The following is a 283,735-nucleotide window of genomic DNA, read 5'->3' as shown; positions in this document are numbered from 1 at the left end:
CAAATTCAGAACAAGGGGTAGTGGATAGAGGGCGCCCTCCCCAAGGTTGTCCCGACCAGTGACCCTAAGAGCTTCCCTGGCTGATGAGTAGCTGAGAACTAAGGCAGAGGGGCCGAGAGAACGGTTTCGGGGGCAGCGGCTCCTTCCCACGGAGGTCCTCATGGGACCTGGGTGTCCTGGCCACAGTTTCTCCACCTGTAAAATGGGGCCATAGTAACACCAGCCTCATAGGTTCGGAGGATAGGGTATGTGACCTTCAGCTGATGCTCAGTGATAATGAGCGGAAGTCGTTCGTTCATTATCCTTTTATTAAGGATGAGGCGGGGAAAGCGGGTCCGTGGAGGACAAGCCGAGCACTTCAGAGTTCCTACTCAGTAAGCCCCAAGTCCAATTCCGTATCAGTGGCCCATCCGTGGTCACTGGAGGCAGGCGCCCGCTCTGTTTTGTGTGGCTCTGAGTCCCCAGGGCCAGAAAAGCAGCAGCACATGCCGGAACGGGTGACTCTGGACGCCCCGTGGAGCACCCGACAGGCCGGGTAGCCGGTCCAAGGCCACACGGCCCGCCTGACCGCATGGAGTCACAGCCGGAAGTGGAGTTCAACTGACCTGGCGTCAGTCTGGCCCTGCCCCACCCCCGGACGTTGCTGAAGCCCGCCGCCCCTGTCCCCAGTACCCTGTGTCCAGGCGTCCCCCGCTGGGGACAGAGCTGGCCAGGGAACGCCTTCAGGCTGCTCCACGGATGTTCCGGCACCTACTGCCCTCAGCGAGGACATGCCCTCCCCCTCCCTCCCCGGTGGGCCTGTGCCCAGGAGTTCACAGCCTCTGGGCCTCACCTGGCCCCAGACGTGTTCCGTGTGACCCACGCAGTGTGTGTATAGGCATGTGTCGGCGGGGGTGGTTCCCTCATAATTTTTTTGCATTTGCCAACACTTCAAAATTGGAGATGTCACATAAAAACCGGGATTTCCAGTTTCTTTTGGGAAGTCAGCAGCTCTGGCCGCCTGGGCCTACTTCTCCTCTGGCCCCGCTCAGCTGGAGTAGTGTTCTGCACCCCCTTGTCCCCTCCTGGCCCGCCTCATTCATCCCTGGGGACCTTCTCACACGAAGGCCCCAGGCTTACCTCGGAGAGACCCAGGCTGCCCCTCTCCCACCACCTCGCTAGATCTCCTCTGCCCGTTCCTGGTCCTGCTGCTCGCGGTGCCCTCAGGCAAAGCCAGAACGACTAGGTGGGAGCTGGGTTCTGGGTTCGTGGTAGATGGAATGACGGTCCCCAAACATGTCCACGTTCCAACCCCCAGAACCCGCGAACACGTGACCATACGTGGCAAAAGGGACTTGGCGGACGGGATAAAGTTAAGGGTCTTAGGACGGGGCGATTAGCCCGGGTTATCCCGTAGGGTCAGTGTCACCACAGGGTCCTTATAAGAGAGAAGCAGGAGGGTCCGAGTCAGAGAAGGCGATGTGACGAGGGTCAGAACCGAGGAACGTGGGTAGCATCTGGAGGCTGGAGAAGGCAAGGAGCAGGCTCCAGACGGAACGCGGCCCTGCTGACACTTGGGTTTTAGCCACGTGACGCCCGTTTTTGACTTCCGACCTCCAGAACTGTAAGAGGGTAAGTTTGTGTTGTTTTAAGCCACTGAGTTTGGCATAAATCGTTGTAGTTGCAAGGGGACATATAACTGCTTTGAATCCCGGCTTGGCCACTAACTGTGCCCTTGGGCAGGTGAGCCACAGCGTCCCCATCTGAAGGGGTAACAAGGGAGCCCCTCCTGGGGGCGTTTGTGGGGACTAAGTCGACGCTGGAAGCTCCCAATGCTGGACACCCCTACAAGCGTCCCCCCAGCGTCCGAGCCCTCAACGCCCCGGGGAAGCTGCCCGCTTCCGCCCACGGCCATCTCCCCGACCAGCAGTGAGCGCATTCGGGAAGCCCTGCAGGGTCGAGGTCGGGGGTGCTGGTGCCCAAATTATTCCCAAGAGTCCTCAGACAGGATGAGCTCTGCCCTCCCTTCCAGCAGCCTCCAATGGGGAAGGCCAAGTACACGGTCACTCTCTGGCCAGAGCCAGTGGGAACAGGACGTCCTGGTCCTCTTGTCCTGGCCGGGCCCAGCAAGCTATTTTTGGGCACGTTTATTGATGGGACACGGGTGCCCGGCTGGACTCCTGCTTCAAGAGGAAAGCCTCAGGCTGGCCTAGGACTCTGCTTCTCCAGGCCCTTCGCTGCCCTGGGGCAGCCATCATTCGTGTCCTGTCTACACCCCAGGACAAACGGGTAGACTGAGCTGGCTGGATCTGGGAAGGCTAGGGGTGCCCACTGATGTAGATGGATGCCAAGGGTCACACAGACTGCTATTTCCTGAAATTCTGGAGCCCGATTGGATTCACGGAGGCAGAACCCAGAATGAACATAAGAACAAGTTTTGAGGTCAGATGTAAGTTCAAATCCCAGCTGTGTGCCCCAACAGCAATCTTAACGTGGGCCAGCCTGCTCAGCTCTCCGAGGCTCTGTTTCCCTGTGTGTAAAATGGAACTGGTAATAATCCTCACAGAGAGGGAATGAGGCTTAAATGAGATAGTGCACATAGCTCAAAGCCTGACATAAGTAAGCCCTCCATAATTAATAACAATGTTGCAAATAATGATTGACGGCTGACGTATATTGGGAGTGTGGCATGAACTAGGCACTGAGCTAACTTGGTGCTCTGTGTTATCTCACTTCATCCCCAGTGATTGAGGGGGCAGGTGAGTGTCCCGGTTACAGGGACCATTACTAGCCCTTTGTACGGATAAGGAAACTGAGGCTCAGAAAGACCAGTGACTTGCCCAAGATCACACAGCAAATATGTGGCAGAAAAGCCTGCCTTGAACTCACAGCCAAACTGAGGATAGGGCAAGCCCCAAGTCCGAGGGCCAGACCTGTTGTCCCCACGCCTCTTCCCAGAGGATGGTTACAAAGGTCCTGTAAACACCTGAGCTCCCCACCATGCCATGGTCACCTACGTTATCCCTCGGTCCCGGGAAGTGACCTCCTGGTCCTTCTACATGATGGGAATCCAGAAACTAAAGATTACAGAATTTTTTTTTTTCACCCCTCCTCCCTCACTTCAGGGTTGTGTTGTTTTCCTGGTTCAATGGCGTAAGTTCTCCAAGAAACTGGCTGGGTTGGCAAAGGCCCCAGCTGACTTGGAGAGGGGTTGTGCTGTGTATGCTGGGAGCGGGGGCTTCAATCCCATGCTGCCTAAGGCCAGACATGGATGCCGTGTTTCCTTCCTAAGGCGTCCTCTGTGGCCTGCACCTGCCCACCATTCACTCCAGTGCCCTGAGGACACCTGCCGGCCTCCTTCACTGAAAGAAGCAGCCCTTCGCAAGATCTGCTCTTCTGGCTTCCTAGCCTCCTCCCCTACCCGGGGGTCCCCTCCCGCACCATTCCGTAAAAAGACTAGACGTTTCCTTGCCTCCAGGCCTTTGCCCCTGCTGTTCCCTCCCCCAGATGCTGTTCCTTCATTCTCCATCTGCCAGAGGCTTCTCCTTCAACGTCACAACTTCCTCACTGTAAGTCCTTCCCAGAACCCCCATCAACCCCCAAAAGCATTCTCCCCCCACCCCAACCCCGGCCCGGCAAGGATTTGCCATAGCAACAGAGAGACACTGCTTCCGGAACCCCCTTGTGCTCCTGCTCCGGGGTCCCTTGCCCAACTGGCAAGTTGACACCTCCACGTGGGTGTGACACAGACCTCTCAAACATCGCACAACAGAGGCTCCCATGCCCCTCCTAAGCCCTGGTCCTGCCCACTGGTCTTGTCTCAGGAGATGGTGCCTCCCCCCAAACAGGTGCTCAGGCCAAAACCTACAGAGCACGTTTGATCCCCTGTTCCCTCACCCCACACATCCCATTCATCAGAAATCCCGTTGACTCGACTGCCAAACACGTTCTGAATCCATATTCTTGTTGCTGCCTTTACAGCCACCGTCCTCACCTGCCTGGAATGTGACAGTGGCCTCCTCCCTTGTCTCCCAGCTTCCAGCTTTGTCCCACTCCGCCCACCACAGTCAGAGGAAACTTTTTAAAAGGGGAATGAAGTCCTGTCATTCCCCTGCTCAAGACCCTCTAGGACTCCCATCTCTCTTAAAGTAAAAATCACCCTCCTCACCGTGGCCTCTAAGACCTTGTATGATCTGACCTTTGCCTACCTCCCCAGCTTCATCTCCAACCCTCCCTCCCTCCCTCCCTGCCCCCTTCCCTCCCTCCCTCCCTCCCTCTGGTCCTGCCACACTTGCCTCCTCCCTGTGCTCAACTAGCAAGCTTGTACCTGTCCCCAGGCAGAAACTTGCTGTTCCTTTTGCCTGAACCTCCTTCTGCCAGATATCTGTCTGACTCATTCTCTTACTTTATTCAGGTCTCTGCTCAAATATCATCTCCTCATGGCCTCTCTGTCTAAAATACTCCCCTCCATCACCATCTAACCCTCTGTATACTTCATTTGCCTTCATTGTAGGTATTATCGTCTGACACATTACATATTATCAGTGTATCTGTCTTAATCTGGTTTGCTGCTAAATGTTTACCGCAACAGGCAAGGGGGAGCTCTGGTTTTACACTTGCCAGTTTTTGTGGTGTAAATACTCCCACCGCGACCAATTTCAACAGGAATTCACAGAACTTGGGGGTGAGAAGAGATGTGTGGGGGCATATGTGTTATGTACTCTTTCCATCGTATAATATCATAATATTGTACAGCGTGACATGATACATTAGAGGTGAATAGTCTTGAGAATGTGGAGAATAGTGAAATAATTAGAGAGTGATGAGTTTGAGGAGTTGTTACCTTCGTTTTCGATTCTGACTTATTTGACCATAAGTGCATATCACTGAATTGTTAGCGATGACTGTGCCTAACGACCAGCTTGCAGAACTCACAAGCCAGCCCAGGCTGGCTCCAGATCTAAGCTGCGAGGACAGGGATGTTTTCCGTCCTGTTCCCTGCTGTTTCTCTGGGGCCTAGAATAGTAGAAGGAACTCCTAGCCGGTGCTCAGCCTGGGTTTGTTGAGCATTTTCTAATGCATCTGTTTGCATCAGAAAACACAAACTGTTTGCCTCCATGGACTTGACTCTTGTAGGCTGAGTCCGGCCCACAAACGGGTTTCATTTGGCTCTCAGAATGTTTTTAACGTTAAAAAAAAAAAAAAAAATGTTGCCAACATTTAAAAGAAATGTTTGCAGGAAATTCCACATAAACCTGGATTTGCAGCTTCTTTTGAAAAGTCAGACGCTCTGGGCACACTGGTCCTGATTCTCTTGTGAGGACCGAGGCCAGAGCTGAGGAACAGCCGCTCCCCCCCAGAGGGGTCCACCACAGTCCCCACCCCTTCCTGTCACCTCTCCCTGGGCCCCTTCACTCATTTACATAAGCCACTGGGCCTTGTAGATTGCGCCTGTCACAGTGTCCTCGCCAGACTAGGGCCACGCTGAGAACAAGCTGTGTACATTAGGTCCCCTGGGCCTCTGTTCCCGCCATGGGGCCCAGCGCACAGTAGGACCGCAGGTCCTGGAATTTCATTAAATGTTTGTCAACGAATCCCTCCCGCCACTCCCCCCCCCCCCAGCTCCCCTAACTGGGACATGCACTGAATCCAAGCCCCGACCGGAATGTGACAAAGAGGTTGGCCGAGGCCAGCGTTTAAAAATACCCCAGGGCTGGTCAGCTGCAAAATGCTCAGAGGTGTTGAAATAAGCAGGCAATGTCTGGCCAGAGGCCAGCTGCCCCGACTTTGCTCTGTGAATGAGGGCTAATGGGAGGGGCCCCCGCCCGCTCAGAATCGGGGTGAAGGGCGGGGAGACTGGGCCGGGGCCCCCTCCCCCGGCACCCTGCTCGGGACAGGTCAGTGCTGTTTATAAACAGCACCGGGTGACATAATTTCGCAGAAGGGTTACCGGGCAGGGACACAGGGTGGCCTCCCCTGATGTTTCCACGCCACGACCTCCTGGCATCGAGGGAGCCGGGATGTTGCTCACCCTGTGGTCTTCCCGCGGCCTTCAGAGCCACTGCCCAGCTCTCTGGAGCCACGGTTAAAAATAATGCTCGCGGCACAGTCCCCTGGGGGACAGCCAGCGTGGGGGCTGGACAGGGGACAAATGAGCTCTGGTCAAGTGCCCACCGGGTGCCAGGCGCCTCAGAGGCATTAGATCACTGAGTTTCACCATAGCCTCGGGAGGGACGGACTGTCATCCCATTGACAGATGGGAAAACCGAGGCCGGGGAGTGATGCCTTGCACTGGTTCAGGGCTTCCTGGTAAGTTCACGGCAGCTCCAGCCTTCAGATTCACGAGAAGGTGCCCCATCAGGGGCTCCGCGTTTCACTCTGCTGGGTCCCGAGGCCCTGAAACGGTGGCCGGGCCTTAGTGAACCCTGAGCGGCAGCTCTCGTCTGACACGTCCCGAATCAAAACCTGCTCCTCCCACCCGTTCCCCATGTCACTTCGGTGGCAGCTCCAGCCTTCCAGGCTCTCAGACCAGCCTCCTCCGGTCCCGGCTGCCCCCTGGCGCCCCCCCCACCCCCACCGCGGGCAGCGGCGAAGGTAACACGCTCGCTTGTGTTTATTGATCACCTGTCCGTGCCAGGGTGCGACAGTGAACAAAGGGCACATTGTGGAGGTGGAGGTGGGGAGGGGATAAACGTTAATGGGTAAGGGGGCACCTGGGTGGCTCAGTCGGTTGAGCCAACGACTCCTAATTTCGGCTCAGGTCACGATCTCACAGTTCGTTGAGTTCGAGCCCTTGTCAGGGCTCTGGGCTGAGAGGCAGAGCCTGCTTGGGATTCTTTGTCTCCCTCTCTCTGCCCCTCCCCTGCTCACACAGTCTCTCTCTCTCTCTCTCTCTCTCTCTCTCTTTCTCAAAAATAAAATAAACATTAAAACAAAACGTTAATGGGTAAATTAACTATATTGTGTCTCAGGTGGTGATATGCGCTAAAGAGAAAAAGTAAAGCAGGGCAGGGTGGTGGAGAGCCTCAGACGGGTACCGATCCCGAAGCAGGAGCAGGACCAGCAGAGGCCTCACTGAGCAGGTATTTGAAGATAGACTTGAAATGAAGCGGGGTTAAGCGGGGAGGATATCTGTAAGAAGAGTGTTCCCGGCAGAAGAAACAGCAGGTGTAAAGGCCCTGAGGCCGGATCGTGCCTGGCATATGCGAGGGTGCGGGGAAGGCCAGCGTGGCTGGGGTGGCGTGGGAGGCGGTGAGGGCAGAGAGACGAGGGGCCGGGTTGTGCAGAGCCCTGCATATCATTGGAGGGACTCGGGCTTTTCTCTGGGGTACGTGGGAACTATGGAGGGTCCTGAACGGAGGAGGGCACGATCTAGGTTCCAGATTCTAAAAGAACCCCTCTGGCTTCATGTGGAGAATGGACCGTCAGGGACGAGGAGGGAAGGGGGACAATCATGAAGGAGGCGGCTGCAATGGTCCGGGCTTTAGGAGATGGCAACTGGCCCAGGGTGTGGCTGTGGAGGTGGGCGGGCGTGGGGGGAGTTCCTGGCCTCAGATTCTGGATTTGTTCAGAAAGTAGCCCTGACGGGACATGCTGTTCCAGCAGAAGTGACAGAAATGAAGAAATCGGAGACAAGTCTAGGGTTCCAGGCCGAGCAACTGGGAGGGTGATCCTGCCGCCTTACGGAGATGCCCAAACACGGGCACCCACGGGAGGGTGGGTGTGGGGCAGCCCTTCCCCGGGCCACAGGGACCCGCACAGAGCCCTTCCCCGATACGATGGGCCTTGCTTCGTAAAATCTGAACCTCCTGGTTCGGGTCAGGATTCTCCTCCAGCTCCCTACTCCATCCCTGGCCCCGAGTGCTTTGTGAATTGTGCAGAACCCACCAGATCGATTCTCCCTTCAATGTCTGAAGAGCAGCAAACCCTCCCACGGCTCTCGTTGTGTGCCTGGCAGGGTCCCAGCCTTGACCTCCGCGAACCCATTCGATCATCACAACATCGCAGAAAGATGGGAACTGTTATCACCTCTATTCATGGATGGGGAAACTGAGGCCCATCGAGGTGAAATCACTTGCCTGGGATCACACAGGAGGCAAGCTGCAAAGGCAGGATTTGACCCCAGGCGGTCAAGTCCAAGGCTCGTGCTTTGAACCACTCTACTGTCTCACGAGGAGCTCACCACTGACGGTAAGAAGCCAAACTGGGCTTGAGGGACTGGGGTTGGGGGAAAGAGTTTCAGCCACCCCTTCCACGTAGTAAGGACGGTTGTCATTTTCTGGGCACCTGCCCCGTGCCTCATGCTGTGCCCATGCTCTCTCTGTTCTGCATATCGGCCGAAGGGGTGGATTCTATGATTGTGCCCATTCTGTAGACAAGGAGACTGAGGTTCAGAGAGAGGAAGCGCCATGTCCAAAGTCACACGGCCAGCCATGAGCACCTGGGGCTCTGGACCCCGAGACCCCCTTCCGTCCCTTTCTGCACCTGTCACCTGCCTCTCGCCTTGGTGGTGAAGGGAGTGCTCAGGGACTTGATGGCCGCATCGATTGCCTCCAGCTGGCTGGCATAGGATAAGGAAGCCAGGGCTGGGGAAGGTTAATTTGGGGACAGCACAACCCTTCGGGTTTGCAGTTTCTGTCTGGTACACCCAACATTTCTGAGGTGAGCTCTGGGCCAGCTGGAGATTCCAAGGCAGGGGACACAGCCAAGTGTGTGAGAGAGGTTCAGGTCCTAGTTGCCTGTGATGACAGAGGACGTGGTGGGTGGGGTTGTCACAGGACCTTGGGTCAGAAGCAGCTCCGAGGAGCCGGTATTCACAAACCTCTGGCCTTGGCAGCTGACTTACCCCTCCAGACCTCAGTTTCCACCTCTGTGAAATGGGTTGATATTGCCTGCACCGGAAGGCTGTTGTTAGGTCTAAAGTTGTGCACCAGGAGGGCTCGCTCCCTCTCCAGCTGCCCACTGCTGCCTTCCAGGACAGAAAGAGCACAGGACCCAGCACATCGTAGGTGCTCGGGGGCCCTGGAGCCTGCTGGACACATGGAGGAAAAGAATGAACTTCTTTGGGACTTACCTTCGCCTGTGGAGTGAGTGCTTCCCGTCTATTTTGCAGGTACACAGACCCTCTCAACCACCTGCTGAGGTGCGAACTAAGATCACCCTCCCTTGACAGGTAAGCAAAGAGAGGGCCAGAGAGGTAATGAGCCGTAACCGAGGTCACAGAGCTAAGAAGTGGTGAAGCAGGGGTTTGAACGTGACTCCCTCTGCCCCCTGAGCATGAGCTCTGCAATCACAAGGCTGAAATGCTAACAGCTTGCATTTTGTTGAGCACTTACTTTGTTACACGTATGAACTAATATTAAACCTGACCTCGAACGTATGAGACAGGTGCTATTTTCTCCCCGGTTCACACGTGAAGAAAGAGGCTCAGTAACTTACGCAGGGTCACAGGGCTGGGAGTTTGCAAAACCAGCGTTCAGACTCAGGTGGTCTGGCTCCAGAGTCCATGGTCTTGAACCAGAATGCTCTGCTGGAGACAGTGAGCGGGGACTGAATGCCTGGCACACAGTAAGGGCCTCGGGATGCGTTGACCCTTTTCGAAGAGCGTGTGGAGACAAGCCGCACTGAGGTCTCGCTTGAGAATTCGCTCTTCCCTCATTTCCATCCCTTCGTGTTGGGCCCACTTGCCGAGGACAAGCTGCCCGTGGGCCATTTTCCCCCTTCTTCCCCTCCCTCCGGGAAAATTCTGCACGGCACCCACTGGTCACGGGGCTTGTGGCCAGAGGGCTGGCTGCAGCCGTGTTTGGCCAGGTTATCGGGTTTCGTGGTCAGCCACCTTCGCCCCTGACCAGAGCCGTCTTTCCAAAACAGAACATTCAGTCACCGCCTGTCCCTGTGCTCAGCTGTCCTTGTGCCCCTGACCTCGCTTCCTGCCCACCCGCTCGGGGTTTTTCCCAGTATCCTTGTCTCTTACTGACATCTCACGAAGATGACCCGAGCGTAGAAAAAAAAGAGAAACGGGCCAAGAGACACTGAGAGATTCCCAAGACCAGTTAGTATCTGACCGTGAAAGACAGACAGATAATGAGAGAAACAGAACGAGGAGACAGGGACGGAGATGGAGAGACAGGTTGCCCCAGAGAATACCCTGCGTCTCCCTGTGTCCCCGGCCTTGGCCCTCGAGCCACTGAGTCACGACCTCCCCCCAAAGCCGTGGCATCTTCTCCCACCTCCCCCTGCCCCCTGAGGCCAGCAGGTCACTGGAGAGACACCTACCCGCCCCTCCCTCACCCCCATTCACAGTCCCTCACCTAACTAACTCCTGCTCATCCCCTTTCCTCCAGGAAGTCCTCCCTGGTTCTGCAGGCCCCCAGTTGCTGTTGTTTGTCTATGGGTGTGTCTGTCTCACCGGAACGTCAGCTCCTTGAGGGCAGGGACTCCGTCTTCCTTGCTCACCCAGCACAGCACCTGACACACTGGCTGAATCAAGTATTAAGCCAGCTTCTCGTGTGTCACCCGCAAGAAGCCTTCCCTGATAGCACTCCTCACTGTCTGCCCTTCATTGTGTGGCTACTTGATTTAGGGTCTGTGTCCCCTCTGGTCCCAAGAAGGCAAGGCCTGTGGCTGCTCTGTTCACCCTTGATTCCCCAGTGCCTGGAACGGTGCTTGGAACTGAGTAGGTATCGGTTGGGTGAATGAATGAGCACATGAGTTAATCTGGAGGTTTCGATGCTTATGTTTTAACCCACTGGAATCCGGCTCAAATTCTCCCCGCGACCATCCACATCAAACCCTGAGCCCTTCCTAAGGCCTGTGAGGTCCCGCGTGATCTGGCCCCTGCCTCCCAAGTCCAGCCTCACCTCTGCCCCTCCCCTCCCCCTGGCACCAGTGTCTCTGTTCCCCAGGGCACCGTGCGCGGCTGGACACTCTCAGCCACCCCTTCACCACACCATCAGTCATGTCAGCAGAGTTGGTTTTTTCTGTAAACAAGAGTCCCTAGGAGAATGGGGCACATTCGTACAAACAACCTCAATGTCACCAGTGGACCTTGGTCACTGCGGGACAGTCTCCAAGGTTCGTCCGGCTAGCTGTCCAGGGCCTTGCCCTGAGACAGGGTCTGAGTCCTAGCCTCAGAAGGGCTGCCCGAGGGGCGCCTGGCTGACTCAGTCGGTTGAGCGACCGACTTCGGCTCAGGTCACGATCTCACAGTTTGTGGGTTCAAGCCCCGCGTCGGGCTCGGTGCTGACAGCTCGGAGCCCGGAGCCTGCTTGGGATTCTGTGTCTCCCTTTCTCTCTGCCCCTCCCTCCCTCACGCACACTCTGTCTCTCTCTGTCTCTCTCTCAAAAAGTAAATAAACATTAAAAAAATTTTTAAATGAAAAACGGGGGGGCTGCCCGGGTCTGCGGGGGCCCCTGAGTCTGACCTTCACCTTCTGCAGAAGGGGAGAAAGAAGCCTGCGGGGATCCCAGGGAGCGGGGCTAACTGGCAGACCCCAGCTGATCCTTGAGGCTCAGACCTGGACCCACTTCCCCCCCAGGAAGCTCCCTAGGCCACGTCCTTGCTTCTTGGGGTCCTCCTCACACCCTGAAAGCAGCTTACGTCACAGCCTGTGGAAACTCTCTACTGGACCGTGCCCCTAGTGGACAAGAGAAATAAAGCTTCTGTATCTCGAGATCCCCAAAGCCAAGGTCTGCCATGTGGGAGGCATCAGGAAACGTGTGCAGACGAACAAAACTGTTATTGAACAAGCACTTCCTGTCTAGGCACATATTTACTGTCTCTTCACTAGGATGGGAGCCCAAGGCCCGTCTCCTTTATCTTTGTTCCCCAGGGTCTAACACCGCTTGACACGTAAGAGGCAGCAGGGAACGGGTGTGGAACAAATGAATGAACAAGCCCTTCCTCCCATCCATCAGAGCTGCCTCTTGCACTGGGAGCTCCATGAGGTCAAGGAGCAAATCTGATTTCTAGTGCCTCTGAGCCCAGCCTAGGGCTTAGCCCAAGGGAGATGCTCGGTGGGTGTTTGTAGATGGATGGAGGGAGGGAGGGATGGGCTGGTGGGGATTGGATTTACTGACCGATGGAAGAATGGAAGGCTGCACGGGGTGATGAATGGGATAGGTGCATGGAAGTGTGGGTGGGTAGATGGGCGGCAGATAGATAAATGGAGAAAGGGAAGATGTGTGGATAGACTAGCGTCCAGGTTGAGAGTGCGGGAAATGGTGCTTTCTACGCCCTGCCCCCTCCACGCACGCACCAAGCCGCCATTTTAGAAGAGCTAAAATGGATCCAAAGAATGACTCAGCTAGAGTTTCCAAGTGAAAGGTATTGAGGAGAAAAACGGGAGAAGAAGGAACCTCTGAGCCTCTGAAACGTGCAAGCGAATCCCTGTAAGTTGGCCATGCTTTCTTGCACGTTTCCGTTACTTCTCGAAAGCCTGCCGTAGGTAGCGCCCCCGGGTTTGGTCTGGAAGTGGAAAGAAGTTTCCGATGTGGACTCTGATCCTGGGCTGCTCCCAGTGTGGTCAGAGAGTCAGACATACGCCCTTCAGTGGGTCCTCTTGTAAATGGGGTCTACTGACTCCTTTGCTGTGTGACTTCAGGTGACTTACCTGACTTTTCTGAATCCCGGTTTGCTCACCCTGCTTTGTAGGGTTGTGGTGAGCCCGTGATTATGAGTCAGGCCTGGACTACAGTAGGTGACTGGTAAACAGTAAGCCGGGCCTCCGCACGTGATGCTGGCTGAACTTCTCAACTTTCCCATCTCTTCCCGTCAACTCAATGCAGTCGCCCACAGTGAGGGCCACGAACCAGTGAGGGGATCGGACTGAGACGTCCAGTATACTTGGGTTCAAATCCAGCCTCCCCCGCTGCCCAGCTACCTGGTTTCACACGACCCCCTTGCCCTGTCCGAACCTCAGTTCCCACCCCTACCTCTCTGGCCTCCTGGCTGTCGCGCCTGCATCCAGCAAGAGAGGCTGAGAAAATGAGTTTTCTGGCATCTACCTCGGGGAAGCGTGGGCTCCTAAGGTGGGCGCTGTCCCCCCAGATCTGCTCTGAGACACAGAGCAGGGTGGAGGGAGGTCTGGAACTGCAGGCGGGAGATACCTGCCTCTCACCCCATCTGGAGGAGAAGCATCATCCCATCGTCCCCCGCTATGGCACCGTCCTACCTACTAATGTGTCCAACGGTTTATACTCTGTGACTTCACTCCCTTATTGTCACTTATTTTCTTGTCTATTCTCCCAGCACTGATAATTGTCAACTCCGTGAGTGGCAGGCCTTTCTCTTGATCACTTCCGTGTCCTCAGGGCCCAGTCGGGCACATAGTTTGTGTCAAATAAATGGTTGAGTAACTAAAGATAGATGATTGGATGGATGGATAGGCGGATGACGGATGGATGGATGGATGTGTGGAGGGATGGACGGATGCATGTGTGGGTGGACGGGTGGATGGACGGATGGATGGATGGATGGATGGATGATTGGATAGGTAGTTTGATGGATGGGTAGATAACGGATGGTGGATGGATGGATGGATGGATGGATAGAACGTAGATGGATGGATGATGGATGGTTGGATGGATGGATAGGCAGATGATGGATGGATGATGGATGGATGGATGGATGTGTGGAGGGATGGACGGATGCATGTGTGGGTGGACGGGTGGATGGACGGATGGATGGATGGATGGATGGATGATTGGATAGATAGTTTGATGGATGGGTAGATAATGGATGGTGGATGGATGGATGGATGGATGGAACGTAGATGGATGGATGATGGATGGATGGATGGATGGATAGGCGGATGATGGATGGATGATGGATGGATGATGGATGAATGGATGGATGTGTAGAGGGATGGATGGATGCATGTGTGGGTGGACGGGTGGATGGACGGATGGATGGATGGATGGATGGATGGATGATTGGATAGTTTGATGGATGGGTAGATAATGGATGGTGGATGGATGGATGGATGGATGGATGGAACGTAGATGGATGGATGATGGATGGTTGGATGGATGGATAGATGACTAGCTGGATGCATTAGAATCAATTGAAGAGCTTAAATGGCTCCCCCCCACACACACACACATGCCCCAGCCCTGCTCCAAAAATAAAAATAAAAGCCAACACTTAATGAGTGCTTACTGTATACCTGGCCCCATGTGCAGCCTATGATGTAGGGCATTTCACTGAACCTCCCGGCCACCCTCTGAGCTAGTCACTAATACTAATCTTTCTTTTTTAGCGGACCAACCTGAGGCTCAGAGAGGCAGCCACTGACCCCAGGTCCCACAGCCAGGAGGAGGAAGAGCCAAGGTTCAAGTCGAGATGTGTTTGGTTCCAGAACCAAGCTTGGCCTCGCCGGGCCAGCGCTCCCCAGGTGATTCTGATAAGCGGCCAGGTGGAGAACCCCTGAGCAGGGCAGTGAGTTCTGGGAAGAGTGTGCTGGCTTTGGGGCCAGCCGACGCCTGCACCGCCTTGCGGCCTGCCTCCTCCTCATCTCGGACACGGAGCGGGTAGCACTCCCTGCCCCGCCCCCCGGGTTTCAGGAGGGGGGAATGAGCTGAGCAGCGTGCCCACCAGAGAGCAAGCTCTGGGGACACGTCCTGCAAACCCCACAGGTACCAGCAGCGGCCACGCTGTTAGTCCCCGGACTGAGGGCCGGGGGCCACCCTGCTCCTTCTCCCAGATCCCGGGGGGAGAGACAAGTCCCCGGCTTCCTAGCACAGAGCTTGAGATGCGCTGCGGAAGACCCCTCGGGGACAGTCGGAGGCCACAGCGTGCGGGTGCAGAGCAGGGGTGCTGTGGCAAAGTCCTGCCCAGACACCCGTCCCGCACAAACACGCGTGTCCACAGGTATGCGACACAGCTGACCCCTGCCGTGCAGCTCACGACAGCGACAGCCAGGAAACAAGCCTGATAACGGTAACAGCTGATGTGTGTTTACAGCAGGATTTCTCAACTCAGAACTATTGACACTGGGACCGGATCACTCTTTGCAGCGGGAGTCTGACCCGCGCATTGTAGACTGTTAGCATCCCTGGGATCGGTAGCACAGCCCCCCGTCCCCCGGTTGCCACGTGTCCCCTGGGGGGCGAAACCCCTCCCCTGGCTGAGAAGCTGGGCTCCACAGCTTGCTCTGTGCAGGGCCCTGGTGCACACACTTCAGGGAAGCCGCCTCCTCCTGCAGCCCCTCCCAGCTGGAGACGGTTCCACTGTGCAGAGGTGAGATTCGCGGTCTGGCCAAGGTCGGGGCGCGGACACTCCAAGAGCGCTGTGATCTGAACCTGTGACATGTCCCAGGCCCCTCTCTTCCGAGCCAATTTTTGCGGGTTCCTTGGGCGTTTCCCCGGTCCCAAGCATGTTGTCTGGGACTGGATGTCGTCTCATTTCTGCTTTTCCCATCTGGCTGCCTTGGCACGTTCGAGAACAGACTTGCGGGGCACGAATACTGGCTCGAGCAGATTCTGTGACGTGCGCAGCATTGTTTCTTTTAGGAAGTTAAATGTGCTCAATTATCGACGACCTGGAAAATGCAGAATACAAAGAAAAAAATAAAATGTCCCACCGGACTTCCCACAGAGGCCCACCTTTCAGCAGCTTCTTCCCCTGAGGAGCTCCCTCTGTTTTGAAGTTTTGTCACAAAGTTGCAGTCTCACGATCTATACAACTGCAAATCCTGCATTCCCCAAGCTACGAAGCTGGTTTTTTTTTCGTGTTGTTACAAAATCCTCTTGGACGTTGTTTGTAATTGTTGCCGATGGTGGCAGAGACCCCAGTTTCTCCTCCATTCCCCTGACCTCTCCCTCTTCTTTCATAATAGAAATCTCAAGTTTTAGCTGGGCACGTGGCCACCCAGAAGAAAAAAAAAAAACTACGTTTCCCAGCTGTGTCCATGTGACTCAGTTCTGGCCAATGAGACATAAGTAACTTCTAAGTAGTGTCCTCAGGGCGAGGGTGCCTGCTCTTCTTCCTATCCTCCTTGCTGCCTGGAATGCAGATGTGATGGCCAGCATCTGAGTGGCCATCTTGGGCCATGGTGGCGCAACAAGAGAAAAGACACGCGAATCCCTGACGAATTTATGACGACACCCTACCAGCCCTGGACTGCCGCCTCCACACTTCTCTTACATAAGGGAGAAACAAACTTCTGTTTCATCTAAGCCCCTGGCATCTTGGGCTTTTAGCCGCTCAAAGAGGAACCTAATCCTGAGTATTGCACTAATATTTTGCTGGAGGAATTGTCTCTAATTCTTTTAGGAATTACCACCTAATTAGCTCAACCGTTCCCTGGTCATTGAGCACTTAGATAGTTTCTGACTTCCTGCTACTCATAGCCATTATCCCAGGTGGGCCCCCGAGTCAGGACGGCAGGCTACGCAGCTAGGTACGAGCTGCCCAGGGAGCCTGCTTTGTTGCTGAGGACCCTCCCACTGCATCTGCTAGATGCACGGTGCGTTCTCCTCCACACCTCCCCTCCTGTCCTTCTCTTCTGTTTTTAATGTTCATTTATTTATTTATGAGAGAAAGAGAGGGAGAGTATGAGTGGGGGGAGGGGCAGAGGAAGAGAGGGGGACAGAGGATCCAAAGCAGGCTCTGCACCGACAGCAGAGAGCCTGACACGGGGCTCGAACTCGGGAACCGTGACATCATGACCTGAGCTGAAGTCAGACGCTTAACTATACCTGAGCCACCGAGGTGCCCCCCCGCCCATCTCTTCTAACGGCACATCTCAAGGAGGCCTGTCTCACTGGTGAAGCCCAAACCCCACGCCTGCCCCAAGTTGCAAGGGAGGCTGGGAAAGTGAGTTTTCTGGCATCTCCCTCCGGGAGTGTGGCCACTAGGGAAGGAGTTTCCCTGAAGCGGGTACGCAAGGTGAGGCGTGGCCAGAAAGCAGGGCGAAGCTGAGCTCACTAGGCAAAGACCCGCCAGGCTGGGGAGGAGTACGGAAAGCCTTCTGCCATCACTTTTCATTTCTCCTCCTCTTATCCCGAAAGGACAGTAGGCAGAACTAAAGAGGACCACTGGTGTCACCCTGGCAGTTTACCCAGCTCTGCAAGGGATGCGGCAGAGCCGGGGGCCCACGTCTATCAGAACGCAAGCCTGGTTCTCGCCCCTCGGCCCGCTACCCACAAGTCCACCTGGATGTCATTACCTGATGTGAGTACATCGCCCAGACCAGTGAGCACATCCCTCAAGAGCAGGGCCCGTCTGCCTTACCCAGTGTAGTACTCCCAGCACCCAGACAGGCCCTGGCACACACTAGGTGCTCAAGAGATAAATCTTGAATGAACGAATGAATGATGGCCATCAATCTTCAGCCTCGGAAGGAAGCTTGGAATCCTGAAATTAACATTTACTGATGCAGCCAGTATTTCCTGAGCACCTACAAGGCTCGCGCCCTGTTTGAGGTCCTGGGGATACTTCGTAGGAGAGAAGGAAAACTAAGTTCCTTCCCTCAAAGTGGGGGAGATGAACAGTGAATAAGAAAACCCCAAAATACTGATATAACTTAATAGGATAGGATAGGATACCAGATACTGATAAATGTTTTATGAAGAAGCGTAAAACTGGATAAGAGATGCTAATTTAGAAAAAAATGGTTACACAAGTACTCTCTGAGAGGGTGACACTTGATCAGAGGCCTGAAGTAGGGAAGCTCAGTAAATATCTGTGGGAAGCAAGGGAACACCCAGTGCAAAGGCCCTGAGGTACGAACGAGCGAGGTGTGTGCTCTTTGCAACGAGACAGCCAGGGAGGCAAGGGTTACACCATTTCCCAACTTCAACAAATCCACAGAGCCCTTAACGGTCGGAAACAGTGGGGTGGGGGTGGGATGAGTTCTTGACTCCTAAGCCTCTCTGGAAAAACATGATGTCGGGGGCAGACAGTAAATCTTGACTTGTCCCAGAAAACAATGGGCCCACAAAACCAGTGAAGTGTCAGGCTGAAAGTAAATGGCCAAAGGGCTGGGGCACAGGAGGATCATATGGGATTTGTTAACAAATCTGCTTTTGAAAAAGAATTTCCCAGTTAGGGGCAGAAGCTTCTGGCCAGCATCAAAAAGACGTTTATTGTGGTGTCTCCGTGTAGACATGAAAAATGGAGATTTGCTGTCTAGCTGGAGATGTGGGAAGATGTACCCGGTAGGTTAAGTAAGATAAATAAGTAAGTAAGTAAGTAAGTAAGTGAGTAAGTGAGTAAATAGGTCACGGGGTAGTGTCATATATTGTACAATCCCTTTTGTAAACTCATTCATTCACTCATTTGGAAATTGTCCACTGCAGGCCTACTGTGTGCCAGCACTCTGCTGGGTGTGGGGGACCCAGGCATGGCCGTCCCTGTCTCCTGGAACTCACGACACAGGGGGGAAGGCAGAGGGTCATCAGATCAGTACACAAATACATCATCAGCAACGTGGGTCAGCGCTAAGAAGAAAAGATGCCTGGTGCCCAGACGTCGAGGGACAGAAGAAGCCTGCGAGGGTAGACTCCAGAATGTCGAAGGGGTCGTAAGATTTCAGGTAATTCTCTTTCCTCATGTTCCCTTTCCTTTTGATGGTCTGTATGTTCTCGGTTTTTGGTACCGTCATGCTTTGCAACTGAGTAAATTAAAGCACACAAACAAAACCCAGATGAAGAGAGGGGTTAGGAATCACGGGTCTAAAGGTGACTCGACACCAGGAGAGGAAGGAAGGACACACAAGAAACTGCCCACTGTGTTTGCTCCCGCAAAGGGGACCCGGGGGCTGAGGTGGGAAAGAGCCTCTCCCCTCGCTGGACACCCTTTGAACCTTTTGAATGTGCGTGTGTGTTTTTTGCAAATGATAATAAAATAAGCCAAGATCTTTTGAAATGAGACTGCAAGTTGGGTTCTATTTTCATGAAAAGTGAAAAAGCAGGCCAGAGCAGGATCTCAATATAAAAACATTAACTGAGCTGAATTTCCACGAAAATCTTAGAGCGGTTCTCTTTGGGTGACCTTGGTTTTTTTGTTTTGTTTGCCTTGTTTTGTTTTTTCTCGGTACTTTTCTGTATTTCCTAGATTTAAAATTAGAAGAATAAAGGAGACAAGAGAAAAGGTGACTGTTCTCTGTAAACATGGTTTTGCTTCATCCCCGCCAGTGCTGTCTAAGGCGTGTATGTTTATCATGCCCATTTGATAGATGAGAACACTGAGGTTCAACAGGTAAAGCCAGTGGCCCAAGGTCACACAGCTGGATCTGGGCGAGGCTGGTCTAACCCCGAAGTCTGTTTTTAAACCAGGGTGCTCAGATGCCCTTCAAAATGTCCTTCAAGGAAATGGCATTGCTTTGAAAATCCGAGGGGGAAAACCAAACAAACCAGACAAGAAATATTACATTTTTTAAGCCACTTATTCAAGCTCTGATGGGGCCTGAGACCAACTCGGCAGGGGCACTGTTTACATTTCAGGCGGGGCACTCCTTCATCGTGCCTGGCTGTACCCCCATGACAAGTCCCTGCCCCTAAAACCCCAGCTGTGTCACCCACATCTGTCACCCGAAACGCCCCTCACACCTCTCCGAACCTCCCCGGGTTGACGAATGCTCGCTGGGACTGAGCAGGTGGGGTCTGGGTGAAGGAGGGGGATGTGAGAGGCTGCAGCCCCCCAGGCCCTCAGGCCAGGTGGCCACCAAGCGCCATCCGCTCTTGGGCCAGCTGAGGCCAGGCCGGGAGGACTGCAGCCCGGAGCTGGGAGCCGGGCGGGCGGCCACCGCAGTGGGGACCGGGAAGGCGTGCACTCCCTCCGCCTGCCCGGCAGCGGCCCGTGGCCGCCCGCCAGGCCCTGCCTGACGTCAGGCTCTGACCAGGGACATAATGTGCTGGCTGCAGGGAGACAGGGCCGCGAGGCGGGGCGGTCGGAGAGAGGCAGGCCAGGCGGGGAGAGAAGAGGAGAGAGAGAAACACAGTGAGAGAGCGAGGGGAGAAGCAGAGATGAGAAATACAGAAACAGAGAGAAGGAAACACACACGCAGAGACAGAGACAGAGAGACAGAGAGGGAACGACGGGGAAGGGGGCGGCGGGGCAGTGGGCAGGGCCGTGAGGTTAGCGTGGGAGACTCCAGACCCGGTGACTCAAGCCCTTGGAGCCTCTGGCTCCTTACCTGGGCAATGGGAGCCTTACTGGCTTGTGGAGGGGGCAGAGCGCCCTCCCCGATGGGGGTGGGGGGAGCCAATCCGCATAAAGTGTTTGGGCAGAGCCCTGAGCGTAGTAAGTGCACAAGAAAGTGGGGGTGACGGGAGAGGGGGTGGGGCAGGGAAGGAGAGATGCTGGAGGGAGGGAAGCGACCCCGTGAGAAACAGCCCTCCTTCCACAGGGACCCCTTTCCTGCGGCCGCCGAGCACCTCTCTTCCCACCCCCTTCATGACTCGGGCAGCCGGCCACCAGCACAGACCTTGGCCTGGCCTTGCCTGTCTCGGGGCCCAGCCCCCTGTTTATGGGCTCAAGAAGGCCATGATCCCAGGGCCATCACGTCACCAAAGCCAAACAAGGCCAGGCCTGGTCACTGCGGGCCTTCCAGCCTCATCACCCCCTTTCCCAGCTTAATTATTAAATGGCCCAGCAGGGCTGAGGGGCTGAACCAGCTGGCCTCCTGGGTGTGGGCAGCTGTGCCTCTGTGTGCCCGTCAGTCAGGGGCACACACTCTGGAGACCCCAGGAGGAACTTGCAAAGTGCCTTTTCTCTACTCCCACTTTTTCCAAGAGCCTTCATTTTCCTCACCCCTCACCCTATTTGTCAGAGTTCCCGTTTATTGAGCACTTACTGTCTGCCGGGCATGGTCTTTAACCCTCCTGAGAGCCCCAAGAAAGGGAGTGCTATTATTATCCCATTTTTCAGATGAAGAAACTGGGCTCAGGGGTTGCAGTCCCTTGCCCGAGGCCACCTGCTAAGGAGTGGCGGAGCCAGGATTCCAGCTTGGCCACCCTCTTAACCAGACAGCAGCAGCTCCCGTGCCCCGAGCAGCTGCTGAGCGCCAGGCCCTGTGCCAGGCTCTGTGCCCACGTCACCTCTCAACCCCCAGGAGGGCCCTAGGAGGCAGCCGAGGACGATCTTGGCCCCCAGGAGACGTTAGGCTCTATCTGGGGACATTTGGGGCTGTCACGACTGGGGGGATGCTGCTGGCCTTGGGTGGGATGGAACCCACGGATGCTGCTTAACTCCAACAGCACAGAATTATCTGGTCCCAAGTGTCCCTAGCACCGAGGTCCCCACCACAAGGTAAGCCCTGTTGTGCTCTCCATTTTACAGATGGAGAAACTGAGGCACAGAGAGAAAGCGCCTCTTGCCCAGGTGGCCCCCTCCGTGCTCCCGCTCTCCATCAGAAGAAGCCACTGCTGCTCCTGGTGGCTCCTGTCCTCAGGAGAGCCCTGGCTCTCTTCTGGGCCCACATGAGTCCTTGCTTGCCTAGTATAGATGATGCCTCACCAACTTTTGACATCTGAAGGCAGTGTCTTAATCATCGACTAGGAAGATAAATCAAACCAAAAAGTCACTGGGAAGGTCAGAATGCCTTTAAGTGAACGTGTATTTTATTCACAGCAGCGTTGAGGGACATTTGAAATTGGCAACCCACGGATTCACGGAGCAAGTCTTTTCTGAGCACCTACCGTGTACCAGACCCCGTACTTGGTGCCGAGGTCCAGCAGAGGAGCACGAGCCCCTCCTGGGTCGTCAGGAGCTAACACTCTAGTGGGGGAAAGTGGACCATAAACAAGAAAGAAGACCAGGGTCATTTCAGACGGTGGCAAATGTGGCTGTGAGGAGGCGGAAGGGCTGTTACAGAGAGGTGTCCGAGAGGGGCTTTCTGAGGAGGTGAAGCCTGAAGGGTGACAAGGAACCAGCCTTGGGAAGAGGCAGAGTGAAAAAGGTTCTAGGTAGAGGGAACAGTGTGTGCAAAGGCCCTGAGGCAGGCGTTTGCATGGACCGTTGAGGCACAGCAGGGAGGCCTGTGGCTGGAGCCAGGTGAGGGCACAGGAGAGGAAAAGGAAACGAGGTAGAGGATGTGTCAGGGCTTTGCATGTACTTGGGGGGCGGGGGGGGTGTGTCAAGGGGGTCAAGGGACACAGGTTAGGTTCTAACAGGATCCCTTTAGAGGCAGTGGTCAGCTGAATGATGTCCCCCAAAGCTGCCCACATCTTAATCCCCCAAACCTATGAATGTTAACTTTCTTAGGCAAAAAGGAATTTCACAGCTGTGACTTAGTTACGGAGCTTGAGGTGGGAGATTGCCCTGGATTATCTGAGCGTGCTCAGTAGAATCACGGAGTCCTTGTAAGATGGAAGCTGGGGGGGGGGGGGGGGGGGGGGTGAGGGGGCGGCGCCCGAGTGGCTCAGTTGGTTAAATGTCCGACTTCCAGCTTCAGCACAGGTCCTGATCTCCCAGTTCATGAGTTCGAGCCCCGCGTCAGGCTCTGTGCCGACAGCTAGAGCCTGGAGCCTGCTTGGGATTCTGTGTCTCCCCCTCTCTCTGCCCCTCCGCCGCTTGTGCGTTCACTCTCTCTCTCTCAAAAATAAATAAATACACATTTTTTTTTAAATGGAGGCTGAGGGAGGGAGGTTTGACTACAGAAGAAGAGGAGGCCGGGAGAAGAGAGAGAGAGTGACAGAAACAGACTGGAGGGACACACTTAGCAGACCTAAGGAAGGGGCCACAAGCCACGGAATGCAGGTGATCACGGGAAGCTGTGAGAGGCAAGGAAACATCATCTCCTGGAAGCTTCCAGCAGGAACCGGCCCTGCCAGCACCTTGACTTTAACCCATCAAGACGGATTTCAGACTTCTGACCTCCAGAACTGTGAGAGAATACATGTGTGTGGTTTTAAGCCTCGAAGCTTGTCATAATTTGTTACGGTGGCCAGAGGAAATGAATGCGGGTGCTGTGTCGGGGACAGCCCCGGGAGGGTGAAGCCAGAGCAGGGGGCCCAACCTGGAGGCTACTGCAATAGTCCAGGCAGGAAATGAGCAGGGACCCAAGGAAGGGGCGGGATCCGAGGGAGACTTCAGGAGCCAGAACGGGCAGCTTTGCTGACGGACTAGACACTTAGCGGGCAGGAAGGAGAGAGCCAGGGTCTCTGGCTCCCTCAGTCATCCCCTGGCCGGGGCCCAGGACGGAGAGCTGGCCCCGCGTGGCTCCTGCTCTAAGGGAAGATTCAGCTGCACGAGGCCCAGGAATAGTTACAAGGTGATGGGAGGGACCGGGCTCGGCTGCCCCAGGACCTTTCGTCTTACACCCTTCAGGCCTCTGCCCCGGTGTCCCGGCTTCAGAGAGGCCTCCCTGACCACCCTGTCTCAGAGAGCCCCTCCTGCTCTCTCTCCCTCCCCCTGCTTTAGTTTGCTCTGTGTATCTTCCTGTCACTCTGGGTGCTACCTGTCTGTTTCTTTGCTGGCTGGCTTCCGTGCTCCGTGGTCGACCCATGAGAAGGACTCCATCCAACTTCTCCAGCACCGACACGAGTGTGTGCAGTGAATGAACGAATCCCCATTTTCCAAGGGGGACACTAAGGAAAGCTATAGCAAAGGAAGCGACACTCTCAGGGTCACGCGGTTGCTAAGTGTGGAGTCAGGATCTGAACCAGGACGCAAATTCCAAAGTTTGCGTAAGTAGCCTGCCTCCCAACCCCAGTGAGGCCGCCTGCAGTCCGGGAATTTCCACTCTGTGGGTATAGTGCTGGTTCCCTCCTGAGGTTTCAGACGTCTTTAGTACAGCACCTCGGGGCACCCGACCTGGCCCGGGGTGTTAGTAGGTAGGGAAACTGAGGCTCAGAGAGGCTGAGGTCTTCCCCGAGGTACACAGCTTGCGAGTGGCAGAGCTGGGATTCAGCGCCCACCAGTCCCTCAGTTGGGATCCTCTCTCACATTTCCAGGGTGCTCTGGCCCCTGAGAAATAAGGCAGAGCAGGTACAGCCCCTGCCACCCATTGTCCAGGCCAAGCCTGGAAGAAGCCTGGCAAAATACCTCAAGTTGGGAGCTTCTAGAAATGAGGGTTGGGGGATAGGACCTGGGGCCCTGCAGGCAAACCCCAGCTCTGCCTCTCCTCTGCTGTGTGGCCTCAGGGAAGGGGCCTCCCCTCTCTGGCCCAGGGTTCCTCCTGTAACTCCAGCTGAAACCCTGGACAGGGGCCTGGGTGGCTCAGTCGGTTCAGCGTCCAACTCTTGGTTTCGGCTCAGGTCGCGATCTCACGGTTCGTGAGTTCGAGCCCCACGTCCGGCTCTGTGCTGATGGTGTGGAGCCTGCTTCGAACCCTCTGTCTCCCTCTCTCTCTGCCCCTCCCCCACTCGCACTGCCTGTGTCCCTCTCAAAATAAATAAATACACTTAAAAAAAACAACCCTCTGGGCAAAGTAGACAAAGACATATCGAGCACATTTTAAGATAAAAAGACGCAGCATGTACTCTAGCTGACGTTTTGCAGTAGAGCATGCTGTTAGGACATACAAATATAGTCAAAATAACATATAATAAATTGAATTTTAAAAATCAACAATAAACAAAAGAGTTTATTTTTCTCTCGTGTGAATGAAGTCCAGATGTAGGCAGTTCAGGGCTGGTTTGAAGACTCCACAAAGCTGTCCCAGGCTCCTTCCTGGTCACAACTCTGCCGTCCTTAGGGTGTGACCCTCCTCATGATCCAAGGTGGAGGCCACAGCGCCAGCCTTCTCGTCTGCCTTCCAGGGGGCAGGATGGAGAAGGAAAGATGATGAGCAAAGGGTGGGCCACAGCTAAATCCCTAGGAAGGATTCCAGAAACTGCCAAGCACACTCCTATTACGACCCATTGACTGGAACTCAAGTGTATGGCTGCCCCTAGCTTCTAGGGAAGCTGGGGAAAGCTGTCTGTATTCTGCATGGCCATGAACTCAGCTCAAGGTTGATCAAACATTTGTAAATAAACGAGATAATTTTAGACAGCGATACATGCCGTGAAGGAACACAGCAGGGCAAGCTGAGGGAGAACGGGTATGGGAAGGGTCTGTCCCGGGCCACAGGGCTGGGACCCGAAGGACAGGAAGGCCTGGGGGAGAGCATTCCAGGCACCCGGAACAGAAAGTGTGTGCCCTGAGGCAGGAACAAGCCCGGTGTGTTGAAGAAACGGGAGGCCAGCGGAGCTAGGGCGGGGGTGCGGGTACGGCCTGGAGCAGCGGAGCTCAGCTGGGCTGGACCCCGGGGGAAGCTGTGAGGCCCAGCGTGGCATCTGGGACTTTTTTTCCAACTACAGTGGGGAGACACTGGAGGGCTGAGGCTGAGAAAGGAGACCTGATACGATACCCTTTGAGAGGAAGCTGAGCTCCCGAGGCCTGTGATATTCACCTGGAACGCTTCTGAGAGCTTATCACTCATTCAGTCATTCAGTGAACGGGCTGTGGTGGCCGAAATGGCCCTCCCAGTCTCCGCTCTCAGGAGAAGGGCAGACAGATCCAGAAACAGAGCACGTCAGACCCAGCCCACAGATGGCACTGAGCGCTCTGAGGGAAAGATGAACAGGACCACAGGAGGGCCTACCTTTGCTGGAAGAACAGAGAAGGAGGTGATCCTTGAGCCGAAATTTGAACCAGCCGGAAGCGTTATCTTGGTGAAGCCTGGAGAAAGGGAGAGAACATTCCAGGTGGAGGGAACAGCCTGTGCACAGTCCTGGAGAGGCAGGAAGAGAATTGCGTGTTCGAGAAATTCACCGGTCTCTGGCCTGGCAAGAGGGAGGTGGGTGGGAGAGGTCAGCAGAGGTCAGATCTCAGAAAGCCAGGAGGAGGGCTCCAGGCTTGCATGTGCTGGGCAGGATGATTTATTAAGCGCTCTGACCCCAAATCCCTGGGATGGGCCTGTGGTCGGATCCAAGACAAGCAGGGGCCTTGCTGTCCTTGGAGGGTGTTTACAGGCTCGCTGATGACACAGGCTGCTCCCCTCCTGTGGCTTGCAAGTCACTGGGCACTAGAGGCAGGTCTGTTCCCTTGCTCTCAGCCCTGACAGTGCCTCTGACTCAGCCTCCTGCCACAGCCACCCCTCCCATCACCGCCGAGGCCACGATCTCACCCTTCATCCCTCCCTGCTAAGGCTCCACAGGACTGCATGACCCTGGCACTTGGAAGAGATTCTCCAGCTCCAATCAAACCTGCCCATTTCACGGAGGGAGAAACTGAGACCCCCACAAGGAAGAGGCCCTTCCCCCAATGTCTCACTCCAAGGTTGGAAGAGAACCAGGGCCTCGCCCCAGGCCTCCTGACACCTGACCCTAAACCTCTTTTAAAAAGAAGAAGAAGAAGGGGGGGGGGGGGGGGGGAGGCAGTAGAAAAGAAGGAGGAAGGGAGAAAGAACTTGAAAAAGTAACGTTTATTTATTTTTTGAATCCTAATCGCCATTTATTAAACATGTAATGGATATCAGACACGGTGTAAGCTCCAAACATGAATGATCTTAATTAATTTCCATAAAGCTTTAAGGGACAACTATTTTCCCTCATTTGATAGAGGAAGCTCGGCTTAGAGAGATCAGATAACTTGCCCAAAGTCACCCAGTTAGTGTCAGAGCCAGGATTTGAACCCAAGGACTGTGACTGCAATGCCTTATGATTTCCATCATTACAGTTTTTTTTTACATTTTTAAAAATTGTATTTAAATCCAAGTTAGTTAACATATAGTGTAATAATGGTTTCAGGAGTAGAATTTAGTGATTCATCACTTACACAGAACACCCAGTGCTCATCCCAAGTGTCCTCCCGAATGCCCCTCCCCCATCTAGTCCGCCCCTCCCCCACCTCCCCTCCAGCAACCCTCAGTTTGTTCTCTGTATTGAAGAGTCTCTGATGGTTTGCCCCCCTCTCTGTTTTTATCTTATTTTTCCTTCCCTTCCCCTAGGTTCATCTGTTTTGTTTCATCTGTTTGTGAAATCATATGATAAAAAGTAACGGTTAAATGGGACTTAGTGTGAGCCCTTCCCAGGGAAAGGAAAGGGACTGGCCTACAGTCCCTTGGTCCCAGGCAGTGACTTTACCTCTGCAGCTTGTTCTGTGGAAACCTCACAGCTACACAGTGAGATGGATGGGTATGATTACATCTTCTAAATGGTTTAGAAAACAGAGGGGCACCTGGGTGGCTCAGTCGGTTGAGGGTCCAACTTCAGCTCAGGTCATGATCTCACGGTCTGTGAGTTCGGGCCTCACATCAGGCTCGCTATTGTCAGCATGGAACCTGCTTTGGATCCTCTGTTTCCCTCTCTCTCTGCCTCTCTCTCTCTCTCAAAAATAAAGTCAACATTTAAAAATGGTTTAGAAAACGGAGAGCCTCTGCAATCCGCTTGTCATCACACAGCAGTCATCTGGAAGGGGAGAGATTCGAACCTAGGTCTGGCTGCAGTTCCTGGCCCCCAGCACTCCCCACTTGCCAAAGTTGCCTCTCCTCTGCTCCCCTCCTCACAGGGTTGCAGGCTCCTCTTTCAAAGCTACACAGCAGAGACTTTTCCTGGCTGTCCACAAGCCTACAGATATGTTTCCTTTGGCCCGTGTGGCATTTTAATAAAATCAGAGCCAATGTTCACAAATCAAGGGATTTTTACATGAAAACCCAGATTTCAACCTCCCTTAAAACACTGGGAGATCTGACTGGGCTGGGCCCGTGTTCTGCCTGGCAAAAATCAACAGGGTGTGGGAATGTTCGAAAGGGATGCCCCAGTTCTCCACACTCCCCACCTCTCCCTACTGCCTTCCTGGCCCTTAGGCTAAATGCCAGTTGCCTTTATCACAGTGCAAACACAGTTGTTTTCCTGAGAGCTGGGAAGTCTTCTCAGTACCCATATTTCTCTCAAAAAGAGGAAAACAATAATCCAAGAAGGGTCAGGGTCTTGAAAAATGGGGGAACACATATTTCTTTGTGGAACTGAGGAATATTCCTTGGTGTTTATTATACAAGCGAAACGTGGCTGAGCCCCCACACCACTGTTTAGATTTCTTTCTTGGTTACTCTAGTAGGATTGTCAAATTTAGCAAATAAAAATACAGGATGCTCGAGGCACCTGGGTGGCTCAGTTTATTAAGCATCTGACTCTCTCTCTTTTTTTTCTTAATTTATTTATTTATTTTGATGGGGGGGGGGGGAGGGCAGAGAGATGATTCCAAGCAGGCTCTGTACTGTCAGCACAGAGCTGATGTGGGGCTTGAACTCACGAACTGTGAGATCACGACCTGAGCCAAGATGGAGAGTCAGACGTTTAACCAACTGAGCCACGCGGGTACCCCAAGCATCTGACTCTCGATTTTGACTCCGGTCATGATCTTTCGGTTCATGGGGTAGATCCCTGGGGGGGGGGGGGGGGGGGGTGCTCTGTGCTGACAGTGCAGAGACTGGGATTCTTTCTCTCCCGGACTCCCTCTGCCCCTCCCCCCACCTCTCAGAAAATATATGTAGGATGCTCAGTTAAATTTGAACTTCAGATCAGCAATAAACTTTTTTTTAGTGCCCCATGCAACCTTTGGAACATACCTATACTAAAATATTTTCTTCCTTTATCTGAAATTCTACTTTAACTGAGCACCCTGTATTTTATCTGGTAACCCTACCCACATGCTTTGACAGTGGCTGTCTAAGGGGCTTGCATTTGAGTTCAGGTTCCTCCTCTCCTGCTTAGGTGATTCGGGGTAAGGTAAGCCCTTGACGTTCTTTGGGCTTCTAATTGTGCATCATAAATAACAGCGTGAAGACTCAATGAGACAATATATGCAAAGAGCTTAAGACCAAGCCCGGCTCCCTGGACGTGCTCCGGAAACGTCGGCTTCCGTCTCGTCATCGTTGGTGCCTACCTAACAGCCACCCCTTTCTTCTTTGCTGGCCGAACCCCGGTTTGTGCCAACCACGCTGTGCCCCGCCCCAGATCATGGATGTGATTGGTCTAGCCACCACGACACGTCCATTCTGGCCTGCCAGTGATTGGTCCGAGATGAGCACGTGACCTGGTTCTGACCAGTAGGACGCACCGGGGGCGGAGGCAGGAGGCGTGCTCCCGGGAGATTTTCTCAGCCGGGGAGGCGTGGCCGTGCTGCCCCCGCCCCACTCTTCCCGCCTTGGCCGCAGATGTGGGAGAAGGGGACGCTTGACCCTGGCTGCCATCTTATGCCAGTGACGTGGCACCGGGCCAGCGTGCTGAGGATGGCAGAGGGCAAGGTCGGAGGGCTCCGTGGCTGACCACACCGAACTTCTTTTAAAAGAAATGATAGATTGGGGCGCCTCAATGGCTCAGTCGTAGGAGCGTCCGACTTCGGCTCAGGTCATGATCTCAGAGTTCGTGAGTTTGAGCCCCGCCTCAGGCTGTGTGCTGACCCCTCGGAGCCTGGAGCCTGCTGCGGATTCTGGGTCTCCCTCTCTCTCTGCCCCTTGAACTTTGGAGTCAGGTACCAGGCGTCACGTTCCAGTTATGTCACCCCAGGTGCCCTATCTGAAGAATGGAGGGAAGATAAGTATCTCCTTAATGGGGCTGTTGTAAAGATGCAATGAGTTAGTGTAAGCGAAGTGCCTGCGAAAGTACGTGGCAAGCTGTACTAAGCACGTCGCTGTTAGTCATCGTGATTCTTCTGGCGTCAGAACCCAAGTCAAACATCCTCCAAACGCTGTGCCACTCCGAGTTGATAATTCCTCGAAGAATCGAAGCTCCAACGTAGAAGCAAATGTTGCACCCCTTGAAGTTGAGTAACTGTCGAACGTCCTCCCAAGGAATGCTTTGTAGGTTTCTTTATATGTCATTCATCCTGCGAGGATCCGAGCAGACTCATTGGGCTGCTCTCCATTAGCTTCCAAGGGAAGGGTAGGGTGTTGGCCACTCACGGAAAGAAGGGACAGTCCTGCCATCTGGGATTTAGGCAGAAACTCCAGGGCCAAAATATGATGGGCAAAACGTAAGTGTACCAGTTAGGAATGCCTTCGTCCGAAAACTTCAGAATATTCCACTAACACTGGTTTAAACAGTAAAGGCATTTCATTATTTCAGAGGATGAAAAGCCTGAAAGTAGATGGTGTCAGGGTCAAGGCAGCATCTGTCTCGGTCATCTGTCTGTGTCATCCAGTATCCAGCCATTTGCAGCCCATCTGCTTGGCCATCCTGGGTTTTAGCTTTTGTCTTTGGTCTTGTTGCCTCATGGTCACAAGATAGTTGCTCCAGTTCCAAGTGTCACATCATTTAAAAAGTTCGAGACACGAAGGAAGGGTTGGGGAACAGTGGAATCTCCCTTCTCCTCCAGCTCTTTCAATCTGGAGAGGAAAGTTTTCTCCGCAATTTTTTTGGAGGGATTTCCCCTTACGTGTAATTGACCAGAACTGGTCATGTGTCTGCTCCACACTGCAAAGGAGGCTGGGAAAGTGAGTTTTAGCAAACGGGAGGTGTGACAGCAATGGTAACGTGACTGTTTCAGCCCAATCTTAATCCCTCCTCTGGGGCCGAAACTATCCGCTCGTATCCCTAAATAAAATCAGAGTGTCTGCATGTAAACCTCAGCTTCTGCCAAAAATCCCACTAACACCACAGTAAAGAGATTAAAACAGAAGAGGATGTAAACACACAAGGGTAGAGAATAGGCAATGAGAAGGTGAACTAGCAATGATGTGGCCCAGGTTTTAGAAGCTGGATGACAGTGTTTCTCCGGGGCTCCTCATCCGGGGGTCTTAATCCTGTGTCTGCCAAGAACAAGCTGTGCAGCCTGGGGAAAGATGCTTCCCCTCTCTGAGCTTCAGTTTTCTTGAGGTTCAGGGGAATCTTTCTGGCTGGGAATTTGCCTCAGCCCATCTCCTACTAGGGAATGGAGAAGAAAGCAGGGCCATGAGTCCCTTGCTCTGCTTGAGAAATGATCCTGAAAACGAGGTCACACCTGGATGACCTGAAAGGTGTGGGTTTCAGACGCTGAAAGAAACTCATCAGTCCGGGAGGTGCAGGGAGACTTCCAGCATCGTCCCCCAAAGGAGACCCTTGAAACTGATAAATTGCAGTAGACGATACTAAAAGGATGTGTGTGAACGGGGTTGAAGGATAAGGCTCGCTTTAGGCACCTACGCTTTATATACATGTTTTTACTTTATTTAGTTATTCTCTGTGGGACCTTGAAGAAGCCACTCAACTGCTCTCTGCCTTACTTTCTCCATCTATGAAATGGGATGTGGCCGAGACTGCCAGTTGTCGCTTAGTATCCATCCTCCCTGGTCGCCTAGCAATAGATTTGTAGCAGATCCTGGCGCAGCCTCGATAAAGACTACATTTCCCAGCTTCCCTTGCAGTTAGATGTGACCAATGGGATGTGATCCTAAGATCTGGGGCCAACTTCCAGGTTGTAGTCTACAGGGGAGGGAAGTGCCTTTCCCCCTTTCCTTTTCCCACTGGCTGGAGTGTGGATGTGAGGCCCAGGCATCTTGCACCAAGAGACCAGGGCAACACCCCAAGGGACTGTGACCGCATCACGCTTCTGCGGCTACCCCCCGCCGTCCCCAACCTCTCCCAAGGCGGTGAGGGACACGTTCAAAACCCTGCCTTCCTCCCCACCTGCCCGTCGCCACCCGGGCCAGTTTCCGGGTGGTGGTCAGGGGGCACGGTACCACCCAAGTGCGCTCCAGCATTCCCAGGCAGGGGAAAGAGAGCAGGGCTTTGCTCCTGGAATGCAGGGCGCACACCATCAGGCCGGCCCAGCCGAATAAGAGAGGGCCGGACGCTGAGAAAGCCTTGTGGACTGTTGGAGAAACTGTGTCCTAGAGAAAAATGCAGAATTTCCTCTTCCCAGTTTCCCGGGGTGTGGTGAGCCCAGCCTCCTGAGTTGGGAGGGGCAGGCTTCCAGAAGCTTCCATCCTGGCCACACAAAAATCAAGAGACTGGAGCAGGAAGTAGTCCTCCAAGGAACTCTGAGGATTCACCGAACACTCGAGAGGAAGTGGTGCCCACGCTAATGTGCTCGGAGGCACTTTTCTCTCTGTTGGTCCATCAGTAAGTAGTCATTTATTTACTTAAATACAGACTGCGCCCCTCTGCTCACCGACCCAATGGCTCCCAGTCACCAGCGCCTGCGTCTGTTTGCTAAGGACTCGCTTGGGCCACCAGAAAACCCTTGGAGCTCATGCGGGATGAGCAGATAATGCCCAAGGGTTCATGCGTCTGGCAGCCACCAATGACGGGTGGGAGATAGTGGACAGAAACCCCCGTTTCCTCACCTCTTGGTGGGAATACCATGGAGGCATGTTCACACAGGTTCCAGGGCTCCCCAGTGGGATAGAGCCCCAGTTTCCCAGCAGTAACTTGTTCAGAATGTACCCTGGATCGGCTGCCTTCCCTTCTCTGTCTCCTGTCCCCACTCCCTTACTTCCTGGGATCACCTCCCAAACAGACAACTTGAATCCTTGCCTCAGTGTCTGTTTCCGGGGGCACCCAGCCTGAGACCTACATGTACTATGAGTCAGACACACAGCTAACTTGGGGATCAGAAGGGACGTGTGTGTCCCATCTGGGAACTCAGAAGGAGACCCAGACAGCACCCCAACAGTTATGCAGAAGTAGAATTACAAATCATGATGAAGGTTGCAATTGTGAAGAAGCACAAGACCTCGTTGTTAAAACCCTTTGATGGCAGCCCTCTGCTCTAGGTCAAAACCCAGAGTTCTCACTGAGGGCCCAAGGCCCTGCACAACCTGCCACCACCTTACCTTTCTGGGCCCACTTCTCCCCGCAGTGGTCCAGCCACAATGACCTCCTAGCTGTTTCTCAATGTTCCTGCCTCAGGGCCTTTGCACTTGCTGTTCTCTCTCACTGCTATGCTTTCCCCAGACCTTTCCCATGACCAGCTGCTGCTTCTTGATTCAAATCTTGATTCAACCATCACCTCCTTAGAGAGGTCTCCACCCCCTCCCACTGGTCATTCTCACAGCATCGCCCTTTCAGTTTCCTTCTCAGCACATGTCTGTGTACTTGTTTATTGGGTAATCCCTAAATGTGAGCCCCGTGAGGGCAAAGGTGGTGTCCCCGGTGCCTGGAACGAATCTTAGGGCTGAGTAGGTGCTGTTCATTGGGTAAGTGGTTGGATGTTGAAGTGATGGAAAGAAACAATGAATGAATGAATGACATAAGAACATTTGACAAGGGGACCAAATCTTGTTCGGAAAACCAGGGAAGGTTTCCCTGAGGAGGTGACATTGGAGCTAAGATATGAACAGGGATGGGGTATTAACTGGGCCAAAGAGGCTGCAAAGACTACCCAGGCAGAGAATGTAGTGTGTGCAAATGCCCAGAGGCAGATCTCAGAGGTGACATCAAAGCTGTGCAAGGTAACAAACCAAATATAACCCAGGACTTTTTAATATTTTTTTTGAGGTACAATTGACATGCAATATATTAGTGTCAGGTGTATGACATAATGATTCAATATACAAATATACTGCAAAATGATCACCACATAAATGTAGTTAGCATCCATCACTAGGAATAGTTACAAAAATTTTTTCTCGCCTTGAGAACTTTGAAGATCTCTTAACAACTTTACGACATGCAAAACAGAATTATTAGCTATAGTCACCATGCGGTATATGACATCCTCATGACTTAGCTTATTTCATAACTGGAAGTTTGTACCTTTTGACCCCTTCGCCTCTCTCCCCCACTGCTGGCAACCACCAATCTGTTCTCTGTATCTATGAGCCTTTTTTTTTTTTTTAAGATTCTACATGTAAGTGAGATCATATGGTATTTGCCTTCCTCTGTCTGACTTCTTTCACGTATAGCATTATGTCCTCAAGGTCCGTCCACATTGTCACAAATGGCAAGATTTCCTTCTTTTTATGGTTGAGAAATATTCTATTATATATGCAGATGTATATATATACATATAGATGTATATCTGTGGAAACATCTTTATATCCATAGATCTATGGAACCATATCTGTATCTATCGCATGTTCTTCATCCATTTATCTGTTGGTAGACAGGTTGTTTCCATGTCTTGGCTATTGTAAATAATGCTGCATTGAACATGCGAGTGCGGACATATTTTTAAATTAGTGTTTGCATGTCATTTGGATAAATACCCAGAAGTGGATCTGCTGGATCATGGGTCAGTTCTGCTCTAATTTGTGGAGGAAGCTCCATACATTTGCCCCAGTGGCTGCACCAGTTTACATTCCCCCCAACAGTGCACGAGGGTTCCCTTTGCTCCGCGCCCTCGCCAACACTTACTATTTCTTGTCTTTTGGACGATGGCCATTCTGACAGGTGTGAGGCAGTACCTTACTGTGGTTTTGATTCGCTAACGGTCGGTGATGTCGAGCGTGTTTTTGTGTACCTACCTGTCGGCCGTCTGGATGTCTCCTTTGGGAAAATATCTGTTTAGATCTTCTGCTTGTTTGTGAATCGGATTGTTTTTTTGCTATTGAGTTGTGTACGTTCTTGATATAGCTTGGATATTAGCTCCTTATCAGATGCGGGAGTTGCAAGTATTTTCTCCCATTCGGTAGGTTGCCTTTTCGTTTTGGGGATGGTTTCCTTTGCTGTGCAGAAGCTTCTTTAGTTGGATGGAATCCCACGTGTTCGTTTTTACTTTTGATGCCTTGGCTTCCGGTGTCAGGTCTAAAACGTCACCCCCTAGGCTGATGTCAAGAAGTTACTGCCTGCGTTTCTTCCTAGGAGCTTTATGGTTTCGGGTCTTACATTCAAGCCTTCGATCCACTGGCATTATTTTTTGTGTGTGGTGTACCTTCACACCTACACACGGGAGTACCCGGGGAGCAAAGCAAGCCTGTTGCTCTGCCCCTGGAGGTACGAGCAGGGAGGGCAGACCGCAACCAAAGAGCTGGAAAGATGTTTGTTCCCAAAGATGGAGTTGCCCTGAGAGTGAAATCACACTGTAGACTCTCATTTTCTAAAACACCCAGCTAGATGCTGTATAGAAACACACGTAGCACACACACACACAACAAATGAAGAACTCCCTGAATTTTCCCCATCAAAAGGAAGTACTGCGCATAGTTCCTTTTCGTTTTAGTAAGTCATTTAATCATCCTGCACCAGTGCGATCACCGTGAACACGGGGTTGTACTTTCCTAAGTTCAAGGAGAAACGAAACAGGTCTACACCGTTTAGATGTGCGGCATAGGCCCACAGACGTTCTCCCCAGTTCCGCCCTCCAGTTTGGCACGGCCAGGCCCAGTCACCTAATGGGTTCTACATGGAGAGCTGGGAAGGTGCCAGGTTCCATCTCCTGGCCTCCCAGTTTGGAGCCCACATCTTGCCCCTGCCAGCAGCCAGAAAAAGGCTCCAGCTGGACAATCAGGCCTCCCCTCCCCTGTGCAGCCACAGCAGAGTTGGCCTCACTCCATGGCCCCATTTCCTCCCAGTGTCCATTACCAGCATCTCCAGAAGGGACTTTTCCCCCTGCCTCACTGGGGCCTCCAGGAGAGTCTGCCGGCCGCGGGCTTGGAGATCAAAGATGCTGTCTCTTCCCCAGGGAGCTCAGCAACTGGCAGGGACCAGAGGACTCTGAGACCATCAAGCCTGACTTTCTTCTGTCTCCCGGAGAGGAGGAGTCACTTGCCTCCACACATTCAGGTCCTTCAACAGAGGGAATTTAACATGGGAACTGGTTACATGTAGAGACTGTAGAGACAGGAGACAAGACAGAACCTCAGAACCCAGCGGGCCGCTGAAGGCTAGGACAGTTTGCAGGCACCAAGTAGCATGTCTGATGCCTGAGGCATGGGTGGGGGAGAAATGCCCTGGCTTCTCTCCTCCCCTCCCCTCCCACCCTCCCATGCCACCTCCCCCAGGCCAGACCCCGGAGGGCAGGGCTTGCCATAGACATGCTCCTCAGATCTCCACCCTGGACCTTCTTACCAGCATATCCTGGGGATCGAAAGCCCAAAAGCCTTTAGGAGCCTGGTAAGAGTGAAGGGGGCCAGGTGTAAGGAAACCACGTGGTACCGAACAGCAGCTGACTCTCATCTCAAGGTGGAGCAGACAGCAGGGAGGGGTAGAGACTGGGGCAAACTGGTGAGCGTGTGTCCCATCTGAAGGGGCAGCTCCTCCCCAGCTGCACGTGACTCCTGCCAGTGAGGAATGCAGGCTCATGGCTGCCAGATCATTCCCTTTTGTTCCAGAGAAGACGGGAATTCAGATATTTGTAGGAAGTCTCCCAATTTCTAAAGGTTGTCAGTCAATCTAATCCCTGTGTGTGTGGCTTTTCAACACTGAAGAATAACCCAAATACGCATCCGTGGCTGGAACTGGCAGTTTGTGACATCTATCTCACAGCCTTGGGAAGGATGGTGTCCCACCACAGCCTACCAGACAAGACTATGCACTGGATGAATGTTTGTTGATTGACTGACTGACTGACTGATGACTGGCAGTGGGCTCCCTGAAAATCTCTGAAATGGGACCATCAATCCAACAATCCCCATCTCCATTCCAACGCAACTTTACTTTTCCACGTCACCCTGTCAACCGTGTGCCTTTGCATTTCCATAACTACTTAGGTCAACGAGTTGTTGAACTTGTTAAATACCTACTCCGTGCCAGGCTCTGGGAAACAATTCTGATGTTAAGTTGAATTAGCTGAGTCCCTGCCTCCAAACTGCTCAGAGTGCGGGACCGTCCCATGAATAGGTGACCAGAGCCAGGGGCTGCGTGTACCACGTGTCCTCTGTGCCTAGAGCAGGGCCCAGCACGTGGTGGGAGCACGACGCATTCCGTACAACCGGGTGAACGCAGGACAATAAGTTACACTAGCGTGTATTCTCAATAGGGGCAAAAAAAATTGGGTATTACAATGGCCTGTGGCCCTCCAAAGGACCAGAGCACATAAGCAGGTACATAGTTTTTCTGTGTATTAAAATTTCACTGCGGGAGAGGAGACGGCAGTTAGGAAAAAAGTATATTAAAAGGCTCCTGGAGTGGGGGTAGGTTGAGAAACACTATTTTAGAAGGAAGCGTGGGGCTATGGGAGCACATAGTAGGGGCTCTTAATCCAGCCTGAAAAAATCACAGAATGCTTCCTGAAGGAGGAGGCATTTCAACCCATTCTGAAAGGATGTGACGGTCACCTGGGTGGCTCGGTTGAGAGTGCGACTCTTGATTTCAGCTCAGGTCACAATCTCATGGTTCGTGGGATCAAGCCCTGTGTTGGGCTCTGTGCTGATAGCACGGAGCCAGCTTGGGATTCTCTCCCTCTCTGCCCGTCCTCTGCTCACGCGTGCACGTTCTCTCTCTCTCTCTCAAAATAAATAAACATTTTTTGAAAGGATATGGAAAAGTCAGCTAAATCAGCAGTTAACAAACCTTGTCTGTAAAGAGCCAGAGAGTAAATATTCAGACTCATCAGGTCCGTTGCAACCACTCCATTCTTCTGTTATAGATCAAATGCAGCCATAGATAAATACGTCGACAAATAGATGTGGCTGTGTTCCAGTAAAGCTTTACTTACAAAAGCAGGTGACGGGCCAGACTTGGTCCCGGCCTGTAGTTCACTAAACCCTGATCTGAATGAGGAGAAAGGGAAAGACACCAGAGGGAACATCTTGAGCAAAGGCACAGAAATGTGAAGGAGTGTGGAGAATTAGGGAAGAATCGATGTGGTTTTTCTTGTCCCTCAGGCACAGAGACACCTAAATTTACACAAAGACTGTGCTCTCACACAGGCTAAACACAGCATCCTGAATTAGTTCAGTCCCCAAGTCTTTATCAAGTGCCTGCTACATGCCAGGCACTGTTCTGGGCACGGGGGACGCAGCAGTGAACAAGATCACCCAGTGTCCTCAGGGCCTAAAGCCCAGCCAGGTACACAATTTTTGTTAAGTCAATGTATTGAGTAAATGGGTAGATGATTGGATGGATGGATAGATGGATGGATGGGACAATAAACATTCAGACAAATGAACTAACAAATCAGCACAGTGCTTCCTCACTAGCTGTGTGACCTCGAAGAGGTTATTTAACCTCTCTGTGCCCCCAGGAGTTGATATGAGCGAAATGCAAGACCAGCACACCCATGGCTGCTTTATAAATATAGCTGCTGGTATCATTGAAGGTTGACATGCTGCTAAGTAAATACGTGATTTAAAAAACTGCTAAGTGCCACACAGAAACAGAGCAGGTGCGCGCACGAGAGGTGAGGAGGGTGAGAGGAAGAGGAGGGGACTGCTTTGGATCAGGTAGTCCGGGAGGGCCTCCGAGTGGGTGGCGGTCAAGGCCGTCCTGGCCACATCCTGTGAGCATATCCCAGAATTGGAGGCGTTTGTAGCCCCATGCCCTGCGGCCTTGCAGAGGCAGTTAATTACAAATACCTGCCTCTTGGGAGTGCAGGAAGGTGTCTTCTCTAATTAGAGTGTGTGTGGAAAGTGCTTTGAAATCTGAGGATAAAAGGGAGGAAGGGGTGAAGCTCTGGTCACAGGGCCAGGGTGCCCGCTGGGAACCCAGCCAGGACTGAAGTCTGAGGACCGGACTCATGCTCTCTCAGGCCTGTCCGGAGCTGACCCTCTCTCAGGTCCTAAGCGGGAAACACACCCTCTTAGGGCAGGGGCTGGGGGGGGGGGGGGGGCAGCAGCGCAAGGGTGTTGGAGCCAAAGTGGGGATCACGCACTTAAAGCGGCGGGCCCAGCGTGTGCCCACTCGGGTGCTACGTCGGTATTAGATGTTCCCAACCTTTTCACGTTATCGCTTTCATTGTTAGTGTTACTGTTGTTGCCACTTACTAGCTGGGCAACACCGGGCGAGTCACTACCCTCTCTGAGCCTCAGTTTTCTCTTCTTTAAAATGGGCTGATCATGGTACAGCTAGATGCAGGCAAAGCACGTGGCACCGAACAGAGATGGGAACGCTCCTCTTGGTGGGCACTCAGGAAACCACTGCCCTGCACCAGGCACCGCCTCAAGCGCGTTGTGCGTGTTAACGCATTTCATCCTTGCAGAGACTGTCCTCGTTTTCCAGACAAGGACCTCAGGGCCACCAGGGCCGGCCGTGCCCCGCCCAGCTCAGGGGGCACCGATCACACAGACCACGACAAGAACACCACCCTTGAAGCTCCGACGCACAGAGAGGTTGAGTGACTTGTTCAAGGTCCCACAGCTAATGTACAGCTCAACCGGGATTCCGGAGCTTGGCTCCTGACCCTGAATCGCCATTGGCCATCAAGACGGTTGTCGTCATGGCGGGTTTCTGAGATGCAGGGAAAATGGTGTTCCCTTTGCCCGGCCGGGCAGGCGCCAAGTCTCAGTCGGTCTTTTGTTTCTCTCTACCCCAAAAGTCTGCATATTTCTGGGGACTTTTGATATTTTTCTTGTTTTTGAATTTTACAAGAGCAATACATCTGTGCTTTGGTTTGTTGTACGTACTGTAATCTAAGGAAACGTGTGAAAATGCCAGGACCTCAGACCTCAGACCCCGGCACTGGCCGGGTCCCCCTCCATAATCACTTGCATAAGGCCTCCACCTGACAGACGGGTTTAGAGAGGCAAGGAGACTAGCCCAAGGTCACCCAGGTAGGAAGCGGCAAAGCTGGAACGGACCTACCTGACGCCAGCCTCTCCTTAATCCCCGTGTCTGCCCTCCCACACTGGAAGCCCGTGAACCAAATGCAGCCTGCGAACTATCTGATTTGCCCGCATGGTGTTTTCATAAATTTAGAACTTCTCATCAGCACTTAAAGAAAGGGATATTTCTAGGAAGAATGTTCAAAATATTTAACCAGACTGGCGTGGGCATCGGCTGTTCAGCGTGGACACTGGCAGTCCAGTCACAGCTGTGGGTATTGCAAGAAAAAGAAAAAAAAAAAAAATCAAAAGGTCTAGAAAAGGTGAAATTATGGGCACAATAAAAAGATGAGTGGTTGTTGCTCAGGGTGAAATGGGAGAGGACGATGGATGGGCAGAGCAGAGATTTGTAGGGCAGGGAAACTACTCTCTATATACAATGACAGTTACACGTCATTGTACCTTTGTCCAAACCCACAGAATGTGCGACACCAAGAGTGAACCCCGACATGAACCAGGGACTCTGGGTGATAATGATGTGTCCGTGTGGGTTCACCGATTGTAACAAAGGTCCCAGCCTGATGGGGGATGTTCACTGTGGGGGGGCCTGTGCCTGGGGGGGTGGGGGGCAGGGAGTATATGGGAACTCCCTGCACTTTCCACTCCATTTTTCTGTGAACCTAAAACGCTCTAAAAAATGAAGTCTACTTAAAACAATCAGGTCGGACTACCCTGCTCCCACATTGTCATGGGGCCACAGTGGGCTAGGGCCGAGCCCCAGCTGCCCCCTTAGATGGAGTGTGTATGCTGGGGCCCGCCTCCCTCCAGACGTCACCTGCCTGGTCCCTGCCCGTGACTCAGGCACAAACAGGATCCTTCAGAAGTTCTTGGTGTAGAAGAGAACGGGACGCGAGTGTGAGGAGGAAAACGAGGAGGAAAGAGACCCGGTGACGGCTGCTCTCTCAGACCCTGCTCATCACCTCCCTGGGCTAGAGGCTCCCGTGTGCTTCCCATGGGGCAGAGTGAGCCACTCCTGATTCACCGACATCTGTCCGGGCCTGCGGCGGGCGGGGACCCGCTGTGGGACCGACCGTGAGACAGCGGCGCTCTGCACCAGGGTGGGCAGAGTCCAGGCTTGGCAGTTTGGAATGATGCCAACCTGTGCATTTAGAATAACAACAAACAGGGGCGCCCGGGTGGCTCAGTCGGTTGAGCGTCTGACTTCGGCCCAGGTCATGATCTCGAGGTTCGTGAGTTCGAGCCCTGCGTCAGGCTGTGTGCTGACCCCTCGGAGCCTGGAGCTTGCTTCAGATTCTGTGTCCCCTTCTCTCTCCACCCGACCCCTGCTTGTGCTCTGTCTCTCTCTGTCTTTCAAAAATGAATAAACTTTAAAAAAAAAAAAAAAGTAAAAACAAATGGGATGTGGGCAATCAGAAGGTGCCTTACTCCTCCGAGGAACTTATCCCCAAAAGCACGCCCTTCCTGATAAATCAGATGGACTTTTAGTAGTTTACTTATACACTCACTCGTTCATTTAAGAAGCACTGAGCTCAAAGCATGTCCGAAAGAGGCCTGGGAGTAGAGATAATAGACAGTTGAGGGGGGGTGTTCAACTGTTGTTTGTGCCTGACCACCGTCCATCCCCTCACCTTCTGGAGCAGCACCCTGTTTTCCTTTGGAGAACCACTCCTCCCCAACTACCACTCCACGTGGCTCAAGAGGGAGCAGGCATTCTTTACGACAGGAGCAGTAGGACGGATCAGGCGTGGGTAACGAGCATATTCCATCCCCAGAGCCTGGAGATTGGTTCTGACAGGACATGGGACCCACGTCAGGCCAACCAGAGTCAACCCCCAGACATGTGCTGGGGCAACACAGAAAAGTCTGTTTCTATCTCCTTGGCTGGCTGACCTGGCAGAGTGGGAGCCCAGGGAATGCTGAGGACTATCTTTGCCACCCTGTGGGGTGACCCTGACACGAAAGAAAAAGGGGTGAGAGTTGGAGAGAGCATGAAAACAATAGGGATGCGTCTGGATCCAGCCATTCCTGAAGCTGAAGCCCTCTCTAAACTTCATTTGTGTAAAACCAATGCGTTCATACACACGTTTTTGTTTTTGTTTTCCTTATGTCACTTTGAGTTGGGGTGGTTTCTGTTGCTTTTCAACCAAAAGATCCAGACTGTACAAGTGGGTAAAAAGCTATTTCCAGGCTGGAAAACAAATAGCTACAGCAAAAACAGACCATGAGAAATCCATGTCAAGTGCTCTGGGAGTTAAGAGGAGAGAAAACTAGACACGCTTCAGGCAAGGGACAGCCCTTTGTTTTCATCCCACAAAAAACGTATAATTCATTCAGAGTTTTGATATTCTCCTACCGACTCTTTGCTGAATGGCTCACCAGGCATCAGGCCCTGTGCTGAGGCTTCTCCCAGTCTCTTCATCCTCACAAGCACCGTGAAGTAAACACCTCTGTCCTTGTTTTACATAAGACAAAAACTGAGGCTCAGAGAGGTGAAGTGACTTGCTCAAAGCCACACAGCAAGATGAGGAAGCACGGACTCCAAAACCCAAGCTTTTCGCCGCTCTGCCGCCCCGCCCCATTTTCACGTTGCCAACCGTCTAAAGTTCTGCCCCCAAACGTGTTACCAAGCGGTGGGAAACAGACACCTGGAAGCAAAAATAAAGTAGGCATGGAGATGTGTCACCCACAGCCCCTTCCAGGAAAGGGCTTGCGGGCTCAGCCATGGCGACGGTGGTCCGCACGCAGCTGCCAGCTCCTGCAGGGAGTGCCTTGGCTGCGGAGTGCCACCTCACCCCGGATCATGCCCTTCGGAGGTGACCGCTCGGAACATTTAGAAGAAGGGTGTCCAGCGGGAACGGAGCGAGCGGGAAGTAGGGGAGGTCAGGAGAGGAGGCCAGGGAGGAGCAAGGAGGCGGCTCACGCAAGGCCTGGAGAACCGTGCGGGCCCCCCCCCACCCCCGGCGCAGGAGGAGCACACAGGGCCCCCGGCTCCGCAAGGAAGAATTTCTAGATGGCGCTCGCAGAGCATTAGCCCAAGCGCAGGGCCCCGGGAGCGTGGGGTGCCGTGACGGCCGGGCCGCTCCCCCCGGAAATCAGCCCCGGAGTCACGGTTTAGGAGTCGGATTTTATTTTCCGTCCAAGTGAGACACGACGCGTCGGAGGCGGGATTCAAACTCCGGTCTTAACTCTCACAACTTAACGCCGTACCCGGGAGGCCCACAGGTGGAGCGGCGGCTCCAGACGCCCAGACCTTGGGGGACCAGAATGTGGGGTTCGCTGCCCTGGGACCCTGCGGTCGGCAAAGCCCACAGCCACCGCCTCCTCCCGCCTCTCGCCTTTCACAGCGGCGCCCACGTCCTCCCTTTCCCAGCATCCCCTGCAGCGGAGGCGGGCATGTGACGGGTCATGTGACGAGCTCTGCCCAATGAGACGCGAGGAGAGCTCTTCCCAGGGTTCGGGGAGAGATTTCCCTTCGGCGTCAAGGGGGCCGGGGTGGGTGGCGCTGCCGTCCTTCCTCCTCCTGGTGCGACAGGGCCTGAAGCGGCTGTCCTGGAGCCAGGAGGAGAAGGCGTGAGAATTGCGGAGACGCTAGCAAGAGCCCTCATTTTCTGGAGCGGCTAACTCGAGACCAACAGCCGCCTCCCTCTGAACGTCTTAGTACGTGGGGGAAGTGAACTCTGGCTTGTTTGAGCCGCAGTCAGTTGGATTTACAGTTCCTTGCAGCCAGATGCACTTCTCTGGGTCTCAGCCACCTCCTCAGAACTGTGGGTCGCCCTGGGTCCCCGCAATCGATATGGGGATACTGAGGTCTGGCACGGAGAGAAAACTTGCTCGGATCACATGGTGGAGTCACAAGTTTACTGACTCACCGTCTAGTGCTCGCTCCTTCTGTTCACGCCACACCTCCTGTTCTGTTTCCTTCCATTCAGGCTGCCCGTAGACATGACCAACAGCTGCTTGGTAAAGTAAACATAAGGCAGAGATGACCTTGCTCTTGAATCCTTCCAGTCTCTTACATAAATAGCCCCCAGGCCACTGTCACCATGCCTTTGGACCCAGGACAGCTTCCCACTTCCTTTAAAAAGATGAGATGACCAAATGTAGGGCCTATGCTCCTGGAAAGGTGTGAGTCATGAATCACGGAGCGGAGAGTTCACAGCCAGGATTCTGCCGATCACACTGGTGGTCCAGTCCCCCGGGCTTGCTCTGAGCCTGTTCTCTGAAGCACTGACTCATCTGCAGCTTGCGGTCAGCTCTGACGCTCAGATCATTTTCTGCTCTTCTTGTGCCCAGCTGGTGGCCTTTAGTGAGGGGCTGTCAACCTTCTGTCTTTGCCCATGTTGCCTTTCCCCTGTTTGTAGAGGATTATATGAATACTAGAGAAATCAATATCATAATAATAACAATGACTATATTGAAGCACTTTATTTTTTTTAATTTTTTTTAATGTTTATTTATTTTTGAGACAGAGACAGAATATGAATGGGGGAGGGACAGAGAGAGAGGGAGACACAGAATGGGAAGCAGGCTCCAGGCTCTGAGCCGTCAGCCCAGAGCCCGACACGGGGCTCGAACTCAAGGACTGCGAGATCATGACCTGAGCTGAAGTTGGACGCTTAACCGACTGAGCCACCCAGGCGCCCCTGAAGCACTTTAAATGCATTAAAATTTTTTCATTAGAAATCACTAAGATAAGTATCGTTACTGTTTTTTTGGTTTTTTTTTTTTTTAACGGACAAGAAAACAAAGGCTGTGAAAAGTTAAGTCACTTGCCCAGGGTAACAGAGCTAGGAGTATTTGGTGGAACTGGAAGGTGACCATGAGTGTATTTGACCCTAGGGTTTAGCTCTAAAGGACAAATCCAATTGGATCCATTAGGGCAGTTAGGTGAGACTATAAAAACTTTGTTTATCTAAAAGACATCTGGACACTCTAGGGTGTATTTGCCATGTTAAGGTTGTCATAAAGGACCAAGGCTCTTTGTACCCTCCTTCTCCCCCCCCCCCCACCCCCCATTGAACATCAAGTCAGCAACTTATCCCCAGGCTGGTCACCTAATGGCACAAGATGACTGCCATAGCTCACTCATCACCTCTTCACACACCAGTGTTCAAAGCAGGAAGGAAAGGAGAGGAAGGTCTCTCTTCATGTACCTCTTTCTTATCAGAGAGGAAATTCTTTCCCAGAAGTCCCCAGCAGAGTTTCCCTTGGGCCAGAACTGGGTCATATGACTACCCCTAGACCAATGTCAGGTCTGGGAGAATAGGTTGGCCATACTTGGCTTGAACCAAATGTGGCTTAATTCCCCGGTGCTGGGCAGTACCTTCCTCAGGGTTCTGTCAGCAGGAAGGAAGGGGGACATGGCAGTTGGCAAGGCAACCCCTAGTGTCTGATACCCCAGCACTTAAAAATATTTAGGACAGTCGCCACTGTTGGTTTGCAAGATTATTGTAGGTGGTACACGGATGAAGTTGTGTGTGTGCGTATGTCTGTGTTTTAATTTTAGTATTTATTAAGTATTTACGAGCATTTGAAAAATTACATATATAACTAATTCATCAGAATCGTGAATTCATGGATATCACTTCTCCAGATGAAACTATCTAAGGGTCTTAAATATACATATATGCGCTAAAGAAAAATGTTCAGTAAATAATAGTTCATTTACCTCAAGATATGGCAATTGGAAGGGTAGGAAACACTGTTCTATGTTAGCCTGCTTGGCATTTTTTCCAGCTTCTCAGAGGCCTTCTGCCTTCAACCTCCCTCTTGAGGAAAATAAACACCCACAAAGATTTTTGCATCATCTGCAAATATGATTCAAATGAAGCCTCCAGCTCAAATCTAATCCAGGCTTCCTCGGCCGGGAAGGGCAGGCTTCTTGACTCCCAGCCTTTGCTGGTATTTCACCTCTGCCTTAGTGGTTTTATGGTTTTACTGGGTCTGCCCCTCCTGTTGTAAGCTGCAGCAGATCCTATTTCTGAAAGAACGAGATACAAATAATAAACAAGTTGACCACCTGAGATTTCTTGTTCTTGTCAGGAATTGTCAAGCTTTCTTACGACACGAACTCCTTTCCACTTAAGAATTTGGGGCTTCGTTGTAAGAACCGGACAAATAAAGCATGGCCCAGCACTACAGTCAGAGATGCAGGAGCTTTTGTTAAAAGGAATGAGGTAGATCAGTGCGCTGATTCCAAAGATCTCCAGGCCCCCAGGGTTATGTGAAAAAAAGGAGAGCAAGACGTATAGCCTACACCAGGAGCCAGAAACTTTTTCTGGAAAGGGCCACATTGTAAATACTTTGGACTTTGCAGGCCATGTGGTCCCCGCTGCCACTGCTCAACAGAAACAGTGTTACTACGGCTCCCAGCCCAGGAGCAGCTGCAGACGACGCGCAAACACACACGGACAGGACGGTGTGCCAATAAAACTTTATTTATGGACGCTGAGATTTTAATTTCATATAATTGTCATGCGTCATTATGGCACTTTCCTTTTGATTTTTTGCGACCGTTTAAAAATGTAAGAAAATGTAAAAACCATTCTCAGCTTGTAGACTCCACAGAAGCGCACAGCGGGACAGATTTGGCCTGAGGACTGTGGTTTGCTGGTCCCTAGTATAAACCTTTATGGTGCAAAAAGACATGATAAAGAAACATAGGAAACGTAGGGTGCCCTACTGCGGCACGTACACGTGTGTGTGTGATGTGTGTATTTGGAGGAAGAGAGAGGAGAGAGTTGTTTAGATATCTAAGGACACACAAGAAACTGGCAACGGTTCAGTGCTTCTCGAGAGAGGATCTTGGAGAGGTCAGATCAACGCAGGAAGGACACATTTTTCGCCTCAGCCCTTTTATACTGTATGGATTTTTCTCCATGTGCTTGGTTCCTTGTGCAAAGCAGAAAGACTTTGCCGAAGCAAAACAGGATTCCACTGGCGCCATCAATGAAAATGGAATGATCTAAATAGACACATACAGGGGCGCCTGGGTGGCTCAGTCGGTTGAGTGTCTGGCCTCAGCTCAGGTCACGATCTCACGGTTCATGAGTTCGAGCCCTGCATCGGGCTCTTTGCTGTCAGTGCAGGCCCGTTTCGGATCCTCTGTCCTCCCCCTCTTTCTGCCTCTCTCTTTCTCTCTCTCTCAAAGGTAAATAAACATTAGCAAAAATTTAAATAGACACCTATATAGGCCACAGCACAACTCCAGGGGGCGCCACTTAGCAGGTCGTTCCTAGAATGGAGCCACCAGAGTTGTGCAAAGCCCACCCTGCATAGCAGCACTGTTGGCGACAACATTAACACCAAGAATTGGTACCAAGTAAAATTAGTGAGCAAATATTGTGGGAGTCGATTTGGAGTGGAAGCGGGAGGAGGATCAATAAAATCTCTCCGTTTCCGTTTCGTGCTGTTCCTCATCCGGGCCACAGGAAAACTAATGTTCTGGCAATGTTCTCTTCTGATCTTTGCTCCAGGGTGGAGGAGAGATGCCCGGGGCCCCGTACAAATATGAGGGTGGGATCATGACTTTTGAGAAGAAAAAGGAACCCGCCCCAAATAAGATCATCTCAAGAACCTAAATATGAAAGTGTCATTTGTTTCCCAAAAAACACTTCGAGGTCAAGTCTACTCGTTCAGCGCCGTATCTTGGAACTCCGGCCAGCTTCCCCAGAAATTCGAGGTTCTCGAAAGTTCACGTGGAAACATTTTGACCCAGGCGAGACCACGAAAGGCAGCCCCCCACCTAGGTGAGCAACAGGTGTGGATTTTTGATCAGCAATGGTTTATCGAGACATGTCACATAAATATAGAGGTTCTGGCTTCCGCTGAAATGGAGCTCAGCCACCTGGGCCCACATTCCCACCACATGGAAACTTTAGGCTGTGGGCAGGCGGGAGTGGCTCCTTTCAGATAGGATCAAGGCCACCAGCTTGCCAACGTCCCCACCATTCCCCATCGCCCTCCATCAGAACTGCTTCAGTCACTCCTTTTTTATTCTATTTTTTTGAGAGAGAGAGAGAGAGAGCACACGTGAGAGTGGGGGAGAGGGGCGGAGAGAGAATAGCAAGCAGGCTCTATGCTCAGCGCAGAGCCCGACGTGGGGCTTGGTCCCACAACCCCGGGATCATGACCTGAGCGGGACTCAAGAGTTGGATGACTGAGCCACCCAGGTTCCCCTTGCTCGTTTTTTATTTATACTTCATTCACTGAGTACTGTGTGTCAGGTACTGGGTTTACGGATATGAACAAAACGCACAAAAATTCCCTACTTCATGGAACGTACATTCCAGTTGAAGAGCAGACAGAAAGGGAACACGGACAATGAGTTAAAAAAGAGAAGAAATTGTGGCGCCTGGCTGGCTCAGTCAGTGGACCGTGTGACTCTCAATCTCGGGGTTGTAAGTTTGAGCCCCATGTTGGGTGTAGAGATTACTTAAAAATAAAATCTTTTTTTTTTTTTTTAAAGAAGAAACAATACATGTATATTTAATGCTAGATAGTGATAAATTCTATGGAGAAAAATAATACAGCAAAGGTGGAGAGGAAGTGTCAGGCCAAGCAAGGCCTGACTGGGAAGGCGACATTTGAGCAAAGACCTGAAAGAGATAAGGAGGCGAGTCTTGAGGAGACCTGTGGGAAGAATGCTCCTGCCACAGAGAATAGCATGTGCAAAGGCCCTGAGGCAGGACTGTTCCTTGTATGGTCTGAAGAGTAAGGAGGCCAGTGCATCTAGAGAGGAGTGAGAGAGGAGGCGAATGAGAGAGAGAAGTCAGGGAGGTGACAGGGGTGTGATTCTTGAAGGGCTTCATAAGATCTTTGACTTTTACTCTGAGTGAGGTGGGAGCCATGGAGGTTTCTGAGCAGAGGACATGGTTGGACTTAGGTTTTGACAGACTCCCTCTGGCTGCATGAGGTGCATGGACTGTGTGTGTGTGTGTGTGTGTGTGTGTGTGTGTGGAGAGGGCAGGGTGGGGGACAAGACCAGAAGCAGGGAGACCAGTGAGGACCTACTGTAATCATCCAGGCACAAGATGGCGGAGGTGGGGAGAAGAGGTTGGATTCTGGACATACTATTTCCCACCTGCCCCCTTTTGGCTTTTGTCAGAAACTTCCCTCACTGACTCTGCTCCAGCCACAAATGTCCTTCCATAATGAGGCCTTTAATCCCCTGAAGACACAATAAGTTCATTTGATTATTAAATAGTCCCATTTTACAGATGAGGATACTGAGGCATAGGAAAGTTGCTCCTGTACGCATCACGTATGTTCTAAAGAGACTCACGGAAGCATCTCCTCTCCCTCATGATATTTTTCTTCTTCATTTTTCTTCAATAGCTTCATTGCGATAAAATTCACATACTGCAGGACTCATCCTTTTAAAGTATACGATCCAGTGGGTTTGGCATATTGTCAGAACTGTGCAGCCATCACCACGAGCTAATTTTAGAACTGTCATCACCCCGAAAAGAAACCCTGTGCCTTTAGCAGTCACTTCCCATTTCCCCCTCTCCAGACTCTGGCAACAGCTAACTGGCTTTCTGTCTCTGCGGATTTGCCTCTTGTAGACGTTGCATATAGTACTCTGTGTGTGTGTGTGTGTGTGTGTGTGTGTGTGTGACCAGCTTCTTCCACTTAACGTGTCTTTGTGGTTTGTCCGTGTTGTGGCATGTACCTCATTAGGTATTCCTTATTAGGGCTAAATAATACTCCATTGTATGGGCATGCCACATTTTGTTTTTCCATTCATTTGTTTTTGTGTGACATCCATTTCATTCCTCTTGGGGGTGTGTGTGTGTGTGTGTGTGTGTGTGTGTGTGTGTGTGTGTGTGTCTGTGTGTGTGTGTGTGTTCCTAGGAGTGGAATTGACTGACTGGGCACAGGGTACCTCCGTGTCTAACCTTTTGAGGAACTGTCAGACTGTTTTCCACAGTGGCTGCACCATTTTAAAATCCCACTGGTCGTGTGTGGGGTTCCAGGTCCACCACATCCTCCTCCTGCTGTTCGTACAGAGTGTCTTTGAGTGGTGAGGTCTCTCCCTCCCTACTTGCCTCCTCCCCTTGAACCTTGGGTGACCTTTACGACTACATCAACTGACAGAGCACAGTGGAAATGATCCTAGGTGACTTCCAAGATCAGACCGTAAAAACACCCTGCACTCCCAACTTGCTCTTTGGAAAGCTTGCCCTGGGGACCCAGCCGCCATGTTGCAAGGAAGCCCAAACTAGCCCGAGTGAAAGGGACACGCGGAGAAGTCACATATAGGGTGTCTGTCTTGGCCCAGGCAAGGAACCAGTTGCCAGTCAAACAAGGAAAGTCTCCAGAGGATGCCAGCCCCCGGTCACCACGTCATCCCCAGCCTTCAAGTCTTTCCGCTGAGACTCCAGACCTCGTGGAGGAGAGACCAACCCTCTTGCTGGGCTTTGTCTGAATTTCTAACCCGCAGAATCTGAGAGATACCAATCCGTGAGACTAGGACGACTCTTTTACGCCACTAAGTTTTGGGGAGTTTGTTAGGCAGCAGTGGTAACCAAAACACACAGCGGGCAAGGGGCAAGGTCAGATTCCATCCCCAGTCTCTCTGCCCTCAGGGCCTCCCCTTGAACCACCATAATGGCTGGTGACCCGATGGGTACCACCCCACAGCACAGGCCGGGAGGAGGAGGTCAATGCTCCCTTTCCTGACCTCAGTGTGCCTGGTGACAGACATCCCCTGTCTCAAGCTGACCAGAAACGTCTTCCTTTCGCGTGTCAGTCTGTTGCTGCTGCCGTGGTTGTTGTTCAGTACACAAGAATGGTTATTCTTTGTAGAAAATCCAGAATAAACAAATAAGGAAAAATAAAGTCCACCGGTCATCCTCACCAGGCAGGAAGAGTCTCCACGAAACCGTCGACTCTGTGGTAGAATCATAACATACAGGCATTTAATTCACACAATGTCACCTTGCATATGGGGCTGAAAAGGGAGGGGGGAGGGGCAAACGAGAGGGAGGGAGGGGGAGAGAGAGCGGATCTAAATAGTGCGGGTGAGCAGACAAAGCCTGTCTTTTCTCAGCCTAGTTCCAAACACAGAATACCCAGTGGCTATTTCGACTTGCTCAGAGATCATAGCACACCATGGCTGAGAGAAAATTTGTTTCCCAGGACCACTTTGACTTGACATGAAGAGACCTCCCCCGCCCCGCACCCCGCCAAGAAATGGGATTGCTTTACACGTATAATTTTGTACCTGCCTTTTTGCTGTAATGACATGCTCTGAGCTGCTTCCTGTGTTAGCTACTTTCTCCCGGCCTTCTTTGCAAAGAGGGAAGTTTTCCTGGGTTCACGCACTAACTTGGTCCGTCCCGGAACACAGTAAAAGTAAAATTCTACTGAAATACCGTGAATTTCCCCATCATAACGTTCAGTGAAGGACACCAGACAGGAAAAGAGCACATGTTGTATGATTCCCTCTATATAAAGTTCAAAAGCTGTAAAATTAATATATGGGGTTAGAATTCAGTACAGTGGTTAGCTGTGGGGGGAAGGGGGATTTAAGGGGAAGGGACATGAAGGGGGCTTCTGGAATGTTCTGTGTTTTCATCTGGGTGCTGAGTTTGTCCACCTGGTAAGGAATCGCTGTTTGATGTGTGCACTTTTCTGTGCACTTAGAAAACACACACACACACACACACACACACACACACACACACACACGGTGTTCTCAGAATATGGGCTGTGCTATCTGGAAATGCATGTTTCGTGTTTTTGCCACATGAATACATATGTGGATGTTTAGAGGACTGGATATGGAGTCGGGAAAGCCCGGTCTGAATTCTGATTCGGCCACTCTTACATGTGTCACTGTGGGCCAATTACTTAACCTCTCTGAGCCTCAGTTTCTTCATCTGGACCCCTTCCCATGTCCACAAGGCCCAAAGGATCGGCCTCTGCCCAACCCCCCAGCTGGATTCCCCACCGTCTGTCTGGCTCCAGCTCGAAGCTCCAGCCACACCTGCCGTCATCCTGTTCCTCCCACAAGCAAAGCCTACTTTCAAGGCCTTTGCACTGGAACTACTCTCGCCCCGATTGTCCTGTGGATGGTTCTTGTTTTTCATTCATGTCTCCGTTCAAGGGTCCCGTCAGCCATCCTCGACTACATTCCCTGGTCTCGTTTTCTTCTCAGGGGCTCTAACCGTCTGAAACCGTCATATTTGCTTTTTGTGTGGCTGTTTCTATCTACTTGTTACTGTTCAGTACTCCCTGTAAACCCATCCACTCCATGAGATCAGGCATCTTGATGAACTTGTTCTTGGCTGTGTCCTCATCACCTAAAACAACGTATTTGTTGAATTAATTAAGCAGTCTACACAGTGATCTGACTCCACTTTATAGAATCCTCAAGAGGTTCAATGAGATGATGTTTGGAAAGTGCAGCTTAAGCAGCTAGGTTTATAAAACGCAAGAAAGCACGAGAGAGCTTTGAAAGCCTTGTTTGAATGTGGTTCCTGCCACTGAGGGAATCTAATGAGGCTTAGGTTTCCCCTTGAGCTAGACCTTCAATAAACTGATCTGTGCAGGGGCGCCTGGGTGGCTCAGTCGGTTGAGCATTCTACTTCAACTCGGGCCGTGATCTCACGGTTTGTGAGTTCAAGCCCCGCATCGGGCTCTGTGCTGACGGCTCAGAGCCTGGAGCCTGCTTCGGATTCTGTGTCTCCCTCTCTCTCTGCCCCTCCCCTGCTCACGCTCTGTCTCTCAAAAATAAATAAATGTAAAAAAAAATTTTTTAACTTGATCTATGCAAAGTCTCTAAACCTTCTGCAGTCATTCCCCGCCCCCTCATCTTTGATGTTATTGGCCATTTACCTAGAATAAAAATCACTAATACTCTTATTTAGTTTATTTATTTAGATAACAGTACGTTGCCATGGTATTCAGTAATTCAAAAGGTACAAAGAGTGTATAATGAGAAGTCTGTCTCCCTTTGACTTCTGCCCTGGAGGCAGCTAATACCTCCAGACACCCCGTAAATGCTTCCAGAAATTTTTTCTGCATAAACAGGCATGCAGAGATATATGTGCCCACCTTTTCTGTTTATACAAAAAGGATCTGATAATACACAAGGCTTTATGGCTTTGCTTTTTTCTTCCCCCCGCTTTACAACCTAGTTCCATATCACCGCCTATGAAGTGGTTTGTTCTTTTTAAGGGCTGTATGCACTTTATTATTTATTGATCCGTCGTAGTGACAGACGCTGGGGGCGGCCGGTCTTCTGCCAACGTGAGCAGCGCTCCGGTGAACGTCTGGCACAGGCATCTGGGCAGGAGAGTCCTGGCGTCCTCCTGAGCCCGGTAAAGGAGGAAGGAGCCCTTCCTTACCCTCATCTCCACCCTTGCCCCCTGCATCCACCCTCCCCGGTGTTTGTGTTTGGTCTTTTAAAGACTTTTTCAAAATTGACTTTGGCTTCTTGGCCTGAACTCTGAAGTGTTTGAGCTGATAAGATAGCGTGCTTGGCTGAGGGGGACTGGAGTAAATAGTTACCTTAGAGGCCCTGGGCCCGAGCGGAGGAAGGGGCCGCGGCCCTCAAAGCCCCTCCCCACCTCTAGCAGTGGGTGGTGTGGACGGGAGGAGGCCGAGCCCCAGCCAGGTCCCAGGTCCCCAGGGAAGGGGAAGGAGTGGGAAGGTGGCTGCACGCAGGCCCACTCCTCACCCCTTCCTTGCCACCTTCGAGAGCAGCACGGAGAGGGCCCAGCAAAGGTTGGCTTATTCTCCCGGGCTTCTCCTAAACCCAATAAGACCCGTGGGCAAGTTAGAGCAAAGTCTTGGCACACCTCGAGACCCGGGTACATCCTGAAGAGGCCTGGCACCCCAAGGGGCCCGAGGGGGCCACAGAAGGGGCCCTGTCTCCACGGCTGTGGCAGAGAACATTGGCACTATCTTGAGACCCCTCGTGTTGTCCGCCATTGTCTCATTCCGAGGATTTTATGTGCGCAGCGTTGATCTCGGTCCTGGGCCACGGTCGCGAAGAAAGCAGTCCAGATTCCCACTTTCCAGAACTTTCTTCACTCTGGAACAGCAGACAGGCGACAAACAGGCAAGAAGTGCCCAGGGGGCTCTGTGCTGCAGTGGGGGACAGACTGGCCGTGGGGGCCAGAGCGAGTCGGGGAAAGCCTCCCCAGTCCCGCCACACCCCAGCTTCACACCCCTCTGCGGCTCCCTGGGGTTCCCAGGGCCCACAGCTCCTGCAAGATCTGACCCTGCCCACCTCTCCAGCCGGATTCAGTGCCATCAGCTTGTCAACCCCCCATGCGCGCCCCTCCCTCAGGTTCTCGTGTCACAGCCGCCCTCTGCCTGCAGCGCCCTCCCCTCCTACGTCCTCCACCGGAGTATCGTCTCCTCCAGGAAGACTTCCGTGATGTTCCTGCACGGACCGGGAGCCTCCTCGGGGCTGACACGTGTTCCTGTACATTCCCTGTTCCAGCTCTGATCACTCTGGGTAGGGGTCACCTGTTTGTGGGTGACAGAGTGGCCCAGCATGACCAAAATCTGGATTCTGTGATCGGCCCACCTGGATTCAAATGCTGGCTGCTGGTCTTAGCTGTGCTGTGTCGGGACACAGCTTTCTCATCTGGAGCTGTGGGCATTATGGTGAGACGCACCTCACAGGATGGATGTGACGAAGAAGGGAGATCATGCAAGTGACGAGAACAGTACCTGGCACAGAGTTTGCACTGGGTAAAGGTTGGCTCGATCGTGACACTGTCCCCCTCCACAGCCTGTAGCTGGTGCTCGCTTCACGTTTGCTGGAAAAATAAACGCAGCCCTTCAAATACGTTTATGAAGATGAGCCATGGAGGGAGAATACTTGGGATAGAATGGAGAAGTTTCTAAAAACACAACACCAAATAGTTGGGCAGTATGTTTTCTAACTATGCGCACGCACACACACACACACACACACACACACACACACCCATACCCCGGTGTAGGAGAAAGGAAAAAACAGAACGTTCAGCGTGGTTGAATTAGAAGGATAGGACAAAGAATAATTTTTCTTCTTTCTTGTTTGATGTGTTTTTTTTCTAATCTTTAATAAGCATGTTTTCAATTTAAAGGGGAAAACATAACAACAAATCTGGAGAAGAGAGAGCCCGCGAGCCCTTTCTGTTCCATACAGTTTTCCCACAAACCCAGGGCGGGGTGGGCGGGGCGGGGCGGTCCGAGAAAGGGCTGCCCTTTAGAAGTGAAGCAAGAGTGGGAAAACCAGCGCCTTCGGGGTGGCGAGGGTGTCGGCCGACCAGGAGGAAGTTGTGCGGAAGGAGGACACAGCAACCCGTCTCCCAACATGGGGCGCCGTGGGACAGTCTGGGCGCCACTGCCCCCAGGAAGCCTCCCCAGACCGGGCAGCCACCCTGCCTGCCGCCACAGCCCGTTTCCCTGCAGCTTAACGCGTCGCATACCGCTGTGTCTGTCAAGGCCTGCCTTGTGCCCCACTCCACATGCATTGCCGGACCTCCCCTAGTCCTGACAGCCTGCCGGGGAGCGAGTGGGAGGTGACAGCTGCTAGCCCCATTCCACAGAGGGAGAAACTGAGGCTCAAAAGATTTAATACTTGGCCCAAGTTTGCCCTGCTGGTAAATGTCTGAACTTAACACCGTTTGGTTCCATCCTCGTCTGTGCTCGCTTCTCCTAAACTAGATGATGAGTTTCCAGAGGAAAGGAACTGAGTCACAGTTTTCACTACGTCCCCAAGGCCTGGCCTAGGGTCGAGCACACAATGCGGGCCTAATAATAATGGTTGAGTAAATGAACCAACAAATGGATAGGTGACTGATGGATGGATGATGGATGGAATGAATGGATGGCTGAATATGAAAAAGAATTAATTACATAAAAGACGATGAAAGGCAGAGGACTCTAAAAGGATGAAAATGTTTGTTCCTGTACATCGAATATGCCCTTCCAAAAGGTTGCAGCTGTCAACTCTGAGGCCAAGTCAGGCTCCAGACGTGTTCTGTCTGGTTGTTGCAGGGTTTTAAATATTTTAAATTAATTGCCATTATATAAAAATCAGAAAAGTTCACATTAGAAATCTAGATGTCTGGCTTCCCTTGAACAATCAGGCCAAAGAGACTCTTAAAAACTGAGAACAAACTGAGGGTTGATGAGGGGTGGGAGGGAGGGGAGGGTGGGTGATGGGTATTGAGGAGGCCACCTTTTGGGATGAGCACTGGGTGTTGTGTGGAAACCAATTTGACAATAAACTTCATAAAAAAAAAAAAAAAAAGAAAGAAAGAAAAATCAGGCCAGTGCATATACTAGGGACCCCAGGGCCAGGGCTGGTGGGGCCGCGCCCTTTAGGACACCTCAGGCTCCCCCGGTCCCCCCTGCATCGCTGATCTTGAGGTTCAGTATCAGCTGCCGTGTATCATTACACTTTGCGCTCGTGTTTTCTCATAGCACAAGGATAAGGAGACTGAAAAATCTGTTGTACATGACTCTCCATCAAAAGTGGGAAAATGAGGGGCACCTGGGTGGCTCAGTCAGTTGAGCATCCGACTTTTGGCTCAGGTCACGATCCCACGGTTCGTGGGTTCGAGCCCCGTGTCGGGCTCTGTGCTGACAGCTCGGAGCCTGGAGCCTGCTTCGGATTCTGTGTCTCCCTCTCTCTCTCTGCCCCTCCCCCATTCATGCTCTCTCTCTGTCTCTCCCTCTGTCTCTCTCTCTGTCAAAAATACATAAACATTTAAAAAAAAAAAGTGGGAAAATGAGGGGCGCCTGGGTGGCTCAGTCAGTTAAGCATCTGACTCTTGGTTTTGGCTCAGGTCATGATCTCACGGTTTGTGGGTTCGAGCCCCATGTCGGGCTCTGCGCTGACAGCATGAGCCTGCCTGCGATTCTCTCTCCCCTCTTTCTCTACCCCTCCTCTGCTCTCTCACTTTCTCTCAAAATAAATAATCTTTTTTTTTTTTTTTTTTGAAAAGTGGGGAAACGGAAACAGGTAAAGAGGAAACCTGAAAGAAGTCTTTCTTTGGAGACGTAGAGGATATTCCTGCAAATCTGACCCGTGAGCCGTGCCTATTTTCCCGAGGGCCAGGAGAGGCCAGTGGTTAAGGGCACAGATGCCAGAAACCGACAACATGGGTTCAAGCCCCGGTTCCAGCACACACTGCTGCTTGCGTGGCCTCGGGCAACTCACCGAATCTCTCTGGGCCTCAGTTTCCCCCTCTGTAAAGCAAAGATGGTGTCGGTCCCCGCCTCCCAGGATGTTAATGAGTAAGTTCCTATATGTGAGGCTCTCTGTGTGCTTACTTATGCACCACTGGCTTTGGTGGTTGATGGGAACTGCCTGGGCCCCATGGGTCCACAGCAGGGGTTCTCAACCAAGGGCCATTTGGCAATGTCTAGATTTGGCAATACCTAGAGACATTTCGGTCTGTCACAACTTGAGGGGAGGTGCTACTGGCATCTAGTAGGTAGAGGCCAGGGATGCTGTCAAACATCCTACATCACACAGGACAGACTCCCACAGCAACAAAGGATTATGCAGGATTCCTGGTCCCAAAGGGGCCACATTGGGGTCAGACATGTGGAAGGCCCTAGGGCTGCCAGCGGTGGTTCCCTCAAGGGAGATCAAGGCTGAGGCCACTGCCTTGGGGGGTAGCAGGAGATACTCCCTCTGGCCCTGAGCCACCCCAGCCTCCAGGATCTCAGACCCCAAGGGTGGTCGGTCCCCTTCCAGGATGCCTGGACCCAGCCTGTTCCCAGAGCCACGGACTGGGCGAGCGATGTGTCCCTGGCGCCACCTGGTGGCTCCGTCCCTGAACTGCATGATACTCCCCAGCCTGAGGTAGTGGGAGGGAGGAGAGGAACTTGTCCCAGGGCCACCTTCATCCAGGTTCGTTGGAAATATGGAGATTTAAAGTAATGGAAGGTGGCAGCCAAGGCCTGGGAGACAAACTGACATGGGTTTGAGCCCCAGCTCTTCCACAGACCAATAGGGAGACCTTGGACACATCCCACCGCCCCCCTGGACCTCTTACTTCACCACGGAAGATTAGATTAAGTGACAGACAGAATAGATGGCACATATTACATGCTCCCTAAGCCTCCTCTCTGACACTTGTGTTCACATAAATCCATAATCTTGTACCTTTGATAAACTCCCAAGGTACCCAGGGGACTTCTAAGTAAATAGCAAGTACATAATTTTGGTGCCACTGACACATCCACTGACATGGAAAGGGATCCACAATATATTGTCAAATACCCACAGGCCTCAAAAGCATTGTGCACAGTGGGACCCCCATTTTTGTTTGATAAATCCATATTTTTTTTTTATTTTTATTTTTTTAGAGAGAGACAGAGAAACGAGCAGAGGGGAGGGGCAGAGGGAAAGACAGAATCTTAAGCAGGCTCCATGCTGAGCGTGGAGCTCGATGTCATGACCCTGAGATTATGACCTGAGCTGAAATCAAGAGTCGGACGTTTAACCGACTGAGCCACCCAGGCGCCCCGATGAATCCATATTTTAAAATACGTACATTTGTAACATATACGAGAAACAAAGACCTCATTGTCTTAGTGTAGAAAGAGCCCTTGCAGATGAATAAAAAAGATGATCACGCGACAGAAAACCAGGCAAAGGACGTGAGTGCTTGGCTACCAAAGAAACGCAAATGGCCTTTACATATATTTTTAAATTCTGAATGTAGCACAAAAGGAAAGACTATGTGCATTGGAAGTATGATACATGCCTTTATCCCCATCTGCAGGGCAGAGATGGAGAAGTCTGATAACAGTTGGCCTTGGCTGGAGTGTGGGGAAACCAGTGCTCACGTAGGTTATTGGTCTGAATGTCAATTGGTAGGTATGACCTTAGAAAGCATTTAGGCAATAAGTGTCAAAATTTTAAAATGCACTTGCCCTATGACTGGGTAGCTCAGTTACTAAGAATTTATCTTACAGAAATAGATCCACATACATAGAAAGACTCCTGTGAAAGGAACACTAATGGCAGCATTGTTTGCACAGCGAAAGACTCGAATCGCCGACCTGACTATCACCAGGGACTGTTTAGATAAATGATTATATTCAGACAATGGACTATGTGAAGAATGCTCTCCTACTGCTGATCTGGAAAGATCTCCAAGGTATATTGTTAAGTTTAAAAAAAAAAGAAAGAAAGAAAGAAAACCAGCGCAGAACAGGGTGTGTAGTGTGCTTCTATTTAAAGAAACAACCACAGGAATTCATGCACATGTTTGCTTATCTACATTCTGGATATCTCTGTGATGATCCCCAAGAAGCAAAACCAGGATGGCTTCTGGGGAGGGAGCTTGGAGTTTTGGAGCTGCTGGTGGGGGCAGAGGAGGGGGGTGAGGATTATGAGATTATCCACTACAAATCTTTGGTACCCTCTCAATTATTTTTCATATGAATATGTTTCCTTATTTATGTTTTAAAATGTTTAGGGCACCAATCGATGAGAGAAAGAGAGAAAGGCCTGGAAGGATGTGCTCCAAAGTATCTCTGGGAGGCTGATGTTAAGAGTGACCTTTATTTTCTTCTTTTTACTTCGATAGTTTTCTAATTTTTAAAAATAATTATCAAAGGGGCGACTGGATGGCTCGGTCGGCCAAGCGTCCAACTCTTGACTTCCGCCCAGGTCACAATCCCAGGGTCGTGGGTCTTCGCTGACAGCATGGAGGCTGCTTGGGATTCTCTCTCTCCCTCTCTCCCCCTCCCTTTCCCTCCCCTCCTTCTCTCTCAAAGTAAGCAAGCTTTTTCTTAAAAAGTGAGAAATAATGCAGCCCTCCTACCATGCACTCGCTAGGTATTAAAACCCAAGCTTCTAACTCAAATCTGGGTTCAAACCGAATTCAAATGGGCATTTTCTCAGCTGAGCACGTGTTCTAGGCTCTTGACCTGCGTTTCCTCCGCTCTGATATGCGAAGACCATAGGGGTGCAGGGAGGCTTGTGGGAGACAAAGCCGGTCAAGCACTTAGATCCTGGTGTACGCAGCGCGACACGCACAATGGGCACACAGGGAACAGGAAGGAATTCTGCGCACGCAGGGGCGACAGGACGGATGACAGGATGGAGGCCCTTTGCTTCCCTGGGGATCAGTTTGCATCTACTGGCTCTGTCCGGAGTCCCCAGTACACGGCCCAATTCCGCGGGGCAGTCTCCCGACAGTTTGGAGAGAGTGACACCAAGTGGCCAAACTTGGAACTACACCCTCAGGCGGCAGGTTTCCCCGGAGCAGCTCCCAGTCCCCTCCAGCCGTGGTCTTGGCGCTGGGCCTGAACCTCCCTGGATCTCAGTGTTCTCAGCTGGAAAATGGAGATAATGCTGCCTACCTGGCAGAGCAGAGGCGAGGATTAAATAAGGTAACCCGCAGACCTCGTCTGCGGGACCATTACGTCACGCAACTTAGGGTGGGCCCCTGGGGGAGGGGTGGGCATTCAGGAAATTGCGCAACAGAGCAAGCATCTCCGATGGTGGGGCCTTCGAGATCATCGTCCCTCAAACTGTTCGTTTCCTTCCACCCTCCCCCCAGAGTGATTCTAAAGCGGAGTCGCCCGAAGTGTGGACAAGTACCAACGGTGCTTTGCGGGAAGTTTTTAGTGGGTACAGAGCTGCCCCCATCAAATAACATCCCATTTTCCTTCGATCTTTCTGATTACATCTCGGCAACAGTGTCAGATTGATACTGGTGTGCCTTCATGCCTTTCCAAGGCTCACCCATCTCCCGTTTGAACGGAAGGAGAGCAGGCCTTAGAGCCTTCGGAAGGCACGGCTGTTTGGCCACAACTTAATAAAGTAAATGTTTTCATAAATATTTATTTTTTGTGGTCACCTTCTACTGAGGGCAAGTGGTGTTGGTTTTCCATTTATAATAGATGTGGTAGATTGTGTGATGGTCAATGTTTATCAGTCCTTCCTACTGGCAGTTCCCTGGTGACTCTCTACTGACGTCAGGCTTGGCTGCGTGACATGCTCTGACCAACAGAATGCGCGTTCAGCTTCCAGGCAGAAGTCCTGAGAGCCAGCATGTGCTTCTGTCATTTGCCCTTTTGTGTCTGTCAGAGAGATGGGCAGGGGGGAGGGCAGGGATGGGCTGCTTCTTCAACCTGATTCCCAGAGTGTAAAATAGACACATGGACCACAGCTGCAGCCAACCTGCAACCGAAATGAAATATGCACGAGAAACACACCTTCGTGGTTAACAGCCCGCTGGGCTGTTTGTTATTGCAGCCGAACCTAACCTGAGTTGCCTGCTACAGTAGAGATAAAATGTCTCCACTGAATATAAATACACTTAAGTAAAATTACCATGTTCATTTAAAGAAAAACATTAAGTAGATAAGGTGACATGCATGAGGAAGGTCGTGGGTGGATGACTAAAGTTTAGAAAACACCGGTGCTGGAGTTTTAAACGTGAAAAGTTGTTACCCTAGGTTGCAGGTGGCTCATTCCAGAGCCCCCCAAATGCCTCCCAACTCACATTTTAAACTCCGGTCCGCCTCCTACCACATAGCCAGAATGAGTTTTCTAAAGCGCCGATCTCATCAGTTTCCTCTCCTGCTCTAACTTCTTTGATGACTCCCTCGTGCCCTCAGATAAGTCCTCAATCATCCTCATGGTGTACCCGGCCTATCATAGTCTGTCCATTCATCTACTTCTCTCCCTCCTGTGCTCTCTGCTCTAGCCACACTGATTTCTTTGTTATTCTTCAAACACAGCAAGCACGCTCTTGCCTCAGGGCCTTTGCATCTGCCATTCTCTCCACTTGTGATGCCCTTCCTGGAGATAGGAACATGACAATTCCCACACTCCGTAAGGTGTCTGCTTAAATATTATTTACTTGAAGAGTTCTTTCCAGACCATGCAATAAAAAATAGCAATCCCTTATTCTCCTGCCTCCGTATTCTGGATTCTTTCTCCATATCACCAATTACCTTCTGACCATTTTACATATTTCTCTCGTGTCTGTATCCCCCATTAGAATATTGGCTCCCTGAAGGCAAGCATTTTGTCTGGTTTTTGTTGTCATTTGCTCGTTTGTTTGTCTTTTTGCTGTTGTAGTCCCAGTGCCTAGAACACCACCTGGCACATAGCAGGTGCTCAGTAAGTACTCGCTGAACGAAGGGATGAATACGAGTTGGCAAAGATGGGCACCAGCAGTGCTAGGCACATGGCGCCAGCTCCAAATCCCTCTGATTAAGAACTCCTGTTGCTAATGGTTCAGAATTGAGTCTCATTGGCTACCTCAGATCACATGTCTCTCCCTGAACCAATCGCCACGGCCCAAGAGAATGGAATACACTGATTGGCCAGGCCCAGGTCCAATGCCCATCGTTCAGTCCAGAAGTAGGCTGGGACCGAGGAGAAGCAGGAGTGTTACCTATGAAAACTGTGACGCTGTTGTCGGAGAAAGAGGAAAGGGATGCTGGGTAGGCAAAACCAAAAAGGTAAATGATTCACCTGGCTGAGCCCCCTCGGACTTAGCGAGGGTTCTGTGAACGAGTAGCCTTATTTGGGATAAAGTTGTAGTCAGGTGGGGGGTGGATAGGTGTGGAGAAACTCTGTTAATACCAGAGCCAGAGCTAGAGTAAGGAGCAGGTGAGCGCGGCAGCCCCTAGATGCCAATGTATCCATGGCATTAAAACCTTGTTGAAAGAGATTAGAAGTTTGGATCTAGAAGTGATCTTGGGTTTCCACATGCGCTTCTTACATAATCAACAAATATTAATCTCTCTTCTGACACTGAGGATGACACCCTTGAGAAGAAATTTAAAAATAGACATTGTTGGCTCTAATCTGTTACTGTTGATTAGTTTGAGAACCCACATGTGCTTATTGCATGATATGACCATAAGGCAGACCACAAACCCCACAACCAGCCAAGTGGGGCCTCCTGAAATTGGCAGTCATGGTCAGCTGAAATTCTGAAACCATATGGCATCGTGCTGTTATTGGGAATGAGTAATCTATTTGGTTCCAGCACCGAAATTCTGAGCTCTTTAATAATGTCTCCAGTGGTAGAGTCTGGGAGTTGTCCCCTGATATCAGTTTTCCCCTTTTATAATTATAAAGCAGCACATGGCTGCTCAGAATGAACTACACTTCCCAGCCTCCTTTGCAGCAAGGAGTGGCCATGTGACGAGGCGTGGCCAATGGGATGTGAGCAAAACCTGGAAATGCAAACATGGCGGTCAACCATTTGGCTTTCGGGATGGGGACAGTATGCCGCGGCTGCTGGACAGCAAGTTAGGGGCCCAAGCCCCTGACAACCTCATGGTGTAGAGCCACCACCTTAACGCAGGCTTTTGGGGGAAAATGCACCTTGTATTGTAGTTTCTGTCTCATGTCTCTGGACCCCACAGATGAAATTGTATCCAAAATAATACACCTCTGAAGAAGTTGGTCTGGCTTGGAAAAGCCCAGAAAATACACACATGACAGAAAAAAAGGAACAGAAAGAAGCACGCAGCTTTGATTCCCGTGTACCAATGTATTCCTTTTCAATACACACATACATAATACATACTTTCAGTACGTGCTTAACACCATCTCAAGGGACATACCCTGCCCGGGGCCCCCCTATAACTTAGCTTCTGTAACAAAACTGTGCTCTGGGACCTTTAACTTAAGTCCTCCCGCCTCCTCATTCCCAAAGTTGGCCGGCTACGGTTGCATATGGGCTGTCTTTTAGAAATACAGATTCCTGGGCCTTGGCCAATTCATTTGAAGACGTGGAATATTAGGAATTTGTAATCTTAACAACACTCCCCATCTCACTAGCTGTGTGGCCTTGGGCGAGTTATTTAACTTCCCTGTGCGGCTGTTCCCTTGGCAGTTGGAGGGAGACAGTCATCGTGCCTGCCACCGCGGAGCTGTTGTGAGGGCACGTGTATGTCCCGGGTACCAAACACCTAGCTTAGTAGCTGGAACGGAGTGGGAGCTACATGTGTTACCTACCGTTACGCCCGTTGGTGGCAGTATAAATCGATGCAAACTTTCTGGAAAAGCCCATTTGCACTGTCTACCTGTTGAAAGCTTAGCCTGCGATCACTCTCACCGTCCGCGTGCACAAGTACACAGCACACACTTACTCGACGAGGGTGGATTGAGCACCCACAATTTAGTCAGGATGAAAGAGGCAAGGCTGCAGTAACAAACCCCCAAATCGCAGCGACTTAATACAGCCAAGGTCTATTTCTTGCTTTCGCGTCATGATGCAGGCTGAGTACCCTTCACCTTGTTTCCGTCTAGAACAGGTGGTCTTGGAGGTGGACACGGTGGGCAGAGCGAGCTAGAAGGTTTAATGGCAGGTTTTATGTTTTTTTAATTTTTTTTAACGTTTTATTTTTTGAGAGACAGAGCATGAGCAGGGGAGGGGCAGAGAGAGAGGGAGACACAGAACCCGAAGCAAACTCCAGGCTCTGAGCTGTCAGCACAGAGCCCGACGCGGGGCTCGAACCCACGGACCGTGAGGTCATGACCCGAGCCGAAGTCAGAGGCTCGGCCAGCTGAGCCCCCCGGGGCACCCTTCTAATGGCAGTTTTTAAAGACTGGGCCAGGAGCTTACATCACTTTTGCCCATCCCGTTAGACAGAAATGAAACGCACGGTTGTAACCTAGTTACAAGGGAGGCTGGAGAAAACAGAGAGAGTATGGATGTTGAGTGACTGTTGTCTCTGGGGTATCTATTTACAGGGGACTGTTGTGGGAGCTGGGGACCCAGAGGTGAGCAAGACCAGGAGGCTCCCAGCCTACACAGAGCTTCCCTTATAAAAACCTCTCTTCTGAACATGACTCCAGGTATATATCATTTTGTGCTTGAGCAAGATTATCTGAAGGAAACATTTGCAGAAGACATATACATTTGTCACTTTGATAGATACAGTCCAACTGCCCCCCCCCGTAGGATTGTGCCAGTTTTCACTTCCACCGACAGGGACAAGAGTGATTCTCGTCCCGCAGCTTTGCCAACACAGGGTGTTATCAGACTTCTGGATTTCTGCCAATCTGATAGGTGAGAAATGATCTCTCTGTGTACTTTTAATTTGCATTTTTCTCATTGTAAAGGAGGTTGAACACCCTTTCGTATGTTTATGCGCAATTTGTATTTCCTTCTCCGTGAACTGTGTGTTTGGGTCCCTCGTCCATTTTCCTACCGACATTATTAAAAGACAAAATGAAGGGGTAGAACAGAACGCATGTTGGAATCACTGTGGTAAATTAAGAGCAAAGCAATATTTTGGCATACACATGTACGTATTCTTGCATAAAAGGTTGCCACAAGCAACCACAGGAAAGTGTTAAGAAGGGAATAAGCTTGATGCCATTTTTTTAAGGCGTGAGCTTTAAAAGGGTTAATTATTTCCCGGCCCCGCGGGCGGCTCAGTGGGTTGAGCCTCCGCCTTCAGCTCAGGTCACGATCTCACGGTTTGCGAGTTCGAGCCCCGCGTTGGGCTCTGTGCTGCCAGCTCGGAGCCTGGAGCCTGCTTCCGATTCTGTCTCTCTCTTTCTTACTGCCCCTCTCCTGCTTGCACTCTGTCTCTCTGTTTCTCAAAAATAAATACACGTTAAAAAAATTTTTTTAAGGTTATTTCAGTTCCCTGAATTTGAGGGTGATTTGTTTACGCCTGAGTGCTATTTTTTGAGCCTTTCTGAATGACATCACTTTTCTAACCATGTACAAGCATTACTTATATTTTTTGTTAAATGTCAATAAGGGTTATCTGAACTTTGTTTTGCCTTTATATTTTTTTCTATTTTAAAAGTTCTAATATATGTTATTTTAATTCAAGAGATTTTTAGAAGCACGCTGTATCTGCAAAGAATCACCATCAGGAATTGAGGCCAGCCCCAGAATTCAGCTCAAGTCCTACACTTTATATATATAAGTGCTCAAGAAAATTTGTTGGATCGAAAGAAATGGAAGCTTCTCTTTAACTGAAAGATCCCAGATGTGGAATTGCACTATTCTTTTATTTTTAAGATCAACAGGAGAGAGAAACTGGAGTTGCCTCGCCTGGGATTTTTCTTTTTTTTTTTTTTTTTTTTCCCAGGTGAGGAGCCTGGTGCCTTTGTCCCGTAAAGTCAAAAGCTTTAGGAAACACTGGAAGGGAATCTGAGAAGGATGCCTCCCTCTCAGTGCTGCCTGGGGTCCCGAGGTTTTATATCATTGGTTCCGTTGGGGTCATGTGCCCGCCCCAGCCAATCACCAGGGAGCGGACCACTGATTGGTCACACCCCGTTCCTGAAGCCAGAGGTGGACTTTACACTGCCCAAACCAGGTGGACCAGGGAACCCTGGCTGTGTGGGTTTTGCCCAAAGGAAAATGGGAATGCTGATGCCGGAAGGAACAACAGATGCTGGAAAGCAAGGGCAACGTCACCTCCGCCGCCACAGACACCTACCATGCCAGCTGCTGGGGACGTGGTGGTGAACAAGGCAGACATTGTCCCAGCCCTCAAGGAGCAAACATCTTAGAGAGACGGCCGGGGTGGGGGGGGCACCCAGATGTTTTTCAACTTACAGACTGCAGTCAATTCTGCAAAAGCCACAGACAACGGGCTGAGTTAGAAGATGCCTTGACTAGGTTGGTCAGAGCGGAAGTGAGACAGGACGGATCAGAAGAAACAACCAAATAGTCACAGATGAAAAAAAAAAAAAATCAAGGTGGATTCCTGACTTCACACCTCAGCCAGGACGAACTCCCAGTAGATCATAGACTTGAACGTATAAAGTGAAACCACAGATGTAGTAAAATAACCCAGGTATTGAGTATTTTGGAACTTCAGACTGTAAAAGACGTTTTCAATAAGGAAGCAAAGCCCAAATGTCCTAAAATGAAAGATGGACAAATTTAACAGCCTAAAACTGTTAAAAACAATATTTATGGCTAAAAATAACCTTACTAGATGAAATGCCAAAAGACAAATTGGGCTTATTTGGGCTAATCACAAAGGGCTAATTTACTTAACATACAAAGTGCTCCAAAAAATTAATAAGAAAGAAACCACAGACAACTCAGTAGGTAAATGGGCAAAAAAGACTGTTCACAGAGAAGGAAAAACAAATGGCTTGTCAGGTATGAAAAGATGTTCAATTTCATGCATAATAAGAGAAATGAGATATCATGTTCCTCCCCATTAGATTAGCAAAAATCCCAGCTTGACAATCCACTGTATTGGGATCAGAAAATGAGTGGGGCGCCTGGGTGGCTCAGTCAGTTAAGTGACCAACTCTTGCTTTTGGCTCAGGTCATGATCTCCTGGTTTGTGGGATGGGGCCCTACACTGGGGTCTACTCTGACAGCTCAGAGTTTGCTCGGGATTCTCTCTCTCCTCCTCCTTTGCCCCTCCCCGGGCTCATGCTCTTTCTCTCTCTCAAAAATAAACAAGGAAACATTAAAAAAGAAACTGAGCCACTCCACATTAAAAAAAAAAAAAAAAAAAAAAACTTTAGCAATATTCGTTGAATGTAAAATGCCCATATCTGTTACCCTGACAATTCTAGTTTTAATCATTTATTTTACGGGTTCGTCGATACATACACTAAATGACGTATGTATATAGTCATTCACTGTCATGTTGCTTTTAATTGCAAAAAAAAAAAATAGGAAACTGCCTACTGATAGCAGAATAAATGAGAGTCTGTCTGCACGAGACCGTGTTCCCTGGTATAAAAGAAAGAGGTGGCTGTGAGCGGGTAAGTGAAGCTCATGCCAGGGTTTCCTAAGAAAACAAAACAACTTGCACAACCATGTGCTTGGCATGTCTCATTTGTAACATTTTAAGGGAGTGGAGGGGAAAAGAATATATATACGTATTTGCTCATACATGCAAAAAACATATTAAAAGGACAAGGAAGGGTCTAATAACTGGGTGCTAGAGGAAATAGCATATACAAAAGGCCCCAAGGTAAAAAAAAAAAAAAAAAAAAAGTGGGGGCGTGTAAATTCCAAGGATTAAGAGTGTGCCTGGGAAAGATGACATATGTTACAGGTGGTGGCCAGATGCTCCAGAGCCTTGTAGACCACCATTTAGGAGACTAGTCTTGGGTCCACATGCAGCGGGAAGACATTCCAAAGAACACGACCCAACTCAGATTTTAAGAACATCTCGCTATCGTTTGGGAGAAATTGTTGGAGAAAAGCAAATTGGAAGCAGGGGGACCAAGAAGGAGACCGGACAGTTTTCTACCGGAGAGAGAAGGTGGACTGGACCTGGCCGTGGCCATGGAGATGGCGAGGAGTGGACAGGCTTAAAAGAGAGCTCCAAGTTGGAATCCGGGGTTGGATGTGGCACCAGAAGGGGCAGTAAAGCCAAGGGAAGGCTGGAGCCTGACTCTGGCTCACGTGTAGGTGGTGACAGTGTTGACTGGGCTGGGAAGGGGCCTAGGGTTGGCTTGGGATGGAGGTGCCCTCCAGGATGGGGCATGTTAAGGTTGAGATGTCAAGGTCGGTAACACGTCTAACTGGAGACATCGAGTGGGCAGTTGGGTGCTTGAGCCCGCAACGGGGGAAGCCGGGAAGAACTGACGCGACCTTCACAAAATAACAAGGGCAGACCCTGCGTGGATTCCAAGTTGGGGCCCCACGCCTACCCTAGACGAGGGTGGACGCACACCTACCCAAAGTCAGGTTCCAGAGTGTTCATAGCAGCTTTAGCCACGACAGCCCTACGCTGGAAATGGCCCAGGTGTTTTTCAACAGCAGATGGATAAATAAATTAGAATAGAGAAAGAACAGATAGATAGAGATGATAGATAGGAGATACAGGCTAAAATAATGAAAAAGAAAGCTACTGACACACCCAACGCCATGAACGAATCTCACAGACTGTGCAGAAGAAACCAGGCCCAAGGAATACATACAGTATAATGCCAGTTATACAGGATTCGAGAATCAGCAAAACTAATCTCTAATGATAAAAGTCACAACACGGGTTATGTCAGGTGGGAGAGAGACAGGGAATAGACTAGAAAGGCAAGGGGAATTGGGGTGTGGGAGTTGAATGTTCTAGAAATGAGTGGTGATTACCCAGGTGCGAATTTATGGAAGAAGCGTTTTAGTTATGTTATACCTCAATTTTAACTAAAAGAAAAAAATCTTAAAAGTGGGGGGGGGGGCGGCACCTGGGTGACTCAGTCAGTTAAGCGTCCAACTTCAGCTCAGGTCATAACCTCGCATGAGTTTGAGCCCCGCATCAGGCTCTGTGCTGACAGCTCAGAGCCTGGAGCTGCTTCAGATTCTGTGTCTCCCTCTGTCTCTGCCCCTCCCCTACTCATGCTCATGCTCATGCTCATGCTCTGTCTCTCTCTCTCTCAAAAATATTAAAAAATATTTAAATATTGTTGAAGAATAAGTGGACCAGCATTATCATCTTAGTAAAAATCAACATAATTCACTTCAAAAGAGAAATAATTTCAAAAGTGCTGCAATTATCTTATTATTTTTATACCACTTTTCCTCAACTTTAGAAAAAAAACTAAATACTTCTAGGGATAAAAGATTTTTTTTAATGTTTATTATTTTGAGAGAGAGAGAGAGGAGAGAGAAGGCATGAGCAGGAGAGGAGCAGAGAGGGAGAGGGAGAGAATTCCAAGCAGCCTCCATGCTGTCAACACAGAGCCCGACGCGGGGCTCAATCTCACGAACCATGAGATCATGACCTGGGCCCAACTCAAAAGTCGGATGCTCGGCAGACTGAACCATGCAGACGCCCTGGGATAAAAGTTTGTTTGACTTGAATTTTGAAAATTCCTTCATCGTCATTTCTTTTTCTCCTGTTAAATGAACAAAATTAAATTTAAACATTTTTTCAGTAAGTCATGTCTTCCATTTAAAAAATACTATCTTGGTGGCCCAGATGCTTCTGAAGGTGGGGGGAAAGGGCCAGACTGAGCATAGGGGCCTCGGCTAGAAGTTGGTATAAGGCACCCAATCCCCCAGCCGGTCTGTAGAGCCAGGCGACTGCCCCTCCCTCTTGGCAGAGGTCTGGGGGCCACGTTCTGCAGACATTGGGATAGAGAAGAGGTGGGCGTTGGGACATCAGCCATTGCTGAAGCTAGGGACGAGGCAAGGAGCTAAAAAACAGAAGGGTCAGACCCAGCTCCCTTTCCTAATTCAGCTTCTAGAACACAGGCAGCCTGGCTCCAGCAGGAACCCTGGAGAGCCCTCTGTGGAGAAGTAGAAGTGGGCCCACTCAGCAAAAAGTCTGATCGATAATGACATTCGGGTCCCAGAGTGAAAAAGCTGGCTCACTGCCCAGCCACATTACAGGGAAACGCATGCAGCTTCCAGACAGTTCTTAGAGCCTCTCCTCAAATACGAAAAGAGCTCCAAAGAGTCCCTGACATCTGAGAAACACTTCTAGCATGAAAGACAGAACAGCATCAACGAACAGTAAAAGGGGTCTGGGAACAAACGGAGACGTCGCAGGGAGCAGACGAAAGGGCACCCAGGGAGGAACCCAGAGTCCGAGATCTGCATCCCAGCTCCGTACCCTTGGGGTTGCACAGTGCATCACTGTACATGGGACCCTGTCCCTGGACAGTGTTGACAATAGAACCCCACGCTGAGGGGCTCCTGGAGGGCAGAAAACCATCCTGGCTGTTTCATAACACCCAGGTCTAACATAAGTCTATTGAGTTGGCTCCTTGTAAATGTTTGTTAATCAAATACATGAATTCATAAGTGAATCGGTAGGTGAGGAGAGAGTGAATATGTGTCCAGTGAGTACGGTGTCCTTAGCACTCCCACAGCCATCACAAGAGCATCGTAAAACAGGCAGCGTAATATGGTAGCTACGCACACAGGCTCTGGAGGCAGAACGCCTATTTCAAATTGCTTTGAGCCGCTGTTCCCTCATCTATAAAATAAAAGCGATAAGAATGATGGAAAGTGTCATTGTGAGGATTAACTGAACGCATAATAAGCACTTAACAGGGGTCGGACCAAATCTTGTCAGTTAGAATTAGATCTGGCTATATAAAACAGGAAACCCAAATCAGTGACTTAAACAAGGTGGAGCGCCCTCTCTCCCTCCGTGTCCCTGTACACACGGACGTAAGAAATCAAAAGGTGTGGTGTCCAGGGTTGGGATGATGAACAGTCATCGGAGTCCTAGACTTCTACTTTTTTGCTCCACCAGCTTCAAGATTGCCTCATGAACCAGAACAGCTGCCAGAGTACCAGCCATCAGGTCCACAGTCCAGGCAGGATGAAGAAGGAAGCAAGGGTGTGTACCTGCCAACTATCAGCTCCACCCACCAACTTCTGCTTGCTTCTCCCTTAGCTGCATGGGAGACACATTACTGCCCAGAAGGAAATCAGGGTCTGTTAATGGGGAACGCACTGAGAGAGCAGCCAGCCAGCTGGCACAGGAAGGCTCAATATTCACTGTTATTAGTGTGGTTAGCCCAATTTTAGAGAGGAGAAAAGTCAAGCTCAGAGAAATTAGGGAATCTGCCCAAGGTCTCATTCAATTCATTCAAGAAGTGTTAACTATATGCCTACTATGTGCTGGTCTCTTAGGATACAAACGCGGAATAAGACACGGGCTCTACTCTCAAGGACATGAAACCCGGTCATTTTCAAAGAGCATGGCAAGAGCCCTCGGCCAGTGGCCCAAAGGACGGAGCACGCAGCGTGGAGTGAGGGCATGGTGCTGGCGTCAGGGAGGGCTTCCTGGAAGAGGCGGCGATCCTCGCCACGGGGATAACAACTACACGTATTTCACAGGGCTGTGGAGATTAAATGAGATCTGTGAGTGCAAGCTCAGCACAGTGCTGGGCACACAGTGTTCAAATCAAGGCAGCGCTTACGCTCCTACATCGTCCTCATTATCTTGCTCTCTTTGCAGAAGTAAAAATGGCCACGTCTTAACTTCAGAATATCTTACAGCTGAAATTGTCGTCAAAGGGCATTGACCTCTAATATGTATTTAAACAGCAGAACAACAGGAAATGAAAATTCCTCCTTTTCTGTTGACTCTAGGCCAGAAACCGACCTTTAGGAATGATAAATTCATACCCTCTCGGGAAAAGTTAGATTTTCGAAAGCCGGTATCTGAAGTTTTTATCTTAAGCACTTAACCACCGTCCTCTCTACTCAGTCATAGGAAAGAAACAATAAAGGATTAACAAAAAAAATTTTTTTTAACATCAAAATAAGGTTTGGTCCTCCAGAAAAGGCCAGAAGGACTGAACCTCATTCACATTTTACTCAAGCAAGCCCAAGAGAAACCAAGTTGCCTAGAAGAACAAAAGGCAAAGTCAGGAGCTGTTTAAAAGCAAGCTCAAAGTGAAACCAGATTACGTGGGGGCCACGGGCGGCCTTTAAGCTGAACCTCAAAAATAGCGTCTGTCCCTGGATATTTTGGGAGTGTCCTCGGCAGAGCGTGGCAGGAGCCCGGGGCCTCTTTGGACATCTCCAAGGACGCACCCAAAGAATGTATCACCCGGCCTCCCCTTGACCCCAAGCCCCACCCGGGGCCTAGCGCTGTGTCAGCAGCAGCATAAACAGTACAGAGATAAAGGGAGATATTTAAACACCCAGAAATCATCTTCTAATTTAGGAACTGAGCTACAAAATATCTGTCTCCCTTAATGGCTTGAGTTCAGAATTTGGATTTTGAACCTCTTCCCCTGCCAGGCTGCCAACGCATTTTCATGTATTAATAGACAGCAAGCGTGAGGCTTCAGGGACAGGAGGGCTGTTGGTCTTGGATGGTCTGGAATCAGAAGACGAGGCCCATCAGAGCCCTTTCTGGGCCTCTTTGTTTACGCTGCACCTTCCGGTGCGGCTTCGAATCGCCTCATAGTGGCTGCTATTGTCACTGTGATAGATTAAGTACTTTAAAACTTGGAGTGTGGAATCCTTTAATTACGTCCCTCCCTGCATCCTTGTCGGAGGCAAGTTAGAATTGCTCTCCCTGTTTTGCACAAAAGAAGATGAAGGCCTGGGTGAGTGAACAAGTTCAGGGTCAAAAATTAGCACGAGGGACATGGCAGGATGTGGGTGGGAATCGGGCAGGCACTGATTCCAGCCCAGTTTAAAATCCTGGCAGGTCTAAATTCGAGACGTGTGCTTTATTCCCCACAAGAGGCGGTTGAGGAGTGTGTGCGTGTGTGTGTTTTCTGCGGGTGTCTGTGTTTCTATGTGTGTCTGTGTGCTGGGATGCCTGTGCGATGTTATGTGAGTTGGTTCGTGTGTATTTTGGTGTTTGTGTGTCTGTTTGTGTAAAAGGAGGAGGAGAGGGAGGATGATCCAGAGACAAGGAAGAGAATCAGTTAGTAAAGCTCGGAATGGCAAAGCCAGAAGGCCCTTAAGAATCATCTGGTCGAAACTAAGATCTCCCTGTTAATTTCGGCAGGTGTGAGAATAGCAAGGCGATTTCATTAAAAATGTGATTATCACATATTTACTGGTGAAATGACAAGGTCCCTGCTTTAAATTTGCTTTAAAATACTCGCGCAAACTGAGGAGAAGGAATAAAAATGAGATGGGCGAAACGTGGGTAATTATTGAAGATGGATACTGAGATGTTAATTACATGATTCTATTTTTGTGTATGTTCGAGATTTTTCACAATACACTGTGTTTTAAGTTTATTTATTTGTTTTGAGAGAGAGAGAGAATCCCAAGCAGGTTCCACACTATCAGCACAAAGCCCCACACGGGGTTCCATCTCATGAGCCATGAGATCATGACCTGAGTCACTGCAAACTATCATCCTGCAAATGTCACTTGTCAAAACCTTTGTAAAAATTGAACTAGTTGCCGGTGCATACGAGGGGGGGGGGGGTGCACCTGGATTTCCAGCTTTTCTGGAAAAAAACAGAAGCTCTAGTGACTCTGATCCCATACTCCCTTTCAGTAACAAAGCTGGAAAGCACCCCTTTTAGTTGGGAGCTTTTGTTCTCACTTTGCCACAGTCCCCACCATCCTCTATTACCCCTGACATTAACACTGCCTGTCATCATTCTTCTGTCACTGTTTCTCTTTTAGTAGAAATAAGAGGAAAGCGAACACATTCTCTTGGGACAAAGACTGTTACTTGCCACCCAAATGTCCAGTCTCCGCTTCCTTCTTACTAACAGAAACTCCTACGCTATGACGGGTGATGGACGGTATATTCAAAAATCACATTGCCCAGCTTCTCTGGACTCCATGAGTGCCCTGATTTCTCTCTCTCTCTCTTTTTTTTAGAGTTAGCTAGGTTTATTTTGTTTAATATGAAATTTATTGTCAAATTGGTTTCCATACAACACCCAGGGCTCATCCCAACAGGTGCCCTCCTCGATGCCCATCGCCCACCCTCCCCTCCCTCCCACCCCCCATCAACCATGCCCTAATGTTTCTCAATCAGGGATGATTTTTAGTTGTCACAACTGGGGAGGGGGAGACTACTGACATCTAGTGGGTAGAGGCAGGGATGCTGCTGAACATCCTACAAGGCACAGGACAGCCTCCCATAATGGAGAATTATTCAGTCCGACACGACACGTCCCTAGTGCTGCAGTGGAGTGGCCAGTGTGTTGTAAATTAAGCTGATGGTGGGGCTTCCAAGAAAGGCCTCTGGCGTCTTGCCATTCTCCTCCATTTTCCCTACGACGCAAACGTGGCTGGAACTCAAGTAGCCGTTTTGTGACCTCAAGGAGGGGCGTTCCATGCTAAGGACGGAAGAATGATAGCCCTGACGACATCACGGGGCTACCACAACTGCCAGAATGCTCGCCTCCAGCCTGGTTTTATGTGAGAGAAATGCATCTCTAATTTGTTTAAGGCAGTGGAGTCAAGTCTCTGTTACTGTCAGCCAAGGGCGGAATCTACATGATGTATCTCTGTGCCTGATTCTCTATGCTAGCGAGGCGAGGAAAGATAGACAAGAGGGCCGAATGTTTACAATAAAAAAAGGGGAGGGGCGCCTGGGTGGCTGTCGGTTGAGTGTCTGACTTCGGCTCAGGTCATGATCCCACGGCTGGCGGGTTCGAGCCCCGTGCTGGGCTCTGTGCTGATAGTGTGGAACCTGCTTCGGACTCTGTGTCTCCCGCTCTCTCTGCCCCTCCCCCACGCATGCTCGCTCTCTCTCTCTCTCTCTCAATACATAAGTAAACTTGAAAAAGCAAAAGGAAAAAGAATGTGGTTGCCAGAGCCACGCTGCCTTGGTTCAGACGCTGGTGCCACCATTGACCGGCTCTGTGACTTAGCTCACTTCAACTCTCTGTCCCTCAGTGTCTTATCTGGAACATCGGGATGATGATAAAGGCATCTACCGCTTGGGATTGTTAAGAGAACTCACATCAGCCAGGGTCCCGGCAGGAGGAGAATTGTAAGAATAAACTGTAAATGAAGGTGTGGACGGGGTGTAGGAACCTGCAGGGACACAGCAACACCCCAAGGCTAATAACAGAGGGCATGTTACCACCAGGTAGCAACTGGGGGGGAGGGGGGCTCCAACCCCTAGATAGAAACGGTGGAGTTGTTATCACTTGGGCCTGAAGGGCCAGATCTGGAGAGAAGGAGCCCTATGGAGAGGGAGTCTGAAGGACTTGTGACCTTCAGTTGAGGGACACAGGAGCCCCTGGTGACCCAACAGGACAGCTGGGCAATAAATACCCAGACCTTCTCTGCTTCCTTCTTCCTATCTCTTGCCAATGTCTCTCATTGGTCAAACCCAATCAGAAGCCGGCAGGCATGAGAGCCCGTTGATGTTGTCCACACAGGCCACTGAATGGAGTGCACCGAGGAGGAGGCTGGAGACCAGGGCTTTGCATCCCCTACTGTGTGACCGCAAGCTTCTGGGTTGTGCAATTGTAGGGAACAGAAATGCCCTCTCCCTCTCCTTTTCTCACTCATAGGAAGGGATACGGATATGATGGCGGGAGCTCAAGCAGCCCTTTTAGACCACAGAGTGGAAGTCACGTGTCGAGGGTGCTGAACAAGATAGTAAGAATCTGAAACCCTCACCAGGTAGAACCACTGAGGCCTACCGGACACTAATCCCCGGACTGTTTCACGAGAGAAGATTAAACTTTTATTTTGTTCAAGCCAGTTATTTTGGCTTTTATTACAGCAGCTGAACTGATATCCTTAGTAGTACAGGATTTAAATCAGGGATTTGCTCAGCTTTTGGAACTATTTTAGGCTGAGCTTTTTAAAACAAGAAGTGACTGGAAAGTTACCGATTCTGCTCAAAAGTACCATTAAGGAATCTGTTCTCCAGGGAAATGCAAAATAATACAGTAGGGGGCAGTGTTTGGTGAAGAAAAAAAAAAAAGGACATCAAAAACTCCTTTGGAACTGAGATAGTCAGTAAGTCAAGATCACTTGCCAGGGTCGCAACCACTCCAAGCTCCCAGGAGATAGCTCCCTCCCGCCAGCTACCAACCAAACCCTGAGATGAAATCAGCTTGCACCAGTGTATTGCGGGCATCCCTGAACCCATCGTGACGGCCATTGGACTTCAACTGCTCTGATTGGCTGGTGCTAGGTCACGTGCTCTGTGGGCGTGGGGTGTAGCAAGAGCCTCCTGGACAGGGAGCCCTCCAGGCCTGGGTAGTTGGGCTCCGGGATGGCAGGGAGCTTGGCCCAGGAGGGACCGCGGTGGATGCAGGAGAGTCCCAAGTAGCCAACATCGTTTATACTCACCTGTAGAAAAGAAGGAAAATCTAGAAAATAACCTAAAGTGTCATGGTGGCGGGAATAGTTGCTGTGGGATTTCCCATCAGCCGCTCTGCAAGATTTGTTTTTGGCAAATGAGAGTATTGAGCCAGACTGGCTAGAGACCCAAGGGGCATTTCCAAAGCTGCAAACAGAGTATCCCCTGTGTTTCCGTAATTTCGTCAAACTCAACAAAGGAGTTCAAGGGAAATACAGGAGGCGATCATGTACCCAAGGGGAGGGTGTGAGGCTTGTCATGAGGGCTGTCCACCCAGTGAATGAGAGCCACTAGCTTCGGCTCCAAATGCAGTTCCTCCAGGAGTGCGGTTTCCTTGAAAAACGGCATGTTCCGCCCTGTTCTTTGGGGAGATTTAAAGCAAGACTGCGATCGGATCCAATCGGTATCTTAGTCCGGAAACCCCCAGAAGCCGAGCTTGTGTCTTCCTTGTGGTTTCCCCAGAGGAACCCTCCGGGACAAAGATTCAAGGACAAGTAATTTACTTGGAAGGCGAAAGATACACCAACAGGGAAGAGGAAAGTGAGCCGGGGAAGGGAGGGCAAAGGAAGTCAAGCAAGTTATCAAGACAGTTACTCCTGTGGGCAGCTGAAGTCTAATCCTGCCAGTGTAGAACGTGTGCCTAGGAGTCACCGTGCCTGAGGGAGCAGGGCACCGGGATATCCATACGGCACCTCCTTCCAGGCGCTGGTTGATGGCTGGCTGCTGGGGGCTGGGGGAGGGAGCCCGAATTCTCCAGCACTTGTAGCCCGCTCGACTCCAACAATGGGGGGAGGGCGGGTGTGCAAACTCACGCAAAAGAATGCAGATGCTAGCAACTGGAAGCTGGCACATGGAGCTGGGCAAATGGTAAGACCCAGGGCGTACAGATGGTCACTGCTGGTCCCGAGAGGCAGAAGTTTCAGGAGACGATCTCAGGGAGTGGGAAAGGGAGATGGGGAAGGGAGGACCGCCAGGAAAGGGCATGTCAATGAGCTGGTTCCCTTCCTGGGCACCGGGGGCCCAAATCCCAGGGGGGACCTTTGGGGGACGATGTGGAGCGTCCTTCAGAATTGTCTAGCGCAGCAGCAAGGAAGCCGGGACACTTAGGAACAGCACCCGTCTCTCCGGTGGAAGGCTGTGGCTAGCGTCATCACCTCTCAGGCGCTTCTCCTGTGACCTGCCGTGTGCGCGCCAAGCACACAGGCCCTAGGCAGGGAAGCCGATGCTGGAGGTTGGAAACCATACGCAGCAAGCTGCAGGCAGTCTCCCACGGTGGAGGGGTCAACGGGCGCCCGTGCTTGGCCAGGAAACACAAGACGAGGGGGGAAAAGGCACAAAACCAACGTGGACAAAGTGCAGAACACTTGACATCCCTTAGCGCACTTAGGCGTGTTTTTATAATTCCCATTTTACGGATGAGAAAACGGGGTCAGACGGGTGATGGGACTTGCTCTCGGTGGCCTGGCAGTTAAGGGGCAGCCCGGGGAACTCCAGCTTCAGGTGTACCTGTGGCCCACCCAAACCCCAAGCGAAGTTCATCTTTCCAAAATTTTCTTTAGCGTTTGTTTATTTTTGAGACAGGCAGAGCACGAGCGGGGGAGGGACAGAGAGAGAGAGGGAGACACAGAATCCAATGTGGGGCACGAATCCACAAACCGCGAGATCATGACCTGAGCCGAAGTCGGCCGCCCAACCGACTGAGCCACCCAGGGGCCCCGAAGTTCATCTTTTCAAATGAGATACTTCGGTGCCGATAACAATAAAGACGAATGAGTCAATGACCCTTGCAATTTCAAAACTGCAGTTTTCGTATTATGGCTCATGGGGACTTTCTCAGTGTTGGCACTGGAACAACTAAAAGAAATATAAATCGTATACTCGTGGTATTTGTGAGCATAACCATAAATGGCAAGGTCAGCATATGTCCCTGGCTCTGCCATTTAATAGCTGTGTGGCCTGAGGAAGTCCCTTCATCCCGCTGAGTACCAGCTTCCTCAATTCTAAAATGGTAGTAAGACCTGCCTCATAGGGTTGTTGGGAGAATTCCGAAAGATTCTGTGTGTAAGATGCTCAGGGCGCGATGTGGTAGTTTCCTGTGGCTGCTCTCACAGATTAGCACAGATTTGGTGGCTTAAAACAACAGAGTTATGATCTTATACTTCTGGATGCCGGAAGTCCAAAAAATGGGTCTTAAGGAGCTCAAGTCCAGGTGTTGGCAGATCTGCATTCCTTCTAGAGGCTCTCGGGGTGAATCCGTCCCCTTGCCTTTTCCAGCCTCTACAGACCAGCTTGGCTCACGGCACACCCTCCATCCTCAAAGCCAACGGCATGGTGTCTTCTGATCGAATATTTGTGAACATTAAAATAGAACAATCTTAATTATATATGTATTTATTTGATATTTATGTCGATTATGTATTGTTTTGGCGGTCAACTGATGCAGGGCAGACCGCCCCAAAACTCCGTGGCTTAAAAACAATTAGTGATCACTCACAGTTCTGTGGGTTGACGAGGCTCAGCTGAGTGGTTCTCACTTGGGGTCTCTCATCCGGTTGCAGACTGATGGAAACCAGGGCCCGTGCCACCTTGACTTGGATGGGACGTCCAAGGTGGCGTCTCAGTGCTCTCTCACTGGAGTAGCCTGGACTTCATCCACCGTGGCTCAGGGCTACATGAGACAGGAAGCCCAGAAATGGCCCAACATCAACTCTACTGTGTTTGATTGGTCCAAACAGACACAAGGTTGTGGCCAGTCCAGATTCAAGGGGGTGGAAAACTAGACCCCACATCTCGAGGGGAGAATTGATGGCAGCCATCTTTGAAGGCAAGTTAATGTCTGTTTTACTCTTCCTCAACCCACCCCTCCCCCATACCATCCCAGGAGGTTACATGCTATCCCCCTTCCCCCTATCATTCTGGGGTGTCTCCCTCTTCGCCTTTGAGGGGAATACCACTGAGGAAGTGCATCGCAGTTTTGTGGGTTTCCGGACAAGACATGAAACTTGCCCCCTCCAGCAGCATCAAGAGTCAAGTATTCTTTGAGACATTGAGGTGGGCTTTTTCGCTTTGTTTTGCTTGTTTAGTATCCCTTCCCACTTCCTGTCCCAGGATCCCAATCTTCCTGTGGGGGAACTCGTGGGGGGGGGGGGGGGTTGCACTCTATTAGCCTCTGAATGGGCAAGTGACCTGGACCACCAAAAAAACCCCAAAAAAAAACCAAAAAAAAAAAAAAACTCTCTGAAATTTTCATCTCAAATGGAGTGACAAAAAAATTCTGAAAAAAGTTTGCAATGGACACTGTAGGTGACTCCCCACCAGTTATATTGTACCCCAGGTGCAGAGAGGGCCCGATTAGTCTATCTAGAGGTTCCCCAACCTCTGTACTGTTGACATTTGGGACAGATCATTTTCTGCAGTGTGTGAAGAAGGGGAGGGGCTGTTCCGGGCCTTGTGGGATATGCATCTGCGTCCCTGACTTCCACCCGTGAGAGGCCACTGACACGACCCAAAAATGTCTCTCCACGTTGCCAAATGTCCTCTGGGGGGCCAAGAGTCACCAGCTGTGTCTCTTGCTGATGACTGATTCAGGGGTGAACAGGCCCAAACCAGCTGGGCCACTGAGACACCTGGATAGATTTCCTGGGCCTCTCTTTCTTCCCTTATTGGATGTTAATAACGTTACAGCCTGATTACTACTGGCAGCCATTTTGCAGGCATGAGGGAACGAGCTTTCAAAGGAAGTTAATATGTGGATGGTAGAGGGAAGAAAGAAAGAGAACCTGGGTTCTCAAGTACATGCTTAAACCTCTGAGTCAACCAGCCCCAGAATTGCCCTACCTACCAACTTCCTTTCTGCTTGAGCCAGTTTGAGTTGAGTTTTCTGTTACTTGCAGCCAAAACATCCTAAGTGACACATCCTCAGAGAAGAGAATACTAGCCAGTTTATGCAACCAACCCCCCACCCCCACACCCCTCTCCCCGCCCAGGGCATCCTCTTTCCAATCCTTTCCAAACTTGCTTCGGGAGCTTTCCCTCCAGAAAGTTCTTTCTCTCCTTCCATTTCTACAAAGTGCCTTGCGTCCTTCTAGCAAGTTCCTCTTCTGTTCCTGTTGGTCAGAACCAATTTCGTGAGTTGTAGTGGGAGAATTCTATTACCTCAGCTGACTAATTTCAGCCCCAACCCGCGCCCCTCCCACCATTCCCGGCCACCATAACACCACCACAGAGCTACCTTGGAACCCGTTTGCTGAGTGTGACCGACTCACCTCGTAATTCACACATTTCTTGAGACCTCAGAAAGACTGAGCCTCGTGTGATCAGGTCGATGGGCAAATCAACACAGAAAACAGTCTGGTAAGTTCTAAAGACAACACCACACAGCAGGGTTCGTGCCAAAGGCAGCCCGGTGAAGTCACCCCAGAGCATCCGGAAGACTGCTAGATCCAGCAGGGGCTGAGAACTGGGTCAAAGGGCAAAGAGAAGGGCAGGATTCCATGGTCAGAGAGACTCCCTGGCTCCACCATCAACCCGTCTGTGGAAGGAGCTGCTTCGCCCTCAGACCTTCAGCTGCCTCGTCTGTCAAATGAGCATTATTGTATTAGCTTGTCAGGGTCGATGTGCACGTTCACTGAGATGACACGTCAGACCGGTTTAGTGATGTGTCCCGACTCGTTGAGGTGCAACTATGAAATCGTTTTCTTTTTATGATAACTATTACCCAGTATTCTAGCATTGGCAGTAGAGACCAGAGTAGAGGTAGCAGCAGGCTCTCACAGAGCGCCCCCTAGGCACCAGGCACTTCCTTTCTGCATGAGCCAGTTTGAGTTGAGTTTTCGGTTACCTGCAGCCCAAACACCCTAAGTGACACATCCCCAGAGACGAGAACACTCAAAATGACCTTAGGAGGCAGGGACCCACGTTATTCCCATTTTATAGAAACAGAGACACAAGAAGGTAGGTAATTTGCCCCAAATCGTGCAGCTCTCTTGGGTTGGGTTTCCTTAACCTACTTTCTGCAATTCCATGACTCGTCAGGCTCTGGTGGTTCAATTCAGCTTTTAAAGCTCAAAACGCTTCAGGGCACCTGGGTGTCTCCGTTGGTTCCGCGTCTGACTCTCGATTTCGACTCAGGTCACGATCTCACGGTTCGTGAGTTCAAGCCCTGCATTGGGCTCTGTGCTGATGGCATGGAGCCTGCTTGGGAGTCTCTCTCTCTGTCTCTCTATCTCTCTCTCTCTCTCTCTGCCCCTCCCTGCTTGTGGTCGTTCCCCCCTCCCTCTCTCAAAAGGAATGAACTTAAAAAAAAATCAAAATGCCTCAAATTAAACTAGTAGTCTCCACCACTGAGCCACAACTACCCCCAACACAAATGAATCTCATGGCCGTGATGTTGTGTGAAAGAAGGCAGAAATGAAAGTGTGCACGCTGCATGATTCCATTTATGTAAAGTTCGAAACCAGACAAAATGACTCCACGGTGTTAGATGTCAGGATCATAGTCGTCCTTGAGCAGGGGAAGGGATGGGAAGGGGTGCAAGGTGGCTTTCTAGGGGGTCTGGTAGAGTTCTGTATCTTAGTCTGGACGCTGGGTATAGGAGCATATTCAGTTCGGGGAAATTCTTTCAGCTGCGTACTTAGAACGTATTTCTTCTTCTGCGTATGCGTTCTGTTTCAACAAGGAGCACTTGAAATAATTTCAATCTCAGATTCAATTCAGAGTTCTTTCACACCCTCCTTCCCTTCCATCGCTCAGTTCGAGCTAGACTCACAGCTCTAGGGACTTGGAACCGGGGGCCAGGTAGGAATGGGATGGGATATGCCATTTCACTGAAATGGCTGTACAGCGAGCCCTGAAGAAAGGCGGCTGTCCCCAACTGCTGGATGACCTCTGGACTTAGCCGAGTGATTCAGAGGGCCAGAAGGCTCCTAACATCACTTTGTTGTATATGAAAAGAGCCTGGCACAAAGCAGATATAATTGGGGACCCTAGATGGAAACCCAATATTTGTAATATCTTGAGGACTAGAGGCTGGGATGCAGTGCTATTTTAAAGAGGCTAGAGGTTCGTGGAGTCAGAGTTGGTCAAAGAGGTCGCTTCTATTTGAAACCTGTCTGTTAGACAAAAGGAAAAGTCAAAGTGTTCTCTCTTAGGCTGAGTTCCTCTAAAAGCCAACTCCGAGGCAAGGATTTGAATGCAAGTAACTTATTTAAGAGGTGATCTCCGAGGGCACCAGTTCAGGAGCGGGGAAATGAGATGGGGAAGGGAAGGGACATTCATGAGCAGATCTGCCACTGTGGGCAAGCGGGGTTCCCTCCCCTGGGGGGACCACTGGGAGACATTGCAGAACCCGCCTCTGAGTTGCCCCACCTGAGGAACGAGAAGCTGGGGCACTTCTTCACCAGCTTCCACGTGTCACTGGTTGAGAGCTGTCTCTGGAGACACGAGCTCCCCAGCACTCCCGGCCAGACCCTGAGGGGAGCCGAGCCCGCTCCTGTGGCCAGAGAAAGCTTCCAGCCGGGGAGCTGCAGGCACGCACACGGTGTGCCGTGGATGTGCGGGCAGGTTGTCAGCACCACCGCTGACCACCTACCCCCAGACCTCTTCTGCGGAGAAAACAAACGCTGACCGGCTTAAGCATGAGTCAGACCGGGTGTTCCTTGCGGCCAAAAGCATCCCACACCGGTACCTGAAGGGCAGGGGGGAGCTGGAGAGGAGACTGAAGCAATGATTTAGAGCCAAGAAGAGGCAGCGGCAGCCAGAGTTCGAGGACATTGTATTTGGATTTCTAGAAAGCACCATGGAGCAAGGTGACTTGATTTGCAGCTGCCTCATAAGATGGGAAGTAGGCCACACTGATTGGTTCTTTTTTTAAAATTTTTTTATGTTTATTTTTTGAGAGAGAAAGAAAGAGAGCAGGGGAGAGGCAGAGAGAGAGATACACACAGAATCCGAAGCAGGTTCCGGGCTCTGAGCTGTCAGCACAGAGCCTGACGCAGGGCTTGAACCCATGAACCGTGAGATCATGACCTGAGCTGAAGTCGGACGCTTAACCAACGGAGCCACCACACTTGATTGGTTCTTAAATGGAGGAATGACCCCCTCTCAAGGGCGAAGAACTTGGAAGCAGTTAAGTTTGATAGAGAAGAAGAGAAAGTGTCAGAGACCTGGAGAGAGACAGAGAGAGACAGTGGAAGAGAGGAGAGGGGCTGAGGTGGGGGAGACGGAGGGTAGAGAGGAAGAGGCGGAGAACTCAAGCCACATGAAGACACACACACTAAAACGTTCACAGTGAGCCTCATAAGCGGTGTCTCCTTCACATGCGCTTTCCAAGACTTGTTCATTAAATGTGTATTACTTTTGTGATTAGAGAAAGAACTGACAAAAAAAACGAAAAGAAAAGAAAAGAAAAAGAATTGAGAAAAAGAAAAAACGCCCCGCCTCCAATGCTAGAATTACAACCCTGAGCGGAGGGATAATGCCCGCTCTAGATTGCTTCTGTCCTTACTTCCATGTTTCTGGAAGTGCCTTAACTTCTCTCCCCCCTCTCTTTTTTCCCTTTTTTGAGAAGACCTGGGTCAGAGCCAGCTCAGTGCTGAATCAGAGCTGAGGCTGACCGTGGGTGGGTTAAAGGGATTTTAAGGAGAGGATTAGAAGCTGCTTTGCAAGGAGAGTTGGATTAACTTTTTCTTCCTGGCTCTATTTCTGCAAGAACTGGCTTGTCCCAGAGTAGCGTAGGAGGACAGTGGGGAGGGAGATCAGCTCTGCTCAGGGAGGTGATAACATTGGGTTTAGATGATTCATTCTTTCATGTATTCATTCAACAAGCATTCGGGGAGCACCTCCTCTCGCCCAGGTCCTGAGCTACCCTGGAGATGTGCCAGGGTGAATACCAGACAGTCCATACCTGTGAGGGGCTCCTGGTCAGCTGAGAGGGACACCTGGGGGCCTGATAGGACCAATACGAGAGGATCGATCCATTCCAAAATAGAAGTTTGCACGAAGGCTGAGGTTCTGCTTTTACTCCACCCCGATACAGATCTCACTCCTGAAATGAAGAAGTAAGGAACGGCGGGAGGTTCTTATGTAGGACAGTGGTGACAAGTTGGCACAGCTGGTTTCCAAGAGATCTTGACTTCCAAAAGAAACTGGTGCTCTGGAGAAGGAATGCGGTTAAACTTGAGACCCATAGGGCTGGAGGAAGGTGGAGACAGAAGACAAAGGCAGTGGATCAGTTAGCGTGTTTTAGGCTGCGAGTAACAAAAAAGCCAACCCCGAGTGGCTTTAACAACAAAAACACGTATGGCCTTTACAAAGGGCCGTACGTCGGGCTCAAGAACCCAACGGGGTTGCCAAGGATTCGGGTGCTGACTATCTCTGTGCCCCTCCAGCCTTAGCCTGGCAGAGGCACACTTCGTCTCATGTGTCTCTCTTACAAGAGGGAGAAATCGTTCCATGGGACCGATGGGTAGGTAGGCAACCAAAAGTTTCTGCCACAGCCCGGGTGAGGCCAGCTTCAGAGCATTCACATTGGTTGGGTGCTGTTTATGACTCCAGCTATCCCCCAGAGTTCCAGCGTCCCCTTTAGTATCTAACGAACAATAGGACCCCATGACTGTAAGAAGACCACACTTTTATGAGGTTCTTCGTCAGCGCCTCTGGTGGGATGTTCACAGGTCTCACCGACCATCCCTGGCACTGCTTGGCAATCACAGTGAGCCTCCTCTCTCAGGACTTCTACAGCCCCCATCTGCCATGTTTTAGCCGCCACCATCCCGACCCAGCGGCAGTACCCAGCTCTCTTCCCTAACAGACCCCAAGGTCATGCCTGGGTTAATTAGAATATAGGTTCAGCTACTATAGCTGAGACCACCACTAACAGTGGCTTAACCAAAGCCGTTCATTTCTAACAATCAGAACGATGAGGGGGCGCCTGGGTGGTTCCGTTGGGGAAGCGTCCGACTTCTGCTCAGGTCATGATCTCGTGGTTCATGAGTTCGAGCCCCGCGTTGGGCTCTGTGCCGGCAGCTCAGAGCCTAGAGCCTGCTTTGGATTCTGTCTCCCTCTCTTTCTGCCCCTCTCCCACTCACCTCTCTCGCTCTCTCTCTCTCTCAACAATAAATATAAAAATCTGTTTTAAAAAAAGAACGATGCTCGTAAGCAACCAGGATAACCAGACCCATGCGTATCGATCGAATATCAGCTCTTTTTTTTCTGTCTCTCTCATGTAACAATCTGTGTGTGATCAGTCGGGTCCAGGCTTCTCCTACCTTGTTCTCTTCTTTCCCTTGCACTGTTGCCCTGGAAGGCCCACTATGTCCACATTCCAGGCAGCAAGATGGAGGACAAATGTGAAAGAAAGAACTTCCCCTGCCACCCACCCCCAGGACCTCCTGAGTGTGATTTAGAAGTGAATCACAACAGGGGGGCCTGGGTGGCTCAGTTGGTTAAGCATCTGACTTTAGCTCAGATCACGATCTCGCGGTTTGTGAGTTCGAGCCCCGTGTCAGGCTCTGTGCCGACAGCTCAGATCCTGGAGTCTGCTTTGGATTCTGTGTCTCCCTCTCTCACTCTACCCCTCACCCACTCACATTCTGTGTTTCTCTCTAAACTAAATAGACATTTAAAAAAATGATTTAGAAAAAGTGGATCACATCACTTCCGCCCATGTCCCATTGGCCAGCATGTAGTCGCATGGCATATCTAGCTGCAAGGGAAGCTGGGAGATGTAGTCTTTTGCTGGGGAGCCATTTGCCTGGCTACAATCCTATTTCTAGAAAAGAAGGGGAGATATGATATTGGTGACAATATCTGACCCAATTGGTGATAATATCTGACCCAAAAGCTAAGACGAGCTCATAGCAGGGAACGAAATTTTATTGAAGCCTTGGAGATAACAGGTGGGAGCCGCAATGCAGAAAAGGAACACAGAAAAGGAAATTGTAAACAAATAGCTCCCGCAGCCCATGCACCTAGATCATGCTTTCCCCTCCCACCAGTCTTTACCCTCCCTTCTCTCCAGCCTGCCATCACGATGCGGGAGCCAGCCTGTCTCTCACGGAGAGAGGTTTCCTGATCCTTTCTTTCTAGAATTTTAGAACCCTCCTCTTCCTCACCTGCCCCAGATATGGGCAGTGGGGAGAGCTCTATCCACTGTGTGGTCTCCCACAGCTAGGTGAGGCCAGCTTCAGAGTTTGTAAGCACATTGCCCCTAGTCTGGGTCCCTCTGCATTCGGTCACTCCAAGGGTGGGTCCACTGGACCCTCCCTCTGGAGGGGTCCATATGTCCCCCTCCAGCAAAGGGGAAAGAAAAGTTGGGGCCAGCTCTTCCCTCTCTGCACAGTCGGGTCTCAAATGGAAGGCTACTCCATCTTCAGTTACAGAAACTACTAGAACAAAAGCCTGATCAGAAGACACACATCTCTCCCAAGGATTCCCAGAACATTCCTATCTGAATGTAAGCTTAGAACTTCATTCCTTTTCTCTAAAAGGCTGCTGTCTTTAGACCCACTCATTATGCCAATCCTGCTGCGTGACAGTGGACAGGTTACATAAGCATCCTGTTTCCTCATCTTGAAATGAGGTTCATGACAGCCCCTCCCATAGGGTTGCTGGGTCCAGAGAGATGGTGGAGGTAAAGTACTAGCTTAGCACAGAGCAGGACCCACAGCTAACACCCAATACACGTAGCTAGTCTAATTTCTGTTACTAAACAGTAGTATACAATCCAACATGGGGAATCTGTATCTGAATAATGTCACGGTTTTAGGACTTCCCCCAAGTGCAGTGGTTCCTCCCAGAATATAGGGGAAAGACCATTCCCATTTTCAAAGACAGAAACTGTTTCTAACCCACTTCAAGAATTTGAAAATCTAGGGGCGCCTAGGTGGCTCAGTCGGTTAAGCGTCCGACTTCGGCTCAGGTCATGATCTCGCGGTCCGTGAGTTCGAGCCCCACGTCGGGCTCTGTGCTGACAGCTCAGAGCCTGGAGCCTGCTTCAGATTCTGTATCTCCCTCTTTCTCTGCCCCTGCCCTGCTTGCGCTCTGTCTCTGTCTCTGTCTCTGTCTCTGTCAAAAATAAATAAACATTAAAAAAAAGACTTTGAAAATCTAGACCTCGCCTCCAGGACTAGCTACATAATTTGGGGGCCCAGTGCAAAATGAATACACAGGGTCCCTTGTTCAAAAATTATTAGGAAGTTCAAAATCTTCATCAGGATGCACACAGATTGCACACCCACGAAGCAGGACAAAAATTAGAGATGGAAGAAAGCAGAAATCATGGTGTGAAGACATCTCGAAGCCCGTGGCAGCCTGCTTTTTCCACTCAGAACACAGTCATAATAGCAACAGCCACGTTCATTAAGTCCTTGCTGTGAACTGGAGGCTGGGCTGGCACCATTTCGTCTGACCGTTACATCCCTGCCCGAATGGCAAAGGTGGAAATCCGAGGATCACGGAGGATAAGGAACCCGTCCAAGGGCACACAAGCCCAAGTCAGCCGGATTCCGGGACCTGCGCCCAGAACCACTACCTGTGCCGTAAAAATGCCTCCCCCCCCCAACCTCCACCCCTCTAAACTGGAGGGTAGGGGAAGTTACAGTGGCCTCTGGAAACCCTCTCCGACTCCTCCTTTGCTGAAAGCATGGGGCCTGGTCTATTTCCATCCTTGGGTCTAACTTCCCTCCTGGAACCTCCCCCCCTGCCTCTGACCCTCCTTTCCCAGAACACACGTGATTCCCCTAGCTGTCCCTGAGCGCCTTCCCCTCCCCCCGCTGGGCAGGGGCCCTGTGCCGGACAGGGAGCTCCAGATCAGATTTATGTATTTATTTTTGTTTTTATTTTTAATGGCTTGGGGTAAAGTCTAAAATATTTTCCGGGGGGAGTCTTCACAAGGGTGGGGAAGAGCCCGGTAAGGATGTGAGTGAGGAGCTTCTGGAGTGCGAACCTCGCTCCGAATTCTGAAACCATGTACAACTTCTGTCTGTTGACAGAATTTCAGACGTGGGAGCAGCATCTAGAGGATGAACCTGGGTTCAAATCCTGGCTCCACCCTTTGTCAGCCACGTAACCACACCACCATGTTGTCTTGTCGTAAGTGACAATTATTATCATTATAATTACCTCTTCGTTGTCATGATTATTTGTTTAGAGCTCAGGGGAGTTCTTGAGAGACGGGACAGCATCCATGGCTGACAGCACAGGTGCTGAAACCGGTCTGCCTGTATTTAAATCCCACCTCACTATTGATAGCGGTGTGACCTTGGTTAGGAAGTTGGCTTCTCTGGACCTCAGTTTCGTCATTTGCCAATATTTCCCTCGGACAGAGAGACTGATGTAGAGATAGCATGTGAGACTCAGTTGACCAAGGAGATTCAAGACCAGACTTGTGCTGAGACCACCAGGGAAAAGAAGTACTCTTTCCATTGGAGCTGCTGGGTCACCTTGATGACCTCAGGGGAAGAGTCTGAACGTGAAGGTAACACAGCAGGAAGCAGATGAGAGAGCTGGAGAGACAGCCATGACAATACGGCTTGAGCTCCTGGATACAGCTATACCTGAAGCGAGCCACCTTTGGACTTCTCAGTTTCATGAGCCGATAACTCCCCATTTTGTGAAAGCCACTTTCAGCTGGGTTTTTCTCACTGGAAAGCATCCAGACTGACACCAGGGGGTTAAGCAACTTGCCCAAGGCCTGAGAGCAAGTAAAGAGGAGAGGCAGCATTTAAAGGCTTCTAATCTGCCGTGCCCAGGCCAGTGTTCTGTATTTGGGTATTCACTGATTTTGCCTCTTTACGCTCCCTGAGCAGCCATTTTCTCATCTGTAACATGGGATAATGCCAGGTTTGCAGGGCTGCTGGGAAATATAAAATGCAAGATCACACTATTATGTAGTGCTGTCTGTGGCTGGAGACTGAAACGCTGCTCATCCAGTCTCCAGTGCGTGGACCTTGACTTTGTTCCCAGTTAGCTCTTCAGTCTCAGGGATGTGTTTAGCCATACGTCCAGTCAAGGTGCCCAACTGTGTTAGGTGCCCAACTGTCTGTGTGATTTTCAGGCAGAAGGACCACTTCGTCTCCTGGCCCTGTGTCCTCATTGGTGTACAAAGGGACCTGGGTGACCCTGAGGACTCTTGAGCTCTGAGTCTGTAAAGTAGAGATAAGCCCTAACATCTTGTTCCGGAACCTTCCAAGGATTTGTGTGTTCATGTGGGAATGACCTGTTGCTCAAGAAAGACAGCATTGAACCAAATCAACGTAGTCTCTTTACCTTATGATGTTTACATTTAACACATAAAACACATAAAACAAATATAGGACATAAAACCACACGTTAGCAGAGGGAGAAAATATGTCCTCAAATGCCTAGTAAGTGCTAAGAGGGAAAAGTGATAGAGTGATGAGACATCATTTATTAGAAGGCATCAGAAAGGGCCTCTCTGAGGAAGTGACATTTCATCAGAGTACAATTTGGTCTCGCTCTGGATTCCAAGCTCTTAACCCTGGGCTATCTCCCAGAAAAATGACCAGGACAGATTTTATCAGGAAACTCACTGCCAAGTTAGGAGCAAATGATCCTTTGGAGGCTTGGTAAACAACCATCCTTCTCCACTGACAACTCTTTAGGACTTTTTAAAAAAAGCTGATTGGGTCATTGATTTCCTTCATTAGCTAAATCCACAAAGGAAAGGCCCAAGAAATTGTGTGAGCCCATTCCTCAGGCATGTTTGCCGGGAAAAGGTTTTAGCTGTCATGACACATGGTCATTTGTTTATTTTCTAAACAGTCATCACTAAAAGATTCCCAATCATCACCATCAAATCTCTGAGGGATACCAGGACTTGGCTGGTTCTAGGCCAGGCCTTGGCAGGAACTGGCAGAGCTTTATAGACGAGAGGCAAGCCTCAGAGAGCCACAGAAGACCTTGGGTCCCTCCGCCCGACCAAATATCAAGTGCTTAGGACACAGACAAGAAATCAAGGTCCCGGCCCCCATGGAACATTATAGTGGCGGGCAGGAGAGGGAAGCAAGCCAACAAATAAATAAACAGGAGAACTTTAGACAGAGATGAATGCCGTGGTGCATGGGTCAGAGAGTGGTCAGAAAAGTCCTGTCTACAGAGGTGACATTTGACCTGAGACCTGAAGGGTGAGAAGATCTGTAAGAAGAGTGGTCCAAGCAGAAGTTATAGCTGGTGCCAAGGTCCTGAGGTGGAAACTAGTTTGATGTATCGAGGACTGGACCGGAGTAGAAGAGGGGAGAATGTGGGGAGGTGGGAAGCAGCCAGGTCACATGGGTCTTATGGGTCAGTGTTAGGATTTATTTGGGTTTCCTTCTAAGAAGGATGGGAAACTATTGGAGGGTTTTTTACCAAGAAGAGCTTTATGATCCAAACATTAAAAGCTCTATCGGGCTACTTCTTTGTGAATGAATGGATATAATGGGATTAGCAGATACCTGAAATTAGGGATTTCATTCAGGATCAATATTTGTAACAAAGTTGCACCCTCTGCCACTGCAATAGGTTCAGGGGGGCCTCCAAAAAAATATGTCCAAGTCCTAACCCCCAGAATCTGGAATATGATCTTTTTCAGAAGAGGGGGTTTTGCAGATGTAATTAATTTAAGGATCTTACGATGAGATTGTTTTGGATTAGCTGGGATTGCTAGATCATCCTGGAGTAGGGTAGGTCCTAAATCCAATGATGGGTATCCTTGTAAGAGTGAGGCAAAGCAAGATTAGACAGACAGAAGAGGAGAAGATATAGAGAAGAAAACCATGTACAGATGAAGCCAGAGAGACGCCACAAGCCATGGAACATTTGAAGCTGCAAGAGGCTTCAGAAGGAGCACCCCCGGCAGCACCTTGATTTCAGACTTTGGGCCTCCACAACTGTTTGAACATAAATTTCTGTTGTCTGAAGCCGCCACATTTGTGATCATTTGTTACAGCCGCTCTAGGAAATTAATACAGCCACTAAACAGCCCAAACTTGGACCCTGCTAATGTTAGCTTCTTGCAGCACCCCCCCCCCCCGCTGCCCCCCACACACAAAGAACCTGTACATAGTTTTGGATCCATCCACGTTGAGACAGTTCCAGTAACTGGCTGGCACTCCCTGCAGGCACTTGGGCCACCTAGACTCCAGAGTGATATTTGACTTATTTACTTAGCTCAGCTCGGGAGGACAGGAATGAACCAGCTCTGTTCTCTGTGCGTCCAAGGAGCTCTCAGTTCTTTGAGTTCCAGACAAACTAGCACTCAAATAAATAAGGGCAGGGAGAGTGCAGGAGCCTGGAGAGTTACCTAAACGGCCAAGATTTAAATCAGGCAGTTTCCAAATGTACGGGTTCCCAAACTTTTCACCAGAATGGGCATCTTCTATTAATTTTCCCCCATGGAATACTCAGTTTCTAAAGACATTGGCTATGAAATCAATTGCATTTATTCAATAACCACTTGTTTACCTCTGCCATTTGTTATTCTTCGTAAGTATATAATAACGTGGGCTATTTGTTGATCCACTCACTATACTAAAAGCGGTATATGTAGCAATGTATATACTGTGTGTTTAAAAATTTTTTTTTAACGTTTTATTTATTTATTTATTATTATTTTTTTTTTTAGTGTTTATTTATTTTTGAGACAGAGAGAGACAAAGCATGAACGGGGGAGGGTCGGAGAGAGGGAGACACAGAATCTGAAACAGGCTCCAGGCTCTGAGCTGTCAGCACAGAGCCAGACGCGGGGCTCGAACTCACGGACCGCGAGATCATGACCTGGGCGAAGCTGGCAGCTTAACCGACTGAGCCACCCAGGCGCCCCACGTTTTATTTATTTTTGAGACAGGCAGAGACAGAGCATGAACAGGGGAGGGTCAGAGAGAGGGAGACACAGAATCTGAAACAGGCTCCAGGCTCTGAGCTGTCAGCACAGAGCCCGACACGGGGCTCGAACTCACGGACCGCGAGATCATGACCTGAGCCGAAGTCGGCCGCTTAACCAACTGAGCCACCCAGGCGCCCCTATACTGTGCGTTTTATATACAGTCATTCTGTCTTCACACCACCCCTATTATCTTCATTTTACAAAGGAGGTAACAGAAGCAGAGAGGTTAGATAATTTGCTCCAAATTGCACAGCGAGGATTTAGTAGAGCTGGAATTTGGACCTGGGCAGCCTGGCTCCAAAGCAAACGCTCCCCTGGAGACCTGGTGAGAACCTTGGCTTCCGCGCCAATGTGCAACGCTGCTAAGGACAAGTGATTTTGCCTCAGTGCACCTCAATTTCCTCGTCTCTAAAATGGGAATAATAATAGTGCCTACATTGTGGGATTACTGTAGAGATTAAATGAGAATGTGTACTTGGGATGCCACACACAGTGCCTGCCACAAAGCAGTCAGGGAAGGAGCTAGAATTCAACCAGTGATATCAAGCAGCTTCTCTGGGCAGGCTGGAGATGGGAACGACGAACAAAAGATGATTTGGTTCCTTAGGTTCTCTGACCCCATGGAGTTCACCATCTTCAAATAATGTGCCAAGCTCAGAAATGGAGGACTTAAAGTAGAACCCACGGGAAGGCAACCTGAGAAGTCTTTCTCATACGTGCTTCAAGGATCCCAGGTACAGTAGCTGGAGTTGCTGGTGAATAATACAGATTCCTGGTATCTGAATCCTTTTAAGGTGATTCCAGAAATCTACATTATTCAACGCGTGGATGTCCTATGGGATTTGTGCTCCACCGAGTCCAGTTCGAGCAGGAGTTCCTTGCTACTTTGAGAAATACTGACAATCATTCCAAGACCCCAATCCATTCATTTCTGTAGCGCCCAGGCTAGGAGACTTCAAATAGAAATCTTGCGTTTCAGACAAGGCGCGTACCCTCAGAAAAAGGGGCAGACATCTGGCCTAGAGATGGAAGGCATGCAGCCCTCGGCCCATACTCCAGCTTGCAGCACTAAGGCCAGGGCCTTGGCGCTGCAGGAAAGATGCATGACTACTTCAAGGTCATTCTGACTCAACCGGCCGCGTCGAGACTTGAACCCAAGTTCCACTGGGGCCTCGCAAACGCACGCTAGGTGGGCGGGACTCCCGGGGTCGCCTAGGCAACGGGCGCACGCCACGCCCAAGCCCCGAGCCCCAGGTCTGGAGGCGGGGGGGGGGGGGGGGGGGAAGGAGGGAGCGCACGCTGCTGGATATCTCGCGGGGCTGAGGCCACTTCCCCAGCCCCTCCCCCCGACTCCGCCCCGCGGAAGTGCTTGCCGAGATTTTCGAGTGCTGATTGGCTCTCTCACGCGAGGGGCGGAGCCTGCGGCAGAGCGGTGCGTACTTCCGGCTGCCGGGTTGACATGAAGAAGCAGCGGCGACCAGGACGGCAGTAGCGGCGGGAGTCGAGGCTTGCCGCGGGTCTCGGAGCTGAGAGCGCGGCGCGGCCTAGAGCGGCAGACCGTGCAGTGGGCCCAAGAGGAGGCGCAGCAGCCGCCCTGGCCCGTCATGGAGATGGAAAAGGAGTTCGAACAGATCGACAAGGCCGGGAGCTGGGCGGCCATTTACCAGGTGGGGTAGCGCCCCGGGGCGCGGCAGGCCCCTCGCTTAGGCCGCGTGAACCTTCCCCTCAGACCCCCGGGCCCCGTCCTCCCTCTGGGTCTCGCCCTCCGCCTCGGCCCTGCCGCTTGAGGATTCGGTCCGACGGCGACGGAGGCCGGCCGCCTCTCTCTTTGTCCCTCGGGTGGGCCTGCGTCTCTCCCGGGCCTCACAAACCCCTTTGATCCCCCCCACCCACCTCATATCCTCCTGCCCGGCTGACCTCTCAAGCCTGGAGGCCGCCGGTCTGGGTTCTCAGCGCGAATCCCTCGCACCCTGACCCCGCCCCCCTGCTTAGCCACTCTTTGTCCCCTGGGGTTGGTAGAACACCCCCACGACTTCCTTTTCCAGACCGGACCACCCCAGGCTCTCTTCCTTTGTCTCCCTGGGGGAAAGGGTTACTCCCCCCGCCCTCCTTCGCATTTCCTTTCCCCTGGTCTCGGTGTGTGTCAGGTCCCACGGATGACAGTCCCCTTCCCCCTTCCCGTTCATTCATTTAGTGGACATGCATTGACGTGCCTGTTCCATGCCGGGCATGGCCCTGGAAGTAGTATTTGCAGAACAAGACAGACGAGACCCTGTTTCTCGCGGAGCTTAGAGTCGAACAGGGCCGTCAGACACACGAGCAAATAATTTCGGGTTGCGGCCAGTGCTGTGAAGGAAACAACACCGCATACCCGGGTAGAGCCGCTGCGCGGAAGGTGGGTGGGCTACCTCGGAGGGGATCAGGGGCGATCTGTCCGAGGAGCAGACCAGCTTTGAGCCGAGTGAGAAGCAGCGGCAAACCCTGAGATGGTCTGGCTAAAGCGCTTTGCAGCCAGAAGGCCTGCAGTACCCACTCCTCTTGGGCCAAAATGAAATACCTTTCCAGGCAGGGAAGGGCAGCGTTGTTGCCCTCTCTAAAACCGCTTCTTTCCCCAACGGACGTCTTCTCCTCTTTGGCATGGCTGAGTCTTCCCGGTCCTCCTTTCCTTGTGGGTTGGGCGGTCCATAAATGAAAGTTAGGAAGGTAGGATCTCACCTGCCTCTGCAGCACCCCATTGACAACACGAAAGGGCCTGCTTCCGCAAGCAGCTAGATCCTGTAAGGAAAATACGCGCTCCCGATTAAATGTCATTGCGGGGGTTGCGAGGATTCACCAAAACCACACTTGGCATTTTAAGTGAGCGATGGACAGAATGGAGAGATTTTGTTACTTGTGCAAAGGGAGAATGCACTTTATTCTGCTTTCAGCTTATAGGCTCAAAGGGCAAATTGTAAGATCCATCAGCTGGTAGCATTAAAATCTATTTTGAGCTCCACTTAAAAAGGAAAAAAGCTTTAAGCAGTGCTTTGGTATGCTTGACTAACAAAAGCCTTTTTTTGGCAGGCTGGGCTTCATGTGGATTTGCATCAAGCTTATTTGACAGGATTCTTCTTACTAGGACTGTAATGGATACTAACTTCTGATAGACTAATATTTACAACCACTGTAATCTATATAAGTATGGGGAATCAATATATAAAATTTGTATTCTGTCTGGTCTCTGAGTTAATTGAATGAATTCCACTAGTGACTTTGAGAATGTGTAGACAGATTTTCTGCATCAGATTTAATACAGTAGAATCCCAAGTGGCTTTAAATGAAAAAATTGTTAGTTTAAGTGTTGATTGTGACACAGCCCATCACGAGTGAAGGTGGCCTCCGGGAAGCGCTGGGGAAAATCTTTTGTAGTGGAACTGGGTTGGCAACGACAGATTTATGTTACAAAAAGTTCTTGGTTGATTTTTATTTCTTACTGTTTTAGGGCAGAGTGGGAAACCCATCACCCAAGCATTGTCAGTACTGTGTTATCCGTGCCACCAGCTTGAAGCATGTTGGTCTTCGGTTAATTTCCCTCCCTGTTTGTATGTTAGCCTACCACTTTTGAACACCAGGAGTTAGTCAAATGTCATCGTGTGGAGATTCTCCCAGCATCTTCGTGGATTGCACATTCCTGGAGGTGGTTTCTTTAAAAAAAAAAAAAAAAATTTTTTTTTTAATGTTTTTATTTATTTTTGAGACAGAGACAGAGCATGAGTGGGGGGAGGGGCAGAGAGAGGGAGACACAGAATCTGAAACAGGCTCCAGGCTCTGAGCTGTCAGCACAGAGCCCGACGCAGGGCTCGAACTCATGAACTGTGAGATCATGACCTGAGCCTAAGTCGGACGCTCAACCGAGTGAGCCACCCAGGCGCCCCAGAGGTGGTTTCTTTTTATTTTAGAGAATTGTCTGCTATAGGATTTCTCACTTATACCAGCCAGATATTTTTCTTTTCTAAAATTGAAATCAGAATCTTCGCTCCTTTTCGAGTTTGGAGGCGGCTCTTTATTGGCAACTGTAGCATTTTTAAAAACATAGAATACAAATGACCTTGAGTCTCCAGTGGCAAAGTTCCCAAAGTATGTGTCAGTTTACCAAAAGCCATTATTTTCAAGCATTCAGAAAAATGTATTTACTGTTTGGTAGAAAATAGAAGTAAAAAAATTAATATTTTACAGCATGGCACAATGAGGGTAGCCTTACACGAAGTCATTTTGAGCTTGCTTGTTGGTCTATTGTGATGAGAAAAGTAATATGCAATTTTGGCTTAAAACTTTGTAAGTGAGGCAGTGCGGTTGTTTCTCACTATACTTTCCTAACTAAAACAAAAGATGCAAAAACTTGGAAGCAATTGGGAAAAGAACAAAGGGCGAAGTAGACTTTTGAATGTGGAGGAATGTGGCTGCTCAGAGAACAAATGCTCAGGCAAGGATTCTGTGCTGCTCAACCTGATAAACTGAGCAGAAATGAGTGTTTAATTGTCAATCCTGACAGCACAGGTACCAATAAGCATTTAGTATCTATAAAAAATGAGCTTTGATCGCTTATGTAGATGGCTTTAAAACGTGTTGTCTGTCATTTAAGCGATTGTCTGTTTTGAACAGTGGACATAAGACTTAGGGAGCCCGGAGTTTGAGGTGGGCTGGCTGGCCGGAAGAGCAGAGAGACTGCAGACGGGGAAAAGGGATTGGTATTGGGAGCTCGAATGAGAGGGGAGAGGGCTGCAATGAATGAAAATGGCTAAGAAGCTGTCCTCCGTGTGTAGTTTAAGGTTTGGGTCAGGTGTTTTGCCGTGTGTCTTTTCTCCCGTTCTTCGATTCTCTGACACCATCTCTGTTCACCATTTTCCGGCGTGAATGATTTGATTGTTTCAGATAAAGAAGATTGCAACAGTAGCTCGTGACTTGAAGTCAAGATTTATCCCATGTTAGAGGCAGGCTTTGTAAAATGGGCCACTCTTCCAGTTGACATTTGTTTTTATAGCTGCTTTCATTATGAAATGCGATCTAATGCCTGACTAGGTTAAAACCATGTTGTAACAGTAGTTCACTAAAATTCCTACTGCTGTATGCAGCTTATGTTGTTACAATTCCAAAATGATGAATGTTAAAATTTGCCAATAATTTTTATGTAAATACCATTCTCTTCAGGGAAAAACTGTATTTTGTGTAGAGGAGAAAGATCTATACGCTATGACTCACTTAAAAAAAAAAAAGACAAACGGAAGTGACACGGAGAGATTGGGAAGTTCTAGTCATCTTGAGTGACCCATCAGATCTAAATGTTCTCGTGTAGCCCTGGTTTGAGGGAACTAAATTTAGGTGTCTGATCACCACTTTGGAAATGGTGTGAAAACCTTTGTCATTGTCTGGACTCTAACGGGGAGCACAAGTAGAAAGAGTGGAGGAGAGGACGCTTTGTGATCATTATTTCTTTGGCATCCCTGGCATGTCTATAGGTATACTTTGGTACTTTGGGAAGTATGTAAACTGTATCAGGAGGCTCTGAAAAGGCAGCTGGGCCATCGCGGTAATACGGCCGTTTCATTTGCCGTGATCTCTCATGGGTGGGGAGAGGGAGGGCACCGCATTTGCATTTCAACATGAGCAGCTTCCCCAAACCTGTAAAAATGCCTAGGATTCAATAATGTAATTGAGTGTATACTGCATTTCATCATAAAGGCACATTTAAAAATGTCTTCGAAGAAATTTTCAGACTATCCAGTGTTGAAATAATTGTGCCTTTTCTCCCCCCTCTCATGCCCCCCTTCCCCCCACTTTTTGAATGGCCTATTTTCTGACCTTTAAATTGCAATTTAAATCCTTTTGGCGATTTATGTCCTATGCGGTGGTTTGAATTGCAGGTACTTTTTTGTCAGCCTGCCTGAGCCCATGCATATCTTTGCACGAGCTGGCAGTCCTCCCCGGTGTTCATGTTTATTTGTTCATTTTTGTTACTTTGTCAATTTGTTAGTTTGTAACCAACAATACTGACTAGTAGGCTGGGTGTGCTTCCTCCGGCTGCCCACGTTCTGGAAGATGGGAAGACTCGCTGGGTCCTTCTTCCGGAAAATGGGAAGTCTAGCTGGGTTGTTGTTTCCAAGACAATGTAGTTTGGTACCAGTCATTTGATGTGCGTGTTTTGAATATCCATGAATGCTGGGGACAGTTCTCGATTCCCTCTACCGCATCGCGTGGATTGGTCACCGTGGCGTCCTTCCTACTATCCCAGTGGTCTGAGTTCTCAAATTTTGCCTATAATAATTCCTGTCGTTTCTAGTTTCACACTGCAGAAATGAGGGAAACCAGTCATGAATTGGTACGGTGCCCACATGGTCTCCTTGCACCTCCTCCCCGCCCCTGTCCCGACCGTGTATGTTCTTCACAGTTATCACTAGAGTAATTGTGTCTAAAACAGACCCCAGCCTGTCAGTCTGCATAACTGCTTCTTGGGCTTTCTTGACCCCTGTAAGGTCTAGACTGCGTAGCATGGCAGCGGGGTTCCGGCCATCCTCTCCCTGGCCCCTCTATTGTAGCCACGCCAGGAGTGCAGCGTCCTTCAGACTCCTCTTCCGCTCGTGCGTCTTGACTTCCCCCTTTGTCCAGGCTGCCTTTCCCACAGTCCGGCTTGCGCTGCCCGGCTCAAACGTGTGCCTCCTTGCTTTGGATTTTGCTCTCTCACCTGTGTGTGTGTGTTTCCAGACAGCTTCGTACGTGCCTCATCTAAAGCCACTGTTCCTTTCTATCCGGGCCTGTGTCCTCTGGAGTCCACGCTGTTGAGGTCAGCTTTTCCCCTCTCTCACTCCTCTTGGCATCGTCTGTACCTGGCACCAAGTGCCTAAGAAATGTGGGGATTAAATTGGTTGGCAGCACTTTGCCAGGCCCTGGCAAAATATAAAGCTGAACAACACATGTTTCCCAGCTCCCATTCTAGGTGGGGAAGGAATGATAGAAACAATTAGATTATCCGCACTAGTACTAGGAGCAGAGGTCAGTCTTGGAGAAAACCACCAGTTTTAAGGTACGGCCTCCTGAGGCAATTTAGTACTGCCTGTGGTGGTGGCTTGGAAGAAGGGCTTCAATTCTTACCTAGGAGGAGCGGACACCGCCAGCTTCTTTCGCAGGAACTTTACATTTAATAACGAATTTGCGCTTGCCCTCAGGCAAACTTAATGGGAAAATTGGAGGTGCTAATATCTAACATTTATTGAATTACTCTGTCCTCCTCCCTGTTGACTTGTTCTCATGTGCCTTCTAGAAGGGCTGTGCATGTAGTTGGTTTGTAAAGTATTTTTGATTATGGCATATAAAATACGGTTCTCCATAAAGTAACATCCCTTATGAAGTCTTTGATTTTTTTTTTTTTTCAAAGTGTAAATGGTAAAGGCAAACATTCTTGGTCTTTGATCAGACCACCCTTCTGCCCGGGAGAGTAGCTTAATCTTTTGCTTTCTGTTTGGTCCCAGCTCTGTCACTAAGTATGCTAAATGGGCTCCTTCCTTTCTTCTTTAGTCCGTTCCTTTGTCAAAAATGATCCTGGCCTAACTGATCTGAGTTCATGTCAAGTAATAAAAGTCTTCAGTGTACTCACAAAGAGAATTTAGTGTTCCCGAAGTAATCCTTGTAAACGCTGCAGTGGTTACTCGGTTTTGTAAGGTGTGTGGGTGTTGGTGAGCACAGTTAGGCTCAAAAATTTATAGGAGTTTTGTTAGCATAGCTGGAGCTTCAGAAGAATTTAGTCTTTGTTTTTTTCCCAAGAGGTATTAAGCACTTTTAATAAGAAAGGTTCATTTGACCTGACACAAGAGATATGCTTGCAGTTTTTCTCTAAGTAGCAATTGGGTGGTTTTTCCTGTAAGAGATAGAGGAACTGATTCTTGAGAATTTACGAAAGATTCAACCCCAGCTAGGTACGCGAAGAGTAGCTGCCCTTTATGATGTAATTTTAGAAAGAAACCTACATGTGGTCTAAACTTCATTTGAATAGTATGATAGTTTACACAGCTGCCATGTTGGAGAAGAAAGTACCTAAGTCTCCAGCGTTTTAGAAATAATTCTTTGTAGAAGTGGGCTTCATGGTTTCCTAGCTGCTGCCCTTTTAACTAGGCAGCTTGACATAATCACGAGTGTCTTACTGACAGTTTGTAAATTGTGAATGTCTGAAAACTGGACCTTTCCAGTTTCACATGGTAGATTTTTTTTTTTTCTTCGAAATAAGCAGCCAAGGAAAAAAGTCCAGTTCCCCAAATCCATTGATTGAGGCGGACGAGTCACACTGCAGACAAAATAGTAACTGTTGATAAATGATTTCTGGTATTAAAAAAAAAAACTGTGACATGATTCAGCTTGTAGTTCTTGAAGGCTTATGATTCTACCCAAGGCAGTAGGTTTCGCAGACAGTCCTTGGTAATTAGGTAGAATTGGTGCTTCAAGCTGCCATGTGCACTGACAAAGTACACATGGCTTGTTAGCAAAGTGACACTTAAGGGCTGTATTTTCTCCGGAAACGTACATGTATTCCTTACTACTCTTAATCTGGTACTGTGCCAGGAAATTCAGGATCCTAATTGAGGGTTAACCACTTGCTGAAGTAAACCTTCGGGCCCGTGTTGGCTTGTGTCCTGGGCTCCTTCTCTTACTTGCAGAAGCTTCTTCCCGAAGACTGGGTGAGACATGTTTTCTTTTACAGATGAAGAAGGAAAAGCCTCGACTGTGTTTGTGGCTTTTGTGGGCAAGCGACACCACTTGCAAAGATAAGATGAGCATAGCAAAACTAGGTTTCCAAAATTGTGTTTTTAAAACGTATTAGTTAGTGATTGGAGAAGGAAAAAGTCTTCCTGATCGCTGTTATTCTCATGAAATGGCCCCCACCCCCGACTTTTCTTACCTAATGGATCTCTTACTGGTGTATCTCTTCCTTTTGAGGAATCTCATTTTAAAATTGCCACAGTAAGTTTCACTAAACAGCTTAGCTAGTTTTTATTCTGATGAGGACTGATTACTCAGAAAATGATACACTGTCGTAGATGGCTTACAGGAAAGCAGACATCAAGTCATTATTCCAAAAAGTTGGAGTTCTCTTAAGCACAGGAGGTTACTTAAAAATGTCCGTGGGTGAAATCATTTCTGAATATAACTTCACTCAAGAGAGCAAATAGGCAAGCTGCATTTAACATAATGTGGTAAATCAGCTTTAAATTCCCTTGATGGTTAAACATTTGTCACGGTTATATTTATCTTCTAGATTTTGTACCGCTTCAGTGTTCAAAGAGGGCTTCGTTTGCTTCCGCAAGGGTGAAGGAAAGAAATGCCTTCACTCGGTCATAAATATCCATAAATATCGTAGATATTTGTGTGGCTTGGAGAGAAGGTGCCTCTAAGGAGACACTTTGTGGTCTTCTTGAGGGGAGGAGATTTTGTTTGTTGCTTCTTGGTTGTTGATTCCCGTTGGTTTTCCTCTGATTTGAACTGCCTTTTAATGGCGTCTTAAAGTTAGGAGCCTTGCCATTATTCTTCTCCATGACATGGACACCCACGTCCCTGTTGTCAGGGTCGTTCTGATCATCCTCGGAGGTGGGGTGAAGGGGTGAAGCACAGGGGTGCGAGGTCAGGTTTCAAGCCCCAAGCCACATTTCTGGAGCAATCTCTTCCTAGTACGCCAGGTGATGTAGCCACACTGAGGGATAAGCTGGTCATGTCTGTTACGCCTTCCTTGAGAACCCACGTCCCTGTGATGCTGGGTTTTAATGAGCCCTTTGTGTGCCCGTCATGGTACTGTTTCCAAGTGTATTAAATATTCCTTCACATCCTACTGACAGTTTTTCTCAATATACCCTGGGAATATCAGCATCACCAGTGGTATTTTATTTCATCTGTCCCTGCTGCGGGTCTGCCCAGGTCTTTCCCTTGTCATCCTGCCTGCTAATGAGAATGCTCCTGGGGCTTTGGGTGACAGTGTATTCAGTGCGCCTCAGACAGAGGTGGTTGGCAGATCCTGTACTCACCTTTATTTGACCACTTGTTTCCATCCTTTGTGAGCTTGTATTTTCCCCAGAAAACTTACCAGAGCATAGTCATCGTGCAGAGAGGATGACCGTAAAAGAAGCTGAAATGTAACCGAGTCCTTTTTTTTTTTTTTTGCGAATGTGTATTTGTCAACTACGCTTCCTTTTGCAACTTGTTCCACTACTTGATGACAAGAAACTTTTGTGTTTCCCAACCGACTTTGTTTGTTGGAAGCTGTTGTTTTTGAAAGTAGGAAATAAGTGGTTTTGGGAGATGGAGGCAAGCTTTGGTTTGAAGTAGGAGCTGGTGTGTCCCTAGTTCTCGGTGTGAAAGGCAGCTGGAGATGGGTGTGGTCCGTCATCTAAAATTTCCTATCTTCAGTTTGAGGAGGTGGTTACCATTCTAACCACTTAAGAACAGCTCGGTACTTGCTGGTTTATTTACAGGGCAAAACTTAGCTCGAATGGTTTCCCTCGTACTTGCCTTCAAATTAATAAAATGTCATTTTTTAGTCATGTTTACAAGTCAGGGCTGTTTTAGAAGGAGGAAAGGATACAGCTGGAGTTAAAGGGGTAAATTAGCATCACACCCCTAGTTTTGTAAATGCTTCTAGTGTTTGATTTTTGTAGGTTGATCATAAGGAAGTGATAAGTATGTTAGGTTATTTGTGGTTTGAGCTAATTTTAGTCTCTGTTCACAGCTTGCTTTATATCCTTTGACATTAAAACACGCTTTCTAGAAAGACACATTTTGAATGTAGGACACAGTCTATATTCTCCACTGGCCTGCATTTCACAAAACATTTTCTCAGGACTTTGGAAGTTGGACAGTTTGAAGCCTAGTAACATTATTTAAAATCATTGATTCCTTTGCTTAGGGACATACATCTCTGCTTCTCCAGTGAGTGAATTAGATTCTTTCGTAGAGGCTTGGGGCTCTTGCTTCAAGCCGGTGGCCAGAAGGGCACAGTTAACGTTAGAAGATTTTCAAAAGACCACGACGGACTGTGAGATGTGCTAGGCAAGCACGGCTCCGAGTGGCTGTTTGTCGGAAGCCTTCCCCACCCTGCCCCCGCGGTCGATAGGATGTTTTGCTCCTAAGGGCTGGGCCTTAGATCTGCCTCCCGTGCTGGTCGGTTTCACACAGAACAGTTGTGTTTCCCAGCTCTAGTCCCAAGCTGCCCTGCTGCCCACCCTTAACCAACCGCCCTGAACATACATCTCCCCCGGGATTTGTGAGGTAATGGAAAAAGACGCCTGGGTCTGGGTTCTCGGTAGGCCTTTGACTGTTGTGGGGCCTTGACAGAGGTACACGCAGAATCTGTAAAATGTGGTGATTAGACCGGATGGCCCTACAGCATGACCGGGAGCTGGCATTCTACAACCGCACAGTCACATGAGGAGCCAGGAGAATGGGGCAACTTTTCCGGAAAACTTGGGGCTTCGTGTCCTACTCTTGCCGGATTTGGCAGCTCTTTATGTTATGTGCTCCCCTTTACCTAATGGTGAGATGGATCTTTAAATTTTCATATTTGCTCAAATTAAAACTTTAAAAATCCACTATTACGTCTTTAAAAGTAATGGAAACGCCCTGTGAGAGCGTAAATCAGATTATTTTATAAAATTGCTGCTTACCACGTTGATGAATGTCGTTTCTTTAGAAACTGCTTCCTTAGAAACTCTTTCTGTGTCTAAAAAGGATTATCGGGTTTTGTAATTGGACTTAACATCGCCCATCCAAGGGAGAATCGCACCGTCTGATCCACGTTCTCTCCTCATTCACAATAAAACCCCGTGAATAGCCAGCGTTTACTGGGTTCTGTTATGTGCCCCAGGCAGCGTGCAAAGTGCTTTACGTGCAGTCCCGTACGTGGCACGCCACCAGTTGGTCTTTAATAGCAGGAAACGTTTGCCGAGGACAATGAGGTGTCGGAGCCTTGATGTTCTTCTCTGCCGGATCTCCCGTGTCCCGTATCCAGCTTGGCAGCAGCTTCGTGGCCACGTTCATGCTGGCGCACGGCTGCCACGAGAGACGAGGAATTGTGCGAAGCTTCCTGATCTGTTAGGACATGGAAGAGATAGTCTGTAGATTTAGACTGTTACTCCGTTTTCTGTCCTCTTGCCTACCTGTCACAAACTAGCCACCCACAGCCCTGTTTTGCTTGGTCCACACAGTGGTTTTTTCCTTAAAAAAGTTAAAATTTTTGTCATTATTTCTAACTCAGGAGAAGTCACATACAAATCTGAATTTCTGGTCTTCTCCTGAAAAATCTGAAGACTACACTGTCTGAGCCTACCTTGGCCGTGGCCTGCTGGGCTGAGGGGTACCACTCCCGCCGGCCAGACGTGTGTGTCCTTCGGATGACCGCAGCTCCACGGCAGGTCACGCTGTCCTCCCTTATATGAACCACCCAGTCCTTGGAGGTGCTTGGGTTTGCGGCCTCTAGTCCAAGTTGGTTAGCTCTTTTTTTCTCTTGGCATTTGATATTGGTATTAGAATTAAGATGATTTAAAAAGTTTAGCCTTGCCGAGTAGCTGGTACATTATCATTAGGTGCAGATCAAAGCACAGGAAGGCTAGCCAGAGATAAAGTTTGATGACTCGTGGGAAAATGCCCAGGAGGGTGCCCTTGACGTTAAAATCTTAAAGCAGGTGCTTCATCCTGCCCTTCCTCTTTCCCTTTTCATCTTTAGCCCCCTTCTGCTATTTTGAGGAAGTTGGGAGCCGCCACTTTTTTCCACCTCGGGTGACTGAATGTAAGTGTATTTTCGTCCCATGTTCAGCTCTTTCCACGAACTATTTTTGATGAGCAACTTGGAAATTGGGTGGTTCCTATGGGACTTGATAAAAAGAATGAGTTGCCCAAATATGCTTGCATTGAGAAATCGAAGAAGTGTTTTTAATGACTCGTTTTGTGACTTGGATAGGGATGATACCGTTTATCATGTGTCTGAACTCATGATTAGATGGCTTCTCTACCAAGGGATGAAATAAATGGCAGCCATCATAAAAGTAAAAGAAATATAACGGTTACAAAGAAGGTGTGTTGCTAAGGGCTCTAGCCCTGTTCAGCAGCAGCAGGACAGGTTGTATTGTACGTCATGCTTTTTCTGTGACCCATCTCGAGCATCTTTTTTACTCCGTAGAGGTATGTTGTAGAGGCCGAATTAGACCGAGCAATGGATTGTTTACCATTCGGATTCTTTACCATTCGGAAACAGTCAAGGCCTTCGTTCCGAGTTTTGTACCTTTCCCCCCAAAGCTGAATCCCAAAAGGAGATCCCAAGACCAGGTCAGTGTTTCAGCACTCCTAAATCATGTGACGTGATGGCATTAGCCATTTTATACTTTTCTGTATTCGTGAAATGAAAATCAGTAACCCGAAGGCCAATTTCTCCATAAAGCTTTTCATCCACCCCCATTTCCTCTTCTGTTCTTAGATTGTAAGCTCCTTGCAGGCAGAGTCCATTCATTCAGTCATTAAACAAATACATGAACAGCTCCTAGGTGCCAGGGCCTGCACTAGACAGTGAGGATGAGCACTGACCAAGATACAGTTGGTTCTTGCCCTTAAGCTTAATAGTCCAGCCAGCAAAGGGGCTGAATGGGGACAATCCCAGTTCGGAGCGATGAGAGCTCTCGCTGACCCAGGCCCAGGCCACGCTCAGGAAGAGGTAGCCAATCCAGACTGAGAGCAGGAAAACACAGATGGAGGAGCTGTCAGGCAAGGATAAAAGATAAAAGTAATGTCTAAGTGGAGATCCCAAGAGCAGGCAGGAGTGAGCCCCGTGTGTCCTCCCGACCCCTAATCTGGGCATACTCCTTCTTGCCCTTCCTTCCCGTTCAGTATTACATTACCTACATTTGAAAGCATGGGAACATGTTTAACTTTCTTCCTCTTCGGTTTTAACCCTCCTCCTTCCATCTCCAACACACAATTCATGTGCGTTTGTGTGCCACACCCCCCCCCCCCCCCCATATATTTCCTCTCTCCCTTCTGTTCTGTTTCCTGTGCCATTACTTCTTACCTTGACTGTGCTAATCGCCTCTGAACCCTTCTAATAGGGTGGAATAGTGGAGGTTACATCATGCCGTTGACCACATGCCACCATGTAGTGAAGTCCCCTTCCTCGGGGTGGGGGTGGGGTGGGGTTTGCCTGCCATCAGCTTACAGCCCGAGAGCACTGGCCTCAGTGTGCTGCGCTTAGTGGGCAGGTAAATGCAGTGCGTTCACTGCAGTGATGGGTAACTTTGGTGTAAAGAGTGTATGCAGAGCCTCGTCATTCTGTATAAAGAGCAGAATTATTATGTATTTTAACAGGCATAATAAAGCTTCCTCAGAAGAATTAAGTCTGGGCCTGACTCACTAAGAATAAACGGACAATACGTGGTTAGACCCCTGATTTGCAGCTGATACTATGAGAATAAAGGTCTCAGTTCTTCACTGTGAATTTTAAAGGATATTTTTAATGATGTTGGCTGGCTCATCCCATTATGTGGTCTATTATTTATTAGCAGTTTTTGGTACACAGATGGCTTTGGGTGATTTCTTTCAAGTCAGGTACCGTATAAAATAACATAAATTTGCTGGTAATTATTCTCCTTTTAAATGGCTAAGTGGTAGGCTTTAATTTTTAGGCATTTAAACATTTTGGACGTGATTACAAATTGTGAGACTACGATTGCTTAAATTTAAACATGAAAACGATCATGTTGAGAAATTCTGGGGATTTACTGGTTGCTGCCTGTTTGTCATTCACACACTTACTACACCCTTCTCGCTCTATAGAAGCGGTCAGAATTAGTATCTGCAAACCATCATGGTTGTGAAACCTTTTCCCTCTTTTCCTTCTTGTAATTCTAGCTGTGAAGATTACGTGCAGAAGTAGTCCTGGATTTGATAAAAAATAATTATTGATTACTTAAAGAAGAAGACCGTTTCCTTTATCAATAGATGGCAGAGTAGAATAAAAAGACATTTTGGCTATTTTTTCTTTAACCGTGAGCAGGATGATTGTGTGTGTGTGTGTGTGTGTGTGTGTGTGTGTGTGTGTGTTCGTTCTTGTTTTATTTTGGAATCATGTACATGTATGTAGAATGTACAGAGCAGAAGTAGATGTATGGAATGTAAAAAGAATAGTTCACAAGCCTGTCAACAGAATCACTAAGATCTAGCCATTATATGACCAAAATACTGAAAGGCAGGGGGAGGGAAGCAACCATTTTTAAGATAGATGTGAATGAGAAAGAATTCTAAAAAGGCATTCTTTATATAGAAGTCTGGACACTGGATGTGACCCCTGGTTCGTTGATTTTGCTTTGTCTTCAGATTTGCCGAGGAACGTGAAAACACTTGGGTTGGAGGGGAAGTTTTGGGGGCGGGGGGGTTGTGTGTGTGTATTTTGGGGGGGGGGGGATTTTTTTTTCACATTTATTTATTTTTGAGAGACAGAGACAGAGCGTAAGTTGGGGAGGGGCAGAGAGAGAGGGAGACACACAATCCGAAGCGGGCTCCATCCAGGCTCTGAGCTGTGGGCACAGAGCCCGACGCAGGGCTCAAACTCACGAACCGTGAGATCATGACCTAAGCCGAAGTCAGAGGCTTAACCGACTGAGCCCCCCAGGCGCCCCATGTGTGTGTCTTAATCGTAGGAGTCCTTCAAGCTTTTTTCCTCCTAGTCAATAAATGGCCATATTGGGGAATTGTTTAATTACTTGCCTTTATTATGCTAGTTGTATTTTAAATGGGTCCCTCTGCATCCCTCCCTCCTCCCCAAAATTTACCTGGGTCACAACATGTCTTCCGTTCCAAGGCTGCTGTCTCCCCTGGGCCATGTCAGTGTTCATTTGGGCGGTCCCCCCGACATCCCTACCTCATCCGTGGGGACTGCATGTCCCTCTCCTGTCACTGCCTTCCTCTGGTAGGCAGGTCCTGGGCCTCGGGATCTGCTCTCCCTTAGACGTATCATCCAACCCAGACCCTCCTGTGGGGGTCACAGCCTCCACTCTGACCCTCCATTCTGCAGTCACAGCCTCCTGTGCTCCACACCCTCTGCCTCTGGGTTTTCTCCTTCATCTGGTTTCCAGGTGCTCCTCCCCAGCCCCAAGCTCTCTCTTCCCTTCTTACATAGTTGTCATTATTGGAGTTGTCCCTCCAATTTGGCCTGTCTGCTCTCCATTGGCATCCGTGACCAGCTGTAGCCCTGGACCAGCTTTTGTCTCCCTGTGCCCGGGCTCCTAAGTGCTAACTGAAGAAAATCTGTGTGGGGAAACGGACCTGGTCTCAGAGGTTGAGCCACTAGGAATCCCGTCGTCAGCCTCAGGCCTGTCTCTCTCAGCTCCGGGCCATCAGGTCTGAGACTTGCCGCCATCCTCTCTACTTCATTTGTCTCACGAGGTCAAGGAGCCTTTGTTCCTATCTGGGGCCACCCTCATGTCTGTGCTCTGCACACCTTCTGACACCTTCCCCTGTCACCTGGTCAAGGCATCTTGCCCTAATGGTCTAGTGTCACACTTTAGCCCTCCCTCTCTATTGCTCTTCTTACTTCTAAGCATTCTGAGGCTTTCTTCAGCTGGGACTGTCCCTCCAGCCACTGCTCTTTAGTTTCCTTCTCCAGTGGAAATGTTTGAAATAAATAGGTCACTGTGTCCATTGTTCACCTTCCAGGCACTACTACTCCGGGAAGTTAGGGCCCCACCCTGCCAGGCCACGAAAATAATTCTTTTTTTTCTTTTTTTTTTTAATTTTTTTTTTAACGTTTATTTATTTTTGAGACAGAGAGAGACAGAGCATGAACAGGGGAGGGGCAGAGAGAGAGGGAGACACAGAAACTGAAATGGGCTCCAGGCTCTGAGCTGTCAGCACAGAGCCCGACGCGGGGCTTGAACTCACGGACCGTGAGATCATGACCTGAGCTGAAGTCGGACGCTTAACCGACCAAGCCACCCAGGCGCCCCGAAAATAATTCTTGAGAAGGTCACTCTTAGCCTCTTTGTTGCTAATCCAGTGGAGTCTTTGCATCCTTATCATAGTACTGTTTAACATGGCTGACCTGTTTGCTTCTGGAATGTTCTCTAATCCCTGTTTCCATAACTCTGTCTTATTTCCTTTTTCTCTCCTTTTAATAGCTTCTCTGTCTCTAGCTAGTCCTGGCGCTCCCTCTGGGGCTGCTCCTCTTATCCTCTACTGGGGAAGTTCCTCAGGGGGTCGTCCCGTGTCTCCCTCTCCCCCACCCCCCCTTCATCTGACTCTTGTTCTTCCGGGGGCAGTCTCAGTTAGTCAGGAAGTAGTAATGGCCCTTGATCCGGGGCATGCACACACACATTCTTGCACTCTGGTGTGCCTTTCAGAACCCCCTTAGTTCCTGAAATGGTAATGCTCTCTGTCTCTCACAGAGCCTTTGCATACACTGTTTCTTCTGCCTAGAACCTTCTCCCTTGCTAATCCTACTTCTTCCCTTCAGTCACATCTTGGGCATCCTCTTTTTGGATGCTTTCCCTGACTTCCCCTTTCCCCGGATCCGAGTTAGGAACCTCTCATAGGTCTTCCCGTGGCCCCTGTATTTCCCTTTCATAGCATCTTGGGTGATTGTACTGTGACTGTATCCATGGTTCTGTAGCTGCTTGCTTATTGCTTTGCCTATTTTCATGTAATCTGTCAAGTCTTCAAAGGGGCAGGACTGCTTTTGTCTCAGTCATTTGTATCTTTTCATACCCATTTTAGCACCTGATGTATAGAAAGTACTCAAAAGTAGTTCCCGACCCAATAGATGAGCTATGCTGTTTAGAAGGTTCATGAATTTGAAACTGCTTGGTAGGGAGACATCGAGCTTACAGTATCGCACGAACCACGCGTTACTTTGTTTTCTCTACTACACTTTATGTTAGTTTTCTGCGTCTGACATACCCCCCCTTCCCCAGTGAGATTAGAAGCCCCTTGTGAGTGACAACCGTGTGTAATTCCTGGTGTCCCCCTCACAGTGCCTTGTATGTCCTTGGACTTCATTTCACTGGGCCTGATCCCGTGTACATACGTACGTACTAATACGTGTGTACGTATATGCAGTACACTTAATGGAACGAAGTCTCTTCTGTAATCCGTCCTTGTCTTCCTCGGGTGGCCCGCCTCTGTGCCGTGCACAGACCCTGCCACTCCGGAGGGGCACTTTCCCTGTGGCTTAGCAGCTTGCTGTGTTCCAGCATGCTGGCCAAGTATGAGCGACAGCTGTGGTATGAAAGTCTCCCTCATTCAAATTTCATAGGTTTGGTAGCTGAGACTGACCAATGCTGACAGGAAATAGAGGCATTTATTAAAAGCCAGAGAGTTGTCAACTTGCAGGAAGCAAAGCTCTTGTTAGCATATGATTTTGTGGTTGGTTTGGTGCAACTCTGTAAAAGTAAAGAAGGAGGCAAGAATGGGGGCTGTGTGCTTGGGTCTCTAAAGTTAGATCCTTTTTCCTAAGTAAGTTGCCTTTAGAGTTTCATTTGTTTGGAATTTCCTGAGATGTTGATCTTGCCAGAAAGTTCATAGCGCAAAAAAAAAAAAAAAAAAAAAAAAATTCTGGGCAGGTGAAGCATTTGCATTTGAAATGACATCTCTGTTTTTGTTTTCAAAACTTTTTCTTAACATATTATCCTTGGTTCAGCCCTGAAGATTATTCTATTATTTATGGATCTCAACTTTTCCCTCATCTTCTGGATCTTACGAAACGAGTGGTATTATTTGAATGGAGAAGAGGAGGAAGGGAATAAAAATAAATGTGAAAGTCTTGTTCTTGCCTAGGCAAGCTTGGCTTCATAGCTTGGAGCGCAATGACACATCCTCGTCTGGTGAAGCAGGGGTATTTAGGGTTGGTTTGGCTTCTTATTGTATTTGATTTTTCTTTAGGTTTGTCTTTTAAACTGGAATTTTTATGTGAGTGTAGTCAAATTTAGAATAAAAGCACTTAGTTTTGTAATTTCCAGAGCACTTTTTGCAGAGCAGCTACTTTAAATTTTTTTTAAATGTTTATTTATTTTTGAGAGAGAGCGCGCGAGCGAGCAGGGGAGGGGCAGAACAAGAGGGAGAGACAGAATCTGAAGCAGGCTCCAGGCTCGGAGCTGTCAGCACAGAGGCCCACACAGGACTCAAAACTTGTGAACCACAAGATCGTGACCTGAGTCACCCAGGTGTCCCGCAGAGCACCTATTTTAAAACACGGTCATTATGGTAAACGGGTTGGGGCAAGGATTGTTCTTCCAGTGAACTGAGACCCAGTGTGATTCAGTGGTCACAGAGCAGATCTCTGACCCTGACCAGAAGGGAATCCTGTTCTTCCTGGTCCACTGTGTTACTCTCCTGGAGCCCCGGGATTGCCTTTTGTCAGAGTAACTGAGTCTAAACAGAATGGAGATTTCCTGTTAGATTATAGCACTTGCCTGCCTTCATTCTGCTTATCTCAGTTAGAGCAGCAGATCTGAACCGTCAGTGTTATTTACTGAGATTTTTTTTTTTTTTTAAAGTAATCTCTACAGCCAACGTGGGGCTTGAACTCACGACCCCAAGAACAAGAGTGGCTCTACGGACTGAGCCAGCCCTATTTACTGAGATTTTTGTTACATATGAAAATGCCTATAGGTAAGGTTGAAGGCCAGAGGTAGAACAGTTGAGAGCAGAGTAGAAATAGCTTTAAAGACGGGGTCGTGGGCAGGAGTCTCACAAAACGTGTCGAAGATTGTGTGGGAAGCAGTAAGCGTTTGTGTTCCACTGTGTTGGGTTCGAGCATACTTACTCAGTCCCCACGTTGCAGGCTGTGTGTTGCTGAGTCCCCACCCACGGTCGTCCTCTTTGTCTCGTTTTCCCCCTTCCTTGCTTCCCCTCCTCGCCACCCTCTCCCCCCGTGGCTGCCGCAGCCACCACTAGCAATTAGCAACATGTTGGATCTTGAGGCCGCTTCCCTATAAGGATACAGGGCCTGTGGTGTTGGCTACAGACATGGTAACCAAGCTCTGTGGGTTCCCTCCCGTGTACCTCGTGAGTCTGACTGCCTGCAAGCTAGCAGTGAACTGCCTCTCCCGCCGTCTGATCCATCTGTCGTTGCTTGCTGCCTCTGTATTTAGGGTGCATCTAGAATCTGCCAGTGCCAGTTGAAGAAGATGATAGGAGCAAGCACATGCTTCAGCAGGTTGGGAGGGGTGTTCATCAAAAGCCGGAAAATCAGCTGCAGTGTCTGTCAAGAAGAACAGGGTCGGTTTGTGGCAGAATTTTGTGAGTTTGGTTTTTCGGTTTTTTAATATCCCCGTAGAGTCCTTTTTAAGTCGACGGGCCTAGGGAAAAGCCATTGCCAGTCACATGTGTTCGAGAGTGCCTCGAAAGGTGTTCCTCTCCGAAGCGTCCCCTTCAGTCTTATTTGGGTCAGTACGCAGGAACCACGTTCAGATGGCTGTTTCTGGCTGGCAGAGACTCAAAATGGTAACCAAGCATGAAAGTACAGACGGGCCCTGATACACAAATGTGTCTGCTTCGGAAGTTTGCAAGTTGGTTGTCTGGGACTTTGAACGTATTTTTCTATAGAGGCAGTGTTATAAATAGTGGGTAAGCTCCAAGCTCACCCATGGAACCTTTTTAATCTGGAGTACATCTGAAATATTCCTATTAATATAACAGATAATTTCCCCATGGAATTAGTGTACATGATAATGATTACATACTACTTAATATTAAAATCACATGATAGTGATTTCACAAGTAAAAACCCATTCTGGATTCCATCTAGGGGGTAGTGTGTGTGTGTGTGTGTGTGTGTGTGTGTGTGTGCACGTGTGTGTGCGCATGCACGCGTGGAGGGTGGGGATGGGTATGTATTGATACATCCTTTCCCTTGCAACGCTGGCACTCAGAGTGATTTTTCTCCTCACCTCCATGTAAGTATGGACTCCTGTGGCCTTTGGAGGCAGACTGGATTCAAGGTTGCCGGGGGTAGATGAAAGCTGAGAGGAACACACTTAGGCTGGAGTTGAGGCCTAATCTCTTCCTTACCCCTTTTTTTCCTCTGGGGTCCCCAGGCATTGGCCTGTTTTTGCTTTGGTTGCCATTTTTTTTTTTGCTTCTGAGCAGGGTTTCTGCCTCTGGTCTATAACTGAATCCCCTGTCCGTCTCCTGCTTTTGAAAGAAATCTATAGTCTTTTTGAGGTTTTCTAAATTAAGTGTTGCGGCAGAGTTATCACATGTTATTTCTGCTGTGAGAAATTATAGAATCCCAGATGACTAAACTTCATAAACTACATGTATTTCATTCTCGTTCTCCTCTATTGTGTATCCCATTGCAGAAAATAACGGCTTTTATAATTAACATTGCCGGGCGCCTGGGTGGCTCAGTCGGTGAAGCGGCCGACTTCAGCTCAGGTCACGATCTCGCGGTCCGTGAGTTCGAGCCCCGCGTCGGGCTCTGTGCTGACAGCTCGGAGCCTGGAGCCTGCTTCAGATTCTATGTCTCCCTCTCTCTCTGCCCCTCCCCTGCTTGCTCTCTCTCTCTCTCTCTCTCTCTCTCTCAAAAATAATAAAGATTATAATTAACATTGCCTCCCTCGGTTGTATTTCTGATTTCTGATTCGTTTTCACAGGAGACCTTGCCAGGACAGGACAGGACACTGCAGTGCACTTCCTACTTGCGGCCTTTAAAACTGTCGCCGCAGTATTTCAGAGTCCAAGCTGTCTGCTGCCAGGATGGGATAAACCTTGGGTGGGGCTTGTCTATGGTCTCTCTCTCTCTCTCTCTCTCTCTCTCTCCTTTTTTTTTTTTTTAAAGTTTATTTATTTTGAGAGAGAGCAGGGAAGACGGAGAGAGAGAATCCCAAGCAGGCTCCACGCTGACGGCACAGAGCCCGATGTGGGGCTTAACCCACAAACTGCAAGATCGTGACCCGGTCAGATGCTTAACTGATGGGGCCACCCAGGCGCCCCTTGTCCGGGGTCTCTTAGGGCTTGATTTGTGTTTCCTAAGGTGTAAAGACAGTTGACGTTTTGGGGCAGGGACTGGCAGCGTAAGGCGGTGTGCAGGCCGGGCCTAGGGAAGGACTGAATGGCATGGCAGGGCCTGGCCCTGGCAGTGTTGTGGAAAAGCACTTGCTCCAGAGCTCTCCTCTCCTGCAGATATCCTCCCCCGCCCCCCATCCCGTAGTCACTCAACCTGTACCTCGCTTTTGTCCTCAACCAAACACTGCCAGGATGCCGGTGGGTTGGCTGTTAGCTGGAGGAGAGGGTGAGCCTGAGTGTCCCCCTTTAACAGCTCACACTTTTTTTTTTTTTTAATGTTTATTTATTTCTGAGACAGACACAGCGTGAGTGGGGGAGAGCAGAGAGAGAGGGAGACACAGAATCCGAAGCAGCCTCCAGGCTCCGAGCTGTCAGCACAGAGCCCGACTCGGGGCTCAAACTCACAAACTGCGAGATCGTGACCCGAGCCGAAGTCAGTCGCTCAACTGACTGAGCCACCCAGGCACCCCAACGGCTCACACTTTTAAATGGGCTTGTGGAGACCAGAGCTGGAGATTCCCTGCTTATTCACACACAGATTTTGTCCCTGATTTGATGGCTGCCATTTCCCTTCTCAGCAGACAGGGACACCGCGCACACCAGAAAGGAAGGCCTGATGTACCATTTCTGAAGGGTGCAGTCTGGCATCATTGTGATCAAGACGATGGGTCAGGTGGAGCCACAGGAGGAACGTGGCTGTTCCCCAGAACTACAGATGGGGTCACAAGTGCGTTCTGGTGTCGTGTGGTGGAAGTTTCTGGCATTATTTTTCCCCCTTAATAATCATGGGCAAAGGGGTGCCTGGGTGGCTCAGTGCTGACAGCTCAGAACCTGGAGCCTGCTTCAGATTCTGTCTGTCTGTCTCTGTCTCTCTCTCTCTGCCCCTCCCCCACTCGTGCTCTCTGTCTCTCTCTCTCTCTCTCTCTCTCTCTGTCTCAAAAATAAATAAACATTAAAAAAATTTTTCTTTTAAATCACGGGCAGAGAAGAGGGGGAGGAGGTTGTCTGGTCATAGAGGCTGTCCTCTTAAATAGCACATCTTGCTTTTAGCAAGTTTTATCCAAATGAGACTTTACATTTTTCTCTGATTTACTGGCAGTTCTGAAAATGTGTAATTATTTTTGCCAGAAAATCACTCAAGCACTTAAGTCTTTTTTCTACCTGTGCAAATATGCTGCGTTCTTTTAAAATATATCAGCCATGGGTTACCCCTAAGATTTTATACATTTTCGAATTCTTTTTGTGTTAAATAGGTTTCTGTAGACTTTTGCCTGCCTTTTGAGGATATGTTTTGCGATATAGAATGACTGCTTTATCTTGTCTTGTAACCTTGGTTATTTTTCTAACCACTAAGCATTCTTGTTTCTGCATTGAGAAATCCATTGGGTAATTATAAAATCAGTAGATACTTACAAGTATCTGTCCTTAGTCACACTAACTCAAAACCTGATCTCCAGCTCTCTGACTTGCCCTTACATCCAGCTGGTTGCCCAGTACTCCACCTTCATTCTTTTTTTTTCTAATGTTTATTTATTTTTGAGAGAAAGACAGAGCATGAGTGCGGGTGGGGGCGGAGAGAGAGGGAGACACAGAGTCCGAAGCAGGCTCCAGGCTCCGAGTGGTCAGCACAGAGCCCGATGTGGGGCCCGAACCCACGAACCGCGAGATCATGACCTGAGTCAAAGTCGGACGCTCAGCCGACTGAGCCCCCCAGGCGCCCCTCCGCCTTCATTCTTAGGCGTATGTCTGAACTGCCCTCATTTCCTCGTCTCTTCCCTTGACGGCATCCAGGCCTTCCTGGTCTCTGGCCTCTCACAGTGGCCTTCAGCTGGTTTCTTGTTCTCTTTGTCCCGGTCCACCTGAGGAATCCTCTGCCTAGGGGAAATTCAGGATTTGGTTATAGAAAGAAAGCCACTAGAAAGAACCTCATCAGCTTCTGATGTGCCAAGTAGTGGTTTTTTTGCAGCACGCTATTCCTTTTTATACTTAGCAACATTTTATATGAAGTAATGTTCTTGTTCCTCATGTATATTTATTTTCTTCTTAGCTAGCATGTGAGCCCTCTAAGAGCATTGGGCTCGAGTCTTCACATCTTTGTGTCCTCAGTACCTCAAGTACTCTGGTGTGTGGCCCACATCGCCTCGTGGACTTGTATCGCCCCCACATTTAACCTTCCGTAGTTAAACCGTACGCAGCGTTACCCTCCACACCCCCCGTGGAAGAAGAGAGAGAGGGAGAAATTCCTTTAAATGCCACATTGTCCTGTCAGACTACACCGTGATATCCTGTGTAGGGAAAGAGAGGCCACGGTTGAAAGAGAAACAAAAGAGGTTAAGATCTGAGCTTTACAATATCTGTGGCTTCTATGCTGGCAATTTACGGTATTTTTTCCCAGGTCAACCTTAATTGCATGCAGTTTCGCTTCTTGCTAACTATAGAACTTAGTTGCTGTTCAGAAATGGTTGTGGAATTAAATAAACCATATGAAGGACTCCGCGCTTGAGAGTACTCTACCTAACAGTTATTCTTGCCCAGAAGGGTCCTCTAATTTCCCTAGAAACCATTACGACGGTCTTCTGCAAATTTATCGAAGTCATGCTGGCGCGAAATTCATCACAGCCTAATTGGGCAGCTCTGGTTGCCAGGCAGTATGCTAGGCACTGACGAGGACGGGAGTAATCAGGAGCGTAGACCTGTGGTCTTTTTCATGGTCACAGGGGGTAGACGGCATGTAACAGTCACACCGATGATTAATCTTGTGGAGGAAGTGCCGTGGGAGAAAAGTAAGAGGTGCCAGGAGAGTGTTGAAGCTTGGGGCTTTCAGCTGGCTTGAAGGGGTCACTGGATGCTTAAGCGAGGCCTGAAGGAAGGGGTGGTGAGCCCTTTGGTTAGAAGTGGCTTAGCAGTTTGCAAGGACACAGGGGAGGCATGTGTGGCCAGGGTACTGGTCTTTAGAGTATGTCATTTCTTGACGTAATGATTCCTGGAGGTTTATTTATTGCTAGAAAGTCCCTTGGATTATACAGATTTTAGAAATTAAGGATTTGTTTCGTACTAGAAGCCTGTGATTTGTGAAGTCATATCACTTCTACTCCTTGAGATTTTGTAAGGTATTTGAAAAAAAATTTTTTTTAATGTTTATTTTTTGAGAGAGAGACAGCGTGCGAACAGGAAAGGGGCAGAGAGAGAGGGAGACACAGAATCCGAAGCAGGCTCCAGGCTCCAGGCTCCGAGCCGTCAGCACAGAGCCCGATGCAAGGCTTGAACCCACGAACCGCGAGATCATGACCAGAGCCAAAGTCGGATGCTCAACCAGCTGAGCCACCAGGCGCCCCTGAAATTTTTTTTTAGTGTTCATTTTTGAGAGAGAGCGTGTGCAAACAGGGGAGGGGCAGAGAGAGGGGAGACACAGAATCTGAAGCAGGCTTCAGGCTGCCAGCACAGAGCCTGATGCGGGGCTCGAACTCACTAACTGTGAGATCGTGGCCTAAGCCGAAGTCAGATGGTGAGATCATGACCTGAGCCGAAATCAGATGCTTAACTGACTGAGCCACCCAGGCACCCCTATAAAGTATCTGTTAAAAGTCTGAAGTCTTGAATATCTCCTTTTAACCTTGTTAAGAATGATTATATTTCTAATTTATACTGGATTCCATTATAAAGTAATATGTTCACTATGGAAAACAAAGAAAAGAGTAAAAATTATCTTTATCCCTATCACTGTACAATATAAGTACTATAAACATTTTGTCTCTAATTCTGTCAACCGTTTTTTTTTTTTTTTCCTAAAGATTTTATTTCTGAGTGATTTCTACACCCAATGTGGGCTCGAACTTACAACCCCGAGATCAAGAGTCACATGCTCTACTGACTGAGCCAGCCAGGCACCCTGTCAGTCATATTTTTAATTATCATTTTTATGGAGATAATTGTAGATTTGTGTGCCGTTGTGAGAGATAATACAGAACACCTTGCACACTTTGTCCAGCACCCCCTGCAAAAGGTAGCATTGTTCAAAACTATGTCACAGTCAGCAGGATAGTGACATTGATACAGTTTGCCCATCTTATTCAGATTTCCTCAGTTTTACTTGTACTCAGTTGTATTGTTTTCCATAGACTCTTGTATCAGCAAAAAGCTATTTTTGATGGTTTACTTCTACTTTTTTATTCTGCTCCTTAAGAGCGTCCCTCCCCCTAATCTTATATCCCTGTCATGCTCATGTGTTTTCTCTAAACCTGTTTAAGAAAGCAGTTACCTGTGAGAGGAATAAATAGGTCGGAAACAGAATTGTCCATCTGGTTGTACTTTACTAGCCTGCTGATTGTTTATGGACTGTTAAGCTAGCTTATAGTTTCTGACCTGGCTGCTGAAAGATACTCTGGATTGTTTCTAACCGAGAGAGAACCATTTAGTGCCATTCGGAATGGACTAAAGTCAACATGTCTGAAAAAGGCCCAACGGTGATAGAAATGTCAAGTTGCCTGTAATTAAAAAAAAAAAAAAAAAGTAGAAGAGAAAACATATAGGGAAAGTACCAGTAATACAGGAGGCTTTGAGAATCTTTGCTGTCACTCTTGAGTGAATGTTCTCAGGTGGTAACAGATCATCTGACGATCCATGACTGCTGCTCTGTGGGACAAATAACCCAAAAGGTATGCGCCACCCACGTTGTTACAGATACGGGCAGTTGACTTTCAGTGGTCATATGATTTTCACGTGTCATCTGGTTTTCAATGTTGTTCAGATTTTCTAAATGAGGATTTTTCAATGGGGGGGGGTGTAAAAAGGAAAGAAACAGTAGATGGGTGAAAAGGAAGTTGTTTTAGAGTGACTGAGTTCAGAAAGCATGACGAGAGCAGGAGAGAAGCCATCGGGATGGTTGATACTGCTTGCCCAGTTGTATGGGCTAGCTCGAAAGCACATCGGGCAGATAGTTGACTCGAGAAAATGTAAAAGCAGCAGAGATAACAGCCATTAGTGTCTTTATCCAAGCAAATGGGAAAAGCCTGAGGAGAAAAACTAGTTAGGTATGATTGTGAGGTTAGAGTCTGGGCAGTGAGAGAAGGCAGAGAGCTTTTTCTGTCCAGAAGGACAGAGGTTAGGCTCTCCCTGGTGAAAAATAACTATTGAGTTCTAGCTGGCCTTGTTCAGCAGCTCTTAATAATTAAAATGTAATAACATAAGAATAGAAGAAAGCTACGAGAACCTAAATCTCAAACCTGTTAAAGTGCTCAAGTTTTGCTTTAATCAATCCAGCTCTTATTGAACCTTGTTATGGAGGTTCTAGGTAAAGTAATACGACAAGAAAATTAAATTATTGCAAAAATATTGGGGGAAGCAGATTTAGTCTATTTGCTAACGTGATCGATATGCCCGGAGAACGCAGTTTTTTAAACAAACAAACTACGAGTAGACGAAGGCAGGTGAGGTGGCTGGATTACGAGATTCTCTTTATTCTAAGATAACGTGTGTAGTGTGAGCCTGTGTGTAAAAACCAGCAGAAAGAATCCATGATTTATGTCTGCATGTGTTTGAAGAGAAGTTTGGAAGAGCAGACACTACTAGATTGTTAACCTTGGTTAAGTTTTTTAATTATAGCTTTGTATTCTCTACTCTGGACGTGTTATTTTTATAATTTTTGAGGAGGGACTTTATAAATGGTTAAGTCCTTTGGTATTTAAGAATTTTTGTGTTTTGTAATGATTCCTTCTATACCAGTATCTTTATTATGTACCCTGAGTGTTTGGCTGTCACTGGGTTTCCCTTCTGTGAGCAGCATTGACATTATGTAGTGGTCATTCCTGTTCTCTTCTTTCTTCCCCGGCATCTGATTTGAGGTACTCTCAGGTGATATTTGAAGATTCTCAGTTGATACCCATAAAACTGATCAGCAAGATAAAAACTCTTCCTGGGATGCCTGGGTGGCTCAATAGGTTGAGCGCCCAACTTCGGCTCAGGTCATGATCTCACGGTTCGTGAGTTCCAGCCCCGCGTTGGGCTCTGTGCCGACAGCTCGGAGCCTGGATGGAGCCTGCTTCGGATTCTGTGTCTCCTTCTCTCTCTGCCCCTCCCCCGCTCACACTCTGTCTCTGTCTCAAAAATAAATAAATGTAAAAAAATAATTGAAAAAAGATAAAAATTCTTCCTGTTCTGCTTCCCCCATTCCCTTTTGATACTTGTTCTCTACATTATGACACAGTACATTGTCCTCCTTACCGCTGACCTTGTGTCTGAAATCTAGTAAATACTAATGCTCACTATCCGTTCTTCCCTAAGCTTCCCTCCTCGGTTTGGTTGCCTGATGCTCATTCTCTACCAGACTTCTCAGGAAAGGTTTATGGAATTAATGGTGCATGTTCTTAACAGTGTGTCTGCAGCCTTGATATTTGAAGGCCACTTTGAATATAAAAATCTTTGGATCACATTTTATTTCCTTACATAACTTAAACGTGTTACTCCATTATCTTCTGGAGCAAAAGCATTGCTGTGGATGGCTGACAGCCACGTTAGCCTTCCTTTAAAAGTAACTGGGTCTTTTTGCTAGATTCTCAAAGGATTTTTTAACCTTTTATTTCAGAGTCTGATTCATTTATTAAGTCATGCCATGGTGGTAGCTATTTCAGTCATTCTTCCCCCAAATCTATGTGTTTTTTCAATGTATAATTTCAAACCTTTCCTTTATTTAAATAAACCTTGGGAATGCCTTGAATTAGAGTTTTCAGTATTTTGTTACATTGCTTTGGTTTCTTTTTTCAGGGACTTAGCCTGTTATGTCTCTGTTTGATCTTCTTTGCCCATCATCTGTTTCTTTCACTCTCTCTCAAAAACTTTTTAAATATTTCATCATTTATTTAAAAAATAAAAAACTATTGGGGCTCCTGGCTGGCTCAGACAGTTGAGCATGTGACTCTTGATCTCAGGGTCATGAGTTTGAGCCCCACATTAGGGGTGTAGATTACTTAAAAAAAATTACTAAATACAATTTTTTAATTTTTAAAATTTTATTTCAAAAAGTTTTACAGAAAAAATTGTAGTAATAGTGCAACAAACCTATTTGTCTTTATTTCTTTAAAAAAAAAAATTGTATTCAAGTCCCCCTGATGTTTCTTTTAAGGCGTTAAACATGTTTGTTTGCTCTCGCGGTCCTCCTTGTTGTGTCTTCATTTCTGAAACTATATCTCTGTTTTGTTTTTAATTCTTTCCTGATTTCTTTTCCTTCTCTTTTCAAATCATTCTTTTTTCCGGCCACCTTGATTCTTGATTCCTCACTCTCGTCTGTATTGTTCTTCTATAGCTTCTACTGCTCTCTTAATCTCTGTTGGCTTATTGGCTTGGTTTTCGTCTGTCTTGGGCGTCTTTCCAGCTGGCTTTTATTTTCTTCGGAGATACTGCTGTGTCCCTTATTCTCTTTCGTCCAGTGATGCTGTGTGAGAAGCTCAACTACTCCTTGTCTTCAGATCATTTTTAAGCGAACGGTTTCCTTGTAGTTTGAGGAAGGAAGGGGTGGGTCCCATACATGCTCTAGCTCAGGGCTCTCCGGCTCCCTCTTGAGATGCCTTTGTGAAGTTATTTTAAACCGACCTTGGACTTTCTCTAAGATCTGCTTCCCCTGTTCCTCCCATCTGACTTATCTTATCTCAGCCTTCTCTTTCCTTAGCCCCTTTTCCCCATATCTTGCTCACTTTGTTCTAGTCCTAGACGTTTCTCCTCCGTGCAGGGCTTTGTCCTAGAAGGGCCTTTCTGTGCTCAGTTTTGAGAGTCTGTGGGACCTGGATGCCCCAGCGCCTTGGGTGGAGGAAGAGCCTGTCACAGCCCGGGAGTTGGAACCCGCAGAATTTGTTTCCAGTTTGGCCGCTAACACAGACTGGCTGACAAGCTTTGCGGTGAGCACCTGCTGGTGACCTGGGGGTTCTGCTGATCCCAGAGCTGTCAGAACCCTCTGGGGTCTTGAGTCTCCTTCCTCCCACACAGGTGCTATGCCACTGTGGCTCTCAGTGTCTGGTCCCTGCGTCCTGTACTTTCAGGACTGCAAGGGTGCCTTGCCACTGGTTTTGTCTTAGTTGTCCGAGTTAGTCATCTGCCCTTGTCGCTTCGTGTCTCTGTGTGGAGGGCTCAGGAGGAAGGGAAAACCGTGTCACTGGGGCTACCACCTCCCAGATCGTAAAACCAGAGTAAGCACTCAGAAACCTGCATCTCAGCCTGTCATCCCCCTACTTGGAAAAACTGAGTCTTAAGAATCTTCTTCGTGAAAAGTTTCAAACGTACAGAATAAGAGAGATGAGTATAATGAGCCCTGACCTATCCGTCACCTGGTTTGAAAAATTACAAACTCAGGGCCTGTCTTCTTTCATCTAAACTCCCCACCCCCCACCCCATTAACCCCTCCTAGCCCTGATAGGTTTTGAAGTAAGTCCTAGCATCATAACAAATACTTCTTTTAAAAAAGAAGACCAAAAATTGAGTACTCAGGGATAGGAGAAGCCAGAAGCACCTCTCCTTTGGCCTCGGAGAGGAAGATGAACTGTCAGTGAAAGGAGACGATGATACCATCCGGAGTCTGGGCCAGATGCCCGTCGGCCTGGAAATGTGTTCAGAATACAGCCTCTGGGGGGCTGGTCACGGTGGAAGCTCTGCTGGGCACAAGGAGCTGGGCACAAGACAGTGCTTCCCATTCCTGCCTGAATAGTGTTGCTAGCGGAGGGTCCCCGTATGTCGTGATTTGGGAGTGCTTTGCACTGAGTCCCTCCCCGGCCTGGCTTGGCAGCTCCCTGTGAAATCCTTCCTGTCGTCCCAGCCGTTGACCCTGCTGCATCCCAGATTTGAGGGAAGGGTGTACATTCTGATGGAGCGTATCCTTCTCCGGGAATGTATCCCATCAGAAAATGGTTCTGCCTGCAGGAGACATGGAGGTGGGGGTGGGGGAGAGGCACATCCTTCCAAGAAATGTTTCTCTCACACCCAGCCATTCCCTGGGTATCCTAGCAGGAAATTACTCATTGCTGGAAAACCACCCTTGTGCCCTGTGCTGAGGAGGTCAAAGAGAGAGCAGAATTCTCGAAGTTAGTTGGGTCATCACTACTTTCTTACTGCAGTCATGATTTTGTATTCCACGGTTGTCCTCATGCTGTTGCTCTTTTCTCAATTCCGGATTCATAGCTCTCCCTTGGTGGTTCTGACCTGCTTATCATTAGCACACTCACCTAGTAACTCCTTATTGAGGGCCCCGCTGCAGGAATCGTGCTGTGCTGGGGAACAAGCTCGACCTGGTGTCTGCTCCTTTGAGTGGCGGAGACCTCTGTATCATCTTTCCCGGAAAGCCTCTCCAGCCCCGTTGAATGCAGGCAGGAAGTTTAGGAAGTGTTGTGTGTGCCCTGGGCACACCGATGTGGGGCACAGGCCGCTGTAGTGTGGTACGGGCCTCCTCTTCTTTCTGACCTTGCTGTGATTACAGGAGCTGAGTCAGTGGCCCAGGCGGCGAACTTCTGAGGTTGCTCTGAGGAAGAATGGTCATCCCTTTTACACCCCAGGCCTCAGTTGCCAAGGTTTCCTGTCAAGCAACGTCGCTGGGACATACTGGGCAAAACAGCTTGGATATAACCGTCTGATTTATTTCCTCCAGTTGACGCCAGTCCAAGCCTGCAAGGAGAGGCGACTGGTCCGCAGAGCCAGGGCGAGCTCTTTCCTCTGCACCAGGTCTGGCCGCTCCGCCGTTAGCTACTCCTGAATTTACTGTTCCCATTTTTGCTAGCCAGCCTTGGTGTCTTTCCCCTTTTCCTTTGGAATAGATTTCCCGTCTGATCAGTACTTCCTGCAGTATTTGATTGTGACTACAGGTGCTCTAACCCCACTCAGTGGGAAATTCATTGAGGAAGGGACCGCGACCTAACCACCTGCCTCATCAACATTTGGCACAACTTGAAACGGAAGGGCAAAACTGGGCTTGCAAGTACAATGATATATTGTGGTCTTGATCCTGAAAGTCGTTGTCAAAACTTGACTTTGGTGTCTTGTGTAAGAGTTTGCTTTAAGGAGTAGATTTGTTTGGCAAAGCCAATTACCTTTAAAAGAACTTTACGGTTCTGTCCTTTTAGCTATCCTGCCATCTAGTGAATGTATCTTAGGAAAATTTTATACTGTTCACTCTGAGTAGTCTTGCCAAGATTGCTTTTCGGCACAGTAGGGAAACAAATGTTCTGCTAGTGATTGGCTTGAGTTTATATAGTGCTATTACATGAAAATGTCACTAGATTTAGTGTCTCTAAAGTTCTTTATTTGAAAAAAAATTGTTTTTAATGTTTGTTTATTTTTGAGAGAGAGAGAGAGAGAGAGAAAGAGAGGGAGACAGAGACAGAGCACGAGCAAGGGAGGGGCAGAGAGAGGAGAGAGAGAGGGAGACACAGATCCAAAGCAGGCTTTGAGCTGCCAGCACAGAGCCCGATGCGGGGCTCAAACCCATGAACCGTGAGATCATGACCTGACCCGAAGTCGGACGCTTAACCAACTGAGCCACCCAGGCACCCCTAAAGTTCTTTATTTATCCTGATTGTTTGATCCATTTGGTCCTTTGGATTTGTTTTCCTGCTAGTCATTTTGTGAGAAAGAATATCTAGCTAATTGTAATATCTTTAAAGGATATTACCTCTCCAGTAGCTTTCAGTTATATATGTAATCATAGTGACTCCAGTTTGTATCTAGCAATATGTGTATGGATTTTGGTTTCTGTATAGTTTTAGTTGTGGCATTAAGATATTGAGCAAACCCTCTTGAGGAATGGTTGGGCATCCATCAGCCTTCAAAAGCTTCTAAAAATTGATCATATGTTATTAGCAAAGGTTTACTGCCTCTTTCCATTGTGTAGAGAATGTACTTTTTATATATTCAGCTCTAAGAAGGGAGAACCCAAAAGCCCAAGGCTTTTGACTGGAGAGGAGGAAGGGATAGAACCTTTAAAAAAACAAACAAACAAACAAACAAACAAACACCTCATCTCACTAAATATGTTGAAAAGGTGGGAAGATGTACTAATTTAATTTGCTAAGATACTGCTACTTGGATATTATCTGAAAGTTGCTTTTTTAATGAAATACACTTAATAAAGTAAAATAAACTAAAATTTGCTTTGACCAGAGTTAGAAGTCAAGCAGCTGACATGATGAGCTATGTTTTGCCATTTTGTTTGTAATCGAACTGCTTATGAACATGGTGAATAGAAATAACTTTTTAAATTGTTATATTTGGTACAAGTTTATATGCGTGGTAATGCATACTAGGTAAATATGGGAGGGGGGGATTTTTGTATCAGAGCCGTCTTGCCCATTCTTTCCTTACGGAAGAAGAACGAAGTAACAGTATTCATTCTAACTACAGAACTACTATTGTAGGTTTTAAAAACTCCCTATTATTTTAATCTCTTATGTTCCTTTTGATTTTTAGTTTGCTAAATAGTTGCAAAAAATGAGTCTAGGCTGCATCACCATCTTTAAAGAACAACTCTACCTAATTGTCATGGTTCGTCTATCTCTGAAAAATAGTGATTTGTTCATTCTGAAGTCAGAATTACCAAATGCAGCTGTGTTTTGTTACTGTTTGAATTTAGGAAGAGGAAGGAGGAGCTTTCTGTAATATACAATTTGAGCTGCTGTAATACACAAGCACAGATTGCACTAAGTGCGGTGCAGCTGGTAAGCTGACTGAACCAGACTCAGTGTGAAGTTTAAGGGCTAATAATGGGTGTAGTTGATAATTGTAGCAGGAAAATAAACTTCAGATAGATTAAGATTAAATGTTTTTTTTGAAAAGTGACATTACCATATTGAGGAAGAAAGATTTTCTACTGCTACGAGCAGTAGAGGAAATTGCACAGGAAAAGGTCAATAGATTGGAATGCATACAAATGTAAAACTACTTTTAAACTTCTAATTGCACAGGCAATGCATATTCCCTGTAGGAAATACGGGAAAGCAATAGGAAAAAAAAAAAAAAATTCATCATCTTGCCAACTAGCAGTAGCTGCTGTATTGCTAATATATTGACAGTTTTCTGATCATCCTCCCACATTTAAATTTCATTTCCCATACATAAAGGGTTTTAAATGTACAAGTAAATTGGAAAAGTGGTTTCCAGCACTGACAGAATTGATGGCTTTAAAATATGTAAAGAGGTTGGGGCGCCTGGATGGCTCAGTGCGTCAAGTGTCCAACTCTTGATTTCAGCTCAGGTGGTGGGTGATCTCACGTGATCGAGTCTCACGTCGGGCTCTTTGCTGACAGCTCTGAGCCTGCTCGGGATTCTGTCTCCCTCTCTCTCTGCCTCTCCTCTGCTTATGTGCGTGTGTGCACGTACTCTCTCAAAATAAACAAACATTAAAAAAATGAAATATGCATCGAGGTTGTATGAATAAGAAAAATGCTAATATTCTCAAAGATTGGTAGGCAAAAGACAGAGATCACTGTGTGTACATCATCCAGCGGACACTTAGCACCTGCTGTGAGAGCTGTGCTTCCTGGGCACGCATACAGCTGCTGCAAGGGATAGACCTGTGACATTGTTGTCTGTGTGTTTTATGCCAACGTTCTGAGGCATAATCAAGATACAAATTAAAATGAGTGGACAACGTATTTCTTCTTCATTTGATTTTCAAAAACCAAGGTAGGTGAATGTATCTATGAGCTTGAGATGGGCAAATATTTCTTAAGACAGCCCAAAAAGCGAACCATAAAAAGGAAAAGATTGATAAATTGAACTTCAGTGACATTAAGAACTTCTGTGCATCCAAAGCGACCATGAGGTTGCAGAAGTAGCCCCAAATTCCTCCCACCCCTGTCTGCCTGCCCCTCCCAGTGTGATTCCCAAAAAGAGGCAGAGAACCACTTTCGAATTTGTGTTTGGCTGTGTGACTTGCTTTGGCCGATGGAATACTGGTGGTCACAACACAAGCAGAGGCCTGAAGAAGTACTTGAACATTGAGCCTTGCCCTCTCTTGCTGCTTTCGACAATTCTACAATCACTACTCTGTTAACAAGCTCAGGCTAGCCTGTTGGATGATGAAGGACATGTGGCTTACTTCTTGCTTATCACCCTTGTCAGCAGCTAGCCAAGCATCAGGTTTGTATGTGAGTGAGGCCATTGGGCCACCAGCTGACCACAAGTGCATATTTGAGTCCAGTCAGTAACACATGGAACAGAGACAAGCCAGCCCAGCTCAAATGGCTGACTTCTAGAATCATGAGCAAATAAGCAGTTGTTGTAAGCCCTGTGTTTTGGGGTAGTTTGATCCACAGCAAAAGCCAGATGATCCAGAGGAAGATACTTGTGACATTATATGACCACCAAGGGACTTGTGCCCAGAGTCCATCAGGAACACTGCATATTGTTAAGAAACAGACAGCCTAATAAAGCGAGGTGGACAAAGGCTACACAGGATGTCACTCCAACTATATGACATTTCTGCAGTAGGCAAAACTACGGGACGGTAACAAGATCAGTGGTTACCGGGGGTTTGTGGGGAGAGAGGGCCAGCTGACTAGGTAGAGCATGGGGATTTTAGGGCAGTGAAAATACTCTGTTTGATATCGTAATGGTGGGTGCATGCCATCATACATTTGTCAAAACTCCTAGAATTGACAAAGCAAAGAGTGCGCCTTTCTCCAAAAACGCTTCAAGGGCTCCTCTGGCCTATAGCAATGTGCCAGTGCTGCTCCTCGTCCAGATGTGTTGGGAGTAGGTGCGTGTGACATGTGCCACTAGTTAACGACTTTTCAGTGCTGATGTAATGAATAAGGGACTTTAAAATAACTGCGTTAAAGTGGCTGTAAAGTCATTCCCATGGTGTTACTTGCTTTCTTGGGTAGTGATTTCAAGTAACTCTGCGTGTTGCATGACTTCATGGTACAAAAACAAAACTGCGGGCTGTGGGCTCACATGGGTTTTTGTCTCTTGGAACCCCATATTAAGACTAGCTTGTCTTGATATGGTAAATAGTAAACAGACGCCAAACCGATGACTTCAGTTTTTGTCAGCGGGTCCTCTCTCAACAAATTGGCCTGAGGAGATTTTCTCCTAAAGCCCTGAAGTTTTGGGGACCTTTGCTGTTTGTGTAGCAACATCCTTAAATTAGCTTTATGTCTGTGGGGTTGCATCTCACTTATGAATTAAGGTCTAAAGAAAAAAGATGAGAAATCTGTGCTTAGATCAGGTTATCTTTAAATTGCCCATAATGTCTGATGCATGTGATTTTTTACCTGTAGTGTGGTACTGTTGCTCTCAGGCACATTTCAGTGCTGGAACCCTAAACTTAATCCACAGGAAGAAGCAAAAAAGACAGATGCAGGTGCCCGTAGAGGCAGGGGCTTTTGAGCCAGTCATTCCGCCTTCCCAAGAGTGTTCAGACCCTGACGGTGGGGAGGGGGGAGTAGGTGGAATAACGTCCAATTGCTTGGGGGCTTTAATCTGCCTGTGTTCTTGTTAATCCTGTATACCCCTGATGAGTCGTCCCAGATGTGTTTGTGAGAGGTCCACATGACAGCACCTAGCTCAAATCGAGCATCTGTTTATCTGGCAGTCTTCCCTAGGGGAATGCAAGGTCCGTGATGGCAGGACTTTGCCTCTCTTGTTCTTCTTTGTATCCTTAGTACATCCTTATATGTACTGCCACATAATCAGTACTCAGTAGATACTTAGATGAGTTGAAGGGACTCATAGTGAATCTAAGCCTTGCTTCCTTAATCCTTACACAGAGTTCTTTGGAAAGCCATATGGGAGAGCGTGGTTACCTGCTTCCTCTCTTCCCCAAATTCTCACTTTATTTTTATGGCCTCACTGAAGAACTAATCACTTCATAGTGCTTTTAGGCATTGGTAATACCTTCCTTCTTCATCCTGATCCTCATAATGGTGTCTGGAAAAGCATATTACATCTAGAAAGTATTTAGAAAATTTACTTGTTTGGCGATGATAATGCAGAAGCCTTGGTTCAGGCAACAGAAACTTGGAATATTAAAGAAATTCTTAACCAGCGCTGTTCTCATTTTGATGTTGTGTTTGCCTCCTGTTCACACTCCTCAATTATCCACGGGAGTATCCTAGCAATTTTATAAGCGTTGTTCTCCGTCGTTTCAGAGTGGGAATATTGTTTGGGTTCCTAAGGTCCCTCCCTGTGACCCCTGAGCTTAGGGAAATTAACCAGGGAGGAGGAAGCTGGTGGTTGGCAGTCTGGTTCCCTGTAAAGGAAGGTGTGAGCCTTCCGCTTTCATGTGTCTGCCAGGACTTGTGTCCTTACTCAACTGTAGCCCTGTCCGCCAGCAGAGTGCCAGAACCCCAGGGCCTGAGTGAAGTACTTAAACTGTCCTTATGGAAAGCAGAAGGTAAACAAAACAGAAGCGAAAGTAGGTTCCGTTTTTGAGACTGTTCTCTTACAGGAATGGCTTTGTGGTTCTCAGCATTTAAAAAGGTACTGGTTCCAGTGTGTTTTATTGACATCAATTACTGTAAGTCTGATTCATTTTCTGCCTATTGATTTCTGCCCAAGGTGAAAGTCATGACATTTAACAGAAAACGTAAGTGATTTAAAAAAAAAAGTATTCTTAGGACTGTGAAAATGAAGTTTAGAGTCCGTGACACTTAAAAAAGCAGTTTTTATACCTCTTTGTTAATGATTCTATTTCATGTACAAATAACGTAAAGGTCGCAGTAGCTTCCTATAGTGAACTCAGTGTTGTTTCGGAATTAATTTTATCTGCGTCAAAAGTTTTCAGTAGTAGAAGACCATGTCAATATGCTCTCACTAATCACAAGGTTTTCTCAAAGGTAAGATCCTTCATTTCTAAATGAGTCCTATGACTGCAGCTGGAAAATAATTTTCAGTTCTGAAACTGCATAAGACCTTACAGAATCAAAAATAGCTATGAACCACAAATACATAAAGTGACTTTGTTCTTTTGTAAATGCCCGAGGGTCATCATCAGTGACAGGGGTCCCTTTCTATGTTTTTAAGATCTCTTACTTTAAATGGCTATGTAACCATGGAGTTGTTAAAAATGGAGTGATAATGTTAAAGCTCTGTTAAGCTCCCAAAAGATACTCTAATTTAAAGATTCTTTATCCTTAATAGTTTGCAGCTTAACCCCGACCCTGCCGCGTCTGGGTACTGACTTACTGTTCAGGTTGCCCTGTGGCCGTCCTCCTCTGTCTAAACTGCTCCTTCACGTGTCCTATTTCTCATACTCTGTTCCTCCCTCCTGGCTTTCAATTTACTCCTCCTTTGACCGTGTGCAATATAGCGTTTATTAACTGTCCGTTGAGGTTTTGTGTTTTGTTTCTGTTTTTAAATTTCGTTTCTAAGATTTCTCATTTGTTCTTTCCTATCTACTTCTTCTGGTTTCATTTCTCCCTCTTTTTACTCATGACATCTTTTTAAAAAATGATTCCTTCATTTATCCCCGGTCTCAAATACGTTTATCTATGAAGTGCCTGACAGGGTGTATAATAAATTTCACGGGGGATGGACTTATTTTCTAGCCGATTTGTTGGTTTATCTTTTTCAGAACCAGTACTATTCTGTGTTTTTGGTATTGTGGCACAGGCCATTTTGAGTGGGAGGGCTTTTGTTTCCTTTGCATTCATTCTTGTTCTGTGTTTGAGCCGAGCTCTGCCTTTGTGTTTTTCTCTGTATGTAATTGACCATTTTTTGTATTCAGAGCAGAGGGTGTACATCAACACGTGGAATCTGTTCCACCTTCTCCACCAGATTGTTCCCCTAGCCAACTTGATGAAGGGTATTCCATACCCCCCATCCCTTATCCCCTTGCTGGGGGGGCGGGGGGGGGCTGGTGGTGGTTTGTAAAGCAGTTTGATTCTGCTTTTTTCCATGTCGTTTCCCAGATGGACATAATTGTTCTGTTAGTGATTTGTAGCTCCATTATTTTAACCTTGCCCCAGACCAGCGACCCAACACGGCCTCAGATGCTGGCAGGGATGATTTTTGTATATCTTGCTGCCTTTTACGTGCTGACCAGTTTTCCCTCCTTTCTCTGGCTCTCTTTCAGGCACCGCTGAAGATTCGGAGGTGCTGGGTTTACTTTTCAGCATCTTTCTTTATCTAATACATAGTCATTTTAAAACCTAAACCAAAACAGCCTTGGTATTGGTTAGCTAAATTTTAAGCTCTTGCTTTGTTATCTAAATGTTGTAGTTTGTCCTTAAATTTAATGATACTGAGTATATGGTTTCTTGTATGTCAATTTTATAAAGGTAAATATAATAAAGACATTTTCCTAAGGTTTTTGTAGTAAATAATATCGTTCTAGTAACTTCCATATATAGAGAATACTGTATTGCTTTTAACTCGAAATACCTTAGCCTCTGACTTGGATGATTTTTATATTTCTTAGAGTTACACGGAAACGCTATACTTTGTCAGACAGAAATCTTATGTTCTCCTTAATAATGAGATTGATGATTAACAAGATTTGTCCCACATGTTCCTTTGAAGATTTGGTATTTAAAATTTTAGGCTGGCACCCCCTCCCCCTGCTTCTATATATATCTCCCTGTTCAGCTGGCAGCCGCAGCAAGTGTCCAGGAAACGTACACCCCTGTATGCTCACTTACTACATTTTAAATTCTTGCCTTTACTGCGCGTCAGCATTTCCCTTCAATCTAGCTTGCCTTGTCCATCTCTGAGAGCCAGGACCTCCATAAAGTACTAGGCAACAGCTCGAAAAATCAAATTAGGCCGCCGTTTGTATAGTGGGGGTAGGGGGGCATATAGATGTTGAAGGTGCTGAGGGACTTGGTAGTTCACCTCAGTCCTGGTGATGAGTGCACAGCACTCCTGGAGGTTTTTCTTCCTTTAGGCTTTTAAAACAGATCACTGTCAGAACCATTAAAAGCTAGCCCTTTCCGCTTTGAATCGATGTATTAGTAGCTATTCCAGTGCTATCTTATCGTAAGACTCTATGTCCCAATTGCAAAGCAAAATAATAATTATTATTACTCTAGTAACTTTCATTTTGTAACATGATTGAAAATAGGATTGGATCAGACATTTGCTAAACAGCCTCCCTTTCAAGTACATTTCTGTCCCACGATGAAATGAAGCATTTGGTGTAGAAGCAAGGACTCTGATTTTTGGGAGCCTTTGGGGCCATTCGTTAATTCAGTCCACAAAATCTAGTTGAGTCCTCTGGGCCTGGGCCTGGGCCTGGGCCTGGGCTTAGGAGGGGTGGAGAGGCAAGGACCCAGGCACTTCTGTCAGCCTCCCAGCTGCTGATGGATGCCATGCTGCCTACCTCGTCACATGTCAAATAGTTTAAAAGTGACTAATGCATTTTACCGTGGAGCCAGTAAGGGACACCCAGTTGTGGGACTGAAGACAAAAGGGTGTTAAAACCAAACCTGTACTTAACGCAATGATGTGCTTACTATAAACAGGAAACTATGTCTGCAAGGCTGGGCTGGCTTTTATGCCTGTGTGTTTTAAGATAAAAATTAGAAATCTCAAACAATGTCAGCTTTTCACCCAAGTTTTACTTCACCTAATTAGATTTGGGAGGTATTTGAATAATGGGTGGTGAGCTTTCATGAGTACATACAGAAATCAATTCACTCTGGGCCCTAATTCGTTCTGTTACTGGAGCTTTCTAAGTATATGAGTCCTTCGTATTCACTGGGAGGTTGTCGGTTACCTCGTTAAATGAGTGGGGCAGGATAGGAATCAAGAACTAGCCTTAGAAATTATTCAGGTAATGTTACTTTCTGTCCTGTTCCCTTCCTTGCCTCGTGTAGAATTTCTGGTTCAGCAGATGTTTTGTTTATCATTTATCAAGCATTTGTAGCACAACTTTCTAGCCCAGCTCAGTCATACTTTTGGAAGAATTTAATTTTTTCTCGTGAAAAATTTAATTTTCTTCATGAAAATAGTTCACTATGGAGATGATTCAGATCAGTTTGAGTGCCCAGTGCCTGTATAAAATGATAATGTAATTTCAGTCATTTACCTGTAAGCTTTGACCAAACTTGAGCCTGCTTCAGTAACCCATTATCGCATTATCTCTAGGAGAGCATGAACCTTGGACATCTATTACACATGCTGTTGTCTTCTGTCACATTTCTGAAATCTACACTAAGAATATGAAGTAGGCTCTTGAAAAGCCAGTAAAGAACTGGCTAAGAGAGGGTGAGGGTAGGTAAAGAATCTATTTGTTCTGCGTTGGTATATTTCATGAAATGAGATCCTGTCTCATTTAAAATGCTGAGGTACACTTTGATTTGGAAATGTTGGCATTTCTCTTTAAGGGATGCTTCTGGAAACCTGTTTAATGGCAAGTTTTTTATTTCCCTCTTGGCTCCCACATTTCCCCTGGCATTCAGCTTCTCATCATCCACTTTAAGGGTTTTATTTTATTTTATTTTATTTTATTTTATTTTCTCTGTGGAAATTTTACACACTTGTTAAGATTACTTAATCTCGGTCAGCATAGTAAATGATGTAAGGATATTTTATGCTAGCGATGGAAGTCTCCTTAAACTTGTTCATTAGTCAGTGTTCTGCTCTTTCTACAGCTGTTGGAAAGTTAGCTTACCTTCACTACGGTTTTACATTACAGAGATCTTATTTTGCTTTAATTCTGTGAAGGTTTTTGGTACAGTCCATTTTACTTCCAAACTGCTGTTATTAGTTGCCTTTAACTTTAAAGGTACTTTATCACTCCTCAAGTTTAAGACTGTAATCCCGGCGTTTTATTTTACTAAATGAAACGTAAATGGCTTGTATTCAGAACATGCATGTATTTCTCATATGATAGATACTGTAATGTAGGGAAACACTTAAATGGGTATATTTTCTTATTTGTAGGTTAAAGTTGGTTAGAAAAACTTTACTGCACTTAAGATCTGTGCGTTTCACTCTTATGAGTTTACCTTCATTTTAAAATCAATTTTGAAAAAAGTATTGTATGAATACCTCTTATTTTCTCAACATCTTGACCAAATGACCACTCCAAATTCTACTTCCTCTTCCTCAGGCAACAAAACAGTATATATTAATATAATCCTTTGGCTGAATAAAATCAGTTGCCCACAGTTACTCATATCTTGGCCCTTATTTCCTCAGAGTGAATATTTGCTGGTTCAGTGGTGTAACTGGATCAGTTATTTCTTCGGTCTTTATTCAGTCGCACCAGCTGGATTGACCAAGTTTTTTCACACACACACCCCCCCACCCCCAAGGCCGAATTTGTATCTGCTGCTACGTGCTTCCAGTTAAAGAGAACAACAAATGTGAGACTTAGATTTTTACTCCTTTGAGTTATTTGTCTGTGTTGTATAGCATTTCCCTGCAAGCTTAATTTCATCCACAAATGATGTGATGAGTGTGTTCTGCTGGGTTATTTTGCTTAATCTCAGATAGGTTTATAATCCGTAAACATGCTTTTTCAAATTATTAGTTCATTTGTAGTGTGAGTCAAAAACACCCCCCGCCATTTTGCAGTTCTTTAAATAAGTAGAATAGCAGAATGGGGGATTTTTTTTTTAATCCAAGTTGATCTACACGTGATCTGAGAAGCGAAAGAGGACCATAATAGGTCTGTGATAAAAGCCGTTGCTCTCTTGCCCACACCTCAGCCCATTACCGCAGTCTCTTTGCTCGAAACCATTTTCAACTCTGCTGAGTCTCATTTGTCTATGTCTCCCTATTTCCAAGGAAAATGTTTATTTTCTGATTCATTCATTTAGACCTTTACACAGGCAGAGAGGATTTCATTTTCTTGAACAGCCATCCTTTCTGTTTTTTCCTCCCCTTTGCTTCCCCTTCCCCATTTTCCCAGTATCTTACACCTTTTGGTTAAAACGATATTCATTTCCATTATTTGCCTACACACATAGTCACAGGTAGCATTGTCCTGTAGTTTCCTCTTTAAAGTTTTCCCGTAGTTAATAATTGCCGTATGTACTTTGATTCGCGAGGCGTTCTTTCTGCCTGTTGATTCTTCCCGTGCCTCTTGTAGCCTCTTGGACGGTTTTCCACCAGGTCAGTCAGCACTGACCAGTAGGAATGCACCCCACATGTATAATTTCACCCTTTCTAGTGGCAAAAAGGTAAAAAGAAGCTGAGATTAATAGTAGTTCGTTTAGCCCAGGATGTCCAAAATGTTACTTTAACGAACACCACTGAAAATACTTACGATACTTCAGTTTCCTTTTTGAATACTGTCATCAAAATCTGATGTGCATGCACTTCAGACTGCTACTATTTACATGCTCTCAGGAGCCACATGCAGGAAGTGGCTGCTGTAGTGGACAGAGCAATTTCAGCTGATTTCTTGGTTTTAGTTTTTGTCTTAGAGGCTTTTGTACTGGACAGACACCTCCATTCTCTTGGATTGTTTGGTCTCTGGGCCTGACACACACAGCTGTCATCTTAGGAACTCCTTCTGCTTTTCTTGATTGGATTCCCTATTTCCTGGATTTCAGGTCTTCTCCTTACTTTTCTCTGGTGGTTTCATTCAGTCATGGTGGGTACAGTGGACAAAGGCATGTCATTGACCCATTCAGTCTCTCGAGTCACACTGCTCCAGTCTGGCCCCCTTGCTCCGAGGTCTGGTATATACTCATCATCCTGCGAACACCTCCCTCCACAGTTTCTTTGGAAATTGCCTTTGCCTTTGCTCTTGTGTCAGGTTTTTGGTTGTTTTTTGTTTTTTCTTTACTACATCTTCTATTTTTCTCTTTCTGGGCTTATTTCTTCCCTCACTTGGAAGACCTGATGCTCAGTGGATTGCTGAGGACCAGAAGCATGGGTGGTAAGGTGTTTGACATCTGCCTCTGTGCAATGTTTTTATTACACCTTCTCACTTGATGACAGTTGGGCTGGATATAGAATTCTAGGTTGGAGATCATTTTGCTTCAGATTCTAAAGGCATTGCTCCATTGCTGTCTTGCTTTCAGTGTTCTGGCAAAGTCTGAAGTCATTCTGATGACCTTATCCTTTGAAAGTGCATTATTTTTTCTTTTCAGGGACTTATAGGACATTTTCTTTGAGAGATTCTGGAATCACGTATTAATGTGCCTTAGTATAGATCTGTTCTTACTATGATGAACACTTGATAGGTCTGAAGATTTCCTTGAACTATTCGTTTTTTTGTTTTTTTTTTTTTTTTTCTTTGTATTTTGTTTTGCCTAGTTTTCTATCGGGGGTTTTTGGGGGATAGGTGGTGCTTTCCTTTCTGGGAGGATTTTCTTCTACCTTTACCTAACATCTTGTTCTTAATTCATGGATACAGTATCTTTTCTTATCTTACTGAATATATTCATCTCTTTTTTAAAGTTTGTTTTCTCTGCAGTTTATTTCTTCCAAGGGGCTTTTTTCCCTGTCATTTTTCTTGTAAATCTATTTGATATTAGAGGCTTTCCTCTTAAATCTTAGAATCAGTGGTTGTCTGTGCGTGATGAAGAGTCGGGGCTCACAGGGCAGATTCAGAGCTCTGACAGGTGGAAGGGGCTCATCATCCCTGACCCAGGCGCGAGCCCTCTAGCGGGGCTGTTGATTGGTTGTTGGTTATGTGCCCTGGTGATAGTATCTTCCGGTCCTTCCTCTTGTCTGCTCACATCACCTAGAAAGCACTCTGCCTCCTGATTTACGTCCTCCAAGAAATGATTCTCCAGAGTTCTGTGGTGCGTGGTGGCAGTCACCCAGCAGCGCGGAAGGGGTACGGCGGGGTTGGTGGAGATCCCTTTCTTCCCAGACAGCCCCAGCCCTGAGCCCTGTGGCGAATCCCATCCTTCCATCCAGAGGCGGCACTTCTGAGCCTCTGCAGGAGTCTGTGCTGGAAATCAGGGTGGTTCGCTGCTTTTCCCCATTGCTGGCTTGTAATCGAGCTTTCTCAGACCTGCCAGCTACTAATAAGATTCCCAGCTTCCAAAATTCTGTTGTTGCTGTCTTCTCTTGTTCTCCCTTGTGAGTTTGTCTTTTTTTTTTTTTTTTTAAATTGTAGTGAAATATACTAACAAAATTTACCACTGTAACCATTCTTAGGTGTACGGTTTAGTGGCAGTAAGTACATGTACATTGTTGTACGAGCTTATCTTTTAATAATAATAAAATACAAGTTAAGAAGAAAAGATTTCTAAATGGGAGTATAGTGGTGTTTTAGGAAAGCAAAGTTAGATGTGTGTGATCAGCAGGAGGCATACTTTGGGTCTTCTGTTACTCCAGACGCTTGCTGTTAATCAAGGCACTTTCTCTTTCCGACCCGTTTGGTATAGTGGCATTTGTCCGTCTCCTGGGAAAGCAGTCGAATAGTTGTTGGCATAAAGGTGCATTTTATCTGCCCTCAACAATTGTAGCTTTACACAAGGTTACAGATGGAACTCCCAGGCATGACGTTCAAGGCTCTCCGCGATCTGGCCTACCCACCCACGTGCTCCAGCCGTCTGTCGTTGCTCCCGCCAGCCCCTCACTGCTCCTTGCAGAAGATGTGCACTCCAGCCTTCGCTGGGCCGGATGTTCCCGAACGAAATGCGCCCCCTCCCCTCCCCGCCCCGCTCCTTTGCATCTCCCTGCTGTCTTCCGCGTCTTTCCAGCTCCCAGCCCCACGCCTTCCTCCCACTGTGGCCATGTGGTTGTTCCTCTTCTGTTTTCCTCTCATGACCTTGTACGTGCCTCTGAATTATCACCTTGCATTTCCCACACTGCCCAGCTCTCTTTGATGTGTGTTTCTCTACTGGGTCTTCTCAGTGCCTGGCACATAGCCCGTGCTCGGTCAAACGTCTGGATGGATTCCTGGTGCGAGAGAGTTCAGAAGAGAACTCTTTATCTTTTTCTTTAACTTTTTTTTTCTTTGCAGGATATCCGACACGAAGCCAGTGATTTCCCATGTAGAGTGGCCAAGCTTCCTAAGAACAAAAACCGAAACAGGTACAGAGATGTCAGTCCCTGTAAGTATTCACATCGCCATTACCAGTCTCACTGCTTCCACTGCGTCGGCTTCTCAGTCAGGACCCCTTGAGCCCCAGGGTTTGGCAACAGATTGATAGCAGTAGAGGTTTATGACTTGATTGTTTCCTATTATAAAGGCATTAGAGACTTACAGTGATGGTTCATTTTTTCCACGATTGTAGAAGGAGTAAGATTTCAGTTTCTGGAAAATGCAGCTGAGTTCAAAGCACCGTTTTTAGCTTTGACTATTTTTATGATGAATCCTTTTCCTACCAGCTGAAGCAGAGTAGAGTGGGCACAATATAACCTTTTCTGGATGACTCAGCAACAGCGTTATTAGACCCCGAGTGAGCGTCATACTGAACTGTGACGGTGCCCCGCCCGGGCATTAAGGAGCCGGAGCCGGTCCCCCTCCACTGAAGACAGCTCTGCTCCTCACGTCCCACCCCTACCGCCAGCACCGGTCTTCTAGCCCTTTCTTGCCATTAGCTCTCATTGTGCCTGCCTCTGACAACCTCCGCCTTCGGAGTGACCGGCTCTGAATCTGCTGCTCTCTCAAAAGGAAAGAACTAACCATGTTAGAATTTGGGTAAAGCGAGAAAAACTGGAGCTGAGTGAAGAGCACGACCTTTGCCGTTTCCTCTAGGCCCCACAGAACCTTTTGCCTCCCCTCCCGGGTTTCTAGACCCTGTCCGTCAGGGAGGGTTGTGGCTGCCACCGTCCCCCGTGGCGGTCCCTTCCATCTGCCAGGGACACGGACGACTCCGGCCGTCATCGCTCACGCTGGCACTTCCCGCATGCCTGCGAAGTCACGCCTGCCCCGCGGCAGTGGGTGCCGCTGCTCAGTGCTTTCCAGGGGAGTTGGCAGCGCTCCCCCCCCCCCCGCCCCCCCCGCCCCCCAGTTGTACAGCAGCAGGTTCCGGGGAGGGGAGCGGAGGTGCGCCTAGGCTGGCACCACGCGGTCCGCCCGTGAGCGCTGCCCCGGTTCCCTGCCCGGGGGTGCGTCTCAGCCTGCCGCCTGCAAGCCGTGCGGCTTCGGGCGAACGGTTCCCTTCTCCGGTCTTCAGTAAAGCGGGAGCCGCGCGGGTCTCAGGACTCCGTGAAGGTGAACTAGAATAGCACGAGCCGCTTGGTTCCGTGTCTCGCTCATAAAGGCTGGCTGCGCTCGAGGCGGTTGCTGACGGGCGAGCGGAAGGCGCACGCCAGGGGCGGCCGCGGTGGAGGGCGTCAGGTGGCACGTGATTGCGCTCCAGCCCCCGACGCCCTTGGCTAAGCGTGTCGCGGCCGTGGCACCTAGTGGGCTTTAGCAAAGAAACAGCGCTCTCCTCCGGTGACGGTGCTGTGAGGTCCCGGCCAGCTGCGCCGTGTGTCACAGAGCAGTCCTGTCGGCGTCCTTCACGCGGAGCGAGGACACCTCCCCCCCCCCCCCCCCCCCCCCCCCCCAGCTTTGCTCTGCAGTACGACGGAGTAATGTCGTCTTAATACTCCTCTTCTGCTTTCTCCTCAGGACTCCTCTAAATGGATTCCTGAGCCAGTTTTCCACAGAGAAAACACAGCATTTGAAATATTCTTCCCGGGAAACAACTCGCAGCTTTTTCACCCCGGTGTCCCTCCCAGTTTTTCTTTTTTTCCCCCACCTCCACTATCCAGCAGGACAGATAATTGGCTTTTTAGGGCCATGGGGGATCGGGGGAGAATGAGTCAAGGTAGAAAGTGAGCTTGTCGTCTGTCTTCCGTTTGGCAACTTTGAAAAAGCCCCAGCAGCTCTCAGAGGAGTTGTTTTTCCAGGGTCACCCGGTGCTGTGGGAGCCCAGTCTTCTAACCCACCAAGGAGTTGTATGGTCTCATAGCCTTTTGGGGGATCTTTTGTCTCCATGACTTAAATGCTACCGAACTATCCCAAGTTGTATTACTCCTCTCTGATGAGAAACATTCTTCCAAATGGTGGCTAATTTTTCAAAACATTTCTTAGAAATCTTTTAAAAAAATGTTTAATGTTTATTTAATCTTGAGAGAGAGAGAGAGAGAGTGCATGAGCAAGGGAGGGGCAGAGAGAGAGGGAGACAGAGGATCTGTGCTGACAGCAGAAATCCTGATGCGGGACTCAAACTCCCAAACCGTGAGGTCACGACCTGAGCCGAAGTTGAACCCTTAACCAACTGCCCCCCTCCCCCCCGCCGCCAGGCACCCCTTCTTAGAAATCTTTTACAACAAAAAGCCCCAAACCATGTGTCCCCGTTAACTTGTCCTTTCCCGTTGGGCTAGGGAAGAAAAGATACTATTCATGAGCGGTCACCCGAGTTCATCATCCCTCGTGTCAAACCAGAAATAAAAATGCCCACCTGCTCTTGTTAGTTGCACTGGCAGGATAAGGAAAGTGGCCTCAGGGAAGCACTGCTTTTGGGACAAAGTCATGGTAAAAGGGGGAAAAAAGTGGCCATGTGTTTTCAGTAACCTGGGACAGAACTTCCAAGTGAGAATTTCTTTTTAAAAACCATTCTGGGGGGCGCCTGGGGGGCTCAGTCAGTTGCGCATTGGACTCTTGGTTTTGGCTCGGTCGTGATCCTGGGGTTGTAGGATCAGGCCCTGTGTCAGGCTCCATGCTGCGCATGGAGCCTGCTTGGGATTCAATCTCTCTCTCTCTCTCTCTCTCTCTCTCTCTCTCTCTCTCTCTCTCTCCCTCTCTCTCTCCCCCTCCCTCCCTCCCTCCCCCTCTCTCTCCCGCTCTCCCTCTCTTTGCCTTCTATCCCCCCCCCGCAGAAAAAAAAATTAAATGAGAAAAAAACCTATTCTGACAATTACATTTAATGTACCTTCAGAGTTTTGGATTCAGGGTTTAGTTTTTCCAGTGAAAAACTCTCTTTTAAATGTCTTTGGTCATGACGGTTTCTGAATTTGAAATATTTAGAATCACTTAAGTATATGTTACACTTGAAACTTAAAAGAAACAAAAACAAAAAACCTTATATGAAGGAATTAAAGATATCACTTCTCACACCACTCTATATTTAGGTCATTTTCATCTTCAATCCATTAGACACAGGGTAGGTGGAGATAATGATCATAAATCCTACCAACTGCAGCTCATTGTACCAACTAGAGCTGTAGGGGCTAGGTGAAATTTTTGGTGGATTTTTTTCTCTTAAAGATTGAAGCCACTATATTTGATTACCTAGTAAAAATATATATTAGGCATCTGAGAACAGATCCCTTGACACCCTCTCCCCATAATCTCCTGATTTGTGGCGCAGTGATAAGGAAGATCTGACCTAAGAACAGGTTGCCCAGTTAGGACATAACCCATGTTTTAATGTAGTTTGTCTGTTACTATTTAGCATTAGCTTTGAAACACTTCCAGAAACCTTTCTCAAAATACTAAGTTGTCCCCGTAGTGATGACTAATCTCAATTAAAACACCATGGCCTCAGCCAGTGTGAACGCCCTTAATGCCACCAACTCACCTTTTTCACTTTCCCCATGGAGTGCGCTGCCTGTGTAGACACTTTGGTCCTCCAGGACTAACCTTTGAGTTCTGGTTTGCCTTTCAGTTGACCACAGTCGGATTAAACTACATCAAGAAGATAATGACTACATCAATGCCAGTTTGATAAAGATGGACGAAGCCCAAAGGAGTTACATTCTTACGCAGGTGAATGGATTGTCCACATTTTTTTAATGGCTCTTGGCCTTACTTGATATCAGCCTAAGAACTTTAGAGTACTGTCATTTATACCTCAAATAAGATCCACCGCATCCTTTCAAAGGTCAGGTTTTACGCAATCCAAAACAGCAACGAGGAAGGAAAAGAATCTTCCTTCAGAGATTCAGGTTGGTTGTCACCCGCGTCTTTTCTGGGAAGTATGCCACTTGCTGGGCTTCTGGAAAACAGCACGAAATGCCACAACTGCCTGTGGTCTGTTGATAGAGGCAGCAGAGCCGTGGCAAGAGAAGCGCCCGTACCTGTGTTGATTCCATAATTGAAGAGGGTTAGCAGTAGACCAGTAATCTCTGCCCAGGTAGCTACTCAGAATTTCTCAGCATGGTCCTCATTCTTTGGCCCAGAAAAAAAAGCATCCTTAGATTATGTGGACAAGCATGCAAAACCGTTCAAAATTCCCATTGGCTTTTGACATTTTTATGGGAACAAATCATAAAAATGATCTAACACTTGATCTTCTTGTGAAACACTTACTGGCATATGACCCCAAGACCACGGGTATCTAGGAAAGACGATAAAGAAATTTCTTTTTACTTAATTTTCTCAAGTCTTAGTCTGTTACCTGTAAGTTGCTCTAAACACTCTGTGTTTCTCTTTTTTTTTTTAATTTTTTTTTTTAATGTTTATCATTTTTTTTTTTTTAGAGACAGAGCATGAGCGGGGGAGGGGCAGAGAGAGAGGGAGACACAGAATCTGAAGCAGGCTGTAGGCTCTGAGCTGTCAGCACAGAGCCCGACACAGGGCTCGAACCCACCAACTGTGAGACCAGGACCTGGGCCAAAGTTGGATGCTCAACTGACTGAGCCATCCAGGTGCCCCTATGTTACTCACTGTCTTAATCAAACAGCAAGGGGAAACTACTGGAGTGTTTATTTTTTTTTTTTTTTAACGTTTATTCATTTTTGAGAGACAGAGAGAGCGCATGAGTAGGGAAGGGGCAGAGAGAAGGAGATACAGAATCCGAAGCAGGCTCCAGGCTCTGAGCTGTCAGCACAGAGCCCCATGAGGGGCTCGAACTCATGAACTGCCGAGATCATGACCTTGAGCCGAAGTTGGAAGCTCAACCAACTGAGCCACCCAGGCGCCCCTCTCTCTCTGTTTTTTAATCATAATTTTTGCTTTCTCGTTCTATATCAGTTTATCATTCTTTAAAAAAAAATTTTGGGGGGCACCTGGGTGGCTCAGTCGGTTGAGCATTCCGACTTCGGCTCAGGTCATGATCTCGCAGTCTGTGGGTTCGAGCCCTGCGTCGGGCTCTGTGCTGACAGCTCAGAGCCTGGAGCCTGCTTCGGGTTCTGTGTCTCCCTCTGTCTCTGCCCCTCCCCTGCTCACGCTCTGTCGCTCTCTGTCAAGAATAAATAAACATGAAAAAAAATTTATTAAAATTTTTTTTTAGTGCTTGTTTATTTTTGAGAGTGAGAGAGACAGAGCGTGAGCAGGGGAGGGGCAGAGAGAGAGACACACACGCAGAATCAGAAGCAGGCTCCAGGCTCCGAGCTGTCAGCACAGAGCCTGACACGGGGCTCAAACCCACGAACTGCGAGATCATAACCTAAGCTGAAGTAGGACGCTTAACCGACTGAGCCACCCAGGAGTCCCAGTTTATCGTTCTTTTATATGGCTTTGGCATATAGGGTGATTTTGAACGTCGTACTTCTGTTTAACATTTAGAGATTAAAATAACGGTGAAGCCAGAAAGCATATGAACAGAGGCTGCTTTAGGGCAGGGAGCTGGGTCAGAGCAAATCTACCGTGGCCCTGCTTTACTGCCCTGTCTTGTCCTGTTCCCCTCCTCTCTGTCCATGAGGACAGTCAGTCTGAGTGCCTCCCAGTGTACAGAACAACAGCCATGCTGTGTTCAGTCCTGGGACCCATTCAGGAAGTTCTTGGTGTATGCACAGGGGGCGGGCCTTTACAAGGCCTCAGGTCAAAGTCTTCCCAGCACCCCTGGGGTGGTTGGGGTAGAGTGATAAGGAAGGAGATCCTGGTGGTGGCAAGCTGGCGGGAAGAGGTTGAGGGAAAAGCAGCTTCTTGGTAACTTCTCTTTTTAGAAGAAGCCAAGTTTTTTACTTCCTGATTTCAGCCGTTCAACTTTGGTGTGGGGTTGGGCAGTCCAAAGCAAAGATAGATAGGGGTATAAAGTCAAATGGAGCGCCAGGATATCACCATGGAAACTTTTACACCACTGCCTTCCCCACCCCCGTGCCCTAGCAGTTACTTGGCACATCTGAAGGTCTCTCTGTTTTGTCAGGTGGTACCATGGACATATCTAGCTGCCTGCACGTCACCCTTTGCCCTGGGATTTATAAAAGGGACTGAAGTAACCTGGCCCCAAAGTTATACCTCTAGACAGTAGGAGTGAAACATTTTCCAAGCTACAAAACCAAGAAAACCCTGCCCATTTTTTATTTTCAGTGTTCATGATGCAAATAATACAAGTCTATAGTCTTTTTTTTTTTAAGCCAGTGATGTGGAACTATAGAGAATGATGGCAAAGGTGCCTCTGTTACCTTCACAGTGAAGTGTTGGCTAAGTTGCTGTGTCTCCTTTCAGATTTTATAGGATTTAAAAAAGATTTTTTTAACGTTTATTTATATTTGAGAGAGAGAGGGAGAGAGACAGAGCATGAGCAGGGGAGGGCAGAGTGAGACAGAGACAGAATCTGAAGCAGGCTCCAGGCCCTGAGCCGTCTTCACGGAGTCCGACGTGGGGCTCGAACTCAGGAGCCGTGAGATCGTGACCTGAGCCGAAGTCGGACGCTCAACAGACCAAGCCGCCCAGGTGCCCCACTTACATGATTTTTCAGTCCCTGAGACCCATCCTAAACTAGGGTGATGGGAGGTGGGGAAGGTGGCAGGCTGGGACCTGGTGGGAGCCGCCCCTGTGAGGCCTGGCCCTCATGCCCAACTTGCAGGATGAGAGACCTAGTTGGCCAGCCGGGAGGCCTGGGGCTGTTGTCTGAGGCTCTGGCTGGAGCGCAGATGTGTCCGGTTTAGGCAGCAGGAGGAAGAGGAGTTCAGGAAAGTGAGTGGGCACTGAGGGCCCATGTGGTCAACAAAGGTGTGGTGAGACTTGAAGGGAAAGGAGGCAAAAAATCAGGAGAATTTGGATGAAAATAAGTGAGACTGGAAACCATTCTAGAAGTGGTGCTGGCCGGAGGAGGTGATGCGTTCTGTCACGGAGGTGAAAGGTGATGTCCTTTCCAGGCAGTACTAACAGTTGAGACAAACTGGAGGCGTCCATACTCTTGTATCCAGTAAACACCTATGCCTACTGCCAGTCGGCCCGTACCCCACCATGTCCCGGTGCCCACGCTGGACCCCTTGGGCTACCTAACTGATCATTTGTGACTACATCTTTTATGTTCTTTGGTCCAAGGATGAAGGTGGTCCGTAGTCAGGCATCATTTTTTTTTTTAAGCTTATTTATTTATTTTGAGAGAGAGCATGCATGTGTGAGCAGGGGAGGGGCGGAGAGAGAAGGAGAGAGAGAATCCCCAGCAGGCTCCATGCTGTCAGTGCAGAGCCTGACGTGGAGTTCTATCCCACAGACCGTGAGATCATGAACTGAGCCGAAATCAAGAGTTGGGTGCTTAACCGACTGAGCCACCCAGGTGCTCCGGGTTCATCATTGTTTATTTTTTTTAAGCTTATGTATTTTGAAAGAGAGACAAGGGCACCTGGGTGGCTCAGTCAGTTTAGTGTCTGACTTCAGCTCAGGTCATGATCTCATGGTTCATGAGTTCGAGCCCTTCGTCGGGCTCTGTGCTGACAGCTTAGAGCCCGGAGCCTGCTTCAGATTGTGTCTGCCTCTCTCTCTGCCCCTCCCCGACTCGTGCTCTGTCTCTCTGTCTCTCGAAAATAAATAAACATTAAAAAGGGAAAAAAAAGAGAAAAGAGACAACACGAGTGGGGGAGGGTCAGAGAGGGAGGGAGAGACAGAGTGCCAACTGACTGAGCCACCCAGGGGCCCCTCATCGTTAGTAATAGTGATAATAGCTAACATTCCACTGGATGTGTACCATGTTCCAGGTGCTACGGTAAGACCTTGACATGAACGGATATAGTTAATATTCCCTTCACAGCCTTGTGAATAAGCGCTATGATTGGTTGAGTGAGCTGGGTGGAGAAACTGAGGCATAGAGATGTGAAGTGACTCATCCCAGGTCACGCGGACGATCAGTGATTGGAGCTGAACTGAAGCCACCAGAAGTGTCACCGATGATCACTTCCCCATACTGCCTCTTCCCAGCACCCACTAGCTTTGTGCCATATTCCACTCACCGTCAAGAGGGGCCTCAGTGGAGCCCCTCTGCTAGCCAGCTCAAACCGGAAAGCAGAATCCGCATTTTCTGTCCTCTGCTGGTCAGCCCGGAACCAGCCCTGAGAGGCAGATACAACCTTCCACCACCACTAGGCAGGGAGGGTGGCACCTGTCCCAGCCTCAGCTGCCCTCGTGCCTAAGGGCACTGTCGTCGGCCGACCGCCAGTGGTGAGCTCTCGGTGGAGCGAGTCAGTGTAACATCACGCACACTTTGTGGATTGTGTATTTGCAGGGCCCTTTGCCCAACACGTGTGGTCACTTTTGGGAGATGGTGTGGGAGCAGAAAAGCAGGGGCGTGGTCATGCTCAACAGAGTGATGGAGAAAGGCTCGGTAAGTGACGGATTTATCTGCTCTTTACGTTACCGTCCGTAAGCGTGCCGGTCCGTGAAGTTGTCATTTTTGTCTGAGTCGATTTCTTGAAATTGCTTTTGTATTTCTTTTACGTAATGTCCTTTTTAGTAGAAAAACTTAAAGAAGTGATATACACATACATGTTTATTGTAAACGAGTCAGAAAAGTAAATGAATTAAGAAGAGGGGAAAAGGTCCCAATTGCCCTTGACCTATCCCTCACTCATCAGTCAGTCTCTCTCCAGAGTGTGTTCATATTTGTTCAGGAACACCCTAGCCTGCGTGCATCTGTCCCTTGAGTCACCGCCCTGGCCTTTCGACTTGTTCTCCTCAGCGTATCCTACACCGAGACCAAGTGTCACCACCCCTTTTCCCAGCTGAAAACCCTTGTGGGGCTCCCACCGCCTCCTGGGATGTGCCCGTTGTGGCTACAGGACCAGTTAACCGGGACCCCGGTTTCCCACATCCATCCCCGGACTCCAGCCAGAACACACGTCTGTTGTTTCAGTTCTCTGGACCAGTCTGAGTCACTGTCCCACCCCAGCCCTCTTGCAGGTATCTCCAGTGGCTTCCCTCGAGTCAGCCACGGCTCATGCTCTCCCGCCCATCTCATCGTGTGGGTTGCCCGTTACAGGCCCGTCTCCCGTGCGAGGTGATATAGTGTGCGGGGCACAGTGGCGTCAACGTAGCGAATAGACGCCACACCCCTGCTACCTGGCTCCTTCCCTCCTCTCCCGGCCGGGGGCTCTCCAGCCTTGGCAGTGGAGGCCCTGGGAGAAAGCGAGCAGAGGAATGCGGACACCAGTAGGAATGAGTGGCCAGGAGCAGAGAACGGCGTGTGCCCAGGCTTTGCCAGGAGCCGGCCCTGTGCTCTGGGGCTCACCCGGGCCACTGCGCTCACAGCTGTCCTGGCCGCCTCGGGTCCCGGCTTGCCAGGAGAGCAGAAGGCTCCAGAGAAGCCGACCCTCCAAAGAAAGCACACTCGTGGCCCTAGAGGGTAAAAATACAAGTGCAGAGAAGTAACATCGAAGGGGACTTGAGCTCCCCCACGGAGCCCCCCCCCCCCCGCCCCCCCCAAGAACCATTCGTAGTTACAGCCCACGGCACGACGGCGCATGTTGAAAATCAGGCTTTTTGCCTCTGCGCCCTTTTCTTAATCTTAAAGTATTTATTTGCTCGATAACAACAGATGGAGAACTTACCTGAGCGTTCAAAGAATGAAATCCTGCTTCTTAGAAAATTGTTTTCAGTGAAAGTGGTTTTTCATGTTTTCTGCTTCAGTGGCTTGATTAGTAAAATGTGAAGTTACAAATGTGGAGCCACCTCCCACCCGTCACCACTCTTGTCAGCAATTTAGAATAAAGAGACAAATGTTAGGTTCCCACAGTATACACTCTCTGCGAGGGAAAGTGAAACGTGGTGGCCTGGCCACACGTTCAGCACCCGGTAGCATCCAGGGTCTCGAAACATCAGCACCGCTGACACGGGAGGACACGGGAGGCTGCTGGGCAGCGGCCCTGGCCTCCACCCACGAGATGCCGCTAGCCTGCCGGCCCCACCGGCGGCAATCAGAAGGTCTCCAGACATTGTCCAAATCTGTGCAAAATCGCCCCCAGTTGCGAAGCACTGTTCTGGATGGTATTGAGGGTTGGGAAGTTTCTTTTTTATAAATTTTTTTGAGTTTGTTTGTTTTTTGAGAGAGGGAGGGAGCACGAGTGTGAGCGGAGGAGGGGCAGAGAGAGAGGGAAAGAAAGAATCCCAAGCAGGCTCCACACAGCGCGGAGCCGGATGAAGGGCTCCAGCTCCCAAACCGCGAGGTCACAACCTGAGCCAAAACCAAGAGTCAGACGCTTAACCGACTGAGCCACCCAGGCGCCCTGAAGGGTAGGGAATTTTAAATCGAGTTGTTGATCCAGAAATCATTGGATATGGTAGCATTTCCTTTTTATTTGGTACTGAAGGTTTGGGCGAAACCTCTTTGCCGCTGGCACAGTCCCGCAGGGGCGCTCTCGTGACGTCGGCACTGCGTGCTGCTCACCGGGCCTGTGCTTGGTTGCCCGCCGTCCAAGGCTGACCGTAAATGGACCATCCATCCTCTGACAGTTTTTCCCCTTGGCCATTGAAAGAAAAAAAGGAAACCTGGCTAGTTGATTCTCTCGTACTTTACTGTGATCGTGTGACGTTAGTCTCGGTTTTCCTTTGTAACTGTCCTTCCCGCTCAGGGTCATGCACACCGACGTGGAAAGTGGTGAATGGTTTGAGGTTCTTAAAGCTTCTTGGGGTCAGCAGTTTCAGTCCAGCGTCGATATTATCATCCCCATTAGAGCTGACTGGGGAAAATTGTAAGAGGCTGCAGTGCCTTATTTGCTTAGCTAATCTAATTATAAACCGTGCAGCCGTCCCACGTTATGAACCAGCTTGCAGAGCGTTTCCGTGTGATGCGTATTTGTTTTCTGGTTTCCTTCCTTCTCTGAGTAGTGTAGGACATGCCCCTCTTATTTCTGCCAGAGCTGGCCGTTAACCCTTTTGGGACCTTGTGCTTCCTGGAAAACAGTAGTGCGGGAAATGTGTGTTAGACTGCGCTCATCCAGGTACCCGTAGGTCTCGGTTCGATTTCCAGCTTGAGCGGAGACGTGTCCGTGAAGAGTGTGTATGTGGGGAAGGGCAGGGGTGGTGGCTGTTTAGGCAGGGCGGACAAGCAAGGTGCTGTTTAACCAGAAGCACCGCCTGTATCTCTCTCCCGAAACCCCAGCTAAAGGTGCTGTTTGATTTCAGTGCTTTTGCACACGAGACGCTCCGGATTTGTATCACGGGAACTTCAGGCTTCATCCGTCTGCTCGGTTAGCTCTCTGGCTTGTCACTCCTTGGGAAAGCCGACTCCTCTGTCACAGGGTCACCCCAGGTGTCATTCATGGATTTTTCTAAAGGTGCCTGGCTGTTTTGGAAGGCCGGGGCCTCTGTCGCCCATCCAGCTTCCAGGTGGTAACGGCAGCCACGACAGCCACCGGCGTGTTGGTGCTGCCACGGTGACGTTTGGTGCCGACCCAGGACGTGGCACGATTTGAATCCTGGTGAAGGACTGCTTTCAAGTAAGATAAATCTTCTCGGGTTGGTGTGTGTCAGTTTAAAAGCTAGCAGGAAGTAGTGATCTCGTGCTTCAGTTTTTTGTTTTGTTTTATTTTGTGTGTTAAAACAAAAATTCGTACAGGAAATGACAGCAAGCAGAGCATGGCATGTTACCGCGAATGCCTGAGAGCTCTTAAAAATAAACACCGCTCGATGCACACTTCGTGCGTGCCAGGATTGCACACTTCTTGCGGACTTTCTTTGGAGGTAGTAGGCGTCCAGAATCTCGGGCTTGTACCTGATCGCGGAGGTTTCTTAGGCTTTATATGCAGTTTTGAAAGTGAGTGTTTGCTGTGTGGAGGTGAAATTTGAAAGACTCTTTCTTCCCTGCCCATGAGACCCGAAAGCATTGGCCTCTTCTTTGGCAGCGACCGGCCGTTCTGCCTTCCCGCTTCTCTGCTCGCTCGTGGCCCTGGGTGCGTGCTCCAGCCTCATGCGGTGTTGCGCCCGCCAGGGCAGGCTCTTTGGTTCTGGGGTCTTCAGGAGCCGCATGGCCCTGATGGTTGGAAGCGTGGAAATAAATGCATCCTTTAAACCTCTTCTGTCGCCAGTGCTGGCTGCCCTGCCCACTTTGGCTGAGCACGGGGCCTTGCCTCGTCGCTGATGCTTTGCGTCCCGAGCGGCAGAATTACCTTGAGGCCGACAGATTGGCCGTGTTCCGGGGGTTCATCTTTGGTGTTCAGTGTCAGGGAGGTGATCTGGGTGAAACTGGCCGGGTCTTTCAAACAGGCCCTGTCCGGGCTCTTTCGAAAGCCGTGTGGGCCTTCTGTTTCGGAACGGTGACGTCGATGCTACGCTGACATCACGATCTGGTGTCTGTTGGGGTGTTTCTCCTTTTTCTGTGGTTGCAGAACAGCTGCAGCTGGGCCGCGTGCGGCTTCGTTAGAGCAGGCCTGGTGGGCCTTCGTGCTTCTGTCTCTGGTCTGCTGAGGAACATCCTGGCTCTTTGCTGCCCAGGGGACGCCGTGGGCTCCTGGGCCTTCTGCCAGAGTCACCGTGGTCTGTCCCTGCCCCCCTGTTGCTCTTCTGGCACTGGCTTCTGGGCAGTCACTGCCTGGGAAACCCCAGTCACCCCCCCAAGTGCACCCCTGTCAGAGGCCACTCCTTCCGTATGGTTTTCCCTGATCTCTTTCCTGTAACCTCAGCTGGCCTGGAACATTATTCCCCTCTTCTGAATTCCCATTGCACGCCCACAGGGGTTCCTCCTGCCACACCACCTCGTCACTGCTTAGCACGAACAGTCTCTCTCCTGACCGGCAGGCTGGCCCTGCAGGGTTCCTTCCACCTCCTGTGGCATTTCAGACACAGCACCCTGTGCCTCGGAGAAGGTACTGAGTGGGCCAGCGCGTGTTCAGTTGCAACTGGCTTGGATTTGTGCCATTTCCCAAAGAGCTGTTTACGTCCACTGGTACTTCATGTGGCGGAAATCATGTCTTGGGGGTTCCCTCTTTCTGGGCACCTTGTCTGACCTTGTGGTTCATAGACCTTCAGCTTAGCCCCCATCTATCAGCTGTTTTGGTCCAAAATGTTCACCAACAAACAGAAATGTCTGCCGTGGAAACCTAGTTGAAGGTATGCCGCTAAATTTGAGTCCCAATTTTTTCTTGAACTCTAAATAAAACCAAATTTGGGGGGTTTGCTTACTTTGAAGAAAAAGTTCATGAGCTACATTTAAATGAAGACCTGAAATTATTCCTGAAATTCTTAAACTAGAAAATCAAAAGGATTTTTCAGCACCCACCCAAACCAGAATGAAAGGGTGGGATACAGCAGTGGGTGATCCCGAGCCCCGGAGGAGCCCGTCTCCTGCCTTCTCTAAACATCCAGCCTGTTCACCGTGTTCCACTGTCTCCTCTAGACGTGGTTATTTTCCCCAGGGTAAGGAGTCTACGTTGTGCCAACGGCACTGACCAGTTCTTGGTAGTCTTCCAGATGGCTGTGCAAGTAGAGTCTGTGAGAGACTAAAGCTTTTGTACGGTTTGACTTCGCTTCATAGATGGTCTGGAAGGACCAGACCCCTGGAGCGCCTCATGGTGGGGAGAGCCAGGGAGCGGCTGCGTTTGGAGGTCCGAGCCCTCTCTGCCCAGCTAGTCCTGGTTTGGGTCTTCACCCCCTTCCCGTCTCCCCAAGAGGCAGGTTGTGCTGACGGTGACTTCCAAGGTCAGAAAACTCCCGGTTTCCCCGTTGGGTTGTCCTAAAGCGCGTGGAAGGCACCTTGTACCTCCCTTCATAGGAAAACCGTCCGTGGCTCACAGTAATGCATCCTTTTCTCTTCTAGTTAAAATGTGCGCAGTACTGGCCTCAGAAAGAAGAAAAAGAAATGATCTTTGAAGACACAAATTTGAAACTAACCTTGATCTCTGAAGATATTAAGTCGTATTACACGGTGCGGCAGCTAGAATTGGAAGACCTTACAGTGAGTATCGCGTGCTGTTCCGTACTTCGGACGGGCCCTGGCTGAGATGTCTTTTCACCTGGGTCATACTGCCTAACCCCGGTTTTTCCGGTCCCTCCCTCGCCACAGAGCTCCCTCCCTAAACTGGAACGCCAGTTCATCACGGCTTTTAGGGAAAGGGGGGTTTCTCATCTAAAACTTCTCCGTTCCTGTCTTTGCAACCGCAGAGGGACTGAAACGGTGGCCTGCATGTCACGTAGCAGCCGCTGCCTCTTTTGTCGTCCACGGTCTCTTTAGCGCGAAGCGAGGGAAGAAGGGCCCTTCTGGGGCTGAGTTCACGGTCGATGAGGTCTTGGGTTTGCTCGTTGCGGAAGAATTTATAACACCAGCTGCTGGCCGTCATTGCAAGCTGGTCTTGAAACGGGCCAAGGCGCGGGGCTGAGAAGCTGTACCGCACAAGGCCCGCGTGGGGGTTCCAAACAGCCCAGCAGGAGCGCTCGCCTTGTGGGGACCCTCTACCAGTACTCGCAGCCACGGGCGGGAGCTCCCAGCAGCTCCCGGGGACGTCCGCAGCGAGGGCGGCCAGCCACCACCTTCTGGAACGTAGCTGCGTGGGGTGGATTCCTGGCCCCGCCGTGTCAGACTGTCAGACTTCGGGTGGAGGGGCATCGTGTCTCCCCGTGTCTCCGTTTCCCCTTCGCTCAGAGGGGGGTTTTGTAAGGGTTCAGAAGGTAACATAGGGGAAGAGGTAGAACAGCACTGGGTCAGCAGGTACCGTGGAGTCGAAGTAACGGGTTTGGCCCGGGAGCAGCGCGCACCCACAGATGGAAGGGCAGGCGGGATCGCGGCTCGCCGGGCTGCGCCGAGGTGAGTCTGCCCCCGAGGTTTATTCACGTGCCAGTTTTAAACTTCCTGCTTTCCAGTGCACATGACTCCTGTTGTTGCATTGCTAATTGAAACAAGATCTAGCCCTCCGCGCGGGTGACCACGAAGCAGAGGAGAGGTTGAAGTCGCGTGGCTTCCGCGAGCACCGCGGGGCACTTCCCGAGTGCTGTCTCTTCTCTGTGTGACGGCTCTGCAGCCGTGATCCTGCTGCAGCCACACACGCGGGCTCCAGGGCTGTGATTTATGGAGGGGTTTGACGGAGGATTTTCAGGAATAATGTTGGCAGCGTGTTGGAATGTGCCTGGAGGATTATGCACTGGACTTTCTTCTGCATGCTCTTTAAATTTTGCAAGCCTAACACGAAGCGCGACTTCTGGTAAACTCTTGAGACGATATCTCCGGCTCGTTGAGGGAAATGGAATTCTGACCGAGCAGAAGCGGCCCGTGCTGTGTTTGCAGAATACGTGCAGCAGTGTGGAGGTTTTGATGTTGAGAAGATCTGGTCGCTCTAACAGACTTTGTTTTGAAAAATTCTTTTCTCAGCCGTGTGTCCGTTGAGACACAGGTCTAGAATGGATTCCTTGAGAAAGAGGTGGGCAGGTGTGCGAGAGGGGATGAACAGGAGATAACCGTCCCTTTTTAAGGATTGAAAGAAAGAACTTGCTTTTGGTATATTTCCCCCCCCTCCCCCCATTTTTAAATCTATTTTTAAGTGTTTTTCTTTCCCTAAAAACCAGAAAGGGCATTTCTCATTTTCAGCCACCCAAGGAGACCATTTTCTAGGGAGGAAGAAAATGGCATTGCCTAGTGTGGTTCTATAAATCATCTTCATGTCACCGGCAGATTCTTCCAGTTCAGCAGAAGGGTGTCTGTGTGTCAGAGCTGGTGCAGGGTTACATATGTATATATGTTGCTGATGTAAAGTCACTGGGGTTTTCTGTAGGCTCTCTCATACGTTTTCATCCCACTGAGCCCCAGGAAGGCGGTCACAACTAAAGCTAAGCTCTGGGAGGGCAAGGACAGTGTCTTTGCCACATGGCTGGCACATGGCAGGCACTTTGGGCACATTTTGTTAAGTGAGGGGAGGCATGGCATTGTTGGTGAGCAGGCCTCTGGCCCAGGCCCAGGCCTTTGCCGCCAGCTGCTCTCCAGGTGACCTAGGCACTGACATGGCCCTTGGCACTGCGTGGCAGGGAGATAGATGCTCAAGGCGGTGTGGTTCCTGTCTGCATGTCTTCTTCCTGTGCCCACTTTGGCGAGGCCGGCGGGCGTACCTACCCCATAGTAAGACTGGCTCCCGTGAATGGTGTGCCCTTCGCCGAGCAAAATCTTGAGTGCTCTCCTCCCACTGAGAACTACGTTTTGATCATTTCTGCCGGAGGCCAGGTGTCCACCCTGGGGGTGGACTCTTTGTAGGTTCAGAAGGAGGAGCAGAGCTGAAAGTGGCACCAGAGGGCCACTCTTCTTGCTGTTGCACTGGGAGCAGACCGGGCCAGGGGAGAAACACTTGGGGACGAGGACCAGGGTCTTCCTTGCAAAAGTTCCTGCCGCAGGCTCTGAACACGGGCTCTGGAGTCCAAACTGAAACTCCTGCTTCCTCACTTAATGGAGGGTCAGCCTCCGAGCCTCAGTCTCCTAACCAAGAAGAGGGGAATAGTGGGCGTACACGCCCCCAAAGGGTTAACGTGAGAATTCAGTGAGCTGATGCGTCTGGCGCTAGAACGCGGTGGGGCGGGTTGGGGCTGGTGGGGTCGACACCCTCCTCCTCAGCTGGGTCATCGAGCCACACGTGGCAGCCACCGAGCCTTGGAGACGGAGCTGGTTCCTTTTTTTCTCTAAAATGGCAAGAAGCCCGGGATGACCCAGAGCTGGTGCCACATGCACAGAGTTACGTTTTTCCTCTTTCGTGGGAAGCCTTACAGGGCTCGAGGACAGGACCGCCGTGGGCGGCGACGCGGCATCATTGTGCCTCGTGGGGCAGAGAGAAATCACTTGTAACCGTGAAGACGGCAGAGGTGATAGGGGCACCGGAGGAGAGATGTGGGTGAGGATGTTCCATATGCTAAAGGAAGGGACGTCAAGGCAGGTGTCCAGTGTCGGGCACCTCAGTGCTTGGAATTCCTTGACTCGGCGAGTGGACGGGAGGAGATCCGGAAATGTGAGAGGTGAAGCTGCTCTTAGAGTGAGATGGGGGCCTGGTGGGGGCGACTCTTCGTGCGTACTCGGAAGCAGTGATTTCTGTACAGATGATTGTCTCAGAATTGGCATGAGGTGTCTTTTTGGTTTTGTTTTTGTTTTTCTTTCAGTCTCAAGAAACTCGAGAGATCCTACATTTCCACTATACCACGTGGCCTGACTTCGGCGTCCCAGAATCGCCAGCTTCGTTCCTGAACTTCCTTTTTAAAGTCCGCGAGTCAGGGTCACTCAGCACGGAGCATGGCCCTATCGTGGTGCACTGTAGTGCGGGCATCGGCAGGTCGGGGACCTTCTGTCTGGCTGACACCTGCCTCCTGCTGGTGAGGAGGCCCCTGAAGACCCTGGGAAGAGAAGGGAACCCATTGAACATCTCTTGTGGCCTCTGCCCACGGCTTCTCTGCCATGGTCTCTGCAGTGACCTGGCAACGATCTTCCATTTTTAACACTTGCCCTCCTGTGAAAGTAGCTCTACCCTAAGAAGCTTTTGTTCAGGGGGGTATTCTTCAGTTGAATTGCAGAATCGAGGAAGGTCCAAAGAATGCTCTTCTCTCATTCTTTCCCCTGTGCCCTGGTGGTCCCCATTTTGCTGCATTTACTCACATGGTCTCCAATTCCGCCTCCCCACGGCCGTTTTTGGCTGAGTAGAGACCAGAGCACTCCTCCAGAACATGGAAAAATCACATTGCACTTGAGAGTCGGAGCTGACTCGGGGTGTCTCCTCTCTGGCTTTCAGATGGACAAGAGGAAAGATCCTTCTTCTGTTGATATCAAGAAAGTTCTGTTAGAAATGAGGAAATTTCGGATGGGACTGATCCAGACAGCAGACCAGCTCCGTTTCTCCTACCTAGCTGTGATCGAAGGGGCCAAGTTCATCATGGGAGACTCTTCAGTACAGGTAAGCATTGCTTCCGCTTTTCATCCAGGTGTGTTGATCTCGAACTTTTGTCTCTGAAGAAGGAGGCTGTCAGCTGTGAAAGTTCAAACCCTAGCACGTGTCACAAGAAGTAGCTGTCCTTCGTGTTTAAAAAGCTAGAAAGCTGCGGAAACGTTCACCACGTTCCGGTTTCTGCCTTTGACGTGTTGACGTAGAGAGCGTTGATGGGGAGAGTAGACTTTATTTTCGAAAGAGTTCACCTTCCGAGTATATGTGTCTGCAGCCCCAGGGAGCAGAGAAAGCCCCTCACCTCTGCTCGCCTGAAGGGGAGCAGATTTCCTGACACGTCAGCCCAGTGTGAATACGAATGGAACTTTCTCTCGCCGCTTTCTCCAGGAGCAATGGAAGGAGCTCTCCCACGAGGACCTGGAGCCCCCACCCGAACACGTCCCCCCTCCTCCCCGGCCGCCCAAACGAATCCTGGAGCCACACAATGGGAAGTGCAAGGAATTCTTCCCAAACCACCAGTGGGTAAAGGACGAAACCGGGGAGGATAAAGAAGACTGCCCCGTCAAGGAAGAAACCAGAACCCCCTTAAACGTCCCTTGCAGCGTGGAAAGGTAAGGCGAGGGGGGCCTGGCTTATTGGGGTGAGGGGATGTGACCTTCCAGTTGAGAGACGCGTGTTGCCATTGAAACCCTGTGGACACAGCCTCCTCTTGGCAAGCGTAGCTTCTGTGTCTTTGAAGAATGAGGCCCCAGAGACATCCAGCCGCAGGTTGGTCCGGTGAAGTGACCCAGTTCGGTGGGGCTCTAGCACCACCTGGTGGCACCCATTGGAACCAGAGATTCGCAGGACAGTCCTGCTCGGAAATGACCTTGCCCTCCCTCAGGCTTCCAGCCAGTCCTGAAACGTGATATCCAGGTTAGACCGTTACACTTTCAGCCCCCAAATGGTCCTTCTGGAAGTTTCACCTTTTCGTGTGCTCTTGATTAACTTAATGCCATTTAACCAAGATTATTGAGTACCTATTGGTACACGTGAAGTACTGAGATCGCTAGAACATGGCCCCTGGTCTGTGTTCTAGAAGATTCTGTGGGGACAGAGACCGTAGGTTATGGTTGGGAGCCTGGGGACAGTAAGGAGACGGAAGTGCAAGCTGCGGCGGTCAGCCTTCTCCGGGTGCTCAAGGAAGGCTGCCCACATGAGGCGTGGAAGCTTGGAGAACAAAGGGAGGCAGGCCTGAGCCAGAGCCTCTGGAGGCAGTGCCCTTGGTCCCTGATTTTTGGATGAGTGTGTGCTGTGCCCCCAGCATCTGTCCACGTCTAGAAATTTAGTGCGTGGCAGTTCGCAGACAGGTGTGCAAGAGATGTACAGGTGGAGGTGTTCGTTGTGGCATCGTTTGCAATGGTGAAGAATCAGAGCTGAGCCAGTTGTATATCCAGGGATTTGATAAGTTGTGCTTTCTCCTACCTTGGGATGTTCTGGAACTGTTAAAGGACAGGATCGGGAATTATACTCAAGAAAGCAGGTTGTACGTGGTGGGTGCCCCAGTGGTCCTCTGGCTACATCGATCATCAGAATCTTAACCTGGGCACCTTGCTAAATGCTGGTTGCCAGGCCCCAGTCCTGACCTATGAAGTTGAGTCACCAGGGTCCTCCTGCAGCTGGGTGCCTGTCACAACAACATCCCATCTGGTTCTAGGGCTTGAGGAAGGTCTGTGCAGCGGGGCCTCCCAGAGCAGGTCCAGGTGACGTGCAGAGCGATAGCTCGGTGACGGTCCCCCAGGGAGACTGTGCCTAGCTTCCAAGGGCCTCTGGTGACGTTCTCAGGGCGGGCCAGTGTGCTGCATCTGAGGGCCTGCTGAGAGTCGAGGGTGAGAGAGGAGAGAGCTGACACGTGACTGGTGTCCAGTTTGTCACCTGTACTGGTTGAGACTGGCGAAGAGTGGTGGCTCTCACACTGTGTATGTGAAGGTGGTAGGGAGGGAAGGGCGGATCTGGGAAGATAGAAGCCAAAGAGCTCCAGGAAGAAGCGCAGCCATGCTAAGAACGTACCTGCCTCCGGACAGCAGTGGGGGCCCGCGTGCACACAGACCTGGGCCCCGCGGCCAGGGCTCGCGGCTGCGTGCCAGAAAGCGGGTGCTTTGTACCGCCTCCTCCTGTCTCCTGGGAAGGGGGTGCCTCAGGGTGGTCCTGCCAGTCACACAAGATGCTGCTGGGGTAGAAAGACCCTGGAGTGGCCTGTGAGAAGCAGGACGTCTTGTGGTCAGGGCCTCTCGAGGGAGGCCAGGGTGGAGGAAAGGGAGAGGCCTGGAGGAGGTGGTGAGGAGAAGAGGGGCCTCTGCTGGCCTCTCTGAGACAGCCCTGGAGCGAGAACACCGTGCACATCGTCCCCGCAGGGTGTCTCTGGCTCGCCACCAGAAGGGCAGCCAGGGTCCTGTGTGCAGGATCCCTGAGCAGCGGTGCTCCTGGCAGGATTGGGTTGATGCTGGGGACGCGAGCCTGGCACAGGGCGGGCTGAGGGGCAGAGGGATGTGTGATGTCCCCAGGTCAGCCAGCAGCGACAGAGGCTCCTGGGGAGAGGGTGGTAGAGTGTGGGCCACACCATTGCCTTCTGTGATCTAGAACAGAACGTTCTCCAAGCAAACCCCAGGACAAACAAGCACCTGTCTTTGCACCAGTGGCTGTATGTGTCCTCGGAGTCTTACCCACCCCCATCACCAAGGAGTCCACTGGTCTCCGGAACCATACCTTGGCGATGGAGACCGCCTGGGTCTCGGGGCGGGTGGCTGTGGGGGTGCCAAGTGGGCTTCAGGTCGGTGTCCCCATCGCCAAGGTTTCTTTACACATGGCTCGTTTTTTTCTTAGAATTCCAACTGTCATCATAGCGTCCTCGGCATCGTTTTCCCTAGAGTGGGTAACCAGTGTCCGTCCCTCTCCTCCCTCAGCACGAGTCCAGACACTGAAGTCAGAAGGCGGGTCACGGGGGCAGGTCCTGCCCAGGGGGAGCCATCACCGCCCAAGGAGGAGCAGGACCAGGCGCTGACTCCCTGGAAGCCCTTCCTGGTCAACATGTGCATGGCCACGGTCCTCACGGCCGGCGCGTACCTCTGCTACAGGGTATGTTTTCACTGATGGACGTGCTGGCAAGACCTCGTGTACAGAAAGCACTGGCCGACAGCCCGGCGTTAGCATTCAGTGCTGTGGAAGGATCTGAGCCAGTCTCAGAAGAAACAGAGCAGAGGTTTTTAAAGTCTGGAACTGTGAAGGGCTAACGAGAGAATTGAGGATTGATGCACCGGGGTTTTAAGGAGCCCTGTGGTCCCAAGAATATACGAGTCTAATCTCAGGGCCTTAACCTATTCAGGAGTAAGTAGAGAAAATGCCAAATACGTGTCTCTCTGTCTCTCTCTCTCTGTCTCTCTCTCTCTGTCTCTCTCTCTTTTTTTTTTTTGCGTGTGTTATTATTTGTTTTTGAAAAAAAATAGAATTACAACACATTGTTGTTTTTAACCTTTATAAAAAGCAGCTTTTGTTATTTCTGGAAAAAAAAAGAGACTAGGCACTTACAAAACTTTCTTGTACCCTTAGGTGGTGTAACCAGATACACAGTTTATATTTGATTTCCCAGGGAAAGTCTCCCACACTTTTCCGAATGTAAACTCCTTTGGAGAAGAGGGTTTAAGGGTTTAGGGCACCCTCTTGCTCAGTCGCTTCCTCCGCTGTGTGCATACTGAGCTTGGACGGTGCCCGCGAGCTTTCCTGTCGTAAGAAGACAAACAACAAAAGGCCATCTCTGGAAAACAAAACCCAGCTTCTGCTTTTGCTCAGGGTGTCCCCGCCGGTTTTCCATTGTTCATTTCTCCGTTGATCCCTTCTTGTTCCAGCCATCTGGGTCATGCCCCGCCCTCGTCACCCCGCCTCCATAGACGGGGTTTCTCAAGGCCCCTGCCTCAGGGTCAGAGGTCACAGCAGGGTGGCCACCAGCTTTGCACCCTGCCCTTGAGATCCAGAAGGAGCAATTTCCACTTCCTTCGGAATATAAAGTGAGGGGAGGAGGGAGGATTGGCCTCAAGACACTGCTCCTGGAAATCACCTCCCAAGACACTTTTAAATCCTTTTGAACATCCTCTTTCCCAGCGACCGTCTTTGAGTAGATCAGACGGTTTAGCAACGCGCAAGCCATTTTTTTCCTTAGGGGTGATTTTGGGAAGGGGGCCATTGTAAAAGAAAATCGAAACCCCCTTCCCTGGAGGCCAGCTTGGGGGCGGTGGCGTGGCGGCCGGGGGGGCGGCCTGGGGCGGCCAGGGTCGTGCAGGGCTCTGCAGCTCCGTGGGGGTGGGGCCGGGCTCATCTGAAAATGTTTGGTTTCATTCCAGTTCCTGTTCAGCAGCAGCACATAATCTCCTCCACTCCACCTCCACCCCACTGTCCGCCTCCGTGCCGTAGAGCCCGCGCCCGCCTAGCAGGCACGCCGTGGTAGGTAAGGGCCGAGGACAGCGTAGCCGGCCGTGACCTGGACGGACGTTTGTTCTGCACTAAAACCACCGTCCCCGGGCTGTTGGTCTTACCCCTTTTGACGGTGTCCCCCCTCCCTTTCCTTTGAGCACCAAATCCACAACCCGTTTTTTGAGGAGAACGAAGGAGAGTACGGGGCCGGTGGCCTGTGCGGGTCGCGAGGCTCGCCCTGCCCGGAGCGTGCTCTCGGCGTGGCCGGCGCGTCCGGGTGGGCGGGCATACGCTGTCCTCCCGCAGACCTCTGCGGAGACTCCACTCCATATTTATTGTTTGGTTTTTCCCCAAAGGCGTCCGTAGTGCACTAGCATTTTCTTAAACCAATAATGTATTAAGAACTTTTGATGTCAGCCTTGCATCAAGGGCTTTATCAAAAAGTACAATAATGAATCCTCAGGTAGTGCTGGGAACGTTAGATTTTGCCATGAGCCTGCTGCGTCAGACCAGTACTAGGAAGGAGGACGGTTGTAAGCAGTCGTATTTCGTGGCATTGTGGGTAACGTGAGAAGAGGTTTGGCATATGTTTATAGGACATGGGATAATATATAACGAACACTTGGATATTTAAGATACGTGGTGTGAGATTACTTTGTCCCAGTTACCCCCTCCCAGTTATCTGCTAGAACCTTGTTCTCAATCACTGCTTTCCCTGTGTGTATTAGAATATGCATGTATGGTCGTCTTGTGTCCTGATCCAGTACCACGTGCTTGAAATACTTAGCTCTCTGCTTATTAATGTGCCCCGTGTACAAGTCCAGTCTACCTTTGCATGACCTGATCGTTACGTGGCTGTGGTTCCTAAGGCTGTTGCTGAAATAATCACCATTCCGCAATGGGGTGATGTTTTTCAGTAACAGATATTTGCCTAATACCTGGCATGGCACTCTGGTGACTTCCTGGTGAGGCCCCAGCCTGTCCTTGTCCAGCTGGGTCCCACTGTAACTCAGACATTCCAAGGATATGGGAAGCCATAGTCCCACCTCACGCTCTGGACGTTTAGGCAAGCGCGGTCCCGTTACCCCCCCCCCCCCCGCTCCCCCTCCCCGACACCTTGGGGATCAGCCTCCACTGTCAGAAGTTGACGCTCTTCTCGAGCAGACCGTGATTCGGAACCAAGGCAACTGCTGGAAACCGCACTTCCTGAAGCAACCCGGGTGTCGGGCCCTCGGAGTCTGCCTGCCGCCATCCCGGTCCAGGGGCCTTGCTGAGAGCCACGTCTGCCCCCGCCCTTGAACCCTGGGGACTGATGGTGCTCACGACTCTTCCTGCAAGGGAACTTAAGACCTCCACGTTAAGTGGCTTTTTTAAACGAGAAGAAGAAGAAAAACAAAACAAAAAAACAAAAAACAAGGCAGCTGTAGCTCACGAGCTGCTCATTCGCCAGCATTTTCACGTGTTGCCTTTCACGTGTCAGAAGCCCGTGCAGAGAAATTCTGTGGTGGGAACGTTTGCGGCATCACTGTGCAGAGCCTTGGAGAGGTGCGGGTGAGGCTGAGATGCCAGGCTGTCAGCATTTTTGAGTTGGGCTTGTGTGTTTGTTTTTAAAGTCCTGTATATGTATGTAGTAGTTTGGGTGTGTGTATATAGTAGCATTTCAAAGTGGATGAACTGGTTTAAGCTCCTGTCCTTGGAAAACAGATGGCTCTCCATCTTGTTACACGTATGTTAGAGAAGTAGCGAGCTGCTCTGCTATATGCCTTAAGTCAATATTTACTCATCAGGTCATTATTTTTTACAATGGCCGTGGAATAAACCATTTGTACGAAAATAAAAACAAACGAAAACAGCGAGGCGTTCTGGTATAATACCTTTTCAGGTGTATGTATACACGGCTGCATGATGGGGGGAGGGAGGGGGCGCGTCTCAGGGTCCTGTGACCTCACAGAACTATCAGACTGTACAGTTTTCCAACTTGCCATATAAATGATGGGTTTGCGTTTTAGTTGCAACAATAAATTTTTTTTTCTAAAGAACACGGATTTGGGGTGCCTCCCATGCCTTTGTTTAAGGGGCCTGAAGCAGGACGGGTACCTCCTGTTTCTTTTCTGCTGCCGCCCGCGGGAAGCAGGTGCCGTGGGTCGGGTGGCCAAGGGTCACTGTGGCCTCCTGTGGCCTCCCGGGGTTGTGCGCGCCATTGGGCTGGGGGAACGCTCCCTTCCTGGTGAGTTTATTTGGCACTCCGGGCCTCCGCCCGGCTTCTTCGACAGCGACGCCACCCACCTTTTGAATGTGCAGGCCCCTGGCTACCATGGCAGACGTGCACAGGACCTGCTCAAGAATGCGTCCCCTGTCCGGCTGCCTGGGAGACCCAGCGGTTACCGCTTCCAGCGCCTCTGGTGAGCCACGCGTGACGGACGGGTGACGCAGAGGCAACGGGATGGAAAACTCATGTATGCGGTCTGCCTTTAAATCTCCTCGAAATTGATCTGTTGACTTTCTGTTGTGAAGTAACTTCAGACTCCTAAGATGTTGGTAAAATATTGTAAAAATCGTTCGAGAATTCCTTGTCCTTCAAGGTTGTGTGACTGGATGCCTGCTGCTGAGTAAACGGTTCGTGCTGTGGGCTCCCAGCAGGATCCACGGGACTGGGGGGTAAAAACAGACGATGGTCATGTGACCTGTGGCACACCCACAGAGGACTGTGGCCACGGGACTGCGGTGTCACACCCACTGTCACCTCAGTCTGTTTCAGATACAAAAAGGGCATCAAAGCAGTCATGAAGCGGTGGGATGCCAGTGTAGCGAAAAAAGCTGAATCTGTAACTTTGGTGCAGAAATCACATGAGGCCAAAGGCTGGACAAGGAAGGGCCACGCGGCTCAGTGTCCGTGTAGGAGCGGGCGCTCAGGGAGCCTTCGGCCGCACGGGGGGCATAGGGGGCTCCAGCCCCCCGCCTCCCTCCTCACCTGCTTGTGCGGGAGAACCCGGCCCACGGGGCTGCACATGGTGCAGGAGGGGCTGCTCTTTTCCTCCCTGGGAGGTTTGTGGAAGCAACCACTGCTTTGTGCTTTTTTCAGGTAAAGTGAGACACCGATAAAATTCATTTTAATTGCAATTCAAAAAACTGAACATAGGAACAAGGCAAATAAATACGAAGTTAAACCGAAAAGCACAGAATATATACAGGAAGTTTACATGAGAAGGTTGAAGAGTCCAGAATCCCCAATGCCATTGTCAGGAGTCACGTACCCCAGGTTGTCTCTGCGGCTCAACACAAAAACAGTTCAGGACACATTTGAGGGTTTTGTTTTTTTTTTTTAACAGACTTAAATAAGAAACGAATCTTTCTTTAAATACATTCTTCAGTGAAATCTTTCTTCAAACCGGCTGATGGCTTCTGACACAATTTATCAAATCGGCCCTAAGTTGACTTCCGTTCAAAAGTTCGATTCCATTTTGATGAGTGAGGTCACGGTGAATGCTTTTACTGACACGACACAAGGTTTCCTGGCCAATGACGTTTTCTTCCTTGTGCTGTTGAACACAGTGACGATAAGGTCCACGGTCTGCAGGCCGCCACCAGGCTCCACGGCGGCGTTTGGACTACTGCTTGGGTTAAGAGCATGAATCGTGGAAACCCTGGCTCTGTCTGTCTTCCCACCTTGCCCGGCTTGCCAAGGTGACGGCTTGCTGCCATGGAAATGACCCACTGCGTCCTCCTTAGCGAGGTCAGTCAGCCCGCTTGTCTCTTCACTGCCCGTCTTTATTGAACCAGCAGTGCTGAGCAGGCCAACCGGCAGGGAGACTTTGATTCCAGGCCTCAACCCGCCTGGCCTTGGCCCCTTCGGGGTGCAGCTGGCCGGGGAAGGTCAGGCAGATTCTCAAAACTGAAAGCTGGTCGTTTGACTCAAGTCCAACAGCCTTCAAAGTGCCGCACGTCCCCTTTTCCTGCTCCTATATGCAAAGTCCCATTTGTGCCCCTGGGCTGCGTGACTGGTCTGGGGACTGAGGGAGCACAGAGCATACCCCCACCCACAGCTCTGGCCCTGGGTCAAGGCAAGGCAGCAGCAAAAACAAAGGTGCCAGCTGAGGCTTCTTAAAATACAGTGATTTCAATATCCGCTTCCTGGCAAAAGGCTTCTCCTCTTGGTTCCAAGCAGAGTTTGTCCATCTTCTCAAAAGCTGAGCGTCCTTTCTCCCCTGAAATATTAAGGTGATCAGTCACTGGATTGTCCCCCCACCTCAGCGTTCCTGCTCTGGTGAACCCAGCTGGCCTTAGTGGCAGAGGCGGGTGGCATTTGGGGAGCTCCTGCTGGCCACTCGCGTGGAGGGACCCGGTGCCTCCCCCTTACATTCAAGACAGAATTTGCTGAACTTTATTCCTGCCTTGCACCTGGCTCTCACTCCCAAGGATCATAAACTGAAGCTGAAGAGAGAAATAAGGCACTTCATGCCACCTCAACCATGAAGGAAACCCATCTTGGCCAAGTGCAGTTACGTGGGTCGCCGACAGCGCTTGGCCTCTGTATTGTTTTGCATCTCTGAGGGCTGACCGTGGCCCCTCTAGCACAACCTTCCAAAGGTCGTCGCGAACCCCACTGTATCGCACACAACGTTTGATGCTGGACTTTACCGAATGACAGCGTGGCTTCCCGGGCTGCTGTTCGCACGGCCTCCAGGTCCGACTGGCACAGGCTGGCGATCTGATCGATGCTTTCAATGCCCTGTTTGAGGTGAGGGGAAAGAGGACCCATCAGGCAACATTTTAGGTAGCAGGTGGAATCTACTTTTTTGAGCTCTGTAAGACCAGCCCTAGCATGGTCTTTGGGGCCTCAGGCCCTTCCTTTTCTGAAGGCTTGTAGGTTTCTTATGTAGCCTCAAGTTCATCAGAAGGGCCCCCACCTTTTCGATTCTGACACCTGCTGCTGAGTCAGGCCATCAGCAGAGCTTTATGGATAGATTCCTTCTAGAAGGTCTGTCTTGAAAAATGGGAAGCCCTGCTTCCCTCTGGACCTTCCCACCTCCCCCTTGCTCTCCTAACTCTACCCTCTTGGGCAGGCCGTGAGAACATCAGTCGGAGGGCACAGCTGACCCTGGCTGCTCTCCAGGGCCAAGGACCAGAGTGCACTTCAGCCTCTCCTCCGGAGCACCCCTACCCCCTTACTGGCTTGGCTGTTCGATTATAACCAGATGGTCCTCCTAGAACTTCCCTTGGTTTTGTTTTTTTGTTGTTGTTTGTTTGTTTTTTCAGAACGAATGGGGTGAGTTCAATCTATTTTTCATCAAACAAATTGGCGATGGTTTTTTTTTTAAATGAGACTTCCAGATGCAGGTGGGTTTGAGGCAAGATGGACATCCTCTCATATCTGCTTTAAGTGGGTGAGTTGTACCTGGAGTCTCCAGAAGTTTCATTTTCTCCGGTCTGGAGTAACGCTTTGTAGAGTCCAGCCTGAGGAAGTAATTCAGAACTCTCTATTTTTTAAAAGCGTTACATGCCAAGATGCTCATAATGATATTATTTATAGTAATAAGTAGATGACAAAGCTTAATTTTCTACCACACAAGAGTGGGGGGGATCTGTCAAGGTAAACCCTCAACGGCCCCTTCATAGAGACTTCTAAAGCACTGCCAGTCTACCACTAAGAGCTTCTGTTTTGCTCACTGTTTTTAAGCTATATATGTAGCATGATCAACAATCTAAAGACATTTAAGTTTAAGAGAGTGAGCACAAGTGGGGTAAGGGCAGAGAGAAGGAGAGACAGAAGCCCGATTCAGGGCTCGAACTCAGTGAGCAGAGGGATCATGACCTGAGCCGAGACGAAGAGTCACGGGCTTAACTGTGCCAGCCAGGTGCCCCCAGCATGATCGACAATTTTAAATACTCACACACACCCACAAAAGAAGTGTAGCAAAATGCCAACGGTACTTTCTACTAAGTATTGGGATGAAGGGTGACTTCTACATTTCTGAATTTTACACTTTCTTTCCTATAACGAGCTTATTGTGCTTTTAGAAAATATTAAATCGAGGCCATTAAAACACAAGCCTAGACTTCCAAAGTGAGTCCCTAGGGCCACCTGCTGCTTCAGGCCGAGCCAGAGCAAACGCTCCTTGACTACTGTTGAGGGGCCTCTGCTGGTAGCACTGAGGTCTGCTCTAAAACGAGCTCTTCAGGGGCGTTTTTTTGTTTGTTTGTTTTTTTGTTTGTTTTTGTTTTTTGCTGGCGGTAGTTTTGGGGGGAGGGGAGGGGTATTCCCAGTGGAATAATTCTGAAATGAACCAACTGGAACATTAGCCATAAGCAGGCTTCTCTCCGTCACGGGCGAGGACAGGTCAGACTCACCCTGAGGTGTTTTAGCGCCATGCACGCGGCCTGCTGGAGTTTCCCATCGTTCTCCATCAGGGCGTTGGTGTAGAAGACCAGAGCCTGGAGAATAAGGTTGCCGTGAATGGGGGGTCAGCCGAAGCCATGCTGCCTGTGGCTAATCCTTCTAATGCTGGAGGGCTCCTCGAGCCCTGCTTCCCCTTTTCTAAACAAAAATCGGGCTGTGATCTATTCATCTCTGGGCCAGGCGCACCCAGTCCCAAGACGTATGCTGCGGCGTTTGGTGTCTCTCTAATAAACACACTGGTCCCTGGGCTGATGGTAATCAAAATGAAGAAAGCTCTTTTCATCTAATAGTATTTTCCAAATCTAGATAAAATGCTGCATCGGAGCGATCCGATGTCTGGCCGGGGCCACTCGAAGAATTGGACGTGCAGAGGGAGGCCCGAAGGCCGAGCACCTCTTCCCTTCAGCCCTGGTCCCCGGTCCCGGCAATGACCCCACCCCCTCTGCCACATCCGCCAGAAAAGAGCTGCATGGGCTTCACGAGACTCTGCAGATTAATTAGGAAGCGTGTGAGAAGGTACCCGGCCTTTGGGTGGCCCGAGACTACAGTCAGGCCTCGGTATTGCCCTCCTCTACCTTGGGGGCTGGTACCGTCAATCTAGAGTAGTCACAGGCCCAGGAACCTGAAGGGCAGAGGGGTCCGGTTTCTTGGTTTTCAAACGGACTGAACCCAACGAATCAGCCAGCCACACGTACTAGCTGAGGTGAGGCTGGCCGTCAGAACCCTAAGGAAGAAACGCTCTCCGTGCAAGCGACATCTCAGACCAAACGGGAATGTTGGCGTTGGCGGCACAGATGCACGAGGCGGTAAGACGTGAGGTTCCGTGGGTCCCTCGGGTGGCCGCCAGCAACCCCAGGTCCCTCCCCAGGGCTGGCGTCGCCCAGGGCAATGGCCTGAGAAGGACCGCATGCATGCACGTGCCAGGGAACCTCCCTAAGTCTAAACATCCTGGGACACCTGGCTGGCTCGCTGGCTCGGGAGGTGGAGCAGGTGACTGGGTTGGAAGTTTGGGTGTAGGGATTACTTAAAGTAGAATCTTTAAAAAAACAAACAAAAAAAACCTCGCAGCGAAGGCAACCCCCTTCAGAACATCCCTTGTTATTTTTCCGAGAGACGAAGCCTGTGTCCCCCTGGCTGTCACACATGTAGCCATGGGGCTGCCGCCTCCCCGCCTCCCCCCACCGTACCTTCTCCCGAAAGCTCTGGTTCCGTGCCGCGCTGGCCAGGCGAGCACTAGCCGCCCTGCACACCCGGGGGGTCCCGTCCAGCTGCAGCAGTGCCCAGGCCCGCAGCGTCTGGGGCAGGGGCTGGAGCTGGCCCAGCCGCTTCCCCTGCAGCTTCCTGATCGTCTTGACTTGCCCCGCACACTGCAGCTCCTCGGCAAGTGTTACTGGAAGAGAGGAGTGGGCCCAGGGTCCCTCTGACTGCGGTCGGCAGTACAGCTGCGCGTTTGTTTGGCCACCGCCGTGTTCGTGTTCGGGAAGCAGATCCCAGGGCAAGCCCCCACGATCACCAAGGCGCAGCCTGGATCGGCCTCAAGGGGGTGCCTCCTGGAATCTCTAGGAAGGCTTTCCGGCAAGGGGTCAAATCACCCTGAAAATTAATAAAACCTCAGCCCGTACTTTTCAGGACTCCGGCCAGCCACCCGTCACCCTCCTATCCAGCTCTGACCTCTGCCCTGTGCTTTCTAAAACCTCCTTCCCTCGGAGGTCATCTCCCTGCGTGGGCCGAGTGTACAATCTAATTCCATCTGGGGTTTCGAAAGAACAGCCGGAGGGGAAAGACGCAGTGGCTCGAAGACACTGGCTTCCAAAGAGCCAGGACAGAGGGTCCCACGGACGGAGACTCCTTCGTTCTTGGCGTTGCTTTGAGGCGCCCTCCCTCCCAGCCCCTACCTTCTTTGGTGAGCTGGGCAAAGTGCTTCTCTAGGTCAGACACCCCCTGCCTCTGCAGGTAGCTGTGAAACTGGAACCAGGTGACCGTCTGTTCTTCGGGGAGCCCGGCTCCGGGGAGCAACCCACCACAGCTGACCACCTGCTCCAGGAGCCTTCGGCATGCTGGCGAAACAGGAGAAGGCCGTGAGGAGAGACTGGGCCCCGGGGAGCTCCGCCGCCGGGCATGGCTGGGGCAGTTTAAAGGCCTTCTAACGGCATGCGGACGGGTGTCCCTCACTGTGCCTCCTGTGCCCAAGAGAAGGAGCACGCTGCGGCTGGGGTCCGCCAGCCCCACATGTAGTCATTCTTGGGGTGCACTCCATGCCCGAGGCTGGGGACTGGGAGTATTCAGGCCAACTAGCAGCCGGATGCTGCTGGCTGGAGCTTCCAGAGGCCCTGGAAGGGAGGACGGCTGTCAGCTGTCAACAGAGAAAGATGCTCTGCTTTCTGAGGAAGAGTCCAGCCAACACTTTAAGACACCTTTATCCTGCCGACCTTTCTAGAAGCGTTCTTTCCTAACCCCTTTAAGGTTCTGGTGGAAGCCGTGCGGTCCATCCCCAGACAGATGTGCCACAAGGCTAACATTTGCAACTTCAGGGCTTCGCAGACCCCTTCCTGTCCCGGGAAGAGGCGGTGACGTGTAGCTGAGAAGCGCCCTCCCTCTGGTGCCATGGAGACAGAGACAAAGACGGGGCTAGAATGAGGCCCTGGGGCGGGAGGGGGTACCTATTTCCAGTTGTCCCGGGTATTTCCCTCGGACTCTGTGCAGAAACGTCTTCTTGAGTTGGTTCAGCAGCGTCGTGCCGGAACAGGACAGGACCCTGCCGGGCTCAGTGCACCCTCTCCACAGCTTCAGGCACCCCTTCCTCCGTGTGGCCTGGGGGACAACTGAAAGCCCGGGTCGGGACCCGACTGACGGGAAGGCCGAGCAACCGGGTGGCCCCAGGATTTCCTTCCGCTGAGGCCTGAGAGGTCAGGGGCGACAGGGTTTCGTGCAGCTTTCCTTCCCACATCGCAGCCTGACACGCCAAGGACCGGCGGCTTCGGCCGTGGATGCCTTCCCTGGGCCCGTACCGCGGTCCTCGCAGCTCGGACAGCTGCTGCCACCAGCCTCTCCTCACGGGCAAGGGGAGGCTCCGTGGGGGGCAGAGGCAGAGCGGGGGTCACGGCTGTTTCTGGGAGTGCGTGCCGTGTGCCTTGAACGCGTCCTGGCGATTACCTCACGGAACAACACTACCCAGTGGCCTCCTCTTTAGACAGGTGGGGAAGCTGAGGCCCAGAGAGGTGAGTCATTTGCCCAGAGCCACACAGCCCACCGAACTAACTCCAAGGCTGTGTGGCCTCCCTTCTGCGCCCCACAGCGTGTACGTCTGAGCACAGCCCCGCCACCACCCCAGCTCGTACCCTCTGGGCGCCAGTGAGCTTTGGGCATCAGGACGGGAGACGAGGCTCCCCTGCCCTCCAGAGCCCATCGCTTCGTGCCGTCCACACGAGAGCGGCCCGTGGGCAGCGAGCAGTTACTTACTTTCTTCGATGGATGCTGCCTTGCTGACCTTCTCAAAATCCAGCACAGAGAGCATCTCCAGAACCTGCTTTTGCTGCACAGCTTCTTCCAGAAGGCATTCCTGGACCATCCTCGACAGGTTAGGAGAGGCAAGTTTCTGGGAAGCAACCCACGATGCTCCAGGTTAGCACAAACATGCCCTCTGAGGCCGCCGATCACGACCGCGGCCCCCACCTGCCTCCCCCCAGCTTTTCTGTGCCGGTGGTAGCTCTCTGACTCCCGTCTGGGGGTTCCTGCTTCCCCAAGGTGGCCGAGATGATGGGATGCAGGCTGCGGCTTCTGGGGGCCTCCTCTGCTACCAGAAAGGGCCAGCCTGCCTGAAAGTGAAGCCAGCCAACGCAGGAAAGCAGAGCTGAGAGAGACCCAGTTACGATGTTTTTTGAAATCCTGGATCCACCTGGGCCTGAAGCCTACCCCAGGGCCTTTGAGTTCCATGAGCCAAAAAGTTCCCTTTGGTTGAGCCGGTTTGGATCGGAGCTCTGGCAGCTGCCGCAGAAAGCCACAGCCGCTGCTTTGGGGTCAGCACTTGGACTTTCGGGAGAGCCACGTGACCTTTCACCCAGGCCTGGACCTTCCACAGAGGAGCCTCCCCAGTCTCACTGGCTCTCTCCCTTGCACCGTGCTCCCCACCACCGGCAAGATCAGATCTTCGCAGAGAGGACTCCCGCCCCCCAGCCCGGCTTCCCGGCAGGCCGCCCCACCCCCCACAGCCCGTGGCCACACCTGCAGCAGAGTTTTGCAGACGTGGAGGTGGACGGTGAGCAACATGTCCAGCTCCGGGGTGCCGGCCGTCAGCTCCCGAGGTGACGCTGTCCGTGCTGGCAGCGGGGGCGGGCTCCTGTCCTTTCTGAGTTGGATTGAGAAGAACTGGGTGACCGTGCCAGTTAGCGGCTCAGCTCCCTCCGCGGGTAGAGGGGACCCTCCCTCCCCGGGGAGCTCCGATCAGGGAGGCCCGCTCCAGGGCCCAGGCAGAGAGTTACACCGAGGAGAAAACCAACAGAAAAGAAAAGGCAAAAGCCGTCAACGAGGGGTGGCACGGGCCCTGGAGACTGGGGCGGGGGACGCGGGGGGCCACCTCCGGGATGTGTGATCTGAAGGCAGAAGGCTGCAGTTCAAGCTAATCCTTAGCTCTGTGACTCTGGACGGGCCTGCCCCCCTGGCCTCAGCGTGCTCATCTGTGAAGTGGGGACAGGCACACCCAGCTCCGGGCAGTGAGGGGTCAGGGTAAGCCTGCCAGCAAGCATCGCACCCGGCACCACGTTGGCCTCGTGGTGGAGGCCGAGCCCGAGGCCTGAGGAAGGACGGACGCGACACCGGGATGCTGGGTGGGATCGTGAGAGGAGAAGACGAGATGTACTGTGTGTCCTGTCTGGTGCTGCTGAGATTCGGGTACAGGAGCCGGGCGTGAGCAGGGCAGGTGGGGGTGGAAGTTTGCACAGAAGAGGGGGCCCATGTCCCTGCTGCCCGTTTGGTAGAGGACAGAGGTCCTACTATGTCCCTTGTTATTTTGTAAGAGAAGAACCCAACCAGGCCATTGCCCGCAGCTCGGGACCGTGCTGGGGGGTGGTCGTGCACTCAGTGGTCAGCACGCCCCTGCTCTGTGCCCAGCGGCAGGCATGCAGGGGTGGGGGGGCGCAGCAGAGGAACAGAGTAAGTACCAGTCGGGACCAGGGCGATGGAAGGCTGAGGCTGCAGGGGCCGACAGGAAGCGCGGAACTGAGGCCCGTCGCCAGGGTCGGTGCTGGGAGGGGAGGGCGCCTACCTGGGACCCTGGCAGCCCCCACACAGGGACAGCTCCTGCGGGGCGAGGTCAGCATTGAGGAAGGCGAAGCTCTCCAGGATGCACTCCATCAGGCTCTCGGAAGAGGCGTGCTCCTGGCGGGCGCCACGGGGCTGTGGACAGAGCGGCAGGACCTTAGGCCACGGACCGTCACCACCGGGTCCAGGTCATGAGCACCGCCCCTCGGAGCCCAAGTGCAACCCCCCACATCAAGGATGGGCACAGGGCTGCGGAATCCCCCGAGGCCCCCCCCCCCCCCCGAGTAGCCTGGTAGGTACGGCTCCAAAGCCCGAGGGACACAGACCCGAAAAGCCTCTCCTGGGCTCACAGACGCCCACAGGGACAGGGCGAGAGACAGGAGTGAGCGGGCAAGTGATTGGGGTGGGGGGAGCCCGAGAACACGTGTCCTCCCCCAAGAGGCCAGACTGCCACCTGCTGCTTGGGAATGTGGGGCCAGACCGTTCACTTTTCTAAGAAAAGCTGGAAACCTAGATTTTTGTGGGAACCTGCTAGTTTTTGAACATCGACAGCTAATCCCAAATCACTGTAAAAATAGGGTGTGAGTCAGGCTCAAAGGGAGGCTCAAAGGCTGCCCGGTGAGCTTCTAGATTTCAGGGTCTCTTCTCCCAGGGAGATGTGGAAGGAGAGGATGGTTGAGGCACCCCCTGACTGGCAGGGATGAGGAGAGTGCTGGTGCCACAGGTCCTGCCACGGGCTGAGTCCCCCAAAGGCAGATCCCTTCCTCGGGATCTAGAAATCCATTGCTGGAGATTTTGGTCTCCCCTCCATCCAGGGCAGGACCCCAGGGCTTGCTCGGTCCCCATCCCTGGCACGCCCAGGCCACGTCCCACACGAAGCCACCCAAGGCACAGCCTGAGCAGATACCGCCTTGAGAAGCAGAACTAGGCTCCTAAGAGTTGAGCCCGCGGAGAAAACCTTGTTATTCTCTTGTTAGAGAATAACAATGGCTACTTGCGGGTCTTTCCTCCAGCAAAAAAAAAAAAAAAAGTACGTTGGTGTATACATGTGCGCGCGCGCACACACACACACACACACACTCACACACACACACACCAGTGCTCATTATTCCAGGTGGTACCAAACCATTGCTCCTAAGAGAAATGCAGAGACCACTAGCCTCTGGTCACATTTTTATCAACCCATCAGTACAGAACCTCATTTCATGTGTACTTCTGTTTAAAGACACCTTATTTATTTAAAAAAAAATTTTTTTTTTAAATGTTTATTCTTGAGAGACAGAGTGTGAGCAGGGGAGGGGCAGAGAGAGAGGGAGACACAGAATCGGAAGCAGGCTCCAGGCTCTGAGCTGTCAGCACAGAGCCCGACGCGGGGCTCGAACTCACGGACCCTGAGATCATGACCTGAGCCGAAGTCGGACGCCTAACTGACTGAGCCATCCAAGGGCCCCGAAGACACCTTATTTAATTTACACTGACAATTCGTTCACACTGAACTCACACCTGGACGAGGCTTATGTAACCTGGATTTTGTCAGTGAGGCCCTGCACAGCCTTCCTGGGCTCACTTCACGCGGCCGGGCCCATCCAACAGCTTGAAATCGCCAAAAGAGAGGGCAAAAACGTGAAACACGCGGCACAAACTAGACGGCAGAAAGGGCACACGCGTTGGGACCGGGCAGCAAGAAGAAGGCAGAGTGTGTGAACCCTCTGTGAACAAGTGAACCCCTGGTTCGGCCCCAGCCGGGCACGTGCATGGCAGGCGACTCTGCACGTGCCCGCAGATGACCGTGAGCGCATCACAAGTACTGATTTTGGAGTTACAGGTAAGCCTTAGAGCAAGTAGATGAATGAGAAACACACAGAATCCATGAATGGTGAGGACCGACTACGTGTATACACACACACACACACACACACATTATACACATACACATCAAACTAAAAACTATGGCCTATGCTCACTTTTATTCTTCGAATTCGGTTTGGTACAAGAAGAAAAGCTCCTCAAGTACGTTTAAAAGTATTGCCTGGGGGGCCCCTGGGGGGGGGGGGGCTCAGTCGGCTCAGGTCATGATCTCACTGTTGGTGAGTTCGAGCCCCGCGTCGGGTTCTGTGCTGACAGCTCGGAGCCTGGAGCCTGCTTCGGATTCTGTGTCGTCTTCTCTCTCTGCCCCCCACTCACACTCTGTCTCTCTCTCTCTCAAAAATAATAAAACATTTTTTTAAATTTTTTAAATAAAAAAATAAAAGTATTGCCTTACTGCAATATTATTTTAAGGCTTTTATGTAAAGGAGGTATGATTTTTCCAAATACAGCCATGTGACAGAAGCTGCATGTTGCAGCCTCAAATCATTCCACACAGAAAGGCTGTTAAGAAATACAAAAGAAGTGACTTTTTTTTTTTCTTGAAATTCTCCGGCAGCTCCTTTTCAAAAGAACGTAGCAGTGATAAACAACTTTGTTTTGAAGTTCAGTTTTTAAAGATACAAAGTGAAACTTTCTGTCACTGGTGCTGAACGTTGGAGGTGGGTGTGTGTGTGGCCTACACAAGAGAGCGGTTTCAGCAAGTAACTGATGCTTAAGTAGCTGCCACTGTTGCACATTTTGTTGTCCATACATTTAAAATGATGTAATAGGGACGCCTGGGCAGCTCAGTCGGTGAAGCGTCCGACTTTGGCTCAGATCATGATCTCACAGTCTGTGGGTTCGAGCCCCGCGTTGGGCTCTGTGCTGACAGCTCAGAGCCTGGAGCTGCTTTGGATTCTGTGTCTCCCTCTCTCTCTGACCCTCCCCCGTTCATGCTCTGTCTCTCTCTGTCTCAAAAATGAATAAACATTCAAAAAAATTTTTAAATAATAAAATAAAATTATGTAATCAGAAAAATCGAATAAATCTGCCCAGGCCAGCACTATTGAGAGCCACCCGAGGGCAGCTCCTGCCACGGGCCCTGTCGAGGAACAAGCTCAGAGTAGGGTGTGTGGCTGCTCGAGGCCTCTTGTGGCACCAGCTCTGACCCTAGACACGCCCTGGGTCTGGGAATTGAACGCCCAACCTCAGCCCCGCCTGCCTGGGCCAGAAGATGCCAGAGGGGGCCAGGTTCTCTGGCCAGACAGGGAGCAGGTTTTCTACCCCGGTCCCCGACTTCCACTTCTAATCGTCCTCCCGGCCAGTGAAGGCCATTGTTCTCCCCACTGGTCAGATGAACAGACTGAGGCCCAGAGAGGAGACGTTGCCCAGCTGGGTCACGGGGGAACGAGGCCAGGATGCCGGCCCAGGCTGGCTGCCCCCAGAGTCTGCTCCCGGTCGTCAGGCGCTAGTAAAGCGGGGCTGCTGGCCCTCCAGGAATAAACCCACCTTCAGCCGGTCCCTGCAGCCGAGAACCTGGTACTCCAGCTCCCGGAGCTGGGGCTGGGCAGTATCCATGGACCTCAGTAAATCCAGAACCTCTTGCAGCGGCCTCTCGAGGGTCACCCCAGGCCCATCCGCTCCGTCCTCGGCCTCTCCTTCATCATCGTCTTTCTGGCTACCCGGGACTGTATGCTTGTGGAATGGGGAGCCCCGTGGCAGGCTGGGGCCCTCTGTTCCCAAATTCCTCCAGCCAGGCTGCTCCACAAATGAGCCTCCGGCCAGGTGGGCCATCTCCGGCAGGAGGCCCAGGGATTGGGGGTCCTCCTGGGCCTCCTCTTCGATGGAGGTGTTGGGGCCAATGGCCACGGGCAGGAGCCCCACGTCTGAGGTGGATGCCGAGGTGCTGGTCTCGGTGTCTCGGGGGTCCTCAGAGCCGAAAGAGTCCATCTCGGGCAGCTCCTGACTCCGGCTCCGCAGGCCGGACCCCCGAAGGTCGCTGTCGGACAGGTAGCCGAGGATGGAAGGGGCCTTTGGCCCACCCAGCAGCAAAGCCTGCTGCGCTGGCCGCTGCAGGACAGACTGGGGAGGGGGACACAGGACCAGCCTGACTGCCGCACCAGGGACTTCCTGCCACCCCAGTGGGGCTTCCCTCCATAAAGACTTGCCCCGCACACGCACATTATCAACGTGACTGGGGTCCACCAAGGTGATCGGCGAACTGGAGGTGTTGACGGGACCCTGCAGCCCCATCCCCCCTCTAATCCCCCCCTTTCCAGCCCCTGAGGCCACTTTGCTGCTTGTCACATCCTCCAGGCTCCACACCTTCCTGTCCCAAGGCCTTTTAGAATGACTGCTCTCTTCCTGGAACATTCTTCCCATATGTCTTTGTGGTCATGCTCTTGGCCCCTCAGGTCCTTACTCAAATGGCACCTTTTCTGGGGACCTATCCCTGGACGCCCTGTTTTCAATAGCAACTCCCACTTTGCCCCAGAAGTCCCCTCTCCCTCCCTGGTCTGTGTTCCTGTGGTCCTTAGGCCCTTGATCAGCCAGCGCTCCCTGAGGACATTGTCCCCACCTGGCCTAGAACAGAGCCTGGCACAAAGTTGTGAATGAGCGAACAGCTGACACCAAGCTTGCCCCGCTCTGCGGCACCCCCTCCCTTCCCCTTACCAGACAGACCAATAATAATGTCTGATGTTCCAAAGCACCATCTGTTTTTATCAGGTGTTCTTTGAAAGCTTTCTCGTTCATTAACTCATTTAATCCTTGCAAAACCTCACCACAGTGGTGCCGTTATTTTCAGTTCTCGGATATAGAAACTGAAGGCCAGAGAGGTTGGGTGACTTGCCCAAGGTCACACAGCAGGTGAGAGGCATAAATAGCATTTGAACCCAGCCGTTCCGGCTGCAGAAGCCGGACTCTGGACCACGTATGATTTCTTTGACTGTAATATGCTGGGCGCACCATGGCCAGAATACGGAAGAGGTTGACAACAGTAGCTGGTGCTAAGGAAGGGGCCCAGATCCCCGGAGGTCACAGGAAAGAGATGTTTTACTGGACACCATGTCAAGGTATTACCTACTGGAAACGTACATTAAATTTAATTTTGAAACAGACTATGGCTGGGGTGGTAGCACCACACAGAGAACCCCATTCCAGGCTTCCAGGAGAACCAGCCAGGCCTCGAACCAAGTCCAGAGGCCCCCAGAATGGAGGGCTGACAGGAAGGAAAACAGGACAGAACACCACCCAGGATGATCCCCAAACCAGGGAGCACGAGTCCAAAGGGGGACCGGAAGTGCCCGGCTGCCGATCCCAGCCCCACGTGCTGGCCCCTGGGGAGTCGCGCCCACCCACGGTCCTGGGGTGACCACAGCATCCCTGCCCTGGTGAGGCTCACTCACCAGGTAGTACCTCTCTCGGAAGCTGGGCGTGCTTGGGGGTGTCCAGTTGTACAAGGAGCCCTTTCTGCTGCCCATGGAGAACTTGCCCGTAGGGCTGGGCGACACCAGGAAGCTCTCGGTGTCAAACGGGCTGGAGGAGAGAACAGAGGGCCGGGGTGTCGTCAGTGCCTGGGAGAACGCGGCAGCACAGAGAAGACCTCGGGGGACTTCAGAGGAAATGGAGGTTCGGGAGGGGCCTGGCCTCGCCTGGGGTCACAGTCACAGCCTAGGGATTCCAGGGGCACATTCTCAACCCCCTTGGGAACATCTCACCACCCTGAGGGCCCTTAGCCCCATGGCAGGGGGCAGTGACTGGCCACCAGACATGTGAATGACACCCCCTTCAGAGGGCCCCTCAAGAAGCTGAGCGGAGGCACAGTGGACACTCCGTTCTGCCATTTTCTGGATAAACAACGTCACCATCCCTCTCATCCCGATCTGTAACAGGGGTGCCATCATTTATGGAAGGACCTCTGTCGGTCATGGTCACACGTAAGACTGAGAAGCCAAGGTGGGTGTGTGAAATACAGGGGAGCTGGGGCTCCAGCCTGGCCCTCACCCAGCCTGCCCTGGGAGCCAGTAGGTCTGGGTAACCTCCCTGCCGCACGGACACCGGCTCGCTCTCCTTTGCACAAAGGCCTGGCTCCTGCTCTGTGCATTCTAGACGCTTCAGGCCAGCAGGACGCCTGCGTCCTTGGATTTGCCCAGCCTCGCATCGGATGGTGCTGGGCCGCCCGCGACCCTATAGACTTGAGGGCCTTCCCTGGAAAGAATAGTGTGCAGCCCCCACTGGACGGATGAGGACACTGAGGCTGGGGGTTCACCCGGCTCACTGGGAAGAAAGCGGCCTCTAGTGGCCCCAGGCCAGATGGAGAGACTGGGCAGAGCAAGCTCCAGAACGGAAGAAGCGTGCCCCAGCCCCTTAGCTCCTGCTGCACCTGCCTCGGGGAATAAAGAGAATTCTCTCCAAACACGAAGTTTCATTTGGGGCAAAAGAGCCCTACTGACAGAAAAACAGAGCCTTTAGAGACCACCAGCATTCACTGAACGGCCCAAGAAGGTGACGAGTCGGCCGCCCCAGATGGGCACTGCCCCTTGCCACCTGCGATGCCCGAGGAAGAGCCCCCGACCCGGGAAGGACGTGTTTTCGTGAGCGTCCCCATCCGTGGGGTCTGGGGTCCACGGGGCCTGGTGGACGGCAGGGGCCAGTGGGGAATGAGGTGGTGGGAGCAGTGAGGAGAGCCCTCCTGGGGAGGGGCAAGGCTCCTCCCTGGAACCCAGCCCAGGAGGTCACCGGAAAGGGTCCTGGCCAGCATAGGCGGTTCGTTGAAGGAAGGGAATTAAGACTCAGAGGGGCGGGGGCAGGGAGGGTGGGCAGAGGCTCCAGCCTGGCCGTGGGGCCCAGTGAGGGCAGGAATGCCCACAAGTGGATGCTAGCGTGTGGTCAGGCCACCAGAGGAGCCAGCGAGGCCCTCTTCCTTCTGCTCTGGGTGGGAGTCCCCTCTAGGTGGGAGTTTGGGGCCAGCCTCGGGGAAGGACATCGGGGCCTGGGGAGGAGGCCGGCCCCCTACTCACTTCCACAGCACCTCCAGCTGTAGCTTGATGGTGCCCAGCTCTGTGATGTCCACCACGATCACCTGTGGCCTGGTCGTGAAGAAGTCAGTGATGTCACAGGTGACTGTGCCCACGGCCAGTGAACTCAGGCCCCTCAGCTCTGTCACCTGAGGGGGTGGGAGTTGTGGATGACGCCTGAGCCCAGCCTCTGGGCACCCTATCCCCGCCCCTGCGCCTCACCCACCTTGATCTCGAAGTTCTCGCGCAGCGTGGGGATGAAAACCTTCTCCTCCTCCTCCCAGGTCTGGCTGTCGTCAGACTCGATCCGGCCCTTCAGCTTCCAGCGCTGGCGGCCCAGGCGCATGAGCACCTGTGGGCCCGAGAAGGGGCGGGTCAGCAGCCCCAGGGAGCCCCTCCCCCGCGCCACCTGCCTGGAGGCCCTTCCTGCTAGCTGGGAGGGGATGGGGACAAAGCCCAGCTAGGACCCTGGTTCTCAGCAGCTCCCGCCCCCCAAAGGCCTTATGGGAAGCCCTGAGGACTGACGCCCGAGTGGCCATACCTCGTACTGGTCTCCGGGACAGAGGCGTGCATAGCCCACGAAGCCTAGAACAGAGACAGGCTAATCTCCTCTCCGCCCTGCTCTGCCCCTGCCCCACGGACCACAGGTCCTCCCTGGGGGATCCCCTGCCCACGTGTGGGTATCACCTTCAGGGAGGGATAAATCGTCATGACGGACAGCGGACAGGCCCGGGCCCTCATGTCCACCTCAGGGGATGGGACTTGGCTGAGGTCACAAGTCACGTGAGTGGAAACCCAAAGTTTTCCTGGACCCCTGGGACCCTGACCAAACCCCCAACCTCAGCAGAAGTCCCAGGACCCCCAAGACGGCCTGACCCCCCCCCCCCACCCCCCACCAAACTGGCTTCTGCCCACCGACCCTCGTCTGTTACCTTTCATCCTGATGTGGAACTCTCCCAGGTGAACCTCCAGGGCCCCCTCGATAAGCCACATGTCCTGCAAAGCCCCACACGAGGCGGCTCACGGCCGGCCCCTGGGCCCGGTGAGGTGGGGGAAGGGGGGCCCACGGATCCCGCCAGCCGGAGGCCCCAGGGAGCAGATGGCAATGGTCCTCGGGGTCCAGCCCCCCCAACACACACACACGTAGCCCTCTGCACCCCTCACTGCCCCCCACCTCGGTGCACTCCTGCAGGCTGCGGCCCAGCTCCTGCAGGCTCTCCCGGGAGGCGCGGCTGGGCGGGCACCTGGAGAAGGCCCTCTGCATGTTGGAGGCCCCGTCGCGCAGGCGGCACTGGATGCAGTAGCCCTCGTAGAGTTCGTCCACCTGCGGGGGGCGCGCAGGCTGGTGGGCGCGGGGGCCCCAGGCCTGCCTGCCACTCTCACCCTCGGGAGAGGCCGCGCTGCCCTGGGTCCCCTGCCCCGGAGAGTGTGAGCCCCCGGGGGCAGGGGTCACATCGCTCATCCACTCCTGTGCCCGGCGCCCGGTGGACGCCTGCGCACGAACCGGCTGGGCGAAGGCATCGCTTCCCCTCTCCCTGCCCCACTTTTGGGCTGCAAAACAGGGGAGGTGGGTTTGTGATATCCTGCCCGGCCAGAACATGGAAGAGTTGGTAGGTAAAAGCTTGAAGGGCTTGCTGTGTGACCTTGGGCCTGTCTCTGTCCCTCTCTGGGCCTGTACTCTCCCACCTCTGCAGTGGGGTGGTTGGACTCAGTCTCTCACCCCGTGAGCTGGAGCATGAATGCGGTCTTTTAAACCCCACAATCCTGGGGAGCCCAGCCACCCCCTGACCCCCCCGCCCGCCCAGCAAGCCCCAGCCCTGCCCCGTGACATCCAGGAGGCAGGCTGACCTTGCTGATGTGAAACTCCATCTTCCGGATGTGCCTTTCCACAGAGCGTGTTTGCTTCTCCCAGAAAAAGAGAAGGTACTTTGAAAGTAGCCTGGGCCACCCCCTCCCCGGCCCCCACCCCCTGCCCCTTCCTCGGGTCCTAACACAGAACTGGGCTCCCAGCCAGGCCAGCCCCTCAGCATCCTCGTGGCTGAGCCCGTTTCCCCATTTTACAACTGGGGAGGAAACCTCCCGTAGGATGGCCTGAGGGACGAAACGCGGGCAATGACATCAGTCCCCCATGAGCCCACCTTGCTTACCGCAGACAGAAAGTCTCACCCACCTTGTCCAGGTCGTAATAGAAAGCCTGTGGGAAGGAGAGTGGGGAGAGACAGGTGTCAGGCCACGTGGCTACATCCCAGGGGCACCTGAGCTCGGAGGTAGGAAAACCAGCAGCCACTCCCTCCTCTGGGCCCTGCAGTCAGCGGCCCGGTTCCAGACTGTTCCAGGCCGAGGGGGAAGAGTGGAAAACGCATGCGCTTTGGGTGAGGCAGTTCTGGGCCTGGCTGTGTTTCCCAGCCGTGTGTCCCAGGCCGGTTACTCAACGTCTCTGAGCCTCTACCGCCTCATGGAAAATGGAGTGGCCACAGAACACATCACCTGCCCCGCAGGGTTGCTGTGAAGGGCAAAGGATGAGGTAAGCCCTCAACAAAATGGGGGTCACTGTGATTTGATTGTTTAAGGGGTGATTTCAGCCATGGCCAGAAGAACCGAAAGCAGTGGGGGTGGAGGAGGCAGCCAGCGTCCCCCCCCCCACCACCACCACCCCAAAGCCTGGGGGTTCAGGCTTTGGGAAATGCAAATCCAGACTGGTCCAGCCACGCCAGGGGCCAGGGGCCAGCCAGGCAAATCTCGGTGTAAAGGGCCAGACAATAAAACTTTGGCTTGGGGGGCCGCATGGTCTCACCATGGTAGTCTGAACTCAGCCACAGACCACATGTCAGTGATGGGTGTGGCCCGTGCTGATAAACTTTATTTCCAAATAGGCCCTAGCTCGCCCGAGTAGCTGAAATCACTCTATTTGAGCCTGGAGGCGTTTCTACAAGGTTGGAGCTTCACCGGGGAGAAAAAGCAAGACGTGGGGGAGCGGGGAGAATTGTGACTTCATTCTTCTAACGCTGACCCAAACCTTCCATGCACTTCCCGTATGGATGTTTACATGACGATGGGACCGGGGAGGAAACTGTGGAAGGTGAACCACCAGATTGTCCTCAGGGGTCGAACAGCGTGGGACACAGAAGACTGAGGGGAGAGCGGCATGCAGCTGGAAGGAGGGAGGGATCAAACCCTCCAGAAGTGTGTGCTTTCCCACGAATGCATTTATGAGAAACGATACATGTGCGGTTATGAGAGGAAAACTCCGTGTTAGAAATAAAGAAATGGGGAAGTTCCCGAGGCTTTGGAAAGAAAAGTAACTGTGCAGGAAAAGTCAAGAAGCAGCAGCGTCCAGGGAGGCGGGACCCCCCGTCCGTCAGCCCACTGTGCGGCCCCGGGGCGGCCACGCCTTCCCTTGCCTCAGTGTGCCCATCTGTGAAATGGGAGTAGCGAAAACGGATGAGCCTTTATACGGCTGCCCACCTCACAGTTACTTCTAGAGCCAGAGAGTGGAGATGGACCCTGCCCGAGACTGTGGACTCCTGAATCTTGAGGCAGGGGGCAGGGGGAGGGGGGAGGAGGGAGGGCAGAAGCTTCCCAACAGTCCGTGAGGTTAAATTCCGGGACTGAGATTTACACCCGTGATGCGGGCAGGGGGGGTGAGGGAGAGTCCGTCTTTGTACCCCAGGGAGGCTGCTCGGGCGGGAAGGGGCAGGGAGAGGTCTCACCAGCCTGGAATTCCTGCGGGTGTCCTTGTGGCGCCCTGACAGGTAATCCAGCTCGGCCTGCTGGGTGCACAGATACTCCCTGCGAGGAGAACGAGGAAGAGGAGTTTGCAAAGTAGCCAAAGAAGAAGAAGAAAGACACGGCCGGTGCCCAGGGTTCCGGAGTGGAGGCAGCCCCAGCTGCCGGCTTGGAGAATAGAGGTGGTTCTGAGCCGGCTCAGCGGTCAGAGGGGCAGCGCCGTCTCGCCCACCGGAAGCCGGGCCCCAGCTCGCTCAACCTGCAGACCCCACACGCTGGGGGCTGTGTGCCCAGCGCTGTGCAGAATGAGGAACCTCTCCATTGACAGGTGCTATTGTTATTATGCCCATTTTAGAGATGGGCAAACTGACCCTGAAAATTGGCAAATAACTCAAGCGCAGAGTCACAGCAGGGACGAGGCCGAACCCGCGTCTGAAAGCAGCAGTGGCCTCCGGAGGCCGCCCTCTTCACCCCAGCCCACGGGGAGGTCAGCGAGAGCCCGCCTCCCTCACGGACGGAGACAGGCCATCCTGCTGTCGGCCTGTGTAGGGCCAAGGACCAGAGAGGGGCTGGAAGACCCATTCTGGGACGCACAGAGAGAGCTGTGTGGCTGGAGGGGACGCTTCACGTTCTTTTCCAGCCAAAGAGCCTTAGACGTGAAGCGTGAGGTCTGGACTCGGGAGCCACGGTGAGGCCCCGTCCTGCTTCATCAGAGTTTACTAGGCCACCCCAGGAAGGTGACTCGCCCTCTCTGGGCCCACTTGCACCACCATCTGCCAGGCCGCAGCTCACTCAGGGGGTGGGCTCCCCAGGAAGAAGGGGGTGCTGTTGAGTGAGCCCAGACCGGTCTCCAACGTGAGGTCCTTACAGGAATCACCAGAGCGGTCCTGGGAGATGCGCCCCTTGAAGACAGGCTCCAGGCACCCGGCCCCAGCTCCCGCTCCGCGCCAGTGCAGGTGGGGCGTGCGGTGCGCCCCGTGGGTGGCGGATGACAGATGTCCCCTGGGCTGGCGGTCAGGGCTTGGCGAGGGGGGGCAGGTGACCTTTCCCCGGAGCCCGGGGTGGGTGGGGGAGGGTTGCGGACAGAGGGCGGGTCGGCACTGGCCCCGGAGCCCCACTCCCTGCTTCCTGGCCGTAGGATCCTGGACGAGCTGTGTCCCCTCTTTGGGACTCAGTTTCCTCTCCGGGAAAAGGTGAGGAGGCTCTCTGATAGCGTTCTTCAGGGATTCAATGGCGAGATGCCGCTGCTGCTGTTGTCACTGCTATTAATTAGTGAGAAACAGGGCAGGATCGCAAGAGGCGGAGGGCGGGACAGGCCTCCGGCCGGAAGGAACGGCGGCGTGCGATTCAGGACACGCGCATGCGCGCTGAACAAGGAACCTGGGGCGCGGCAGCCTCTGCGGACGCTCCCCTGCCCGGGAGCTGCTCAGCAAGGGCCACGGCACAGGTACAGGAGGGCAGATGGGGCATTTGGGGAACCAGTGGAGGCGGGGAGTGAATAATAGAAGAGTCTAGAAAGGTTGAAGGTCAGAAAGGACCCTGAATGCCCCCCCCCGAGGGTAGTAGGGAGCCATGGGAGAGACTTGAGCAGAGCAGGGGTGGCAGGTGGAGAAGGGGTCGGTGGGGACGGGGCTGGGACAACAGCAAGGGGGCTGCTGGGAGAGAGGAGGCCCCTGGACTGGGCGTCACGGAGTCGAGGAACCTGGAGGGGCTACGTGGCGGCCCCCCCATGTGACTTATTCACGGGGCAACACTGCACTGAAACCACAGTTCTCTCTCGAGCCCTGACCTCTTCCGTGAACCTCGGGTTTGTGCCCGAACTACCTCTTTTCATCTCCACTTGGACGATCTCTCTCTCTCTCTCTCCTCTCTCTCTCCTCTCTCTCCCCCCAGTCCCTCCCTCAGTCAATCCCGTCTGCTCCACCTTCAAAATGTATCCTGAAACTGACCCTGTCCCCTGCCCACCCACCCAGCTGCCACCTGGTCAAGTCTGCCATCGTCTGCCACCTGGACCCTTGTAGTGACCTTCTTACAGGCCTCCCCGCCCCTCGCAGCCCATTTTCCACGTACGGCCAGAGAGTCTTGTTAAAACTGAACTCAGACCACACCCTTCCCCCCCCCCACCGCCCCCCCCCCGCAGAACCCACCTCACCCAGAGTGAACACTAAGTGCTCACGGGCCCCATGTCATCTGGTCCCCATTGCCCCCCGACCTCCTCACCCTTGCCTCCCTCTCTCAGCTCCCATGCCGGCCTGCTCACTATGCCCCTAATGCTCTGATCATGCTCCTGCCCCAGGGCCTTTGCACATGTGGCTCCCTCGGCCTGGAATGTTCTTTATCCATTACCTGCTGGGCTCACTCCTTCACCCCTTCAGGTTTTTGCTCAAATGGCACCTTCTTAAACGAGACCTTCTTTGAACCCCTTATTCAAAATCAGCCCCACACCTTACCTTGATTTGTTTTCTACCATGGTACTTCCCACCATCTGACCTATTTCTGTATTTTGCTTTTCTGCCCTGCTTATTGTCTGTCTCCCATTAGAAGGCTCCACGGGGGCAGGGATTTCCGTGTTTTATTCACTCCCACACCTTGTGCCTGGCCCTCCGTTAGCCCTCAAGAAAAGCGCATGGAGTGGGGCGCCCGGGTGGCTCAGTCGGCTACGTGTCCGACTTGCTTCCGGCTCAGGTCGTGATCCCACAGTTTGTGAGTTTGAGCCCCACGTGGGGCTCTGCACTGACAGTGTGGAGCCTACGTGGGATTTTCTCTCTCTCTCCCTCTCTCTCTGCTCCTCCCCACCCCCCTCAAAATATAAACAGATACACTTTAAAAAAAATAGGTGGAGTCAGTGACCGAATCTTCCTGTTCTGGCCTCTGCCCAGCTAGCCAGCCCAGCTCTCTCCTTCACTCAAATCCAGCCACCCGGGCCTCCTGCCCTACACTCTCCTACCTCAGGGCCTTTGCCCGCGCTGTTCCCCCTGCCTGGGACGCTTATCTCCCAGAGCCCAGCACAACCGTCGGGACCTCCTTGGTGGGTCTCCTCTGCCTCTCCATCGCCTTCCTCCGCGCACTCGGGGCTGCTGGGAGTTCTGTTACTGCTTACGTCACTTCTGTTTGGCCATCTCCCCTCTCCACCATAAGCTCCCGGAGGCCAGCATCCCCCCCGCGGCGTTCACTGTGTCCCCAGCGCCGAAGGGTGGTCCTGAGCGCGTGGGTGCACCCGGGACGCGCTTGTGGACTGCAGGAGCTCCCTCCTTGGCCTCTGGCAGACAAGACCCGACCGTGTTCTCTGAGGAGAGGCGGAGCGGAGAAGCGGCAGAGAACGCCCGTTTCAGGGACAACAAACACTGGTCCTTACTTGAGGCCTCTCTTGAGTGCTTCGAAGATCTTCTTCACCTGCTGTGGCTTGGGGTCCGGGCAGACGGACCCCTTCCGCAGCGTGCCGTACATCTTGGAGGATTTGGCAGGCATTCGAGCTCTCACGGAGTTCCCGTGGATGGACTTTCTGTGAGAAGGAATGAGGGGCAGAGCTGGGATCCGGACAAAGCCCTCCCCGGCCGGGGGGGGGGGGACCGGTGGCCAGAGCCCGGGGCAGTCAGGAGGCCTGGCTGAGTCCCGCCCCGCCACCGCCGAGCCGTGTGAGCTCAGGAAAGTGGCCGGGACTCTCCGGGCCTCGGTTTCCTCATCTGCAAAATGAGGGCTTGGATTTGAAGATTAAAAGACGAAGAAGAACCTGACGCGAGACATCAACGCAGCGGGAAGTGCAGTCGGGCAGCCCGAATGCCAGTGTTTTCGGCTCAGCGTGGTCTGTCCGTCGGACAAAACTACTTGGGAGGCCAAATCGTAGCCGCGGGGCGTTCCCGTGGGTGGGCACTTGCTAGCTTTGCCTGCACAGGACCCACGCCTCTCCCTCTATTACTAACACCCCAGTTTTCCTCCGGGGCCCCTCCCCAACTCCGCTGTTCATGCATGTGGTTTGGAGGGAGGTGGCTTGACAGATCACCACACACACAGACACACACACACACACACACACACACACACACCTGCACACACATACACAGGCATTCCGAAGCAAATGCATGTCTCAGGCCTGGAGTCAACATACTCCATTTCCCTGGCTCAGGGAGAGGCACAGGACACAAATCTGTCCAGTAACCCTGCCAGGAGTTTGGTTCCAGATTCACAGACAGGAAAAGGATTCTTTCTTCTGACATTGCTATTCCGGGGGAACATACACCTGGAACAGCCAGCCGTTCCCTTTGCATCATGTAGGGGGAATGGAGGCAACACAGGGAGGAGCAGGTGGAGGCAGACCAATTCCACACGACCATGAGCTCCTGGATCCAGCTATGCCTGAAGCTAGACCTGCCCGTGGAATTTCACTTACATGAACCAGTTGGTTCTCTTTTCTGCCTAAGCCTTTTGGAGTTGGGGTTGGGGACTGAATGATCTTAAAAACTGATGTCCCCAGGAGCACCTGGGTGGCTCAGTTGGTTGGGCATCCGACTTCGGCCCAGGTCGTGATCTCACAGCTTGTGGGTTCGAGCCCCACGTCAGACTTTGTGCTGACAGCTCAGAGCCTGGAGCCTGCGTCAGATTCTGTGTCTCCCTCTCTCTCTCTGACCCTCCCCTGTTCACACTCTGTCTCTCTCTCTTAAAAATAAATAAACATTTGGGGCGCCTGGATGGTGCAGTCAGTTAAGCATCCGACTCTGTTTCGGCTCAGGTCACGATCTCATGGTTCATGAGTTTGATCCCTACGTCAGGCTCCGTGCTGACAGTGCAGAGCCTGCTTGAGATTCTCTCTCTCCCTCTCTCTCTCTGCCCCTCCCCCCCCACACTCTCTCTGTCTCTCTCTCTCAAAAAAAAAAAATAAACTTAAAAAGATTTTAAAAACATAAACACTAAAAAAAAATTTTTAAGGAAAAAAAAAAAAAAGAACTGATGTTTCCCAGCAGTGACAGCTGTGTCTCTCAGCCCTTGAGGGGTACACCAGCGTTTCAGGATTGATTACAGTAGTACAGGGTTACAGTCCCGGGCTGGTTTCACTGGCACCTAAGCCCCTTCTAGAATCCTATGCCTCGTCCACTGAGTGCAAGACCAGGGCTGCCTCCGTCCGTCCTCTTAAAGACATTGTTTCCCAGGTATCCCTGCACCAGACGTGGCTTCAGGACTCCCTTCTCACGGGAGAAACAAGAGTGGAAATAACACTCGAACGTCTGGGTCAGTCTCTCAAAGAAGCTTCTAGCTTTTCCTTCCAGCTGCCTCCCTCCCTGTCTTCCTCTCGGGTGCACTGAGGAGCCTGCTTCAACCTGTGCTCTAAGGTTCCTCGGGGATGGAGACAGAGGGGGAGGGAGGGGGAGAGACGGAGAGGGAGGGAGGGGGAGAGAGTGAGCACGAGCAGGAAGGGGGGAGGGGAGCAGGGGGGAATAACCAGTTTTATTTGTTTTTTTGTCAAATGTACTTCACCTCTACACTGAGGTACTACCCAAGCCTCAGTTATTTATCTGTCAAATGGGAAAACAATAGACCCTAAATGAGAGAGCAGTGCTGGGAATTCTCTGAGACACCAGGGGAAACATTCGGCACAATGGAGGCAGTGGGTGCCTAATAAATGTTTGCTACCGTTATGATAATCACATCCCATCTGTATCTGTCCCTGCGCCCACAGCCTGGAAAACAGTAGGTGCTCAGTAAAAACTGAACTGAATGGGACGAGGGAAATACAGCGTGTCGTGGGGACTAGAGAAGAGAGAGTTGGGGGAGCCCAAGGGCTCAGCGGGACCTCAAGGGAAGAATAGGATGAAGGGTCGTCCCAAGAAGGGTGTTCTGAATCGGGGGACAGTGAGTCAGGGTGGAGGGGAGGACGCGGTCCAGTCTGTGTGTGATGCTGGGCGGACAGCAAGGAGAAGGCTTGACCGAAACAGAGTGAGGAGACCCTTCCCGCCCTGTGGGAGCCGAGGAGGGGGAGCGGGGAGGAGTGGGTCAGCTCCCAGCTTCACAGACCTGGACGATGACAATCCGGGAGCATCGTGACGGTGCCCGGATAGAAGGTGCCCCCTGAGTGTCTGTTGCTTCCCACCCCTGCTGTAGGAGCTTTAAATAAACATCGATTTTAACCCCATTGCAAGGTAGGGAACCGGAGGCTCAGAGAAGTGACTTGCCCCAGATCACGTGAGTGACAGAGCTGGGACCCAAACCCAAACATGGGCAGATTCCCAGCCCGGGATCTGAACCACCCCTCTGGGGGCAAGGGGCAGGGTTCCCTCAGGGTCCTCAGAATCATCTGGAGGACCCAGGCTCAGATTGCCGAGCCCTCTCAGCAGAGGCCCCAGTCTCAGGTTCAGCAGGTCTGGGGAGAGGCCTGAGAATCTGCATTCCTAACACGTTCCTAGGTGCTGCCAGTGTTGCTGGTCCAAGGACCACGCTTTGAGGACCACCGTCTTAGGGGATTCACTCGGGGCACATCCTCCTGCTGGAAACCCAGGTATGCATCTCCCCGGGAGCCCTTCAGAACTTGCTGCACTTTTGCGGCCCCAAATCAAGGGAACCGGACCCCCCGACTCACTCAAACACTCACAGAGGGGCTTTCTGCGAATCAGGCACCATGGTGGGAGCCGAGGGCCTGGGGTCCTACCCTCGAAGACTCCCCGTCCCCGGGAAGAGGGGAGGATTGAGGTCTGGAGAGCCAGGCAGGGGGCAGGCAGGACACAGCTTCCAGCTCCTTCGGCAGGCCTGACAAGTTCACTCTGGCGCCCCAAGAGACTGAACGGGCAGCCAGGCTGTACATCCAGCCCAGCCAGATGTGGCACATTCCACACACAGATACAGACACCTGCTGTTGACTCAGCAGAGAGGAGCTGCCCCGGCCGCCCCTCCGGTTGGGTTCCCTACCCCGGGAATCCTCGCCATGTTACATGCCAACGATCCAGAAATAGCGATCCCCGGCCCTGCCCACGCCCTGAGAACTGGGTCCTAGGGGATGTTGCAGCAAGGAAGGATCGGGGGGAGCAGGGGACTTGCCACGCTGGGAGCTTATGTTGTCTCATGAGACACAAGCTCCTGGTCAACCACCCATGGACAAATCCCAGCCCCGGGGGTCATAGGTACTTAACCTCCTAGAGACGCAGTTTCCTCATTTGTAAAGGGCAGAGAAGAGTGCCTACCCCATAGACCAGTCATGAGACCATCATTCACTCAACAAACATTTACTGAGCACTTACGGCACACCAACCAGCATTCAAGGGGCTGGAGGTAAAACAGAGACCAAAGCAAGTAAAAGCTGTGTCCCCGCGAGCTGCCATGCCAGCTGGGGGAGGCGGTGGGACAGCCGGCACAGGCTCTGGAGCTAGGTGCCCGTGTCTCTATTCGGTAACCCCACTTACAAGCTGTGTGACCTTGGGTAGGTTAACGAACCTCTCTGTGCCTCAGTTTTCGCATCTGTAAAATAGGGCCCGGGGAAAGCGTTGCTGTATGCGTTAATAAATGTAAAGGGGTTTGAGTAGTGCCCGGCAAAGGACAAGGGTTCCGTATGTGTCAAAGTTAAAGAAGACAATAGGAGCGCCTGGGTGGCTCCGTTGGTTGAATCTGACCCTTGACTTCGGCTCAGGTCACGATCTCATGATTTGTGAGTTCGAGCCCTGCGTCGGGCTCTGCACGGACAGTGTAGAGTCTGCTTCGGATTCTCTCTCTCCCTTTCTCTCTGCCCCTCCCCCTGCTCGCGCTCTCTCTCAAACTAAATACATAAATTTAAAATATAAATAAATCAGTAAGATCATAAATATCCAGGCCCTCGAAGGGGCTGCCCTCCCTCCGCCCTCCCGCTGCCTGAGGCCACACCACCCACCTCCTCGAGCAGGCCGTCCACAAAGTTGACATGCCAGGCGGGCAGAGGCGGGCAGGGCTGCAGCCTTCGGAGAGGCGGGTTTCGGACGGGCTCAGGCCCCTGGCAGGTGGGGTGCGCGAGCAACTCTGCGGGGGGGGGTGCCGCGCAGGAGCCCAGCTCACCTGCCAGCTCCCAGGGGTCCCCGGCCCCCGGGGGGTGCGTACCCTCGGCCGGTCCCCGCTGCCATCTACCCGGAGACCTCCTCACCCTCACCGCTGCGGCCGCGCCTGGCTTCACTGGCTCCCGGGGAAGCTCTGAGCTCAGTGCTCTCGTCTGAGGTTCAGCGGGACGGGCGCGGTGCCGGGCTGCTGGCTCAGCCGGGGAAGTGCAGCCTTCAGATGGCGAAATCGGGCTGCGTGTCTGGCCCGGTGATACAGCCGCCAGGGCAGAGGGCGAGCTCCGGGGGCGGGTGTCTCACCGGCTCTGGGAGCACTCAGTAAATATTAAACAGCCCCTGGCATGCCAGACAAGCTTCCGGAAGGACACGTGCCACCCGGTGGCCCCAGCCCTCACGTGAGGCCGCCGGGACGGTCTTTCTGCCTGATCGTCGAGGGGAAACACTTTGTCGGAGGCCCGGTGCACGGCCGCTGCAAGTGCGGGACCTGGGGGCAGGCGGGGCTGGGTGTGGCCGGGGGGCAACGATAGGGCCAACTGGACACGTTTCGGGCGAGGACTCAGTGGGCCGACGGTGTAAGCTAACCCTGTCTCTATGCCTGGTGGCCCTGGATGGGCGGGCATGATGAGGAACAGAGCAGAGCAGGGAGAGCACCTCCACCATATCCTTTCTCCAACCTCCTTTCCTTGAAAATCAAAGGTTTACTACTTAGTTTTCACACCCCCGCTTCCTCTCAGCAGAGGAATTCCTGAGGTGGTGAGGACCTGGCAGGGGCTCCTAGCTCAGGAGGGTACCCTCCTGACAGCCTGGGGGAGAGGAGACCTGGCTGAGGAGTGACCGGAAGGGGGTAAGAGCAGCCACGCCTGTGAATCGGGGCAGAATGGGACAGCATCATTCATAGCAATCATTCACACCTTAGTATAAAATTTCCCCACCAGATAGATCACTTCCTCAGGTGAATTCTTTGATTATGGAATAAAAAGCCATGTCCAGAGTCAAAAGGGTTTCAGGTGCCAGGGCAGGGGCAGAGGTTGGACAAAGGGGACATCAATGAGCTTCAATCCCCAGCTCTCCTATCTGAGGTTATTTTTACCTGCCCTGCCCCAGCCACTGGGTGCCTTGGCAATGTGTCTGTGATTCAGCCTGGTTGGATTACCTGAGAAATAAGGCCAAAAGGTGAGGCCTGAAACCCAATCTAGGCCGTCCGGCCCCAGAGCCAAGGGTCCAGACTCCTGGGAGCCAAGGGTCCAGACTCCTGGGAGCTGGCCAGAGACAGGAAGTTAAAAATAGATGCGCTCTTCCCCATCCTCGTGGGCAGCTTCTTCCTTACCCTTGGAAAAGGGCACTGAGGAGACTAGATGCCACTCAGGGACCTCAGAACCCACCCAGGCTGGTGGCTCCAGAATTCTCCAGAATTCTCAGAGCAGGAGAAGGAGAAGGAGCCACCAGGAGAGTGGCTATTCCGGGATATTTACAGCCATCAAGGTCATCTGTCTTAGACCGGGATGCAGACCTTGCCAGACGTGATCTTGTCTTTGCTGATGGCCAGTGAGCCATAGCGGGACAGGGTCAGACCTCTCTGTCTTCTTCCCGCCCAGAGTGCTGACCTCAGGAGTCCTGGGGACACTACCTGGGCAGAGCTCCTGACTGGGGCCTGTGGGAACATTCCCATGGAGGCAGGAAGTCCAGAAGCCCCCCAGGGGCCTGGCAGGGGGAGAGCTGCAGGCAGGACCAGGCACAGAATTCATGAGGCCCAGTGCAAAAGAAAATGCAGGGCCCTTTTTTCAAACCGTAGTAAGGGTTTCTAGATGGCGGGGCGCCTGGGTGGCTCAGCCGGTTAAGCATCTAACTCTTAAATTTTTTTTTTTTTTAACGTTTATTTATTTTTGAGACAGAGAGAGACAGAGCATGAATGGGGGAGGGTCAGAGAGAGGGAGACACAGAATCCGAAACAGGCTCCGGGCTCTGAGCTGTCAGCACAGGGGCCCGACGCGGGGCTCGAACTCACGGACCGCGAGATCGTGACCTGAGCCGAAGTCGGCCGCTCAACCGACTGAGCCACCCAGGCGCCCCTAAGCATCCAACTCTTGATCAGCTCAGGTCACGATCTCACAGTTCGTGGGCTGGAGCCCTGCATTGGACTCTGTGCTGACAATGTAGAGCCTGCTTGGGATTCTCTCCCTCCTCTCTCTCTCTGCCCCTCCCCTGCTTGCCCTCTCTTTCAAAATAAATAAATAAACATTGAGGGAAAAAAAAAAAAAAGGAATTTCTAGATGGCAACACCAGAGCATTACGTGAGCACAGGGCCCTAGTGAGCACACTGATTGTATACTCACGCAGCTGGCCTTGGCTGCCAGGGTCTGTGAAACCCCCCCTTCAGCGCCCCCCACTGCCAGACCATGGTAACAAAATCCCCATAGTGCCTCTGTGTGAGTTAGAGAAAGGTACCCCACCCTGGGTGGGCCAGCTGCACGCCAGGGCACACAGCTTGGGAGGGTTACATGGACTGGATGGACCCCTTGGCTGGGTGACCTGTGCAACTGTCTTTAGCAGCCCTGATTACAGACCCCATGGTGTAGGGGGCCTCGTGACGCCCAGAAGAGGCAGCTCAAAAGTGGTTCTGTTAAGGAACATGATCATTCCCTGGCCAGTTGACTTAATCCTTCTCAGCCGCACTTATGGAGTGCCTAATGTATGCCTTCCTTGCGGTGGCATCCACGTTTTCTCCTCTTGGAGGCTGGGCGTCAGAGGGACTGGGTGCTCACTCTCTCTGGGGCTGTGTTTTCCTGTGCTTCAGCTCTTTACTGCGCGCCCCCCCCCCCCCCGCCGCCTTGCACCTTGCGTGTCCTTGCTGTGGCTCACAAAGCCCCGCAGGCCTCCCTCTCTCACTTCTATCCCCCAAGACAGCCACACACCCACTTTCTGTGCCTCAAAGCTCATCCCCACCTCGGGACCTTTGCACTGGCTGCCCCTTCCACCTGGAAGACGTCCCCAGCCCTGCATGCTCTCTGCACGTGAACATCAACTTGTCTTCTCTCTGGCCTTAAAGGTGCCCCTGCCTCACTGAGGGCCTCCTCTGAGAGCCCTGCCACCCTCCCACATCCCCGTTTTAATTCCTTCACGTGCCACCAGCTGAATCCATCTGGATTACTGTCGGCTTATTGTTCGCTGCCCTGACGGGAGGGCGGGGCCCGGTTCCGTCCCCAGAGCCCGGGACAGGGCCTGGGCAGAGTAGGTGCTCCATAAATATTTGGAGAACGAATCAGGGATTCCTAAGCACGCTTCCAGCTGAGACCCTCCAGGATTTCAGCCCTGAGACCCACTCCCCCCGGGCACGTGCTGGCACTGAGCGGCCAGGAGACAAGTGGGCGAGCTGGGAGAGCTGGACCTCAGGGACCAGGCATCACTGGGGGGGGGGGGGGGGGGCGAGTGTGCAGCTGAACCCCAGGGAAAGAGCCACAGGAAGGCCCGGTCTGGGGCACGGGTGGTCCACCGCAGGACACGGCAGTGAAGCCAAGGCCCAAAGGAGATTAAGCAGCCCCTGGCCGGGTAAGGAGGAGTCACGGGAGGGGCCAGGTGGAGGGCCCGGAGGAGAGAGCGGCCAGGGTGACAGGGGGCTCTTTGTTAGGCCGCGTGAGGAGTCCAGATTGCATTCTCAGCACATGGGAACCCCTGGCAGGTTTCGGGCAGGAGAGGGCCGTGACGAGCCCTGGCCAACCCTGCTCGGCTGGGAGTCCTGCCTGTCCCCCACATTTGCTCAGCCAGGCAGATGTTTGGGCCCCTCGGGCTTGGGCCACTCGCGATGCCTGAGGGATTGCCCCACCCCTGGGCGGGCAGCTCCCCAGGCTTGCACAGTGCCCGACATGAAGCCCAGGACCAGTCTGTGGCCCCCAGGAATGGAAACGAACCTTCCTCCTGGGAAGTACCTGCAGCCGAAGGAGACTCGTGGAGCAGCCATGAACTCACGTCCAGTGGGGCAGCCCTGACCCCAGGCCCATCTCTGCCGTTCCTCCTCCTTTGAAAATTTCCTGCAAGCACCTACTGTGTGCCAGCATGTGCCGGCTGCTTGCCTCGTGTCACCTCATCGTCCGCTCACGACAACTCTGTCGGGGAGGGACACTCGTGATCCCCATTTCACGGATGAGGAAACCGAGACTCCGAGAGGTGAAGTCACTTGCCCCAGGTCACAGAACTGGGATAGGTGGCCCCACGTCCCATTCTATCAAACAGGAAGAACGTTCCATCCTGACCCCGCCCCCAGACTAAGTTCCAGGGCTGAACGAACCAGTCTTGCTGTGTGACCTTGGGTGAACAGCTCCACCTCTCCGAGCCTGTTTTCTGATCTGCTAAGTGGGCCTGATAAGCTCACGCAGGTGACTTCCAGGACCAACTGCCAGGAGCATGTGAGATGAGACGGCTTCGGGTCTCAAGGAAATTACAGGTTTCTCCCAGCACCAAGTGTCACACACGCGCACACACACACACACACACACACACACACTGTCCTGGGCTGCAGACTTGGCGTCAGAGAGAGCTTCAGGGTCACAGGCTGCACAAGACGAGCCAGCCCTGTACCCTCCTCACGGGCAGAACTTACGCGATCCTCCGGCTCTGTGCGCTGCTGAAGCCCGCGAAGGAGGCGCTCCGGCCCACGACCCCCACGGCCCCCGCGTCCCCAGAGGACAGGAACCGCAACCTCACCGACATGGCCGTCACCTACAGGGAGAGGACAGGAGAGTCAGCCTCGCACTGCCGCCTGCCGAGTGCGGGTCGCGGCTGGTCCCCCTTCACCGTGGTCCCCAAGGTCCTTACAACAGCCCCACAAAGGGGGCAGCTGGTACTGTCCCCAGCTCACAGATGAAGCTCAGTGAGGCTAGGGAACTGTTCGGGGCTGGCAGCAGGAGCGAGATTCGAACCCAGGTCTCTGTACTCTGTGCTCAGGTTCTTAATGGCTGAGCGATGCTGAGGCTCCGGCAGGGGGGAGTCAGCTCCTCCTGAAACCATACCTGACCTCTTCTCAGCTACTCCTCTCCAGTAACCCTCACCCCCCTCCACAAACACTCATGGAACGCTGTGTGCCAGACACTGTGCTGGAGACACGCACTGAGCAAGACAGGCAGAGTCCTTGCCTTCCAGGGCTCCCGGTCTGGCAGGGAGGCTAATGAGCCACCAGTTACGGCGGGACCCAGGGGGTACTCGACTTAGCCATGGAGGAGGCGATCAACTGCTGAGAAGGAAAGGCTGATAAGGGGAGAAGGAGAAGGGAGAGGGAGGGGAGGGTATCTGAGGCAGAGGGAACAGCATGGGCAAAGGCCCGGGGGTACAGAGGACACGGCGTAATCCAGAAACAGAAAGAAGAGCTGTGGTTTGGGCCGTGACTCCAGGGGAGGCTGGAGACTTGGTAACCCCAGGGAGGAGTTTGCCCTTGCAATTGGGCAAGGGTGACTGGGAGCCATGAGAGGGTTTTGAGCAGGGGTGACAAAGCCCAACTCACGTGAGGCCAAGCTGCTGGCATCCAGGCCCTCCAGAATCCCTGGATCCGTTGCCCCATCTCTGGTCCAGGCTGCAATGAGGCCAGCCTAGAACCCTGGCTGTCTTTTCTTTTTTCCAAACCGCCTCTAGGTTGGAAAAACGCCACCGTATCCCTCGGGAGTATCGCCGGTGCCTTCCAGCACCGACAGTCGAAGGTTCTTCTGCATATCTGACCTGAATCTCTGCTGCTGCGTTGCTCGTCGGCCAGGGTGGAGACAGTCCAAGGATTCAACCCCACTGCCGAAGCCAAGCCTCTAAAAAAGCTCCACTGCACCACCTCCCTCGTATCGCTGCTTGGTAAGGCCCCTGCCTCCCAACATCCGTCCACCTGCCAGAGTCCACGCCTTTGCTCAGGGCTGGGCCTCTCCCTGGAATAACGTTCTCTTTCGAGCCACGTCTGTCCAGCGTCCCGCCCTGCATTTTATGTGTGGTCAGCCCCCACCATAGGCTCCAGGGCCCCCCTGGCAGATCCGTGCGGCCCCCACAAGACTTCCCCTCCTCCTAGGCTCCCCCCATCCCCACCCCACACTGTGCTGTACATCGCGCTGAGGACTGGAAACCGAAAGGCCAGACCTGCGCTCAGACCCCAGCTGTGCCACTCGCCAGCTCCGGGCCCCGGCGGTCACGTTTGCAAAGCGGAAAGTCAGAGAAGGACCAAGGAGACCGTGCGCTGAGGGTGCACAACACAGAAGGGAAAGAGCTGGTTGTCTCTGTGCCGTTGGCCGACAGAGGCCCCCGCCCCGCAGGGGGCTACAGAGGCGGACGAGCCCCGGGAGCGCCCTCCAGCCCTGCCGGGGGAAGCTGGCGAGTGTTTGCTGAGCACCCACTGTGTGGCAAGCCCCAGCACCAAGGACTGTCACATGCTGTGGATCCATGAACAGCGGCCCTGACGGGAGCCACCGTCTGTTGAGTGCTGTTACTAAGTCAGCCCTGCGCTAAATGTCTCACGGAAATTATCTTAGCAAATCTACGCAGCCCCTGAGGCCTGGGAGCTGTTGCTGACCTACTTGGATAGATGGCGACATGAGACCCAGAGAGGAGACGAGACTGGCCCAAGAAGCCCGCGTGGAAGCAATGAGACAAGTTCGGAAGCTGAGTGCGAGCGGCTGCAGACGCCATCACTTCCGACTGTGTGCAGTCAGACGTCCCCGTCCCGCCTCTAGATGTCCCAGCCCCACAGGGAGGTCCCCACGCTCCCCGCCTGTGCCAGGCTGCTGCCAGCCTGGACCAGCCCCTGAGCGTCAATCGTTACTTTCTTGGGAATTTTGGTAGCTTGAAATCAGCCACGGCAGGAATGTGTACACCCTGGATGTTGGCAAGTGCTACAAATTTGGGCTTTTTTTGTGGTTTTTTTCCCCTGCAGGTTAGTGAGCATCTATCTGTACACCATTGCCCTACCACTATCGGTGTGTGCTCAGGGTGGCACCGGGGACCTTCTCGAACTCTTGAGAGCCCCCAGCCAAGCTGGGCAAGGGAATGAGGGGGTAACAGGGAGGGAGATCACTGGGGTCACTGGTTGCAAAGAATACTCTGGTGCCAGCCTGGGGACTGGGGGCTGGGGACTGGGGGCTGGGGACTCGGGGCTGGGGGCTGGGGACTGGGAGCTGGGGGCTCGGGGCTGGGGACTGGGGGCTGGGGACTGGGGACTAGGGGCTGGGGGCTGAGGGCTGGGGACTGGGGGCTGAGGACTGGGGACTAGGGGCTGCGGGCTGGGGGCTGGGGACTGCGGGCTGGGGGCTGGGGACTGGAGGCTGCGGGCTGGGGACTGGGGGCTGTGGGCTGGGGGCTGGGGACTGGGGGCTGCGGGCTGTGGGCTGGAGGCTGTGGGCTGGGGGCTGCGGGCTGGGGGCTGCGGGCTGGGGGCTTCGGGCTGGGGACTGGGAACTGCGGGCTGGGGGCTGGGGACTGGAGGCTGTGGGCTGGGGGCTGCAGGCTGGGGACTGGGGGCTGCGGGCTGAGGACTGGAGGCTGGGGGCTGCGGGCTGCGGACTGGGGGCTGCGGGCTGGGGACTGGAGGCTGGGGGCTGCGGGCTGGGGACTGGTGGCTGCGGGCTGGGGGCTGAGGACTGGGGACTAGGGGCTGCAGGCTGGGGGCTGGGGACTGCGGGCTGGGGGCTGGGGACTGGAGGCTGTAGGCTGGGGGCTGCAGGCTGGGGACTGGGGGCTGCGGCCTGGGGACTGGAGGCTGGGGGCTGCGGGCTGGGGACTGGGGGCTGCGGGCTGGGGACTAGAGCCTGGGGGCTGCCGGCTGGAACACCCTTCCCCTACCTTCCCTGCTCCATCAGTTACAGTAGACTGCGGATGGCAACTTCTCTGCTCCCCCATCAGACAGAGAGGGACCTGCAGGCGGGGCTAGAGTGTTCTCTGGTGCTTGGAAGATTCACAGCACATCCTTATGGGACCAGAAACAGTGCCTAAAAGGCTGGGCCTACTGCTGCCACCGTACCAGGCTGTGCAGCCCATGGTGCCAGATAAGTGGAAGCCTCAGGCTAAGGATAGAGATAAGGATGGGGATAAGAATTTCCACTAAGTGCTAGATTCCAAGGCAGAGGCTGACAAACATTTTCTGTAAAGGACCAGATGCCAAAGTTTTTGGCTTTGCAGGCCATATACTCTTTTAAATACCCACAACTATTTACCTCTATTGTTTTAGAGCAAAAGCAGCCACAGACATTATGTAAATGATGAGCATGGCCACGTTCCCATAAAACAGTACTCACAGCTATTAATGGTTGACCCGTCGGTGCCCAGCACCCTCCGTGCTACCAACTCTAAGGGCTTAAAATCTGATTTAATTCTCCCGACATTATATCAGGTAAACACGATTATTATCCATAATCATTTTGCAGATAAAGAAACCGAGGCTAGAGAGCAGAGGAAACGACTCATCCAAGGTCACACAGGTAGGAAACAACAGAGTTAGGATTTGGACCCAGGCATAACGGGCCTTAAAAGCCTGGTCACTTCATTCAAGGTGGCACCTGTTCCCCGGGGGGCTGTGCTGAGGACATGTCCCCACCCAAGAGCCAGACCCAGGCTGAATGGAAGCAGGTCACGAAAGGGACCTGCCAAGCTAGAAGCCTAGCATTGGGGGTGGCCAAGAAAAATCAACCCCATCCCCTGCAGGCTTCAGGGTGTGGGAGCCCGGGTCCCCGGGGGCTTCTGGGGACCAGCATCAGTTCCCAATCAGCTCAGCTGCTCCAAAAGGGAGGCCAGCGGCCACCCCCAGCCTCCCCCACAGGCCCTGATGGGGTTAATCCTGGCTGTTGACTGGTTGGCCCCCTGCTATCTCACCCAGCTGGGTTTCTTGCTGCAAAAACATCTCTCTTCTGGTAGACGGGCTGGGACGGCCAGGCTGAGACCCCTAAGATCTCAGGAGCCTTCACTGGGCAGCCCCTGACAAGACCCCGTAAATGTTGGTCACTTTCGACCAAGGCTGATATTCTCAACGTTTAATCAGTGACCCAGCAGGGGCACTGACCACTCTGAACAGAGGTCGGCACTCAGAGGCTCAGGACAGCCCTGGATATAGCTGGCACTCTGCGGGGCAAGAGAGATAAGCCAGAGACCTTGCTGGACCCCTGAGCAGAGGAGAGAGGCACAGAAGTCATGCAGGTCCCAAACCTTTGGTGTCAGACAGGACCACCTCGTCCCCGTGCGTCCCTCGCTGCCTCTCGCTGGCTCGGTACCCTGGGGCAGCACCCGCTTAGACGGATGGCTTGGACACAGCTGGTGAGTGCAGCAGGGGCCAGGACACCTGGAGGGGCTTCTCACACAGCCAGCGGCTCCCCAGACACTGGGACCATCGTCCGGGACCTCCTCCCGGAGGCGCGGCTGGAGGGAGCCTGAGCCCACTCCGCTAAATCTGGCCAGCTCACTGCTGGCCAGAACCGCCCGCCAGCCCAGGGAACCTACAATTTCACCTCATTTGGAGGTGATGCTTCTAAATTTAGCGGCGTGGGCTCTCAGGGCTGGGTGGCTTTTATGCCTGAGTCCCTCACTTAGGGCTCTTTTATATCCGCTCAAATGCCAGGCAGGGCTTAGTTTGCTTATAGGAGTTTCCAAAATAGTCCCTTTGGTTTAGCACGAAAGGAAATGGTAAAATAGCCCAGGATGAGGAATGTGAGTTTATACCTAAGAGGGATGGGCGACCCGCCGAGGCCGCTCTGGGAACCAGACTACTGTCTACACCAGATGGAGGGCAACTCCCTCGTTTCACCGGCGAGCACGCCCAGAGTGGTCACGTGACTTGCGCGGATCACCCAGAGGTGAATGGAAGGGCCAGAAGAATCCACGCCCCTCCCCCCTGCCAGCTCCACGGCTGCAGACACCTCCAGGCCCCTGCCCAGGCCGTGTCCTCTCCCTCCCTGGCACGCTCTTCCCCCAGGTCTCCCGGGAGGATCCCTCCCGGCTTGAGATCCCAGCAGAAAGGTCACCGCCTCAGAGAGGGCCTCTCTGGTGCCCCCTGGCGACAGCGGCCTCACTCTTCACCCTGTTTCAAATCCTGCAGAGGACTCACTGCCGTCCCAAATTGTCTTGTCAAGGTGCTTGGCAATTGTGTGGCCCTCACAGGAGTCCCAAGCTCCGTGGGGACAGGGACTTTTTGGTCTTGGTCACAGCCGTATGTCCCAGGGCCTCACCAAGTAGGGGACCCCAGTAAGTACTGGTCTGTAAGTGATTGCTTGAATAACTGAACGATTGAAGGACATCTCTTCAGACCTGTGTCTAGGGCTCACTTACTTGATTTGTTCATTCAACACACACACATATCGAGTGCCTACTGAATGTAGGCACTGGGCATACGGCTGTGAACTAGTCCAGTGGGAGACAGGAATTAGGGTATGAGGTTGGACTGTGGTGGGGAACTAGAGGCGTGGGGGGCAGACAAGGATCCCTCACCCAGCCAAAGGGGAGTGACCGGGGAGACCCCCTGGGGGAAGCGATATGTTGAAATCTAAAGGAGGGGGAAGAGTTGGCAGGGGGAGAGAATGGGATGGAAGAGTGTGCCAGGTGTTGGGAACAGCATGTGCAAAGGCTCAGAGATAGGGTCAACTAGATGAAATGCAATTAGATGAACTTAGTACAGTGTGTGTGGCTAGAGCATCAGGTACAAAAGAGGATCCCTGAGGGGCTGAGTGGGGACCAGGCCTCTATGGGGACGGGGGTTTAAGCTGCATCCAGGGAGAAGTAGGCAGGACAGGCCTCCAGCACCCTCTGGATTTGGTAATGGCGCCCTTGAGTTCGTTCACTTACTGAATATGCCCTACTGCACACCTGACCAGACAATGCTATGTCTCCGTAGACGATGAATGAGTGCCTGCTGCATGCCAGGCCGTCGAACCCCGCACCTCCGTCCAGGGGCTAGGGGCAGTCACACTGGAGACACCTCTGTCCCTTTGGCCCAAGGCCCATGTCTCCTGGGCCAGCACTGACTGCCATCTGGGGGAAGCTCAGATACCCTGTACGGCCTACACCAGCTTGACCTGGGTTTTTGCCCTCTGCACTCGATCCCTCACCCACCCACCCCTTGCTTCCGCCACAGACAAGACCCAGACATTTGATGGTCCCTGAGAGGGAAAATCCCACGGCCGAGCCACAGAGGACAGAAGCCACGTTAGCTCTGACACCCGCCAACTCGGGCTCCCCTTCTCTCTGGGAGCCCCTGGGGCCCCGCCCCTACCAGATGCTTTCAGATGCTTCTCTACCCGCTGCAAGGAATCTGCTCACCTCTCCTGAGCCAGGGAAGCGTGCCCAGGGGATCTCTGCATATGATCTGGAACAAGTTCCCTCCTCTCTGAGCCTCTGTCTCCCTGTCTGTAAAGGGGGAGGGCTGGGCTAGAATTCGGGGTCCCCCAAGCGCAGGCCCGTCTGAGCCAGGTGAGGAATGCATAGTAGAGACCGTGATTCACCTGGCAGGAGAGTCATTCTTGCCTTCGCCCCCTTCCTCTCCTGGCTCCCCAGCCATCTGACACTTGCCCCCCCGTTCAGCCGAGTTCAGAGCTGGCGCCGGGCACACGCTCAGATCGCATCAGGTGTTTTGTTGCCTTTCTTTTAAGGTAAACTTCCGTTTAGAGCAAACCGTCTTGTGTACGATATAGAGTGGTTTTCTTTAAGTGAAAGAGTGATGGATTTGAAGGACGCTTGGTTTAAGTAGGGCAGGTAGGAACCCAGCTTCTTGGAAGCCCACGTTTCTGGGTCCCACCGTGGAAGTGGGACCGGGGGGGGGGAGGGGAGGGGCACACCTGGGTGTGCCCCTGCAGATGGCCTGATGGAGTCAGATGAGCAGACAGCACCGGTTTCTAGTGGAAAAGAAGAGGAAGCAGCATCTTGGGGAGCCCTCCCTGTCCCCCCAGAATTCATTGTCCCAGGGCTGCAGGGCAAGTGGAAACTTCCTGGCGGTTCAAGACGAGGCATGGGGGTCGGGACCCAGGATCCAAGAGGGCCCCTTGCCTCAGTTTATCACACAGTCTACAGTCCCCTGTGACCTTCCTGCCCAGGGCAGCCCTGGGAGGTGTCCACGACCCGCCCCAGCTCAGGCCGGGAGGCACAAGAGGACCAGTCACGTGAGTGGACAGATAGGCTATCTCATCAGGCTTCACGGCGCACCTGTGACCGTCTCACAGCTGAAAACCCTGCGCAAGGCCACCAACGGCCAAGTGCGAGGGAGCCCAAAGGGCTCAGCCATACGGAGGAAATTTCCGTGGCAGGAATCAGGAATATGGTTTTGAGGAATAATGACACGGGAAGATAGAAGATGTTGAAAGTAAGATGTTGAGGACAAGAGACCAAGATGTCAACGATACACGACATGCTCTCCGTTTTATTTCTCCATCAATGCCTTACCAGCATTCTACCGTGGGCACGCATTCCCTCACAAGCAGAAAAAAAAGAAAAAAGTTGATTTGAAGAAAACAGAAAGATTGGTCACGTGTCCCTGGTTGCACAGTAATCAAGCTGCCAACTGGGCTCTGACCTAGAGAACGATGCTTTTCAGGATGAAGCTGGGGTCACAAGAGATGCTTTTCTCTTAAAAAAGAAAGAAAGAAGGAAAAACAAACTTTTAAAGGTCCACGAATATCATCTACACTCCCAGCTAACGCCAGGGGGCTTTTGCGAGGTAAAGATGACTCATGAATCTCTGTGAAATATCCAGAGGGTGTTTTGATGTAAATGCCCCCCCTCAGCGCTCTGAGCTCACCGGACGTCACCGCGGGGGGTGGAGGGGGTCACCCGGAAGAGACAGCACCCCTTTGGGGACAGGGCCTCCTGGGGCCGCCGTGGGGGCGGGGGAGCGTGGAGCCTGTGGAGCTGGGGGCACGTGGCTGGAAAGACGGAGCCCCGATGCGGGATAACAGAGATCGGGGGGCAGCCAGACCCCTTCTCACACAGGTGGGGCGGGAGGGACTGAGCCAGAGGCACGGTGCAGACGGACCCCTCCCGGCAGGTCGGGGTGAGGCCACACCGTGGTCACGGTGCTTGGCCAAGTGCCTCTGTTTGACGCTAAAGAGGGAACCCGGCAATATTGCTAATGAGAACCGGCTTCTGCCACGTTCTGCGCTAAGAACCAGCTCCTTTCATTCCTGGTCCCCGGCAGGCCTGGCCTCGGCTTCGCTCTGAGCGGCACCCCCTTACCGTGTGCCGGACGCCGGGCCGAGAGCTGGACACGGCACGTCTCCCCCACAGCACGCCTCTGAGGTGGGCGCTCTTCCCACCCCCGTTTTACAGACTGAGAAACTGAGGCTCTTAGAGCTGAGGTGGCCAGAACTAGCAAGTGGCAGCGTCCCATCTTCGACATCTCGCCTTAAAACACTTGCGTGTGGGCAGTGTGACACAGGTGTGCGTGCCCCTCATCCACGTCCTAGGGGTGACCGAGCAACACGTGTGGGACCCCCATCAGAAGCCCTCACTCCAGAGTGGTTACGGGAGGGTCTCAGGCAGAGCTCCACTGACACTTTGGGCCAGAGCATTCTTGGCCGGGGCGGTGGGGGGGGGGTACCCTGTGTATTTAACCCCTGGACACCAGGAGCACCACGCCCTCCAATGGTGACAACCAAGAGCGCCCACAGACACTGCCACGTGTCCCCTGGGTGGCAGAATCACCTCCAGTGGGAGCCACTGGGTTAAAGCAGCTCTTCAACTCTTGAGGGTTCGTGAATTAGCGTCGCGGGCATTCGGGGTAATTTTCACGGGTGAGAGTGGAGGCGTTGAAGGCGCGACCTTCCGTGGGTGGCAAATACTTCCCCCCTCACATGAATGGGGGGTAGGAATCTGGGGGGCCCAGCAGCCCAGCATCTTCAGAAGGGGCCCCGGGGCTGCAGCTCCCATGGGCCCTGTGCCAGCCCAGCCCCCGCACGCACGCACCTGCACACTCACACCAGGATGCGGACAAGGGCCTGGAGCCTCAGAGCGGGGGCTGGAGCTCGGAGAAGAGGTTGGTGGCCCCTCGGGGTGTTTGCTGTCAACATCAGAGTTCTGAATGACACCTGCCTTCCTCGCAACCCCCGCCCGGCAGCGAACAGAGACCCTAAGGCAACCTGCTCATTTTGTCCCAAAGCACCCGACCATTGATGAACACACACTGGTTTGGGGCCACTTAGCACAGGCAGGACTTGGATTCAAACCCAAGGGCCGCCTCGGTCACCCACTCCGCTTCGGGCACTGGATGATCTGCCCGAATTCTCCACGGTCGGGGACACAGACGCTCCCTGCTACTCACCCGCACAGCTGGACATCGGAGCTACCTCTCCTAAACGTCAGGACAGAGAAAGAACGCCATTCCCGACTGCTGTCTCTGCTCACCTCTGCAGTTAGGTTCCTTTCCCAGAGCACCGGGGACTCGTGCACGGGGCCCACGAAAATGGGTGGATTACTTTTAAAATCAGAAGATAAGAAATGAACTTTCAGGTGCACCTGGGTGGCTCAGTCGGTTAAGTGTCCAACTGTTTGTTTGTTTGTTTGTTTGTTTGTTTTTTAGCGTCCAGCTCTTGATTTCGGCTCAGGTCGTGATCTCCAGGTTCATGAGATCGAGTCCTGCGTTGGGCTCTGTGCTGGCAGCATGGAGTCTGCTTGGGATTCTCTCTCCCTCTCTCTGTGCCCCTGCCCTTCTTTCTCTCCCTCTGTCTCTGTCTCAAAATAAGTAAATAAACTTTAAAAAAAACTGCCTTGAAAAAAAAAGAAATGAATGTTTAGGTTAAACAGAATGTTTTATATTATAGTGTATATGTGTTACTATTTCTATATTAATAGCGTGTATTTTACCCATCCTTAGGCCAATTCAGTGGTAAATACACTATTTAATATTTCTTATACAGGAAGAGTCCTGTGAAGGCCAAGGTGCTGGGGACTCAAGAAAGTCGCCACGGGCCCTGCCCTTTGCCCTCTGCTCGCCCTCCTTCGAACCTGTCTGACTCCAGAACGATCCTGCCATCTCCAGCCCACAGGCTCCCTCCCCAGCTCCTTCCCACCCACACCTTTATTTTACAGATGCAGCGAGCCCATCTCTCCTCCCTCCCCCTGCTCCGGTTTACCCTCCACCCTCCCTGCTCCTCCGGCCCAGGCAGAGGGGCTGAGAGAGCAGCCAGGCGGGGCCTTACACTTGACCTCGATATGCTCCTTTGACCCTCACCAAAACGTGATGCCGTAGGTTCCACTTTGTCCTGTTCTGGCCCTTGGGATCTGGAAGGTCAAACCCAGGCAGCCTGGCTTCCAGGTCAGCCTCTTATCCACAGGCCCTAACTGCCAGGTTTCTGGAGTGGGCAGGGGCCCGGCTGACGTCACGGAGCCTCTGGGCCACCACCACCCCCAGTCTCCCACTGAGCACTGTTTAGATTCTCCTCTTCTTATCAACTTGGATCCCTCCCTTCTCCCACCTCACTCGGAGTGTTGTTTTGGGGGGGGTGGGCAAGTGGGCTTTTCACCCTCCTTTCCCTGGTTCCTCATGAGATCGAGTATTTCTATATGCTCATTATCTTTAGAATCTCCTCTTCTCCACTTCTCAGTTCATAATCCTTTATCCAGCTACCTAGCTATTCTTAGTGACTCTTCTAGTTTTCTCCCAGCCCCTCACGTGCTTTTTAACTTGTTCCTAATGGTGTGTGTGTGTATGTGTGTGTGTGTGTGTGTGTGTGTGTGACAGAAGCTTCAAATATTTATGTGACCAGATCTGTCAACATTGTCCTTCTATGTTTTAAGAGTTTGGAACTTTCTTTCTCCACCTCTAAGGTTAAGTTTCTACTCTCTAAACCACTGAAGTCTAGCTCCCTGGGTGAGAATTGTGTCTCCCTCACCAGGCTGTAAAGCCCTCAAGAGAATCTCCCTCCTCCATAGAGGCCCTTGGCCAAGAGCTTTCACTGTCTGCTCTGCTTCTCAGAAACACCCTGAATCCGTCCCCTCCTTTGCATCCCCCTCCCCCTGGGCCAAGCCCCCATCACCCCTCTGCCTCCACCTCACCCTCTGCCTCCACCTGAAAATGTCCATCAGGTTTCTTACACCCCTCCCCAGGCTTGCAGCTTCTGGACACATCTAACTAAAATCTCACCCCCGGAACTGCGCCCACAAAGCTCTGAAGAGGCACCCGCCTGCAGAGAGGCCTCGTTCAGCAGTGCCTAAGGATGGAACCCAGATCGGGATGGTCAGGAGCTCCCTACGCACTGCCCAGGAAGACAAGAGCACCTGTTGTGCCCCTTTCGCGCCCTAAAAAATTAATCACAACTGGGGCTTGTCCTAGAAAAGGCAGGGGGTAGGTTGGGGGTGGGGTGGGGGAAGACTTTCAAAGCCTTGACACTCACCATCCCTCCTTTTTCCACCCATTCCCACCCAGCCTGGAGGGCAGGCGGGACGAGTTGTCATCCCACCCTGTTGACAACTGCAGTGCTGCGGCTCAGAGGGGGCAAAGGGTTTTGCCAAACTCACACAGCCGGGGTGGGGTGGGCAGGGGGGAAATACTGGCATTCAAACACATTTTGAGCACTTAAGTGGTGACAGGTGAGGAGCTAGGCTGCACAGGGACCACACTGGAGGACCCTGGGTGGGTGAGGGGCTGTAACTGAGGAGCCCGGTGAGTATGAACATTTCAAGCCCCCCCACTGCGGTTGTTCACGTGTCTTCTATACCCCACAGTTGCCTGTAACCCCAGTCCCTGCGTCTGGTTGAGATGCATGGCCCAGCGGTGCAGAGTCAGCCTCCTGGATGCCCGAGCTCCCCCGCCAGCGGGTCCCGGGACTCCTGTGCGGGCGCGTGGGCTGGTGGACGGGGACTGTTTGCTGATGGAGGCTGTTAACAGCACCGGAAATGGTCAAGGGTTCAACGAGAGATGAGCCATCTGGTCATCCCAAGGTAAACAGTTTATAAGAGACAAAGCAAGCCAGCCTGCCGTTTTGGTTTTTCTTTCGACGGTGCCATGTGCACTTTCCTTTTCCCCCTGGTACCAACTGCAGAGACAGGCTGTCCCAGGCCCCCTGACCCCAGCTCAGTGCCACCCTGGGACAGGGAGGCAGGAAAAGTCAGATGTTTTCACAACTTTTCTTGCCCCGTTCTCAGGACTGAGTGACTTTATGCCAGGTGGTTAACCCACAGTGTAAGGAGAGTGGATTTCCTCCCAAAGGAACAGGCTTATTTTCTAGAACCCAAAGCCTTCAGTTTCAAGAATCTTCAGCCTTAAATCCATTTCCTGTTGGAAAAAGACCCCTACTGGTCTCCCCAGGTATTGCAGCCCTGCTCTACCAGCCACTAAAAATGCCCACAGAAAAGGAAGAGAGGGGCTCTGTTCACAGAGAAGCCAGTGGATTCTCAGGCATACAGGATATGTATGTGGCTTAACAGCCTGAAATAAACAGTTTGTGCTGGAATTGTAATCCTGGAGTTTCCAAAAGTGTTGCAAAACCCTCCAGGCAGACTCTGGAGTTTGTGTACTACAAGCTGTTTATCAATTAATTCCTTCTTTGCCAAACATTCCTGCTTGGCCTACTGGGAGATGAGTTTGGTGGGAACGCATCTCCAATTTTGTAATGAAAATCACCAGGGAAAGCGGGCTCATGTTACAGAAGATGTAGCTGGAACAGGTGGTTCCCATAAGGACAAGGATAGTCCTAAGTTTTGAGCTCGTGTAATAAAGAAGGGTGATATCTGGGGACTAGGAGTTGGGGACCCTGCAATAACCCAGGAGATATACATCCACAGATCCACAGGGAGGGTGATGATTATAAGTCTTGAGGTCCAAAAAAAACAAGTTCAAGTTCAGACTTTGCCTCTTTCTGGCTCTGTGACTTACCCTCTGAACCTTGGTTTCCTCATCTATAAAATCATCGACATTACCTTACATTACTCCTTTTACAGTTTTCTCTTTATTAAAAGGAAAAACCAAACTATAACTTATAGCTTTTTTTAAAGTTTATTTATTTATTTATTTATTTATTTATTTATTTTTGAGAGGGGATGGGCAGGGGCAGAGAGAGAGAGAGAGAGAGAGAGAGAGAGAGAATCCCAAGCAGGCTCTGTGCTGTCAGTTCAGGGCTCAAACTCACGAACTGCAAGGTCATGCCCTGAGCCTAAATCAATAGTCAGAGGCCTAATCGACTGAGCCACCCAGACGCCCTGATTTATAGCTTTGTCTACTGCTTTGTGCCACAAGGTTAGAGACCTGAGGAAGTGTATTAGTTTTCTGTGGCTGCTGTAACAAAGGACCATAAAGCAGGTAGCTTAAAACAACAGAAATGTATGGTCTCTTCTGGAAGCCAGAAGTCCAAAATCAAGGTGTCGGCAGGGCCCTGTCCCCTCTAAAGTCTCTAGGAAATGGTCCTTCCTTGCCTCTCCCAGCTGTTACTGGTGGTCGTCTGTCCTTGGGCCTTCTTGGCTTCTAGCCACACCTCTCCAGTCTCTGCCTCTTGGGTCACGTGACCTCCTCCCAGGGGTCTCTGCCTTCACAAGGCATCTCCCTCTTGTTCTAAGCACACGGTCACTGGACTGGGGCCCACCCTAGTGACCTCATCTTAACTCGATTACATCTGCAAAGACCCTATTTCCAAAGAAAGTCACATGCATCAGTACAAGGGGATAAGACTTCAGCAGATCTTTTGGGGCGGTGGGGGGGGGGGGGGGGAGACACACTTCAACCACAACGGGTAGAAAACACTTTGTTTAATGCAGCAGGCTAAGGGGATTCTAGATGTGTCAAGATGGGCCCCAAGCATTGGTGGGTGGGAGAAAAAACACTAGTTCAGTATGAGAAAACACAGAAATGTGCTTGTTGGTGACTGACAGCTGGAGAAGGGGAGGGCTTTGGGGGATGGGAGGGAATGAGACATGAAATTCTCCAGGCAATGAAATTTTGGGATGGGGATTCTGAAATTTACTTCCAAGTGTGCTCCCCCTGGCTTCCCATTACCCCGAATTCTGTAGACTTTCTCTCCTCCTGATGGCAGGCACCCCTTTTTCCTTCTGAGGACTTAGTTGCTTGTTTAAATATTTATTTATGGGAGGGGAGAGCGCAAGTGGGGGAGGGGCAGAGAGAGGGGGACAGAGGATCTGAAGCGGGCTCTGCACTGACAGGCTGACGACAGCGAGCCTGATGTGGGGCTCGAACTCATGAACCACGAGATCATGACCTGAGCCGAAGTCAGAGGCTCCACGGACTGAGCCATCCAGGCCCCGTGAGGACGTAGTTTTTGCCCATTTACTGTATTCCAGGCCTGTGCGCACCCCCGGTGACCTTCTGGGAGACCCCCTCGGCTCAAATTCACCAGATTCTTTTCACGGGCTCACAGCAGCTGTCTCTAGAGTCCGCTCTCCCGGCAGGCTTGTGTCAGCAATAGTTTAGGAAAAACGAAAGAATTGGAGCAGTGTCCAACGTGGGATAAAGGGGAAAAAGACAGCAATTTTGGAAGAGTGGAGGGTTTTTAAAAATTAACATGTCAGCACAAAGGTACCTAGAAGAGATGTTAAGACCTTCAAGAATCCTTGGGGGCAGTGAGGGAGAGGGTAGGGGCCAGGGTCCTGGGTTTCTCACTGGGGTCTCGGGCCTTGGTTTAAATATAAAAGGGGGTACCCCACAGGAAGTCTAGAAGATGTGGACCTCTGGGGGCTGACGCTTGAGGGATCCGAATGCCTGGCGCCCGCTGACACAGGGCAGTGATGGCTGTTACCTGACACACTGTCCCCTGGAGTGCGTGGCCCCTCGCTTTTGGCCAGCGCCTCACAGCCTCGGCCAAACCGCCTCCCCCGCGGGGAGGCTGGGCCCCTGCCAAGCTGGGCCCTTCCTGCACACATGCTGTTTTGATTCTGCGCCCCTCTGGCTTTATTGGTTTTTTCCTGCTAAATGAGGTGAGGTTTGCCCAGCCCAGTGGCAATTCCTGTAAAAGCTGGAGTTTCGATGACCCAATGTGGCGAGTTTACAAGGAAGTACTCCCTGTAGGCTGGGCTGCCTGGAAATGATGCTTCGTCCCTTCCGGGGACAGCAAAGAGGTCTGGGGGTTCTAATGGGAGGCGGGGGTACTATGGGCGCCAAGAGCCCCGGGCTGGGGGTCAGAAATCTGGACGTCAGCCCTTGCTGGGCTAGGTAGGCGTTCTCCTCTCTCCGGTGGGTAAAATGGGGAAAAAGCACACACCCCACAGCATTGCTGTTGGGCTCCAACGGGATTACAGATGTAGAATCGGTCTGAGAGCCATGAAGCGCTAACAAATGAGAAGATGTATCGATATAACTGTAGCTATTGTGATCATCATTATTAGAACCTAAGATCTTCTGCGGCAGGCAGAATATTAAGATGGCCCACAGTGACCTCTGACCTTGCATAATCCTTTCTCGTTTGAGTGCGGATGGACCCTGTAAATATAATGGGCTATTGTGTTACCTTCTATGGCGAAAGGGAGGCTATCCTGGGTGGGCCTGACCTTATCAGGTGAGCCCTTAAACAGGACTGGCTCTTCTAGCCGAAAGATGTTTAAAGTAGGGGAGGGATTCGGTGTGAGGGAGAGTCTGCATCGCTGGCTTTGAAGACGGGGGGCCGTGGGGCAAGGAATCCTGAGGGCCTCTAGAAGCTGAAGGTGGCCCCGGCTGGCAACGAATAAGGAAGCGGGGACCTCAGTCCCGTAGCTACATGGGGCCAAATAACGCCCACAAGAGTGATCTTGAAGCGGATTCGTCCCCAGACCCCTCCGGACAAGAACCCAGCCTGACTGGTATCTTGAATCCAGCTTTGCAATGCCCTCCGCAGAGACCCGAGCCCCACCAACTTCTGCCCTCCGGAACCGGGAGCTCCTAAACGGGGACTGTGTTAAACTGCTGGGTTTGTGGCAGCCCGTTCCACGGCGGTAGGAGACCAACAAACTCTGCCGAGGGAAGCCTTAAAATGGAAGGCTCGCCGTGTGCCTGGTGGTTGGAGACGAGACTCAAATCCTGACCATACCGTTCACCGGCTGTGTGATTTTGGCCACACTATCTCCCTCGCCTCCCAGAACCTCTGTTTCCTCATCTGTAAAACGGGGATGGAAATTACATGTGCATGAAGCTTCGGAGCAGGGTACGTCATAAGGGCATGTAGGAAATGCTCAAGAAACACGAGTACTGAACGTGTGAATGATTAGAAATGAGCTGAGAGCTAACGACAGCGCACCTGTGGTCTCCAGAGCCCTGTCCCCTACACCAAGGACATGGGAATGAGCCCTGACCCAGTGTCCTTGGAGTTACAGGATTCCCCTGGGGAATCAGGACCCTGAAAGCCACAACTTTGGAGACAGTAGGTGGTACCCCATGACATCCTCGGGGGCACAGAGAGCCCTGATGCAGTTCCCTCCTCGAGACCCCCTCTGCGCTGGCTTTTCCGAGGAGGAAATCTGCCACTCAGCTCCTGTCTCATTCTGGGTAAAGGAAGCCTGGGGCCAAGCCTCCTTCCTTGAAAAGAGGCTGATCCGGGACCCAGGGAGACAGGAAGGTCCAGTCTCCCAGTTCTGTTGCCGGCAACGTGCCCTCACCAACCCCACCGCACCCCCAGATTCTGCTAGGCTCTGAACCCCGCAACCCCTCCAACTGCTCCTGTGGCCCGGTCCTCCGAGCGGTCCCCAACCCTGGCCACCCACCCTCACGCCCAGACTCAATCAGTGCACCTGCCTCTCTGTTCCCTTGGACCCGGCTGGGCAGCACCAGCGGTGGACACTGTAAGTTTCTAAGTAAACGTCACTTGGCTTCTTCCCCAGCAAATCGAATCCGCAGTGAGATGCCTTTCCGCCCCCACGAGGATGGCCATAACCTAAGCAACGGACAACAGGCGCCAGCGAGGACGTGGAGAGGTCGGCCCCTTGGACACCGCGGGCGGGGACGTAAGACGTGCGGCCACTTTGGAAGACAGCTTGGCTGTCCCTCAAGTGGTTAAGCACCGAGTTACAGGACCGAGCTGAGCAATTCCACTCCTCGACGTGCACCCGAGCGAAACGAAAACGTCTGTCCACGCAAGGCCTGCACTCGAACGTTCAAAGCAGCTCTACTCTTGATGGCCCAGGAGCCAAAACTACCCAAATGTTCCTCAGCCGACGAGTGGATAACGAAACGTGGTATATCCGTACAACAGGCTAATGTCCAGCCGTACAAAGAAATGAGGCAGCCATATATGTCGCCCTGTGGATGAATCTTGAAAACATTACGCTGAATGAAAGAAGCCAGACACAGAAGGCCACATAATATATGATTCCATTTCTATGGAATGTCCAGAACAGGCAAAAATCCATAGAGACGGAACATAGATTAGTGGTTGCCAGAGGCTGGGAGCAGAGAAGGACGGGAGGGGGTGGTGGCTGCTAATGGGGATGGGTTTTTTTTTTGTGGGGGCAGCGCACTTTGTGAACTTCATGGTACGTGAGTTCTAGTTCGATTTTTAAAAATAGGCTTAAAAAAAGTCTCGACAGGTCATTGCTGGCCACGCGGCCTTGGGCAGGTGACTTGGCCTGTGCCCCCAAGTTCCCCATCTGTAGAACGGGGCCATAACAACAGCACTCCATCACGGGTCTGCTGAGATTGCATAAGACAACGCAAGAAAGCAGTGCTCCGTAAAGAGACGTTTTAGCATTCGTGTTAGGATTAGTCACTGGACTAGCATAAATTTGGGGCGGTTTCTGGACAGTCTGCCTCCTCAAGCAACTCTGCTCCCTTATCCGCATGCTGCCTGGCTGGTTTTCTTCATCTTTCCACCCCCTCGACCTTGGACCTTGGCTTACGGTGCTCCTGCTGTTTCCCGCAATGCCCTGCTGGTCCTTCGTGGGCGGGTCCAGCGCTGGCCCTCGGCTCGAAGCAGGCCCCCAGCAGCACCTTTTCTGAGCCCCCTTCCCCGATCCACCCTAGCCATGGGAAGCTCCATCCTCTTCCAGAGGCCCTCAGAGAGAGTCCCTTTGGCAGACTGAATCCCACTCAAAAGATTTCATTTCCCGAGCCAGGCTCCAAGCAGCTCGAGGAGAAGGGTTACGTCTTGCTTAGTGTGTCCCAAATTTCATGCATTTACCGCCGTTACGATTTCCCCACACAGCAGTATCACCAGTGGTACTTAATTATTTATTTCTACTTATTTATTTATTTCAAGCGTATTTAGTTTTGAGAGAGAGAGAGCGAGAGAGCAGGGGAGGGGTGGTCAGGGGGGTGGGGGAGGACAAGGGATCCCAAACAGGCTCTGTGCTGACAGCAGGTAGCCGGATGCGGGGCTCGAACCCATGAACTACAAGATCATGACCTGAGCCGACCTGAGCTGAAGTCAGACGCTTAACTGACTGAGCCCCCCAGGTGCCCCTGAATACTCGCTTTTCAAAAACGAAGGCTGTTTTGGAAGGACAATTGAATCACAACTGTGAAAGAAGAGCCTGCATCATTTGCCATCAACAAAAACATAAACAGGAAGTGGGAAATATTCACACCGAACCCAGGGCCATGTTCAAATGCAGGTAGGCACGTTACCTGCTAAGCCTGTTCTTTCAAAGTGGGGAGATTAGTAGGTCTTAGGGAGGCACGAAGGACGTACGAACAACAAAAAGACTTTCTCTTTGGCCTAATCGGGACTGAAAGATAATTGAAAGGGGACTCACATGATCTGTGAGTCACTGTTACGTGATATGTGCCCCTCCTGAATCATCTTCCCTCCTCTCCTGCAGCTTGGGATTTAAATATCACCTCCCAGTGAGGCCTCTCCCAGCCCCTCATCTAAGCGGGACCAGCCCTGCCCTCCCATTTCCCAATTTCCCATCACTCCTTTGTTTTTCTCTTTAGCACTGAACACCAGCAGATATCCTATTCACTGTATTTTCCTTGCCTTCTGGCTGTCACCCCACCTAGAGTGCACGCTCTTAATGGACCAGCACTACCAGGAAAGGACCCGGAACCTAGGAGGCATTCAGTAAATACCCGCTGGACGAATCGGTTAGTGCATGGATGAATGAATGAATGAACCTTGTACCTCCAGAAGCTTTGTACTGTCTTATACTAAGTTTGTACCAAATCTTAACCCTTGGGAGGTAGCCCAATAAAGCATTGTTGAGCATGCAACTGAGTGAATGAATCACTCCGTCAATCAATGAATTTTTGTCTGGGTTGTAAAGCTCCCAGCTTTTGAGATAACCCAGGCTTCTTCACGTGTATGTGTTTTCAAAGTCCCTGATTCTAAATTCCTCCCACAGACTGTCTCCAAGGACCGAAAGAACAGAGCCTATGCCAAGAAAAGAGGCTGGATTCTCAGGCCCTCCACTTTAGATCAAATAGTGCTGCTTTACCAGGGAAAGAAAGTTAGGGACCCCAAGGAGCTGTGGGAGCTCAGGAGGAGTGGGGAGAGCATTCTCCAGAGACAAACTCCTTCTTGCCCCCCTGCCCAGCCACCCTGGCACACGGCTGCCTGGGAGAAACCAGCCAGACACGCAGGCACGCTGCAGTTACTAAGTGATGCTAAGTACATCAAGATGGGCATCCTGACGCCAGCCACTCTGAGCGGATCTGGAATGAATTGGGGGGTTGTTACGATCGCCAACTTAAGCCTCTTCTCACAGGAAAAATATTTATTTCACTGAGCTCTGCTTTTTGGAAAGCTGCGCCTGTAACAGTCTGCATCGATCGAGCAGAGTTTTGGCTACTGCTGGCTTCGTCTCTTCTCCTGTGTTGGGCTGTGTGTGTGCGTGTGTGCATGCGTGCGCGCGTGTGTCCGATTTAATACACGCTTTTTCTCCCCCCTGGTTTGGGGCGAAAATACACACCAACGTGAGGAGAAAAGTAAGCACTCCCATCCCTCCCCGGGGCCGATCAGCCTTTACTGCGCACTTTTTTCCATTGCTTTTCTACTCTTGGAGCCGAGGGCCGGGGTTTGAATCCCAGCTCTGCCCCTTGCTGGCCGCGTGACCCAGAGAGTCATGTTACCACTTGGAACCTCTGTTTCCTCATCTGTCAGATGGAGTAATAGGCCCGCGCCTTTGGGTGGGAGGAGGAGATGAGAGGAAATGTATACAGAGCTTAGCAGAGTTTCCAGCACATAGTAAGTGCTCCATAAATGGTACCTATTTTACGGGAGGAATCTATATAATTTTGGTACGTCATTACACATCCCACTAGACCCCAACTGCACGGAGGAATATTACTTTTTAGCTGTTGCTCACTTGACAGTTCGTTCTTTAATTTGCATTTCAAAACATTTCACCCGCTATTTTCCTAACGCTAGCTTTATCAGCTACAGGGCTGAATGGTTACTATATGCCAAGCACACGCTAAGGGCTCTGCGGGCAATATTTTAATCACACTTCTGGTTTATACCCAGACTTGAACAGACATCTGCACACCCGCGTTCACAGCAACGTTAGTCACAATGGCCGAAAGGTGGAAGCGACCCGAGTGTCCATCACCGGATGAATCGATAAATACAAGGCAGCCTAGCCACACAACGGAATACTGTTCCGCCTTAAAAAAGGAAGCGAATTCTACAGGGAAGGCTACAACGTGAACGGACCTTGGGGACATTGTGCAAAATGAAGTAGGCCGGTCATAAAAGAGAGATTATTGCATGATTCCTCCTAGATGACGTCCTGGGAGCAAAGTCACGGAGACAGAAAGAAGGGTGGGCCTGGGGAAGGGGGATTGAGGAGTTAGCATTTAATGGGGACAGAGTTTCAGCTGAGGAAGATGAAAAAGTTCTGGAGCGGATGGTGGTGATTGTTGTTCAGCAACGTGAATGTTCCTAACGCCACAGAGCTGCACACCTAAAAATGGGTAATGTGAAACATTAAACAAAAAATTATAAGGGCACCTGGGTGGCTCCGTTGGTCGAGCGTCCGACTTCGGCTCAGGTCACGATCTCGCGGTCCGTGGGTTCGAGCCCCGCGTCGGGCTCTGTGCTGACAGCTCGGAGCCCGGAGCCTGCTTCGGATTCTGTGTCTCCCTCGCTCTCTGCCCCTCCCCCGCTTGCACTCTCTCTGTCTCTGTCTCTCTCTCAAAAATTAATAAACTTTTTAAAAAATTATAAAAATGGGTAATGTGGTCCATTTTATGTTATGTATATCTCACCACCACCACAACAAAAAAATCTTAATCTTCGTAGCATTTTGTAAGGTAGATTTTTAAAAAAATTTCTTTTTAACCTTTATTTATTTTTGAGACAGAGAGAGACAGAGCATGAACGGGGGAGGGGCAGAGAGAGAAGGAAACACAGAACCTGAAGCAGGCTCCAGGCTCCGAGCTGTCAGCACAGAGCCCGACGCAGGGCTCGAACCCACGGACCGCGAGATCATGACCTGAGCCGAAGTCGGACGCTCGACCGACAGAGCCACCCAGGCGCCCCAAGGTAGATGTTTTTATTACCCACTGCCACCCTCATTCTTTACAAGATAATGAAACTGAGGCTCAGAGAGGTTGAACGCTTTTCCCAGAGTCACACAGCTTCTGAGAAGTAGAGACAGGCCTAGATCCCAGGTCTTACTCTTCAAGCCTGCGATGCCACAAGCACTCTGTGGACACAGGAGTCAGAGGGAAAACCAACCCAACTCAAGGGGGCAGGTGGAATTAGCAGTGCCAGACTGGCCCTCAAAGTTCAGAGTTCAGTTCTAAATTTATCCTCTGACCTTCTTGTGGGTTCTAAATTTGGCCAAACAAGTTCTTCCAGCCTAATCGATGACGTAAGTGCAGGTGCGGAAGATCAAACCTCCTTCCTGGTATGAAAGTAATAAAATAATGCAGACTTGTTTGGAAAAGCCACCCCCCCCCCCCGACCTGTCAGCAGCCATTTGGGTGACCCTGGACCCACTGGCAGTGCAGACACGTAGCAGAGCCCAAGTCTGCGTTTCTCCTCCTAAATGAACAAGAAACAGAGCCTCAGGAAGTAGCTAGACAAGAAAATTCTAACCAGAACCAAACTTAAAATTTTCCTGAAGTTATTAATTAAGAACAAAACAAGACTCTTCGGATAGTCTCCGGTCAAGGGGGGGCATTGCCGGGGCTGAGCCCCCACTTCTCCAGGAGGTATTGGGATGGCTTCTCAGACATCTTGCCTCTACTGAAGTGGAACAGACATGTGACCCTTGTGGTCCGGCCACCGATATCTGAACACGCCTCGGACACCAGACACTTGAGCTGAAAGGTCATGGATATTGGGGGTCGGGGTAACCATTCTGGGGGGCATGTGCACACAGATGTATATAGAAAAGGGGTTGGTGCTGGGGCACTCTGGATCCCAGTGTAAGTATTGAGTGGCTGGATCAAACTTTATCTGAAACCCACCCTACCACTGACACAAGCCGACAAAATCTTTCTTCAAATTACTCTTGTTAGGTTGTCTGGGGTTTTTCCTTTTTTTTTTTTTTTTTCTTTTATGATCAAAAGGAACGTCTCTATAACTTTCCCATGTGTCCCATTTTTACCTGAAATTGTTAGAGTAGACGTATGACACGGAACCACACCAAAGCAGGCGGAAAGCCTTTGGCAGAGTTTAGGATTCCAAGCAGTGTCCCTGCATGTCCCAAGTAACAAGTTCCCCTCTTCTGGTCTGAAGCACTTGGAGGAGGGAGAAGAAGGTTAGGACTTTGTTGCAGGGACATGCTGTCCCCGAACTTCTCAGCCTCCGAACTGCTGTTATCAGAATCTCTCCGAATGTCCTGGACAAAGGGTGAAGCCAGGAACTCCTGAGGCTAAGGGCAGTTCCGGGGCCTGAGAGAGAAGGGCCAGGCTGGGGCTGGGGCAGAAATATGTCTTCCGTTTCCCTCGGGCCCCCACAGCACAGCTGTTGTCCGCCGTGAGGTTAGCCAACAACAGGGACAAGGGACATCCACTGGACAGGCAGTGCCTCGGGCGCAAGGCACTACTGGGGATAAACTGAGTCTCACCGAGGCAGAAGGGCTTAGCAGTGAGTGGTGGCCCCGGAATCTGGGCCTGGGTCTCATGGCTCCAAGTGGGGCACCTTTTCCAACTCACTGCAGTGAAGCTTGGCGACTGCCGGCTTCCGCTGCGGCCACATCTGCCCCCACACTTCCCTTCCAGCTGGTTCCTCCATCAGCAGCCCCTCCAGAGCCTCTCTGAGGGGCTCCAGGGACCCGACTGCTGATGAGGAAAAGGATTGGCCACAAACCTGACTCTCCTTCCAGCCTCTGCCAGACCCACCGGAGGCGTGGGTGCGTCCAGCCTACCCGGAAGCCTCTGCTTTTGTCGTCAGACAGGGCTGTCTTGATGAGGACCAGACCCCCTGAAGAAGGGAAAAGCCAGAGAAATTAAAAGTAGGTCTCCAAGAGGAAATCAGCAATAATAATTGGCCACATCTGTGAAACTGGGTGCTTCTCAAGGGCCAGACGCTGGGCCTGGGTCTAAGCCCAGGAGTGGACGTCACAGGTGCTGCCGTAATCGCGGTGGTCCTACACCTGCGGGAACCGTTGGAGGCCTCCGGGCACAGCCCCCTTGGGCGGTTCTCCGTCCAGGGGGTCCACCCAGGACCCTCCTCTCAGATGCCCCACCGCCTCCACCGTCCGGTTCCTAGCGCTTCCCGCCGGCTCCCGGAGGAGTCAGCTGCACGGGAATCCGGGATGGATTTGAGTCCTGGCCCCGCAGCTCACCGGCTGTGTGACTTGGGGGAAATCCGTTCTTGCTGAGCCTCAGTTTTCTCACCTGGACCTTGGGGGGGGTCTTGTTGTAGACCAGAAGTTTCCACCTGTCTGCGGGCCGGGGGCTCAACCGAGGGAGCCATGACAGGCATTGATTTATGCCACTCAGCCTCCAGCATGACATTTTCCCAAGTGCACACCCTGTCCTCTCTGGGAATGATCCGAGGGCAGGAAGCCCACGTGCTTCTCGGTTCCCACCCAGCACCTTGCACGAAGCCGTTGCCGGGAACGACGCTCTTCGTGGTTCTCAAATGACTCCCACTCTCCGTTCTGTTCCTTTTCACGGCCCGTGGAGTGCAGCTCCGTCAGAACCAGGGTCAGGCGGACCCGACCTCAAGCCCTTACTCAAACGCGGCCACGGAAGCTCTGGTCCCTCTCTCCAAGCGTCCGGTTCAGCATCTGTTCCTGGGGAATAACCCCCTCTGCTTCCTAAGGTCGCCTTGTGCATTTCCATTAAGACAGCATACGAAGCTCTTGGCTTCCGCTAAAGTTGCTAATTGAGTTCGTGCATCACGTATCTCACAACAGGCTCTTTGGGGTCAGGACACCCGTCACCTTCCTGCAAAGAATCGGCCGGTTTGGGGCACCTATTTTCTTCCTCTGATTGGGCGCGGCCGAGCGGGGAAGAAAACTGGCTATGTCAAGACTTTCTCTCTGCTTCCTCTGGCTTCCCTAGACTGGCTGCCAGCCACTCGTCCTCCCCTCCAAGACCGCCCCGCCCCCCCCCCCCCCAGAAAGGAAGACACCTTCAGCATCACCCCCAGTTGAGATTGTGAGCCTAGTGGAGCACGTTACCCGGTTTTATGGCATTGAAGGCAGGGCATCCCAAAGCCCAGCGAGACATCTGCGACGGACAAGCGGTTTGACCCGTGGGTTCCCCGGGACTCGCCCTGCCCGGCTGCTCCTTGAGCTGTGCTCGTCTCCAGACAGCGCTCGGCAAGAGAGGTCAGCGGCTAAGCTCTCTGGCTTTCCTCTGACCTCGAGTCTCTTTGTTTGCCTTGTGCAGCAGCGGTCGAGAGTGGAAATCTCCACTCAGGGACGGGCCTCCTCTCTGCTAGAATCAGGAGAACGCCACAGGAAAGGAGGCTGCCCAAGGGTCGGGAGGTCCGGTCACTGAGTTCCTACATGACACTGGCCAACCCTCAGCGCTTCCGTTTCCTTATCTCCATCGGCCGAGAACAGAAATTGCAGGTAGGTCTCGGCTCACGTTAGAGAAATTGAACGGTGGGAGGCGCTCCATAAACACCCCCTCAATACCCACTGGCGGAGGAGACAGGTTGCTTCTGGTGGAGCCTCGGGGTGGATTCTGAGGCTGTGTTTGGGCTCACTGAGTGGTGGTCGATTAGCAACGTCTTCCAAGAACCGAAGGACGGAAAGGAGGGTATATTTGGTGCCACGTACTCAGCACCCCAGGCTAGGGGCTCTGTAAGGTTCCTCCAAGCCCGAAATGGTTCAGAGTCTTAAGATCTCATCGGATCACGCAAAACCTCAGGAGAGCTCTCCGCTGATTTGGCCTTTCTCCTAACAGCACCACACTTCTCAGTGCCCATCACCGAGGCCCGTCCAGATCACCACTTCCTTAGAGCCACGGTGATGGATTCCACCAAGGAAATTTCCACTGAGCCGGGTCACTGAAAATCAGCCCCGCGACCCCCTACTCCCACCCACCCCGATGGATCCAGCAATACCTGATGCTAAACCTAATTCTAGATTTTTAAGTTACATGAGCTAACGCATTCTCTTTTTTGCTTCAGCAGTATGAATCGGGGCTTTGTCATTCGTAACTCAAAGGGTCCTAATGCACAGATTCTTTCTTTTTCCCAAAATGAGGACCAAAAAAGGGTTTCGCTAGTATGAGAGTGAGGACGTTTGGGGCTTTGCTTTTGTTTTCGTTTGAGCCACCCAAACAAGAGGCCTAGAATGCCGAGAAAGGACACCAGCTTCTTCAGATGCAGAAGACTGGGAGACACCTGCTGAGCGGTCTTTGTGATAAGATAGCCTCAGCTTTGGACAAGTAGAGCCGAAAAGGGGCCGAGTTGTCTGGAATATCTTTTTATTCGCCTCAAAATGTAGTTTTCGTGAATGGTTTTTCCTTAGTTTGTTAGGGCACGGAATCCAGCTTGGTTGAATTTTGTTTAAACACATTGGCATAAATCATAAATACCCTTGGGAAAGAACATTAACCAGCAACCAGCAACATTAACATCCCTCCACCCCCACCCGTCTCCTCCAGTTAAATGGACTGGAACCTCTCCACCTTGTCCCCAAAGGAAACTTCCCTGCCTGTCCTAGAACCTTTCAGAATTGGGCTCCTGCTGTAAGTTTTAACATATCCTCGCCACAGCTCAGCCTCCTGGCCGGGCCCCTCCACAGTGAGAGGAAGGCAGGGACCTTGGCATGGGAACTAACAGCTCTGGGCATTTCCGGAGTCTGGCTCTTGAAGTTTTTTCCCGGGGCAAATTCTTCCCTTCCCTTCCCGCCTCCCCATTCAGGAACCTCAGCGGTGGGAACATAGCAAAGGCTTTGGTACCGAACAGATCCGGGGACAAAACCTAGTCTGTCACATTCTCGCTGCGTCATCACGGACAAGTTGCTTAACCTCTCTGAGCCTCAACTTTCTGCAAAACGGGGATGATAATACCACCCGCTATGGAGGGCTGTTTCGGAGAATTCGACATTCTAACGCTTGCACAGCCTGACACAATGTCAACGGGAGCACTTGTATTAGTAGTCGTGGCATTCTCACGAGTTTTGTTCCTCCGTGTGGACGCACATCTTCCTGTGGGTTCCGCTGGGTTCAAATCCCAGCTCTGCCATATGAGAGCTCTGTGACCAGGAACAAGATTGGCTGAGGGCAGAAATGAAGGAGGATGGAGGGGAGAGAGAGACACAGAGAGACGGAGACTGATGGCAAGCAACTTCTGCAGCATTCGGCCCCGGGGGGTCACGACCTGCGCTCCCCAGCTGCCCCGGTTTGAGACTCTCCATTTTCCGCCTGGTCACCCTTGGAGATCTATCTGCCCCATTCTTTCAAAAGCGAGGGATTGATCTTCGTTCCCCAGGAGGCATCTGAGGTCCCTGTCTACAGACAGGGACTGAGATGTGACAGAGGCTCTGACCACCGACTCCGTGGTACTTTGTTACACGGCACCCGAACAGACTAAGACAATTGTCACTCACTGCTCTGAATGTTTCTCCTTCGGCACATTTGCCACAAGTCTGACGACTTAAGTGCGTGATAGTTTCTATAACAAGTAACAGTTTGAGAAATGGGACTGTGCTTTCCTCTTGGCCTCTTGGGGTAAACAGTCCTTCCCCTTGGTCCTCGGCTCTCCATCTGCCTGGGGAAGATGTGCATCCATCCAGAGGACAAAAAGCAGGATCGTGGCGATATTCAGTTCCTTACAAATCAAAACAGATTTTGCCACAAGACAGTAGACTTAAAGGCCACCACGGTGAGAAAACATTTATTGAATGTCCTTTAGGTACCAACTAGCGTAGCAAAGGCACAGTACTTTCCCAAACTGTCAAGAGAATAGAGGTCTCCCTTCACCTATGCCCCCAGGCTTGCTCCCTACGGCAGAAGGAACACACGCATGGATGAAGGACTTCATCTCAGCTTCATTCTCAGCTTCAGCCCAGCGAGTGCAGAGGCACGTAGGAGGGTGGTGGCACAGGGTATGGACACAGGGGCTATTGGGGCTCAAATCCCAGCTCCGCCATCCAAGAGCTCTGTGACCAGGAACACATTATTTCACTTCTCCGTGCCTCAGTCTCCTCATCTATAAAATGGGACACGTCGCTTCCCGGCCTTTTGGCTAAGATCAAGTGTATAAAACAGGACACAGGCTACTTCCTCACAGTGTTGTTAGGCATATCTAATGAGTTACTGCTTAGTATAGACTCCGATATATAACGATTCTAAGTATCAGTTGCTTCTTTATTATTTATTTACTTATTATATTTGTTTAATGTAAGTAGAGCCAGCTCCAAAGGCAGAGCTTTGCACTGATCCTCTGGGGGCTGGAGGAGGAAGTCGCAGAGAGGCCACTGCCCACCAGTTTAATTTGGGAGATCATGAAAATGCTGCAAAGTTGCAAGGAGGGAAGCCTTCCCCAGTGTTGCACTTTCGCTGGCTACACGAGTCCTCCCGTGGCCGGGATGGGACTCTGGATGTTCCTTTTCATGGGGGAGACGCTTTGTTAGGGTCGTGAGCAGCCCCTATGGGTCCAGATGCGGTGGAGGTGAGGGCTCTGAGCCAGGGAAGGGACAAGTCAGCCAGGCGGGGCTCGGGGCCTAGACGGTGCGTTCTTCCAGCCGCCAGCTTCAGCCTCAAGGGCCAGAAGGGCCAGTAGTGATTCCCCGGCAACAGACGTGGCTGGAGACCTCGCCTCCCCACCTCCGCCTGGGAGCCTCGGGGACTGTCCTGGGACTCCAGACCCCGTGCCACCTTAGGGGGGCTGAGGATGGAGAAGGAAATCTGAGAGCGAGCATGACCTAAAGGCCTAAAGTAGTGGATCAGATTAAATTGACCAGATTAGACTAAGTCTAGCGTTCTTCCTCGTTGCCCCGGGACTGGGGTTGGTGAGAAATCTCAGCTCAGTTACAGGATACAAAGAAAGGACACTTTTTTCTGCAGAGGCACGTGATAGCGTGGCCTGAGATGCAGCCTCCACGTCAGTCCCCCAGGATGCCGCTCCTGGGGGCGGAACCGCACCTGTCGGAACGGTGGGAGGCGTTCCATAAACACCCCCTCGATCAGCGAGGGTGCCATTCAATCCTGACTCTGATCGCGACCAACAGGTGGCCCGTGTCTGGGAGTGGGGGAGGGGGAACTCTTTTCTCGGCTTCCTTGGGGGAAGGGGGTAGAGGGGGGTCCCGCCGCCTGGCCTTCGTCCTCCTCTTCAGCGCGAGCGGGCCCACTGACTTGTCTCTAAGGAGGGAAAGTGACCAAAGTGACGCGACGCCACCTCCACCATTGGGGACTCAACCCTGCCCACGTGGGCGCATACACACGCGCACATCCCTAAGCACGCCCACGTGCGCCCGCACGCCCACGCGCATGCGCACCTGCACCCGCGCGCACGCCCACGGGCAGGCGCACGCACGCGCCCTCCTGGCCGGCTCGCTACGCTGGAGATGGGGGACGCCGTGGCGGGGAGCGGAGGGCCGCGCGCCCGAGAAGAAGTGAGTCCCGCCCGCACCGCCGAGCGAACTGGGAGGCAGATCCTGCCCCTGAACCTTGAGACGCCCGCCCGGAGCCCCGCCGACACCTCGACGCGCCTGTGACAAAGCCTGAAGCCCAGGATCCGGCCGCCGCGCCTGCACCCCGACCCGCAGAAACTTGTGAGATCGTAGACGCGTGTTGTTTTAAGCCGCTAAGCTGTGGGGACATGTGTTACGCAGGGTAGATAACTAATCCAGCCCCTCATTAGCGCTGTGCCCCTGAACCAGCTACTTAACCTTATGTGTGTTCCTTGATCCGAAAAGGGGCATCGTAACTGCACCCCCACCTTACAGGTTCATTGTAAGGACCAAGAGAATGAATGAATGAATGAATGAATGAATGAGACACCTGGCTGGAGCAGTGAGTTTACACAATCAGGAAATGAAGCCTGAGGGGTGGGACAGAATGAAGCTGTAAAGAGCCCCCAACCCCACCCCGGGCAGCTGCCACAAGGCCGAGTGCCCAGCTGGGCCCCCAGGAAGGTCCCTCACCAAAGTGAAGCCCCACCCCAACCCTCACTTTGTCCCAGCGGGTTTCTCCTGGGGCTGGAAAGGACCAGTGCTCAGGGGTGCCTGTGGCCGGGCGCCCAGCATCCTTTGCCCTCCACCCAGCCATCCCTACCCTGGGCTCTGCCATCCCTTCTTCGGGGATTATGTTCCCCTTGGGGCTGCTGTTGCCCAAAAGCTGGCCAGGCTCGGCGCCGTGGAGACAAACAAGCCACAGCATCTGATAGCTCTAGAAACTGACCCCCGTGGGAGAGCCGCAGCCAGCTGGCATGAGTCCCAGGAGCTGGCCACGGCTCCTGGGCATCGGTCCTGGGGGTGACGGGGGCTTTAGCCTTCCCGTGGCAACGGATGCCTGACTCCAAGTCAGAACAGACTTTAGACTGGGATACATGTCACAGGGCCTGGGAGTCTTAACAAATATCATGTCCAGCCCTCCTTGTCCCAGGTCTGTGTCACCCCCAGACCTGAGCTGGACCCGTCATGGTGCCCACCTCTGAACCCCAGTTTTGAGTGCCCAGAGATGCGTACGTCTGTTCCCCATCTCATCCGGGGTTGGAGCCACTTGGGCAGAAGGGGCACAGAGGCCACATGGCCATTGTCTGTCCTGCTCTCGCTCCTGAGCTGGGGATGCGAATCAGACCCTTGGTGTTCACAGGCATGGAGACTGGTTGCCAGCCCGTGGTAGTGGCTTGTGGTGACCCATCCCTCCTCCTGGGTCCTCCCCACCCAGGGGAGGAGGGTCCCCCCCTCTGGCCTAGCTGGGTGACAGCCAACATGGGCCCTGGTCTCCCAGTGAGGGGCAGGTACTAGCAGGAAGCTCCTGCACAGCGTGCGTGAGCAAGTTAGGAGCCTGGCCCTGACCCACGGCCAGAAGGCACAGGGCTCCTTGCTTCTCGTCCTGATTTTGCGTCTTCCCTACCAGTGCCATACTATACATCACAACGATTGGCAGAGGAGAATTTGCTCTGTGCCATTAGCTCCAGAAATCCCCATAAGCCCCCAAGGTAGGTTCTGCTATAATCCGTTTTACAGAGGGGCTGTCTAAGGCCTAGCTGGTCAGTGGGAGAGGCAGGATTTGAACCCAGGCAGTCTGGCTTTGGGACAGTGCTCTCTGTGATGTGGCTGGCTCCTACAGGCTTGCCAGCCACTCTCTCAGCTGCTAACACCCCCCCCCCCCCCCCGCCCCGGCAAAGTTCTGCAGGCTGGCTGGCTTTGTTCTTGGAGAGCCCCTGATCTGCCCAGGGGCCTCCAACTTTCTTGCTGGCTAAGAGAAGGCTCCTGGCTCTTCCTGCTGACAGAGTGGCTATTTCCCGGGCCCAAAGCCCCAGTTGTTGGAAATTACAATCCTTCCTCATGGCTCCCAGCTCATGGCTTCGAGGAGCTCCTGATTGCACATGTCTCCCATTAGCCAAAGCAAGTTATTTCTGTGGCCGTGACACAGGCGTGTTAAAAGGTAAACTGTCATACATCGTCTGGCGGTGTACTCGTTCGTCTCTGTCAGGCCCCATTCCGGCCCTGCCAGGACCCCGCGCTCCCCTAGCTGTCAAAGAAACAGCTTCATCCTGCCTGCAAAGGCCTTCGCCAGGCCCGGCCCGGCCCGGCCCGGCCCGGCCCAAGAAGTCGGGGGTTGAGGACCTGACAGAGGGAATCGCTTTGTGAGTATTTAACAGCATTGTCCCGATGACGAATAAATCACACCTTAATGGACCATTTTTCAATCTGTAACCCCAAGTCAGGACTCCTAAAATGTTACCAGATGTCAAGGATGAAATGGATGCCTCCGGCACGCTCCTGCACGCGTGAGGGTCGCACGCCTCCTACCTGCTTCCTACCCGCAGGAGAGACGGGCACTAGCGATCTGAGGCAGAACGCAACTTCACGTGAAGACGTGAGGCAACCCCCCCCCCCCACCCGCCTTTTATAGCCTCTTTGTGGGAGATGTGTCTGGAGAGAGTGGAGAGAGGTGTGGGCCAGGAGACAGCGTAGCTCAGATGGCTGGGATTCTAGGAGAGAGAGTACAGTGACTCGAAGCCCTTGGAATGGGGTTGGAGGGTCTCAGAACCTTGCCAGCTTTGGAGTCAGAAAGAAAAGGTTTGCTCCCAGATTTGCTATTTAGCAGCTGTGTGACCTTGAGCAAGGCAGTTCATCTCTCTGGCCTCAAACAGGGATAATCCTAGAACTCGCTTCACAAGGTTGTAGAGACGGGCTAAACGGGGGAAGGAATGAAGAGGGCACAGAAAAGTGCTCAGCGCCTCGTATGTGCTGCACAAACTGTGTGGTGAGAGACGTGTTAGTAATAGCTAATGTTTACTAGGAGCAGTGTCCCCCCAGAAATTCATGTCTACCCAGAGACCTGGAGTGTGACCTTACTTGGGAGTCGAGTTTTGCCGATGTGGTTAGTTAAGATGAGGTCATACTGGACGGAGGTGGCCCCACATCCAATGATCGGTGTCCTTAGGAGGGGAAGGAGGCCACGTGAAGCCAGTGAATCGATGCTTATTCATTTGTTGACCCGTCCGGGGCAAGTCCAACAGCAGCCGAGGCCGGCACCCGGGACCAGCATCTTCTGGCCCGTTCGACACCCTCAAACAACCCCTGAGGTCACCCCTGGATTTCTGCGATCTGGATTTGCTATCATTGCTGCTGCTAAGTCGGGGTGTAGGGTGGAACGGGGCAGGATGCAGGCCAGACCACCCGTTATGGTGCCGTCCCAACAGCAAAGATCCCCTCCGCTGGGTCAGGAGTGTTTTTCCACCAGGAAACAAGAACAGTTCATGTGAGTTTGTTCACCCTTTGTCCCAGGATACAAAAATGTGAGAAATGCACGAGGGCTCTGGCCACAGAGGGACACTGCATCTCGCCCCCGAGATCCATTTCCTGCACAGGGCTGAGGGTCAGGGCAAAGACCCCTGCAGGGAGAGTCAGGACGAGTACCGCCCTGCTGTGCGCTTGCCGTGGGGAGCCAGAGAGGCTCCCGTTTCTCTGGGCCCTGGTTTTCTTATCTGTAAAATGGGGGTGGTGATGCCTGATGCCTGGTCCCTGAGCTCACAGAGTTAAGCTCTAGCAGATGTCATAACTGCAGGTAAGGTCCTCTTGGGCTCTTTTCCTCTTGTTCTCCCAAAGAGGTCAACCGCATGAGACATGAGTCCCTCTCTCAGTGCCTCCCCCAGCCCCCACTTTATAACAAGCCGCCTTGACCCTGGCAGTCAGTCCGTATGTATCCACTAAGCACCAACTGCATGCACGATGCCGTGCCCGTCTCTGGGAGGATATTTACAGTTGTCAACACTGTTGATTAACAGTGTCAGCAATGGCCACTGTTTATTGAGCATTTGCTAGATCCAAAGCCTTGCGTGCTTTGCCTCTCTTAATCCTCGCAGCACATCTGTAAGACGGTGTCATCAGAACCCCGGTTTTTGAGAGAAAACTCCGTTCGGAGGGAATACGACTTGCCCAAGTCCACACGGTTAGTCTGGACTCCCTTTCTACCCTGCTTCCAAATGAGTCATTACTGCCTGCAGGCGCCCACAGCCCAGTGCAGTGATGAGACCCACCCATAATGAGACATTCCTAACACAAGCTTGTACTTCTCATGTCTGACATGGTGTCAGACACTTCATAGTGTTATGTCACTAAGACCTCCCAAGACCTTCCTGAGAAGTTGTTACCGTTATTATTATTATTATCCTGCTTAAACAGATGAGGACACACAAGTCCAGGGGGTTGTGTGGGTGGGAGTGCTAGAAAGTTAGGACCAAATCCAGCCTTCTTCCGCGTCTCAGATTCTCAGTCACTACTCATTTTTGCCTCCCTCAAGGGAGCTGGATACCGTTGGTGCTCAATCAGTACAGAGACAGACAAGGGTGTTGGAATCCAGATCCCGGCAGGCTTCCTGGAGGAAGAGGATTGCAGAGGATGGGCAGAACCTGCATGGCACAGATTTCCTGTCTCCAGACCACCTCAGGGCATCTGTCAGGAACCTGGGAGCTGGATGGCCCAGCCGCAACCTTCTGAAACTCACTTCATGGAGCCTCACTCCCCTGAGGGACTCCAGAGGAATCTGTCCCACCTAACCCCGCCTCCCACAGGCCTGTCTGCATGCCAGGCCAGGGCTGGCCCTTCACCCACAGACCTCTCATTCTGCAGGCCCCAGCAAGGAAAATCAGAGCCAAGGTTATCGTGGGGGTCACATACCTTAGGGGAGGGGTGGGTGTACAGAGCCACAAGTTATTCAGTGCAGCATTATTTGCGATCACAAAAGATTGGAACCAGTCTCACGTCCATCAGCAGGGGACTAGGTTAAGATACTTTGGCGTGATCACCTACGACTCAGGTGTCCACGGGGGAAGAGCGGGAGGCTTGTGAGTAAATACTAAAAGCTGACATTTATGAGGGACTTGACCCTCTCCCGAGTGCGTTAACTCATTTGACCCTACGTCAGTCTCAGGAGGAGAGACCGTTATCGCTTTAAAGTGAGGAAACCGAGGCACCAAGAGGTCGAGTCCCCTGCCCACCGCTCACGGCTCTGAGCAACACAGCTGGGCTTGGTGCAGGCAGTGCGTGTCAGAGCCCCGCTCAGCAGCACCCTGCCGCGTGGCCTCCTGGCTCCCCTGTCCCAGGGGCCCCTCTGCCGGGAACTCCCCGGAACCTGGGAGAGGAGAGAACCACACAGGTGACCTTCAGCACCTCCCGGCCCACGCTGGCCTGGGGGAGCAGGTGTAACCAGAGGAGCCTGACTGAAGCCTCCCTCGTCTGCAACAGATTGTGATAACTCGGACGCGGTGGTAGCCAGCTTCTCTCCACAGTCAATTATGGCCAGCGGGGGCCCACTGGTTATTTTTATAGCCTTTCCTGGAGTCATGACAAGGAAAACTAAACGAGCCACAGGACCCCTTTCATCACTAACAGCCGGGTTTCACAGTTGGGGGTGGAGGAAGGACAGAAAAAAATCACTTTTTTCCCCACTTTGGAGCTAATCAACAGAACTCAAGGCTGGGCGGCCAACGTGTTGGTGTTGAGAAAAGCTGTTCTCGAGCAGAACTAATTGGCAACAGGAATGGAATCTTTTCCCCCAAAAAAGTATAAACACGCTTGATCCCTGGGAATTACCCTTTGGAATAGGTATTCCAGACATGTTGTGTGCAACTGCACGGCCCTTCGGCTCACACAGGCGAGGCCAGAGGCGGCCTGCACTGCTCGTGGCTCAGCCTGGTCAGCCTTGTGCTCAACGGGATGGTCACAAAGGCCAGTGGCCCAAACCAGCCCAGCCCGGAGTGGACATTTGCTCTCCTGCTGCCCCGTACCCCTTCCTTCCTCGTAGAAACAGCAGTTGGCTTTGGGATACCTCATGCCCTGATTTGCAGACGCTGGTTTGGGTGGAATTCATCCCCTCTCTGCTCCGGGGCTGAGCCCTGGTAGGTGTAAGCCAGTGAACAGATTCCAGGAAATTTTTAGGAATAGGCACACACCCCAATAAGAAACAATAAGGTACAAAAAGGAATATTTAATGACGCTTCTAGAGAAGAGAGCTCTTGCCATTTTTAGAGGTGCAGAGAGGTCGAAGCAACCTACCCAGAGGCACACAGCATAGTAGAAGGGGATCCAGGATACGAACCCAGGTCTGTAGGATTGAGGAGTTTTTTTTTGACATTTGACTTCTAGGCTCTACCAAGAGGTGGCGTAACCTCGCGAGGAAGCCAGACGAGACGGATTCAGACCCATCTCTGCGGTTTACCACCTGTGTGACTTCAGGCAAGTTACTTAACCTCTCCGCACCTCAGTTTCCATATCCGTGAAGTGGGGCCTAAAAGAGCACCTCTATCTGTGGGCTCTGAGGGTTGAATGGATTAACAGCAGTACATGTAGGGTATGAGCAACTGTACCTGTCACGGAGTGAGGATCTGTCCCCACCCGCGACACTCTGTTGCCCCCACACGGGAAGAGCCAGACCAACTAACGGCTAGAGAAGGGGAGGAAGGCGAGAGCAGTGCTGTCCGGGCAAGCTCTGTGATCCCTGCTCCGCGTTTTCCCCCCTGTGGCACGGCTCTCGGGCTCGGCTCCTCTCCGGGAACAGCCACACCGCAAAGATATGAGACATCACGAACCCGCGGCCCGGTCGAGGCTTTTGGATATTCTTAGACCCAGAGATGCACAGTCAGTGGCAGCGGGGCCCGTCCGCGGTGGTGGTGGTAAAGAGCGGGGGGAGGTGCCACCCGGTCGCGTGGCAAAAAGGAAGACGTGAGACAAATGCCCTGTGGTAGGGGGCTCGCGTGAGTTGGCACAGCCACGCCGGGAAATGGTTCAGGACGTTATTTCCCGTCTCCTGCACCCCAGCAGTCGCGCTTCTGGGAATGCGCGTGAGACCCACGCCGGCGTGCACGGCCCGGGACAGGTGCAAGAACGCTCAAAGCAGCGCCTTTCAGTTTTGCAGACAGACAAGTGGGAAGCACCCCAAATGCCTGCGGACGGGGAACACAAGTGGCGACGTGCCGCGTCATAGCACGCGACAGTAGAAAAGAAAGAAACGAGCCGTGTGCCATCACGGGGATAAATTTTAGTGGCAGATGCTTTATGAAAACATAAGTGGCGCAAGACAACATATATCTTTTTATAACCTTTAAAATTAGTGAAAGTCAATGTATCATTTTTGTATAAACGCAGAAGCTGTATAATTTTTTTCTAAACAAGGGAAGTCGGGATGATGAAAACACTGCAAGGGGACAGTGCTGTCGGTTGTATGACACTGAGAGTGTGTTCGATGCCATTATAAACTTGAAAATGGTTAAAGTGGTAAATTTTATGTGTATTTTTGCACTAATTGAAAAAACCTTTTTAATGTTGATTTGAGAGACAGAGAGAGCATGCGCACGAGTGCGAGCAGGGGAGGGGCAGAGAGAGAGGGAGACAGAGGATCCAAAGCGGGCTCCAGGCTCTGAGCTGTCAGCACAGAGCCCAGTGTGGGGCTCAAATCCACAACGGTGAGATTGTGCCCTGAGCAAAACCAAGAGTCGGACGCTTAACCGACTGAGCCCCCCTGGGTGACCCGCCACAATTTTTTTTAAAAAACCATAGGAAGGTAAACACAAAATTTAAGCTCATACCTCCTACAGCGGGAAGGAGCATGTAAGCAGATGTAAATAGTTGTGAAAGTTCTAGTTCCTGGGCTGGATGGCGGCTATACAGGGGTTTTTTTGTTTTTTTTTTTTAATGTTTATTTATCTCTGAGAGAGCAAGACAGAGCACAAGCAGGGGAGGGGCAGAGAGAGAGGGAGACACAGAATCCGAAGCAGGCTGCAGGCTCTGAGCTGTCAGCACAGAGCCCAACGCGGGGCTCGAACTCACAAGCTGTGAGATGATGACCTGAGCTGAAGTCGGACGCTCAACCGACCAAGCCACCCAGGCGCCCCAATATACAGGGGTTTTTATAAATAAATGTAGTGAGACTGCTTGATGGAAGGGGGTGGGACCGTTCCAGGGCCTCTCTCAGCATGTCTTGAGAAGGTTATGATTAACTCGCTTCTACCTGACGTCCGCTTTATAAGTCGAGGAGAGCTCTCGGGACCAGGGGTCTAACGGCTGCTGGACCAGTGAGCAAGGCCTTCAGCCATTCCCTCTGGTGTGAACCAGGCGTGGGACTCTTTGGTCCCTGGTGGGTGGGGACACCCGGTGGTGCATTTCGAGGGCATGTGTATGCCACATGCTTCCTCCTGCAGCGGATTCCTGCCCCCTCACTCGTTTGGAAGGCAGTGCTGGGCATGCTCCTCAGAGGGGGGCTCCCAGCCACACAGGGGCGGGGATGGTGGGTCCAGCTCAGGGGATAGCCCGGTGACAGCCCCCTGGCCACAACAGAATCCCATACTCTGCCTGATTCCCGGCGTGTCCGCACTCAAGTGTGGAGATGGTGTTGTTCACAGGGCCCTCCGTGCCCACCTGAGATAGATGAGAGGGGTGAGCACAGGAGCCACGTGAAGAGTCCAGAATGTGAGCTGGGGTTGGTCTGACAACACATCCAGTGATGTACAATTCAGCTGACTCTCACTGTTATGCAAATGAACGGCCACTGCATAAGTTGGCACAGGCTATTAGAATGTGGTATTCATAAATGAAATGTAGCGTGTGGCTGGAGATTCCTGGTGACCCTAATTCAGGGTTCTCCCAAAAAATCCGACTGCCTTGACACCCTTGGCAACATAGCAAGGCAGGTATTTCCACAAGTATTAATTGAGTGCCCACTGTGTGCCTTTATTGAGTGCCTACTCTGGAATATAACACTGAACAAAATAGGCAAAAAAAAAAAAACCAAAAAAAAAAAACCTGTGCCTTCAGGAAATTCACATTCCAGTAGGGGACATTTAAGAAAAGAAAATGATATAGTATGCTAGATGATGATAAGTGGTAAGGAGTGAGCCATATGGAGAACGAGTGTCCCAGGCAGAAGGGAAAGCAATGCAAAGGTCCTGAGGCAGGACTGTGCCTAGCACAACTGAGAACAGCAAATGTAGCAAGGAGGAGAGCAGGGGGGGTAAGTCACATCCTGCTGGGCCCTGTGGGCATGGTGAAGCCTCGGCCTTTTACTCTAGGTGAGGTGGGACCAGAACTGAGAGGCACAGGGTGTTCTGAGCAGAGGAGGGACGGGATCTAATTTCATTTTAACAGGACCCCACCGGCTGCAGGTAGAGAACAGACTGTCAGAGAAGCAAGAAAAGCAGAGACACCAATGGGGAGGTAACTACCACAGTCCAGAGACAAATGGCCTCTTGAACCAGGGTGAGGGCAGAGTGGGGACAGGAAGCGGTTAAAGGAAAAGCCAATAGAATTTCTTTTTTACTGAAAAGTGGAAACAGCTGGGTTCTACTTGTGTGTTTTGGGGTCAAGAAAGTTTGCGATGTGGTTATCAAAATGGATCCCTTCTTCCAGCTTCCTGGGGCTTCTGATACGCAGGCATTGAAAGGAATGTTTTAAGGACGCCTGGGTGGCTCAGTCGGTTAAGTGTCTGACTCTTGGTTTCGCGAAACTCACAATTCATGAGTTCGAGCCCCGCGTCGGGCTCTGTGCTGACATCGTACAGCCCGCTTGGGATTCTCTCCCTCCCTGTCTCTCTGCCCCTTCCTGCCTCTTTCTCAAAATAAATAAACTTTAGAAAATTTGAAAGGCATGCTTGAGGTCTCCATGAGCTAACATGGATGAACACTCGGGGTATATTGGCGGGTGAGAAAAGGAAGATACAAAATAGAATAGATAGAAAGATCCCATTTTTGAAAATTGAAATTACAAAAAAAAAGAAAGATGTGAAAATGGGTGAATGAATGGTCTGGAAGGATAGACACATGACTCTCCACTGTGGTTACCGGGAAGGGGGGCCACTGGGATTTAAGCTCAGGATCGACCTCCGGACCACACAAAATAAAATAAGTGTAAAACCCACTTTTAATTCTCTTTAAAATTGCAATGAGGGGCGCCTGGGTGGCTCAGTCAGTTGGGCGTCCGACTTCGGCTCAGGTCATGATCTCGCGGTTCGTGAGTTCGAGCCCCGCGTCGGGCTCTGTGCTGACAGCTCAGAGCCTGGAACCTGCTTCGGATTCTGTGCCTCCCTCTCTCTCCGCCCCTCCCCCGCACTTGCTCACTCTCTCTTTCTCTCTCTCTCTCTCTAAAAAACAAATAAACATTAAAAAAAATTGCACCGAGCATGGCTCTGTTCTTGCCATCAGAGCTGTGCTTCTCTTAGCCCATGACCCCACCTGGGCCTCCTCCTTGGCCTCGACTGTAAGAGACGGAACTCTGGAATGAGAAATACTTTCCTCTCCTTGCTGGCTTGGGAGATCTGGAAAAGGCCCACCTGGCTCCCAGGGTTTCTAAAAATAGAAAGTTGTCTTAACTTTCCTATAGGTTTGGCTTAGCTGTTCCTTCTACTGATTCCAAGATGCTGTTTCTGTTAGAGAATCATGCTTTGCGCATGAAAATGAAGTGCGGTGGGGGCGAGCCCTTAAGCGGATGGAATTAACCCATGAGGGGTCGCCAGAAATGCCCCCACATGTGGAGCCAGTGAAGGCAGCGAGGAGCCCGGGGCCTTTGCCACTGCCCGTGTAGATGACACCTCTACCCTACCCAGTCTCTGCATCCATTCCAGTGCTCAGAGGGGAGGAGAGGAGTTGGACTGTTGGTGTGTTCTAGGCAAGAGGAGGAAGCTGAAGCATTTGTGTCCTGGCTTCGAGTCTGGAGTCTTAACTCTCATGGAGTGAGGGCTGAGGATGGCCCAGGACAGGATTTCTGAGACCCTGAGCACAAGCATATGTGCTGCGGGGCCATTGGTGTGCTGGTCAAGTTAACACCCAGCCTCCAGGGGAGATCGAGTGTGCTTGCGCGTGTGTGTGTGTGCGTGTGCGTGTGTGCACCTAGATACCCACATACACACTTAGGTTTATTACACATTGTACTGAAGTAAAGGATGAGTCGCACACAGTTTACAAATACAGATAAGATGTGTGGGCTTCATACGCTCAACTGATTCACCCAGGGTGGTTTTGTTGATTTTTGCCCCCAACTCTTGTACCTGTAATCAGCCCGTGGTCACAGCTGATGAGTGAGGGCAATTCTGGAAATTACGTCTGGAAAAACACCAGTTACAACTGATGAGTGAGGAAAGCTGGTTGGGATCTTCCATCCCCTTAAGGAATAAGACCAAACTGATACAACGAAGCGTATCGGAGTTGCTTCATCTGTCAGCAAAGGGAGCAAGTGCCTTCGTTTTTCTTCACGAGAAACGGCCGCGGAGGTGCCACTTTTATGCCTAATCTGCGTCATTAATGTTTCCTGTCTCCTTTCTCAAATCTAGACAGTGAACAGATCGAGCCCTGAGTTGTACTGTTACCAGTTCCCGTGGCGTAACGACTCCCGCCGTGGCCGATTTCAGGCTGCCGACTAGAAGTCACTCCGCCCGGCCTTGGGGACAGACATGCAGCGGCAGACAGGTACCGCGGGAACATTCCTAACAGCGACGCGTCCTTTCAGAAACGGAAAGCGATGGGCTTTGATTACTTCCTCCCTTTGCAGCATCATTTATTTGGTTACAAGCTCATGAAATTTAATTTTTAATAATGGCTCTGTTTGGCGAGTTCACCAGGTTTCTGAAAATCTGACACTTGGCTTTCCAGAGCCGGTACAAGCTGGCTCCAACACACCGCCGTGTAGGGAGCACGTGGCAGAGAGTGTCCCGGGTTGGGGAGGAAGCTCTTCCCTCCGTCTCTGCCCAGAACCCAGAGCGGCTTGGGTACGGAAAGGGTAGGGGCTCTGGGAACCTCAGACGGACAGTGGCCTTGGGGGCAGAGGCAAGAGGAAGCCGGAGAGGACAAGCAGGGCAAGAGCCCAGTCGGTGGGCGTATGTGAGACACCACTCTGCAGCTCCCCAGAAAGATCTGGGGGGTCCTGGGGGCGGTGCTGAGTTTCCGCTGAGGGGTAGGTGACGGCTTCCCAGCCAGCACGCATCTGGGCTCAATCACTCCCCACAAAAGCAACCCGTTCGGCTCCCAAAGGCCTGTGACCGCTGACGTCAGTAACGAGGCACTTTGCGCCATCGGTCTCTTCTTCAGGCCCGCCTTTGTGCCAGCCTCGGGCGCCTTCCTGGTGGCAGGGCTCTGAGGGAGACCGTCCTCTCCTAGAAGCTTGTTGAGCACTTAAGTGCCCTCCAACCAGAGTCACAGAGTTTTAGAGTCGCAAAGAGATTGCAGAGATTTCCTAAAATAATCCCCTCGTTTTGTAGATGAGGGAACACAGAGGCCCAGAGACGGGAGGTGACAGAGGCCCAGAGATGGGACGTGAGTTGCTCAGGGCTACAAGAAAAATCCAGGGCAGAAGTGGGTAGGGTGACCTATCATCCCTGTGTGCCCGGCACCGAGGGGACTGCCGGGCCCCCACCCAGGTCTCAACTGGAGCCCAAGACAGAGGGCCTGAGCCAGTCGCTGAAAGGAAGGAGGCCTGAGCCAGAGGTGCTGCAAGATGGAATTTTCCAAGAGAAGAGAGGAGAGGAGGCCACATCGTGGTGCTGGGATCTCCAGCTCCGCCCGGAGGCCTGTTCCCCGTGGGATCTCCCACCTGCCGGCTGTGTCATTGTAACATGCGTCCCTCCGTGCCAGGGAGACGCTCTGGGACTTTCATCTGTGTCTTGTCTCTGGCTGCCGCTGCCACAGCTGTGGGGATGTCTATGCAAATAGCCGCCGATAATATTAATATGTGATTCCCCCAGGGGAGGCGGTGGAAAGCTCTGTATGTGTTTCACAATTCTGTTCCATCCAGAGGAGGAGTGGGGGCCCAGAATGATTCGAAACAGATTTTTGGAAAGGCAGAATAAAATTGGAACAAAACCCAGTAGAGGCATGTGCCACTCTCCCCACGCCCAGCCCTCTCCACCCCTGCCTGATACTAACCCTCCTGTCCTGCCCCCAGGAGCCTCCCACGGCAGGGGAGCAGGGTGGCGGGCACTCTTCCTTCAAGCCGGGGGCCCCTGCCGATCCCAGGACGTGGGCCCCCACCCTGGGCGGACATACCGTCCGGAGGTACAGCCTGCTCAGCCTGTGGCTTCCTCTGACTTCCCTGCCCCCCCTCCTACAGGGAATGCTCCCCTTGACACCCCCCTCCTCCTCCACCCCTGCTTCCTGGGGAGATCACAGAACCCTAGAACAGGAAACAGCCCACTGGAAGCAGAAAGTGCAAGTCAGAAAGACAGAGACCTCATTCCGATCTCTGCCGCTGACCAGCCGTGTGACCTTGGGCAAGTCACTTCACTTCTCTGAGCCTCTCTTTGCTCAGTGTACAACGAGGGCAATACTACCAGGCGCACCAGAGGCTCATGGCGATTCCTGGGCTGGAGCTTCGCAAATGCCAAGCACGGCGCCTGACACTGGCAGGTAACACCAGAGACACGGTCCTAGTGAAAGCCCCTTGAAGATCAGCTGTCGACCCACGCCGCGTCAGCGAGGAACACACGGAGGCCCGCCTCCGGGAAAGGGAGAGAACTTGCCCGAGGCCACACTGCGGCCCCTGCAATCCCATCCCGCCTCTTCCTCACAGCCTCCCTTCCCCGGTGGAGCACCAGGGCGGAGTGTGAGGGGGGCCGCCCTCCACACCTCACCTCCCTCTAGCGTCTGGTCCACACGCCAGCACTCACCATGGAGCAGGTACGGACTTTCAGGCCCGGTCACGCGTCCTCCTCCAGGCAGCCCGGCTTCCTCTGCCGCCCAGGCGAGTGTCGGCTGCCGGTTCCCATCCGGGGCTGGAGTCGAGCGAGGACCCGGGGAAGCCAGTCCAGACTGGCCACTCAGAAGGTCGCTTCCGAGGAGCCCTCTGTCCCCCAGCCTTCCTTGTGGTGCCGCAGGACGTGGGACGGCACGCCGCAGGGCTCCGATAGCACGGCCCGGCTCTTATCTGGCCCGTGTCAGGGTGCGGGCAGCCGGAGCCGGGGTTCCAGGAAGCCCGCCTGGGGCCCCCCCGGCCGGCCGCTCTCCCCGGATGCTGCCTGCTGCCGTGGATGTAGCCGATTGCCCGTCAGTGTCACTGAGCTCTGCCACGGAGGATTCCATGCTGGCCCCCAGCAGGCGGGGCCCCCACCCCTTCACGTCCCACCCCCCACTCCCATCTTGGCAAGGGGACGGGAAAAGGCAGCTAATTTCAAGTCCGCACAGCGCTTGTGGTCGTGTCCTGAACTCTCCACGATTAATCACGGAGCATCTGATTTCTGCTTTGCCTCAGAGGGGGGTGTGGGGACGCCTGGAAGTTTCTGTTTACTCCACTCTGCGCCGGGGCTGTGTGCTAATCACAAACAGACAGGGACGCAGCCTTGCCCTGCCTCCCCTGCCTCTGCCTCCTCTTCTTACCTTGCCACTTTCAAGTCCCCTCCTCGCTTTCTCTCCTTTTCCTCCTTTCTTCCCTCCTCCCCATGCGACCCCCTCTGTCTGTGGGATCTGATCCTGCACACACCCCTTCCTGTGCTCCTTGTTTCCCGGGTGTCCCATTGTCCCCTCTGCACCTCCCACTTCTCCTAGGGTGCAAATTAGCTTGGCCCTTTCCCTTTATGTCTTTAGAGTTAGTGGCCCGCTTCTTTTACTCCCTTTTTTCCTTTTTTTTTTTTTCTCCAGCCTAATCTTTTCAGGGTTTGCCCCCACCCCTGCCGCCCCTGTTACATGTGTATATACGACTCCTACAGACTTGATGGTGTCCCGGTCAGGGGGTGGGGTCCAAACACGACAGACACACAGGCGGGTTCCTTTTGTCACCTTGGCACATCAGCTTTCGGATTCCGCTCGGAGAATGGACTCGGGAACAAAGCCCCCATTGACCAGCCCTGCAGAGGAGCCTGGCCCTGCGGAACCATCCAGCCTGTAACACCTAGAGATGAATTTCTCTCTGCCTCCCCTTGGCTCCCTTCTACCCCCTGCAGCCACTGCAGACGAGGAGCCGGGAGTAAACAAACAGCTCCCAAAGAACAGGAACTGCCACCCCTCCCCACAAACACACACACATACTCCGAAGAGTAATTTGGGTTTGCCAAGACCTTTAAAAACCAGAAATAAGCAAACAGCCGCCACCCAGAACATAACTTAGGCCGGTGCCTACGGAGGCGTGCACGCAGAGGTTTGTTAAAAAAAAAAAAAAAAAAAAAAAAAGTTTGTCATAGGAAACAATTGAAAATGGATTACTACAGAAACACATAGCAAGCCTGGAAAATCAGTCTTAAAGGATTTGAACCAAACTGGGTTGTGAAAAGGGACTCACGTATTACTTGTGTCCCAAGCAGCGTCCTCTTCCACACCCGTATGCGGAGAAGATTTCATCCAACCACGCGCCCCCTTGGACTAACTCAAAATTCTATAATGCGCCAGCCGAGAAATGAACAACAGTGCTGAGGAGCGAACCCAGCAATTCTGCAAACACTCAAGTGTGATCACCTCCAGTTCGATCGGGGACCCCTGAGCCAGCAGTGACTTACCTTAAGGGCAGAGGAGCTGAGTGAGTGTGGAGGGGGCTTAGGTCTCCTGGAAATGAGGACAGCAGATACGTATTAGAAAGGAAAGAACTCGAAAGTGTGGAACTTGGCTTCAGGAAACAACGTCACCGACTCCAACTCCTAAAACACGAAAACCATTTTGAAACACCTGACGGGGATGAATCCAGACCTTATGGAAAGAAAAGGCCGCTGAGCAGGCGGTTGTCAGTTTAAGACGGTCGCCTCCCCCATCACCAATGACACGCAGGGCCCCGTCTCGTGGACACGACAGGCAAGCGGACCTCGCGTCCCATGCAGGGAGCACCTCTCATGCTGGTGGTGGGATTCTCGTCTCGTGCCTGCTTGGCTGTGGGAACTCAGCAGAGTCACTGCAGAGAACACGAGTGAGACGTACTGCCCATCTCCGAGCCAGGGGCACCCAGCTCCCTGGTGTCACCCTCCGGTGCAGAAGGAAGCTCCAGGTTTGAGCCCCGCGGTCTCAGACGCGGCGTTTCCAGCTGTCAGAGTGAGTGGCATAGGGAGATCATGCCCGGGGCTGCCCAAGACGACGTTAGGAGACACACAGCCGGCAGGACACGATGCTGAACCCTACGGTGGGAAAGCCCTTTTACTCCTCTGGCAGTGTTCTTCCAACCCCATCTGGCCTATGAGAAAGTCTCAGCTTCGACCACCTCTCCAACATTTACTGATTTTCCTTTTTAACAGGGAAAGCAGGCCTCAGGCTCGGGTCATTCAGCAGCCAACAGCATCTAGCTAGAATGGTGTTCGGCCAGTGATAATGGAGGACGGGCAAAATCCTAATAGGACGTGGAGTAGTGTTAATAATAACGTATTAATATTAGTTCATTAGTTGTGAACAGATGTACGACAGTCATGTAGAATGTCAGCGAGAAGGGAAACAATCAGAAGTTGGGTGCGGGGTAAGAGTTCTCTGTACTTTCTCTGCAACCTTTTCATAAATCTAATACTATCCTAAATTTTAAAGTTTATTTTTTTTTTAAGTTTATTTAAATATTTTTAATGGGCTCAGATAAAAATAAGTTCATGCTGGTTTTTTTTTAATGTTTATTTATTGTTAGAAACAGAGCATGAGCAAGGGAGGGACAGAGAGAGAGGGAGAATCCGAAGCAGGGTCCAGGCTCTGAGCTGTCAGCACGGAGCCCGACGTGGGGCTCAAACCCACAAACCGTGAGATCATGACCTGAGCTGAAGTCAGATGCCTAACTGACTGAGCCACCCAGGAGCCTGCCCCCACCCCGACTCTGCCATGCTGGTTTTAAAAATGTACATACGGCGGGGCGCCTGGGCGGCTCAGTCGGTTGAGTGTCCCGAGCCTTCATTTCGGCTCGGGTCATGATCTCACAGTTCCTGGGTCCGAGCCCTGCGTCAGGCTCTGTGGTGACAGTGGGGAGCCTGCTTAGGATTCTCTCTCTCTTTTTCTCTGGCTCCATCTGTCTCTCTCTCTCTCTCTCTCTCTGCCCCTCCCCCATTCATGCTTTCTCTCAAGATAAATAAATCAACTTGAAAAGGAAAAAGTAAGTAAACTTACAGAAAAGTCTCGGACCCACAGTCCCAGAATCTCCTCTACAGGCTCTGTGGGCACACGCCTTCCAGTTGGTACAGCATTTCCACTACCTTCCAACTCTTTCTCCATCGCTGTCCGTGCTCCCCTCAAGGTGTTTACCATCCCACTTTCAGGCTGAGTATTTCGGGGACAGAGACGAATAAGGAGGAAATGTTCTAGCAGGAGGCAGATGTGTAAATAGAACCCAGATGCCAAGTGCTAATTTCAGCCCAGGTAGTAAGTGCTGGGCGGGGCAGTGCCTTTGAGAAAGAAGGGGATGCCCCCCAGGAAGTGTGTCACCAGGGAAGGATGAGTAAACAGAGAGGTTACGTGATCTTTCCAGAGAACCTTCCTTCTCGGGCCCTCCGGGTAAAGCCAAAACGTGCACCGCAGAGCCTCCTAGCCCTCTCCTGCTTTGCCCCCGTGCCTGAATACACAGAATACACATCAGAGTTCTTAAGGTGCCAGCCCTGTCCTGCGGGTTCCCCCAGCTCCCTAGTCCTCTCTCCCCTTGGGCTTCTCTCATCGGCCCTCCTTGGCTGTCACCTAGTTAATACCTTAACCCTTTCCTTGCTGGCACCCGCCAAGAGGCACGGTCTCCCAGAGCTTTCTCTGAGCCCCCACTCTGGGTGCGGAGCCCCTCCCGGTGCTGTCCTTACTGCCTTATCATGGCAGAGCTATGGCAGCACGCAGGCCCTGGGGTCCAGTCGCGACTCCTCCGTTCCCAGCTGTACGCGTGGCCTTGGCCAAACCGCTCAACCTCCCCAGGCTTCTATTTCCTCATCTGTAAAATGGGAACAACCATACTGCCTCAGTGGGTTGTTCTAAGGATTAGATGAAATAATACCTTCCTGCTTAACGTGCAGTCTAGGGACCAGCAGACTAGAGCGTCTTAGTAGGGTCCCACGTCCCACCCCAGACCTCCCAAACCAGATCCTGCATTTTCCCAGGGCCCCAAAGTGATTCCCATGCATGTTAAACTTGGGAAGCATGAGACACTATGCGGAAAGTGTGTAGGTTGCCGGTCTCGTCATCCTTCTCCACCTGGCCCGTCCTGACCAGGACAGCCATTGTGCCGTTACATACTTAGTGCCCAGAGCGTCATAGGTGCTCAGTGACTTAGGGCTGAATTCAGCCATTTGGCCAGGTCTCAGGAAGAAGCCAGACTGGGGCCCAGGTGGTCTCACTCCTGTCTGAGCCCTTTTGGACTCATGACTGCCATCAATGCCCCGGCATCCTGCAAGTTAGCAGGGACAAAATCTGGGGTGGTGAAAGGGTCTCCCGCTCAAGAAGTGGGGATGTGAGCTTAACAGAAAGAACAAACCCCCAGACTCATCCTGCTTGGTGAAAGCCATCACTTTCCTGAGAGTGACGTCAGAATCCCCCTGCTCTGTCAGCCCTGTCAACCTTTAGCACCGATGAGAATGTCAGGTTCCTGGATTCTTCCTGGAGATAAATATCCAGATCCTTCATTCCCAGGCTTCTCCACACTCCTCTTCACTCCAGGCACCTCTGCTCCACTGTGACAAACTACCAGTTCATCAGATAGACGACGGCGGCGGCTCTGTTTGGCTGGGGAAACCTTTAGAATGACAGGGTCCTGCTCTGGCCTCGGCCGGGGCCATAAACCTCGGTTCAGCAGAGGAATGAATTCGCCCTGAAGACCGGAGCTTTATCAGCTGAGGGGATTAGCAAAGGCCGAGTCCTGACCTGAAAGAAAATCCCAGACACCCTGCACACTCCCTTTGGGACCCTCCAGAGTCAAATATTTTCAGAACCAACTCCAGTTAAGTAAATAGTGTTCTGCACGTGAGTGCCCACAGGGTTTCTCAGAGGACCTGACATTCTCCACTTGGTGACTGTCATTTCCTTACAAACATAACATTGAAAGCGATCTTTGCATTCCCAGAATGACTTCTCCAGCTGAGGAATTCTCTGAGTCTCCTTGAGTTCAGGGCTGTTGCTTTGTTTTGTGCTTTTACGACAACACCGCCTAAATGCATCCTGTACAATTTGATAAGAGCCCCTTGCCCCCCCTCCCCGACCGTGCGTGTCTTTCTTTGCCACAAACTTCTAGTAAACTCTTCAAATATGCGCTGCCTAAATTGAACCCTGATGCTAGGAGCACTAATGGGGCACCCTCTTCAAAGCAAATCTCCACAACCCAACAGTTTACATGTTGCTGGAAACAATGGACTTAAGTGCACAATTTATTTGGGTTGGCTGGTTTCATGCTGGTTGGAATCTGCTTTGGGGGAAAAACAAACCCTGCATGTGTTTAGATTTATAATTTATACCGAAAGCACAAATACCTCGTAATAGGGCTAAAATGAGGCGCAGTTATGAGCAGGAGGCATGCACATGTTGGCTTTACTCTTTCGTGGACGTACTAAGATTATAAACGGCTTTTTCAGTTAAGCCTCCGCCTCCCCCACACCCCTCGAAAAAAGCCCATCCATGGCAGAAGGCTGACCTGTGTGCAAGGGCCCTGACCTGGTGCTGTCCAGCGGCTTGCACGGACCACCTCACTCCACCCTTGCCACGGCCTCATCCTGGGCGTCATGATCCCCATGTCAGGGAGGAGGAAACGGGGGCATCGGAAGATGAAGTCGCTTTCCCAAGGTCCCACAGCAAGTAATAGAGCCAAGGTTCACACTCGAGGGGTCTTGCTCCGGAATCAGAGCTCTCAACCCGTAGGTAACTTTTGTAGTAAAATCCACGGAACCGCTAGCCGGGATGCTGCATTAACTCGACTTTTTGTTTCCGTTGAGTTGGAAGAGAAGGCAAGTGGCAAGAGAATAAAATGATATCAGGACCTAACCAAAGCAAAAATAAGGCCCCGCTCCCCAAATCAAACCACACAAAATCTGGAAAAGAATACGTTCAGCCTCACCTCTACCTTCTGCACCTCCGTCTCCAGGGCCAGGGAAGGAGATGCCAAGTCCCAAGGGGAGACCCGGGGTCCCAGGGGACCTCCCTCAGTAAGAGAGCCGGCGCGGCCCTTCGGATTCCGGAGCCAGGAGCAAGAAGAGTGCGCGCCGGGGAGAGCGCCGTGGTGGGTCATGACAGCAAGGGCCCCCGGTGAGGATGCCTCCCTGGGTCCACTGCCCTTTGCAGGGCACTGATGCCACTCCGTCTAAAAGCCTGTGTCTCCACCCACTTGAATCTGGGCGGCACCGTGACTTGCTTTGACAGAATGAGATGGAGGTCATGGTCCGCCAGCTTCGGAACCAGGCCTCCCCCCTGTGCTTTCTGCCTTTGCTTTCACTTGCTTGGAATTTCGAGACAACAGATAGCGAAGAGGCCTGGGCTAGCCTCCTGGAAGACAGCCGTCCGTGTGGAAGGGCATCACGGTACCTCCGCTGACAGACCATTGCTGGACGTGTGGGTGAGGCCGCCTCGGCCCCTCCAGCCCCAGTCGAGTTGTCAGATGACTGTAGCCCCACAAGTGAGCCCGGGAAGGCCAGCGGCCCAGCTGTCCAGACCGCCACCCCACAGAACAGGGAGAAACGACCACCTTACTTGTTGCTTTAAGCTACTAAGTTTCGGGATAGTTTGTTACATACCAGCTAGAATGGAAATAATTGTTAACACAATTGAAATGAAAGTTCTTTACTGAAACCACAGCTGTAAAGTGTATTCCCATGACCATGTCTCTAGCACAGCAGTTTCTGGAAGATTCGTGGAAGCGTGTGTCGTAACATGTCCCCAGCTCACTTCTGAGGACACTGGTAGCCCAGTGGTAATTTCGCTTCTGTCTGCATTTTAAATATTTGATCATTGTTTTCCATATGAGAAAGGAACCCTCATTAGCACTGGCAACACAGATAAGTTTGGCACGGTGTTCTGAGAACTTTCAGGACAACAGAGGAAGTGGACGAGAACGCCATTAGACAGGAATTCGTTCAGGAAACATTTGAGTACCAGGCACTACATTTGGGGCTGGGAACACAGAGATGAGAAGGTCACAAACCCAGACCTCGCGGGGTCCCTGTCTAGCGGGGGACACGGACTTTCACAAAAAGAAAATGTGAACGTATGGGCACAAATGGTGTCCACTGCCGTGAAGAAATAGCATGGGGAGCCCAGAAAGAGAGCTCGCCTGGTGAGAGGAAGCCCAGAAGGTTTGCTGGGTTAGTGAGGTAATCCTGGAGCCCAACTTTGTTTTACATACAAACACAGAGTGGGGTTTGTTTGTTTTTTGTTTTTAGTTTATTTATTTATTTTGAAAGAGAGAGCAAGCTTGAGCAGGGGAGGGGAGAGAGAGAATCCCAAACAGGCCCCATGCTGTCAGCCCGGAGCCCGACGTGGGGCCCGAACCTGGGAACCACGAGATCATGACCTGAACCAAAGTCAAGAGCCGGATGTTCAACTGACTGAGCCACCCAGGCGCCCCAAACAAACTGTTTTTTACATGGTTTTTATGATACTGAATTTCCTGGGATGCTTTCACTGTGTAAATTGAGAGAAGACTGAACTTTGCTTTGCCTGGGAATTCACATTGGTCGCCCTTCTGCAGGAACAGCTCTGGCAACAGTTCAAACTCAGCATGCTTATGGCACGTGGCTGGCTAGCACCCCACACCTAGATCCACCTGTACCTGTAGCTGTCACCATCACAGTGTACCTACCTGTGAGCTCAAGTGCCTGGAGACTTCACCAGGACTTCCAGCCTTACGACAGAAATGATTTTGTTGTCCCTTACTTTCTACTCTCCTTTATTTTATAGTTTGAGAATTCCATGTACATGTTCTCCTGGTCCAGCTAGGTAGGTTATATTATTGAGAAATTGCATTTCAGGGGTGACAAAGAGGCACTGAGTCTGATAAGGTGGGAACCACAGGCGTCTTCAAGACCTTCCTTCCGGAGGACAGGGAAGCAGGCCAGCATAAGAACTACGTTGGTAGTTGTGGGGTTAGCGCCCAGAGAGCCAGGGGCTGCATGATACAAGATGTGGCTGGAGGAGGAGGTGGGGAATCGGGATCGTCAATACGGTGCTGGTGGGGATGTGAAATAGTGCAGTTGCCATGGACAACGGTCTGGCAGTTCCACAAAGGTTAAACCTAGAACGTCATCTGAACCAGCAACCCCACTCCAAGGCGTATCCCCAAGAAAAAGGAACACGTATGTTCACACAAACACTTGAACGCACATGTGCACAGCAGCATTATTCGTCATAGCCGAAAGCAGAGTGTCCATCAACTGGTGAATGGATGAACAAATGGGGTCTGTCCATACGGTGGAATATTACTCAGCCACGAAAAAGGAGCAGAGCACTGACACACAGTACAACGTGGGTGAATCTTGAAAACATGACGCTGAGTGAAAGAATCGAGACACAAAAGGCCACAGATTGTATGATTCCATTTATACAAAATGTCCAGAATAGGCAAATGGGTAGAGACAGAAAGCGGACTCATGGTTGCCTGGGGCTGGCGAAGGTGGGTGGGGAGATGGACAGTGACTGGTAGTAGGTGTGGGGTTTCTTTGGTGGGTAATAAAATGTTCTGGAATTAAGTAGTGGTAAGAGTTGCAGAACTCTGTGTGTATATTAAAAACCACTAAATTGTATATGTTTTTAAGATTTTATTTTTTTAAAAAAAATTTAATGTTTATTTTTGAGAGAGAGAGCATGAGCAGAGCAGGAGCAGAAAAAGAGGGAGACACAGAATGTGAAGCAGGCTCCAGGCTGTGAGCTGTCCGCACAGAGCCCGACGCGGGGCTCGAACTCACGGACCATGAGATCATGACCTGAGCCGAAGTCGGACGCTTAACCGACTGAGCCACCCAGGCACCCCAAGATTTTATTTTTAAGTAGGGGCACCTGGGTGGCTCAGTCAGTTGAGCATCTGATCTCACGGTTTGTGGGTTCAAGCCCCACATTGGGCTCGATGGTGACAGCTTGCTCAGAGCCTGGAGCCTGCTTCGGATTCTGTGTCTCCTTCCCTCTCTGCCCTTCCCCTGCTCGCACTCTGTCAAAAATAAATAAATGTAAAAAAAAATTTTTTTTTAATTAAAAAAAAAGATTTTATTTTTGAGTAATCTCTACCCCCAGTGTGGGGCTCGACCTCACAACCCTGAGATCAAGAGTCACATACTCCACCAACTGAGCCAGCCAGGTGCCCCCTTAAATTGTATACGTTAGAAGGGTGAATTTTATGGCATTTGAATTATATTTCAGGCAAACAAAAAGATGAAGCTGAAGAGATAGATGGGGCCACACCATTCAGGGCACTGTGGCCCACGCTGAGGAGTTTCTGTCTCCAGCCTCGGACTAACGGGAGGTTTGGGGCACCAACATGGCAACGTGGGTGTGCATTTTAAATTGTTTTTTTTTTTTTTAATGCTTCATTTATTCTTAGAGAGACAGAGCACGAATGGAGGAGGGGCAGGCAGAGAGGGACACAGAATCGGAAGCAGGCTCCAGGCTCCAAGCTGTCAGCACAGAGCCCGAGGTGGGGCTCGAACCCACCAACCGCGAGATCATGACCTGAGCCGAAGTGGGACGCTTTACCGACTGAGCCACCCGGGCGCCCCTTCGGGTTTGCATTTTAGAAAGCTCTCTGTGAAGGGTGGCCTGGAGGTGGGTTCAGGGGATGGCCTCGAAGGGCGAGGGAGAGCCAGTGTATGGAATGGGTCCTGGCCCCAGGCTGGAGCAGGCTGGTGGAGGACAGCCGTGGCAAAAGCAGTGTGTGGGGACCGCTGTCACGGGCACAGTCAACGCTGGGAGAAACGGCTTTGGAAGGTGGCATCTGGGAGGAGGTTCTGGAAGAGGCAGCATCTGAGCAGAACTCTGTAGGGTTGATTTAGGGCCATGCAGAAATTCAAGGGGACCGCTTGGAAAAAGGAAGCAAACGGGCAAAGGTTTAATGTGGTTCCATCTGGCCAAGTAAGAAGGGAGACGAAAATTATGCGGGTTCTCTAGAAAAACAGAACCAATAGGAAATATAAAGATCTGTATGTGAGGAGATTCATTATAGGAATTGACTCATGAGGTGATGGAGATCCAGAAGTCCCACAGTCTGCCCTCTCTGAGCTGGAGAACCAGGAAAGCCAGTGATGTGATTCAGGCCGAGTCCGAAGGCCTGAGAACCGGGGGAGCCGATGTCTGGGGACAGGGGAAGGGGGATACCCCAGCTCAAGCAGAGAGCACGTGGGCCCTTGCTCCACTGTCCTGTGCGGGCCCTAAACAGACGGGATGGTGCCCACCTGCACTGGCGAGGGCGATCTTCACTCAGCCTGATTCACGTGCTCCCCGTTTCCAGAAACACCCTCACAGACACACTCAGAAATAATGTTTTACCGGCGCTCTGGGCATCCCTTACCCCATCACGCAGACACAAAAATCTCTTATCGTGAGTCTGCTCCGCGTCAACCTGACAGCCAAGTGCATCTCCTTAAACCGTGCTTAATTTCCTAACAAAGACAATGACTAAGTCCTAATTCTGCCTAACATGATCCAGCCCTCCGGGGCACCATCGGGCCACGTCTCCCAACTTCCCTCCTCGCAGGAGGCTGAGGTTCAGACAGTTGACGTACCCCTCGAGTCCCACGGCTTCGAAGGGGCTGCCTGGCCTTTCATCTCAGTTCTGTTGGGGGGAGGGGGGGGGGAAGCTGCCCAAGGTGGGTTCAAGCCAACTTGTAGCATGTGGACTTTATTTTATAGGCAATAAAGTCATTCTTTCTCTTCTTAAGCCATAAAACTTCGTCGTCTTTGCACGTCTGCTTTGAATTACACATTCCAGTCCCTCGAATCTTTTGATAACAAGTGTCCTTAAGGGAGAGGTTGTGCTCGTGGTTCGGAGAACGTAACCCGCTGCGGCACAGGAGACGCCTGAGGACTCTGGACACCTATACGCCGGGATGTGCAGCACGTATATTTCAGCGTCCGAGAAACCGTGGCTTGTGAACGCTCTGTCCATGGGCCGACGCAAGCCATGGCTTAAACTCCCTGGCTTTGCTCTGAGCAGTAGGTACCAAAAACCAATACGTATTTGTTGAAGTTCTGTTTCATTCTGTTTGGATTCCAGGTGTTGAGATACAGTCGTGTCTTTTATGTGATGCTTTTTTTTTTTTTAAAAAAAAGGTACTTAAATCTTTACGGTTTAACAGCCATGGAAAAAGTCTTGACATATTTTCAAAGGGAAAGAGGTGGGGCAGGAGGGAGGTGACAGAGATAGAAGGTAGAACTGGTGCAAACCAACCTCATTGGAGGCAACCAGGACTTCTGAAGGGAAGGAAAATCAGCTTGCTTTCCCTTTGAGCGTTTATACAATCCGGGACACCCAGAGGGAGCCCGTCTGTGGGGCACATGTGACCCTAGGACTCCTCGGGGGGCTGCAGTGCACAAGAGGGTGACGGCACTAACAACAGCAGAATTGCCTTCCAAGGTTAGTCCGTGCTTTTCCAGAAAGTGCAGTGTCTCCCTACCTGCCTCGGCAAAAACAGCCGCTGGTCCTCTTTAAAAAGGCAGGTTTGGGGCGCCTGGCTGGCTCATTGGGTAGAGCGTCGACATTGGGTGTAGAGATTACTTAAAATCTTAAAAATTAAAAAAAAAAAAAAAAAAAAAAAGTCAGGTTTAAGGGCCCCATCCCAAACCCGGTGAGACAGAATGTCCAGGAGAGACAGTTAATTGAGCAATTATGGGCGAGTTCCTCAACTCACACGGGCCTCGGTTTCTTCATCTTACAGTAGTGACAGGAAGAGCACCCAGCCACAGTGGGGCTGTGTGAACATTTAATCGGCTTTCAGGTGATGAGCTTAGCAGCGTGCTGGCACCCGGTCCACACTGTTACCTGCTTACCTCCCATTTTCTGTTCCAGGTAAGGCACAACTCTGCAAAGTCGCCCTCTCTAACCTCCATCTCAGGAGGTGCCCAGTGGTGGCAGTCTCTGCAGAATCCAGTCTGCATCTTGATCGAACCTTAATCAGTACATCGCACCCGTTTCATGCGTTGGTGACACTGCCGCTGCCATCCGGTTGGCCGACCCTTCACCAGGGGGAGTAGCGTTTGTATGCTTGGGTTCAGTCTGAGATGGTCAGCACCTCTGAGAACTGAGCTTGGCCCTTCAGCAACATGCATGGGGCCACTTAAACGTGGATTTTTTTTTTTCAACAAATATAGCACAGTACTGCAAGTTTATTTCTCTTCCTTGGGATTTTCTTTTCTTTTCTTTTTAATGTTTATTTATTTATTTATTTATTTAGAGTCCCACACAGGTTCCGCTCTGTCAGCACAGAGTCAGACACGGGGCTCCATCCCACGAACCGTGAGATCATGTCCTGAGCCGAAACCAAGACTGGGGTGCTTAACCGACTGAGCCACCCAGGTGCCCCTCTTCCTTACGATTTTCTTAATCACGTTTTCTTTTCTCTAGCCGACTTCATTGTTACGATACAATATATAATACCTGTAGCATGCAAAGATACGTATTAACCCACTGTTTATGGTATTGGTAAGGGTTTCCAGTCAACAGTAGGTTATTAGTAGTTAACTTTTTGAGAGGCAGAAGCTATACATGAATTTCCAGCTGCGCAGGGCCGGTGCCCCCAGCTCCCACATTGTTCAAGGGTCAACTGTACATAGATTTTGATTGATCACCCTCGTTTCCCCGTGAGCGCTCACTCTGGGCCAGAACTGTTCTGGATTGTGGAATTAAAGTAGGAAAAACACAGTCCACGCCTACACGGAGCTCACACTGTCACAGGGGAGGCAAGTAATAAACAAAGCCAATAGATAGGTCCAGAATCTATCTGATCCTTTCTTACTGGAAACAGAGCTGGAAGAAGGGAGGGAGTGGCAGAGGGAACGTCAAAGGCCCTGAATGAGGGGAAGGGTGTTGGTAGATAAGGTTAGGGAAAGGAGGAAAGATAGAGGCTCTCTGGAGGCTATTGAGAGAAGTTTGCATTGACTCTAAGTGAGATAAGCCACCACGGGACGTGGTCCCAGGTTGTTCCAGAAGCTTTGTGGCTTAGAGTCAAGAAGAGGCTATAGAGGGGCAAGAGGAGAAGCAGAGAGAGCAGGGAGGAGGCTCCTGCAAGAGTCCAGCCAAGAGATGGCAGCGACTTGGTCCAGGGGAGGAGATAGGAGAGTGGTGGAAAGCAGTTGGCTTCTGGAGATATTTTGGACGTCAGGCCAATGGGACGGGATGTGGGTGTGAGAGAAACAGAGGAGTCAAGGATGATGCCAGCAGTAGTCACCTGCAAGCTCCAAAAGCACGGGCGGACAAACCTTGATGAGAAGGCGTGTGGAGAGATCAGGAGTTCGATTTGTATTGCATGAAGTTCGAGATGCCTAGTAGATAGAAATGATGAAGGGACCAGGCAGGCAAGTAAATATATGCATGGGTTCAGGGGAGAGACGGGGAGATAACAGCGTGAAGGCCACGAGCGCGTAGGTGGTGTTTAAAGCCGTGACGTTGAGGGCTGACCTGGAAGAGTCCTAAGGAGAAGAGGTCCAAGGCCTGAGCCCTGGGGGTCTCAGCATGTAGAAATGGGGGCCAGTCACCCAGGCGTCACTAGAACGCAGCAAGGGGCCGGGCCGTGCGCGTGCCCGTTACTTCCGCGCTCGCCGGGCAGGTGGAAGGTCCCACACGGACTCACCTTTTAAGGGAAATTTAAAAACAATTACTCTTCTTTTTAAAGTAGAATTTGGGACAGATGGCCATTGGCGTCTTTGACATTTCATGGGGCCCTCGTAATGCACCCCTGGGCTGGGTGAGGGCCCCCTGTGTGGGAAAGAGTTAAGACACTCGGGGCTCCAGATCTGTGTCACCACTTCCTGGCTGTGGGACTAGAGACAGGTCCCTACACTCAGCGGGCTCTCATTTTCCTGGTCCACAAACGGGAGACACTAAGGGTTCCTATCCACCTCCTCAGAAGGAAATGACATCAGGCCTTCGGAGGCCTTGGCTTTACACAGTCCACGCTCCCTGAATGGCCGCCATTATTGTGGGAACAGAAGGCAGAGGGTCCGCGGGGCTGGGCGGAGAGCCCCGGTGCTGTGTGAAGGAAGGGGAGGGGTGTCTCTGGCCCCGGGGCTGCAGAGGAGCAGATCAGATTACTCCACCCCTGCAGCCCTCAGACCCGGCCTTCCCAGACCTGCCTGGGTGTGGGGCTTAGTGCCTGCAGGCTGTCCGGAAGGTCTGCCCTGGGGGTTACACCTCTAGCTACTCGTCCTGAATGAGGCAGCCGCGTAGAGGTGGGGAGTGACGGGGAGACAGGGTTCACAGCAGACTTCTGGCCTCGGATGGCCAGAGAGGGTAGTGATGCCATGAATGGAAACGGAGCGCGCCGAAGTCAGAGAAGCGAAGACAGATGATCATACTTAGGAGACGAGGAATTCCGAGAGAAATGAGAGCAAAGGGAGTGTCCGAGGAATTTTGGGATGCGGCCACCTCTTGTCCTTAAATCACCTCTTCAGAGCAGCTCACCAGCGATAAGTACAAATGACTCTGACCTCAATTAAATCTCAACTCTGAGAACAAATTAGCACCCCGGGAGCGGCTGGCGAGGTCTCCTCTGGGTGGACAGACCGCACGCTTCCAGCTCAGACTGCCCTCTGATGGACGCCTCGGCCGCACATCCTGGTCCCTGAACTCCACGAGAGAAGGAAAACGGACACCCAGCCTTTCCCATCCAGTTATCATCCTACTTTCGCGATCGCTCTGCGAGAGACTCCTGTTTCCAAGGTGGGGAAACGGAGGCACAGAGAGGCTGAGCACCGTGCCCCAAATCTCAGTCGGAGCAGAGCTAAGCTTGGAGGCCAAGTTCCGTGCTTCACTCACTAGACTCAGCTGCCCCTGGAGGTGACAAGAATGACTTGGTCACGTGGGACCGGACGTTCCTCCCAAAGGGGCCGCCAGGGCACCCAAGTCACAGTCCCTTTCTTACGCGACTTAAGACCCAGTCTTAAGGACCGAGGTTCAACTCTGAGACAAATAACGCTTGTTCAAAGCCTCTGCTCCTGGTTCTGGGCAGGGCCCCAGGCCAGTCAAGGTAAAAAACTGTAACGCCGTTAGAGGCTGATAAAAAACCGGGGGACCTCGCTGGACAGAGAGTCAGGAAGCGGTGTTCTTGGCCTCGTCTTGAACTCACGTGTGACTTCCAGCAAGCTCTTCCCTGGTTTGGCCTGTTGATCAGCAAAAGGAGGGGGTAAGTTCAACAGGGCACTTTCCGCCTTTAAAACCTGATGACGATGGGCACTATCCCTCAGGAGGGCAACTTTGGCAGTCCCCACACATTTAAATGTGCACACCCACTGATTTCTTGAAACGGGTCTAAGAAATACAGAAGTGCACGAGACAGATGCTTAGGATGTTCACTGAAACACTGAGTAATGATGACTTAAGTGTCCACCATCACAAGACTGTCTAAACGAGTTACAGCATACCTACACCTTGGATGGCAACGCAGCCTGGAAAAAAGGAAGAAGGAATGTAAGTAATAATGAAGTGTCACCATGATATATTCACGAGTGAAACAAGAAAGATTTGTCCAAAAAAATGTGGTATGTGCACATTGGTATATGTATAACGAAAGATCTAGGAGGAGAGCAAAGGGGAAACTTATTTTTCACCTACAGAATGCTTTACTTTCTTTTATTTTTAATTTTTTTTTTATGTTTATTTACTTTTGAGAGAAAGAGAGACAGAGGCATGAGCAGGGGAGGGGCAGACAGAGAGGGAGACCCAGAATCCGAACCAGGCTCCAGGCTCCAAGCTGTCAGCACAGAGCCCGACACGGAGCTCGAACTCACACTGCAAGATCATGACCTGAGCCGAAGTCAGACGCTTAACCAACTGAGCCACCCAGGCGCCCCTGGAATGCTTTACTTTCATAATAAAAATTATTTTAAAATCTTTTACTCAGTAGAGTAGTGTACGTAATAAAAGGGAAGTCTCATATGGACTCATGTAAGCGTTCAAGTTCTTGAACTGCCAGAATAACCCGACGAGGAGAGATCTGCAGTGTTGCACAGATTCAGGTGTGTGCCCAGTGCTTTACGCATCAGCTACAGCCGCCAACCTGAGGGGTGGCCCTCTTTGACAGGTGGGGAAGGGGAGGATTTGCAGACTGATTTTCGAGGCTCTTTCTACTGCACACAGGACTGAACCCTTTGGATTCCTACAAACCCATTTATGTTCCCGTCTTTCGGGGTCTCATCCCCAGGAGGACACTTAGCAGACTGTATGGTAATCATGGGCTCAAGGGCATGGGCAACACTCTTCAAAAGGGGGCCTCTGCTGAACCTTAACTAAAAAATTGGGGCTTACATTTTATAGGTCTTTGGGATTTTTTAATTTCATTCTTTTTCCGGCAATTCATTTTTATTATATTTTACAAAAATATGCATCTGCAGTGATTGGAAAATTCTTTAAGACCTGGTCCTTCTGGGGGCGTCTGGGTGGCTCAGTCGGTTAAGCATCTAAGTCTTGATTTGGGTTCAGGTCATGATCTCGCGGTTCGTGAGTTCAAGCCCCGAGGAGTCTGCTTGGGATATTCTCTCTCTCTCTCTCTCTCTCTCTCTCTCTCTCTCTCTCTCTCTCTCTCTCCTCCTCCCCACCTCAAAATAAGTAAATAAACATGAAAAAAAATTTTTTTAAAGCTGATCCTTCGGCAATATCTCTGAGAAGCACCGGGCTGCTGGAGAGAAGAGAGTTGTCCACACGGTCACAGGCACTCCATGTTTGGCATCTGAATGAGCAAATCGCTGAATGAATGTGTGTGTGAATGAGCAATAATAAGGCACAGGGAAGAAAATGCCCAGAATCTCGGTTTCTCATTTAGGACCATGCAGAGGACCATGCAGAGGGTGAGAGCTTAGGACTTCAAGGTCATGGCCAGACTTGATAGGAGCATCACTAAATGCTCACTCTTCTGACTTTAATTGTTTTTTTAATGTTTATTTATTTTTGAGAGAGACAGCATGAGCCGGGGAGGGGCAGAGAGAGAGAGAGAGGGAGACACAGAATCCGAAGCGGGCTCCAGGCCCTGAGCTGTCAGCACAGAGCCCGACACGGGGCTCGAACTCACGAACCGTGAGATCGTGACCTGAGCCGAAGTCGGACGCTCAACTGACTGAGCCACCCAGGCGCCCCTCACTCTCCTGACTTTAAATATGGAGCTGGGAGATCTTTTTCCCCAGGGCATGGAAATGACCCACCAGGGAAAAGTAAGGTGAGGGCCACGCACAAATAAAAAGCAGCATTCACTGCTCATGATTATAAAGTCAGACGAAGTTTGCAGACTAAGATAAACATTCTCCTTAGCAGCCTGAACAAGTAACAGGAAACACAAGCCACATGCACAAAACTCTTATTTTAAGCACTGCTGTTTAAGAGGAAACTTTTGGACCATTTACCTCAGGGCAAAGAAATTGAGGAGTGGGCAGGGTGCCACCCTGGGGCACAGGCTCAACTGTGAGGGAAACGACTTCAGCCTGAAGTTTTTGCTTCAGAACATGGGCAAAAACTCCCCAGTCCAGAAGGCTGCCGGGTACACCTTGCTCCATTTTGAGATTTCCCACAGGCACTCTCCAGAAACAAATAGATCTTCATTATACTCTCTTTAGAGACCTGAAACTAGAAAAATGACATCTGGGGGCTCCTGGGTGGCTCAGTCGGTTGAGCGTCCAACTTCCGCTCAGGTCATGATCTCACGGTTCGTGAGTTCGAGCCCCGCGTCGGGCTCTGTGCTGACAGCTCGGAGCCTGGAGCCTGCTTCTGATTCTGCGTCTCCCTCTCTCTCTGCCCCTCCCCTACTCGTGCTCTGTCTCTCTCTGTCTCCAAAATAAATAAAAACATTTAAAAAAACTTTTTTAAGAAAAATGACATCTGCTCGTGCAACAGAAAGCAGAGTCAGAATGGCCCCGAGTCCTAAGCCCTTCCTCTGTGGGTGCAAATGTCTAGACAGACCCTTATCTTCCCCAGCTCACCTCGGTCTCCCCATGTGCGAATGGAATGATTGCAGGACCCGAGTTAACGCGAGGAGTAAATAAGAGAATGTGCGTAGCGCAGTTCGCTCAGGCCTGACATGGCGCGAGTCTTCAACCAACACTAGCTCGGGGCTCTCTCTAATCACGGACCAAAGTGCAAGCCCAAAAGAGTCTTGGGCAGTGACAGGTGCCATTTATTCAACCCTGGCCCTGGGCCAGAAACAATGTTAAGTGACACGTTTACAGTCTGGTGGGATTCTTGGTACAACTTCCGAGGTAGCTACTCAGTATCCCCTTTTAGAGACGGGGACTCAGGACTTGGACAGCTGTGGGGTCCACTGTCCCAGCTCCACCAGCCCAGAGGCAGCCAGGCAGGAACTGAACCAGGCTCCTCCCCAGCTGTGCTCCCGATCATCACCCAGCTCTCATGCCCTTGACTTCCTGGGGATGAGATCGTGGGCATCGGCTTTGGCTAGCTTTGTTGTTGTTCTCAAGCCTTCATCATTGGTATGATTTTACAAAAACTTGGCATTCCCTTGAATTTTTTTAAAAAATATGTTGAGTTCTTAAATGTCCCCGGGGCGTGGGGCAGGGAAGGTTTCCATAAGTGATTTAGTTCTCTTCTTAATGCTGAATTTAATAAGGCAAAGTCACTGGATCTCCATTAACAAGTTGAGTTGTTTGTTGGTTTATTTTCATTTTGGAAACTCCTCTCCATAGTGAACCACTCTCCCTCTGCTGAAAAAAATCCCATGAGGAATTCTGATCAGATGCCGGGGCTGTGGGGCAGATCCCCTGGGGAGTATCAAGTTTCTAGAAGGCTCCTAGAAGGCAACAAGTCTTGCAACCTGACTCTTAAGTGACTTTTTACCTGTTGGATTATCTCAGGGCAAGGGGAAAAGGACACAGGCATGCTTTCTGCTTCCAAGCATAATTATGTATTTCATAAAGGAAGAGAGATTTTGGGGCCAACAGTTGAAATTCACTTGACCCTATAGAAGGCCACAGAGAAGGGTGAGAGCCCCAGAACCCAACTGCCATTTCTGCCCCTTGTCTGTGTGATTCTGGGCAAGTTACTTAACTTCCCTGTAACTCCGTTTGCTCATCTGTAAAACGTGGGTGATAACAGTAACAGTGCCTAAACCCATGTTTCCGTGAAGACAAGATAGGGTTTGCCAGAGACCGAGAGGCCTTCCCAGAACCCTCAGGGATAAAACCGGGGAAGTCCCAGGCAGACCAGGGTGAGTTGATCACCCCAGGATGAAATGAGAGTACGGTCTAAATGCCTTAGGAACAAACTCTTGCACGTTTGCTGCCCCATAGTCTTGGCTGCCCCGTAGTTACTGTTCACGGCTGCCTCCAGCCACGGCTGCCACGGTCCTCGTTTATTTATTAGCCGCTCTGTAGGGGCCTTCTGTGTGCCTGCAACACCTCTGATACCACACCCCCCAAGTCCCCAGTAAATGCTTCTTGCCGTTCGCAGAACAAGCTCCAAGAGAATTTATCATATGCCAGGCAAGCAGCTTTTCAGCAAATCTTTATCTCCCTCAACCCTCAGGCAGCATCTAACTTGCAGGTTAAAATGGAGAAAATGCTCCGTGGTGACAGAGGCAGAGACGGGAGTGACGTGTCCATACGCAAGGGACGCCCAACGATTGCCAGCAGCCACCGGCAGCTAAGGAGACAGGCCTGGACCATTCTCCCTCGCAGCCTCCAGAAGGAACCACCCCCGGCAGCACCTTGATTTTGCACTTCTGGCCTCCGGAACCGTGAGAGCACAGACTTCTGTTGGCGGAAGCCCCCTCGTCAGTGGCACTTGGTTACGGCAGCCCTGGGATTTCACAAGCCAACGCCAGACCTTCACAGGCTCGTGTCCTGACAAATGCAAGGGCCTGCCTGCCCTTCACTGGTCTCCCTGCCTGCCATCTGTCTTCCCGCAAGGCTGGCTCAAAACACCAGCTTCTGGGGTGCGACGCTTGATCCCAGGGTTGTAAATTCGAGCCCCACTTTGGGCATGGAGGTTACTGAAAAACAAAATCTTTAAAGCAAAACAAAAAAAAAAACCCCACCAGCTTCCGACTCCCGGGTCAGAAACACCCAACGACACCCAATGCCTCGAGCACACTTCCCGAACTTATTTAAGGGTCAGAATCCCACAGATGGTAGTTAAAATTCCAGGCTCCCTGGCCCGGCTCTGGACCTCCAGAAATGGGCTTGCAGAAAGGGAGCCTCAGGAATCTGCATCTTTAATGAACACCCGAGATGATTCTTAACCTCAGGCACAACTGGGGGCAGGCTGGCCCACAAGATAAAATCCAGACGAGATCAAGGATCTTGGGTCAGCGATTTCCACACCATGGCACCAACCTCCTATCCGAATGTCACTTCCCAAGGCCTTCCAGGCCCTCTGTGCGGCGTGCCTCACGGTCCAGCTTGCTCATCATCCCCTACACGAGGATGCTTACGTACCTCGAGAACGACTCTGGCCTCGCCGCTTTCCTCCCTAAAACTGCTCTGCATTTCCTCCCGCTTCTAAGTCTAGAATCTAGAATCTGAATGATGCCACAGACCTTAAAGTTGTCTCTGATTATTTGGAGACAGGCTTCCAGTGAACTCAGGGTAAAACCCAGACTCCGCATCATCCCCTGCAGGGCCCGGCCCGGGGCCACCTCCGGCACTCAGTCTCATTCGGAGCCGGTCTCCTTCGGCCGCCGTGAAGTTCCAGGCACGGGCTTCCCTGTAATTCCTCAGACACACCACGTTTTTCCCCGCCTGGATCCTTGACACATGCTCTTTTTCCCGCGACCAACACCTTATACTACTAAATATCACTCCCTTAGAGCTTTCCCTACAACGCATCCTAGGTAGAGTACACACACACACACACACACACACACACACACACACACTTCATTTACTCTCAGTCACCACACTCTGTTCAGTCAATGGCCAACACCTAAAAATCAGGAAGTTTCAGGGGCACCTGGGTGGCTCAGTCAGTTAAGCATCCAACTCGGTTTCCGCTCAGGTCGTGATCTTGTGGTTCATGAGTTAGAGCCCCGTGTCAGGCTCTCTCTGCCCCTCCCCTGCTTATGCATGCTCTCTCTCTCTCTCTCTCTCTCTCTCTCTCTCTCTCTCATTAAAAAACGAAACAAAACAAAAATCAGGAAGTTTCACATAAAAATGGCCAGCCTCTTAACGAATTGGAAGCGCTGCCCGTACAGAGCCCGCATTCTCCCACAGCCACACAGAGTGGAGGTGAGCCCTTTGCTGGAGCAGGAGGCCTCTGCAAGCCTGCCCAGGCCCTGCACCCCTTTCACTTACCTGCCTGGGACATAAACAACCGCCTTTGCGACACTTCCTTGCCCCCCTCCCAAGTTGGGCTCGCTTGCTTATCATCTGTCTGCCTTGTGGAGAGAGATGGCTTTATTCCCCGGTGCAGCCCCAGCGTCTCGCCCGTGCCCGACACCTAGCTGGACCTCACTAGACATCAACTGATTAAATGGGTAAATGAATGGATGGATGTCCTGCCTCCTCCCTGTGTCCCATAAGCCATACCATTCATTTTGCCATTTAATTATCCCCTTCCCTGCATCACTCATTAATTTGCTGCCCCCGGTGCCTCCCTCCTCCATAGAGCTTATGAAAATACAAATCTGATCCTTTCATCGCCCAGTTGTAAACTTTTGAGAAGTCTCCTGGCACCAACTGGAGAAAGCATAAACTTGTCACTGTCACGGAGGCATCTGAGGCCCTTCTCATCTGGTTTCCACCTACTTCTCCAGCCCCCACCTCACGAGAGGGCCATCACCCAGTACGCCCACACCCCACGCAATGGCTCAGGGAACACACCATGTTCTTTCCCCACCCCCACAACTCTGCAGCAAAAGCTCCCTTTCCCTGGAATGCCTCCTCCCCCGTCCCACACCCGCCCCCCCCCCCCATGCCTCTAGCAAACTCCTACTCATTCTTCTGCCCTAGCTCTAACCAAAGTCACCTCACTGTGAAACACTCCAGAGCCCCCCAGGCTGACTTAGTCACTCAGTCTTTTCTGCACCCCCCCCCCCCCCCCCCCGCCTTCATACCCTGGCCTTAGCCGTGAGTAATGGCTCAAAATAGCAGCTGGTGTCTTCAGAGTGCCTGCCGTGTGCCAGGCACAGAGTGAGCTTTATCGCTTTTAATCCTCACGCTCATGCTGAGCCCCTGCCTGGAAGGAAGCCTCCCCCCTACCCCCCTGCCCCTACAGCGCGCCCCCCCCCCCCCCCAGACACAGGGGATCACTTTCTTCCCTCCAGCTTCCTTGAGAGGCCATCCCTGCCACCCCATGTTAAATTTTCTTTCTCTTTCCACACCTTACCCCACCCCCAGGCCTCCCCATCTCCCTTCCCTGCTTTAATTTTCTCCCTGACTCCTCTCACTAACACACACACATTTTGATTAATTAATTTGTGTATTCTATCTCTACCCCATGGAATGTCAGCTCCAGGAGGGCAGGGATTTTGTCGTGTCTCCTTTATGACTGCCTGCCTACCGCCTAGAATCAGTGCCTGGCACGTCATAGCCACTCAATAAATACTTATTCAAAGAGGGTAGATCTCATGACTATCTTCGGTTTATTCCCAAGGGAAGTGGCCTTTAGAGAGATCAAGGTGAGTCCCACAGAGGGCTGGTGGCTGAGCCGAATGTGATCTCTGGGTGGTTCACGCCCAACAGCCGACCACCGCCCTTAGCTGCAGTGGCCACCGCTTCCTGAAGACATCTCTCCATCCCTGACTTCTCAGTTAGACGTGGAGGCAAGAACTCTTGCCTTGGAGTTCTTGCCTTGTCCTTGGAACTCTTGCCTTGTCTTGGAACTCTTGCCTTGTCCTTGGAGGCAAGAACTCTATTCGTATTTGTGTTTCCTTGCCTGGTCTGTGGTTGGTGCCCAAGGATGTTTGCTGAACCAATCTGTTACGTGAACTGTGAAATGCTAGATGGTAGGAATCGTATCTTCACTTTTTATCCTTTATCTCCACGCGAGAAGCAGTGTCCTATACATAGAGGCTTTCCTTATTGAACTAATGAATTGTGTTATGGCCATAGGTAGTAAAAGTAATTAGCAATAATGACAATAATAGGCAACATTTATGAAGCCCTTAGTCTGTGCTAGGCCCTGTCCTAAGTGTACAAAGGCACAGGAGTGAAGACAATTAACTAACTCTCTTATGATCCCCATTTCACAGATGAGGAAATGGAAGCTCAGAGAGGTTAAGAACTTGCCCGAGGTCACACAGCTAGGAAATAGCAGAGTGTAGGATTTGAGTGTTGGCACCTAGGAGTCACGTGCTTAGCTACTCTAGGCTGCGTCCCAGCCTCTCTAAGAGAGATCCATGAAAAGGCCACCTGTGTGAAAACTGGAGTGGCTTATTACACATTTTTGTTTTATTTCAAGGGATTTCTTGAAATTCCTCCAAAAGCTTTGGTAGGTAGGCATCATTACTTGCTAAGTAGTAACCACCAGTATATATGTTGTATTTGATGGTTGGCAGAGTTCACGTACAGTTTCTCATCTGATCCCTACAACAATGTGATGAGGTGGCCACTGCCGTCTCTCATAGAAGAGGAATCTAAGGCTCTGAGCGGTTAAAGGAACAAGGCCAAGGTCACCCAGCCGGTGAGGAGCAGAGCAAGGGCTCAAGTTAACATCTATCACTTGAAAAACTGAGGACTTGAGTGTTTCCAAATAGAAAGCTCTTCCGGTGTTACTTAAAAGTCAATAAGATAATCCACGGGAAAGCACTCGGCACGGCTCCTGGAACCAGGTAGGACCCTCATAAATGTTAATTTTGATCGTCTTCTCAACACCTCCTAGGAACTGGAATATTTTAGCTGATGACTGCAGCCTGCCTGTTGAGCCTGATGGAAAGATTACACTTTTCATTCTAGTTCATCCCTGGTAATGTTGAAATGATGATCAATCTCTATTATCCCTGGGGTGCCATAGAATGTTAAGAGCTGGAAGGGATTGTGGAGATGAGCTCATCCAGTGCCTGCATTCACAGATGGAGAAATTGAGTCCTAGAGAGGGAAAAAGTCAGAGGGCAGACTTCTCAAGAGCAGGGCTCTTGCACTGTGCCTGGCACATAGCACCTCCCACAAAGATGGGCTTTTACTGAAGAAAAGGGCATCTAGCTTCTTAAAGGCTACAGGAGATAATTCATCAGTTTCCTGAGCTTTGAGCACATCCACCCCACCCCCACACAAAGTACCAAAGTGTTAGAAGCTAGTAACCAGAAAACCGATCATGTGACTTCATTCCACCTCTGCTAAAAGGCTTAAAATGCTTTGGTGAGTAGTCTGAGATTCATAAACATACACTTCAACTCTTTCTCAGAGAATTATTAACCAGCTCCCTCTCCATCAAAGCTGGAACTTGAGCAATCAAGGAGAAAAAGAGCAGGCAAGAGAAACGTCTTGAATAAAATCTTTTTTTTTATTTAAAAAAATTTTTTTAAATTTATTTTTGAAGGAGAGAGAGAGAGACAGAGCATGAGTGGGGGAGGAGCAGAGAGACGGGGAGACACAGAATCAGTAGCAGGCTCCAGGCTCTGAGCTGTCAGCACAGAGCCCGACGCGGGGCTCGAACCCACAAACTGTGAGATCATGACCTGAGCCGAAGCCGGACGCTCACCTGACTGAGCCATCTAGGCGCCCCTTGAATAAAATCTTAACACCAGTATATATGATTTCTTGGCACCTCTCTCTTCCCCCCCCCCCCAAGAGTTGGAGGATGAAGGAAAGAAAGAAGTGTTATTGTATAAAACATGAATCAATAAAACTAATCGTGGAAAAGTACAGACTCTTTCCACCTCACAAGGTAGGTTCCAAAAGAAAACAGTCGTGTTAAGTTGGAGACGAACTTAAAGACAGAAAGTACTGAAAAGGAAGATGAAACAGAGATGTAACCCTCATTGGTTTTTCCAGAGGGCAGAGACGGGCTGGAAGGACACAGTGTGTGGCTGTGATTATCAGCGGTAGCCGATTGCCAACTAATGATTTTGAGAACCTGTAATTTATCGAGTTTGTGTCACACCTTACTTGTCTTGCTAACTCACTGGGTACTAATTCTCCGACGCATGGGACCAGCTTTTATTCCACACGTAAGTCTTGAGCAGCTTTGGCTTGAGGATTTGGGGGTGGGGAGGGCTGATGGAGAGAAATGAGATTAGGGTTCGGTCTTGGAACTAAAGAAACAGAAATATAAACCCTCTGTGCTGTTTCTCTGGGCTTCATGCTTCTCAAGTAAGGCTGAAATGCAGGCCCTGACAACGCACTTGTGGCCACAACAGCTCTTGGAATGAAAGGGGTCCCCCTCCTCCACAACACGTTTATCAAATTCAAACTATCCTCCACATTCCTTCCTTACACAGCTCAGGCGCACCTATGACGCAAGCCTCAGAGCAAATTCCGCTCAGGAGATCCAGGAAGCTCTGGCCTGGCCCTCCCTTCTAGAAAGGAAAGTCCAAGAGGGATGCCACACCCAGAGGAGGGGAGAGAGGACGTGACAATACCTCCAGGAATGCAGGGCCCACGCAGGTGTGTTGGCATCCATGAACTTCCTTTTGAAAAGGGCCTGATAAATCAGGACGGATAACAGGAATAAAGCTCAGCCAGCCACCCAATAATCGCTCACATTGAACTGGGGCCCTGGCTTCCAGGGCACGGCGACTGGGGAGAGGAGGGTGACAGCTGAGAATAAAGGTTCCTAAAGGCTGTGACAGGTTTTTCTCTTCAGCGGTCCTAAAGTGGGTTCCCTGGGTGTCCCTGAGACCTTTTTAGGGGATTTCTCAAACCCAACACGATTTTCACAATACTAACACAGTCACTTCCTCTTGTCACCCTCGTTGTCTCACAGGTATATACAGTGGTGTCTTCTGAAGGGGCATGACATGTGATGATTATCACCCTGATGACTGTTGGAAGGTGTGCTTTTGTGTTCCTGTGTTTGGACATCGATGAACAGTAAAAGACGTGAGGCACATAAACAAAATGCTTGGGGGCCTCTATAATTTTTAAGAGTGTCAGTGGGTCTTGAGACCAAACTGTGGAGCTGCCCACCTCATTTCCAGCGCACGTTGAGTCACGTAGCAGGTGCTTCTGAACAGATTAGAGGTGGCAGGCCTTATTACTATTCTGCTTGGGGTGGAATCCTTTCCATCCCTTCTTCTACCCAAAGTGACCATAAAAACCTTAAATTCCCTCAGGGACACATGGTGAACCGAACCCCCTCCCCCACCGCCAGGGGGAAAGACGGGCTTCTCACCTTGGAGCCCAGGTGGGGCAAAGTTAGCAGGGGGAAACCACACTCGCTCCACGCCGGCCCGGGGCAAAGACCTATCTGGGTCAGGTACCTTGCTACCTGCTGAACAGTGAGTTGACGTGGTTGATGTGGTCCCTGCCTCCTCATTGCTTTCGTCCTGGGGCGGGGCCAGATTACTCCAAAAACATGAAAAAAACCCGAAACCTGCCACACACGTGCTGACAAGGATGTACAAGGTGTCAGACGGGATCTGAGGTAGGTAGACGGTGAGGGGAAGGCCCTGAGGACTCGGGTGGAACCAAGCACCCTAAGCAATTCGTCCTGGCCACGGTTAGGCAGGGTATAACCGTTCCTGCCCCCAGCCCCAGGTGGGCGCAGGGGAGGGGTCAACAGCTCTTTGTGAGCCGGTCCCTGGTGGGTCCTTCTTCAGGGGGCGGGGACTTGAGGGTCTTCTGCCCACTTCCTGGGCATGGCCAGTGCTTAACAGCGTCCCTTTGAGAAGAAACCTGCTCTGGGGCATTTGGAGAGAAGGGTTCAGTCTTTTACCAGGGACACAGCTCTATCACTCCGGTGGGAGAAAAGGACATTGTCCAGAGGCTGTCATTGGCGCAAAGAGCGAATGGCCAAGAAATGGCTGGAGGAGGGAGAGAAAGACTTCAGAGGTTAAAAATAAACAAGTACAAAATAAGCAAAGGAAAAAAGAAAGCCCTGGAAGGCCGGTCTGGAAGTCCTCAGGGAAGCCGCACCGGAGGGGAGCCATCCTGGTCCTCGACTCTGTTTCCCTCCCTCACGGCGCCCTCTCGACCTCGTGGGACCTGACGGATTGCAGGAAAAAATCTCTACGGACAAAACCAAGCCTGAAGAGCCCTGATGCTCTCCCCTAGTAACTGTTGCAGAGGCGAGAAAACTTTTATTTTGTAACCAGACTTGCAGCTGGACGCCGAAACGACCCAACCGGGTGGTGGAGGGACGCTGCTGCAGGGTGCAGCATCCCAAAGCGGACGAGGGGCGGGGACGGCGGGAACCGAGCAGCCCCACCCCACTCCCGCAGCCCGCTGGGCCGCGCAGCACACCCCCGCGCCGGGCGCGCTCTCGCCGGGACTGCGCGATCAGGCGCGTGCCTGCGCTTGCGCAAAAGGCCCACCCGCCCCAGCTCCTCTCCAGGTGCGCTCGCGCTTCCGGCCGGCCTTCCCGAGGCGGAAACGCCGGAGCCCGCGCATGCGCTTTATGGATGTCCTGCTAGGTCCGGGGAGGAGGCCCAAAGCTTCAGGTGATCCCGCCCCTCCCTCGCAGCGCGGGGCCAATCGCAGGGCGGTGGGCGGGATTTTCGAGAAGGCGGTCCGCCCACGCGCTTCGCGAGGCGGGTATCGATTGGTTGGCGGCGCGGGCGCAGGTGCGCGCTTCCTATTGGGTGTGGGCGGAGCGCGAGCCGCCGAGGCTTCTGCGGCGACTGCAGGTGAGCGCGCTCACGCGCCTCCGCTCCGGCCAGGCTCGGGTGCGCGCGCGCGCGGGCGTGCGGGGGAGGCGGCCGAGAGCGAGACTGCGGCGCCTGTCGCCTCTGCTCCGCCCCCTCCTCCTCCTTCTCCGCCGTCGCGGCCGCCGCCGAGGCCCGGAGGGAGGGAGTCGCGTCCCCGCCCGCCGCGCCGCCAGTCGGACCCTTGGTCTCGCCGCGTGAGGAGCCAGCCGAGCGGAGCTCTGCGCGGAGACCCGGGCCGCGGCCGCCCCCTCTGCAGGTGCCTGTGAGGAAGCGCCCGGGCCGCAGCCGCGTCCCCAGCCCGCCGGCCGCGCACTCGCTCCCTGCGCTCCCGAGGGGCGGCCCGGCCGGAGGAGGCCGCCGCGGGGCCCGGCCTCAGCATGAACCGCAGTCACCGGCACGGAGCGGGCAGCGGCTGCCTGGGCACCATGGAGGTGAAGAGCAAGGTGCGCGGGGCCGGGCTGGGCGGAGCCGCCGGCCGATGGGGGCCAGGGGAAGGGGGGTGGCCGGGGCGGCCTGAGGGGGCTGCCCGTTGTCTGCAACCGCGGGGGGGGGAGGCGGTGCGGCAGTGCGATTTGGAGGCAGGAGGTAGCGGAGAGAAAACTTGGTGAGAAGGGGGCGAAGGTGGGGCTTGGGTTTGCCCCTAGCCCAGGTGGGAAGACCAGTGGAGCACTTAATCTCGTTCCTTAAATCTCATTCCTGTGCGGGGATGGGAGCGCTGGGTGGTAGGAAATCTTTGGGGGGGAAATTCTAGCTCCTGGTCTGTGAGTCCAAAGTATTTGGAGCCCGCGAGGCCACAAAATGTTACCCCTTTCTGCGGTTCAAGGGTGCATCGAGTTGGTGAAAGGGAGAGCCCAGTGAAGTCAAGAGCCCTTTTAAAGTTAGCTTTGCTTCCTGCTAGGGATTTTTCCAGCACTAACTTTGGTAGGCGTTTAATCTACAAAATTAACACTATCACCTTTCGTTTGAGTAGCACTTTACAGTTTGAGGCTGGATGCGCTTTTCATTCCATCGTGCTACCTTTTCACATCAAGTGTTTTCATTCCTGACCGAGCGGTATGCCCGTCTGCTGAGGATTCCGTCCCTGTCCACTGAATTCCTGAATCGCAAGGCTCCCTGAGCAGGGTAGTCTGTAGGGATTAGTTAGAGCATGCTTTCCAAAAGGGGGTTTTGAGCTGGAACCTGGAGGTGTTCGGCAACCACATTTTCAAGCAAAACCATTTCCATGAGTTGAAGAGTCAAAAAGAGCTTAATCTAGTTTGCTTCTCGGAGAAAACAGAGGGCTCAGGAAGATGATGACTTCGCCAAGCTCTGCTTTCATGACAAAACCTGAAAGCCTTTTTACAGAGTAACTTCTATGCTCCATAGAATACAGATGTTTATGAGAACGTTTAAAATAGAGTTGAGAAAACCAAAACGCGGGTACAAGCCTGGGAGAACAGTACAGCACGTATCCACTTAAAAAATAATGAAACGTCATTGAATGTAAGACTACTTAGGGCAAATAGAAAATCAGGGAGCCCGTGGATAGAATGGTTTTATTGTCTAGAGTTGATAAGCAGAGTTGTGTAGGTTGCTGTAACTGAGATCCTGACATCAAGAATATTGGCATGAATTTTTTGTAACCTCATTTAACGATGCTATTTGTGACTTAACTTGTGTATCAGGATAGGCACTAGTTGCAAAAACCGTTGTTTAATAGGGACAGAAATGCAATTACGGCAGTTTAAGGAATACACTCTTCCCTGTGTCCTCCATGGAACTGTCATAGCAAATTGGAGGGACATGCTTAAGCTAAGGGTTAAGATGACTCCAGATACACAGACGTTTTTCCTGAGCTGCATAGGGGCAGTAGTGGTTCTGTGCCCAGTGGTTGAACTTTCTCAGGCATTTCTGTTATAAATCTAGGTTGCGCCTGTGGGAGTTGAGGTTAAGAAAAGAAAAACACTTATGATATTGCATAATTTTAAAATTCAGTTTGTGGTCCTAATCTTGGTAGCAAGTCTTTAATTTTTTTATCCTAGGAAAAATGAGTCGAGATTCTACGTGCACTGATAAATACAGTGAAGTGGTAATTTATCTCTTGGACTAGAAACCTGGAGCATTTGGGGACTGGAATTTCAGGCTTTCTGCCCCTTCTCTGCTGTCAGCTGATCTGTGAATCTTTCCCACACTTATGTCTGCTACATGTTACCTATTTGACCTGCCAGGCTGCCCTGTTAGTGAACCTCCTCTCTTAACTAGAGTCAAGGCGCTCTGAGAACCCGCACCAAGTGAAGTGTGGCTCCATCATTGTTCTAGCTGTCGATGAATAGACACAGCATTAGGTCCTGTTTTTAATGTGTCTGTGACACCTTGTGTTTTAAATAGATATTGTTGACACACTTATTTTCAGTGGATTAAATTAAACACTTGTCCTCCTTATCATTTAAAAAATATTTGGACAGATGTTTGAAACAGTATTTCCCTTTGTCACTGCTTTGGTGATATCAGAGCTTTTTACAAAACTGATCCTCAAGAGGTTGCAGCCAGGACCAGGTGATGTGCAGATCCGCGTTTGGGAATCTCTTTTACTTCTGCGTAGAAAACAGTGTGTCAACTTCATTATCTTTGCGGACCTAGGAGAGTTCTTAATCAGTATTGAAGGGGGTATCCTTTAATAACCTTGGGACAGCTCCTGAGCTGTACATTTTCTGATTGTTATTCGTGGGCAGACAATATCAAAATTAACTTTGCTTTTCTCGGATGTACCAACAGATGCTGAGAGAAGGTGTCCATTCTCCCAGGGGAGAAGGCCAAATTCTGTGTGGCCAGGACAAAGTAGACTGGGCTAAAAAAGGGTTATAAATGGTTCACATAGTGGATAGTTGTTGAGTGGGTCTTGATTTTCTCTCTTAGTATTTTTCTTCACGTAGTCAAACGTTCTCTTGGTCCTGTTTTTCTGCAAGAAGCATAACAGTTTCTCTTGTTTGGTTTTGTTTTCTGCTAACATTTGCAAAAGGGCACAGCTGCCGTGAAGCCATACAGTTTTTCATTGTTTTTATCCTAACATTTAAGGAAGAGAAAAAATGTTAAGCAGAAGCTTTTCACCCAAAAGCTTTAGCAAAAGCAAAGACATTGGAGCCCTGAAATGTTCAGTTGTTAGATGTTACTCTTATACATGTACCAGGAGAAGTGATAACCCTGGCATGAATCAGAAAACACTAGCAACTCTGCCTTATGATACCAGAATAAAGAAAATGGAGGAGAAACAGACTTTTGATAACATCGTAAGACTAGCTCTGATATGAAGGGTGTTGCCCAGTTTTTATTTACCTTGAAACATGAAGGTGTGACTAAACTTTTTGAGAGTTTTAGGTATGAGTCACCTTATATTCTTGACAAATGCTGGTGTTTGTGTTTCAAGAATGTGTTTTGGAAACTTTTTAAATTATTTATTAGAGGTAAGAGTCAGCTTTAGGGAGTTTTTAACTTAATTTAAAACTAGTGAGCAGTGTGGGTATTAGTAAGCAGATGAACTTCTTAAATACAATAAGGACAGTGACTTCAGATATCCCATAGGTCCTTGGGAAGATGAATTGACACATTTGTAACCTCTCAAATTATTCTGACGGTGACTTTCTCTGCATGATGCTTAAGGCTGTGTTAGCATTACATTACATTAGAATACATTAATATTTCTTGTTAATAGTAGATATTTAGAGGAAAAATAAGTTCAGTGGTAGAACATATTTGGCAAACATTTGTTTAAAATTAAAAAAAAAAATCAACTGTAGGACTGAACTGAGTCTGTAATATCCGGTCTCCACAGTGATTCCTTAAGAGTGTGATTATAGTTACATAGCATTTCTAGACTTCTGTGGCCAGGACACTTTTTGAGGAAGGCTGATGAACCTTTCCTAGGTTTCCACATTGAGGAAGGTAGTCCCATATTAAGTCATAGATCCTGTTTATCAGGGACTAGATGAAGCCAGTCCTTAGTGTTCAATAACAGCCACTTTAATCATCTGGCATTTGGAGAGCAGAGATGTGATTCTAGAGTAGGGAAACATACCCGAAAATCAGAATTGTGAAGGTAAATATTGGGTCTGATAGAGGTGTTTCTTTGATCCCTTAAGACCTTGCTGATGTCATTGTCCTCTTTACCCACTAATTGGTGAGCTCCTGCTCCCAGCCCATCTGTAGGGCTCAGCACTGTGCCAAGCACATAACCACTTCTTGTGTTAGTTATGTGGGTGGTTGTAGGATATACATTTTATGTATTAATAAAGCTTCTTTTTTCCAGCATTATCATAGGGAAGATACTCCTTATCTCTAGACCTATTTCTTATATACCTCTATTTGTGTGGTAGCTTAATGCCAAGAAACTCAAAGCCCCTTTTTTATATGTTGCTGTTAATTCTTGCCACTTCCTGCGAAGTCATAATCCCTTTTATAAGGGAAGAAACTTAGGTACTTTTTGCTAATGACCAAAATAAAGACTTGGGCGCATCTTTGTTACCACACGGCCTGAGTGGGGAGAGTACTGCCGGTCGAGATCTGGGCTCCAGACCGGTTTGAGCTGAGTCACCGTTGCAGGACAGTCCCCAGTGAGGCCTGCGTACCCCAGGGGTTGAAGTGAGCCTGCATCTCCTGAAGGGAGTGCCCCTCAGAGATGCAGTGGTGAGAAGGCACATTCCTGTGCCTTTCTTATGCTGTTTTATCTCCAGATTGTGAGGGTTCCAAGGACTGTGTCACTGCCACTATCTTGTTTATTAAGGGAAGTACCGTGCCTGTTAATTTTCCTGTGGCGTGCATTTTCAAATCGGGTCCTGTTACTTATTTTGTTTTTAATTAATGTGTTCATTGTATTTATAGTTTGGAGCGGAATTTCGTCGGTTTTCACTGGAAAGATCCAAACCTGGAAAATTTGAGGAGTTTTATGGATTACTGCAACATGTTCATAAGATACCCAATGTTGACGTTTTAGTAGGCTATGCGGACATCCATGGAGACTTACTACCTATAAACAATGACGATAATTATCACAAAGCTGTTTCAACGGCCAATCCACTACTTAGGATTTTTATACAAAAAAAGGGTAAGTACCACTGTGTAGAAGAATTGTTTTAGAAACAGAAGTAGTTTATTTTCCTCATTGATAGGATATGCATTGAATATTCACTTTGGTGAATAGAGTTTTGTTCATTCAGAAAGATGTTTTGGAAAGGCTATGACTTTGAAATCAGAGAAACATTCTAATTTTTTTTTTTTTTTTTTTTTTTTTTTTTTTTTTTTTTTTGGTGGCAACGAACTCTCAGATGCTGTGTTTACTACTTAATAGATACCTGAAGGAAAGTTACTTACTTAGGATGTTTTTCACAGAAATAATGTTAGTTAGTTATCTGGAAAATTAGATAGGAAGCCATTATTTTGGAGGAATTTAAACACTGATATTAGTCTTGCAAAAGAACATTTGAAAAATCATTCTGTGGGACAAGCATTTTCAAATGTACTTTGAGTCTTAAAACTTTTTTTTTTTTTTTTAAACTTTACGGCCTCCTTCGTGTCTGCCTGTCTGCACATGGGCCTGATGTGTGGGGTTTATTCCTTTGTCTTTGGTAAATGAAGAGGTTTAGAAAGCCAGTGTGACAGCAGCAAGCTCAGTCTTGGCGGGATAATGAGAGCCTTTCTATGTTTATAAACCAACCCAGAGAGCAGTTTGAGAGAATGGGTGGGGATTACCCTTGAAGGTGAAACTTTATTTCCAATCGGTTGATAAGCCTTGGACCACTCCCAGGGCTTTGGGACCGCACTGGTCTTATAGCTCTGCTTTTCTAGGTTTGGAGGAACTAAAGTCCACCGACAAACCTCCGAGGGTCACATTTACGCTGTTCACAAAATACTTAGAAGCACACACGTTAATTTTCCCAGAGACCCCAGAGATGGATTGCGTAGGAACCTAACAGTGGTGTAGTACAATTAGAGTATTAGCCTAGGAAGATTAATTTGGCTGTTGGGGATGAGATGGAGTGAGCAGCGGTCTTAGAGGAGAGGACAAGTAGCTGGCATGACGAGGCAGCCGGGAAGCTGCCCCGGTGGAGGAGGCAGGTGAGGAAAGGGGCGAATCTGGTACTTGAGAGTCACTGCTCCCCACTGCATGGTGGGGACATGAAGAGGACTCAAACAGAATAAACAGGTTTCTGGATTTGAGTCTGATGGCTGGGACAGTGCCATAAACAAGCAGAATTTGGAAGAGGGACATTGACTTGGAAAGAAAATGGATTTGGTTTTAGAACAAAAAAGGCTTATTTGGGGGGGTGCCTGGGTGGCTCAGTTGGTCAAGTGCTGACTTCGTCTCAGGTCATGATCTTGCAGTTTGTGGGGTTAAGCCCCACGTCGGGCTCTGTGCTGACAACTCGGAGCCTGGAGCTTGTTTTGGGTTCTGTGTCTCCTTCTCTCTCTGCCCCTCCCCATTCATGCTCTGTCTGTCTGTCTCTCTCTCAAAAATAGACTAAACATTAAAAAAGGGGGGGGGGGCTTATTTGGCTGATGAGTTTTAATTGTGTCATATAGGAAATTGGAAGTAGGAGACTGGAACTTATGATCGAGATCTAGAGGCTCGTCAGAGAAGATTGAAAGTCTGGAAAAGTGATCATTGAAATTCTTGAGAGTGGACATCAGGTCTCGCAGGGATGAAGACAGGAGTGGGCCCTTGTCTAGTTGTGTAGAGACTGTTGGAGAGGAAGGAACGGCAGTAGAGGAGAGAAGACAAGACATTCAAGCGGAACTTGTGTTAAGCAGAAGAAGCTGAATCATTGAGTGGTAGGCCTTCCTTGTTAGCCATTGTAATTTTCATTAAAAACTTCATTGCTGTTTGGAATGTGTATTGAAATGAGGAGTGACTATTTTTAAACTCCTGCCATCCGACAAAATTTTGTTGGATTATCCTTTTTGTTAGATTTTAGGAGTTGGATTATACCACTACGTGTGCTTATTACTGGAATAGTGACACTTAATGATTGTGGGATTAATCCTGATGTCTGGTAAGGGAGGTTATGTTCTGCTATTTGCTTTTTAAATATGTTTCTATGTGAACAAAAGTTTTCTTTGCCCTAGAAGTAAATGTCCAATATAGTGAACAGCTCTTAGAATTTGATTTAGAAATAGGCAGTGCATTCAACAGAACATTTTTGCTTTTAAAAATACAAGTGTAATTTGGGGCGCCTGGGTGGCTCAGTCGGTTGAGCGTCAGACTTCGGCTCAGGTCATGATCTCACAGCTGGTAATTTCGAGCCCCGCGTCGGGCTCTGTGCTGATAGCTTGGAACCTGGAGCCTGCTTCAGACTCTGTCTCTGTCTCTCTGTCTCTCTGTCTCTCTCTCTCTGTCTCTCTCTGTCTCTCTCTCTCTCTCTCTCTGCTCCTAACCCACTCGCATCCTATCTCTGTCTGTCTCAAAAATAAATAAACATTAAAATTAAAATTAAAATGAAAGTGTAATGCAAATAGGACTTAAGGAAGGCAGAAAAGTAAGCTGGTCGAGTCATTCCTGCTTCATAACCCCCCTTCTCCCTTCCCACTCTACCCAGAATAACATCCTTCCTGCCTTGGACTTTACAACGTCATCTTTCTCTGTTCCCCTACTCCCTCATCACAGCCCACCAGGCTGGCTTGCTTTCTGGCTCAGATTTGGAAAGCTTGTTGCTCTCTCTGTGTTTCTGCTGTTCTTTTCCCCTTTTCCTTGCTCCTCCCATGGCTCCCTCCTCATCATTCAGATCTTAACACACATAACTTTCTTCTAGGAGTCTCTTTGGACCACCCTAGCCAAAGCCCCCTGACCCTCCCACCTTTATCAGACCTGAAGTCACCTTATGTAAGGGCAAGTTAGTTATCTTTACTGTCTGTCTTACAGACTTGCTCATTGCCCTGTGATTCACGGTGATACTTTTTTTTCTTTTAAAGATCAACAGATGCATAAGTAGAAACCTGATTTTATGTAAATGATAATCAGCATTAAAGTCAGGAAACTAATATAAAGCATGACATTACATATAGTAACATTTCACTGCTTAATTACAACACATTTTCTGTTTTCTTGGCTTGTTGATCCCAGTTTAGGAATCGTTAGGGCAGCAATTACATTTGATATGGTACCAAGTGATTTTAAAAAACAAACTTCAGAACCATTTAAAATTTTAAAACTGTGTCTTTTACGGTACATCTTTAATTGAAAATCTGATGCTTCTAAGAGTTTCTTTGAATTGAAAGGTCACAGTTGAATGCATAAACTATCGTTACATATCTTGAAAGGTTTTATGTTTTATAATAATTTGTTGTTAGAAGAAAGACCCCATCTCTAGGGCTATTATCATCCGAAGCAGAACCAAAAGAAGATAAAGTCTCTGGTATCTTAAAAGTTGTATTCACAGAGAAGATTGCCAGATCTTTTGTCAGCCCCCTTCCCCTGTTGGAGTTTAAAAGCTTCGCAGCTCGCATGACAGGCAGCCAAGTCTGGGATCTGTTGTGGTGCTCAGACTCCTCCCCAGATCTGATCAGAATATCCACACCACAACTTCGTGGTCTATTACCATCAGTTTTTGTATGATCTCAGACAAATGCATTTTTATCTTGGATTTATTCAGAAGAGTTTGCTGGAAACACTAGAAGGGCCTCCCTTTACACACTCTCTCACTTAAGACATGGTCTTGTGGCCCAGACACCTGGTCAGGCACCCCATTCATCTCTTAAAACTGTGCACTCGACATTATTCTGCAGATGGGCTTTAAGACTCCATTTCAGTGAATCAGGGTTCGACTTAAAAATGCTCTAAAGGATATGCATTTTAATTGTAAATTGTAAAAAATGGTTTAAAGGTGTGGCCCAAGAAATAAGGTCAAATAAAATAAAAAGAAGAAATTGTGACACGAGTTGCTCATGACAGAAACCTGGGTGTCACCTTTGACACATGCCTCCCTTTTGCTCAGGCACCGAGCCTGTTAGTATTAAAACTGTTCTAATTATTTTTCACGTTCGTTTCCCCATCAGCACTACCTCTGCTCCAGGCCAGGGGCTATCCAAAATCACTTCACGGCTCCCCGTTTTCTCCCTCAGGGCCATTCTCCAGTTTACAGCCTGGGTGAGCTTAGTAGAAAAACCCAAACCTTTGGTTTTCTTCCCATTGCCCTTAGGCTGAAGTCCATAATCCTTAACAACCCCCCCACCCCCCAGGCCCTGTTTGTCTGCAGGGCCCCTGCTGCCTCTAACTGGGCTCTTGGCTCCTTCTCCTCCCCTCCCCCCCTCTCTCTATTGGACTTCTTCGTCTGCCCCATCCAGCCCTTCTCTATATTTGTTGGATCCTGTGCCTGGAACATTCTTCCCTCCCTTCTACCTGATTAGCTACTGGCTTCTTTTCCAGTCTCAGCACAAACCTCACTTCCCTGGAGAAGCCTTGTGTCTCCCTGCAAACCAGGCCAGGCTCCTACGGTGCACTGTAGACAAACCACACTTCTTGGCTCCTTCTAATAACCTAATTGTTTGAAATTCGGGTTGCCGGCCCCTCTTGTGGAGTCCCCTCTTGTGGAGTCCCCTCTTGTGGAGTGCAAGCACCACGAGAACAAGCCCCCACCTTCTCTTGGTCGCAGGATCGGCCTGGCTACATCCTAGTGCAGCTTCGCGTTTGGTGATTGGTTTGCTTATATTAGGAAGTGAAGGGATTTGCATACTTTGAATGTTGCTTTAGGTGATATTTAATCCTTTTAAAGCTGCCAGATCTAGTTCATTTAACCATTTTGGATTAGAACAAAGGTTGGCAAACAAGGCTTGCTGGCTGTTTTTGTAAATAAAGTTTTCTTGGACCACGGCCACACTCATTCCTTTACGTACTGATCGTGGCTTTTGCAGCAGCGACTATATGACCTGCAACACCTAAAATACTTACTCCAGAGCTCTTTTGGGGAAAAGTTTGTCGACCCTGGAGGAGGATAATTTCAGAAATTACTTCCTTCCCTGTCTTCTCATCGAACTTCAGATGGGTCATCGTGAACTTTCTTGATTACTGTGAACTGTTACTGTGTTTACTCTACAGGGGTGCTGATGGGGTTTATAGGAGGGTTTGGGTTTTTTTATCCCCCAGATTTGCTTTAACACCGTAGGCTTTTATTTCGTGTATCTGTGCCTGCCCTAGGTCACTAGCGGACCCTTACCCCCTGTTCTGAATCTGTGACTCACGACTCAATGTCCGTTAAGGAATGAGACAGCCAGGCCTTTCGGAATTAACTGTTGCAAGAGTAAGAGGTCCCGGGGAGTGGCTGCAAGGCTCCTCTCTTAAGTAAAGCACAGGAACTTTCTGTAAGGAAGGGAGACCCGCAGTTTGGCTCCTGGCAGGCATTCCAAGTGGATCTGTGATGATCGCAGTTAGCTGACGCTGTGGCTGAGAGACGGGCTTGGGATAAGGGAGGTGTTGAGCCTGTATCATGTACTGTTGCATAAGCCCGGGTTTTTACGGCGTGGGGGGTGGGGAGGTTGCTGTGAACCAAGTTTGCAAACTTTCCATCTCATTCTGAGTTCAGTGCTTTGATACACAGACTCAGGTAGAAAATGAACTCCCGGTTCCCAGTGGACAGTCACCTTTACACTTTAAACTAACACTCTGCACCCTGGCTTCCTGCCAAAATATTTCTTTTCCCAGTGGCTAGAAACTGATTAGCTAGATGGGAGAACAAAGGTGCCTTTGTACTGGGGCATATTGCTTTTGAGAATTTAGCAGAGAGCATTCAAACAGTCTGGATGCAATGCCAAATTATGCAGATTTAGGATTGTTTTTTCTTTTTTGGGGGGAGGGCGGGGGTCAGGTTTCCCATGTAGGCAACTTAATTTTGTTCCAGTGTGTACAGTGTGGAATTTTCCTTATAAATATTATGTAGGTTTTTTTAAATTGATTGTTTTAAAATGAAAAGATACTTTTGGGAAAATACATTCAGTAGAAGACTGTTGTTGATAGTCTTTGCCAAGTGTTGCCAAAAAGATTCTTGTGTCACTGGGTTAATTTCCAAAACCAAATTATAAATAAATTTGTCTCTGTAGGAACATAGTATGCATATTTTATAAATGAAGACAGAATTTGCCCCAGGGGGAAAAAATGCCAAAAATTAAGGTACCCCTGGTCTTGTACATTTATCTGCAACTAGCCTTTTTTTTTTTTTTTTTTTAATGTTTGTTTATTTTTGAGAGAGAGACAGACAGGATCTGAAGCGCGTTCTGCCCTGACATCAGAGAGCCCGGTGTGGGGCTCGACCTCATGAACTGCGAGATCATGACCTGTGCCTAACTAAGTTGGACGCTTAACCAACTTGCCACCCAGACGCCCCTCTGCAGCTAGCTTTTAAAGAATGTTCAAGCAACATGAGAAAAAAATACCCAAGTTCTCCATATTCAGACCCACACCTGACACTTAATACTCATTATGTGAATGCGTAAGGTATTGGCCAGATAAGAAAATCCAGGTCCAGTCTTTCTCTGTATTTTGTACTCTTAATGGTTATTTTGTACCCTTGATTTCCTGGTTTATAGAGTAAAGATGGAAATATTTATCAATAGAAGGTGAGAGTGCAGGGAAAGAACGGAATCTAAGCCCTGTACCACACAGTACAGTGATCTATTCTCTGTAGCAGGAGCTGAGGCTAAGATTTTTTAATTTCTTCTCATTGGTCATTTTTGAAACATGATTTCAAGTTTTGTACCTGTGGTCAATTTCATTTCCTTTTCTACCTCATTCTCTGATGAGATGTTTTGTTTGTAGATGCCTTCCTTCAACAGTGTGATTGAAGAATACCTATCTGGTTTTAGGTGCCCTGTTTTCCCTTAGTTTACATCAGAATTCTAGATTGCTGGCTGGAAGAATGAATTCAAGCCCGCGGATGTTATTTGGCTCAAGCTGGTTTTTGTTGTTATTTAATTGGGTATCAGCATTTAAAAATGAGAAATTTTTTACCTAAAAAAACAAGGCTCCGTGGCAAATTGGATTTGGCCACACAGATTTCTTTAGTGGAAGAAAGATGCCTGCAGCAAGGGGGCCGTGCCGCACGTTAAATGAGGCAGCAGCTCCGGGCTGCCAGGGTCCTCCCTCCCGCCGGTTGTGTCCCCGCCACCCAGACAGGTTCCTTTGCCCCCCGTTGTTTCACACACGGTGAAGAAAAAAGTTAAAAATCTTCCACTTCAGCGTCTTTCAAAGTGGGAAAATGGGAGATGAAGAATTCCCCCCTGGAAAGCTGGAAGAGAACATTCGCAGGAGACCAAAATCCCTAAGTTCTAGGTCTATATTCCTCTTATTACATTATCATTTAATGCATATTATCTGCCCAGTCAGCCTCTCATACAGGTTCATTCTCTTGATTTACCTTGGGATTCAAAAGTGTCGCGTTTTACATCGAGGAGAATCAGAAATATGCAAACTGGAGGTTCTTAAATGAAGGGAAAATACATTTTATGTAACGCATTTGAAATGATGTTTAAGAATGGTTTGTAAGACTTACCAGAATTGTGTTTGCCCTCTTAATGCTTAATAGCCTTTGAGCTTGCTCAGATTTAACTTCAGCATTTGCTTCTTTTGTGATGTGTACTTGAGAGGGCCACCTAGTGGTTTCCTTCTGGTACAGCAGTCTTACCGCTGCACTACATTTTGATCTGATTAGAAGCTAATATTTAAATTGTTTGTGTACCAAATGCATGTGAGTTCTCCCTTCTGTAGAGATTCAACTGTAGATAAGTGGGTGTTTTTACAGTATCTCTATAATTATCGTATTTTATTTTTAAACAGAAGAAGCAGACTACAGTGCCTTTGGTACAGACACACTAATAAAGAAGAAGAATGTTTTAACCAACGTATTGCGTCCTGACAACCATAGAAAAAAGCCACATATAGTCATTAGCATGCCCCAAGACTTCAGACCCGTGTCTTCTATTATAGACGTGGATATTCTCCCAGAAACACATCGTAGGGTTCGTCTTTACAAGTACGGCACTGAGAAACCCTTGGGATTCTACATCCGGGATGGCTCCAGTGTCAGGGTAACACCTCATGGCTTAGAGAAGGTCCCAGGGATCTTTATATCCAGACTTGTCCCCGGAGGCCTGGCTCAAAGCACAGGACTGTTAGCTGTGAATGATGAAGTCTTAGAAGTCAACGGCATAGAAGTTTCAGGGAAGAGTCTTGATCAAGTGACAGACATGATGATCGCCAACAGCCGCAACCTCATCATCACGGTGAGACCAGCAAACCAGAGGAACAATGTTGTCCGCAACAGTCGGACTTCTGGCAGCTCCGGCCAGTCCACTGATAACAGCCTTCTGGGCTATTCCCAGCAGGCAGAGCCGAGCTTTGAGCCAGAGGATGAAGACAGTGATGAGGACGACATTATTATTGAAGGTGACGGAGTGCCGCAGCAGATTCCGAAAGCTGTTCCCGCTACCGAGAGCCTGGAATCACTAACGCAAATAGAACTCAATTTTGAATCTGGACAGAATGGTTTTATTCCTTCTAATGAAGTGAGCTTAGCCCCCGTCGCAAGTGGCACAAGTACAGAAACACGTGCTCCAGATCAAAAACTCTTAGAAGAAGACGGGACGATCATAACACTATGAAACCTTTGTCTGAATGTCTTCTGAGTGAGGATGCCGTAGGGACTTGTAAATTCGGTAGTTGAAAGCATATATACCTCTGAACCAGTGGCCTGGAGCAGGCATGAGAAAAATAATATTGCCAAGCTTAAAATGTTATTAAAATAGTACTTTGATAATTGTTAATACAGACTTGGGTTTGTCAGAGGTGAGTTTAAGTCTAAAAGGGGCCTTTGCTAATGAAATTATGTGCTTTTGCTATTTTGTCTACAGAGAACTGGATGTCAGGGCGCGTTCTCAGAACTACGAGAGGGCCAGATCATTTCCGTTCAAAGTGGTTGTGTATTTAACCTGCTGTGCAGAGCCCAGTTAGCTTTTTCTTTTAACGATATATTTTTTTAATTCTAATGTGAAGAAGTCCGATTCTGTCCTTTGGTACCTTGGGGACCTCAGCTCCTATGTTTCTTGTATTTTGTCTTGATTTTTTAATGTTATTCCTCCGTTGCTAATTGTTACAAGTAATCTTTTCAAATGCCTTCTTTCCCCCCTAATTTCTAAGAAATCGAACCAATTGACTGTTTTTAGGAATTGCTTCCTAGGTCATAAAGCATTGAAGCCATGGTCTTGAATTAAGAAACCGTAACAGTTGTCCGGGTTAAAAGTTTGTTCGTCCTTTAGCTTTCCTATTTACGAACTCATTCCATAGGTGTACGACTTACGTTGTCAAAGGCAGTTCCATCAACTGGTGATACTTGAGACCCCCTTAATCTCTTCTGTCTCATTCCCATCTCATTGGAAATCATTCCTTTTGTCGTTAGTGTTTTGTTGGCGTGCTTTTATACTCTTTTCACGTATTTGAGTAGTATGAATCACTTTGGATTAAAAAATGCACCCAAATTAAGAGATTTTTACACACAGGACAAACTTGTGCACTTTTTGTATGAGATACGTGGGTTTTCCTTACTGGGATTTCTAGGGACACTGCCTACACTTTATGAGAAATAATATAGTATTCACCTTGGACAGGTAGCATTTATTGCTATTAATGTTATGAGGCTATTTATTATTTTCCGATGCACCCACTTAGGACAAGTTGGAGGTAAGGCTGCTAGCTCCCAACCCTCGCCTGATTCCACTGGACAACGTGCACAAGCACCGCTTGTATGTAGCAAGTAAGAAGACTGCGGGGCACACACGCGTGCCCTGGGGCTTACGGAGTTTCCTCTGAGTTATTTATTATTAATTTTATGGTAAGGCTAGGACAGATGGGTACCTTTGTACCAACTGTGTGCTATTGAAACAATGAAGAACTAAATGGCTCCGTTTTGAAGGATATTTTCTCTCTGGGAAAAACACATGAAGAAGTCTGCATTAGATGAAGGTGGCTGGACTCAGAACACGTCATGTATGTTGCTCACGGCACCACTAAACTGACAACTGCACAACATTATGTGACACTGTACCTTTTCGTTGAAGTCACCCGAGTTCTTCCGCTTCTATACCACTATTTTTTAACGGCATTCCAGCTCTAACATCCTGTGAGTTGATACAAATTTGACTCTTGAATGGCAAAATGTTAACACATAGGTTAAATTTCATGCGTATTTTAAGCGGTGCAGGGGTTTAACATTTTAAGTAAAAATCCTTTCACACACTACCTCTCTCTCCTTTTTTTTTTTTAACAAAGTTTTAACATCAGAGCTTCTCTCTTGGGAAAAATACTTCAGGGCTTGACTTTTTGTACACATTTTAACTATAAAGTACAGATTTGTCTTGTATGTATTCACGAAAATGGAAATCAAAGCTGCTAGTGCTTTTTATTTTAATTATCCTGCTAAGGGCATATATGAGTGGTGTTTTAAGGTAGATTTCTCATTTAAATTATTGGTGACATAACTGATGACTAGACGTATTGTAAAACCAGTATGGACCTTGGTTGTACAATAAAATGTCATAATCATTGGCAGTCTCAATTATTCCAGGTATACCTAATTAACAAAAATATCAGTGGACTCCACATAAAATTTTGTAGTACTAAATGTCAAGCCTAACTGTGAATTTTGTTCTGTATCTTGAGTAAATTTATGATGTTCTCATGAGCTATCAACAAAAATATATGTACTTTTGTGAACTATGAATTTTCTAATTAAATTTTACATGCAACATGATTTTTACATGAATGATACTTTGTTTAAACTATCAAATGTCAGTATTTTACTACAATTTTATTATAAAATGTACATTATCACTAAATGAACTTTGATTTTAAAAATCAAATTAGCTTTAGTTGTATATTATTTTTTACAAATAAAGATAGACTTGTATAAAGGATACTTTCTTGTTTGCAAATATATGAATAGTCCCCCAACACATATTTACCAAGCACTCACTATATAAAATGAATAGGAAGAAAAATGCTAAGCTTAATAACAGTATTCTGGCTTCCTTAACTTCTAATGTTTAAAAGATAAACACCAAATTGTATACACATTGACTGCAACCATGTCTGAGCATATGATTATAGGAAGATAGCATTTAAAATGTAGCTATTCGGATTGTGTGAGACATTGTGTGTGATACTCATTCAGAGTCATCATTTGGATTGTTAGAGATTATTTGTAACAAGACAAAAGTAGTTTGTAATGGGACAGTTTATCTTCTGAGATTCAAATTCACTTAGTTACGCTTTTTATTACCACCCTATATGGCACTGCCTGTACAGATTGGATTCATTCCAGTTTAAACTGGACCATGGAAGAACCCTGAGATAAATCAGACCCTCCTCCTGAGCCCTTTCTGATCCCAAATTCATCACTGTCATTAGCTTAGCTGATCATGCGTGCTAACTCTGCCAACCAGTGGGGAGTATGATCCTTCTGATTCCTTCCCTCGACTTAAAAACATTGAAAATCCTCTGAGTAAAAACTCAATAATCATGTACATAGATCTCTTCACGTCATTGATTGGTACAGATCGGTACAGATCGATTTCATTCAATGTGTGATGTTTATCTCTGGGTGTCAGTGTCCATGAAACAATGGTGTGGAACTAAAATACCCCTATAACCCCCCAAAATATGACCCCAGTGCTGTTTGTTCTTAAATCCCTTCCAAGTTTCTAGTTCTGGGTCAAGAATTGAGTTTGAAGGAAAAACATAGAAGTTTGCAAGGAAAAATTAGCCCCTCTGTTCTGATTGCGTGTGTTAAGGTGCTGGAGCTAATGGTTGGCGACAACTGGTTATTTGGTTTTCCCATCTTTTGGATTGATGAAGTTTAATTGTGGGTGATGAAGCTTTGAGAGTGTGTATGTCGTGATTTGGCAGCTGAGCTCCCAAACAGAGTGCGTTACTTAGAAGACATTGAAAGTCTTGACTTTGTATTTGTGACAGTGTATCATTTAGTGATGGTGGCTGTTACCTGTGGGTAACTGGTGCCTCCTGGTTCTGGTGAGATGACGTATGTGCTACCGAAGAGCTGTAATTGGCTGCATGTCTGACTGTCTACTAGAAGGTAAATAGAAAACTAATTGGTCAGATTCAGTAACTTCAAAGTCCTAATAAGTATATAGCTTTTAGTTCCCTAAAAACCGTTAAGATTTAGATAACATTTTAAAAGATAATGTTCTTCCTAAATGTTATTTTATAAAATTTGTGTATTTTATAAATTACTATTAAAATTCAGTGGAGTTCATATTTTATTGACAATCTGTATTTAGCTTTCCCATTTTAGGAAGCTCTCTTTTGGAAATGGTATTCATTACAACACCAGTGAGTGTTCTTCATGTAATAGGAAATAATTATTTTCTACTTTATTATAATTAGTTCCTTATAATCCCAAGGAGTGGATAACAGAGTTACTTAATACAGTGTTAGCAAAGGTAACTTCAAAAATCTTTTTTTCATTTTACGAATAATAGGTAAATTCATTCTCCG

The 283,735-nt window shown here is 50.8% G+C and overlaps 3 protein-coding genes and 3 long non-coding RNA genes across 9 annotated transcripts; 4 read left to right on the top strand and 2 right to left on the bottom strand.

Annotated features, from left to right (window-relative positions):
- Positions 1-52,399: 52,399 nt before the first annotated feature.
- Positions 52,400-59,499, bottom strand: LOC122215425. Its single transcript, XR_006200370.1, has 4 exons — positions 59,397-59,499; positions 54,183-54,271; positions 53,300-53,535; positions 52,400-52,810 (listed from the first exon to the last, which is right to left on the bottom strand). It is a non-coding gene; the product is annotated as an uncharacterized LOC122215425 (long non-coding RNA).
- A 34,000-nt stretch (positions 59,500-93,499) lies between these two features.
- PTPN1 (protein tyrosine phosphatase non-receptor type 1) lies at positions 93,500-162,386 on the top strand. 2 transcript variants are annotated; one of them, XM_042930678.1, is made up of 10 exons: positions 93,500-93,704; positions 137,936-138,026; positions 141,576-141,676; positions 146,301-146,399; positions 151,824-151,961; positions 155,132-155,341; positions 155,755-155,916; positions 156,292-156,515; positions 158,847-159,018; positions 160,278-162,386. In XM_042930678.1, the coding sequence occupies exons 1-10, from the start codon at positions 93,642-93,644 to the stop codon at positions 160,299-160,301; spliced, it is 1,284 nt and encodes a 427-aa protein (XP_042786612.1). In that variant the 5' UTR covers positions 93,500-93,641; the 3' UTR covers positions 160,302-162,386. The 2 variants fall into 2 exon arrangements, with proteins under 2 accessions (XP_042786612.1, XP_042786613.1); XM_042930679.1 differs by lacking the exon at positions 93,500-93,704 and adding an exon at positions 95,905-98,854.
- A 2,062-nt stretch (positions 162,387-164,448) lies between these two features.
- Positions 164,449-238,158, bottom strand: RIPOR3 (RIPOR family member 3). Its single transcript, XM_042930677.1, has 22 exons — positions 238,105-238,158; positions 195,190-195,308; positions 185,948-186,094; positions 182,577-182,655; positions 181,037-181,060; positions 180,715-180,768; positions 180,041-180,190; positions 179,799-179,862; positions 179,408-179,451; positions 179,093-179,218; positions 178,870-179,015; positions 177,256-177,385; positions 175,358-175,930; positions 172,005-172,135; positions 170,966-171,089; positions 170,204-170,339; positions 169,405-169,566; positions 168,640-168,801; positions 167,932-168,134; positions 166,696-166,779; positions 164,986-165,076; positions 164,449-164,552 (listed from the first exon to the last, which is right to left on the bottom strand). Exons 1-22 carry the CDS (start codon positions 238,105-238,107, stop codon positions 164,449-164,451), a joined length of 2,856 nt encoding a protein of 951 aa, XP_042786611.1. The 5' UTR covers positions 238,108-238,158.
- LOC122215424 lies at positions 183,965-196,686 on the top strand. Its single transcript, XR_006200369.1, has 3 exons — positions 183,965-184,039; positions 188,988-189,079; positions 196,215-196,686. It is a non-coding gene; the product is annotated as an uncharacterized LOC122215424 (long non-coding RNA).
- On the top strand, positions 235,781-264,457 carry LOC122215423. Of its 3 annotated transcripts, none has more exons than XR_006200367.1 (5): positions 235,781-235,912; positions 261,967-262,239; positions 263,402-263,577; positions 263,848-264,013; positions 264,333-264,457. It is a non-coding gene; the product is annotated as an uncharacterized LOC122215423 (long non-coding RNA). The 3 variants fall into 3 exon arrangements; XR_006200366.1 differs by lacking the exon at positions 235,781-235,912 and adding an exon at positions 259,585-259,944; XR_006200368.1 differs by lacking the exons at positions 235,781-235,912; positions 263,402-263,577 and adding an exon at positions 259,585-259,944.
- Positions 264,458-266,307: 1,850 nt separating this feature from the next.
- Positions 266,308-282,056, top strand: PARD6B (par-6 family cell polarity regulator beta). Its single transcript, XM_042930676.1, has 3 exons — positions 266,308-266,657; positions 271,069-271,291; positions 279,005-282,056. Exons 1-3 carry the CDS (start codon positions 266,592-266,594, stop codon positions 279,826-279,828), a joined length of 1,113 nt encoding a protein of 370 aa, XP_042786610.1. The 5' UTR covers positions 266,308-266,591; the 3' UTR covers positions 279,829-282,056.
- The last annotated feature ends 1,679 nt before the right edge of the window (positions 282,057-283,735 follow it).

The sequence above is a fragment of the Panthera leo genome, chromosome A3 (assembly GCF_018350215.1).
Source record: "Panthera leo isolate Ple1 chromosome A3, P.leo_Ple1_pat1.1, whole genome shotgun sequence".
NCBI lineage: Eukaryota > Metazoa > Chordata > Mammalia > Carnivora > Felidae > Panthera > Panthera leo.
The sequence above is the reverse complement of the archived record's forward strand: the minus strand, read 5'-3'. Positions and strand labels throughout refer to the sequence as shown.

Excerpts from the sequence above, each read along its gene's own strand:
- PTPN1 (XM_042930678.1), top strand. The coding sequence starts at position 93,642 with ATGGAGATGGAAAAGGAGTTCGAACAGATCGACAAGGCCGGGAGCTGG. Across the intron at positions 138,027-141,575 it reads GTACAGAGATGTCAGTCCCT|TTGACCACAGTCGGATTAAA; the intron begins GTAAGTATTCAC and ends TTTGCCTTTCAG. Across the intron at positions 159,019-160,277 it reads GCGCGTACCTCTGCTACAGG|TTCCTGTTCAGCAGCAGCAC; the intron begins GTATGTTTTCAC and ends GTTTCATTCCAG.
- RIPOR3 (XM_042930677.1), bottom strand. Across the intron at positions 168,802-169,404 it reads CCCGGGACAACTGGAAATAG|CATGCCGAAGGCTCCTGGAG; the intron begins GTACCCCCTCCC and ends CTGTTTCGCCAG. Across the intron at positions 168,135-168,639 it reads TGCCCAGCTCACCAAAGAAG|TAACACTTGCCGAGGAGCTG; the intron begins GTAGGGGCTGGG and ends CCTCTCTTCCAG.
- PARD6B (XM_042930676.1), top strand. The coding sequence starts at position 266,592 with ATGAACCGCAGTCACCGGCACGGAGCGGGCAGCGGCTGCCTGGGCACC. Across the intron at positions 266,658-271,068 it reads CCATGGAGGTGAAGAGCAAG|TTTGGAGCGGAATTTCGTCG; the intron begins GTGCGCGGGGCC and ends TTGTATTTATAG. Across the intron at positions 271,292-279,004 it reads GATTTTTATACAAAAAAAGG|AAGAAGCAGACTACAGTGCC; the intron begins GTAAGTACCACT and ends ATTTTTAAACAG.